Raw genomic sequence first — 288,358 nt, 5'->3', positions numbered from 1 at the left:
GTCCCTAGGGCTGTACAGAAGAGAGGACATTGAGAGATGATAGTATAGAGAGACAGCACCCCTTCCCTATTTTCCAGAGGGAAGACATGACTATGTAGCATGAGAGTGACCATTTGAGTCCATATGCCCTGTAAGGAGTTAAAACCCTCCAGATTGTCATCACGTGACTATGCAGTAGGGGATCGATGCTTGGAGCAAGTCTGTCTAGTAATGTATTGTACTTTAATAAAAGGACATCACCACATGGATTGTTTGCTTTGACATTTAACTGTGAGAGTTCTGCTATGAGCTACATACATTTTACAGATTCTAAGCACTAGTGACAAATTCTACTCACTAAACAGGACCCCAGATTATTAAATTAATACAGTTCCAGAGAATTAGCCAGAGCACCCAAGTGGTTCAACACAATAAGCAGTACCCAGTGGATATGGCAGCTGAGGGAGCAAAGTGGCTTCCATTTTTGCCTCTGCGGACAAGATAATTCAGTGAAGGACCTGTTACGATCGGTGGGTGTGAAACACTGGGTCAACCAATTACTTTGGGCTAAACCTAAGGGCATTATCTTGGCAGTCCCCTGGTATTCCCCCTTTAACCCCTATACAGGGATCTGAACATTGCTGCAGGGGAGCCACCAGGCCGCTAACTCCTGGAGTAGTCCCGATGTAGTTGACAGCTGATCCACTGCAGCCAGAAACACCGGTGGGAAGCACCAAGAGATCAGGCGAAACTCAAAGTCAGTAATAGGACAAGCTCAGGGCAGGCAGGGTACATGTAAATCGATGAAACAGGTCTGAGGTCAGGGCAGGCAGCAAAGGGTCAAAATGATAATCAGACACAGATCAAATCAGGCAGCATAGAGTCAGAGTCAGAAATTGGGCAGAGGTCGGTACATGGGCAGAAAAACAGAACTGTAATAGTGGCTGCTGTGCGCCGCTGTTCCCCTGTCTACCGCTGTGGACCCAGGTGCCATGTTCACCGGTGATCTGCGGCCGGTGCTTCCCATTCACCGCTGCAGTCCTGGGCTATGTCTATGTGGGTGCTGTTGTTCTGGGATCCGCTCCACAGTTTGCTCTCAGCCCTGGCCACAGCATGCTTGCTGCTTGTTTCCTGCAGCACTTCCTTAAGGGACGTCACGCATCACTTCCTGGGCTTTATGGGTTAGGTCATGTGACCTCACTGACCTATCCTAGCCCTCCTGCCTCAGTGTCAAGGTCCTTGTGTCCAGCTAAGGTTCCTGTTTTCCGCTAGTGTTCCTGTGTTCCTGACTCGTATCTGTTTTCCTGGACTCTGCTACCTGTTAGATCCTTATCTGCTTGCCTTGACTCTCCTGTTGCCGAACCGGATTGCCTGACCTGTACCTGTGCCACCTGCCCTGACCTTTTGCCTGTCTGACTACGCCTCTGCCTCATCCTTTGGTCCTGCACCTCTGGTACCTTTCTCAGGTTCCTCCTGGTCCGCCTGGACCAGCTGCCTTGTGTGCCCATCCTCCTTAAGAGGTAGTGACCTGGTGTTCCTCTTGGGAAAGTCTATCCCCACCATCAGGGGTACTGTGAAGATCCAGGGGTTCACTTATACAACTCCCTTAGAGGAGGTAGGACACGTGGCACAGTGGGTTCAAACCCACTGGTTCGTGACAGGAACAGAACACATTTGCAGGGACTAGCAAGGTATAACACTTATTGCTCAGACACCCTCCCTTAGGTGAAGGTACCTCAAGTACCAGCAACTGGCTGGAGAAGATGTGTGTGCTTGTGCATTTGCATTGTGCATTTAAGATCAGGGGAGCGTCCACACGTCCAAGCAAAGAAGACAGGAGTAAAGAACTCCAGAGGCCACTACTAGAGGGCAGAGGACAGCCAGCTGGTCCGGACCTCTGGAAAGCAGGAGCAGCCAGGTATTTGGAGTGGTGCCCATGCCCGCCCGGAAGAGTGCGATGGCAGCGGGCATGGGTTGCCAACATAACAGGACTGCTCTCTAAGGTTATCTTTAGGGTGGTTTATATACTACTCTGTTGATCACTTTTGGCATTTAGTTGGTTGATCCTACAACTTGGCATCACTATGTATGTTGAGGTTGCTTAGTGGAGATCCTGGGTCTCGTTGCAGAGACCAGCCGTGTAGGGAAAAGTGGTGCTCCATTCTTTGGTTCTACTGATTGACCAAGACTTTACTCTGCCATCACCCCCCCCCCCCCCGCCCCTTTTCTTGAGAACCCTCAGGGATTTTGGCTCCAATTGTGCAATTCAATACATCTACAGTTTCAGTGGTTCACATATATTTCACGGATGAGATCAGAATGTCCCTCCATAACGGTGGTCGAGGAGGTATGAATACAAGTGGACTGTCCTATGTGGTTTGCACAAGTCTGGGCACGCCACTTACGAGGGCTATTCCAATCTTAACCATAAAAGGCTGAGATGGGAATTACCGTTTAAAGGGGTTGTCCACTTTCTGTCTACTTGAGATCGATGTGTAGGTAAGTGACTACAGTCAGGTCCATAAATATTGGGACATCGACACAATTTTAACATTTTTGGCTCTACACACCACCACAATGGATTTGAAATGAAACAAACAAGATGTGCTTTAACTGCAGACTGTCAGCTTTAATTTGAGGGTATTTACATCCAAATCAGGGGAACGGTGTAGGAATTACAACAGTTTGCATATGTGCCTCCCACTTGTTAAGGGACCAAACGTAATGGGACAATTGGCTTCTCAGCTGTTCCATGGCCAGGTGTGTGTTATTCCCTCATTGTCCCAATTACAATGAGCAGATAAAAGGTCCAGAGTTCATTTCAAGTGTGCTATTTGCATTTGGAATCTGTTTCTGTCAACTCTCAAGATGAGATCCAAAGAGCTGTCACTATCATTGAAGCAAGCCATCATTAGGCTGAAAAAACAAAACAAACCCATCAGAGGGATAGCAAAAAGATTAGGCGTGGCCAAAACAACTGTTTGGAACATTCTTAAAAAGAAGGAACGCACCGTTGAGCTCAGCAACACCAAAAGACCCGGAAGACCACAGAAAACAACTGTGGTGGATAACCGAAGAATTCTTTCCCTGGTGAAGAAAACACCCTTCACAACAGTTGGCCAGATCAAGAACACTCTCCAGGAGGTAGGTGTATGTGTGTCAAAGTCAACAATCAAGAGAAGACTTCACCAGAGTGAATACAGAGGGTTCACCACAAGATGTAAACCATTGGTGAGCCTTAAAAACAGGAAGGCCAGATTAGAGTTTGCCAAATGACATCTAAAAAAGCCTTCACAGTTCTAGAACAACATCCTATGGGCAGATGAGACCAAGATCAACTTGTACCAAAGTGATGGGAAGAGAAGAGTATGGAGAAGGAAAGGAACTGCTCATGATCCTAAGCACACGGCCTCATCAGTGAAGCATGGTGGTGGTAGTGTCATGGCGTGGGCATGTATGGCTGCCAATGGAACTGGTTCTCTTGTATTTATTGATGATGTGACTGCTGACAAAAGCAGCAGGATGAATTCTGAAGTGTTTCGGGCAATATTATCTGCTCATATTCAGCTTCAGAACTCATTGGACGGCGCTTCACAGTGCAGATGGACAATGACTCAAAGCATACTGCAAAAGCAACCAAAGAGTTTTTTAAGGGAAAGAAGTGGAATGTTATGCAATGGTCAAGTCAATCACCTGACCTGAATCCGATTGAGCATGCATTTCACTTGCTGAAGATAAAACTGAAGGGAAAATGCCCCAAGAACAAGCAGGAACTGAAGACAGTTGCAGTAGAGGCCTGGCAGAGCATCACCAGGGATGAAACCCAGCGTCTAGTGATTTGCAACCAAGTATTAAAAAGCTAAAATGTTTGATTTATGATTATTATTATGTCCCATTACTTTTGGTCCCTTAACAAGTGGGAGGCACATATGCAAACTGTTGTAATTCCTACACCATTCACCTGATTTGGATGTAAATACCCTGAAATTAAAGCTGATAGTCTGATGTTAAAGCACATCTTGTTCGTTTCATTTCAAATCCATTGTGGTGGTGTGTAGAGCCAAAAATTTTAGAATTGTGTCGATGTTCCAATATTTATGGACCTGACTGTATATGACACTTAATAATACAGCTTTTGTTGATTTTCTGTGCTGTTTACAATACTTTATGTCCCCTTATTGGGCAAATATTCTGTGGTGTCCACACAGGATACCTGTCCATACGATGGCCGCTGATGGAGGGTCATATGACCAGGCAAAAATAACTCCAGACACATGACTCAGCCTTAGCCCTGAAATACACCATATCTGCCATCTGCACTTGCAATGTTGAGAGTTTAGTGCAAGCGCAGTTTACTTGAATGGAGGAGACTGAGTGATTTTCCTGGTCACATGATCCTCCATCAACAGCCATTTTATGGACTGGACCACTGTGTGGACAGCACAGAAGACTTGGCCAACAAGAGAGAATACCTTATGAAATATAGAAAAAGTGGCCAACCCCTTTAAGGAAACTTAAGTAGGACAAAGCTACAACTGTAATATCTTCTCCCTGGAAGAGTCTTCTGCTCTGCTGGAATCTATGGCCACCACATGATATCACTTTCACCATTACTACTAGGCCCCTGGGACCTGCACAGTGATTTCCTTCGTAGAGTGGAATTGCACAAAGATAAATCTTGCAGTGAGGATGAGAGGTTTCCTTTAAGCTTAAGCCTTATTAACATTGAGTGATTCAGACATTAGTCAATGCCTCTTATAACCAGCAGACTGCCTAGTGCTGTGAGCAATACCTACACGTGTAGACATAGTAAGTGTACAGACGGATCTGCTCTTGTTAGAGAATTGATGGATTCGGGAGGAATTGGAAATTCTAATTGTGTATCTGGTCTGCAGAGAAACTGACAGAGGAACCTTTCCCTGGAATTAATGAGGGGAGATAGAGAATATAGGAAGGGGGAGCTATTGCGGGTGAGCGTGGTGCGTAGTATGCAGAGGGGACCTGCAAGTAGACAGGGGGGCTCAGGACTCTGCGACAGGCAGCACAAGGGGATGAAGATAAAATACACAGCGATGTGACAAGAATAGAGAGGAAATAGAAGAGACCGAGATAAAAATCTACACTCAGGAAGATAGAGATGTCATAATCCAGAAATTAAAGAAGGGGATTATAGGGCAGGCAGGATATATAAATATAACATCCATTGCTGACTCTCTAATATGAGATCTCGCAGCGCTGATGTACATTGGACGCGGTTATAGTTTGCATCTGCATATTGATAAATGTTGGGTAATGAAGGGAAGACATAATATAAGGATTACACTGGTTTAAATAAACATTTGTTAATGCAGCCATAGTAAACGGTGGTAATCACAAAGATGTCAAATTTCCAGAAGTCACGTTTACTTCGGATTAGTACAACAGGAATTGTACAGCTGTACTGCATGGATATATTCTGTAATGTGGGGGAGATGTATGAAACTGTCTAAAAAGAAAGACTGTCCTTGTTGCCCATAGCAACCAATCACAGCCCAGCTTGTATTTCTTATAGTGGCCTTGAAAAAAATAAAAGCTGCGCTGTGATTGGTTGCTATGGGCCACAACTATACCGTTCCATTCAGATTATTGTTTTACATGTCTGTATTGTATACAGAAGGGATTGGTGTTCCATTTGGGGGTTCTGGTGAGGTTTCCAGCGAGAATAGTGCAGCCTAATTTAGCTAATGGGGTTCTCTGGGATTTTCATATTGATCGCCTATCCTCATGGGTAGATTGACCATAGACCATACCATACAGGGAAATTTCCTGATGGGCCGATGCCCAGGGGGGATACTTAATCCGTCCTCTTGGCCGTGACCAAGGAACATAAAGATCTGATGATCTCAGCATTAATTAATGTAGGCACTTATACACCTAGCAAGAGGCCGCAGGTGCCCATCTGAATTCAATTATATTGCTGTCCTTGGGACAATGGTACAGTTTCATACAGTGGGGCAGGTGGCAGTATTTTGAGCTGCACTGTGGTATTTGATTCTGCTGGGGCAGTATTTTGTCCCACACTACAATATTGTTGGCCCCACCTACTTCTGTTGTCCCGCCGTCTGTCATTTTGGACCCGCCTACAACGTGAGACCACTTTAACTTTTTTTTCCAGGGCCACTTTAAGTTCCCAGTCTGCCCCTGCCTATCCTCAGGATAGGTCATCAATATGAGATCAGCAGGGGTCTGACGCCCGCCACCCCCGTCTATCAACTATATAAAGAGGCTGCAGCAATCCATGAGTGCTAATGCCTCTTCTTAGGCCAAGTGACATCATGTTCATCAAGTGAATCGGCTGGGCTGTAAATCTAAGCCCAGCCTCTATGAAATGGACAGTGCTGTGCTTGGTATCCTGCGAGGAGGCCGCAGCACTCACCAGAGTGCCATGGCCTCTGCTCAGGTCTGGGACAAGGTCCACCACCAACAGAGGCTGAGCTGCCCAAGTGCGCCCCCCCCCCCCAGGGCCGGCGCCACCAGTAAGGCGACTTAGGCAGTCGCCTAGGGCGCCATGCAGCAGGGGGCGCCCGGCGCCCGTTGCGGTAAAAAAAAAAAAAAAATAATAAGTTGGGGGCGGCCGGCGGCGCCCCTCATGCGGCGCCGCCTGAGCGGCTGAGGCTGAGCGCTTGCCGCTCTAAAGAATCCTGCTCTGTCTGTGCTGTTAATGTAGCGTGGCCGAGCTCTGTTCGGTCCGCGGTACAGGAGCTTTTGTTTCCTGTACCTGGCCGGACTGACAGGAAGTGCTCACTTAGTGTGCACTTCCTGTCAGTCCGGCCGGGTACAGGAAACAAATGCTCCTGTACCGTGGACCGAACAGAGCTCGGCCACGCTACATTAGAGGTGGGGGTAGAATGAGTGACAAGGGGGGGGGGAATAATGAGTGACAAGGGGGGGGGGGAATAATGAGTGACAAGGGGGGGGAATAATGAGTGACAAGGGGGGGGGAATAATGAGTGACAAGGGGGGGGGGATAATGAGTGACAAGGGGGGGAGAATAGTGAGTGACAAGGGGGGGGGAATAATGAGTGACAAGGGGGGGGGAATAATGAGTGACAAGGGGGGGGGAATAATGAGTGACAAGGGGGGGGGGAATAATGAGTGACAAGGGGGGGAATAATGAGTGACAAGGGGGGGAGAATAATGAGTGACAAGGGGGGGGAATAATGAGTGACAAGGGGGGGGGGGAATAATGAGTGACAAGGGGGGGGAATAATGAGTGACAAGGGGGGGGAATAATGAGTGACAAGGGGGGGGGAATAATGAGTGACAAGGGGGGGAATAATGAGTGACAAGGGGGGGAGAATAATGAGTGACAAGGGGGGGGGAATGATGAGTGACAAGGGGGGAGGGGGGTGGAAATAATGAGTGGGGAGGGTGGAAATAATGAGTGGGGAGGGGGGTGGAAATAATGAGTGGGGAGGGGGGGTGGAAATAATGAGTGGGGAGGGGGGGTGGAAATAATGAGTGACGAGGGAGAGGGGGGGAATAATGAGTGACAAGGGGGGGAAATAATGAGTGACAAGGGGGGGGAATAATGAGTGACAAGGGGGGAGGGGGGGTGGAAATAATGAGAGGGGAGGGTGGAAATAATGAGTGGGGAGGGGGGGTGGAAATAATGAGTGGGAATGGGGAGGGTGGAAATAATGAGTGGGGAGGGGGGGGTGGAAATAATGAGTGGGGAGGGGAGGGTGGAAATAATGAGTGGGGAGGGGGGGTGGAAATAATAAGTGGGGAGGGTGGAAATAATGAGTGGGGAGGGGAGGGTGGAAATAATGAGTGGGGAGGGGGGGGTGGAAATAATGAGTGGGGAGGGGGGGGGTGGAAATAATGAGTGGGGAGGGGGGGTGGAAATAATGAGTGGGGAGGGGAGGGTGGAAATAATGAGTGACAAGGGGGGAGGGGGTGAAAATAATGAGTGGGGAGGGGAGGGGGGGAATAATGAGTGACAAGGGGGGGAAATAATGAGTGACAAGTGGGGAGGGGGGGTGGAAATAATGAGTGGGGAGGGGAGGGTGGAAATAATGAGTGGGGAGGGGAGGGTGGAAATAATGAGTGACAAGGGAGAGGGGGGGGAATAATGAGAGTGACAAGGGAGTCCCCAGAGCCAGACCAAGAGCCAGACTGAAGCCAGAGACCAGATCATCTTATTGTCCTGGTGGTAAGTAGACAATGCAATATGTTTATTATGTAATTGTTTAGTTATTAATACTACATTGGAAACTAATTTACCTCACATTTAGGGTCCATTCACACATCCGTGTGTGTTTTGCGGATCCACAAAACACAGACAGCGGCAATGTGCGTTCCGCACTTTGCGGACCGCACATTGCCGGCACTATTGCGGACAAGAATAGGACATGTTCTATTTTTTTCAGGATCGGAATTGTGGATCCGGGTCCGCAGTTCCGGATCGGGGCCGCACGTTGTATGGGCCTGCAATTCCGTTCCGCAAAAAGAGACGGCTACAAGAAGCTGGATTAACCCTAAGGGAAACATAGCAGTTCTTTTAATTTAAAAACTGAGAAAGGGGTGGAACATGATATGGGCAGATCATCTGATAAGGGGGGGAGGGGGCGTCAATTTTTATCTTGCCTAGGGCGGCAAAAATCCTTGCACCGGCCCTGCCCCCCCCCCCTCATTTAGATATGTATGTTTGTTATTAATCAGACATCCACCCCAACCCCGGGCGTTCCTTTTAATTTTACCCCATCCAGAACCACCCCATCAGACCTCAGATCAGACGGAAAAGAATATTATCTTTATTTAAGAACTATCTTACTTCACTTCAGGGCAGACTCTCACGCTCTATCCCTGCTGGTGCCTGGGCTGGGTCGTGACACAGTGCTGTGCTGCTGCCCACGCTGCTCCTGGTCTCCAGAGGGTGCACATGTGACCTGACTGCGTACAGCGCGTCAGGTCAAAGTGCGCGCTGTACGCAGCCAGTCAGGCAAGCGACTGAGCAGAGACCAGAGCAGCGGAGCGGCCGAGCCGAGCGGGGAGGGAGCACGTAAGTCAGTGCCAAGTTCTCACTACTCCCTCCAGCGCGGCCGGCAGCCCGGCAGGTGCGGCAGCAGCAGCGACGTGGTCAGTCGCCTGCCTGCCGCCCAGAGGCTGGGGAGCTGGCCTGCGCCCTGAGGCTGGAGCCTCCCCAGCCTCTGTGTCGGCCTGGCCCTGCCTCTGCTAACAGCTGATTTGCATTGGTGCTAGGAGTCAGACCCCTGCAGATCTTATATTGATGATGACCAATCCTGAGGATAGGGCATCAATACAAAAATCTCGGAAAACCCATTTAAGTCAGCATAAGTCAGTTGTAAGATGATTTCCGGCACACCATTACAGCTTTTGTAATAAAAAAGAAGCCATAGTGCAGATACGAAGTGAACCTTGTATGTATTCACATAATAAATAATGCAGCCAAGTCATAGAAGAAGCCATCATGGAGCAATATTCAAATATATGTATCAGCTATCACTGCAACGGGAAGTGTGTTCAGTCTTTCCCTTAAAAACTCATGTTTTTACCCCAGATTTTGCTTGGCTTAAGTTTCTGGGACAAGAAGTAGCTGTCTCTCAGTCTCACAAATGCTCATGAGATTGCTTTCTCTATCACTTGGTCACCAAAAGTGTCTTTCTTCTTCCTTCAGTCCGTCAACGTGAAGAAACTCTCCAGTACACCAAAGTCAATATTGAGTGAGGAAGGTTTATTTTTCATGAAGAGAAAGGAAGGACATGTTATAGTTTTTTTTTTTTTTTTTTTCTTTGCTAAATCTCTGAAAATATGTGTATCACCCTAAGACTGCTAAGCATGGAAACAGCATGGGGAGAAGTCCTATGGCTTTAGCAGGGCCCGTTGGGTACTCAGGACAAAAATAATTTTAGTTTATTTTTAGAAGGTTTATACAAAGAGGTTTTCCAAAGAAAGACTTGTCATAAGAGTCAGACTGGTAGGCTCTCAACGGCTGTGACCCCCAACGATCTCATGATCTATGATGCCTCAATGTACAGCTGGATTATCTTCTCCATGTAGAGCCGGCGACATGCATTGAAAGGCAGTTATAGAAACCAACAAATGTACTAAAGCAGACATGGGTCCCATCTATGGATACATCTATGTGGACCTGCAGGCAAAGAGTTAATATACCAACTTGTCATTTTGTGTGACTTCTTGGTATTTTTCCACCATAGCCTGTGCTAATCCTCCCTTAGCGCTTCATATGTAGAATCAGCTTTGCAACCCTCCCTTAGATCGTTAGCAAAGACCCTCTAGAAAAATCCCTGTTTCCCACTAACAAATCCTACTAATCGATCTGTACTGAGCTGTGTGTACCTTCTTGTCAATCAGACAGGAAATTGGCCCTACTAATTTCTCACCTCATCCCCCTGGGGACAATCTGGATCATCCGCCTGCCCTCCTCTAACTCACGGACAGCACCATATAGCAAGGTTACTTCTAATCCTCCTGCACACACTGCTTCCTTCTGCACATATATTAAACTTCTAGATTGATCTGTCTCTGTGCCCCTCCTCCCCATCTATCTTTCCCCCACTGAAAATAAAATTATATGTGATTTTGCCGTATTAGGAATATTAATGCTTATAGGTGTCTGCTTTTGCTCTCTCTTCCATCCTTCTGGTGTTTATTCTCCAGTCTATACTGACAGATGAAATGGGACTGCTGTCTATCTCACCAATGAAACCATGAAGGAGAGGATCATGTCCTGCACTTCTTCATTGACTGCAATATTACACTGAAAATGCATTTGCAGGAAGGCTGTCACCAGGAAATTCACTGTAAAACCAGGCACAATGGGGATAATTTGCGAACAGATATACACCACTTTTCTGGCGTATATATGGCACAGATTCTGTCGCACGCCATGTGCCGCTGTCCTATTAGTTCACGCAAAACCTGTCCTAATCACAGAGAGGACAAGTTACTTCACCACACTAAGGTAAAGAGTTGCCTCATCCTCCTCTCTGCTCTACTTGTCAGGGATTATGATCCTGAATACCGTTTAATAGGATGTTTAGCTGAATCTTTGTGGGAATGGAGTCCATGAGGAGACATGAAGTACAGAAAGGATGGACAGGACAGACTGTGGTGATGTGGGGCTGTGGTAATGGAGACTGTAAACAAGTGCTGCTGCTCATTAGCCACATCTGCTCATGAACTCCATTCCTACAGAGATTCAACTAAATATTTTATCATCTGTATTCACGATCATAATCCCTGACAAGCAGAGAGGAGGATGAGACAGCTCTTTATCTCAGTGTTGTGAAGTAACTTGTCCTCCTGTGTGATTAGGACAGGTTTTGTATGCACTAATGGGACATCGGCCATTTTGTTTGTCCTAATGATTGCTCCCCAGACAAAACGAGCCATTATAACTAATGTAAGGTATTTGGGAATATATTTATAATGAAGTAATATTTAAGTATTTTCGTTTTCTTAATTCCCCTTAATATCCCTTTATCTGCTCATTTACATATGAATTAAAAGTATTATTTTTTAAAATGAAGCAACGGATCACCAACTGAAAGGCATCATTACATTGTCACTTGTGTTATGCAGGTCAGTACTTGTCGGACATGCCGAAGCACACTGTGTGCGCCAGCACTGCGGTGGAGATGAGTCCAACGTGGCTCACTGCCCCAGACCTCCCCCGTCTCCGGACAATGACTGACAGATATACTATGCACAACAGGAAAGAAACCTATCAATCATAGTCCGGAGCTGGGGGAAGGAGGGGACAACGAGCAGCAATGGATCCATCTCCCTGGCAGAACCTTTAGGGGGTTTTGACAATCCAGATGGTGGGTACACCAATAATACAATTAATACAGGGTCTGCACAGATCAAAGCCCCGCCAAACTTTATACCAGTTAGTCATACCATTGTGATGATTGGGTGTACGTAGTCTGTAACAATGTTTAGGTAGCTGATATGTTTCCAAGTAACATCCATACGAATGCCAGGACCTTCACACTGCCTCCACCAGCCTGTCTTCTTCCCGTACTGCATCCTGGTGCCATGAGAACTGCTGTTTTTTGAAATGCTCTGACCCAATCTTCCAGCCATCTAAATTTGCCATTGATTTTTACACTTGCTCATTTTTCTCTCTTCCCACATATCAACTTCATTTACTCACTGATTAATATCACACCCCTTGACAGGTGCCGTTGTCACGAAACAATACATTTTATTCACTTCACCTGTCAGTGGTCTTAATTTTATTGTTGTTCAGTATATATGGAAAGTGTAAGAGGGTGTCCTGATGAAGTACGCAACCCCTCCAACCAGCAAACAGTATGCTTAAACTATAGTAACTGGTCATTGTTTAAGAGTAAGGCTACTTTCACACTTGCGTTCGGGGTTCCGCTTGTGAGCTCCGTTTGAAGGCTCTCACAAGCGGCCCCGAACGCATCCGTCCAGCCCCAATGCATTCTGAGTGGATGTGGATCCGCTCAGAATGCCTCAGTCTGGCACCGTTTGACCTCCGTTCCGCTCAGCAGGCGGACACCCGAACGCAGCTTGCAGCGTTCGGGTGTCCACCTGGCCGTGCGGAGCCAAACGGATCCATTCAGACTTACAATGTAAGTCAATGGGGACGGATCCGTTTGAAGTTGACACAATATGGTGCAATTTCAAACGGATCCGTCCCCCATTGACTTTCAATGCAAAGTCTGGACGGATCCGTCTGACTAACTTTCACACTTAGATTTTTTTCTGAAATATAATGCAGATGTATCCATTCTGAATGGATACCATCGTTTGCATTATAGGAGCGGATCCGTCTGAGCAGACATCAGATGGATCCGCTCCGAACGCAAGTGTGAAAGTAGCCTAAGTCACTGTGCCACCCTCGAGTGTGGTACCATGTAATAGTTATATGCCATACCCATGCATTTCTGATTTTTACAAGAGGAACTACAATGCTCTTGCTTGATTTCTATGTAGTGGCAATGACAAAGGCAGCCACTGAAATTAATGAATGTCTACAGAAGGTGAAGTTGCAGTTCTCCAGTGCTGCTGAGCTGAACACTTTGCTTTCACTAGAAGGGCGCTCCCTGCCTTTTTAAATGGGGCTTTTCAGTAGTAGAATATTGTATAGTACATAACTCCAGCGGATCCACCGCCAGCTACAGGGGATATTAAGACCGGCATCTAAAATGCCGGTCTTAATAAATTACCCCCGAAGTGTTCAATGCTGCCTATATAGCTATCAATGAACACAATGAGCAATCTAATGATTGCCAGTTATAGTCTGGCAGAGTGACACCCAGGGTGACTTAACAAAAGTTTAAAAAAAAAAGTTTAAAAAAATATTACAAAAAATACACATCATGGGCATCGCCACATGCAAAAACACCCATACTATTAAAATATAAATATATATATACATTTAAAATTTCCCATTTTTTGTCACTTCAATTTCCCCCAATTTTTTAAATAAAAAGTGATTAAAAAGTCACACACACTTCAAAATAGTATCACATCAAAATGAGCTCTTACACAGCTCTGTATGCTTAACTACAAAAAAGTTATAGTGGTCAGAATATGGTGATGAAAAAAACATATTTTTTCAAGGTTTTAAAAAAATTTTCAGTATTAAAACACAAGAAAAGCTATACAAGTGTGGTATCGTTGTAATTGTACTGATCTGGAAAATGAAAGTAACAGGTCAATTTACCACATAGTGAACGCCATAAAAAAAAAAAAACTGCAGAATTACGTTTTTTTCCAGTACTACCCCTTTGGAATTTTTTTCCCGCTTTCCACTACATTGTATGCAACTGTAAACTGTGCCATTAGAAAGTACAACTAGTCCCACAAAAAATAAGCCCTAATAAGGCTATGTGAATGTAAAAATAAAAAGTTATGACTCTGCGAAGGCGGGGAGTGAAAAACGAAAATGCATAAACGGAAAATCGCCTGGGGCTAAGGCTAGTTTGAAGTGTGTGGCTGTGCTCTCCGGCAAGCTGTTTTGGAATAGAATGGCGAGAATCAGCCAGACAAAAACTGTTGTATGCCGCAGTTTTTGCCAAGCCGACTCCCAGCATATTTGCGAGGCTGCAATGGGGTCCGGTGGGCAGGCAGACAGCCTGCCAAAGAACTAGTAAAAGAAGTAAAACTAGCCTAACACGAGAGGGTGGAGTTGGTCTCATATAGCATCGGAAAATATGTAGAAATCATACTGTTACTTGGACAGATCCAATTCTGCTGAGGCCTCTGAGAAAAGATGCATGTGAACCAGGGGAGCCTAGGATGCAGAGAACAGGGCTAGGCAGTTTTTGGCAATTGTGGGAACGCATGTATGATGCAGGCCTCAGGACACATGTCCTTTGTAATAGACTTTTACAATTTGCAGAACATAAACAACCACATATCCTTGTGTCTCCTAGAATTGATTGTGCTCCCAAGATAGTAGAATCAGCAGTGGTACATGGGGAACATCCTGTACTGACACGACAAGGAATACGATTACACCTTCAACTGACAAATTTCCAACACTGGCTCAACACTTCTTATTTTCACACAACTGTCTTGCTTCAAGGACAAAAAAATGTGTTTCTCAACCCATACGCCGCTATACACTCATGACATACATTAGCATAGCACGCAGCGCAGCATGTGACTATTCACCATGTGTGTCCTTTAAATGTATAACCAAGAAATCTTAAAAGTGAAAATAGCCTAGAAGGAGACGACAATAACTCAAGTTGTTAAAAGGAATGCAGCTTTTTTATATTTTTTGAGAATGAGATATGACAGAAATCCCATGAAGGCGTTATGTGTATTAACAGTTTCTCAGTACAGATAATATACAGATGGAGGTGGTGAGCTGACAGGTAATGGCGCTTGAATACGTAAATTATCACTTTCTGAAGCGCTTTGTTAATTATGTTCAAAAAATAGATACATAGTTAATACGGTTGAAAAAAGACATCCAATCCATCAAAGTCCATCACATTTCTCAGTTACTTCCTATTTACTGTTCATAAGCAGGTTATTACTCTGTATTTGAGTGGGGAGGTATCGTGGATGGGAATCTACCTCTAGATGTCCAAAGAATTAAAGGGGTTGTCCGGGTTCAGAGCTGAACCCGGACATACCCCAGTTTTCACCCCTGCGGCCCCCCTGATATGAGCATCGGAGAATTTCATGCTCCAATGCTCTCCCTTGCCCTGCGCTGGATGGGACAAGGCAAGGGCTTTTTTGTTTTATTTGGTACACTGCTAGGCAGAGGCCTCTGCCTAGCATTGTTGCCGCTGAAGTCACTGGCACTATGCTGCCCTAGCAGTTTTACAGGCTAGGGCAGCACTAAAGCCCGCCCATTAGTGCCCGTAACATCACCGGGCTCACTGCTAGGCGGAAGACTCCCACTAGCAGTGTAAAAATGTAAACAAAAACGCCCTTGACCACAGAGAGCCCGGTAAGTCACCGGATCTCCTAAAAAGCCTTTGCTCTGCACAATTCAACGCAGGACAAAGAAGAACATCGGAGCATAAAATGCTCTGATGCTCATATTAGGGGGCTGTCTGGGTGAAAGCAGGAGTTTAAACATAGCACACTCCAATGTTATCAGCTGCAATTAGTCATTTAGTTTATTAATAGTCCACAATAAAATAGATCAATAAAATAAATTGTGTACAATGTAACAGGGGTTATAGAGATTTCTGTCCTACCAGACCTTGTTCTTGCAGGATACCCAACCACGTAGGTAGGGTGTCCCCGGACAGCTAGGGATAATTAGCTGTTCTACATGTTTATGGCAAGGGGAACTAAACCCTGAATAAACTCAAATGCATTTAATCCATAGTGCAAACACAGCTTTGTCTACAAGGTGCTCCCCCACTGCAGTCATAAGCAGATTAGGAGATAAATAACTTTTTCTGTTCCCCACTCTTCTCCATCTTTGGCTAGAGAATGACTGGTTGGCGTGCCTGACTTCACACACAGACACTAAACAGGATGTTCAGGAGAGGGGCTGGGCTTAAGTAGCACACTGAAATGCCGGCAGATCGATGTGCTTGCACTACTATAAGAGTCCCTGTCCTTGGTCACCACAGCCACTTTCTTTCCCATTCCCCTGAGATCTATCATGTAGCTCCTTGCCTCGCTCATTCTACTGCAGCCAATTTAATTTACCCCATTTACCCACTGAGAAAGATGGAGTGGTGAAGATGATAAGGACGGAGCTCCTGTGCTGTGTGTGTGAGAGATATTAGTGTTTCTCTCTATACATTGTCAAATACTAGGAGTTGTAGTTCTTTCCTTATATACACTCCCTGTAATGCGCTCTGATAGCCCATCATATCCTAGAAATTCTTGGAGTTGTAGTTCTCTTATATCGACACTGATGCCCCATAAAAACAGTCAGTACATGCTGGGAGTTGAAGTTCTCTCCTCATACCCCTCACCATGTAATGGCCACTGATGCCACATATGAACAGTCTAGGAGTTGTACTTCTCTTATACTCATCTTCCTATGTCAACTGATGCCCCATAATAACAGTCTGGACATGATGGGAGTTTTGGTTCTCTCCTCTTATACCCCTCTCTGTAATGGCCACTAATGTCCTATAATATCAGTCTGGATATGTTGCAAGTTGTAGTTCTGTCCTCTTATACCTTCTCCCTATAATGTCCACTGATGCCCTATAGTAACAGCCTTACACGCTTGAGTAATAATGATTATCACTAGAGAAGAAGATCTAATACATTTCTGACACATGGGGAAGGTTTCCATTAGAACAGGCATTTTCTCTCACTGATTGTGTGGGTTATATTTGTATATATTTGAGTGGAGAGGGTGATTTAATTTTCTGTTGTCTATTACACTTCCATTTGGTTGTAACCCAGCTTTCCCAGGATCCTGAAATGCAAATCTACCGAGCCTTGGTACTATTTAGTGGTGTATTACAGTTCCACATGGTTGTAAACAAATCTATTTTGTACTATTACTAACTAGGAGATTCCTTCTAACAAAATGGCCACTCTCGGTGTGTAGACAAAAGTTATCCAGACTACACCTATTCCTGCTAAACCTCCTGTATCACATGCACTAGCATTAGAGGGGGGAGAGAGAGGAGGAGATGACATGGATGAAGCCTGATAGAACAACGCACTACTTTTCTATTGTATTTTGAATGGTCTGCAACTGTGATATCTAACAAAACAAGAGCAAATAATAAACACATTGTTACATTTTGTTAGGTTTTTCTGGGTTTGGATTCTGGGTTTTGTTCCCCTTTAAATACTTAATGCTTGCCTCCTCTTTAGGCCTCATGCACACGAACGTATTTTTTTTCCATGCCCATTCAGTTTTTTTTGCAGATCGTATACGGAACCATTCATTTCAATGGGTCCGCAAAAAAACGGAAGTTACTCCGTGTGCATTCTGTTTCCGTATGTCCGTATCTCCGTTCCGCAAAAAAATAGAACATGTCCTATTATTGTCTGCATTATGGACAAGGATAGTACTGTTCTATTAGGGGCCAGCTGTTCCGTTCCGCAAAATACGGAATGCACACGGACGTCATCCGTATTTTTTGCGGACCGCAAAATACATACGGTCGTGTGCATGAGACCTTAAAGGGGTTATCCCACTTAGCAGTTTCATACTTACCTGCTGCCACCGCGCGTTCACTTCCTGGATTCTGGCTGGGGGCGGGCTTCATCTTGATTGAAGTCTTCTCCCGGCCGGGCCGCGCGCTGGACTGAACGCGCACGCTGCCGCGCATGCGCAATGTGACTTATTTCTGGCCAGTATAGTACAGAGCCGGCGTGCGCGTTCGCAGCTCTGTACTATTCTGGCCGGGAAGAAGTCACCGTCGCGCATGCGCGACAGCGTGCGCGTTCAGGACAGCGAGTGGCCCGGCCGGGAGAAAAGAAGAAGTCTTCTGGGCAAGCGCGACCATCGGGATCTTGCGGAAGAGCGGTGGTCGTAACCAGGGGAGACCGAGTCACAACAATAAGGTAAGTGGGGATGAATTTTCTCCTAATCGGTGGGAATTTGTTAATAAAGTATATTTACAAAAATGATCACTGTCAAATCATTAACAGATTTAACAGTGATCATTATGATGGGATAACCCCTTTAAGGGAATAGGAAAATTGTTGAGTTATTTACTCCCCCCTTTTAGTTAGTGTAAAGTGGTTTGGTCTATGATCTATGCAGTAGGATGGCCCCTGGGAGAGGATATATGTCACGCTCTAGTGTGGGAGGGAAACCCCCACACCGAACGTAGGAGGGAAAGGGAAAAGGAAATAAGGCCTGAAAACTAGGGAAGGAAGATGGACACCTCCTAGTGAAAACCCTAATCAAAGCCCTGACTGACTACCAGTATGAACAGACCCCAGAGGTAGCTGAGTACACAGGAATACCTAAAGTCCTATCTAACCCTAAAGGACCCTGGTACTAATAAAAGGAATGAGACATCCTGTTCCTCCAAAAGGATGGATAAACGGGAGTCTCCCTAAGGCCTAATACAAAACAACAACAAAATGCAACACACAGAAAAGCCAAAATACAAAGGGAAAGGTAACACTTAACTTCCAAGAAGCTATGACAGCACCAGGAACTCAGCCGAGATCCAAACACCAGCTATCCACAGGTCCAACTGAAGCTGTAAACGGCACAACATTGTGGGAGAGACAACTATAAATAGGGAAAGTTAAATGACCACAATAGCAACACCTGAAGGTTAAGGGTGTGGCCAGTACCAGAAACAACACAGATGCCTATTGATCCACAAGGTAAACATGACAAACCAGACCACGTGTTGCTAGTCTCAAAGATCTCTTGCCACTCACTGTCACGTGGATATATGTCTCGGTACATCCATGACAGTACACCGAATTCTACGAGTGACTCCCGGGCACCCAGGACCGACCTTATATGGGTGAGACCTGTGAAAAGCTTTCACCAAATGACTGGCATTCACATCAGATGCCGATACCCACATTCTCTCCTCAGGTCCATAACCCTTCCAGTGAATAAGATACTGAAGAGATCTACGGAGAGCTCGAGAGTGAATTATTTTGACGATCTGGAATTCCAAACTGCCGTCCACCATGACAGGAGCGGGTGGCACAGAAGATGGCTCCAAAGAGTCAACATATCTCTTCAACAAAGATTTATGAAACACATTATGTATTTTCAGAACCTGAGGAAGTTGAAGACGAAAAGCTACAGGATTAATAATGGCCGTAATCTTATATGGACCAATAAACCTGGGACCCAACTGCAAAGAAGGTACCTTCAACTTAATGTTTCTTATGGACAGCCACACCAAATCACCCACTCTTAGGTCCGGACCCTTCATACGTTTCCTGTCAGCCACACGTTTATACTTGTTGCCCATATTCATCAAGTTATTTAGAATTTTCCGCCATATAGATGATAAGATGATGAAAAACATTCCTCCTTAGCAATACCAGAAGTATCTGAACCAGAAAAAGTGCCAAACTGCGGGTGAAAATGATATGCCCAAAAAAACTGCGCCTTACCAGTGGACTCCTGTCTACGAATATTTATGGCAAACTCTGCCAAAGACAAAAATGAGGACCACTCCTCCTGGTTCTCAGAGACAAAACATCTTAAGTTAGTCTCCAGGCTCTTATTAGTGCGCTCCGTCGGCCCGTTCGACTGAGGATGAAAAGCCAAAGGAAAAAACAGTTGTACCCCCAGCTGAGTACAGAACGCCTTCCAGAAACTGGACACAAACTGAGTCCCACGATCCGAAACCACGTCAGAGGGAATGCCATGGAGTTTCACAAATGCACCATTTTACTAAAACGATCAACCACCACCAAAATAACTGTCTTTCCTAATGAATTAGGCAGATCAGTGATAAAATCTTTAGATAAATGAGTCCATGGTCTGGATGGGATAGGCAACGCAAGTAGGGATCTGGAAGGCCGAGTATGTGTCACCTTAGTGCATGCACAGACACTACAGGCCGACACATAGTCCTAAACACACTTATGCAACCCCGGCCACCAGAATCTACGAGAGATGAGGCTGGCACTATATCTGCTCCCAGGATGTCCCGTAAGCACCGTACAGTGATGTTCCTCAAACACCTTGTAACGCAATTCCGATTGCACAATTTCCCAGAGGGACAAGAATCCGGTGCGTCTCCCTGGGCCTCTAACACCTTTACTTCTAGGTGAGGGTATAGGGACGGATATCACCACCACTTCCGATAGAATAGGACTCAGATTTTCAAAATCACCAGCTCCAGAAAAACTACTTGACAAGGCATCTGCCTTAACGTTCTTAACCCCAGGACGATAAGTGACAGTGAAATTGAATCTGGTGAAAAACAAAGACCATCCGGCATGCCTCGGGTTCAGTCGTTTAGTGGACTCCAGGTAAGCCAGGTTTTTGGGATCTGTGATCGGATGAATCGCCCCTTCCAACCAATGATGCCATTCCTCGAAAGCCAACTTAATAGCCAGTAACTTTCTGTTACCCACATTGTAATTCCTCTCTGCTTAAGAGAGCTTTTTAGAGAAAAAGACACATGGACGCCATTTACCAGGTAACAGGCACTGCGATAAAACTGCTCCTACTCCCACCTCGGACGGGTCCACTTCCACAATGAAAGGTTGTGATACATCCGGCTGCACCAATATAGGGGCAGAAGAGAAGCACTCCTTAACCGCAGAAAAAGCTTGCAACCCAGAAACGGATCACACTGAGACATCCGTCCCTTTCTTAGTCATGTCAGTTAAGGGTTTCACCACTGTCGAATAGTTCTGAATAAATTTTCCGTAATAATTGGTGAACCACAAAAACCGCATAAGAGCCTTCAGTTTTTTGAGTCGGTCCCAGTCCAATACAGCACGGACTTTCTCCGGATCCATTCGAAAACCCGAAAACGACAACAGGTATCCAAAGAATTGCACCTTGTGTACAGCAAAAACACGCTTCTCTAATTTTGCTTACAATTTATTATCCTTAGGATCTGCAACACCTGTCTAACGTGATCCTGATGTATCTCCACGTCTGGAGAATAAATTAGTATGTCATCCAAATACACAACTACATCGCCCCCCCCCCCCCCCCCCCCCCCCCCCCCCGAGGCATGACCAGGTTCTCAAAGTGACCCTCAGGAGTATTGAAAGTCGTCTTCCATATGCCCCCCTTATAGTCCAGCTTGGAGAACACCTTGGCACCAACAATCTGGTTAAACAAATCAGGAATCAAAGGAAGGGGGTAAGGATCACAGACAGTAATCCGATTGAGTTCACGGAAATCCAGGCATGGTCGAAGACCTCCGTCTTTTTTTTTTAACAAAAAAAAAAACCTGCTGCCACTGGAGATTTGGAAGTTCTTATGTGTCCTTTAGCCAAACTCTCGGTAATATACTCTCTCATGGCCCTTGTTTCAGGTCCAGAAAGGTTATATAACCTAGATTTGGGCAACTTAGCTCTGGCAATAAGGTTGGTAGGACAATCATATTCCCAATGTGGAGGTAAATCCTGGCATCCACTCAAAATACGTTGGCAAAATCAGATATAAATGAAGGCAATGTCTTAGTAGTTAAAACAGAAAAAGATGTATTAAGACAATTGTCAACGCAATAATTACCCCAATCCAGAATCTGTCTAGCTTGCCAATTGATGGTTGGATTGTGCTTGCTCAACCACGGCAAACCCAAAACCATCAGAGCAGGGAGATCCTCCAACACAAAACACAAGATAAATTCTTGATGAAAGTCACCCACTCTTAATCTGATATCATGCACCACTTGCAATAAACACTTATGAGCTAAAGGTGCAGAATCAATAGCAAAAATGGAAATATTATTCTCTAATGCACTCGGTGACAACCCGTGTATACGGAAGAACTGAGCATCAGTCAGGTTCACCCCTGCCCCGCTGTTGATAAACACCTCAATCCCCACAGTTTTTTACTTTAGCGCCACCTCAGCAGTCAGGAGAAATCGGGCACTACCAGTCAAAGACAAATGCATATTTTCTGACTCTCCTCTCACCCCTCCAAGAGTCAGATGAGAATTAAACGTCCTTTTTTTTTTTTTTTGACGCTGAATGTATGGACATACTCCGATAAAATGTCCCTCCTGTCCGCAGAAAAAACACACTCCCTTCTTACGACCAGTATACTTAAAAGCGGATCCAGGAGTAGCTCCCCCTAACTGCATGGGTTCGTACCCAGACCTAAACTCAGGAGTATCTTCACCCAAAGTGTCAGAGGAGGACGATACATCATGTGATAGTACGTCCTGAGAGTGGGGGTCCCCTAGAGCTTTCCCTCAGGCGTCTATCAATGCATATGGCAAGAGACATAGCAGCCTCCAGAGACAAAGAAGTTTCAGGAAAGGCCAAAGCGTCCTTCAGCCTCTCTGATAATCCCTGATAAAACTGGCTATGGAGAGCCGGATGTTTCTACTCAGTATCCATAGCCCACCTCCTAAACTCAAAGCAATAAATCTCAGCAGAACGATCTCCCTGTTGAAGGCAACGCAGCTTGGTTTCGGCCAGGGATGTCCGATCCGGATCGTCATAGATTAGACCCAAAGCTTCGAAAAATTCATTCACCGACCGGAGATACTGCTATCCAGTCGGCAGAGAAAAAGCCCATGACTGCGCATCCCCCTTAAGCAATGAGATAACCACACTGACTCGCTGTTTCTCATCCCCAGATGAGTGTGGCAATAGCCTAAAATGCAGTTTGTACGCCTCTCTAAACAAAATTAAATTATCACGTCCCCCAGAGAATCTGTCTGGGAGGGCAACTTTAGGCTCCAGATAGGCCTGGTTTCCACCACCACCACCAGGACCAACAGCCTGTGGTCTCTGAATCTGCGAGATGGTCGTGCAGAGATCGGCTGCTTCCAAAGACAGCCCTTGCCAGTGCAGCAATTGGATCCATGGCTGCACTGGAACAAACAAAGAAAATGACGGTTTGGCCGGTTTATAATGTCACTCTCTAGTGTGGGAGGGAAACCCCCACACTGAACATAGGAGGGAAAAGGAAATAAGGCCTGAAAACTAGGGAAGGAAGATGGACACCTCCTAGTGAAAACCCTAATCAAAGCCCTGACTGACTACCAGTGTAAACAGACCACAGAGGTAGCTGAGTTCATACACAGGAATACCTAAAGTACTATCTCGCGCATTCCCAAAATATATGAAACAGATTACCAGGTGTCTTTTGGCAGCGCCAACATACATTTTCAACGTTGGGAAAGAATCTGGAAAGTTTGGCTGGGGTAAAATACCATCTAGAAAGCAATTTAAGGTAACCCTAAAGTACTATCTAACCCTAAAGGACCCTGGTACTAATGACAGGAATGAGACATCCTGTTCCTCCAAAAGGATGGATAAACGAGAGTCTCCCTAAGGCCTAATACAAAACAACAACAAAATGCAACACACAGAAAAGCCAAAATACAAAGGAAAGGTAACACTTAACTACCAAGACTGCTGGTACTAAAATGAGGATGGGGCAAGGGAAACCGGGAAAAGGGGGGGGAGTTAAAGGAAGCCACCGGCCCCTTTTAACTTCAACCAAATAAAACTCGGACAACTTAGTTTATGAACCAATCTTTTACTGGGTGATGATCGGCCACAGCAAATTGTTTCCTTATTACAAAAACGGTATCAAAACCCCACCTCCTCCACGAACCATTTCTCCGATGCGGTATACCACCCTGGGTCCCCAGGGCGTACGTTCGCCAATAACTCTTTACCACGATCTTTCATTTCCAAATGCCGCCAGCTGTGACTTCACTTCCTCCTTCAACGAACCTCAAAAGAGAGATATAATGAACCGAACTGGTCTTTCAACCACAAACCGCCATCAATACTCTCATTATTACAATTTCTCTTTTTTTTTTTTTCGACTTGTATAAAAATAAACCTAATATAAAAATAAATCTGAAACCTAAGGGCGGGAGGGAGGGCAACTCGGCTTACCCTGACAAGAGGAAGTGCTAACCACTGCCCTCCTCTATATAAGCTTACCCTTACTCCTCCTACCACCGTCTCCTCCTTCATACCCTCTCCACCTACACTTCTTTTAACCCCCTACCCTCCTCTCAACTACCATAAACCCGGGGCCTATTCCTCAACCCCTACCCAGGGAAACCTAAGGGAAGGGGGAGGGGGACCAACAGTCCCTCATCACCCTCCTTACCCTGTCGGGTGCTCTCCAGACTGCTGGTACTAAAATGAGGACGGGGCAAGGGAAACCGGGAAAAGGGGGGGGTAAAGGAAGCCACCGGCCCCTTTTAACTTCAACCAAATAAAACTCGGACAACTTAGTTTATGAACCAATCTTTTACTGGGTGATGATCGGCCACAGCAAATTGTTTCCTTATTACAAAAACGGTATCAAAACCCCACCTCCTCCACGAACCATTTCTCCGATGCGGTATACCACCCTGGGTCCCCAGGGCGTACGTTCGCCAATAACTCTTTACCACGATCTTTCATTTCCAAATGCCGCCACGGAGGAGGACCGCGTCTCACACGGGGCTCCGACCACCACCCAGCAAACTAAAAGCCTGTTCGATGCCATCCTGCAAACCAGACAAAAAGATATCCAAACCGATATCTGTGAGATGTACCCCATCTGGCCTCATCAGAGGTCTATTATCGCCCTCTAACTGCCAATGCCGGACCACTACCCCTCCCTTTGAACGCACAAATCGGGACATTCGGGCATTCAATGTCCTCCTGCATTTCTCCATAGCCTCCCTGTCCCTGGCGCCGTGCCAAACTACTCTTGGCACTACTTCTGACTATACTATCACTAACTCCGGGAAGAAGGCCGGGAAGCGCTCCAAATCAGACCTCATCAACGCCATTAGTTCCAACATCCTCTGAGAACACAGGTCATTCCCACCCGCATGTAAGACCAGTATAACTGGCCCCACCGATCTACGTCCAATCTCAACCACTTCCGGTAACACTTGCGCCCATCTCAGCCCCCGAAGACCTCTCCATTGCACATCTACTTCCCTGAATCCCAGGCTGCGACCTCCAGGCCTGCATTCCGCCCTCTGCGCTGCCCAGAATATGTAGAAATGCCCAACCAACCAAATCACTGGGCGACCGACTCCATGCGCCTGCCAGGTGGCCGGAGTCACCGAAGAGCTGACCAACGGCATCAATTGTTGAGCACTAGACGCCATAGGAAATCCGGGAACGCTCGTCCATCCATTTCCGCCTCTGGAAGAAGGTCCCGAAAAACCTGCCAACGGAATCGAGAAAGAGCATCAGCGATCCTGTTATCAACACCCGGAACATGGTGTGCCCTAAAGTAAATATTGCGCTCCAAGCACCTTAGCACCAAATGCCGAAGCAATGCTAGGACCGGCAATGATGAAGAGGACAACCTATTAATACATTGAACCGTACCCAAATTATCCGACCAAAAACACACATGACGATTCTCTAGTCTGTCACCCCAAATCTCAACTGCAACTACAATAGGGAACAACTCCAGCAATGTTAGGTTACTCACCAACCCCAAATCTCTCCACTTATCCGGCCACGGAGAAGCACACCATTCCTTACCCAACACCGTACCAAATCCACAGGAGCCTGCTGCATCCGACCACAGCTCCAGCTCGCAACTAGATATTTCCTGTGAAATATAACACGTATGGCCATTGTAAGAACATAAAAATTCACGCTACACCTTCAAATCAGCCTTGAGCGACTTGGTCAGCCGAATGCGATGCCGAGGGGAAACCACTCCCCGTGTTGCCAAAGATAACCGCCGCGAAAAAACACGCCCCATAGGCATAACCCGGCAAGCAAAACACAACAAACCCAGAAGCAACTGCAGCTGCCTAAGAGTCACCTTCCGTACCACCAGGAACCCCTCAATCAAAGCCTTTAACCCAACTAACTTGTCCTGCGGTAAACGAAAAACCATAGCCACCGAATCTATTTCAATACCTAAGAAAGACAACCGCGTCACCGGACCTTCCGTCTTCTCAGCCGATATGGGAACCCCAAAACGCTCCATCAATGACAAAAAGGAAGACAACAGAGCCTGACAGACTCCCACACCCCCCGGCGCTACAAACAAGAAGTCATCGAGGTAGTGAATCACCGATGAACAACCGGACTCAAAACGCACCACCCACTCCAAAAATGAACTAAACAGCTCGAAATAGTGACACGAAATGGAACAGCCCATAGGCAAACAGGTATCGTAATAGAAGAAACCCTCAAAACAACCCCCAAGCAAATGGAAACAATCCGGATGAATAGGCAGGAGCCTAAACGCTGATTCCACATCCGATTTAGCTAACAGAGCCCCCTTCCCTGCTTCCCTTACTAGCGCCACCACCCGTTCAAACGATACATACGACACTGATGACTCCTCCTGAAGTATCGCATCGTTCACTGATGCGCCCTTCGGATGAGACAGATAATGTATTAGTCGAAATTTTCCTGGTTCCTTCTTTGGTACGACCCCCCACGGTGAAACCCGCAAATTAGAAAAAGGGGGTTGCACAAAGGGACCCATAATCCTACCCGCTGCCACTTCCTTCTGCAGCTTATCCCTGAGAACCTCCGGATACTCCCTAGCTGATTTGAGATTATCTGAAAACAACGGAGATCTATTGAGAATAAACGGTATGAAAAAACCTTCCGAAAAACCCTTCCGCAAAATGTCCGCCGCCCCTTTATTGGGGTACCGGTCTAACCAAGGGGCCATCCTTACCACGCTGACTGGAGTCCTTCTGTTCAAGGGAGATATGGGGTTTAACACCTCTCCCTTGAGATCTAAGGCACCTACCCGCGGGATGGGGGCCCCCGCATGCTGAACATTCATGCTTGTACCTACACAATCCTGCGTATTTACAGTGCCCCTCGTTGTACAACCAACAAGCCCCCGGGCGTCTAACGGCCACTGGAGCCTGGGCAGCCGAGGCCCCAACTCCAGTGGCCGTCCCTGGAAAGGAAGGAGGCCGAGGCGCCGTCATCAAACGTAGCCAGACATCCGTAGCCTTCACACCCCAACTCATTTCAGGCTGTAAAGCAAGACGCCTCCGAAATTCCTCGTCATATTTCCACCAAGCACAACCCCCATGCGCCTTATACGCACTATAAATTGTGTCCATATAAATAAACAGCTCAGCGCACCGCTCCGGGTGCCTCTGACCCATCACACATCCCAAAACCGCAAAAGCCTGCAACCAATTATTCATAGTTCTAGCAACTTTCAACCGTTTATCATAAGGCTTATCCACAAAACATTTCTCCTTATCCACCCCATGTTGATCCACTGACACCAGGGACCCTATGTCTACATATTGGTGGGACCAGATCTTCTCCCTAACCGACTCCTCTAAATGAGCCCCCAAAGGACTGACACCACAAAAACATGAATCCTTATGGATCCCAGCCAAAACCACTGAGGGCTTCGTCACCTGTCCAGAAGCCGTCATTGGCGTCTCCGCCACTCCAACCACCGGAACCGTAGGGGGGACAGGGGGAACGGGCAATCTATCTAGCAGTGATTTTAATAACGACTCTAAACCCGCATTAACACCTCCCCCTCCCCATGCCCCCGCATATTGGCACTCACCAGAAGCCGGCACCGCCGGCAGAGCTACTGCAGGTACAGGCACAGCATCCCTGTGTACTGCCACCGAAGCCAGGCTAGGGGCCCTGGAACTCTCACCAATCGCCAGTCGTCTATGCCCGGACCGCGGTGTACGATCAGACTCTTCCGAGACTCCCGAGGATCCCTCTGAAGATGACGGGGAACGCCACCTGGAAGATCTGGACCGCCTACTGTACCGGGATGACCTGGATCGCCGACTTGAACGCCGCCGTCTGCGGCTGCGCCTCCCCCGTCGCCTATCCTCTCTGGAGGGAGTGGGAGACAAAGATCTCTCCCTGCCTCTGCTCAGCCCAACAGGAGAAGCCGCTGTAGAAGGAGTGGGATGAGGTTGTAAAAGGGGAGGGGGGGTACTAGTGCTCAAAACTGCGGCACCAACCGCCACAGAAGCACCCCCATTAGGAGGAGCCGAGCTACCAGCCGCACCACCAATAAAAGAGGGAGCTAGGGAGATAATCGGTGCAGATAAGGGGGGAGGAAGGGGGGGGGGCAGCTTGCGATGGCGGTGGGGTAATGGGGCAGTCATCCGCCGACACAGTGCAAGAATGATTAGACCCCATGACCGCAGAATCGCTCGCCTGCCACGCCGTTACTCCTATGGCCAGAGATGAAGGAGGCGGAAGGGGAGGAGCCAGGTTGCGGCCTACTTCCGGCTCCAATCCCCGACCTGAACTACAGCAACCGCGTGAAGCGGCCGCTCCGTCACGACCAGGGGACACTTGCCGCAACTTAGCAGGGGGCCGGCGACTACGCGCCGAGCGCCGCAAACCCCGATCCCTCCCTGAGTGACACTCACCCAGCGGTGTCTCCGGAGGAACTGATGGGGCAGAAGCAGGAGGAGCGGAGGCAGAGGAAGGATCAAAGCTGCGCAAAAAGGATCGCAGCCATCCTTCCCCCTGCGCCTGAAAACGCGCCAGGAGAGAAGCGCGCAGCGCTTCGTCACCCGCGGACATCCTGGAAGAGTCAAACCGGAGGTAAGCACTTACGAACTCGGCTTACCCTGACAAGAGGAAGTGCTAACCACTGCCCTCCTCTATATAAGCCTACCCTTACTCCTCCTACCACCGTCTCCTCCTCCATACCCTCTCCACCTACACTTCTTTTAACCCCCTACCCTCCTCTCAACTACCATAAACCCGGGGCCTATTCCTCAACCCCTACCCAGGGAAACCTAAGGGAAGGGGGAGGGGGACCAACAGTCCCTCATCACCCTCCTTACCCTGTCGGGTGCTCTCCAGAAGCTATGGCAGCACCAGGAACTCAGCTGAGATCCAAACACCAGCTATCCACAGGTCCAACTGAAGCTATAAACTGCACAGCATTATGGGAGAGACAGCTATAAATAGGGAAAGTTAACCCCTTAGTGACCACCCATACGCCTTTTTATGGCAGTCACTAAGGGGCCTTAGGCTGGGCCGCTGCTTTTTTACGGCCGCCCAGTCTAAGCCCTGCATGGGTCCCCCATGAGAGCCGCGGCCCTGCTCTAACAGCCCGGACTGGCAGGAGTGCTGATCCGGGCTGTTTAACACTTTACATGCCACGGGCAATGGCGCCCGCTGCATGTAAAGTGCTGACAGAGGGAGCAGACTCCCTCTGTCTCCCATCGGCACCCTGCAAATGCGATTGCGGGGTGCAGATGTGTGTGAAGGTTGCCTGGGGTCTGATGTAGGCCCCAGACCATCCTTGAGTAATTTCCAGCAGGCTGCGCCTCTCTGGCGCAGCCTGCAGGTCAATGTCAGAATAGCATTGCCATTAAAATGCAATGCACTATAGGGATAGAGCATTGCATTTTAAAAGCATTTAAAAAAGCTGTCTGTTATAGTTAAGTGGTAAAAAAAAGTTTTAAAAAAATCCTATAAAACAAAAATTACGCTTTTTAATAAAAAAAAAATGCAAAAAAAAAGATCTTCCCCATATGTTTGGTATTGCTGCGTCCGTAAACGACAGAATTGCTCATTTATTCTTAGTTGCCACCAAAAAAAACATAATAACAAGCGATCAAAAAGCCCTCATAAAGCTATATAGACAGAAAAATAAAAAAGTTATAGCTCATAACGCGACGATGAAAAAAGGAAGAAAAACGCTTGGTCAGTAAGGCCCAAAACCGACTGGTCACTAAGGGGTTAAATGACCACAATAGTAACACCTTGAGGTTAAGGGTGTGGCTAGTACCAGAAACAACACAGACGCCTATTGATCCACAAGGTAAACATGCCAAACTACGTGTTGCCAGTCTCAAAGATCTCCTGCCGTCCGTATGTCTCGGTACGTCCGTTACAGTATAGGAAGGAGGCTTACCTTACTCATCCTCTTTTTCTTTACAAGTTCCTGGAGACAACTTTTTTCCTCCTGCTCCTTCCCTTCTTTTCCTTGGATGTTCTTTTGTGGATTTTGTTTGGCCCATGTTATTCATTTCTTTTTCCTTTTAGTTGCAATTTGTTATCCACTTTGCTTTCTATCAAGTCACAGTGGTGGTTGATCAGTGGTTGATAAAGGAGAAACTTTGTGGACTTGTTCTATGGAAGGCCGTGGATCAGCATGATGCTTCAAAGAAGATTTTTGTATATTTGAGACATTTGCAGTTTTTTAGAACTTCATTCTTGCTTTATGGTTTATTCAAAAGTAATAAAGCTGTGACCGACCTCTACCCAACTAGAATGCTATTGTGCCTCATTATTTCTGTTTTGTCCCTCTGGCACACCCTGTGCCTTTTGGGCAATCCCGCCTGGTGGTAGTTGGGGTGCCCTTGATGGTGAACAGTTGGCAGGGTGCAAGGCAAGTGCAGGTCTAGATAGCGGCAGAGGTGAAATGGTGGTGCAAGTCAATAATCAGGCTACTGTAGGGTTAACAAATCCAGTGTTCTTTATTGAGGTAGTTTAAGCAGTTCATAAACAAAGAAACTAGTGGCCTTCAGTTCAGACTCTTCCGAGTGCATACACAATACTTGCAAAGTGGTGCTATACAGATACATTTTATTAAAGGGTAACTGTCATGTTTTCATGAAAAAAATCAATTTCAGCATGTTACTCCCACTGCAGCATTATGCATAAAGCAATCTTTAGTTTCTTCACATACCACTGTTTTCCTTGAGTTTTTCTCTTAGTTACAGCTGTTTAAACATTTACAATATGAGGACCTTCTCAAGATGGCTCCTCTGCCAGTTCTCTGAGGCCAAAACTGCTTTCCCTCACTTCACATACACACTTGCTACAGCCAGCAGGGAGCCAGCCAATCAGATTGGATTACTGAGAGACACGCCTCCTCACTCTGAATGCAGTGTAAAGGACCGCCCCTCCATCTTCCTGTCTTCTTAGCCAGAGACAGACAAGCCCCTAGCAACTGTCTTTTAAGGGAGCAGTGGAAAGGGACAGGGGACATTAATGAAAGCTGCTATTATAAGGTAATTATAGATCTTTTGACAATCATTGACAGACTAACTCAGGTATCTAGCTCTAATAAACTAGCAAATAAAAATAAATATGACCGTTACCCTTTAAATAAATCAGTACTACATTTTTAATTGCATGCATTTACAAAAGTATTCAGATCCAGGCTCTATCTTGAAAAATGTAGATTTTTTTTATAAGATAGCTCCTTTATTTTATTATTATTATTATTATTATTATGATTATATTTCTTTAAACAATTGTAGTTGAGCTGAATACGCTATTTGGAGCAGCTCATAATGATACAATTCTATTTAACAATTTTGATTAAAAAAATCCATGGAAATACAAGTTCACAAAGTTGGCTAAGGTTTTTTTTTTTTTTGTATTTCTGGGTTAGGGTGGGTTCACACTAGCGTTAGGGATTCCGTTATGGCTTTCCGTTATAACATGGTTATAACGGAAAATAACGGAACTCCCAGACAGAATGCAAAAAAAGGCATTCCGTTTGCTTTCCATCCTAATAGAAGTCTATGGGAAAGCATAACGGAATCCGTCTGAGTCCCGTTATGCAAGATGAAAAACAAAGTCCTGACAGGACTTTGTTTTCCGTCTTGATTAACGGGACCCAGACGGATCCGTTTTGATTCCCATAGACTTTTATTTGGATGGAGTGAAAACGGAATGCCTTTTAACCCCTTAAGGACCGGGCACATTTTCACCTTCAGGACCAGGCCATTTTTTGCAAATCTGACCAGTGTCACTTTATGTGGTGATAACTTTAAAACGCTTTGACTTATCCAGGCCATTCTGAGATAGTTTTTTCGTCACATATTGTACTTCATGACACTGGTAAAATGGAGTAAAAAAAAAATCACTTTTATTTATATAAAAAATACAAAATTTGCCAAAAATTAGCAAATTTCCAAGTTTCAATTTCTCTACTTCTATAATACATATTAATACCTACAACAATAGTTATTACTTTACATTTCCCATATGTCTTCTTCATGTTAGGATCATTTTTGGAATGACATTTTATTTTTGGGGGACGTTACAAGGCTTAGAAGTTTAGAAGTAAATCTTGAAATTTCTCAGAACTTTTCAAAAACCAACTTTTTAAGGACCAGTTCAGGTCTGAAGTCACTTTGTGAAGCTTACATGATAGAAACCACCCAAAAATGACCCCATTCTAGAAACTACACCCCTCAAGGTATTCAAAACTGATTTTACAAACGTTGTTAACCCTTTAGGTGTTCCACAAGAATTAATGGAAAATAGAGATACAATTTCAAAATTTCACTTTTTTGGCAGATTTTCCATTTTAATATTTTTTTTCCAGTTACAAAGCAAGGGTTAACAGCCAAACAAAACTCATTATTTATGGCCCTGATTCTGTAGTTTACAGAAACACCCCATATGTGGTCGTAAACTGCTGTACGGGCACACGGCAGGGCGCAGAAGGAAAGGAATGCCATACGGTTTTTGGAAGGCAAATTTTGCTAGACTGTTTTTTTGGACACCATGTCCCATTTGAAGCCCCCCTGATGCACCCCTAGAGTAGAAACTCCAAAAAAGTGACCCCATTTTAGAAACTACGGGATAGAGTGGCAGTTTTGTTGGTACTAGTTTAGGGTACATATGATTTTTGGTTGCTCTATATTACACTTTTTGTGAGGCAAGGTAACAAGAAATAGCTTTTTTGGCACTTTTTTTTTGTTATTTACAACATTCATCTGACAGGTTAGATTATGTGGTATTTTTATAGAGCTGGTTGTCATGGACGCGGCGATACCTCTAATGTATAATAATTTTTTTTTATTTATGTAAGTTTTACACAATGATTTCATTTTTGAAACAAAAAAAATCATGTTTTAGTGTCTCCATAGTCTGAGAGGTAGGGTCTCTTAGGTAGGGTCTCATTTTTTGTGGGATTAGATGACGGTTTGATTGGCACTATTTTGGGGTGCATATGACTATTTGATCGCTTGCTATTACACTTTTTGTGATGTAAGGTGACAAATTTTTTTTATTTAGCACAGTTTTTATTATTTTTTTTTTAGGCCATTGTTTCATGTAGGGGCTCATTTTTTGAGGGATGAGAATGGTACTATTTTGGCACAAATGCGACTTTTTTGATCACTTTTATTACCTTTTTTGGGAAGTAAGGTGGGCAAAATGTAAATTTCCTCATAGTTTTTATTTTTTTATTTTTATGGCGTTCACCGTGCGGGTAAAGTAACATGACCGTTTTTTTTTTTAGATCAGGTGTAGTGCATTTTATTTTTTATTTTTTTATTCAGTGATAAATGTTTTTTTTATCTTTACTTTTTTCACTTTTTTTCACTTTTTTTTTACCCAGACCCACTTGGTTCTTGAAGATCCAGTGGGTCTGATGTCTGTATAATACAGTACAGTACTATATAGTGTATTGTACTGTATTTTACTTACACTTTGTCTGAACAGATCTATGCCTTTAGCACAGATCTTTTCAGCACCATGGACAGCAGGATGCCTGAGAAGGCGTCCTGTTGCCATGAAAACCTTCCCCGTCCGCCACAACTGAGCAGAAGGGGAAAGGGGAAGGAGGGGGCTCCCTCCCTCTGTGACACCATCCTGTCAAGGGGCTGCAAAGGCACAGCAGCCCCCCCGATGGGAGAGGGAGGGAGCTCCCTGACTGTTAACCTTTTCCATACAGCGGTCCGTACAGACCGCGGTATGGAAAGGGTTAAACGGCTGACATCACAGCACAGATGTCAGCTGTTTATACCAGAGTGTCAGCAATGTGCTGACATTCTGGTATACCCACTGGACGCCAATGAATATTCAAGAGGAGGCGGGAGGGGGGGATCGCGATCCCGCCTGCCGCACCGCCTGCCTCCCGCACCGCCTGCAACACCCCCCCCTGCACCACCCGCCGGCATAAAATCATTCAGGGGTGCAGGGGGGGTGAAAAAATCTTTATTTTGGGCATTTTGAAGTTTCTGATCCCCGCGGTCCGATCAGAAACTGCAGAAAGCACTGCAAATCGCAGGTCTGAATTGACCTGCGGTTTGCTGCGATCGCCGATACGGGTGGGTCACATGACCCCCCTGACGTTGTGACAGGATGCCCGCTGAATGATTCTAGCAGGCATCCTGTTCCGATTAACCCCCGCTGCGCCGCACTCGCGTTTTAAACCCATGACGTACCGGTACGTCATGTGTCCTTAGGGACTAGGGAAACATGCCGTACCGGTACGTCATGTGTTCGTAAGGGGTTAAAGGCTTCCGTTTTGCATTCCGTCATAATACAAGTCTATGGACAGAAGAACGGATCCGTCCTTCCGTCTTATGGATTCCGTTATTTTCCGTTATAACGGAAAGTCATAACGGAATCCCTAACGCTAGTGTGAACCCACCCTCCCCTTGATTTTACATATGGGCTTTTTTCACACACCATGAATGTGATATAAACCATTCTGTAAAAAATTACATTCAGTATTAATCAACATTTTAAGCCATGTTAAGTGTGTGGTCAGAAGTGTGACAATCTGTATGAGCATGTCCTAATTAAGTAAAATGCTGTGACTTTTTAAAAAATAAAACTTCTTGCTTTTTTTTTTTTTTTTTTAATTGTGCCATGAAAACATCATAGATATCAGCAATGGATTCCCAGTAGCGGCAGAATTATGGAAATTATTGATTCCAATATTGCCGGTTTAATAAAGCAGAACCGACCTGTCCCATTTCAGCAATCTTCTGGTATAGGAACACAAGACTGTCCTTATTATTGAAGGGGGAGAAGTCACTCTGAAAAGATTCCCTGGTGCCCCTTGGCCATGTTATTAGGCAGTAGGAAGGAAAATAAGGCATCTGGCCTGATTGTCACCTGTACTATCCTCTGCGTTCTGTCTGTGTACTCTGTGTAATGAAATTCTTTCCTAGATGCTGTTAGAAAATTTATTATCAAGGGAAATCAGACCATGGGGTCAGAGTTAACCATTTTGTTTTCTGCTCACTGACAGTAACAGCCAGAAAACTACTATAGTAGAGTTGATTTGGTCATCAATGGGATGATAGGCATGAAACTTGGAAAAATCCCTCCTCCCATGAGCAATACATTATCTTATGCATTTCTTGTTATTAGAACTTCCAAAAATGTAGGAAGGCCTTTTAAAACTTGTGTTTTTTTAAGATGTCTGAGGTAGGTTTAATGGGAACATAGACTTAAAGCAAAAGTTCAGGATATGTGGAAGAGCAGCAATAAAAACTCCATGTTGGCCACACAGAAAATCCTCCAAGGGTTGGAAGATGCTTACTTGTGTCCTTATCAGTTCTATTCACTAAGCCGTCAAGTTCATGCTGTTATTTTCATGTTGTGTTGATCCAGAAGAAATTACTGAAATCTGTTAGAAACAACTAGTGATATTATTATTTTCAAGAACCCCATCCAGAGTCATGACTATTGGATTCATCTATTTTCCTATGATACTAGACTGATAGTTGATGGCACCTTGGATTGGCTAGAAAAATCAGTAAACCCTTCTCTATATTGAGCTTGAACATATTTGATTGCAACAATGAGGCAGGGCTAGATTATAGCATTGATTTAAGGAGCAAATTCCTCATGCACTATTTATATACACTATTTACAGGGAGTGCAGAATTATTAGGCAAGTTGTATTTTTGAGGATTAATTTTATTATTGAACAACAACCATGTTCTCAATGAACCCAAAAAACTCATTAATATCAAAGCTGAATATTTTTGGAAGTAGTTTTTAGTTTGTTTTTAGTTTTAGCTATTTTAGGGGGATATCTGTGTGTGCAGGTGACTATTACTGTGCATAATTATTAGGCAACTTAACAAAAAACAAATATATACCCATTTCAATTATTTATTTTTACCAGTGAAACCAATATAACATCTCAACATTCACAAATATACATTTCTGACATTCAAAAACAAAACAAAAACAAATCAGTGACCAATATAGCCACCTTTCTTTGCAAGGACACTCAAAAGCCTGCCATCCATGGATTCTGTCAGTGTTTTGATCTGTTCACCATCAACATTGCGTGCAGCAGCAACCATAGCCTCCCAGACACTGTTCAGAGAGGTGTACTGTTTTCCCTCCTTGTAAATCTTACATTTGATGATGGACCACAGGTTCTCAATGGGGTTCAGATCAGGTGAACAAGGAGGCCATGTCATTAGATTTTCTTCTTTTATACCCTTTCTTGCCAGCCACGCTGTGGAGTACTTGGACGCGTGTGATGGAGCATTGTCCTGCATGAAAATCATGTTTTTCTTGAAGGATGCAGACTTCTTCCTGTACCACTGCTTGAAGAAGGTGTCTTCCAGAAACTGGCAGTAGGACTGGGAGTTGAGCTTGACTCCATCCTCAACCCGAAAAGGCCCCACAAGCTCATCTTTGATGATACCAGCCCAAACCAGTACTCCACCTCCACCTTGCTGGCGTCTGAGTCGGACTGGAGCTCTCTACCCTTTACCAATCCAGCCACGGGCCCATCCATCTGGCCCATCAAGACTCACTCTCATTTCATCAGTCCATAAAACCTTAGAAAAATCAGTCTTGAGATATTTCTTGGCCCAGTCTTGACGTTTCAGCTTGTGTGTCTTGTTCAGTGGTGGTCGTCTTTCAGCCTTTCTTACCTTGGCCATGTCTCTGAGTATTGCACACCTTGTGCTTTTGGGCACTCCAGTGATGTTGCAGCTCTGAAATATGGCCAAACTGGTGGCAAGTAGCATCTTGGCAGCTGCACGCTTGACTTTTCTCAGTTCATGGGCAGTTATTTTGCGCCTTGGTTTTTCCACACGCTTCTTGCGACCCTGTTGACTATTTTGAATGAAACGCTTGATTGTTCGATGATCACGCTTCAGAAGCTTTGCAATTTTAAGAGTGCTGCATCCCTCTGCAAGATATCTCACTATTTTTGACTTTTCTGAGCCTGTCAAGTCCTTCTTTTGACCCATTTTGCCAAAGGAAAGGAAGTTGCCTAATAATTATGCACACCTAATATAGGGTGTTGATGTCATTAGACCACACCCCTTCTCATTACAGAGATGCACATCACCTAATATGCTTAATTGGTAGTAGGCTTTCGAGCCTATACAGCTTGGAGTAAGACAACATGCATAAAGAGGATGATGTGGTCAAAATACTCATTTGCCTAATAATTCTGCACGCAGTGTATATACAAATAAATTCAACTCGAATCAAAAGTGCTCCCAATTGGTCTGGAAATTTTCAGATGACAATCTGAGGTTTTCTATGACTTTAAAATATGCTTTTCTATGACTCTTTAAAATATGCTTACTTGTACACTTATTAACTGTAGGAAATTTTCAATAGTTTTTTTGGGGGGGAATGGGGCAATTGCACAGTTTGCAACAAGTTTTAGTGAAAAAACAGCACGACTGCACAGTTTCCAGTGCAGCTATGACATCTAAAGTTTTATCAGCCAATAGATTTTATTGGGCTGCTAGCTGGCTCCTGCACATAAAACATAAAAAAGGAATACTTTCTCTTTAGGAAACTGACATGCAATGTAACAGAGTCTGTATATATATAGATATATATAAACCTATCAATCCCTGTGACACCCTACCTTGTTCCTAGTGCTAAAACCTTTCTATCAAGGAATCCAATCTACTGTACCTCACACTAAATATATCTTCCTAACCGCTAACACTGTCTCTGTAAGACCCTAAACTGGCTGTCTTGTATGTCTAATTGCTGTGTCTGTGACAGACACATCCTATCACATATTACCTTACATAGTGCCTAACAGACAAACCAATAGCCTCTCTCCTGAATGTTTGTGAGGCTGGCTGCAAGGCACTACGGGCAAGACCCTACGGATTCATTATCCCTACCCTGTTTCCCTCACTAGTATACTGAATTTGATATGTACAATTGCTAGAACCGTTTTGCATGATTCGCCCAAATCATATCGCCAAAACTTCTGCTTTGTTTGGAAGTAAAAATTTTAGGAAATTTGTAATGAATTTGATTTGTTACCTATAGTCTCTGATCTTCCCTTCCTTGACATTGATATCAACCCATTTTGTTTCATTAATATAGTGCCACCTCTAAAACATCCTTCCATATGTGCTCTAAGGGATTTATATGGATATACTGTATGCACATTCTCATATGCACCTATGCACCATTTATGCATATCAGATTTAATTGGCCTTGTAAGCAGTTGCCTGACACTGGTTGCTACATTTCATTAATGTCCGTAATTATTTTCTGTAATCTTGTGGTAGTCTAAGTAATACTTAATTTAGACATTTGGAGACTCTAGAAAACTCAGCTTACTGCAAACAGTCTACGTGCTTTGAAATGTAAATGAATTGTACCTTGGTCAAAAACAGGTAGGATGACTTCCGGTTCCGGCGCCGCCATGTGAAGTCGCTTGGAAGTGAAGCTCCCCAGCTACCCACCACAGATCGTTACAAACTGCCCGTGCGTCTTTCTTTCTGCAGTAAGGAGGAAGATCATAGGGTGCGATCACTCTGCATGGATCGCTACCTTGTGAACATGGGCAAAAAACTGAAGAGCAGAGTGATCTCGTCGCCACTGCAGCAGGACGAGACATCTAACATCATGGCGCCGACTCCGGACGCAGCGGAGATGGTCGGGACCCAATCCCAGGCTGGGCAACTAACAGAGGAGAATGAGGAACGGAATGCTGCGCCGGTCTCCCTGATAAAATATCTCGACTACAAAGCACTCGCAGTTGAGGTAGCTACTCATCTAGCACCAGACCTGCGGGAAACTCTAGCCACTTCGGTCACTCATGTGATGCAACAGTTACAAGACACCGTACAACAGCATGATGCCAGACTTGATGTGGCCGAGTCCAGAATTCAAGTGATGGAGGACACCGCAGAATCGATCCTACACAAGCTACATAAAGTCCTCACAGAGAATAAAAGATTAGGCGAGAAGGTGGAGGACTTAGAAAACCGCTCCAGACGCAACAACCTGAGGCTGGTGGGGCTACAAGAGTCGATTCCGGTGGGAGAACTAATGGCTATATGTGAAAGTGAACTGCCCGGCATCCTGGGAATTTCGCGCCACTGCAAGGTGGAACGCGCACACAGAGTGGGTCCGAACAACCGCAGCGACGATCGTCTGCCCACCAGACCTAGACAGGTAATCATGCGGTACCTGGACTATTCCGATAAGGAACTCATCCTCAGAGCGTATAAAGCACGCAAAGGCCCTATTATATTGAGAGGGGCAAAAATTCTGTTGTTTGGGGATTACTCTGCGGAGGTCTCTAGGAGGCGGAAAGCTTTTTCCCCGATTTGCACCCAGTTACATAACAAGAACATCAGATTTGCTCTGATTTACCCGGCTTCTTTGCGAATTTACCGCCCAGATGGCTCCTCCACGCTATATCACTCACCTGAGGAGGCGTCCAGCTCCCTGGAAAGAAATGCGTCATCTCCTCGGGGACTGCAGAGATCGCCGCGACATCGTGATCGAGACGGGAGGTCTAGTGATCTAGCAGATGAACCGCCGATGCAGGGATCATATGAACGTTCATATACAGGCCGAGCCGGTTCGAGTCAACAGCACGAGATAAGATGAGCTTGCGTCTAACTTCCACACTACATTCTATCATACAGATCCAAGATAGAGTGTGGACTGAAAGGCGCCATTACCGGTATGTTTGTTTGGGGGATCAGCCTTCTATATGAGTGAAACCGGGGGCGATTTCGCTCTTACGGGGATGACCAAATTCCATTTAATCCCTGGGGCCCGGTTTCTATGTTTGTGGAGGGTGGATGCACCATACCAATATATCTGGTTGTCATATCATGAATAAGATTTACTTATTCGACGATTAACCTGAGGCCGGGTGGATGTATTGTATTATATAGAGTCATGAGGGAACTTAAACTGCATAGTGATATAACTGACAGACTGTGGGATCTGCCTCTTGAAACGGGGGAAGCCGGGAGTGATTTCGTTAAGGCCCGGTTCTCTCGAATTCGGGGGGCAGATCTTTCATAGCAGTGGGGCACTTCAGCAATATAGCAGTATGGTGATGCAATAACTTAGTCTTACGACAACATGTCATATAACCTAATTGTCATGATAATTTGCCTGATTCGGTAAGCTAGCTGCAATCAATGTTTTGCTGGGTCGATTGATGGAAATATGTCTATATGTACAGGGTGGTTTGGGGAGTAGAACGATCATGCTACATTAATGCTATGGTCGTTCGCTTGCACATGGGGAAAAAAGTGAAGGCTCAAAAAAACAAAAAAAAATGGCCTTTAGGGTCATATATAGGGCCTAGAGCCCTTAAGGTTAATGCTTGTTATGTTGTTTGCTGTTATTGGTTTTTAGGGGGAATCTGGGTAAAACTACTTGCTCTTGATAAATGGATGTCTGTCTTTTTCCGCTTCAGTGTGCAACTTAGCGCTCGGTGGAGACCTCCATGAGAATAGTCTCCTGGAACGTTAAGGGGCTACGCTCCCCTCAAAAGCGTAATAAGATACTTAGACACCTGAAAAATCTCAGAGCAGATATAGCCCTTTTGCAGGAGTCCCATCTGGTAGAGGAGGATTATATTTCAGACAGGAGGCTCATATCTTATGCAATAATCCTTCTTTATTAAAGCTCACAGCAGAAAGTACTGTTCAATTTTTTTGTAAATCAACAGAAAAGAAAAGAAAACTGTAGGGACTACACTTCCCAGCAGCCCTAGGTCGAAGCCACTCCCATCTTGGACTCTATAAAAGGGCTGCCCTCACTCATCTCTTCCTCTTTCTTTCTGCTCACGGGACAGATAAGTACTACCTTTCTTTTACACTATGGTTTACACTATACTCTAATAGACATCGCTATAGCACCTACTACTAGGCTGTCACCGGCGACCGCTCAACCCCCCGCCACCCCCCCCCCCCCCCCCCCACAGCGTCCTAACCTTAGGGTACTCGGACTGTGCGGACGTTTTCCTCCCTCCATGGGTGCCGTTTCTGTTCCCTCATGGAGCCCGCTTCTCGCGAGATGACGCCATCTTGCTAAGCGTCATCTCGCCCGGGCAGTCGACTACTTACTGGGCGCGGCTTCTTCTTATTCACAGGAGCCGCGCCTACTACGTGCGCGCGCGCTCCCGTTCCCTTCGCGCTCTTTCCCTGATAGACGGACACGCAACCCAATCAGGGCTAAGCAGGGCTCGGAGGGGCGGACCTCCGGACCGACCCTCTCAGCCTACAGCCAATGAATAGTCCAGCTCACTCCTCCCACCGCAACTCAGTCAACGCCGTGGTCGGAGGTAGGAGCCTGATTAGATAGATAGTGCTGCTTCAGTTAGTCAGTTAGCTATCACTAGGAATCCCAGAACATTAGTATCTGTATCACTATGGCAGAAGGGGGCCCCATTATTACCCAAGATGATGAGATGATTCTGGGCGCAGCTCAACTTCTGAGCCCTGCCCAATTGCAGGACATTATAAATAAATCGGTGCAAGCGGCACTGGCTGCAGCTAACGCAAATACCGGTACACAACAGACCACAACCCCTGCCCCGTTACCGCCGCCACAAGACGGTGAGCCGCGCATGAAAGGCGGCAAATCCTTGCATAAGAGAAAACATGCATTGCTGGCTCATGACTCCCCGGCAGGGGAAGCAAACAATATGCATAGAGCAGCTCCCCTCTCGGACTGCCACCCCAAGCATCCTGCAGACTCTTTTCAACCCCTGGGCCTCAGGGAGTCAAATAAGAGGCACGGCTCCGCTAAACGAGCCAAACCAGACTCTTACGTTTTAGAGTCAGACGATAATTCATCCGACGAGTCGGACGGCTCCGGAATCTCCGAGTCTGAATATGATGAAGAAGAGGATGCTGGGGCATTGGCGATCCCACACGACGCCATCCCTGATAACCAGGGCAAAGAAATAACTGATGCTCTGGGAGAACCTCTGTTCAACCCAGATGCCATCTCCCACCCCCGCTCTGGGGAGTGGTCCCCGTTACCCCACGTGTCCCAGTATGTAGAATTCTGGACACGTAGGTCCCTTGAGCGGTCAAACCGTAACAAATTACGGGCGGAATGCCCTCGACCGCATATCCCAAGGAAGGTGGTCATGACACCTGACATTGACCCCATTCTCTCCAAATATCTAATTAAGACGGGAAAATTCCCCAAAAAGGGGATAGACCGATCGTTTAGGTCCATACAGGATCGGATTCTCGACCTGTTTGGACCACTAACTAAGATCCTCAACTTGTCAGAACAGGCTGTGACAAACGACCAGACGGTCGACTTAACCCAACTACGTGGGTGGGCACAAAGGGCCATCTGCTTGGTGGGCAGCGCCAACACCGCCTGCTCCATCGAACGCAGACGTTCCATCCTTATGCGGCTTGACCCGCAATTAGCACATTTAGCCGAAACAGAGCCAGGCCCCACGGCCGAGGGGATGCTGTTTGGGGAGTCCCTAGTCAAGGACATAAACAAGTTTGTGGGGCTTTTCAACAGCCTCGACAAGGCTCAGACATCTCTTAAGAGAACCGGAAATTCTAGAGTTTTTCCCCGGGCCGGTAGAAGTAGGGGTCGTTCTACCGGCCGCAATAACAACGGCAAACCGTTCCACAGACCGACCCAATCACAATATGCTCAGGCTCCCCCTCCATATACCACAACGGCGCAACCAGCACCTTTTTTCCCACCCCGTGGTAGACCGTGGAGGGCACGCGGCCACAGAGGATACCCCCGCTCTCGCCCATACTCCGGTGAGTACCGCAGACATTCCACTACCTCACATACCTGTTGGGGGCCGTCTAATGTTTTTTATCCACGCTTGGTCTGCGATTACGGCAGATACATGGATATTGAACACAGTTGCAGGGTTCCACATAGAGCTTATGTCACCACCAAACCTAGGTATCCTACCTACCCCGATTCGATTTGCGGAAGAAAACGTTGTCCTGATAGACAACGAACTCCGGGAATTGATATCCAAACGGGCAGTGATCGAAGTCGACCCTTTCTCCCCAGGATTTACCAGCAACCTCTTCTTAGTCAAGAAGAAGGGAGGGGGCTACCGCCCCGTCATAAATCTGCGGGATTTAAACCAACATGTCGCTTATCGACATTTCAAGATGGAGGGGATTCATTGCCTCCGGGACCTCCTCCAGCCGGGGGACTGGCTAGTAAAGGTGGATCTGAAAGACGCATACCTCACCGTCCCCATGCATCAGGACTCTCAACACCTACTCCGTTTCAGATGGTGGGGGCGCACTTGGCAATTTGCATGCCTACCGTTCGGCCTATCATCCGCCCCATGGTGTTTCACAAAAATCCTGAAACCAGTAGTGGCAGCACTGAGGAGCAGGGGCGTACGGCTGATTATTTACTTAGACGATATTCTCGTCATAGCAGGCTCCAAAACTCTAGCTTATCGTCACATGGATTGGACGATCAATCTATTACAGAGTCTAGGCTTCTTGATCAATCAAGAGAAGTCAGTTCTTATTCCAGCGCAAGAGATGGAATTCCTAGGCTTCCTGGTAGACACCAACCAGGCTGTTCTCCGCCTACCCAGCGCAAAATTGGCTTTGATCCGCAAAGAGATCAGAGCGATACTACGCAAGGGTCACTTATCGTTACGTATCCTGGCACGTCTGGTAGGCCTGCTAGCGGCCTCCATTCAAGCCATCTTTCCGGCCCCTCTCCATTACAGAGCCCTCTAGAGACTGAAGATCCTCCATCTGCGGCAGGGTCTCCGATACGCGGACGTGATAATGCTCTCTACAGAGGCCAAGGTCGAACTGCAATGGTGGCTTCGACACGCCGTCGAATGGAATGGCAAAACGATTTTCAACTCCCGTCCGGACATCATCATAGAATCGGACGCGAGTCGCCGAGGCTGGGGAGCTCGCTTGGGAGAGACCTCGACGGGAGGCACCTGGTCCAGGGACGAAACCCTTTTACATATCAACGCGCTGGAACTTTCAGCGGCCTTATTTGCTGTACAGAGTTTCCTGACGGAAAGGTCCAATTGTTGCGTCTTATTACGCATGGACAATATTGCAGCAGTACAATACATCAACCGCTTGGGAGGCACCAGATCCAAAATTCTAGCAGATATTGCCTCAGAGATATGGCACTTCTGTCTGTCTCGCAACATCACCCTCATGGCGGAATACATTCCGGGCATTTCCAACTCTGTAGCAGACTGGAATTCCCGATACCTCATCGACTCCAGCGATTGGCGCTTGAACCGCCCAATATTCGTCAGGCTGAACTTACTTTGGGGTCCCCTGGGCATAGATCTGTTCGCTTCTCGCCTCAATCACCAACTACCCCGATTCTTCAGTTGGAGACCGGACCCAGGGTCAGCAGCGGTGGATGCGTTCCGACACTCCTGGACCGGGGAAACGCATTACGCGTTTCCCCCATTCTCCATGATCCCCAAGGTACTGCTGCAGATTGCGAACCAGAGGGCGACAGTCGTTTTGATCACCCCATGGTGGCCAGCGCAACCATGGTTCCCTCTCCTGCTGGAACTAGCCTTGGATATCCCCAGGCTTCTGCCTTCGCTTCCACACATTCTCTCCCATCCGACCAAGGGCCGACATCCTCTGGTGGAGGAGGGCACTCTGATCCTCCTGGCGTGGTTGGTTTCGGGGTGCCAAGAGCACACGATGACCTTTCAAACTCGGCTAGAGAGCTCCTCGCCCTGGCCTGGTCCCCCGGGACTCGATCGGCTTATCGATCAGCCTGGAGGCTCTGGGTACGTTGGTGTGATCAACGGCAGGTTGATCCCATACATGCCCCTGTGACGGTCATGGTGAACTACTTGGCGGATTCTTTCGGATCCGGCAAATCGTATAGCTCGCTAAATATCTACAGGTCAGCCATATCAGCTTACCATTACCCGGTAGATTCTCTCCCAATCGGCAGACATCCGTTGGTTTGTACACTCTTACGAGGCATTAGATTCAAACGACCCCCTCGCCCTAAATACCAATCTACCTGGGATGTCTCCAAGGTTTTAGACATGTTCTCAACCTGGGAGGACAATGATACCTTACCCCTCAAATTATTGTCGTTTAAGCTAACAGTCCTCCTATGCCTAATATCCATCAAACGCGTCTCGGACGTTAGGGCATTGGACATTTCCAGACGCCAGTTCTCACCGCAGGGCGTGAAATTCACGGTGGTCCGTAGAACCAAGACGGGCCTACAGTCAGTGTTCTATCCCTATTTCCCTGCACACCCACGGCTCTGCGTGGTTAGATGCCTACAGGTCTACGAGACTCGCACTACGGAGCTACGACCACAAGGGCTGTCTCAACTTCTGATATCCTACATAAGACCACATCACCCGGTCACCCCCGCCACTCTGGCGCGGTGGGTTAGATCAGCCATGGCAATGGCGGGAATAGACATTACCCTGTTTGGGGCACACTCCTCCAGAGGTGCCATGGCTACTAAGGTGGTCATGACAGGGGGCTCTCTCACAGACCTTTTAATGGCGGCCGACTGGTCTTCCGAGACAGTCTTTCGCCTCTTCTATTTCAGACCGGAGGACCATGTATCCATGTCAGTCTTAGGATGATTACATTTATTTATTGCTATAACCTTATTAAGGCACTAATGTATTAAGCTTTGAACTTGCATAAGATATGAGCCTCCTGTCTGAAATATAATTTGAGATTTTCCTAGCTTGTGACGGAAAATATTGATTATATGAAGACAGGAGGCGAGTATCTTCCCCCCCTACCCAACCCTCTTCACGATTCTACATTTTTATTTCAGGTTATTGAACTGGTCACGACGGCGGCATGAAGACGACCTGTCGATCGAAGGATGCTTAACCTTCCGGACGACCAAATGGTCGAATTAGTTTTGTTGGTTGGTCCCTGTTGGGACCAGTTGCTGTCGACACAGCCATTTTCAGATACGGAGATGTTAGGCCGGCTGGCCGAAGAAGTTTATCAGTTAACGACAGAGTTCAGAGATAGACTGGGTTTCGATATCTGGGACTTACACGAAGAAAGAGGAAGAGATGAGTGAGGGCAGCCCTTTTATAGAGTCCAAGATGGGAGTGGCTTCGACCTAGGGCTGCTGGGAAGTGTAGTCCCTACAGTTTTCTTTTCTTTTCTGTTGATTTACAAAAAAATTGAACAGTACTTTCTGCTGTGAGCTTTAATAATATATAATCAATATTTTCCGTCACAAGCTAGGAAAATCTCAAATTATGACAGAATGAAGAAGGCATGGGTGGGAACTGTGCTGGGTTCTGCAGCGGTCAACCGCAAAGCGGGGGTCTTAATACTAGTACACAAAAATTTGTCCTCTGTTATATTAGATCGGTCGTGTGATGATGAGGGGAGATGGTGCATGGCAAGAATTTCGCTGGGAGCGGATGAACTTACGATTTATAACGTTTATGCTCCTAATGGAGACAATAGGCCTTTCATGTCTAATTTGGCTGGGGTCATTATCAAAGATGCATCTACCAAAAAAGTGGTGGGCGGGGACCTCAACGCTGTATACTCCTTGAAGGAAGATAGGAAATCCTCAAAGATATCCAGGGAAAAGCTATCCATAATGGAAGGAGCTTTGGTAAACTTTGTGGAGGATACGGCGTTGATAGACTCCTGGCGGCTCTTGAATCCTGATAGTAGGGAATTTACTTTCTACTCTAATCCCCATGACTCGTGGTCACGAATCGACTACCTTCTTACCTCAAGTAATCTATCTGGTAGAATAACAGGTACCAAGATCCATGACTTAATCATATCTGATCATGCCCCCATCTCTATAAATGTAGCAGAACAACAGCCTAGAGGTTCAGACATTCTATGGAGATTCCCATCATTTTTATACCATGATGAGAATTTTGAAGATTTACTTAGGGGTTGGTTCTGGGAATATAGGGGAGATAACAGTTCCTATCAGGATTCACCGTCCATTTATTGGGATGCGGCTAAAGCGGTGCTAAGAGGTCGTATTATGGCATACACACAGGGAATCAAAAAAAAAGTAGCACACGAATTGATAAAATATAGTCAACTGCTTCGTTCAGCATATACTGATTATATGTCCAATCCCACTGATCAAAATGGAAAATAGCCAGGAAAAAACTACGAGTTATGGTATGAAAGAAAAGCAAAAACTGATATGTCAATCTCCGCGGCCAAGTTTTTTAGGGAAGGGAATAAGTCAGGTAGACTTTTGGCGTCATTAGTGAAAAATGCTAAGCGACAACACCATATAACGTCTATTGCTGACTCTAGGGGCGAGATACATCAAAAACCAGAGAAGATAATTTCCGTCTTACGAGATTTTTATGCAAAATTATATGAGGATCCTGGACCGATTGACCCAATGTCCGAGTTCTTTCTGAAATGCACTAATCTCCCTTCGCCATCGCAGACCCAGCTAGAGGCTCTGAACTCACCTATTACCGATTCAGAAGTTTTGAGGGCAATTAAAAATCAAAATTACACAAGGCACCAGGGCCTGATGGGTACTCAATAGAGTTTTACAAAATGATGGCAGGAGAAATAGTAGAACCTCTCACAAAAGTTTTTAACGGTATCCTCACGGGATCAACTTTGTCTTTATCTGATAATGTAGCATACATCAAATTGATTCCCAAGCCCGGAAGGGATGTTCTGCTTCCATCGTCGTTCCGTCCCATCTCACTTATCAATGTCGATCTGAAATTAGCCGCCAAAATAATGGCTGATAGACTCTCATTTATAATGCCTGACTTGGTATCCTCATCGCAGTCGGGATTTATTAAAAATAGATCAGCGGTTTCTAATATCCGCAAAGTCCTCACAGTGCTAGATGTAGTGAGAGGAAAAACTGATAAATCAACTATGCCTTCGTTGGTTGCATTCGATGCGGAAAAGGCATTCGATAATGTGAGATGGGATTGGTTAGGCAAAGTGATGGACAAAATGCAGATTTTTGGTCCATTCAGAACCTTCATTTCGGCATTATATAGTGATCCTAAAGCTAGAGTCTCGACTCCTGGATTCCTATCAACAACTTTTAACTTAGCTAGAGGAACACGTCAGGGATGTCCCCTTTCGCCTTTATTGTTTAACATAGCTCTAGAGCCCCTGATCAGATTGTTAGAGGAAGGGAATATTTTTCAGGGTATAAAAGTAGGGAAAGATGAAGTGCGAACATCATTATTTGCGGATGACCTACTCATTTTTCTTGCTGACCCGTTGATGGACCTTGAAAAAGTGTTACAACTGCTGTCATCTTTTGGGCCGGTGTCAGGTTTTAAAATAAATCTGGACAAATGTGTACTACTTACATTGAGACCTCCCTCGCCAAAATTTAAGATACCAGAGTCATGTAGTCAAATAGTAGTGGCTACTACATATATTAAATACTTGGGCATTAAAATAGGGAGAACCCCTGAATCACTCTATGCTCTGAACTACATACCACTATTCAAAGCAATAAAAAATGATTTAGAGAGGTGGAAAAACCTGCCATTGTCTCTAACGGGCAGAAGTCACCTAATTAAGATGATATGTTTCCCTAAGCTCTTGTACCCCATGCAAACATTACCGCTACTTCTAAAGCACTCTGACATCAAAGGTATACAATCCATGTTCACATCCTTTTTATGGTCTGGGAGAAAACCTAGAATTTCCTTATCTAAACTAATGTTGCCTAGACATCAAGGGGGTCTGAACATCCCAAATATAAGATGGTATAATCTAGCTTGTCTATTCAGACATTGCTTGGATTAGATGCACGGATCTCATCACTACTCAAACACCTCTCTGGAACAGCAATTGGCTGGTGGTTGGCCATTGTCAAATCTGTTACATACTAGGAGACGGGCACTTCCATCTCATCTAAGACATTCATTGATATTAAGAGACACCATGGTAACATGGAAGGAAGTACGTAAACTAGCCAAGAAATCATTCCTGGCTTCTAGATACCTGGAATTATGGAAACATCCAGAATTCCCCTTAGGGGCTCAAAACAAAATGTTTAGGATTTGGAAGTCCAAAGGAATACACAGACTCTTAGATGTACTTCATTTGTCTGAGAAAAGATATCTAACATTCCCAGAGATATGTGACAGATATGGCCTTGAAAAATCCCAGTTCTTGGCTTACCAACAACTTATGCATTTTTGTAAATAGAGATTATTAGATGTCTCTAACGAATGTACAAATCAATCCCTAGCATTTTCATTAAAACATGGGGACGGTAGACACTCTATTTCCCACATATATAGCAATATGAGAGAGTCTGCAGACAAAAAGGTGGTTGCCGGTCTTTTTAAGAAATGGGAGAAGAAACTTAAAAAATCCTTGCCAGTGGAAGAGGTGTTGATGGGATGGATGAGAGTGTGTAAGGCAGTGCCCTGTGAGAGATGGAGAGAATAACATTTCCGCCTTATACATTCAGCGATCTATGCAAGAAAAAGTCCTAAAACAGATTACTTAACTAAATGCCCAAAATGTGATGCAGATCGAGCAGACTTGCTACATTGTGTTTGGGAATGTGTGCATGTCCAAACCTATTGGAAAGAGGTATCCGATTGGATCAGGAATACATGGGGGGAAACTTTATCTAACAATCCTGAGATGCTCCTTTTCCATATATTTGACGAAGCCTCTAAACCTAAGTTGATAGTAGAGGTTGCTCTTTTGACATCTCTTCGTGGTCTTTTAAATAATTGGCTTAAACCAAGTATCCCTCAAGTTAGTGAGCTAATTTCCCAGATGTCACATTTTATGTATATAGATAAATTAGACACGGAACACCAAAAAGAAAAAAAGACAAAGGGTTTCTTTCGCAAATGGCAAACTTTTATCGAAAAACACCTTTCACGGGGAGATGTCGGAGAGCTGATGGCATCTTTCAAATATACAGAATGGTATTCAAATGCGGTACTAAATGGGAGCATAGGGAGATTGTTAATAGGCAACTAGGGATTGCATATTACATCATCATATAATTGAAGTATATTGTAGCGATAATACAGTAAGAGAAGGGGGTTGAAAGATCAGACATCCTTGAGCTTGAGGTGGGAGGGTTAGGGAGGGAGGGGATTTTTTGTTATAGATGTTATATTCTTGTTTTATTTTTTCACTTATAATTTTCTTTTCTCTCTGCAAAAAATATCATACAGAAAATATCATACAGATTATAATACCCTGATGTCTTTGTATTATGACTGATATTTTAAATTGTAAACTGTATACTTTATTCAAAACTCTGCGATATGCAGTGAAAATGTTATGTAAGAGAATATATTTTGAATAAAATAAAGAAAATTTTGTTATAAAAAAAAAAAAACAGGTAGGATGTTGAGACCTTTTTTGGATGAGCAAGTGTAAATGTCCCCATACACAATAGTGCATTGTCGGCTGAAACCACCAGGCATAGTGGGTTTGGCTGGCAGCTGGCAGTCTAATGTGTGTGGGAAGCTCCCTCAACATCATTTGAGAAAGATGGGGCAAAGTGAATATTTTTCAGGCGATACAGTACATGCTCAGCTGGGGGAGGGAGTTGGGAGAGATAGCTGTTGGTCAAAACAATTATTCAGCTGACAGCTATTAAAAGTGGATGTCATATATTCTCCAGAATGTCCTACCAGGAAGGTTGGCATGTTGATTCTGGCCCTTTTTAGACATTTGTAGCTAGGAAAAACAATGGTCAAAGGCTCTAAGGTTCTCCAGGGGAATAATCCCACTATACCCCAAAATATTGAAGAAACTCAACCTAATATTGACCTTATGTTGAAAAAGATCACTGCTTTATATAGACAATTGTGATAGATGGGGTATCAAATTGTGACTTTGCGTACAATAACATGTACACATGGTAAACTCCTGCTCAGATCTAGGAGGTGGTAACTGATTGTTGGTTCTGCCCTTTTGGGGATGAAGTGGTTAAAAGTACATTTTGTGTGCAAATACTTCTTATTCATTTGACTGTACAGACCTCTCATAACCTTGTAATCCTCAAGCAGATAATTAAAGTGTTTGAAAGAAAAGTGCAGCGTCAGCAGGAGCATTAAGGGAAAAGTGTCAGATAATACACAATAATGATTAAAGAGAGGCTTTCTATGGGAATTTAACCCACAGTGGAGCCTGACTGCCTCCTGCACAAACTCTTATATCATTTCTGGGTGTCAGCAATCAAGACATCCTCGCATGCGCCAAGCACAGATATATTGGATGATGAAAGGATAGTTTAATAAACCAATGAAGCCCATTGTAACATCTCTATATATAAACCTACATAGACTGAATGACTACTTTATTAGAGACACTCATCTAGTAAAACATTGAACCTCTTCTGATCTTAAGAACCGCAGATATTTGTCATAGCATAGATTTCACTAGGTGTTGAAATTGTTCTGGAGGAATATTGGCCCATGTAGACAAGATAGCTTCTCGTAGTTGCTGTACATTAGATGTAGGTACTGATATGAGATGAATAGATCATTCTACCTCATCCCAGAAATGCTCTATAGAATTAAGATCTGGGGACTGTGAAGGCCAGTGAAGTAAGCAAACTCCTGGAACAAATCCATGACTATCTGATTCTGAACCTTGTGACATGGTGCATTGTCCTACTGCATGTGTCCATCTGCCATGAAGGGATAAACTTGGTCAGCCACAATGCCTAGATAGGTCCTACTGTCCAAACATCTATCCACAGGTTTCAGAAGACCCATGGTTTGCCAATAAAACATTTCCCACACCATCACCATCATTCTCCCTCCGCCAGCCTGAACTGTTGACACTTGACAGGAAGGGTTCATTGATTCATGTTGTTTGTACCAAATTCGGACCCTCCTATTAGCATATTGAAACGGAAATCTGGATTCCTCTGACCAGGAGATGTTTTTACACTGCTCAGTGATCCAAGTTTAGCTCTATTTTGCCCACTGCAGTCTTGCTTTCTGTTTGCCTTAGACAGCAATAGCACTCAAACTGGTCTTCTGCTGCATTTTTTTCTGACTGTGCATCACCTGTCCATCAGAATTCTTGACTTTCTCCTCTGACCCTTTTCTTTGACAAGTTGTTTACATCCCTTTTACTATTCTCTGGGAAATGGAAAGACCTAGGTTAGCTGTCTTTCTCTCTCTCTCTCTCTCTCTCTCTCTCTCAGAAGGTTGGTACCCCTGCCAAAGGCTGATGGCCCAGGGTCTGTGGCTCAGTTATCCGGCTGTCTCTCCTACTAAGCACTGGTCCCTATCTGCAGAGCCTATCCTACTGCTCCCTATCTGCAGACAACTAGGGGCTCTGACTGCTCTCCTTATATACACCTTCTAGTGGAGAAGCACAGCCTAAACAGAAACATTGTTACAATTTCTGTCTATCGCAGACTTGTATAGAGCTTTAATGCAAGTTTTATGTGAATAAATAATGCTGTTTTTCCAGACATAAACAGAGCTAAACCACACAGTCAGAAGGTCAGTGTGTCTGTTTATTTCCTCCAAAACTCTTCATAAGTAGAAAGTCGTAAAATCTCTCAGTATTAGCTAGCTGTGCATTAACACTTTCCACAGTGCAGAGTAGCTATAGTTTAATAACAATGCAAATAGACAGAATATATTACAATAAATGTAAATGCAGTCCAACAATATGAAACAGTATGAGTGCACACAGCAGCATAAATCACAGTGCATGTTAACCCTTCACAGTGAAATAAAGTAGGGACTTGAATGCTTTGCATAGTAGCAATAAGGGAAAATGTCCACAGATGTCCATAGTCCAAAGTACTCTTGCTCCACCGCACTACAGATCACACTATTCTTAGTTTACTCTCGACACAACTGCATGATAGGTTGCCAGTGTTTCAAAAACAGGCTCCATTTAGTCTAGTACTTATGGCCATACTTCGTTCAAAGCCACTCAGCTTACTCCATTTCCCAATCTGATGTGGATTCACACTGAAACTGATCCATGGAAAACTTGTTCACTTAATTTTATGCTGCAATTCAGGGTCCTGCCTCTGATTTTCATACAGAAAAGTAGGGATCAACCGATATTGATTTTTTTAGGGCCGATACCGATATCGATAATCTGTGAACTTTCAGGCCGATAGCCGATAATTTATACCGATATTCTGTGAATTTTCATTTTTGAGAAAAAAATTAAAATTCCTACACAAATCTACTGAAACTGAATATGTTTATTGTTAACGTGTATTTATTTTTTTTGCAAATCTTTCTTTTTCATTTATAATTAATATTTTGGTGTGGGTTTTTTTTTTACTTTTTTTTTTTTTTTTACACTAACTATTAGCCCCCTTAGGGACTAGAACCCTTGTCCTATTCACCCTGATAGAGCTCTATCAGGGTGAATAGGACCTCACACTGTCCCTGCTGATCTGTGCTTTGTGCACACAGCAGCAAGGGAGCTGACTATGGCAGCCAGGGCTTCAATAGCGTCCTGGCTGCCATGGTAACCGATCGGAGCCCCAGGCTTACACTGCTGGGGCTCCGATTGGAACTGCCACTGAGGAGGAGGGGAGAGGGGACCCTGTGGCCACTGCCACCAATGATTAATACTGGGGGGCTTGGGTGGGGGTCGCACTGTGCCACCAATGATTAATACTGGGTTTGGGGGGGGCGCACTGCACCACCAATGTTTTCTAATACTGGATTTGGGGGGGGCGCACTGCACCACCAATGATTAATACTGGGGTTGGGGGGGGGCGCACTGCACCACCAATGAAGATAACTCTCTCATTCATTCATATATAGGAGGCGGGAGCTGGCTGCAGAATCATTTAGCCGTCTCCCGACCTCTATGAGCGTTAGCTGCGATCCGCGGCAGTTAACCCCTCAGGTGCGGCACCTGAGGGGTTAACTACCGCGGGTCGCAGCTACTTGTCATAGAGGTCGGGAGCCGGCTATGTGATTCTGCAGCCAGCTCCAGCCTCCTGTATATGAATTAATGAGAGAGTTATCTTCATTGGTGGCGCAGTGGCCACAGCCCCTCCCCTCCTCTTGTCCTCCCTCCTCTAATTTGTGGCAGCGGCAGCACATGGGGGAGGGAGACACTGCTTTCTTCTCCCCTGTGCTGCTGAGGGAACGCGGAGAGCGCTGTCAGCAGCGCGATCCGTGTTCCTAATTCATTATCGGAATATCATCAAAATAGATGCCGATACCGATAACGTTCAAAATCCTGAATATCGGCCGATAATATCGGTAAAACCGATAATCGGTCGATCCCTACAGGAAAGCTTCAATCACGAAAAGGCAGATGTCCCTAATAAAGCAACTTTTTGGTGTATATACTATATATGTGATGATGTGACCTTGGACTTTGCCTAATTGGCCCAGTTTCTTGAATGTATGGAACCAGCCCAGAGACATGACTACAGCTCTTGGGCCCTAATCCAAAACCTGTAACAGGGCCCTATCTTTCATGTACCATTTATAGTACTGGTTTCTTCTTATGTACCGGAGGGATCACTGGCCCCCACAGGCACCAGTACAAGAATGAAACTGCTACCTCTACACCCCCTATAGGTATGCCTATATATATTAGTTAATGAATGGGAATATCTGTCCACCAGATCAGCTAGTCAGCAATGTATTACTATGTAAGGCAAGCTACCAGGAGAGAAGTGAGGGCTCACCTAGGAAGCAAAGTTAAATTGTATGTAACGGGATTGTATTGTGAACAGTTTTCTAATACTGTCTGAATACATCTGAACCCCCTGTTGTCGTTCTTGTCTATTTGATGAATGGTGCAACTTTGATATTGAGGATTTGGGTAATAAGCGTGTATTAGTTACCTCTCCACAGTACAATATCCTAATATATAATAGCGAGAGATTAGATAGATAGATAGATAGATAGATAGATAGAAAGATGATCTACTATAATATCACTATAAATCTACACAGCACCCTTATTTGTACACATTTATTCCTGGCACTGAATGAGTTAGGTAACCCCTGGCATGACTTTAATTTATAATGCAAGATTCACTGTGTACTTCTTGAACTTGATACGTTTCGCTTGAGATCAATTCCTAATTTAATGTTTAAACTTTACCCAAAGCGTCCCAGCTCCCCTGAACACACGGCTCTGTCTGAGCAAGATGACGGGAGGGGGTGTCTGGTTTAGGTAAATGTCGCAGACTTCCATTGGGGCGGCCAGAAACGTCCTATGTGACAGATCCAGGGACTTATAGGAATCAGTACATGCTTATATTCCTAATTTTCCTTCTCTGCTTCAATAGTAATATGGCTATACTGCCAATGTTTCTTTCTTTTTCTTTTTCCTCATCCCCTTCCTTGTTTTCCTCCTCTCTGATTTTCTTCCTTTCTTCTTATCATATTTTCCTAGTTCCTTACCATTCTCTCTGTCCATCATTCCTTCCCTTTTTTTTTTTTTTTTTACCCTTTCCCACTTGTCCCTTCTTTCCATCCCTCTTTTTCTTTCTTTCAATTTGCTTCCTCAGCTCCCCTTCCTTTCTGCCTACTGGCCATATTTCCTTCATTCCCGCCTTCTTTCCTTCCTGTTTCCTTCCGTTTCTTCCTTTATTTCCTTGTTTTATTCCTTCTTTATAATATGGTACTTGTTTCTTCCTTTCCTCTTCTTTACTTAAATTTTTTATTCCTTCCTTCTTTTATTCCTTCTTTATAATATTTTTCTCTCTTTTTTTTATTTCTTCCTTCCATTTCCTTTCTCCTTTTCTTTCCTTCCCTTATTTTCCCTTCATTTTCAGGTCAGATGAACAAATCCACCATGAAACAGAAGACATCTGGTATTATAAAACCCAAGATCAATCCCACTAATCACCATATTTTATTTCACTAGGACTTCAGCTATCCATGTGCCACGGTGTTAAAGGGACACAATCACATGTCTATAATGATGGTTTTTGCAGTAAGATGTACAACAGCAATGGGCAATTCCTGGCATGGTGCATGGAAGAGATTATAAAGATACCATCCTGACGTTATATGCCTTATGATGGTCCTGGATATGAAGACAGAAACAGGATTGGCAGGCATTAATAATGGAGGAGGAGACAGCATCAGGAGATGAAGGAAGGGATATTAAAAAAGATAAGCAAACCGCATTGGGGAAGTATAGAGGACTGAGGAGGGTAATAGGATCGGGTGTGGGAAAGGTTATAAACTGAAGCAGGGAGTTTTCTAGGGATCGGAGAAGCGAGAAACTTGGGGAAGAAAAAATAAATATGCCCCTGTAAACCGTCTGCCTTCAGTTCGCAAAGGAGTTATACATGACTTCAGGAACAATCTACACCTACACTTTCTAATCTGTAACCATGGAATGCATAGGTCTCCACAGAAGCTGTATATACAGAACAGTTTTGTAAGAATATTTGCAGTGTTGCTTTACGTTTTCTGTTGGATGCAAAAATAATAATAAAATTGTTTGCAAAAGTGTACATACCCTGTAAAAGCCTCGGGTGGATATATGAGGGTAGAGAAGGGGGATGTATAATATAGGTTAGGGAGTCAGATGTGAGCTATAAATGTAGTGTGACAAGTAATGACTAGTGGAGCTGAGCATGGGATTGCCTTAGGACCTGCTTGATATACTACTACTGACAGCTATGGGAAGGAGTAGTGGAAATTCATGAGCTACTTCAGATAATCCACTTTCATTCAAAGGTTTCCCCCAAAATAAACCGGTTACAAGGTGTCCTGCTGCTGGGACCTCCAGCGATCAGCAGTAGTCTGCAGGGAAACATGGTAGAAACTGAACTGGTGTTCAATTTTCCTGCAGTGCCCCACATGGGAAGTTAAGAATTACATGCTAGCCATCAGGGATGGACTTTACTCAGCAGGCTGACAGGGGCGTAGCTTAGCAGTGAAATGGGATGGGGGTTAACCCGAAACGCCAAACCTGTCCCTGCTGGTTATTTAAGAGGTTTATTAATGGAGTGCCCAGACGAAGGACTTCCCTATATCTATTCCCTCTAACTCAGAATGCCTTAATAGGGTTTTCCAAAGCAGTCAGCCCTTTAAAGAGGACCTGTCCCCTCTCCTGATATGTCTGTTTTAGTAACTACATGTGATAGAAATTCTTATGACGGTATAATGTGTCATTCCTTCATTATTCCTGCTAGAAGCTATGAATGAATTGCTAGCAGTTTGCAATGGAGGTCCACATGGGTGTTACCAATTGGGGGGGGGGGGTGTTATTGAACAGTCTGACACTGACAGCACTGATTAGTGTCAGACTGTTAACACCCATCTGGACCTCCATTGCAAACTGCTAGCAATTCATTCAAAACTTCTAGCAGAAATAATAAAGGTATGGCACATCATAGAGTCATAAGAATGGATGCTCCAGAACCTGAATTGGTATTACAAGGCGGATGGAAGTAGTCAATGCAACAAAAAGGGAAACCACAGGCACGTAGATTCATATATATAACAAAGTATATAATACACAAGGGTCTGACCAGCTAGTATGTAAAGACAATATCAGGAAACAGTTCATAGAGCTGTGGACATAACATAAGAGGTTAACAAAAGAGAGCAAATACAGGGAGTAGAAGCGCTCACAGAAACAGGGTTATCATGTGCACAACACACATGACAAGATGCGGGCATGCTAAGGGCCACGCAATGTCCTAACTAATGAGGGATATAGTTCTTTTGGAGACAATTAATCAAATTGAATGAATGACACAGAATGTGTCCCCAAGGGGATTCCTGCTGCAGCACACAGACACCAGGAGACAGTGCTTACCAACATAGAGGAACGGCCTGCTTTCTCCTCATGTTTGGTACACCACCTACAGCATACCTACTACAGTAACCACCTCTTAATATACAGGAATGAGTGTGAGGTGTTTTTTAAAAAAAAAAACATTTTTCAATTTCTATTTCATAAATATCTATATTTATAACACAATATAAAGCTTTATCATTTTCACACTGGCGACTAGGTCTAATTATAAGTCATGATTTCCTGTCCTCTATAGGTAACTTTTCAGTAACTATTATCATGGCCGGCCTTAGGGTGTGCAATCTGTGCAGCTGCACAAGGCGCAAGCATCACCTTTCACTCCTAAAGGGGCACCAGACAGTCCAGTCTCTTGGACACCCGGTCATCGGCTTCATTCACCCGTTTCTGGTCAATCCTGCACAGCATGCAGATATAATTGGGCATCCACCTCAGCGCTGATCCATTGGCCTTGCCATTAAGCACTCTGTTGTGATGCAGGTGCAGTGAGTCCTGGAGGAGCCGGTTCAGAGGATGAGAGTGGTAGTGGCCCTGATGAAGTGTTATGTTACGGTGTTCTCCCTCAGGCTGTTGCTCCCTGAGAATCGGTGCAGTGGAAATGTAGTATTGAAGAATAAGGCCAGAATTAAACGTGACAAAGTCTTTTTTTACTAAGTGCAATGTAGAACTTCAAATACATTTAATAGCAGCAGATTTCAAGTGCAAAACTGTGGCACCATTAAGGATTATGGAGGCAGTTTGAATGGCAATGTATGTATTGGCCTAGTAACTTTCTGGGTGGTGGGTGTCTTTGCTGTAGTCCCTTACCTTGCACCAGTGTCTGGAGAGGCTGGTTATAGCAGTTCACTCCGCTGTCAAACTTGAGGCAGAAGAATAAGTGATCACTCTGGAGATTCTGTAACAAGGGAAGGAGCTCTTCCTCAGCTACATAAGAACTCCCCCCTCTTGGCAGGATGCAGGACCAGACCACTCCTACCAAGAGGGGAGGACCAGGGTGGTTAGCCCTGCTACTTGTTACCAGTAGGGAATGGATGGCAAGGATTAACAACGGCCACATAATAAAATACAAAAGCTGTAAAATTACAATATAAAATCATACACAATCATATACAACAGTGTAGTACACCCAGGTCTGGGAAACTACACAGGTGGTGCGAGACGTCATCACACTACCTGCGAAGTTCTGCAGATGCTGGAACTAGGGAAAGGTAAGTATTATATGGTGTACTCACTACGGAGGCACACAACATGGGAGCACAGAGCATAGGAGAACAAAGCATGGGGGCATGGGGCACAGAGCATGGGAGCACAGAACATAGGAAAACAAGTAATGTATCACAATATGATGGGGTACAGAGAATATATTACTATATAAGGGGGCACAAAGCATGTGGCACAGTATGGGGCACAGAGGATGAAGTACAGTAAGGGGGCAAATACAGTATGGTACTATCTAGAGGGTGCACTGCCATTATGGCCACTATGTGTGGTGCTTTATTTTCAGTGGGCATAGTACATGACATGATTACATTCAGTGGCACAGTGTTTGCTGCTATAATAAGGACAAAGTGTGTGGCACTGAGAGGAGTTTGTGTTAGTATATAGGGTGGAAATGTGTTGATAAAGTGAGAAGCTGAAGACATCTGGGTGGCAGACTCTGCAGAGATGAGTAGTGACCTGGAGAAGCCAACTATTGTGCAAATAAAAGGAAAGAGAACTCTAAAGGAGATGTCACCTATAAGTCACTAAATGTAAATGTTTATTCTGCCACAAACTCTGTCTTATCACTGTTGTAGTCACTAATATGGTCTACAGCGTAATGATGGGTGTTAGCATTCTCTTTCATGAAGCAACAACTCCCAGCATACCTTTACACCTGTTCAGGACATACTGGGAGCTTTAGTTTCATACTGTACAGTCCTTGGCTCAGGTGATGTATATATTGTCAGGGATATAAAGCAAAAGGCTTTATATAAAAGAAAGGATGAAAGAAAACATTTCAAATGATTATTGATCCTCGAGGTGGACATATATAACACCTCAAAAAGAGTTTGAGCGGTTATTTAATTATATTGTGCAATCAGTAAAATAAGTTACAAGCATCTATGCAAAAATATAAATGATCTATTATACAATAATTTAAAATACAATCAAAGATTAATCAATGTGAAACTCAAAAATATGCAATGAAACACAGTGATATGCAGTACCCATAATTCGCCACTAAATGGCACCAACAGAAATACCAGCGTATACACAGTATACACAGTACCTCTCAGACATAAGATGAAATATAACGTCCCGACCACAATTTTGAGATATAAAAACTCAATAACGTTAATAAAAGATACGAATCCTTTCTCTGCGCAAACTATGACAAATCTCGGATAATGGGGTAGCAATATAAATTATCAAGCCTGGTATTGACTATGGAATGAAATTATTCCAATCAGAGAGTTACCTCTGAAATCAATATTTAGGTTTTTTATTCAGTAATTTGCATCGTTACTAAATAGTGACAATATTGATGTAGCACTTTTAAACACTATACATCCGCCAACAGCGGGGAGTTTGCTGAATATCAGGCTGATTAATTTATATCAATACTACACAAAATAAAGTTATACATTACCGAGAATGCAGATGATGAACAGACACTAAGGGAAGTCAGCTCTAAGGTATGATCTGGTCATTAGGATCTTTCTCCTGGGTTTTCTTTGTTTCTCTGTGTTTTCTCTTTTTCTTGTTGTCCTCTTTGTTTCCGTTCTGTCCCTCTCCCTCATGTGTGTGTGGTTTATGATTACAAACTTATCAGTTAGATACACCTTCCTAGCTTGGAGTTTTCCAATCATTGTCGGTTAGGCGTGTACATATGATGAAGACTGTGATGTCATTGTATTACCCAAAATGCATTTCTGCTGTTGGTGTACTCATTTACCCCTGGGTGACACTATTACCTAAGCTATTAGTATCATTATATTAAGGGTTAAATATCCAAGTATGACTTAATCTCACATTCTATACACATGACCTTTGGAATCCAAATCAAAGCTAGAGGGATTAATTCTGACACTTCTACCAATTAAGCACAGACTTTTAGCCACCCTTTGAATGTTTCCCACATTGTTAATTTATGGGACCGATACCAATATGATGAGCCTTGTTTTCTCACAGAGATATCTGTGCCTCCTCTGCTACACCAATGGTGACTGATGGTTAGTTAAAATACCACATCTTTACAGATACTCATTAACAAAGTCCCTATTTAAACTGTTCTCATCATATAATAGGACTATATGCGTTCCTATTGAGAAATATATATGATAACAAATACATAAACTTCCTTAAGAATATTATAAAATGATACATATGTCTTATTGATTTTCTTATACAAAACTAAGGTTGATTATAAGCGTATATAGATATCACAGATTTTCTGCTTCATTAATAAATACCAAACTGTAGAGGTAAGTAGCACCAGCTGCTTCTAGAGAACATCCTTATCTCCTGTCATAAATCCATAAGGAGACAAGAAGGGCTCTTTTCAGACTGGTACATCCATGAGAAGAAATCTTAATAACAGCGTCCTTCCCATGACCCTCTCTCAGCCATCTTTAAAATACATACATATAGCAATATGGCCTCTTGTAGGTCTAATCAAATCCACTATAATTATGATATTTAGATAAATGTTTTATACACTTATGGAAAAGCACAACAATATGTACCTTACTTGGTTCTTGTGATCTATTTGTGTGATGAGCTTGATTCTGGTAGTATATTTAGGTAACAAGCTTAGTTTGGATACTGTACACATGTACTGAGCTTGGCTCGGGTACGGTGGTTAAATAATGAGCTTGGTTCTGGTGCTGTAATTATGTAATGAGCTTAGTTCTAGTGCTGTATATATGTACTGTGATTGCCTCTTGTGCTGTATTTATGTAATCAGCATGGTATATCACTGCTACTACTACTGCACATGCACAGTGTCCCCTACATTTACTGCCATGGAACGTAGGACTCATTCCGATGGCCGTATGTGTTTTGTGGTGCGCAAATTGCGGATCCACAAAACACGGATACCAGCCGGTGAGAGTTCCGCAATGTGTGGACCACATATGGCCGTCACTCTATATTTTTTGCGGGGTCGTGGAACGGAACAACTGATGCGGCCCGCATTTTTGTGGAACGGGTGCGGAACAAAACATACGGCCATCTGAATGAGCCCCTAGGCTGGGTTCACACATGAGCGTATTGGGTATGCGCATTTTACAGGCGTTTTTTTCAGGCGTTTTTCAGGCGTATTTTGGGGCGTTTTTGTATTTAGGAAACGCTCATAATATGCGCGTTTGTGTGATTGACAACAGAGGCATCCAATGAAAAACTGTGAAGGACAGTGTTATGGGGGATCTGTGGAGGACACTGTAATATGGAGGATCTGTGGAGGACACTGTAATATGGGGATCTGTGGAGGACACTGTTATGGGGGATCTGTGGAGGACACTGTTATGGGGGATCTGTGGAGGACACTGTTATGGGGGATCTGTGGAGGACACTGTTATGGGGGATCTGTGGAGGACACTGTTATGGGGGATCTGTGGAGGACACTGTTATGGGGGATCTGTGGAGGACACTTATGGGGGACCTGTGGATGACGCTGTTATGTGGGGGATCTGTGGATGACGCTGTTATGTGGGGGATCTGTGGATGACGCTGTTATGGGGGATCTGTGGATAAGGACTCACGGTTACTTGCATAATAACCAGCAATCTATTTGATAAAGACTCACGGTTACTTGCATACAGGTAATTTCATGATTGAGGGAGACTCCAGAACATCTGATATAGGTCATCATACCTGTTTTTATTTAGATATAAGTTGGGGTTTATCAATTAAATTCTATTTGTATACTATTAAAAGTTAAATTTTAGGGGTCTTTGCTCAGTGATATTCCTGTTATCCTGCAAGTTGATCCATAGAAAGGCAAAAAAGAAAAAACTGTGAGGTAGAAGCCAATTTTCCCCACTTTAGGGGGGGAAAAAATCCTTCCTGACTCCAATCAGGCAATCAGAATAACTCCCTGGATCAACCACCCCTCTCTAGTAGCTATAGCCTGTAATATTATTACACTCCAGAAATACATCCAGGCCCCTCTTGAACTCTTTTAGTGAACTCCCCATCACCACCTCCTCAGGCAGAGAGTTCCATAGTCTCACTGCTCTTACCGTAAAGAATCTTCTTCTATGTTTGTGTACAAACCTTCTTTCCTCCAGACACAGAGGATATCCCCTTGTCACAGTCCTGGGGTTAAAGGGCTTCTGTCACCCCACTAAACTATTTTTTTTTTTTTTGGGTATTCATAATCCCTATCCTGCGATATAGCTATACATTAATTTATTAATCATTTTCGTTCTGTAGATATGCCAAAAAATGTACTTTTATAATATGCTAATTACCTGTCTACCAGCAAGTAGGGGGTCTACTTGCTGGTAGCAGCGGCAAAAAACCGCCACCTGCTCTTGTTGATTGACAGGGCCAGCCGCGATCTCCTCCTCCGACCGACCCTGTCAGTATTTTAAAAATCGTGCGCCTGTGTTCATTCGGCGCAGGCGCTCTGAGATAAGGAGGCTCGCCTCCTCAGCACTCCCTCAGTGCGCCTGCGCCGATGACGTCTTCTCTTTCGGTGACGTCATCGGCGCAGGCGCACTGAGGGAGTGCTGAGGAGGCGAGCCTCCTTATCTCAGAGCGCCTGCGCCGAATGAACACAGGCGCGCGATTTTTGAAATGCTGATAGGGCCAGCCGGAGGAGGAGATCGCGGCTGGCCCTGTCAATCAACAAGAGGAGGGGGCGGTTTTTTTCGGCTGCTACCAGCAAGTAGACGCCCTACTTGCTGGTAGACAGGTAATTAGCACATTATAAAAGTACATTTTTTGGCATATCTACAGAACGAAAATGATTAATAACATAATGTATAGCTATATCGCAGGATAGGGATTATAAGTACCCCACAAAAATAATAATGAGTTTAGTGGGGTGACAGAAGCCCTTTGACCACCTCAGCACACCCTTAATGACCAGACCACTTTTTACAATTCTGCACTACACTACTTTCACGGTTTATTGCTCGGTCATACAACTTACCACCCAAATGAATTTTACCTCCTTTTCTTCTCACTAATAGAGCTTTCATTTGGTGGTATTTCATTGCTGCTGACATTTTAACTTTTTTTGTTATTAATCAAAATTTACCGAATTTTTTGCAAGAAAATTACATTTTTCACTTTCAGTTGTAAATTTTTTCAAATAAAACTACATTTATATATAAATTTTTCTCTAAATTTATTGTTCTACATGTCTTTGATATAAAAAAATGCAATAAGTGTATATTTATTGGTTTGCGCAAAAGTTATAGTTTTTTTCTTACAAAGTCACATATTCCACTAACTTGTGACAAAAAATAAAATTTTCCATGAACTCACTATGCCCATCACGAAATACCTTGGGGTGTCTTCTTTCCAAAATAGGGTCACTTGCGGGGTAAAAATGCCCTGTAAAAAATCCTAAAGGTGCTCTTTAAAATTTGGGCCCCTTTGCCCACCTAGGCTGCAAAAAAGTGTCACACATGTGGTATCGCCATACTCAGGAGAAGTTGGGCAATGTGTTTTGGCGTGTCTTTTTACACATGCCCATGCTGGGTGAGAGAAATATCTCTGTCAAATGACAACTTTGTATAAAAAAATTGGAAAAGTTGTCTTTTAGAGAGATATTTCTCTCACCCAGCATGGGTATATGTAAAAGGACACCCCAAAACACATTGCCCAACTTCTCCTGAGTACGGCGATACCACATGTGTAACACTTTTTTGCAGCCTAGGTGGGCAAAGGGGCCCAAATTCCAAAGAGCACCTTTAGGATTTCACAGGGCATTTTTTACACATTTTGATTTCAAACTACTTCTCATGCATTAGGGCCCCTAAAATGCCAGGGCAGTATAACTACCCCACAAGTGACCCCATTTTGGAAAAAAGACACCCCAAGGTATTTCGAATTGGGCATAGTGAGTTCATGGAAGTTTTTATTTTTTGTCACAAGTTAGTGGAATATGAGACTTTGCAAGAAAAAAAAAATAATCATCATTTTCCGCTAACGTGTGTCAGAAAAAAAAATACGAGGAACTCGCCATGACCCCTCACAGAATACCTTGGGGTGTCTTCTTTCCAAAATGGGGTCACTTGTGGGGTAGTTATGCTGCCTTGGCATTTTAGGGGCCCTAATGCGTGAGAAGTAGTTTGAAATCAAAATGTGTAAAAAATGCCCTGTGAAATCCTAAAAGTGCTCTTTAGAATTTGGGCCCCTTTGCCCACCTAGGCTGCAAAGTTGGGCAATGTGTTTTGGGGTGTCTTTTTACACATGCCCATGCTGGGTGAGAGAAATATCTCTGTCAAATGACAACTTTGTATAAAAAAATGGGAAAAGTTGTCTTTTAGAGAGATATTTCTCTCACCCAGCATGGGTATATGTAAAAAGAAACCCCAAAACACATTGCCCAACTTCTCCTGAGTACGGCGATACCACATGTGTGACACTTTTTTGCAGCCTAGGTGGGCAAAAGGGCCCAAATTCCAAAGAGCACCTTTAGGATTTCACAGGGCATTTTTTACACATTTTGATTTCAAACTACTTCTCACGCATTAGGGCCCCTAAAATGCCAGGGAAGTATAACTACCCCACAAGTTACCCCATTTTGGAAAGAAGACACCCCAAGGTATTTCGTCATGGGCATAGTGAGTTTATGGAAGTTTTTATCTTTTGTCACAAGTTAGTGGAATATGAGACTTTGTAAGAAAGAAAAAAAAAATCATAATTTTCCGCTAACTTGTGCCCAAAAAAAATAAATTCTAGGAACTTGCCATGCCCCTCACGGAATACCTTGGGGTGTCTTCTTTCCAAAATGGGGTCATTTGTGGGGTAGTTATACTGTCCTGGCATTTTAGGGGCCCTAATGCGTGAGAAGTAGTTTGAAATCAAAATGTGTTAAAAATGCCCTGTGAAATCCTAAAGGTGCTCTTTAGAATGTGGGCCCCTTTGCCCACCTAGGCTGCAAAAAAGTGTCCCACATGTGGTATCTCCGTACTCAGAAGAAGTAGGGCAATGTGTTTTGGGGTGTCTTTTTATTTACATATACCCATGCTGGGTGAGAAAAATATCTCTCTAAAAGTCAACTTTTCCCATTTTTTTTATACAAAGTTGTCATTTGACAGAGATACTTATCTCACCCAGCATGGGTATATGTAAAAAGACACCCCAAAACACATTGCCCAACTTCTCCTGAGTACGGCGATACCACATGTGTGACACTTTTTTGCAGCCTAGATGCGCAAAGGGGCCCAAATTCCTTTTAGGAGGGCATTTTTAGACATTTGGATTCCAGACTTCTTCTCACGCTTTAGGGCCCCTAAAATGCCAGGGCAGTATAAATACCCCACATGTGACCCCATTTTGGAAAGAAGACACACCAAGGTATTCCATGAGGGGCATGGCGAGTTCATATAAGATTTTTTTTTTTGGCACAAGTTAGCGGAAATTGATTTTTTTTTTTCTCACAAAGTTTCCCTTTCCGCTAACTTGGGACAAAAATTTTAATCTTTCATGGACTCAATATGCCCCTCAGCGAATACCTTGGGGTGTCTTCTTTCCAAAATGGGGTCATTTGTGGGGTGTTTGTACTGCCCTGGCATTTGAGGGTCTCCACAATCATTACATGTATGGCCAGCATTAGGAGTTTCTGCCATTCTCCTTATATTGAGCATACGGGTAATGAGATTTTATTTTTCCGTTCAGCCTCTGGCCTGAAAGAAAAAATTAACGGCACAGATTTCTTCATTCGCATCGATCAATGTGGATGAAAAAAGCAGGGGAAAGGCGTCTGCCAGGACATAGGAGCTCCGCCCAACATCCAAACCCACTTAGCTCGTATGCCCTGGCAAACCCGATTTCTCCTTTCACATCAATCGATGTGGATGAAAAAATCATTGCCGGGATTTTTATTTTATTTTATATACAAAGTGTTTGCCAAAGCATATGAACACGCCCCTCAGCTCATATGCCTCGGCAAACGTATCTTTTTTACTGCAGAGGAGAAATCTCTTCTTGCAGCGCCGCATACACCGACTTTTGTGTAATCTGACAGCAGCGCAATGCTTCTGTCAGAATGCACATCAGTGCTGCAGCTCGTTTATCGGTTGGTCCACCTAGAAGGTAAAAAAAAAAAAAAAAAACAGGCCGCAACGCAATAAATTTATTAACATTAACTTTATATAACATTTGAACAGAACATTAACTTTTATAAACTTTATTTAACTTTTTGAACAGAACATTAACTTTTTTGCTTACCGGTGATTTTTTTTTGTGGCGAAGTACATTATGCACTTTGTCCCAGGTGAAGGGAGAGGTTTGCAGCAGCTGTGAGTGAAAGGGCCCTAATAGCCCTGTGTGCCTGTTCTGTGTAACGTAATCCCTATGCTAAGTGTACCTGTGTGTGGTACTTCCGGAAACACTCCCCTAAGCATAGGGCAGGGTGGTCCGGGCAGTCAGGACAGAAATAGCGGGTGTCACGCCTTATTCCACTCCTGCTACAGACACGACATCTTTTTCGGGGTGACGCTTGGGTTGAGGTACCAGCAACGACACTGGGGAAATGTCGCTCGTGTAGACGGCTCACTACACTGGTAGATGGGGCCACGGAACCTCCTGGATACAGGAGGTTCTCGATGATCTCTTCCTGAAATTTGAGGAAGGATCGTGTCTTACTGTAGAGAACAAAACTATTATATACAGCCAATTGAATTAAATATACAGACACCTTCTTATACCAGCGTCTGGTGCGGCGGGCCACTAAATAAGGAGCCAACATCTGGTCATTGAAGTCCCCCCCTCCCATGAGCAAATTATAGTCGTGGACAGAGAGGGGATTTTCAATGACACTGGTTGCTCGTTCTATTTGTATTGTCGTGTCTGCGTGAATGGAGGAGAGCATGTAAACGTCACGCTTGTCTCTCCATTTCACCGTGAGCAGTTCTTCATTACACAAGGCAGCCCTCTCCCCCCTTGCAAGACGGGTGGTAACGAGCCGTTGGGGGAAGCCCCGGCGACTAGGTCGCGCGGTGCCACAGCAGTCAATCTGTTCTAGGAACAAATGCCTGAAGAGGGGCACACTTGTGTAAAAATTGTCCACATAAAGATGGTATCCCTTGCCAAATAAGGGTGACACCAAGTCCCAGACTGTCTTCCCACTGCTCCCCAGGTAGTCAGGGCAACCGACCGGCTCCAGGGTCTGATCTTTACCCTCATAGACACAAAATTTGTGCGTATAGCCTGTGGCCCTTTCACAGAGCTTATACAATTTGACCCCATACCGGGCGAGCTTGCTTGGGATGTATTGTTTGAAGCCAAGGCGCCCGGTAAAATGTATAAGGGACTCGTCTATGCAGATGTTTTGCTCAGGGGTATACAAATCTGCAAATTTGGTGTTAAGGTGGTCTATGAGAGACCGAATTTTGTGGAGCCGGTCAAAAGCTGGGTGGCTTCTGGGACGAGAAGTGCTGTTGTCGCTAAAGTGCAGGAAACGCAGGATGGCCTCAAATCGTGCCCTGGACATGGCAGCAGAGAACATGGGCATGTGATGAATTGGGTTCGTGGACCAATATGACCGCAATTCATGCTTTTTTGTTAGGCTCATGTTGAGGAGAAGGCCCCGAAAAATTTTAAATTCAGAAACTTGGACGGGTTTCCACCGGAAAGACTGGGCATAAAAGCTTCCCGGGTTGGCGGCTATAAATTGAGTGGCAACACGGGGCCGGGTACGCCTGGTGGTATCAGGGACCTCAACCTCCTCGTCCAAACTTTGGGTCAGACTGCCACTGCTTTCTACAGGTTCATATTCTGACCCGCTGGATTAGTCAGATGAGGGTTCCCATTCCTCATCCGACTGGGTCAGAATCCTGTAGGCCTCTTCAGAAGAATACCCCTTACTTGCCATTTGGTCAACTAAATTTAGGGGGTATTCCCTGAAACTACCCAAGAAAAAAAGCAAGCCTGTCTTACAAATGGGAGGCTAGCGAAGTACCGGAAGCCGCTGCGATTGATAAAAAATATCAAAACTGATTTTTTTTATCGCCGCAGCGCTTGTGAAGTGATTGTGCAGTGATCAAAAAATAATAATTTTTTTGTCACTGCGGCGGGGCGGGCGTGGGTGAACGCACGTGTGGGCGACCGATCAGGCCTGATCGGGCAAACACTGCGTTTTGGGTGGAGGGCGAACTAAGGTGAAACTAATACTATTATAGATCTGACTGTGATCAGTTCTGATCACTTACAGATACTATAAAAGTACCAATGCTGATTAGCGATACGCTAATCAGCGAATCAGTGACTGCGGTGCGGTGGGCTGGGCGCTAACACTTACAAAGGGGCCTAAACCTAACAAAGGGGCCTAAACTATCCTAAACCTAACCGTCAATACTAGTGGGAAAAAAAAGTGACAGTTTACACTGATCACTTTTTTCCCTTTCACTAGGTGATTGACAGGGGCGATCAAGGGGTGATCAAGGGGTTAATTGGGGTGATGGGGGGTGATCTGGGGGCTAAGTGTAATGTTTGGTGTACTCACTGTGAAGTGTGCTCCTTTGCTGAGACCAACCGACGAAAAGGACCAGCAGAGGAGCACAGAAGCCATTTAACACCTTATATTTATAAATATAAGGTGTTAGATGGCTTTTGATTCGGTTTTTTGAAAATCAACAGCCTGCCAGCGACGATCATTGGCTGGCAGGCTGATGACGAACTTGTCCTCTAACTTTCACGCGCGGATGCGAACTTGTCCTCAGGCACAGTCACGCGCGGATGCGTCATCTCGCGAGACGCGAGATTTCGGGCAGAGCCGGCCTGCGATGCGCATGCGCGGGCCGCCTCTGCCCGAAATCTCGCGTCTCGCGAGATGACGCATCCGCGCGTGACTGTGCCTGAGTCAGCCGCCTCCGGAACGCAATCCTGCGTTAGGCTGTCCGGAGGCGGTTAAATAGATGATGGGATAGATCTCTGTACTGTCCCCTGATATATTTATACATAGTAATTAGATCTCCCCTCAGTCGTCTCTTTTCTAAAGTGAATAACCCTAATTCTGATAATCTTTCAGGGTACTATAGTCCACCCCAGTTATTACTTTAGTTACTCTCCTCTGAACCCTGTCAAGATCTGCTATGTCTGCCTTGTTTACAGGAGCCCAGAACTGTACACAGTACTCCATGTGTGGTCTGACTAGTAATTTGTAAAGTTGTAGGACTATGTTCTCCTCACGGGCATCTATGCCCCTTTTGATGCAACCCATTATCTTATTGGCCTTGGCAGCAGCTGCCTGACAGTGGTTTCTACAGCTGTTTGCTGTTCACTAAAATTCCTAAGTCCTTTTCCATGTCAGTGTTACCATTTAGTATGTACTGGTGACTTGCATTATTCCTTCCCATGTGCATAACCTTACATTTGTCAGTGTTAAACCTCATCTGCCACTTCTCTGCCCAAGCCTCCAATCTATCCAGATCCCTCTGTAGCAGTATATTCTCCTCTTCTGTGTCAATTACTTTACACAGTTTAGTGTCATCTGCAAAAAATTTATATTTTACTGTGCAAGCCTTCTACAAGATCATTAATAAATATATTGAAGAGAATAGGGCCCAATACTGACCCCTGAGGTACTCCACTAGTGACAGTGACCCAATCTGAGTGTGTACCGTTAATAACCTCCCTCTGTTTTCTATCACTGAGCCAGTTACTTGTCCCACATACAGACATTTTCTCCCAGTCCAAGCATTCTCATTTTATATACTAACCTATCATGCGGTACAGTGTCAAACTCTTTAGAGAAGTCCAGACATACGACATCCATTGATTTACCGCGGTCAAGTCTACACTGCGTGCAGAATTATTAGGCAAATGAGTATTTTGACCACATCATCCTCTTTATGCATGTCTTACTCCAAGCTGTATAGGCTCGAAAGCCTACTACCAATTAAGCATATTAGGTGATGTGCATCTCTGTAATGAGAAGGGGTGTGGTCTAATGACATCAACACCCTATATTAGGTGTGCATAATTATTAGGCAACTTCCTTTCCTTTGGCAAAATGGGTCAAAAGAAGGACTTGACAGGCTCAGAAAAGTCAAAAATAGTGAGATATCTTGCAGAGGGATGCAGCACTCTTAAAATTGCAAAGCTTCTGAAGCGTGATCATCGAACAATCAAGCGTTTCATTCAAAATAGTCAACAGGGTCGCAAGAAGCGTGTGGAAAAACCAAGGCACAAAATAACTGCCCATGAACTGAGAAAAGTCAAGCGTGCAGCTGCCAAGATGCCACTTGCCACTAGTTTGGCCATATTTCAGAGCTGCAACATCACTGGAGTGCCCAAAAGCACAAGGTGTGCAATACTCAGAGACATGGCCAAGGTAAGAAAGGCTGAAAGACGACCACCACTGAACAAGACACACAAGCTGAAACGTCAAGACTGGGCCAAGAAATATCTCAAGACTGATTTTTCTAAGGTTTTATGGACTGATGAAATGAGAGTGAGTCTTGATGGGCCAGATGGATGGGCCCGTGGCTGGATTGGTAAAGGGCAGAGAGCTCCAGTCCGACTCAGACGCCAGCAAGGTGGAGGTGGAGTACTGGTTTGGGCTGGTATCATCAAAGATGAGCTTGTGGGGCCTTTTCGGGTTGAGGATGGAGTCAAGCTCAACTCCCAGTCCTACTGCCAGTTTCTGGAAGACACCTTCTTCAAGCAGTGGTACAGGAAGAAGTCTGCATCCTTCAAGAAAAACATGATTTTCATGCAGGACAATGCTCCATCACACGAGTCCAAGTACTCCACACCGTGGCTGGCAAGAAAGGGTATAAAAGAAGAAAATCTAATGACATGGCCTCCTTGTTCACCTGATCTGAACCCCATTGAGAACCTGTGGTCCATCATCAAATGTGAGATTTACAAGGAGGGAAAACAGTACACCTCTCTGAACAGTGTCTGGGAGGCTGTGGTTGCTGCTGCACGCAATGTTGATGGTGAACAGATCAAAACACTGACAGAATCCATGGATGGCAGGCTTTTGAGTGTCCTTGCAAAGAAAGGTGGCTATATTGGTCACTGATTTGTTTTTGTTTTGTTTTTGAATGTCAGAAATGTATATTTGTGAATGTTGAGATGTTATATTGGTTTCACTGGTAAAAATAAATAATTGAAATGGGTATATATTTGTTTTTTGTTAAGTTGCCTAATAATTATGCACAGTAATAGTCACCTGCACGCACAGATATCCCCCTAAAATAGCTAAAACTAAAAACAAACTAAAAACTACTTCCAAAAATATTCAGCTTTGATATTAATGAGTTTTTTGGGTTCATTGAGAACATGGTTGTTGTTCAATAATAAAATTAATCCTCAAAAATACAACTTGCCTAATAATTCTGCACTCCCTGTAGAACTTACCTCCTCATAGAAACTGATTAAATTAGTTTGACATGACCGTATCCTATTGGCATATCCTATAGATATTACATAAATGTCCCAGATGGGAATACCCCTTTAAGCAATAGTTATGCATTGTTTTTTCTATAAAATTAAGTTACATTTTATGCTACCAATTTAGTGTATTTATTTCCCTATAATGGTGCCAAATGAAGAGAGTGGCACTTTTGCACTTTATTTTGTTTTAATACATTTTTCAACTTTAGGAGCGCTCTGGAATCACCATGGGTATTATGGGTATTCACACTATGTAGCGCCCCATTACTTTTCTTCACTATAATGGTGCCATATAATATAACCCAAGACTGGCTCTGGCTATTATTATTATCACCACAGGCAAGATTAAAATGACAGATATCACCTCTATAACACAGGATCCACCATTTACAGCAGGTGCTATTAAAGCTTATCTACCCCCCCCCCCTCCCCCGACCTCTGCAGAGGTCACAGAGCATGCCTAAAAAACGTTACCATAGAAGTTAATGGGGTCAGCCCCGTCCATTGCGTCTATGGTCCATGTAGCTGCTCTCAAAAGACAGAATATCTTGACATATTTTAGGACTAGCGGCTAGTGTGTCTCTGTGCCCCATGCTCTGCACCCCAATGTTTTGTGCTCCCGTGTTTTGTATGCCCATGTTCTGTGCTCCCATGCTCTTTGCCACCATGTTCTGTGCCCCCATATACAGTGCCCACATGGAATAATACTTACCTTTCCCTAGTCCCACAAACGTATCCAGTGATGCAGTCCTGGCCTCTTCAGACATCTGGAATAAATTGCGCTGCCTGCATCACAACAGAGCGCTGAATGGCAGGGCGCTGAATGGCCCCCTAGCCCTGCCAGTGCTAAGGAAGATACTCCATTACATCTGCCTCCTGTGGGCGCAGATACAATTGAATGCAGGGGTGCTGAGAAACTGAGTGAAGCAAGCTGATGACCAGGTGTGTGCCCAGGACAGTGGACCATCTAGTACCCCTTCAGGTGTAAAGCGTGATAAGCCCTGTTTGGCCATACAGGTTGCACACCGTAAGGCCGGCCCTGAGAATAGCTACTGAAAAGTTACCCATACAGGACAGATAAACAAATAAACAAATAAAAAATAAAAAGTTTAACATAACATAAATTAACCAATAGGTCATTTTCTGATGACACATTTCCTTTAAAGACTCTGACCAAGGAAGACTGGTTTGTTGCGCCCCTTCTGGCACCTAAGACACATGCTACACCTTCCTCCCACCATGCCAGCTTTGCCGCTGTTTATAGGTATCAAGATGCTCCACTGCCATCTACCATTCAGACATCCCATGGGACATTTGCAGATATCAGGACCCTACGACTCACCTCCTCCTAATACACAGGTGTCCAGATAACTAGCAGGTAGGTCATATATTTGTAACTCACCTCCAATTAATACACAGGTATTAGAACCCCTACCTTTCTCCTACTAATATGGAGGTACCAGGACCCTAACTCTCTAAGATACAAGTATCAGAACCCTACCTCTAAATAATACACAGATATCAGGATCTTACCTTTCATTAATACACAGGTATTAGGATGAGCCTACCTCTCACTAATACACAAGTATCGGGACCATGCCTCTTACCAATACACAGGTGTCAGGTAACTGGACTCTACCTCTCTCTAATATACATCTCTAACAGGTATCAAGACCCTTTTTCTCTCTAATACACAGGTATCAGGACTCTTTCTCTAATACACAGGTATCAGGACCCTATCTCTCTCTAATACACAGGTATCAGGACTCTACCTCTCTCTAATACACAGGTATCAGGACCCTACCTCTCTAATACACAGGTATCAGGACCCTACCTCTCTCTAATACACAGGTATCAAAACCCTACCTCTCTCTAATACACAGGTATTAGGACCCTAACTCTTTCTAATACGCAGGTATCGGGACTCTACCTCTCTAATACACAGGTATCAGGACCCTACCTCTCTCTAATACACAGGTATCAGGACCCTACCTCTATCTAATGCACAGGCATCAGGACTCTACCTCTCTCTAATACACAGGTATCAGGATCCTACTTCTCTCTAATACACAGGTATCAGGACCCTACCTCTTTCTAATATGCAGGTATCGGGACTCTACCTCTCTCTAATACACAGGTATCAGGACCCTACCTCTCTCTAATACACAGGTATCGGGACTCTACCTCTCTCTAATACACAGGTATCAGGACCCTACCTCTCTAATACACAGGTATCAGGACTCTACCTCTCTCGAATACACAGGTATCAGGACCCTACCTCTCTCTAATGCACAGGTATCAGGACCCTACCAATCTCTAATACACAGGTATCAGGACCCTACCTCTCTCTAATACACAGGTATCAGAACCCTAACTCTTTCTAATACGCAGGTATCGGGACTCTACCTCTCTAATACACAGGTATCAGGACCCTACCTCTCTCTAATACACAGGTATCAAAACCCTACCTCTCTCTAATACACAGGTATTAGGACCCTAACTCTTTCTAATACGCAGGTATCGGGACTCTACCTCTCTAATACACAGGTATCAGGACCCTACCTCTCTCTAATACACAGGTATCAGGACCCTACCTCTATCTAATGCACAGGCATCAGGACTCTACCTCTCTCTAATACACAGGTATCAGGATCCTACTTCTCTCTAATGCACAGGTATCAGGACTCTGCCTTTCTCTAATACACAGGTATCAGGACCCTACCTCTCTCTAGTACACAGGTATCAGGACTCTTCCTCTCTCTAATACACAGGTATCAGGTCTCTACCGCTCACTAATACACAGGTATCAGGACTCTACCTCTCTCTAATACCCAGTTATCAGGACCCTACCTCTCACTAATACACAGGTATCAGGACCCTACCTCTCACTAATACACAGTTATCAGGACCCTACCTCTCATTCATACACAGGAATTCGGTCCCTACCTCTCTCTAATGCACAGGTATCAGGACTCTTCCTCTCTCTAATACACAGGTATCAGGACCCTACCTCTCTCTAATACACAGGTATCAGGACCCTACCTCTCTCTAATACACAGGTATCAGGTCTCTACCTTTCTCTAATGCACAGGTATCAGGACCCTACCTCTCTCTAATACACAGGTATCAGGACTCTACCTTTCTCTAATACACAGGTATCAGGACCCTACCTCTCTAATACACAGGTATCAGGACTGTACCTCTCTCGAATACACAGGTATCAGGACCCTACCTCTCTCTAATGCACAGGTATCAGGACCCTACCAATCTCTAATACACAGGTATCAGGACCCTACCTCTCTCTAATACACAGGTATCAGAACCCTAACTCTTTCTAATACGCAGGTATCGGGACTCTACCTCTCTAATACACAGGTATCAGGACCCTACCTCTCTCTAATACACAGGTATCAAAACCCTACCTCTCTCTAATACACAGGTATTAGGACCCTAACTCTTTCTAATACGCAGGTATCGGGACTCTACCTCTCTAATACACAGGTATCAGGACCCTACCTCTCTCTAATACACAGGTATCAGGACCCTACCTCTATCTAATGCACAGGCATCAGGACTCTACCTCTCTCTAATACACAGGTATCAGGATCCTACTTCTCTCTAATGCACAGGTATCAGGACTCTGCCTTTCTCTAATACACAGGTATCAGGACCCTACCTCTCTCTAGTACACAGGTATCAGGACTCTTCCTCTCTCTAATACACAGGTATCAGGTCTCTACCGCTCACTAATACACAGGTATCAGGACTCTACCTCTCTCTAATACCCAGTTATCAGGACCCTACCTCTCACTAATACACAGGTATCAGGACCCTACCTCTCACTAATACACAGTTATCAGGACCCTACCTCTCATTCATACACAGGAATTCGGACCCTACCTCTCTCTAATGCACAGGTATCAGGACTCTTCCTCTCTCTAATACACAGGTATCAGGACCCTACCTCTCTCTAATACACAGGTATCAGGACCCTACCTCTCTCTAATACACAGGTATCAGGTCTCTACCTTTCTCTAATACACAGGTATCAGGACCCTACCTCTCTCTAATACACAGGTATCAGGACTCTACCTTTCTCTAATACACAGGTATCAGGACCCTACCTCTCTCTAATACACAGGTATCAGGTCTCTACCTTTCTCTAATGCACAGGTATCAGGACCCTACCTCTCTCTAATACACAGGTATCAGGACTCTACCTTTCTCTAATACACAGGTATCAGGACCCTACCTCTCTCTAATACACAGGTATCAGGACTCTACCTTTCTCTAATACACAGGTATCAGGACCCTACCTCTCTCTAATACACAGGTATCAGGACTCTACCTCTCTCTAATACGCAGGTATCAGTACCCTACCTCACTAATACCCAGGTATCTCGGAATACACAGACATCCACGTGTTTATTTCTTGTGACTAATAACAAAACTTGACATCTTCTCTTATTCGTGTTATCTTGAAGGAAAACAGCTCCAAGTTCCCCGATCGATGGCTTGAAAGTTTAAGATTATAAGAACAGGGGCACTTGACGTCCCCCTCCCCTTCGCTCCCCTCCTCCCCCCCTTCAGAGGTCCAACAGTAATTACCCAGCCAGGGCGACTGAGCATGAATTCTCAATATTAGAAGGAGAAAAGGCAGCACTGCTGAAAAAATATCACATGGACACGAACCGAGTGACAAACACACTAATTACTGTGACAGATATAATGCTGGCGAACAGACCAACGTGTACTCTGTCTGTCCTGCAGGACACAACCTTCACATGTAGAGCACATCTATGGACGGATATACACAGTAAGCCACGAGGACACAGCCACAGGCGACAACGACACTCACATACACACAGCACTTAAAGGTAAAGCTACACAGTAACACTGACATAAAGTGACATCACGCTGGCACTCGTCATTCAGTACATACACAGACGTATCCGATGCCATGCACAGCGTGACAATAATACACAGTCCAGGACAGGAACTATGGTCTTTATTAGGGGGGTTCACATCATGTTTTTGCCATCCGTGTAACGTATATATTGAGGGAATAAAGAATACAAAATTCTAGCACACCACTCTTTTCTATCCTGCAGAGTCCAGTAAAAAAAAACGGATATGTTAACGTACATGTTATTTTTTACAATGGAACTCTATGATGACGGATGCCACAGTATGGCATCTTTCTGAGGCATCCATTAACGTATACCTTAATCCATTTTTGTATACATTAATCAGATGGCAAAAACATGATTTGAACCCACTCTTATACCTTCATTATAGTATTATTTATTAGATTTATTTATACCTGGGATCGTAGACGTAGATATAGGGGGTGCAGAACAACCGGACCCTGGTACCTGAAGGGACCCACAGACTCCTCTGGCACAAAGAAAGACACGAGTATTTTAAATGGCACATGACAAGCAGGGGGCGCTATTACAGCTTTTGGTAAACCTGGGTAACAATTCCATTGGGAGCTGTATCTGAAGTTATATAGGTCGTCACTAATAACAATGGAAGACATTTATTATTACTGTCAAGGTTTGATCACCTGATCGCCATGAGCCTGTCTTCTATACCTCCCTTCCCCGCTATCAGCTGTTATTGCTGAAGGATGTTGCGTCTTCCCTGCAGTGGTGACTTCAGGCGGAATGTGGCATTCATTAGATATAAAATAACTGAAAAATCTGTTACCACTAGGGGGAGCTCAGTACCTAGTGATTTATTTTTTATTGAGTTGGGAGCTCCTTCTATTGGCAGCTTCAGGTATTACACTCTTAGCCATTTTACTCCTCAAGAGATGTTGCAGGAATTCTATTACTAAGGCTATGTTTCTACTGGTCTCATGATTTCAGTTTTTTTCCAGGAGCCATTACAGATCCATTGCGATCTGTCATTTCTCCAGTGGCTCCCGACACATACGTTAAATGGACCTATAGGCTCCCATTCACTAGACGGAGGCCCTGTTGGCCTCCGTTTGGCTGGTATGCATTTTTCTCTTTTTCGCTGGATGGAGTAGCACAGCAGACAACATTTAATGAAAGCCAATAATAGAAGTTTGAAAACTCCCTTGAAATGGATCAGTCAGGTTTTCATCAGTTTTTTTTTATTATTCTGACTGGAACCTGAAGCAGAAATGAACAGCGTGAATGCAGATATGAACAGACCCTAACCCCTAAACCAGCTTTTGAAAAATGTGTTATAAAGTACTGGAAGAAAACGTTACAATGCATGAGGCCATATCCACACGTCCATGTCCGTGTCCGTGTCAGTGGTTCATCTGTGAAGGGTATGTGTTTGGTCCCTGTGTCTGTTTTTTGGAGAAAGCACAAGCTTCCCAGATCTGTATGTCCGTTCTGCAAAAGATAGAGCATGAGCTATTCTTGGCCGCAAAATGCAGACCATGGACCCATTGAAGTCAATGGGTCCACAAAAAGAAATGGATGCAACACGGACGTCATCAGTATTTTGCGCATCCGTATAATACACACGTTTCTGTGCACGGGGCCTTTGGCCAAACTGTGAAGGGGGGAGTTTTGCTATCTCTGCCATGTGCCTTCCCCACCCCCTTAAAGGTGTATTCTAATGCATAATAGTGTTCTTCCAGGAGCACAGGCTATAAAAAAATAACAGAATTTACACTCACCAATCCCCGCTGCTGCCGTTCTGATGGTGACGGGGTCCCTGCTGTGTCCACTTCTATCTCCTGTCTCAACAATACAGGAAAAGGTTGGGATTGACGCTCAACCAATCACTGTCTGCAGTGATGACCCGCCTCAGCCAGTGATTGGCTGAGCAGCAATTCCAGACATTTCCTGCTGTGTCAAGAGAGGAGAAGGAAGCGGAGTGCAGCAGGGACCCCCGCACTATCAGAGCAGCATGGGTGGGGTAATTGTTAAGGGAGGTATAAGTTGTACAGCCCATGGGAGCACATTTATTTGCGCTGAAATACCCCTTTAAGGATGCTATTCTTGCACTTGTCAAAACCATAGTCTATAATAACACATATTTTAGAAGATGGATTTGGATATAAATATCTTTGCTATGCCTATCACACAGGTAATGCATATATATATATATATATACACACACACACACAAAATATAAATTGTAGAGGGAGCTTGACAGTCTCATGAGGTATAAAGCAGCCTGGCACAGGCTAAATAAAATGATACACAATGCTGGCTACGAGCGTGTGATTGCCAGTTTTCTTGTGTATAAGGCTGGCATAATTCTGTATGTGGGATTGTTGTCCTGCATTCGTGAAGAGCCTGGCACTGTAAAATGACAAGTCTGGCAGTGTGAATGACAAGCCTTATGGCATCGTTTGGAGGCATAATGGAGGCTTTTTCAAGTATGGTTGGCTTGATACAAAGCGTGGAGGGAGGTGGTGATATAATGGGCATATATTGCAGCTGTACTGCACATACCCGTTCCCCAGGCTGTGGCCCCCCTGCCACTGCTGTACTAATCAGCAAAATGTCCTGCCATCAATGTCTGTACTTAGACAACCCCTTTAATGAGGAATAGTCAGCTCTGTTAATATGTCTGTTTTAGTAAATACTTGTATTGACCATGAGATAACAGTTCTGGAACAGATTTTCTTAGAACTCAGAACTGTGCTGTTCCTCTGTTATTACTCCTTGGAATTAATAAATAGTTGGGGCGCTGTCTTTGAACAGTCTAGTATCCAATGAGCGCTGACATGTCAGGCAGGGTAGGGACGCACCGCACTAACAATTTTATCGTAAAAAAGGAGGAATAAGGGCTCATACCTACGAATTTGTGCCAGCCGTGCCCATATTGCAGCCCACAAACAGAGGGTCCACAATATACGGGCTTCGGCTATATGTGCACTGTTTCACTTAAATGGGTCCGTAATCCGAAAAATACGGAGCGTTTCCGTGGCATTTTGGTACGTGCCTCCGCACCGCAAAAAAAAATAGAACATGCTCTATTTTTTGCGGTGCAGACAGATCGCGAACCCGTTCAAGTTGAATGGGTCTGCATCTGTCAGAGCAGGCCACACAGTCTGTGCCGGTGCGTTGGGGACTGCAATTTGGGGTCCCCAATGCACGGCACACGCGCCGCACAAATGACAGTACACAGAATTTTGACAATTGAATTTTATACAAGTATTTACTAAATTGGACATGTAAGCAATGGTGACACGTTTTCTTTAAATGTTCAGTAGCTGTATTACATGCAGGTACCGTCATTTATTAACTCAATTGCCCCTGCTGCCTGCAAGGGTGGTCTGTCAATAGAGACGAGTGGAGGACGAGTTTCAAATTCCATTAAGTTACAGTGGACAGATCTGTGTAGTCCTGATGCCAGAACTACCCAGCAACAGGTTACTGGTGCGTGCAGGGTGTCGGACCCCCGCTGATCAGATAGTGATGGCTTATGCTGAGAATAAGCCATCACTTTGAGAATTGTGGAAAACCCTTTTAAAAATAACCTGTCTCCTTTCCTGACGTGTCTATTAGGCCTCATGCACACAGCTGTTGGGTGTCTTGCAGTCCGCAAATTGCGGATCTACAAAGCACGAATACCGGCCATGTGCATTCCGCATTTTGCAAAATGAGAAGGCTGGCCTCTAACAGAACAGTCCTATCCTTGTCCGCAATGCAGACAATAATAGGACATGTTCTATTCTTTTGTGGATAGGCAATGCGGACATAGAATGCACACGAGTCATTTCCGTTTTTTTGCGGCCCCATTGAAGTGAATGGTTCTGCAGAACGGAACGGAAATTTTTTTTGTGTGCATGAGCCCTTTTAGTAAATACTTTCTTCAAGAAATGACAATTCTGTAGCATCGTTTCCTAGAGCTTGGCACTGTGTTGCTCTTCCTAGAAATCTATAAATAAATTGACAACTGGGCATTACCAATCCCATTGTCAAAGGGTGTGCCCCTACAGAGTCTGTAACGATTGATATCAGGTGTGTAGAGACGCATCCCAAACTGGTAATGCCCAGCTGTGAATTTATTTATACATTTCTAGGAGGAATAACAGAGGAATGGTACAATGCAGAGTTCTCTGAAAAGCTGCTCCAGAAATATATATTTTTCACTAAAATAGATGTAATGGATGGTGACATGTCCTTAAATACCACAAGCAAACAGATTTTTTTCATGTGAAATTGACTTCATGATTCTCCTTAATAAATGTGGTAGTCAGCAACATTCAATTCTGAGAGCTGCATTACACAGCCATTCATGCTACCATGGGACTGCTTTTTATGCCGCTTGGTAACCAGACTCCTGATTTCAGTTTCTTAGAGAGGAGGTAAGCCTGGCAGCTGCCAATGTCAGCCATATTAGCTCTCCCTGGACTTGGTCACCTTGTCCTCCTGGCTCCTCACTTTAGTTTCTTAGAGAGGAGGTAAGCCTGGCAGCCACTAATGTCAGCCATATTAGCTCTCCTGGGACTTGGTCACCTTCTGGCTCCTCACTTTAGTTTCTTTTAGGGAGGAGGCAGCTGTCTGGCAGCTACCAATGTCAGCCATATTAGCTCTTCTGGGACTGCTTTTATGTCACTTGGTCACCTTGTCCTCCAGACAATATAGCAGTCATCTTGGGACAGAACCGCATGTAAAAAGTTAGACATGAGGTTATTAAAGGGAACCGGTCATCAACTTTATGCTGACCTCACTGAGGGCAGCATAAAATAGTGACAGAAATGCTGAGGTCAGCGGTGTGTCACTCATGAGCTAAAAGTAAGTGGTTCCTGAGAACCAGCATCATAATCATTGCAGCCCAGGCCTTCAAAAGAGTCACATCTACCTGAGAAGAGTCATGGTTATTCATAATCTCCTGCTCTCCTGCCCATCAGCTGATGATTGGCAGTTCTCTCCTAGACAGAAAACTAGGTATTAGACTGTCAGTCATCAGCAGGTGGCAGGGAGAGCAGGAATCCATGAATAACCAGGACTCTTCTCAGGTGGCCGTGACTCTTCTCCAGGCCCAGTCTGCAATGATTGTGATGTTGGTTCTCGGCAACCACTTACTTTTTACTTATAAATGACAGACCGGCGAAATCAACTCACCTGTCGCTACTTTATTCTGCCTTTAGTGTGGACAGCATAAAGTTGATGACAGGTTCCCTTTAACAAGCAAATGTTAATGTAGCAGTTTTATTGCACATCTTGAGATGCTTAGTATACTTCCCCTAAAAAGCTCTAGATTGAAGAATCAGTGGCTGAAAACTGGGAGCCCTACAGAATATGTACTACAGGGAGTGCAGAATTATTAGGCAAGTTGTATTTTTGAGGATTAATTTTATTATTGAACAACAACCATGTTCTCAATGAACCCAAAAAACTCATTAATATCAAAGCTGAATATTTTTGGAAGTAGTTTTTAGTTTTAGCTATTTTAGGGGGATATCTGTGTGTGCAGGTGACTATTACTGTGCATAATTATTAGGCAACTTAACAAAAAACAAATATATACCCATTTCAATTATTTATTTTTACCAGTGAAACCAATATAACATCTCAACATTCACAAATATACATTTCTGACATTCAAAAACAAAACAAAAACAAATCAGTGACCAATATAGCCACCTTTCTTTGCAAGGACACTCAAAAGCCTGCCATCCATGTATTCTGTCAGTGTTTTGATCTGTTCACCATCAACATTGCGTGCAGCAGCAACCACAGCCTCCCAGACACTGTTCAGAGAGGTGTACTGTTTTCCCTCCTTGTAAATCTCACATTTGATGATGGACCACAGGTTCTCAATGGGGTTCAGATCAGGTGAACAAGGAGGCCATGTCATTAGATTTTCTTCTTTTATACCCTTTCTTTCCAGCCACGCTGTGGAGTACTTGGATGCGTGTGATGGAGCATTGTCCTGCATGAAAATCATGTTTTTCTTGAAGGATGCAGACTTCTTCCTGTACCACTGCTTGAAGAAGGTGTCTTCCAGAAACTGGCAGTAGGACTGGGAGTTGAGCTTGACTCCATCCTCAACCCGAAAAGGCCCCACAAGCTCATCTTTGATGATACCAGCCCAAACCAGTACTCCACCTCCACCTTGCTGGCGTCTGAGTCGGACTGGAGCTCTCTGCCCTTTACCAATCCAGCCACGGGCCCATCCATCTGGCCCATCAAGACTCACTCTCATTTCATCAGTCCATAAAACCTTAGAAAAATCAGTCTTGAGATATTTCTTGGCCCAGTCTTGACGTTTCAGCTTGTGTGTCTTGTTCAGTGGTGGTCGTCTTTCAGCCTTTCTTACCTTGGCCATGTCTCTGAGTATTGCACACCTTGTGCTTTTGGGCACTCCAGTGATGTTGCAGCTCTGAAATATGGCCAAACTGGTGGCAAGTGGCATCTTGGCAGCTGCACGCTTGACTTTTCTCAGTTCATGGGCAGTTATTTTGCGCCTTGGTTTTTCCACACGCTTCTTGCGACCCTGTTGACTATTTTGAATGAAACGCTTGATTGTTCGATGATCACGCTTCAGAAGCTTTGCAATTTTAAGAGTGCTGCATCCCTCTGCAAGATATCTCACTATTTTTGACTTTTCTGAGCCTGTCAAGTCCTTCTTTTGACCCATTTTGCCAAAGGAAAGGAAGTTGCCTAATAATTATGCACACCTAATATAGGGTGTTGATGTCATTAGACCACACCCCTTCTCATTACAGAGATGCACATCACCTAATATGCTTAATTGGTAGTAGGCTTTCGAGCCTATACAGCTTGGAGTAAGACAACATGCATAAAGAGGATGATGTGGTCAAAATACTCATTTGCCTAATAATTCTGCACGCAGTGTATACACAGAGTATGTCTCTAAGGGTTCATTCACACGTCCGTTATAACACACCGTTTCTGTTCCGATTTAAATCGGAACATTTTTTCGGATCCATTAATTTCAATTGCCTCTTCAAAAATGCGGACACCAATCATAGTGCTGTCCGAATCACTTAATCCGTTCCGTTTTCCTATTTTTCGAGTATGCGGATCCTGAAAAAAAATTAAGCTTGTCCTACTTTCTGTCCGTTGTCCATTCAAGTCAATGGATCTGCATAAATGCGGATGACATGCACAAAACCATCCGAATGTCATCCGATTTTGCGGATCCGTTGACAGGAAAATGGATGGAAAAAAAAACGGAATAACGGAAACACGGAACGGATTCGAAGCACTTTAGCAAAAAAAAAAACTGAAGGTTGTACTGAAAAACGGATCCGCAAAAAAAAGGAACGTTTATCTGGAAAGGTAAAAATACTGACGTGTGAATGGACCCTAATAGGAGACAGGGTAAACATATGTCCTGTCTTGTGGATGTGGCTGCTGACTTGATGTGGTTTCTGATACTTCTAATTGATCATCAACATCTATGACAGGTTTTGGTTGAGTGTCTGGCAGTTCTTGGGTTACACGTTCAGCACTCTGGTCACGTAACGACAGCGAGATGCGCGGTGATGGCCACAAGATTGGGTGGTCTCCCTCCTTTCGGCTGATCTGTGTTTGATCAGGAAAAGAACAATCTGATAAAATCCGCCCCCCTGCCCCTTCTCCCAGGTCAATAAACACCTCTCGTCTTCTCTAATAAGCATTGAAATCCAAACTATGCCATGCTGCCACCCACTGACCACTGCAGGGAATTACACTCAACCAACATCACATATGCAGTACATGGTTCTAAGGCTAGAACTAGATGACTTCCGCGGTACTGTGGTAAGTCACAGGAGCTACTGAATGAAACTGCATTGTCTAGTCCAGGGATCAGCAACCTCCGGCACTCCAGCTGTTCTGAAACTACAACCCCCAGAATCCTCCTATTATTTCTGTAAGAGTTACAAGAACAGCCAACTGTGCAGGCTGGTAGTAATAGTTTCACAGCAGCTGAAGTGCCAGAGGTTGACCCCTGGTCTAGACAGTTGGGTAAATTAAAGGGGTTTCAGACAACCTACTAACCAGTGAAGAGTGGCTACAAAGTGTCTCTCACTTTGGAGGACCCAACACACCTACTGTATGTGTTACATGGAGAGCTGTGTAACGCTTAATTTCCCCTGTGGAGGTGCTACAGAGAAACTGAGTAGCTGCCCCCTTTTGACCGTCCACTCCCACCCATCTGCCCAGGGCTTTTAATCAGAGTGTCATATAGCTGGATTCTACATTGATCTGAAATTTTGAAGGCCAAAAGCCCAGGAGAGGCAAGTCTGACAGTGTAGGTCCCATCTGTTGGAAGCCACCTTGTCGCTGGTAGATGAGCCTGACACTATTTTAATTAAAAATGTGTGCAAAGCTTCTAATTATCATATAGTGAGTATAACAGTGCTGCAGTTTACATTTATTCATGTTTCTAGTGTTTGCAAGTATTTGCGCATGACACTGTGCTGCTATTTGTAGTCCGTGTTTGTTACACAGAAATTGATCCTGTGTGTCTGTAATATTCCATAGATTAGAGTCCATTGCTGGGCATCCCAACAGGTGGACACTTTGTGATCTGTTTTTGTCGGAAAAACCTTGTAAACAAAAAGTTTAAATTAAAGAGTAACTAAACTTTTAATGAATTTTTTGAAATACCCCTAATAATAATTTTCCTAATGGATTTTGTATTTTTACTAGAGATATTCCCCCCTAAAGCGCAGATATCTCTCAGCGGTGCACTGGGTACGGACTGTACACTTTATGAATGGGGCCGCAGAGAACGGAGTATGGGTAGGAGTATGGGGTTTACTAAATCCTGGTAAAAAATATTACCAGACCGCATATGATGTAAAAAATACTTTATTAATATATCAGATTAAAATAAATTCATACAAAGAACAGGTGCAAGAAAGGCAGCATCCACAGGAGGAAGACACAAAGGCATTGACTGTGTTATATTATCCACATAAAAGACATATAAAGTGCGGAAAAAAACGAATATCATAACCACAATAAAGCCAGACCATTACCCATATTGTGCTTCCTCCGGGATGACGCCAGCCCCGACGCACGTTTTGGTGGACCTTCGTCTGGGGGTAATGGTCCGCCGAAACGCTCGTCGGGGCTGGCGTCATCCCGGAGTAAGCACAATATGGGTAATGGTCTTATTGTGGTTATGATATTCGTTTTTTTCCGCACTTTATATGTCTTTTATGTGGATAATATAACAGTCAATGCCTTTGTGTCTTCCTCCTGTGGATGCCACCTTTCCTGCACCTGTTTTTTGTATGAATTTATTTTAATCTGATATATTAATAAAGTATTTTTTACCTCATATGCGGTCTGGTAATATTTTTTACCATAGGCATAATTACTTTTTTCTGTACTATATGATGATTGGATACATGAGTATTGTGTTGTATACATGAGTATGAGTATTGACTCTTGACATATGTGTATCCTATCGGCTCCCTATTCTTTGGTGGATAAATCCTGGCACAGCACATGGGCACCCGGTAACCATATGCTATGTCAGGATTAGCTGAGCGGCTCCTGCCTGTGCCTTCTTCGTTAATCTAAGAGTCCTGCAAAAAACAGAACCATGTGCTATACCAGCAAAAAAAACGGAACCATGTGCTATACCAGGATTAGCTGAGCGGAGTGGCTCCTGGCTGTGCCTGCTCGCCAAGAGCAGGCACAGCCAGGAGCCACTCCGCTCAGCTAATCCTGGTATAGCACATGGTTCCGTTTTTTTTGCTGATAGGATGCGGACCCATTCATGTCTGTCTGTCCGCATCAGTATGTCTGTTCCGTAGCCCTGCAAAAAAAAAATAGAACATGTCCTATTCTTGTCCGTTTTAGGCATTGTTACAATGGATCCGTTAAAAAAAACAAAATAAAAAACGGATGGCATACATTTTTATTTGCGGACGGCAAAGCACATACGGTCGTGTGCATGTAGCCTTAGAGGGGAATATCTCTAGTACAAATACAAAATACATTAATAAAATACATTAGAAAAATTATTATAAAGGGACATTTAAAAATAAAAGAATCATTAAAAGTTTAGTTACTCTTTAAAGCATCTCTAGCTGAATGGTGAGCGGGTGCCCACTACGGCATGAACTAATTGATTTGTTCAAAACAGACTTCTAGAGCAGTGTTAGTTTGGCACATGCCCAAAAGACTCCCTCACCCCCCTTGATTAACAGGTCTGGACATGTCAATCTCGCGATTGTGCTGTTTATCCAAATAGTGGTGCAAACACGGAGGATTTGCTGCTGCCACAGAGTAGCACAGGTGCCAATTGTGCATGTGCCAGGCGAGATGTTCGGCCCTGTCTATAAAGGGGGAGGGGGGAGTCTCTTGAGTAGCCAGAAGTCCATTTTAATAAATTAATCAATTCGCTCATCCCTATACCCACTACATAACCCCCCAACCCCCCTTCCCCCCCAAAGTCCCAGCTGGAGAGCCAAAACGAACTGCTAATAAACATGTGGCAACTACCCCCTCAAAATATAAGTATTAGTATATCTCAATACATGCTTTGCCCTCCTGAGGCATAAAATGTGCTAATTTTGCTGAAATTTGAAAAGGTTTATCCTGATTCCCTTTAAATTGCAGCATTGGCAATGAATACAATAAAGGTATGTGTATTCAGTAATTTTGCAAAGATCGCAGCGACACGCGAATCATGAAAAAAAAATCTGCGCGGTTGGACTTTCTGCGATTCGCATGTCGCAGCAAACGTGCAATTGGTGCGGCAGCCCCGTTCATTCCTATGACAGCCCTGCTACGCTGCAATCTTTGGTCACATGATGCCTGTGTAGATGTACCCTAAGGCCTCATGCACCCGGCACTTTGCGGTCCCCAATGCACAGGCACTATCCATTTGGCTGCCGCGACAGATCCAGACCCATTCAACGGAGGCACGTAGGCACTCTAGTGCTTCCGTGGGGTTCCATGCCTCATTCAAGTGAATGCGTCTGCATCTGTCATGCGGTGGGCACACGGCCGGTGCCCCGTATTGCGGACCTGCTGTTTGCGGGCTGCAATATGGGCCACAGACAGCAACGGCCATGTGCATGAGGCCTGAAATCAGCTATCTATTCGTAAAATAGCATCAACATTTTAAAACAGACACGTCATCTATTATTTATTTGAATCCATAGATCAAACATGGAAGTACATTCTCTAGTCCCAGTAACATAAAAAGCTTTAATAAATTCCACTCTATTTAAAAAAATCCATAAAAATTAAATACTTGATACGTGTTAGTGAAAAAATAAGCTACTTTTGCTGTAAGAGGAAGACAGGAAGCCACAGCTGATGAACAGATGGCATCCACCCATCTCATTCATCCTGTAAATCTTGATGATGTGATAAAAAAATATAATGTCATTTTTTGTACAGTGACTTCCATATCAAATCCTCCCACAATACAGCCAGCAGAGGGGGCAATATCGTTTTCTGATGCAGAATTTTAATTGTATGGTCATGCAGTCATCTTAAAGGGAGTCTTTCACCGAATATGACCATTACAGACCACTCAGATCAGGTTCTCCATTACTCTCCCCAGATTACTATGGTACCTTTCATATTGCAGTCCATCGCCAATTTGCTCCAAAAAACACTTTTATACCATATGGTAATTAGGTTCTGAAGGTGCCCAGGGGCGGCGTTCATGCGGCCGGTGCCCAGGCTCCTGGGCGCTTTGCTTACCAAACCCCTCCTCTTTCACCCCTCTGGCCCGCCCTTGTTTAATCTGATTACCTCCTCCTCTTTGTCTGAAATCCCGCGTCCTCGCCGCTCCACACATTCCCGGCGCGTGCGCACTGCATTGCCCATTATGGGCAGAGGAACAGGGACTTTCAATGCGCATGCGACAGCCTGCGCAACCCGATCCAGCCGGCGGAGGCACGGGATTTCAGACGGAGAGGAGGAGGTAATCAGATTAAACAAGGGCGGGCCAGAGGGGTGAAAGAGGAGGGGTTTGATAAGCAAAGCGCAGAGGGGCCTGGGCACCCGGCCGCATGAACGCCGCCCCTGGGCACCTTCAGAACCTAATTACCATATGGTATAAAAGTGTTTTTTGGAGCAAATTGGCGATGGAGTGCAATATGAAAGGTACCATAGTAATCTGGGGAGAGTAATGGAGAACCTGATCTGAGTGGTCTGTAATGGTCATATTCGGTGAAAGACTCCCTTTAGTGACCTTCAAATTATAGTTAGGGCTCATGCACATGAACGTATTTTCTTTCCATGTCCGTTCCATTTTTTTTGCGGACCGTATGCGGAACCATTCATTTCAATTGTGTGCATTCCGTTTCCTTAAGTCCGTTCCGCAAAAAAATAGAACATGTCCTATTATTGTCTGCATTACGGGCAAGGATAGGACTGTTCTATCAGGGGCCAGCTGTTCCGTTCCACAAAATATGGAATGCACACAGACGTCATCTGTAATTTTTGCGGATCCGTTGGTTTGCGGACCGCAGAATACATACGGTCGTGTGCATGAGCTCTTAATCTGAAAACACATTGTTAAAATTAGGTAAAATCCTCGCAAAGGCAATTACAAGAGGAAAGAAAGCTAAAAAATTTAAAATCTATGATCACAGTCAATAGATCATTCTGGATTGGCTGGTGTTCACTGCCATATCCGTCTTAACAGGCTCCATATCAGTGTCGCCAAACCAGCAGCGACTGCTACAGCGGCAATGCGAGTTGGAAGGTATCCTAGTGAAGACTCCAGTCGATGGTGGAGTTGAAGGACTTGCCGCCGCGTGCTCTCCCGGTCACCTGAGTTATCGATGACATGATCAGCAAGTGGTAATTTGCTATCAATTGGGAGCTGGGCAGCCAAACGTTTCTGGACGTCCTCCCGGGAGAGGCCACTTCTCCGAATCAATCTCTCAACCTGAGTCTGGGGGTCACTGAAAAAGATTTAAGAACAGTTTGGCTGAAAATAAGTGACTTTATGTACAGTAAAAACCTGAAACCTTTAATTTTTTTCACCACGCTGGTCACAGCACAGTGCGGCAGGAAGACCAGGAAGAGCACTGAATGTTAGGAGCAGGCGAGGGGAGCGGATTTTTTTTTTTTGTCTGCTCTGAGCATGTGGGCCTGAACTGTGGTCTGAATGGGGCTCATTCACATTGTGGGCCTGAACTGTGGTCTGAATGGGGCTCATTCACATTGTGGGCCTGAACTGTGGTCTTAATGGGGCTCATTCACATTGTGGGCCTGAACTGTGGTCTGAATGCGGCTCATTCACATTGGGGCTCTGATCTGAGGTCTGAATGGGGCTCATTCACATTGGGGGTCTGATCTGAGGTCTGAATGGGGGTTCATTCACATGGGAGCTCTGATCTGAGGTCTGAATGGGGGGGTCTTATTCACATTGGGGCTCTGATCTGATTATCTGATTGGGGGTCATTCACATTGGGGGTCTGATTAGGGCTCTGAGCTGAGGTTTGATTAAAATTTGGGGTGTGATTAATGGTCTGATCTAAGGTCTAAAGAAAAATATTTTTATTTTTTTTCCTCCTCTAAAACCTAGGTGCATCTTAGGCTATTTTCACACTAGCGTTAATATTTTCCGGTATTGAGATCTGTCATAAGGGCTCAATACCAGGAAAAAACACTTCAGTTTTGTCCCCATTCATTGTTAATAGGGACAAAACGTAACTGAACAGAACGGAATGCTCCAAAATGCATTCCGTTCCGTTCTCATACCAGAGATCAAACCGCAGCATGCGGCAGTTTGCTTTTCGTCCTAGGATGCGGAGCAAGATAGATCCGTCATGACCCACAATGCAAGTCAGAGGGGACGGATCCGTTTTCTCTGCCACAATCTGCTACAATAGAAAACTGATCCGTCCTCCATTGACTTTCAATGGAGTTCATGACGGATCAGTCGTGGCTATGTTAAAGATAATACAACCGGATCCGTTCATAACGGATGCAGATGGTTGTATTATCAGTAATGGAAGCGTTTTTGCTGAACCCTGCCGAATCCAGCAAAGACACTAGTGTGAAAGTAGCCTTATACAGTAATTACTTGAACTTATATGCCTAAACCGGAGCTGCACTACCAAGAGATGCTGATGACATGTCCTAATTTCTGTCACGGTTGGTAGTGTCATGGAGACCTTATGTGGATTAAAATCCCCAAATACAACAATATGTACAGGATCAGAGTCTCTCAGTGGTGCAGCCTCAGGCTTTGGATCTTTGAGATATTACTCTTATGCTAAAATGTGTCACTTTCTGTTTTCTTTGAATCTCGTCATCCAACAGCTCATGTGTAGCTCTTATCTCAAATTTTCTGACCTTATAAACACTCATTATGGCTCAATTCTTATCCGATACATTATATCAAACCTTTTCAGCTCTAAATGGGAAAATGCAATCATAATTGCCCCAAAAGGTGTCCATATGTTAGGTCTCCTTTTAACCCATTACAGAAGATTTCATCCTAAAAATACAAGCATCTATATTACTGCTCCCTTGGGTGTTGTCACCAAGCATTCCTAGATACTAAAGGCTACATCTACCTTTTTATATAACAGTTTATGAGGAGGGAAATATTGCTGCATAACTAGGCAAATTTAACATTCTTAAATAAGCATCAATACCTATAGCAGGCTTGGCCAACCTGAGGCTCTCCAGCTGTTGTAAAACTGCAACTCCCACCATGCCCTGCTGTAGGCTGATAGCTATAGGCAGTCTAGGCATGCTGGGAGTTGTAGTTTTGCAACAGCTGGAGAGCCTCAGGTTGGCCATCCCTGACCTATAGGGACATTAATAGCAGCCATACTGGCAGTCAGCAAACCGTTTTCTGAAAGACTAATATTTACTGGTGATTTTTTTTCTTCATTGGTTGCCGGTTGCGTTAGACATTTCCAGGCTCAGATTCCTAATGAGCTGCAGATCCTTACAAATCAATTCTCTCATTTTGCTTAGATTTTTCTGTTTAACCATTTTTGTTAGTGAGACGCTTCCAGTGATTGATGTGTGACGAGGAAGACAAGGCAATGGTCACTTAAAGTGCGCTAGGGTAATCCATACCAACACTCCTATTCTTAACAGGACGGCTGCAACCATCTTTATCAGGCCTCGTGCACACGTCCGTATGTATTTTGCCGTCTGCAAAATGCAGATCTGCAAATACGGATGAAGTCCCTGTTGAATCCATTTTTTATTTGGACCCATTCATTTCAATGGGTCCGTAATCCGCATTTTGAGGCCAAGAATAAGACATGTTCTATCTTTTGCGGAATGCACATATGGATGTGGAAAGCATCTCCAGTAAAAAAAATAAAAAATAAAGACACTGGGGAAAGATGCCAAATTTATTAATAGGCAAGAAGAATGGACTGTTAATAAATTTGGTTCATCTTTTGTCTGTCCATATGCCAGAAACTGAAATCCAGCTCAATGTTTTGGCCCAAATTGTTTTCATGTGCGCTAAAATCTTGGACTATCTGAACCACACTGCCACCAGTATCCAGGGGTGTGGAGTCGGTAAGCCAGAGCCCCGACTCCTCAATTTCCCCTAACTCTGACTCCCACTATATCATACATGGCGCATGTTTAAAGGGAGTCTGTCATCAGCATTTCACTTTTTTAACCCTTTCCATAGCTCCCTAGCTTACAGTTAATAAAAACGTTACCTCTGGCATCAATCCTGGACTTATAAAACCATAAAAAACGATCTTTATAACATATGCAAATGAGGGCTCGCAAGTGCCCAGGGGCGGCATTACCCTCGTAGGTGCCCTGCTAGCTCAGCCTTTTCATTGCTTCCCCCCGCCCCTTCCTACCCACGCCCGCCCATCCTTTCCCTCTGACCGGCTATCTACTAACTTGTTATTCCGCCGAGATCCCGCGTCTGCACACTCATTCCTTTGGCCGGCGCATGCGCACTGCGATGCCCATACCTTGTATGGCATCACAGTAACTATTGCGCATGCGCCGGCTGACGACGTGAAAACACAACAAAGGAGGCGGTCCTTCGGCGCATGCGCATTAATTACTGTGATGCCGTACAAGGAATGGGCATCGCAGTGCGCATGCGCCGGCCAAAGGAATGAGTGTGCAGACGCGGGATCTCGGCGAAATAACAAGTTAGTAGATAGGCGGTCAGAGGGAAAGGATGGGCGGGCGGAGGGTAGGAAGGGGCGGGGGGAAGCAATGAAAAGGCTGAGCTAGCAGGGCACCTACGAGGGTAACGCCGCCCCTGGGCACTTGAGAGCCCTCATTTGCATATGTTATAAAGATCGTTTTTGATGGTTTTATAAGTCCAGGATTGATGCCAGAGGTAACGTTTTTATTAACTGTAAGCATGCTAGGGAGCTGTGAGAAGGGTTAAAAAAGTGAAATGCTGATGACAGACTCCCTTTAAGGCTACTTTCACACTCGCGTTTGGTGCGGATCCGTCATGGATCTGCACAGACGGATCCGTTCAGATAATACAAACGTCTGCATTTGTTCAGAATGGATCAGTTTGTATTATCTGTAACATAGCCAAGACGGATCAGTCTTGAACACCATTGAAAGTCAATGGAGGACGGATCCGTTTTCTATTGTGTCATCTGTCCCCATTGACTTACATTGTGTGTCAGGACGGATCCGTTTGGCTCAGTTTCGTCAGACGGACACCAAAACGCTGCAAGCAGCGGTTTGGTGTCCACCTCCAGAGCGGAATGGTGACTGATCGGAGGCAAACTGATCCGTATTGGACCGCTTGTGAGAGCCCTGAACGGATCTCACAAATGGAAAGCCAAAACGCCAGTGTGAAAGTAGACTAAGGCATAACTTAATTTAAGCTTTTTAGTATTTTGTGTTTCTGTATTTCTGAATTTGAGATGTTAGAAAACAGTTTCCCCCCTTATATTCTATGTATAGCATATAGAAGCCATCAGAGCAGCCAAACTCTCCAAACATGAGCTCAGAGGAAAAGCAAACTAAAACATAAAGCATCCAGAGAGAACATCCACTGGACAATTAATTTATGCACAGTTTATTGAAAGTTTAGATACACTAAGGCTACTTTCACACTAGCGTTCGGAGCTGGTCCGTCTGATGTTTCATCAGACGGATCCGCTCCGATAATGCAGACCTTTGCATCCGTTCAGAACGGATCCGTCTGCATTATAACTTAGAAAAATTTCTAAGTGTGAAAGTAGCCTGAGCGGATCCGTTCAGACTTACATTGAAAGTCAATGGGGGACGGATCCGTTTGAAGATTGAGCCATATAGTGTCATCTTCAAACGGATCCGTCCCCATTGACTTCCATTATAAGTCTGGACGGATCCGCTCGCCTCCGCACGGCCAGGGGGATACACCCGAACGCTGAAAGCAGCGTTCAGGGGTCCGACTGCTGAGCGGAGCGGAGGCTGAACGCTGGCAGACGGATGCATTCTGAGCGGATCTGCGTCCACTGAGAATGCATTAGGGCCGGACGGCTGCGTTCAGGACCGCTCGTGAGCCCCTTCAAACGGAGCTCACGAGCAGACACCCGAACGCAGGTGTGAAAGTAGCCTAAGAAGTACTTGCCTTAAAGGGGTTTTCTCAGCACGTTGATGCACTGGCTGACAGGCAGTTTGCACTCGCTCTGTCTCCTCAGGCTGTGGGGGGTCTCCAGCATATATTACCTTACTCTGACAGAGCAGGAGATTGTGATCTCTAACACAATTACAGGTAAAGCTATGCTTCTCAGTCCTCACAACACTTGGACCTTTTGCTTACTGCAGGTAACCTTGCTAAGGCCTCATGCACACGACCGTTGTTCGGGTCCGCATCCGCATTTGCGGCTCGGGTGCGGACCCTTTCACTTCAATGAGGCCACAAAAGATGCGGACAGCACTCCGTGTGCTGTCCGCATCCGTTGCTCCGTTCCGTGGTCCCACAAAAAAAAAAAAAGTCCTATTCTTGTCCGTTTTGCAGACAAGAATAGGCATGTCTACAATGGGCCGCCCGTTCTGTTCCGCAAATTGCGGAAGGCAATCCGTTTTTTTGCGGATCCACTTTTTGCGGACCGCAAAAGACGGAACGGTCGTGTGCATGAGGCCTAAACCTGATAAGTTCACTCAGAGCTCAGTCTCATCATTCCTTGGGGGTGAGGTAACTCCTGCTCTCAGCTACTCAGGTATGCAGGTTACCATAGAAAGCTGTGTGCAGTGAGAGACCTGCTGAACTATCTAGACTCTATAGTTCATGACTAAAGTAAAATCTACTGACCAATGGATTTAGAAAATGTCTTCTTTTAACTGTCCCTTAATGCTGAAAGCTAATCTTTGTAACTAGTGAGAAAACCTCTGTAATCCTGTATTCTCTAGCAGATCTGAGATGAGTGCAGCCATGCCTTCCCAGTGCCTTTTTCCTCTGATCTGTAGCAGAGGAGCTTCACTACTGAGCATCTACATAAAGGGCAGCACACATTCATCTCAACTAAAAGCCTAGATCCTTAGATCAGGAATAGAACAGACATTTATAGGACATTTCATCATTTTCCCAAATTCTTATGAAAATATATTTAGCACATACTGCATTGAACTAACTGTACCAATTTATTATATATTTTTGGAGTCAGAGTCGGTCCATTTTATAACGACTCTGACTCCACAGCCCTGCTGTCAGTATCTGCAGAAGGCTGATGCTGGAGGAGTTGTGCCTCTGACACTATGTCAATAGTGTGATGTTCCATTCAAATATACCTGCATGTAAGCCCACATCATGACAAAGACCTCAATAACAGTGGCGGACTAGCCATAGACACTACAGGGAAATTTCCCAGTGGGCCAATGGCCAAGGGGCTGTCTGAGCCCTGTTCATGGCCGCTGACTGGGCACGTAACAATCTGATGCTCTCATTATTAGGGTCCATTCACAAGTCCGTAGTGCATTGCGGATCTGCAATACACTCGGCCGGCACCCCTATAGAAATGCCTATTCTTGTCCGCAATTGCGGAGAAGAATAGGACATGTTCTATTTTTTTAGATCGGAAGATTAGCGGCGTGCTCCGGAAATGCGGATAGCACACTGTGTGCTGTCCGCGTCCATTCCTGTCCCATAATAAATGAATGGGTCCGCACCCGTTCCGCAATTTGCGGAACGGATGCGGAGCCATTATTACGGACGTGTGAATGGAGCCTTAATTAATGCTAGGAGCATCGGGTACCTATGCACCTAGCCAATGGTGACAGGTGCCCTCCTGAACTCAATTGTATCTGCGTCGTCAGGAAAGTGATACAGTTGAATACTGCACTGTGCTATTTGGTCCTGCTAGGGTGGTATTTTGTGCTGCACTACAATATTTCTGTCCCTGCCTACTGTCATTTTGGACTTGCCTACAACATAAGACCACTTTTAAGGTTTTTTTCCAGTTTCACTTTTACCCTTAGGATACTGGAACAAAATTCCAAATGGGGTGGAATTGAAAATAAAAGCAATTCCTCCACCATTTTATGGGTTTTATCCCTACGGCGTTCCATTTTTCCAAACTGTGAAAACATTTTTTATTTTATTTACATCACCATATTATGATCCCCATAACTTTTTTATAGTTATTTCTACAGAGCTGTGATGGGGCTGATTTTTTGCAGGACAATCTGTAGTTTTTATTGATACCATTTTGGAGTGTGTGTGACTTTTTGATCAAATTTTCTTACATTTTTTGGGTAAGAGAAGCAATGAAAAAATAGCAAATTGGCCATTTTGACCCTTTTTTCTCATTACGCCATTCGCCGTATTGGAAAAATATTTTTATATTTTAATGGTACAGGCATTTTCGGTCGTGGTGATACACATGATGTTTATATTTGTTGTTATTTATGTAATAATTTTTTTATTATACGTAAAGGGTGATTTATATATACACTGCTCAAAAAAATAAAGGGAACACTTAAACAACACAATGTAACTCCAAGTCAATCACACTTCTGTGAAATCAAACTGTCCACTTAGGAAGCAACACTGAGTGACAATCAATTTCACATGCTGTTGTGCAAATGGGATAGACAACAGGTGGAAATTATAGGCAATTAGCAAGACACCCCCAATAAAGGAGTGGTTCTGCAGGTGGTGACAACAGACCACTTCTCAGTTCCTATGCTTCCTGGCTGATGTTTTGGTCACTTTTGAATGCTGGCGGTGCTTTCATTCTAGTGGTAGCATGAGACGCAGTCTACAACCCACACAAGAGGCTCAGGTAGTGCAGCTTATCCAGGATGGTACATCAATGCGAGCTGTGGCAAGAAGGTTTGCTGTGTCTGTCAGCGTAGTGTCCAGAGCATGGAGGCGCTACCAGGAGACAGGCCAGTACATCAGGAGACGTGGAGGAGGCCATAGGAGGGCAACAACCCAGCAGCAGGACCGCTACCTCCGCCTTTGTGCAACGAGGAACAGGAGGAGCACTGCCAGAGCCCTGCAAAATGACCTCCAGCAGGCCACAAATGTGCATGTGTCTGCTCAAACGGTCAGAAACAGACTCCATGAGGGTGATATGAGGGCCCGACGTCCACAGGTGGTGGTTGTGCTTACAGCCCAACACCGTTACGGACGTTTGGCATTTGCCAGAGAACACCAAGATTGGCAAATTCGCCACTGGCGCCCTGTGCTCTTCACAGATGAAAGCAGGTTCACACTGAGCACATGTGACAGACGTGACAGAGTGAGACGCTGTGGAGAATGTTCTGCTGCCTGCAACATCCTCCAGCAATACCGGTTTGGCATTGGGTCAGTAATGGTGTGTGGTGGCATTTCTTTGGAGGGCCGCACAGCCCTCCATGTGCTCGCCAGAGGTAGCCTGACTGCCATTAGGTACCGAGATGAGATCCTCAGACCCCTTGTGAGACAATATGCTGGTGCGGTTGGCCCTGGGCCCCTCCTAATGCAAGACAATGCTAGACCTCATGTGGCTGGAGTGTGTCAGCAGTTCCTGCAAGACGAAGGCATTGATGCTATGGACTGGCCCGCCCGTTCCCCAGACCTGAATCCAATTGAGCACATCTGGGACATCATGTCTCGCTCTATCCACCAACGTCACGTAGCACCACAGACTGTCCAGGAGTTGGCAGATGCTTTAGTCCAGGTCTGGGAGGAGATCCCTCAGGAGACCGTCCGCCACCTCATCAGGAGCATGCACAAGCGTTGTAGGGAGGTCATACAGGCACGTGGAGGCCACACACACTACTGAGCCGCATTTTGACTTGTTTTAAGGACATTACATCAAAGTTGGATCAGCCTGTAGTGTGTTTTTCCACTTTAATTTTGAGTGTGACTCCAAATCCAGACCTCCATAGGTTAAAAAATTTGATTTCCATTTTTTATTTTTGTGTGATTTTGTTGTCAGCACATTCAACTATGTAAAGAACAAAGTATTTCAGAAGAATATTTAATTAATTCAGATCTAGGATGTGTTATTTTTGTGTTCCCTTTATTTTTTCGAGCAGTGTATATATATATATATATATATATATTTATTTATTTATTTTTTGTTTATTTTTTAAGTCTCGCAAGACTTCGCAAAGCAATAACTTAGGCTCATCGGAGCCAATACATTCTAATACTGTACAGAGCTCCTGCTCCGTACAGTATTAGAACAAAGTTTTATGCGAACTGACTTCGGATGTTTCATCCGAAGTCGATTAGCTCATCCCTAGTCATAACCATGGAAACAAGCAGTGTATAACGTGATGGAAAAAAGAATCCAGGAAGCAATATGGATAATAACAATACATTAGTAAGTGCCTTGTATTGACTTTCTCTACATGATAAATGCTGAAGTGACAAAAACCCTTTAAAGGGAACCTGTCACCCCCAAAACCATCCCAAGCCGCCAGCAGCCTGTTTCTGATGATGCCTTTCTTTCTGAAGGCAGATGCAGCAAAAGTACTGAAAACGTTCTTTTATCCCCAGCCCGGCGCGCTTCTCCACACATGCTTGAAGTCAAGGAGGCAGCGGCCTCCTAGCTTCAAGTCACGGTAACCACGCCCCCTTCCCTGCCCCTTCGCTGTGACTGACAGCGCTTATCAGAGAGTTCGGCGAAGCCAGACGAACTGCCGGCTGTCAGTCACAGCGAAGGGGCAGGGAAGGGGGCGTGGTTACCATGACTTGAAGTAAGGAGGCCGCTGCGTCCTTGACTTCATGCATGTGTGGAGAAGTGCGCCGGGAAGGGGATAAAACAATGTTTTCAGTACTTTTACTGCATCGGCCTTCAAGAATAAAGACCTCATCAGAAACACACTGCTGGATACATGCAGGTACTGCTGGCGGCTTGGGATGGTTTTGGGAGGTGAAAGGTTCCCTTTAAGCCACATCCTTATCAGTAAAATAAAAAGCTATAATGAGTGTTTATAATGTCAGAGATAAGGAGCCCCTTCAGTGAGCTGTCTGACAAAGCAGAGAAAATTTAGATCCTGATACTAGAGAAACTCAGCCATGTACAGAGAAAAGGGCTCAGAATTTTTAAGAAAGATCAATTGAAAAAATGATTTTCAGCTGAAAATTAGTATTGCAATAATAAAAAAATTGCCAATAAAATGTACATAGCCTTTAAGTTCGCAGTCTGCCCATGCTCAATAGTGATACCTACTGGTCAGATCAGTGGCTAATCTGCCGGTCTATTGCTAGCCTAAACTGAACGTAATCTCCAGAACTATATTCTGCTCAGGAACTGAGTTGTAAAAGTTATTTCAAATAAAACTATGTAATGATCGCTCCATTCAATGTCTTCAGCAAAACTATTGGATCCTAGAGGCAAACTCAATAGATTAATGTCTCTGTAATGAAAAGTCTGCATTTCCCAAGGGGGAGGAATCAATTAAGGTAATTAACGCATCCAATTCTACCAGTGAACTGCAGCTTGCTTTCTGCATATATTTAGAGTAGACAAAGAATGGCAAGTGGCTTACATAAATGTTAATACCCAGGGCTACTATATATATATATATATATACACACACCGTGTATATATATATATATATATATATATATGTTACCTAGTGTCTATAGCAGTTACAACACTAGATGTATATCTTCGATATGTGCCAATTTTTTTATCGCATTCACTAACACTAAGGCCCCTTTCACACGGGCGAGAATTCAGCGCGGGTGCAATGCGTGAGGTGAACGTATTGCACCCGCATTGAATCAGGACCCATTCACTTCAATGGGGCTGTGCACATGAGCGGTGATTTTCACGCATCACTTGTGCGTTGCGTAAAAATCGCAGCTAGCTCTATATTGTGCTTTTTTCATGCATGGTTGCTAGGTGACGATTGGATGGGGACCCGATCTTTATTATTTTACCTTATAACATGGTTATAAGGGAGAGTTTTCTGTCAATGCTTTTGATCGTTTGGTGGGAGATGGATCCAAAAAAAGATCACTTTCAGATCTCTATTACGAATTGCGGGATAGCAAACAAAAGTGTCTGGCAGACAATGTATTCTCCCATTGGAAGAAAATATTTCCCTCACTGGATGCAGATACTCTAGTAATTCGAGGATGGAATATAGTCAATAAAGTGATAATTAACCAAGTTTGGAGAGAATCTCATTTTAGATTTATCCATAAGGCTATCTATGGGTTCCAATTTTCTTCACCACTTCTATCCTCTGATAGATTAACTAGATGCCCTAAATGTCATTTGGACAAATCTGATCTGAGCCACGGAGTATGGTCCTGTCCAGCCTCTCAGAAATTTTGGAGGCTAGTTACATCTCAGATTAAAGTATATCTGAAAATCTCAATTCCTTTGTCTCCTGATTTGATGCTTTTCCATGCCCAGGCGAATGGGACCAATGTACAACCAGTTATTCACATCTTACTACTGGCAGCCAAACACTGTATTTTCAAACATTGGCTTAAACCTCAACTGCCATCAATGACTGAGGTTCTTAACCATGCTAAGCTTTGCCTGGATATGGAGAGAATTGAAGCGGAACAAATGGGTGAACGATTTATAAACTCTTTTTTCAAGAGATGGGAGTCTTTTATAGGAGTGGTATATTCAGATAGGGACATGCGCACTTTAATGACCCCATTCATTCTATCAGAATGGTACCTGAAGAAAAAATTAAGCCAAACCTTGGGGAGACTTCAGATTGATTGAAAGCAATGTTAGTGCATTAGAGAAGTAGAGAGAGAGGGAGGGGGGGAGGGGGGAAGGGAGGGGGTAAAATGTTTTCCTAGTTTGGGAGGAAGGGAGGGGGAAGGGTAGAGGAATTGAATTGTATTGTACTGTTTATGTATATCTTACATTCACTTTGACACTTTTGTTGAGACGAAAGAGCTGTATTTGTATTGTACAATTGTCTTGCTGAAAATAATTTGGAAACTTAATAAAAATTATATTTAAAAAAAAAACATGGTTATAAGGGAAAATATTAGAATTCTTAATACAGAATGCTTAGCAAATTAGGGATAGAGGGGTTAAAAAAAAAAAAGGTACATTTTTTTTTTATTCACCTCATTCACTTTTTTGCGCCGCCTGGCTTGTCTTCTTTCTTCTTCTTTGAGGACCTGGGAGAAAAGGACCCTTGGTGACGTCACTGCGCTCACCAAAGGTCCTTTTCTCCCAGGTCCTCAAAGAAGAAGAAAGAAGACCAGCCAGGCTGCGCGAACAAGTGGATGAGGTGAGTTAAATTTTTTTTTAAAATAATTTAACCCCTCCATCCCTAATTTACTTAGCATTCTGTATTAAGAACGCTATTATTTTCCCTTATTAACCATGTTATAAGGGAAAATAATTAAAATCTACACAACATCGATCCCAAACCCGAACTTCTGTGAAGAAGTCCGGGTTCGGGTCTGGGTACCAAACATGACGATTTTTCTCAACGCATTTAAACGCTTTGCAATCACGCATTTTCCCGCAACGCACCCGCATCTTGTCCGGCTCTCACACGCAACGCCCGTGTGAAAGAGGCCTTACTATGAAGTCTGCTAGTGAGTCACCTGAAAATGGATCAGACGTCTGGATTTTAACCTCTTAAATCCTCAAGTGAAAATGTTCTGTATTCTGCTCTGCAGACCCATGACAGGTAGCTTACCAGTAAACAAGAACAGTGTGTTTCATGTAGCGTGTCATGGTCCTGGATTCAAACAGCAGTGGGATGTCAAGGATTACATATTTGTACCCTGGGAAATGAAAAATACGCTTAATATTATAATATATCACCCTCACCATTATCCATAGATAAGTCCATTCTTAACAGAGGTCTAGTGCGGAGTCCCACGGGTCCCCATCCAACCTCCAGCTGCTGAGAAGACTACACTTCTCAACATGCTGTTTTAGTTTCACAATAGCTGGAGAGATACAGGTTAACTAATGTCCTTAGAGAACCTGAACAGATACTGATGGCCTATTCTAAGGATAAGTCTTTAGTATTGTACTCCTGGAAAACCCCTTTAAAAACAGTTTTTCTGGATTTTAATATTAATGACTTATACTTAGGATAGCTCATCAATATCAGATCGGCGGGATCCGAAACCAGGGAGCTTTCGCCGATCAGCTGGTTAAAGAGACCTGAGGATAGGTCATCAATATTAAAATCCTGGAAAACCCATTTACTAATAATGTTATCTTCAGGATACTCCATGTACTGTAATAGAATATTAAGGATTTGCCATTATTAACCATTTAACTATTTGTGCACGGACACCTTCCCACTTTACCAGGCTGCACCTATTTATCAAGTCAAGTGATGTTCGGTGGCCATAAATATTTTATGAGCTATAGAACGACATTCTAGCTATACAGATCGTGTCATCCCCAGAAGACCACTTCATCCTTTTATGCAGGGTACAAAGGGCTGTAGCCTTTCAGCAACATCTGCATTTGAAAAGGTCTTCCCTTTCCCAGTGCCCCCACAAGCTCTATGACCACCCTATTATTCTCACCCTACAAATACCTTTTCCGTGTTATAATAGAGGTTCTTATCTGCATGGGCTGACATACTGTTTATCTAATAAGACTCAGAATCTGCGGGGAGAAGGAGAATATTCTGTCTGGTTTCTTCAGACTTTGATTTTATCGAGTCTGGAACAGAAGAGGACACGCATTTCCTCTCTTGTCCCTACAGGCTCAGTGACATTTGTCACCCTCATCTTCAATAACGTTTTTTTTTTTTTTTTTTTTGTAGTTCTGGTTCTATCAGTTTAAAATTTTTCATATACTAGATGTGGTTATTACAACATAAGGGAAAATGGGACTCGTAGGATGACTAGGAGACGGACACTTCCCCCCATGTGGTGGGCTAAAGAACTTTACAAGACGTGGAACTTCCTCTCAGGGTGGCAACTCGCATTTCTCTATAGATCATTTTTTAGCAAGACTAGGTTTTCTTTATAGGAGAAAAGCTAAAGGGGTTGTCCAGGTTCAGAGCTGAACCCGGAGATACCTCCATTTTCACCCAGGCAGCCCCCCTGACTAAATCGCGCAGGTCAAAAGCATTTTCAAGATTTCCAGTGACGAACCAGGCTCTCCATGGGGCTGCAAGGAAGCCCGGTGACGGCACAGCGCTAAAGCATGCCCATCTGAGCCGGTGACGTCACCAAACACAATGCCGGGCGGAAGCTTCCGCCCAGCAGTGTTTTATTGTAAACAAAAGAGCCCGTGCCCTGCGTGATGCTGCGCAGGGCAAGGGAGAGCATCGGAGCATGAGACGCTCCGATGCCAACATCAGGGTGAAAATAAGGGTATGTCCGGGTTCAGCTCTGAACCCGGACAAACCCTTTAGGGAGCATTCACACGACCGTGTTGGTTTTGCGGTCCGCAAATCACGGATCCTTGTGTTCCGTATGTCTTCAGTTATCTTTCCGTTTCCGTTCCGTAAGTCCGTATAATACGGACATGGTGCTTCCGTGTGTCATCCGTTTTTCACGGTCCGCAAAAAACTGAAATGGGACTGAAATGGAGTTTCCTAGAATGTTTTCAGTCCAGGGATCCTCAAAAAACGGATGACATACGGATGCATTTCCGTGTGCTATCCGTTTCTTACGGACCCAATGACTTTCTATGGGGCCACGGACCGCAATTTGCGGGCAAGTATAGGACATGTTCTAAAATAAAAGGAACGGACTGCACACGAATGACAATGAAAGGCATTCTGCAATTTTTGCGGACCCATAGAAATGAATGGGTCCGTGCATTGTCCGCAACAATTGCGGAACGGACACGGAAGAAAAACACGGTCGTGTGAATGCTCCCTTAAGGTCCTTTTACACGGGCCGATGTGGGGCCATAAGAAGTGCCAACTGAGGATATAGCAAGTCAACTGCCGCATGGTTAAAGAGCCTTCACATGGGAGATGAACGATCTGACAAAGATAGTATCATGGGTGTCCGGGTGCTGAGACTCCCACTGATTTGTATAATCAAAATGGCTCCCCATCAGCTTTTTGGCTTTAAACGCAAGGCCCTAGACTCTAATGGCAGACGTCTCTACTGAGTGAAGAGAGGTCGGTAGGAGCTGAAGAAGCTGCTCCTGTCAAAGAGGACCCGGACCTCCAGTGATACTATCTTTTAACACATCTCTATGACATAGATTACTGTGCACAAAGCTGATGTATTATAAAGAAGATTATATGAATCTATAAAGGTTATAACGTAATAATAGGTAATGTTCACATTTCACTCACCCATGAAGAAGTAGCAGAGCGTTTGTCTCAGCATGGCTCGGCGTATAGGAGGGTGGGTGATGGAATTGAGTAGAGCCCTCTTCTCAGGGTTGGAAAAGATGATGGCTCCCATCTTATCTCGATCCAGTTCCCCATTCTTTAACAGTACTTCCTCTCCAAAATGGAATACAATCTGACTGTGAGCTGGAGTGCCCTGCTGCACCACTGCAAGACGACCACAGGACAATAGTCAGCAACAGTCCCAATCCTATGCAATCCATAGGTACAACCTAGGTTGTATGTAACACCGAGGAGGCCAAGGGTGCTCTGGGGCCCCTGGAAATAGGACCCGATTTGGTCCTGCAAGCAGTTTGAGTAACCTCAAGCAATCTTTTTCAATTGTATGTATTTGATGCTATTATACTTTAAATTACGTGATGCATAGAGACATACCTTGTCTGGCAATGACGTCTGCATCAATCACGCCACAGCCTAGTTCCCGGAGGATTGATACAACAGTGCTTTTACCAGATGCAATCCCCCCAGACAAGCCGACCAGGAACATGGCTGTAAGAAGACAAAACCACAAGAGTGATGAGCTGGGTCCTGTATAACACATTGGAGTATAGGCAGGGGAACCAATCGACCAATGGTCTAGTACAGGGATGCTCCAGCTGTTGCAAAACTACAACTCCTAGCATGCCCTAATAACTGTAGGCTGTCCAGGCATGGTGGGAGTTGTGGTTTTACAACAGCTGGAGGGCATCCCGGTCTAGTGTCAGAGGGCAGCACGACTGCAGATGGCAGGGGAAAGGAGGGTAGGGCATGTTTAAAATGAAGATGGTGTCAGGCAGCACCTTATCTCCTTTCCCCACACACTGTGCTTGTGGGGGTCAGGAGAAATAGCTGCTGGTACAGTGTTCAGCTGACCGTTATCCCACCCGTATGGCTTGACCCAGAATTATGTGTTCCCTTATTGTACATTAACCCCTTCCCACACCTTACGCCATATATTTACAAACCAGACAAAAAGTACTCCCTGCACTGTGCCATAACTTGACGGGATAGCACCTATGGCACCTAAGTGGTTTAACAGAGGGAGGGTGCACCCTCTGTCATAGGGTTGCCACCTTTCCCAACAAAAAGTACCGGGCAAGTTAAGCCACACCCCAAAGGGTGTGTGGTTGTGGGGGCATGGCTTATAACGGGGTGTGAAGTCGCTGTCATACTGTGGCTCCCCAGGAATATTAAAGGGAGTCTGTCACCGCCATATGGCCATATACAGTGCTTACATGTAAGCACTGTATATTGCCATATGGAGGTGACAGACTCCCTTTAAAGCCCCCATTAGCGTGCCCCAGTAAGAGTAATGGCCCTATTAGTGCGCCCCACAATGAATAATGCCCCCATTAGTGACCCCCAGTTAGAGTAATGTGGCCCTCATTCCCTGGGACCGTCACTCGGGGCCGGCACACTGACTGTAGAGTGTTGTGTGAGAGTCTGGCAGCTTTCCTGGGCCCGTTAACGGAGACCGGGGGAGAGGGGAGGCGTCGTGATAGGAAAGGAGCAGAGCAGAAGAGCCGGGGGCGGGAGGAGCGCAGGCCCACGGCTCATCTCATTGTTATCCGGCCTGATCTGGGAGTGAGAGCAGCTCAGTTCCAATGTGGCCGCTATGCTGTGGGGCGAGGGTTTGCTGCTCTCCTTTAGCAGCGTCTTCGTGGTCCTGACCACCCGCAGCCCCCAGCTCTCCAGCTTCCAATCCATCCTGACCGGCGGCCTCGTCCTCTTCAGGTTCGAGCCGGTCCCGGAGTGCCGGCCGCTCACAGCTCGCCGCCAGCTGTCAGGACCTTGAGCGAGCAAGTCAGACAGTCTGCACTGCAGTTTGAAATGAATCCTGTGCCCGGGTCTGAGAAAGGCTTGTACCCGGGCACATGATTACAAACCCGGACTGTCCGGGTCAATCCCGTACGGGTGGCAACCCTACTCTGTCACCCCATCGATGACACTGCAGCACAATTGTGGAGTACTGATGGGTTGTCATGACTGCCAGAGCCTAACACAGTATAGTAGAGGATTAGACAGTCCTTCATTGTGATTGTCAGGCAGAGTTATAGGAGGAATGGATGGGGTGGTGACCAGATGACAGGAAAAAGCAGTCCCATAGGAGCTAATATGGCAGCTACTCCCTGACCCAGAAACTGAAGCCAGGAGAAGTGTGAATTTCTGAGATCACAAAAGAAAGAGTGTGCACGCAGAGGGTTTGGTTTTTATTTCTTCTAAAAGTTGCCCACTTCTCATAAGTTGTCCTAATGTAAAGATGAGTGTGGAATCTGTGGGGATTCTGAAGCCTTAGGCTACATTTACAAGACAGTGAAAAAAACAGACGTTAAAGACGGCAAAATGGTGCGTGTTTTTTTTTTTTTCACTGCCTTTCTGAGAAACGGCCATTAACAATGGTCCCCTTAAATTTTATGGGGGCTGTCGGTCAGTGAAAAAGAACAAAGTAGGACATGTCCTATTTTTTTGATGGACATTATTCACGGGCCATCAAAAAACTGCATTGTACATAACTTTACAGACTACTATTGGTCTTAAAATGGCTGTGTTATGGCATCTGTCACGCGGCATGTGAATGTAGCCTTAGCCATGGCGATTTAAAATGAAGCTTCTACTTATTTCTTAAAACTCACTTCAGATGCTCCATGAACAATTTGACATGTCAGCAAAAGATGAGCTTCCCAATATTGACTGATCTGAGATCAATATAATCATTTGCCCCACAGAAACCAATGGGTGTAACCACCTCTGTAAAACATCCAAGTTGTGCAGAGCTGTAATATGGCACCCATAAAAGTCTAAGGAGCCATACTGTCCTACTGATTTCATACAGAGATGTTTCTTTTCTGTCCAAATCCATATGAATCCAGCAGAAAAATGTAACTGGTGTTTATGGATGTATTTTCCCCAAAAAAGTACTGCTAAATCTCTAGAAAGGGTCATGTCCCCTTCATTGTTTACCTGGCGCAGCTCCATACTTTCGGTTGACCTGGTATCACATAAATAGGATGAATAGTCACTACAAAACATACAGCGCCGTGCCTGGTAAACAGTGAAGGGCACGTGGTGTTTCCCGGTGTCTTAGCCCGTTCAATCAGCTGGGGATGCAAAGAGTCAGACCCCACAGATCAGATATGATGGCGAATTCTAAAAACAGGCTATTCGTTTGGAGTCCCATAGTACCCCTTTTAGTCCTTGAGCTGACCTCTTGTATTTACCGATGTGGACACCATTTAACTCCTTTTATGTGAAATGATGAACAGTCACTTCATCCGCGAGCTGGTAGTGCATACAGTGGGCTCACAAGCTGAGCCGGCTCCATACACGGCAGATGCCTGCTGTAGCTGGGATCAGTGAAAACTCAGATCCCGGACATTTAACCCCTCAAATTCTGCAGTCAGTAGTAACTGTGCATCTGAGCGATTAGACAGAGAGAGGGGATCCCTCTGTCCCCCGATCACCCCTATCCCACCACATGATATGGCAGGTCTGCCATTGTTAACGCCTATTAAGCCCTACCTCTGGCAGGGCTTTGTAGGCAGACTGCAGAATCCCTGTAGACTGCAATACTCAGCTATTGGAGTGTATGGTATAAGCATGTTAAACCAGGGAACTAAAAGTAACAAGACAAAAAAGTTTGTAAAACTATGAAGAATAACAAAACTACAAAAAAATTCTAATGAACCCCCTTTCCCAGTTTTACATATAATAGTAAGCAATAAAACATAACTGATATTACCACGTTCAAAAAGGTCCAAAATAAAAGCTTTTATCCTGTAGAGTGAACACCATATCAGAAAAATACACCTTGTCTCCTTTAAAAAAAAAAAAAAAAAGGTATATGTACCCCAACAAGATGGCACCAATAAAAACTACACAGCACTGTAGATGGAAAGTTATGGGTGTCAGAAAATGGCAATATAAAAAAACTAAAACTTTTTTTTATTTATTTTTTTAGCAATGGTTTTTATTTTTCTAGAAGTAGTAAAACATTATAAAACTTTGAGCTCCATAATCGTACCATCTTTATTGCACAGAGAATGCCGTCAAAGTAAATAAAAAATGTAAAGGGGTTGTCCAATAACAGAATGGACTTTATTTTTTCAGCCCACAAATTTTTTATTTTTTTTTATAAATATTGTAAATTAAATTGTGCTGTTAAAAAAAAAGCAACTTGTCCTGCAAAGAAGCCCTCCTATGGCTAGGTGAGCTGAAAATAAAAAGTTATAGCACCTGGAAGGCGGGGAGGGAAAAATGAAAACGATAGAATAAAAACTGAATGTCAAATAAGCCTAGATCCTGGGTTGCCAACCAGAATTTTTCTTTTTTTCTGGACAACTTAGCTCAAAATAACAGACAGACGAAATTTTTTATGGACAAAATAACAAACTATAATGATTATACGGAATACAGGTCTAGAGTTTAAATAGTATTTACTGTGAGCTGTAAAATTATGATAATTATCACCAAAATAAACTAGTCAGGTACCACAGACCTCAAAAAAAATTTAAAAAAATCACGGACACATTTATTTTCACGTACAAAGGAAAAAAGTCGCCTATTTTTACTGACTGTCCAGTAATTTCTGGACGGTTGGCAACCCTGCCTAGATCTGCTGTAAAGCACATACTGCCTCTTCAAAACTCAGCTAAATGCCTGCCATACAAGAGCCTGGGAGAGCTGGGTGACCACCCACGGAGGCGCCCATATTAGATGGGACTGCGTTTTCCCCACTCATGGATTTTCGGTTGCTGGCCATTACTTAACCTGAGATGAGTCCTGTATGTCTGATGAGTCAGGGACAGGACTCATCTCCGGTTAATTTGCATTCACAATAAAAGCACACAGAGCTATGGGGACTGGGTATTACAGATGTGCTAGTGGCCATCTAGCAACCCATGTCCCCAGCTCTATACACAAAATCCCGGTCACAGGTTCCCTTTAAGGGCAGATTCCCTAATCCACAAGGACGTGTACAAGAGTGGGGGCTGCAGAAAATAACATTTCATAAATGATACATTTACACATCATATTTCCTCCCAGGGTTATATAAGCGCCCAGTGTAATCATGGAGGCCGCACACTGCCAGCACTACTGCTGCTGCCATGGCAACACTGGTTGGAATCACACCATCACAACCGTCACGCACGTCGATATAAGGAAAAGCAGACAGCCCCAAGAGGTCTCCTATTTAATCCTACCCCGAATCACGGACCACTTACCACCTGCCCTATGCCAGCCCTCACTTCAGTCACCTCTTCCCATCCCGTTATCCTATTGGCTCCAACTCTACAGTTAGCGAATAGGAGCCGATCTTACTACGCGTCACTACTGGCAAGACGAACGAGGCTTCCGGGTGCAACCCCCTACTTCCGCCCATAGAGGCTGAACTTTTCCGACGGTTGCTGGGCTACAGATGGCGTCTGGGTGGCCGCCATAGTGCCTGCTAAAACAGCCAATCAGCTGCGAGCAAGGGAAAGGTCATGGAGGGGGCGCAGCGAGGATCATGTTGGATTAGTGAAGCACGAGTGATAATAAAGGGAGGGGTCCACACATAGGAGAATCCTGGCCTTAGTGATGCTGTGAACTTGCTAAAAGTGATGTGGTTGTGTTTTTAGGTGGATATGAGTTATAACTAATATTTCCTACTACAGATTCAGGGTCAAATTCACATTGGGCTGCAGTTCAGGCTCTGATCAGCAGCGTACGTGGTGCTAGATCCATCAGAACTATGGCCACCATGATAAAGCCTCATGCAGACGTCCGTGGAGCACGGTCCGTGAGATACCGGACTGGCATTGCAGGAGCGCACGGCGTCCTTGGTTGCTATGATGCCGTGCGCTCCTGCAATGCCAGTCCGGTATCTCACGGACCTCTGCATGAGGCTTAAGTCAGTAGGGTCCAGTGTGATTTATAATCATGGTGTGACAGAGCCGGTACTGTGGTAGTGTGTACACAGCCTAAGGTCTAAACTTACTGACCATTGCATTCTATGGCACAGTGACATACAATCACTGGTATTTAAAGGCATTGTCCCACGAAAAATATTCCACAGCTTTTAAACCAGCACTTGAATCTGAATACCTTTTTAATTGGATGTAATTAAAAATGTATCATGATCACTGAGTTATACAATAAAATGTATCTGTATAGCGCCACCTGCTGTTTGTTCTCTTTCTTATTTCTTTGACCTGCTCACTGAGGAGGCCTCACATGCTCAGTTTCATCCTTCAACTGCCTCCTGAGCTGTGATAGGGAGAGCTGAGCAGGGGCAGATTAAGTGCATGATAGGCCCGGGGCTGTCTACCCAACTCGGGCCCCTCCCTACATTTTAGTTAAATTTTTTCTGTATGAAGAAACTTCGGTGCTTCGTGATCGCCAGTCTCTTCCTAGTCCATATGACATCACATTCATCGTTCACATGGTCTAGGTGCAGCTCTGTCCCATCTGAGTGATTGGGTCTGAGCTGTAATACCAAGCGCAGTGCTATCAAATGGACAGCGCTGTGCTTGGTAAGGAGCAAAGAGGCTGCAGCGCTCACTGGGACATCGCGGTCTCCTCAAACAGCTGATTGGCGGGGGTGCCAGGAATCATACCCCCACCATCTCAAAACTCTGAGTATAGATGTTACCTGCAGTCCTATGTAACACCCCACATAACACTGTGAATTATTATGGTATGTGGGGTGTTACATCTACTACGTTATCTGTACACAGAAAGTTATCACTGTTATCTGGGCTGTTACATAGGACTGCAGGTGACAAATTTAAATTTTAGTTGCCAAATTTAAAATACATATGATTATGATAAAAAAAGACTTGGAGGAGAAGATGAGACGCAGGTCACAGTAGTGAGCCAGCTCTTCATATAGGGGAATACAGCACCACATGCCTGTTACATCCAGTGACATCTCCTGTCATGTAGACCTTATCTTTCCTCTTCTCCTCCGTTTGACCCACAACGCCTTGACAAATTCCTTCAACCGCATCTCGTCTCTACAGAGTTTGTTACACAGACACGTTAGATTTTTCATAGTTTGGGTCATTTATCAAACTGGTGTAAAATAGAACTAGCTTAGTTGCCATAGCAGCCAATCAGATTCCACCTTTCATTTTCCAAAGGAGCTGTGAAAAATGAAAGGTCGAATCTATTGCTGTGGGCTACTAAGCCAGTTCTACTTTGATAAAGTATCCCAAAGGTCCCTATAGTGTCTACAGCAATTATAATGTCCCCTAGAGTGCCCCAGTAATAATAAGACCCTATAGTGTGCTCCAGGTAATAATCCCTGTTTAGTGTCCCCAAAAATAATGTTCCCTAATAGCAACGCCCCCATACAGTAATTTCCCCCACACTGGCCCCATATAATAATTTCCCCGACACTGCCCCCATATAGTAATTTCCCCCACACTGCCCCCAGATATAATTTCCCCCACACTGCCCCAATATAGTAATTTCACCCACACTGCCCCATATAATAATTTCCCCTACACTGCCCCCATACAATAATTTCCCCCACACTGCCCCTCTGCTTTTAAACATGCTACCATTATGTTAAAGATGTGTGAATTTTATTCTATATTTTTTGAATATCTAGGACTGTAATGAGTTAAACTTTTTCTACTCCAAGTGCCTCCCCCCCCATCCCTCTCTTTGTTTCAAGGCTAGAGAGGAGAGAGAAGGGAGGCAAAGTGCTGGGCTGTAAGAAGTGTCTGATTTCTCATCTTCTTGCAGGTGTCCCATAGAGTGTGGTAGAGATGCGTAAGCCAATCAAATGGCTTGATGATATATATTATTCACTGCCTATAGAGAAGCACCTCTTTGAAGTGTCACATATGACGTATGCAGTATTATTGTTAGAATAGAAGCCATTCCAAAATGGCGATGGTAACGAGATGTTTACATTAGTTCACATTCCAAAGTGGTATTCACTGCGCAAATGCAGGTGTAATATCTCCTCTCTCTTATCTCTTCTTCCTTTTTGACCAATGAAACAATGTTTAAGCCTCAGTGAGGACTGCCCTCTTCTGAAGATGTATAATACGGCTTACCTGATTTAAATAAAGTTAGAGATTGCTTTGACCAACTTCTGTGTCAGTGTTCAGTCTCTCAGCCACGCGTGGATATTAACCCCTGGGGGGGTACAATGATCAGGAACACCAGAGTGTATCTAAAATGCCCTAATTTAGGGCTGCTTTAACAAATGGCGACCACGACGGGATTCTGAGCAAATGTAGCGTCAAACAGCTGACAAGACGGGCCCCTGAGCTTGACGAACGGCAGAGGGGAGAGGATTGCAACCTCAAAGAAAGGTGAGAAAACTTTTTATCTCATCTGCCTTTCTGCTATTTACTTCGTCATGCTCAGATAGCTCAGTCCGCTGTGGGGTGGTACTGATGTAAGTATAGTAGTCGGCTGTAATGCTGAAAGCTTGGAGTCTATAGAACCAATAGTCTGAAATTATAGATCACTCTGGTGTGTATATGTTTTTGTGTGTGTTTGTAATTTATATGCGAGGAGTGAGTTGAGCACAGACGGTAAAACCACAGACAAAGGGATGGGACCGTAACCTCCTGGTTTGGAAGGGGGCGCTGTAGCGCTGAGGTGTGGGACAAAGGAACTCCGGCTGACCTGACCAGGGAGACGGTGGAGCCTCATGACCGTTTTGATCTAAATGGAAGACTGCGGAGACTACCTGACCTGACCCTAGGAAGATGGTAGAACCTCTCATGACCTTTTTGATCTAATGGAAGACTGTGGAGACTACCTGACCTGACCCCCAGGAAGATGCGACGGAGCCCGGCCGGACCCCTGGTTTTGGGGAAGACGTGCGGGGAGTCCCGGCTGACTAGTCAGACGTGATAGTCAGATTTGAGCAAACCAGTGGGGAGGGTCAATCCTTTGTCTGCGGAGGAAAGGGTTAAAGGTGCTGATCACTCCTCTGTTTTGTGTGTGTGTCAGTTTGTAATACTGTTGTTAAGATGGGTCAGTCCCAATATTAGAAAATACAGCCCCTAGCTAGTAGCGAGGAAAGAGGGAGATTATAGGATGTGATATGGAGAATTGAAAGTTAAAATGTGACAGAATGTTAGAGAAGTGTGGCCCCGGACAGAAGGTCGTCCGGCTGGCAACAGGGATGAAAATCTGTAAGAAACTGAAGTTAGAGCTTACAGACTGAGGGCATCAGAACTCCGGTGATGTCGATTTATGGCAACTGGAGGGACAAAAAGATGGTCAGTTAATGGAACTGTGAAATAGAGAGATTTACTTTCCTCCCGCCTTCACACAGAAACATTCCTGAGATAAGAAGAGCAGGAAAATGGGGGGAGGGAATCGTGTAGAGTAAGTGATGTTATATGTGTAATATTATTATAGAAGACAAAGAATTGTTCAATAATCTTCTTTCTTCTTTCCCAAGCAGTGCACTGTGGGAATCCAGCTTTTAACAAAATGACTGTATAATTATATAACATGTATATTGTCTTACAGCGACAGACCATCAGCAATTCTGGGTGTGGTGTGGCTATCTCTGTTTGTCTGTGCTGCAAGTTTTGGGATGAAACAATGTGGGTTGGAAGACATAAATGATTCAGTGGAATGTGAATGGGTGTGGCTTTGAGTTGTAATTGAGGCGAATATGTGTGAAGACTGATTATGAGCTGTTAATGAAAATGTATGGAATACGGTATTTGTTTTTTAAATAATATGCGCATTGAGGATTTTATTTTATTTTTTCTTGGAAGTTTTGGGGTTTTTATTGGTGCCAACAGCATTGATCAAGCTGTACATTTTTTTTATATCGAAGTCAATGAAAAGTTTTTATGGGCCCTTTGTGTGTTCATGTCTGTATTGTCAGATCTGTTTGTTTCAATGTTTGAAGTTACGTGTTACATGTTAAGTGTTGTGCTTCACATCAGAGCTCTGTTCTTCTGGATAGCTGCCACATTACTAACAGACAAAAGGAAGACCACAGCGTCCGACAGCCCTTGTGCCCATCCCCTAGTTACAAGACACTCCCATGGAAGATGAGAAGTCCTGTTTTGTTTTCCAGTCTATTAATTCCGCGATAGGGAAAGTTGGATACTTCTGTAAGCCAAAATGCAGAGTAACATCAAGCGGCATTGGGTGGTTCAGTGGTGCCAACCATAGGTAGTGTTCCTTTGGCATTGCTTCAGCCCTGATGCCAAACGCCTCATTGAAGTGAGGAAAAAGTAAGTCTGCCACCCTGTGATGGGCCTGCAGAGCCTGTGGGACCCAGATCCCAGAAGAGAGAGTGTTGTGCTGTGTGTGGTACTCCTCGTCCACACCACACGAGAGGATTGTATTCTATGTTGACCATGCCCGGATCCGTCCCCACAGACCCCCATGTTTTTTTGTTATAAGGAGAACACAAAGACAGGGAGGGGGGGGGAGTTAGATCAAGATTAGGAAACAGGAAATCCAGTATCGGCTCTACTTTTAAACATTTTAAGCAGATTCAGTCTGGCCCAATGATATCCCTCACACTGGATGATAAAGAAGTAGTCCCGTTTTTGATAGATACTGGAGCAGCCAAGACAGTTGTGCACAGCAAACATGGCCTCCCCTGATTTACTTTCCAAGCACACCAGTCTTTGGGTAGAAGTGGATGGGAAAGTAGTACGCTCTTTTTTCAACAGAAACCATCCATATTAGATTTGCCCCTAACCAAGATGCGCTTGCCCGTTTGCTGGTCAGTGGTAACACCCTTTGTTGCCTCCTAGGTGCAGATTTGCTTGCAAAAGTACATTCTGGTATCTCATATCAGGAGAACGGCACTGTGAAGCTTACAGGTGCCCTCAACGACCAGGAACTTTGTTTGTTAACGACCAGGAACTTTGTTTGTTGGCCATTGGTGATAAAATTCCCTGGTCCATGTTTGTATCAGTACTCCCAGAAGCTGAAAAAAGCAAAACCACTCACCATTGGATGGTACATGACCTACATGCCGTTAATGAAGTCACAGTTTCTAACACCCACAGCGTGCCCGATACACACACCTTGTTGGCTCAGGTTCCCATTACCCCTACTCACTCCACTGTGATTGATTTGTCCTTTAGTCCCCACCGCCTCACAGATGAGGTGGTAGATGCTTTTTATGCCTAGAACTGGCAATTTTGTGTTCCCCAACAATGTACTATCAGATTATTACATTTAGATTGTGCTGTTATGAAGTGAGTGGCCATGACTCAGCTGTCCTCACCCAACTGCATGGCCAGCAGTAACGCCCCGTAGCATATTATTCAATCAGACTTGATCCCGTGGCCAGAGGTGCCCCTTTTTGCATCAGAGCTGTAGTAGTTGTACTAGCTATGCTTGATGAAAGCTCTGAGATAGTTCTGAACCACAAAGTGATGGTGATATTACATCTATCCTCATGAACGTACAATCCAAATGATTGTTTTGTTGCCCGTTATTAGAGAATGCAGTGTTCCATTTTGTTGCTTGAATGTTGCTCTCCAAAGGTGTAATTCTTTGGACCCAACCACCCTGTTGCCTCTGGACCAAGGGGGGAGGGAAGAGTTAGGGCACCGCACTTTAAACTTTTCTTCCAGATTCAAAGGAAGAGGCTCCTGACTGTTTGCAGATGATGTCACAAGAGGTAGTGGGATTTGGTAAATCAGCCATTAGGTAATCTAGATCATGTGCTCTTTGTGGATGGATCGAGGTATGGCCAGGATGGCAGGTACTACACAGGTTGGGCAGTGGTGATTAAACGTGAACTACCACACATGTCAGCTCAAGAAGTGGAGCTAAAAGACTCTGAAGATGGCTTGCAGGTATGCAGATGGAAAGAACAGCCAACATTTACGCTGATTCCAGGTGTGCTTTTGGGATAGCCCATGACTATGGGCCCACATGGAAAGCCAGAGACTCCTTGATCGCTTCAGGTAAACCCATCGAAAATGGGGAAGCAGTGAGGTCTCTGATGGAAGCCCTCTTGTCACTAACATGAGAGGTGATGATAGCAACGAAAGGCCACTGTAAACAGATGCAGAGGAGGCAAAGGGGAAAGCCACGGCAGATCAGGCGGCAAAAATGGCTGCCAAATTACCTAAGCAGACCCCTGTCTTAAGTGGCCACAGTTCAGGTCCCTGAAATAACTCCTCCTGTCTCCCGAAAGTTCTTAAGACCTTACAGAACCAGATGGGGAAGGAGGAAAGGGACTGGTGGATGGAAAAGGGGGGACTACAAATAAGAAGGGAAACTTTGCCTTCCCAGGTCCCTCTAATCCACGATGGCACAGGCAACCCATGGAGTGACGCACCAGACAAAAAACTGCTATGTGTGATTTAGTATGTAGCATATGGTACGCCCCAGGGTTCAGCACTGTAACAGTCAGACATACTCAAGGATAAACGGTTGTGCCCACAACAACGTGGGCAAGGTGGTTAAGGTACCCAAGAAACACGTCTTGCTTTTTGTATCTGCTTCAACGTTTGCAGACTACCTTCAAATACACAAGGTGGGCATGTATGAGTATGTATTGATATGTGACTTGTTTTCAGGATGGCCAAAACCGTACCCAAAGAAGTAAAAAAAGATGATGGCCGAAGTTGTGTGCAGGTATGGGGTACCTTAGATCATTGAAAGTGACACAGGTGTTCACTTCACAGGTGAAGTGATGCAGGAGATGATGAAGGTTTTGGGTGTAGGACAGGCCTTACATGCTTCGTACCATCCACAAAGCAGCAGTAGAGTAGGGAAAAAGGAACTGAACGGGACACTAAGTTAAAGATTCAGAAGCCTTAGAGTGCCTGCTGGTAGCCCTCTTTTAGTAAGGTATACGCCTACCCGTGAGACAGGCCTTTGTCCCTATAAGGTCCTTTTTGGGTCAGCCCCTAGGATAGGATTTATTTCCCACAGCAGCTTCAGATGCAACATGGTTGTCTGACAGATGATGTGATCAGTTTGTACAAGCATTTGACTAAAGTACATTTTCGAGTTTTTGCTTCACTTCCAGGTTTTGATAAAGTACCAGGAACCCACCCACTTGTGTCTGGAGATTGGGTGGTAATAAAAGACGTTAGAAAAGTCCTAAAACCCTGGTTTGATGGTCCATTCCGAGTGTTGTTGACCACAAGCACAGTGAAGCTCAAAGGAAAGCATAATTGGATCGATTTCAAGGAAGTGTTGAGACTGGTTTTCCCTTGTGTGACTGTTGATCATGACTCAAAAGAATATGGAAAATTGTATGAAAACATCGATCCAGAAAATCAGAAGCATTGATGACCTCCAGTCCCCCCATATAATGTCAACGCCGGTTAGGGAAAGATCATCTGACTTCCCCGTGCTCAAATCCAGTGTCACGGGAGGCTGTTCACTAGGGATGGCTTGTCGTGGAAGCTGGTGAAAAGGAGGCGGAGCATTGGGACAGATGGTTAGGTTTAGGGAGAGAATGAAATTCAAGGGGGGACTGTTAAAGATGTGTGAATTTTATTCTATATTTTTCGTATATCTAGGACTGTAATGAGTTAAACTTTTTCTACGCCAAGTGCCTCCCCCCCTCATCCCTCTCTTTGTTTCAAGGCTAGAGAGGAGAGAGAGGGGGGGCAAAGTGCTGGGGTGTAAGAAGTGTCTGATTTCTCATCTTCTTGCAGGTGTCCCATAGAGTGTGGTAGAGATGCGTAAGCCAATCAAATGGCTTGATGATATATATTATTCACTGCCTATAGAGAAGCACCTCTTTGAAGTGTCACATATGACGTATGCAGTATTATTGTTAGAATAGAAGCCATTCCAAAATGGCGATGGTAACGAGATGTTTACATTAGTTCACATTCCAAAGTGGTATTCACTGCGCAAATGCAGGTGTAATATCTCCTCTCTCTTATCTCTTCTTCCTTTTTGACCAATGAAACAATGTTTAAGCCTCAGTGAGAACTGCCCTCTTCTGAAGATGTATAATACGGCTTACCTGATTTAAATAAAGTTAGAGATTGCTTTGACCAACTTCTGTGTCAGTGTTCAGTCTCTCAGCCACGCGTGGATATTAACCCCTGGGGGGGTACCATGATCAGGAACACCAGAGTGTATCTAAAATGCCCTAATTTAGGGCTGCTTTAACAATTACACCTATCCTCAAAAAGCCTTTACTTGACCCATCTTCTTTGTCCAGTTATCGCCCTATATCACTTCTTCCGTATGCCTCAAAGCTACTTGAACAACATGTCCATTCTGAACTGTCCTCTCATCTCTCCTCCTGCTCCCTCTTTGACCGGCTACCATCTGGCTTCCGACCCCACCACTCGACTCAGACTGCCCTCACCAAAGTCAGCAATAACCTACTAACAGCCAAAACCAAAAAACATTACTCTGTCCTCCTTCTCCTTGACCTCTCCTCTGCCTTTGACACTGTCGACCACTCCCTTCTGTTACAAACTCTCTCATCTCTTGGCATCACTGACCTGGCCCTCTCCTGGATCACATCATACCTCACAGACCGGACGTTTAGCGTCTCCCACTCTCGCACCACCTCCTCGTCTCATTCCCTCTCTGTTGGTGTTCCGCAAGGCTCTGTCCTAGGACCCCTGCTATTCTCTATTTACACTTTTGGCCTGGGACAGCTGATAGAGTCCCATGGCTTTCAGTATCACTCTTATGCTGATGACACACAAATCTACCTCTCTGGTCCAGACATCACCACCTTATTATCCAGAATCCCACAATGTCTATCTTCTATATCATCCTTCTTTTCCTCTCGCTTTCTAAAACTTAACATGGAAAAAAAATAGAATTCATCATCTTTCCCCCATCTTGTTCAAAACCCCCAACAGATCTATCTATTACGATCAATGGCTGCGCACTCTCCCCGGTCAACCAAGTCTGCTGCCTTGGAGTAACCTTGGATTCTGCTCTCTCCTTCCGACCGCACATCCAAGCCCTTTCCACCACCTGCCGTCTACAACTCAAAAACCTCTCCCGTATCCGTGCTTTCCTTAACTTTGAATCTGCGAAAATGCTTGTACATGCCCTCATCATCTCCCGCCTAGACTACTGCAACATCCTCCTCTGTGGCCTTTCATCTAGCACTCTCGCACCCCTCCAATCTATCCTCAACTCTGCTGCCCGACTAATCCACCTCTCACCCTGTTACTCCTCTGTCTCTTCCCTCTGCCAATCCCTTCACTGGGTCCCCATTTCCCAGCGAATTCAGTTCAAAATACTAACAAATACATACAAGGCCGCCCACAACCTGTCCCCTCCCTACATTTCTGAGCTACTTTCCCCGATACATCCCCACAGACAATCTCCGATCCTCACAAGACCTCCTTCTCTCCTCTTATCACCTCTTCCCACAATCACCTACAAGATTTCTCCCATGCATCCCCCACACTCTGGAACTCGCTACCCCAACATATCAGACTCTCACCTACAGTGGAATCCTTCAAAAGAAACCAGAAAACCCACCTCTTCAGACAAGCCTACAACCAGTGACCCTGCTGCCTCTATACTGCCATGACCAACTTTACCCTCACCAACTGTGTCCTTCTCCCAAACCATGTAGATTGTAAGCCCTCACAGGCAGGGCCCTCTCTCCTTTTCTGTACCAGTTTGTAACTCGTCTTGTTTATGCTTAGTGCAATGGTCTGTATTATGTATGTATACCCCTTTTCATATGTACAGTGCTATGGAATGAATAGCGCTTCAATAATAAATAATTATAATATAATAATTTCCCTCACACTGTCCCCATGTAGTAATTTCCCCCACACTGCCCCATATAGTAATTTCCCCCACACTGCCCCATATAATAATTTCCCCCACACTGCCCCCATATAGTAATTTTCCCCACACTGCCCCCATATAGTAATTACCCACACATTGCCCCATATAATAATTACCCACACACTGCCCATATAATAATTTCCCCCACACTGCCCCTATATAATAAATTCCCACACACTGCCCCCATATAATAATATCCCCCACACTGCCCCCATATAATAATTTCCCCCACACTTCCCCCATATAATAATTACCCACACACTGCCCCCATATAGTAATTTGCCCCACAATGCCCCATATAATAATTTCCCCCACACAGTAATTTCCCCCACACTGCCCCCATATAATAATTTCCCTCAAACTGTCCCCCTACAGTAATTTCCCCCACACTGCCCCAAATAGTAATTTCCCCCACAATATCCCCATATAGTAATTTCCCCTACACTGCCCCATATAATAATTTCCCTCACATTGGCCCCATATAGTAATTTCCCCCACACAATAATTTCCCCCACACTGCCCCCATATAGTAATTTCCCCCACACTGCCACCATATAGTAATTTCCCCCTAAACTGCCCCATATAGAAATTTCCCCCACACTGCCCCCATATAGTAATTTCCCCCACACTGCCCCCATATAGTAATTTCCCCCACACTGCCCCATATAGTAATTTCCACCACACTGCCCCATATAGTAATTTCCCCCTCACTGCCCCATATAGTAATTTCCCCCACACTGCCCCATATATAATCCCCCCCACACTGCCCCCATATAGTAATTTCCTCCACACTGCCCCATATAGTAATTTCCACCACACTGAACCCATATAATAATTTCCCCCACACTGCCCCATATAATCATTTCCCACACACTGCCCCATATAGTAATTTCCCCGACACTGTGCCCATATAGTAATTTCCCCTACACTGCCCCATATAATAATTTCCCTCACACTGGCCCCATATAGTAATTTCCCCCACACAATAATTTCCTCCACACTGCCCCATATACTAATTTCCCCCACACTGCCAACATATAGTAATTTCCCCTACACTGCCCCATATAGTAATTTCCCTCACACTGGCCCCATATAGTAATTTCCCTCACACTGGCCCCATATAGTAATTTCCCTCACACTGGCCCCATATAGTAATTTCTTCCACACTGGCCCCATATAGTAATTTCCACCAAACTGCCCCCATATAGTAATTTCCCCCACACTGCCCCCATATAGTAATTTCCCCCACACTGCCCCCATATAGTAATTTCCCTCACACTGTCCCCCTACAGTTATTTCCCCCACACTGCCCCATATAATAATTTCTCTCACACTACCAATATAATAATTTCCCCCACACTGCCCCCATTTAGCAAATTCCCCCACACTGTCCACATATAGTAATTTTCTCCACACTGCCCACATATAGTAATTTCCCCCACACTGCCCACATATAGTAATTTCCCCCACACTGCCCCCATATATAAATTTCCCTCACACTGTCCCCCTACAGTAATTTCCCCCACACTACCCCATATAATAATGTCCCCCACACTGCCCCATATAGTAATTTCCCCCACACTGCCCCATATAATAATTACCCACACAATGCCCCATATAGTAATGTGCCCCATACTTCCCCCATATAATAATTTCCCCCACACTTCCCCCATATATAATTTCCCCCACACTGCCCCATATAATAATGTCCCCCACACTGCCCCATATAGTAATTTCCCCCACACTGCCCCATATGGTAATGTGCCCCATACTTCCCCCATATAAAAATTTCTCCCACACTTCCCCATATATAATTTCCCCCACACTGACCCCATATAGTAATTTCCCCCACACTGCCCCATATAGTAATTTCCCCCACACTGCCCCATATAGTAATTTCCCCCACACTGCCCCATATAGTAATTTCCCCCACACTGCTCCATATAGTAATTTTCCCAACACTGCTCCATATAGTAATTTCCCCCCCACTGCCCCATGTAATAATTTCCCTCACACTGGCCCCATATAATAATTTCCCCCACACTGTCCCCATATAGTAATTTGCCACACAATGCCCCATATAATAATTTGCCCCACACTGCCCCCATATAAAAATTTCCCCCACACTGCCCCATATAGTAATTTCCCCCACACTGCCCCCATATAATAATTACCCACACACTGCCCCCATATAGTAATTTGCCACACACTGCCCCATATAGTAATTTGCCCCACAATGCCCCCATATAATAACTTCCCTCACACTGCCTCATATAATAATTTCCCCCACATTGCCCCCATATAGCAATTTCCCCCACATTGCCCCATATAGTAAATTCCCACACACTGCCCCCATATAATAATTACCCACACACTGCCCCCATATAGTAATGTGCCCCACAATGCCCCATATAATAATTTCCCCCACATAGTAATTTCCCCCATACTTCCCCCATATAATTATTTCCCCCACACTGTCCTCATATAGTAATTTTCCCTACATGGCCCCATATAGTAATTTCCCTCACACTGCCCCCATATAGTAATTTCCTCCACACTGCCCCATATAATAATTTCCCCCACACTGCCCCCATATAGTAATTTCCCCCACACTGCCCCCATATAGTAATTTCCCCCACACTGCCCCCATATAATAATTACCCACACACTGCCCCATATAATAATTTCTCTCACACTGTCCCCCTACAGTAATTTCCCCCACACTGCCCCATATAATAATTTCCCCCATACTGCCCCCATATAGTAATTTCCCCTACACTGCCCCATATAATAATTTCCCCCACATTGCCCCTATATAGCAATTTCCCCCACATTGCCCCAAATAGTAATTTCCCACACACTGCCCCATATAATAATTACCCACACACTGGCCCATATAGTAATGTGCCCCATAATGCCCCATATAATAATTTCCCCCACATAGTAATTTCCCCCATATAATTATTTCCCTCACACTGTCCTCATATTGTAATTTTCCCCACATGGCCCCCATATAGTAATTTCCCTCACACTGCCCCCATATAGTAATTTCCTCCACACTGCCCCCATATAATAATTTCTCCCACACTGCCCCCATATAGTAATTTCCCCCACACTGCCCCCATATAATAATTACCTACACACTGCCCCATATAATAATTTCTCTCACACTGTCCCCCTACAGTAATTTCCCCCACACTGCCCCATATAATAATTTCCCCCATACTGCCCCCATATAGTAATTTCCCCCACACTGCCCCCATATAATAATTACCCACACACTGCCCCATATAGTAATGTACCCCACAATGCCCCATATAATAATTTCCCCCACATAGTAATTTCCACCATACTTCCCCAATATAATAATTTTCCCCACACTGTCCTCATATAATTTACCCCACACTGCCCCATATAATAATTTCCCTCACACTGTCCCATATAATAATTTCCCCCACACTGCCCCCATATAATAATTTACCCCACACTGCCCTCATATAATAATTACTCACACACTGCCCCCATATAGTAATGTGCCCCACAATGCCCCATATAATAATTTCCCCCACATAGTTATTTCCCCCATACTTCCCCCATATAATAATTTCCCCCACACTGTCCTCATATAATAATTTCCCCCACACTGCCCCATATAATAATTTCCCTCACACTGTCCCCCTACAGTAATTTTCCCCACACTGCCCCATATAATAATTTGCCCCACACTGCCCCCATATAAAAATTTCCCCCACACTGCCCCATATAGTAATTTCCCCCACACTGCCCCCATATAATAATTACCCACACACTGCCCCTATATAGTAATGTGCCCCACAATGCCCCATATAATTTCCCTCTCATAGTAATTTCCCACATACAATCATTTTCCCCACACTACCCCATATAATCATTTCCTCCACTCGGCCCCCATATAATCATTTCCCCCAAACTTCCCCCATACAATCATTTCCCCCACACTGCCCCCATATAATCATTTCCTCCACTCGGCCCCCATATAATCATTTCCCCCAAACTTCCCCCATACAATCATTTCCCCCACACTGCCCCCATATAATCATTTCCCCCCACACTGCCCCATATAGTAATTTCCCCCACACTGCCCCATATAGTAATTTCCCCCATACTGCCCCATATAGTAATTTCCCCCACACTGCCCCATTAAGTAATTTCCCCCACACTGTCCCCATATAGTAATTTTCCCCACACTGTCCCCATATAGTAATTTCCTCTACACTGCCCCATATAATAATTTCCCTCACACTGCCACCATATAGTAATTTCCCCCACACTGCCATCATATAGTAATTTCCCCCACACTGTCCCCATATAATAATTCCCCCCACACTGCCCCATATAGTAATTTCCCCCACACTGCCCAATATAGTAATTTCCACCATACTGCCCCATATAGTAATTTCCCCCACACTGCCCCCATATAGTAATTTCCCCCACACTGCCCCATGTAGTAATTTCGCCCACACTACCCCCATATAGTATTTCCCCCACACTGCCCCATATAATAATTTCCCCCATACTGCTCCCATATATCAATTTGCTCCACACTGCTCCATATAGTAATTTCCCCCACACTTCCCCCATTAAGTAATTTTCCCCCACACTGCCCCCCATGAAGTAATTTGCCCCCACACTGCACCCCTATGAAGTGATTTGCCCCCATGTAATAATCTGCCCCCATACTGCACCCCCTGAAGTGATTTGCCCTCACACTGCCCCCATGTCCTCCTCTGCCCCCTGTGGGGATTTACTCTGGTAGACAGACTTGCGGATGCAGTATAGAGGCAACGACAACGTCTTTAACTTAAACAGTTCGGTGTTTATTCACACATAAGGAGAAGCAAAACAAAAAGTCGGTTTCAAGAAAAACAGTCACCTTGAGTCTGGTGTTTGTTCACACCATGCAGCAATGCAGAAGTCCTTGGACATAGCAGAAACCAGCTGCTCTCACGCCAACAAGGTAGCAGGCCTTTACGCAGGCCCAAACTCCCAGGTCCAAACACAGAGACTGACAGCGCTTCACTGTCAGAGAGGAGCCAATTCCCACCACCTGACAGTGCTGCCTGTGTTTTATAGCCCAAACCAAGACCCGGCCTGAAACGTGGGAAGCAGCCACCCACCCCGCACTTTGGCTGCTCCCAGTAAGAGCCGGCACGGATCGGCTTTACAGCCATACTGAATAGCAGAACCATGTCAGCCAGCACTAGCTGCCGCTGACACATGAAATTACCGGCTCTTACCTCACCGAGGCCAGGAATCTCGGTGACACGTACCTTCCGTCAATGACGGATCTTTGCGCCTTCCTACATACCTCCCCCCTTTGTTCAACCCTGAGGGGGTGAACACTTGCCAGACGTGTACCCAGGACAGGACATCCGCGTTTTCCTGTAAGCGGCCTGCCCTGTGTTCCACTGAGAACTTGAAGTTCTGTAACGACAAGAACCACCTGGTGACCTGGGCATTCCTCTCCTTGGCTTGGCTCATCCACTTGAGAGGTGAGTGGTCGGTCACCAGACGGAACTTTCTCGCCAACAGATAATAGCGGAGAGACTAGAGTGCCCATTTGATGGCTAGGCACTCTCTCTCCACTATACTGTACCTAGTCTCGGCTGGGGTAAGCTTTTGGCTCTTGAAAACAGGATGTTCCTCCCCATTGATGTCCTGAGAGAGTACAGCTCGGAGGCCTACTTCAGAGGCATCGGTCTGTACCACAAATTCCCTCTTGAAGTCAGGTGTCACCAATACCGCGGACACGTACAGGGCAGACTTCAAAGCGGAGAAAGCCTTTTCCGCCTGTTCATTCCACTGAACCGTCACTGACTTGCATCCCTTCAAAAGGCCTGTCAATGGTGCGGCGACTGTAGCAAAATTGGGGACAAACCTTGTATAGTACCCCACCATACCCAGGAACGACTTTACTTGCCGAGCAGTGACAGGTCAGGGCCAATTCCTAATTGCCTCAATTTTGTTCACCTGAGGTTTGATCATTCTGCGCCCAATTTCATACCCCAGGTACTTGGTCTCTTCTAACCCTATCGCACACTTTTTTGGGTTAGCGGTTAAGCCAGCCTTCCTAAGGAAATCTACTACAGCCTGTACTTTAGACTTTCCCAGTCGGTGCTATGGATAACGATATCGTCCAGGTACGCCGAAGCGTACCGACGATGTGGGCGTAGTACAACGTCCATTAGCCTTTAAAACAAGCATGTCAAACTCAAAGGCTAACATGGGCCAAAAAAACAAAATTTAAGTTTATGTGGGCCGCATCAAAAAAAAAAAAAAAATCGTACATTTTCATAGAACAACATTGTTGTTTCATGACTGCTGACCCCCAACATCCCGTTGCCCAATAACACAAGTGAGACCTATATATATATACAAATATTAAACTTCACTATAAGACGCACCTAGGTTTTTGAGGAGGAAAATAAGAAAAAAATATTTTTAACCAAAAGTTGTGCTTTTGGTGGGCTTTGAATTAATGGTGGTCTGTGCATGACACTATTATGGGGGATCTGTGGATGACGCACTGTCATGTGGGGGATCTGTGGATGGCACTGTTATGGGGGACCTGTGGATGGCACTGTTATGGGGGATCTGTGGATGGCACTGTTATGGGGGATCTGTGGATGGCACTGTTATGGGGGATCTGTGGATGGCGCTGTTATGGGGGATCTGTGGATGGTGCTGTTATGGGGGATCTGTGGATGGCACTGTTATGGGGATCTGTGGATGGCACTGTTATGGGGGATCTGTGGATGGCACTGTGGATGACACTGTTATGGGGATCTGTGGATGGTACTGCTATGGGGTGGGATATCTGTGGATGGCATTGTTATGGGGTGGTGGGATCTGTGGATGGCATTGTTATGGGGTGGGGGATCTGTGGATGGTGCTGTTATGGGGGATCTGTGGATGGCATTGTTATGAGGTGGGGGATCTGTGGATGGAACTGTTATGGGGTGGGATATCTGTGGATGGTACTGCTATGGGGTGGGATATCTGTGGATGGCATTGTTATGAGGTGGGGGGATCTGTGGATGGAACTGTTATGGGGGGGATCTGTGGATGACACTGCTATATGTCATCCACAGATCCCCCTCATAACAGTGTCCCCCAATACACCGGCCCTCTGCTCACCGAAGTATTTATAAACGTGAATCCTTATCCTGTTATTAAGTTGAACTAACGCTGCGCTCTCCCATGTTCCCATGTTCCCCTGTATCCCCACAGCACTTACGAACACGCTTCCATAGCAGGCAGAGCGGACGGCACCAGTAACGTCACTCACTGACGTCGCGCGTCTGCTCCGCCTGCTTCATTCATAAAGTGGGCGGAGCAGGCACTCGACGTCAGTGAGTGACGTTACTGCTGCCGTCCGCTCTGCCTGCTATTGAAGCTTAAGTAAGTGCTATGGGGATACAGGGGAACATGGGAACATGGGAGAGGGCAGCGTTAGTTCAACTTAATAACAGGATAAGGATTCACGTTTATAAATACTTTGGTGAGCGGCGGGGCCCGGTGTAAGAGTACAGTGACTGCACCGGGCCCCGCCCCTAGTTACGGACTCCAGCCCCTCCTCTCTCCCGGCTCATACATAGCAGTCTGCGAGGCTGCATCTTTGCCGGGCCGCAAAGATATTCATTGCGGGCCGCATGCGGCCCGCGGGCCGCATGTTTGACACCAATGCTTTAAAACTTGGCCGGAGTGCCATATAGACCAAAGGGTAATACCTTGTACTGATACCGCCCCTCTGGTGTGATGAAAGCCATTTTTTCCTTGGCAGCCTCCATCAAGGGTACCTGCCAGTACCCTTTGGTGAGGTCCAACACAGAAAAATACTGGGCTTTGCCTAACTTCTCAATAAGCTCATCTACTCGGGGCTTGGGATATGCATCAAACTTGGACACCTCATTCAGTTTGCGGAAGTCGTTACAGAACCGCAATGTCCCATCCAGCTTGGGTATTAAGACTATCGGACTGGCCCATTCACTTTTTGACTCCTCGATGAGACCTAGCTGGAGCATTAGCTGCACTTCCTCCGCGATGGCTTGTTGCTGAGCCTCGGGTAACCGGTACTGTTTTAACCGGACTTTTGCCTGAGGCTCAGTGGTAATGTCATGCCGGATTATGGACGTGCATCCAGGGAGGTAAGAGAACACATCCGTGTTCTGACTAATGAACTCCCTGGCTTCCTGAGCCTGTTTAGAGAGGCTGTCAGAAACTGCTTCCCCTAAGAACCCTGGTCGTGGGCTGTCTTCCGTACAGGTTTCCCTATCTTTCCATGGTTTGAGCAGATTCACATGATACACCTGCTCCGGCTAAAGTTCCGAACCCCAGCCTGCCGATTATAGACCCTACTCTGGTCTCGCTGTGCTGCCTCCATATGCTCCCTAACCAGAGGTAACACTGTTTCCAACCACTCCATATACAACGATTAGGTGAGCCACCACAACCTAATATATACTGTTTCCAACCGTCCTTGTATCTGGGTGACGTACTCAACACCACTTTTGTGCAGTGTGGGTTGGTGTTCCCACGCCTCTTTGGCGACGTCCAACAGACCGCAAGGGTGTCTGCCGTATAGCAGTTTGAAGGGCGAGAACCCAGTAGAGGCCTGGGGCACTTCTCGCACTGCGAACATGAGATAGGGCAGAAGAAGGTCCCAGTCCCTCCCATCCTTAGACACCGCTCTTTTTAACATATTTTTTAATGTTTGATTAAACCTCTCTACCACTGGGCCTATGAGATCCATAGCGATACGCTCGAATGGAACCTCAATAATCGGGAGAGGGACCAGAGGACTACGGAAATGTGGCTGGGGGATGGTTATCTGGCAGGTTGGGCAATACTTGCAATACTCTTCCACCTCTCTGAACACACTGGGCCAGTAGAACCGCTGTAGAATCCGGTCCTGCGTTTTCTGCTGGTCCAGGTGTCCCCCAAGAACATATTGGTGGGCTAACTCCAACACGATCTTGCGATAAGCCTTGGGCACCACCAGCTGTTCAATATGCTCACCCCGTAGTTGATTTACCCGATACAGCATCTCCTGTTGAACCACAAAAGGGGGGAACATAGACTCGGCCCCCGGTTGTTGCAGCTCACGCTCAACTACTACCACATTCTCCCAGGCTCGGGATAGAATCGGGTCCTAGTGCTGTGCTGTACCAAAATTATCTCCGGAGACGTTGAGGTCTGCCAACTCCGGACCCGGCAGCAAGTCCTCCACGTCTCCCACATCACACTTAGCGGGGTTGTCTTCCCCGCTTCCACCAAAGTGGCGGTCACCCCTACCGCTGGCCCTTCGGACTCAGGTTCCTACGGTTTTGGTCTCCCCCCTGAGCCGGGCCACTCTTCTAGGGTTACGTCTGTCTCACGGGTATCGGTAACTTTCGTATCCGGCCATAGTGCCGGAAAACTGGGGAAGTCTCTCCCAATTATGAGTTCATACTGTAATTTTGTGGCGACGGCCACCTCATGAGTCCACCTGCCGGCCACCGTTGATAGAGAGACCAGGGCTCTCCTGGCTCACTTGCAATAAATTTTGTGTAGTGATAGTAGGAGTAATAGAGGAATTTTGCTGCAGAAATTGATGTTCAGACCTTTAGATGAAGTTCAAACTTTTCTTTATTGAAGATAACTTTCATCCAAGCAGAATACAGCTTTGGTCTTTGGTCCCAGCAGGTTTTGGCAATGGTTGGCTGGAATAAATCTTTTGCACTATAACTCTGGAGCTTGCAGGAAAAGACGTCTGCTTGTTAGCTCTGTAACTGTGGCAGGGATTTAGCTTCTGCACTTCTCTTTATCTTCTGTTTTGTAGGGACAAACTAGCTGAGGAGGAATATGACTTCTCCTAGGTCTCTGGACTTTACTCACAGATATATTCTCAGGGAATGCTTTTTTCCTGGAATTCTGGGGGTTGTCTGCTGTTTCTGTCATCCAGCTGAGTCTGCAGGGCTCAGTCTGGGTATTTCATTAATGTCTCAGCCGAGACAAGATCCTGACTTTCTTCCCTATGCAGGGGGACTCCTGAACTCTATCACACAGCCTTTCCCAACAGGGGTGGCTGGCACACTGACTCTAACTTCCTTCTTCTCCTCCCATACTGCAGGATGTGGGAACAGTTCACATCTCCCCAGAAGGGGGAGCTAAGCTGGAATGAACTATTCCAGCCTAGATACACTTAACTGTAACTAGTTCCTTACCAATCCATTGCTGCCACCTGCTGGTGAACATGGAAAATTACAAGGAAATTTACATTTAACATAGGTTTAAATGCACAGTTGTGAAGACATGAGCAAAATCATATTAGAAGACAAGGTAAAGGCTCTTAGGAGATAGTAGCAGGGTGGAGGCGTGTAGTAACACAACTCTGGGGTGTTACATTTGGCATGGCAGCCATGAGCCTTCTGAAAGCTCCCAGTCCCACCAAGTCTTTGCTGTTATTAGATCCTAATAAAATCGTAATAAAAAAATAGATTACCACCGCTTTAAGGCTAGGGCTACGCGACAAAGTGTCGCACAACTACACTGCAACATGTGTGGCGTGACATTGATGTTGCACAACAATTTTTATAATAATAGTCTATGGTGTCGCACTGCAACATGCAATGCGACAGTCGCAGAAAAATACATCTTGGATGCATTTTTTGCTACTATCGTGTCGGAGTCGCAGCATGTCGCAGAGTGACACCATAGACCAGGGGTCCTCAAACTTTTTAAACCGGGGGCCACTTCACTGTCTCTCAGACCATTGGAGGGCCGGACTATATTTTTTAAAGGGGTATTCCCATCTTGGACAATAGGGGAATATCGTTAGGTGCAGGTCCCACTGCTGGGACCCGCACCTATATAGAGAACGGAGCCCCGAAAGTGAATGGGAGTGTACTGCGCATGCACTGCCCATGCTCCCATTCATTTCTATGAGTCTGGCGGAAATAGCCGAGCCAGCGCTCGGCTATTTTCGGCAGCCCCATAGAAATGAATGGACGGCGGCTGCTTATGCGCAGTGCGCCCTCCTTCACTTTCGGGGCTCTGTTCTCTATATCAGTGGGACCTGCACCTATAGGACAATGGGGGCATTGTGGACAGTTACCTCTTGCAGGCTTTTCTATGCAGACCAGCTCAGTCCCTGATGGGGTTCTGTTATATCTCCCTATATAACGGGCCAAATTGATACGTTCTAAATCCGAACACTGAAAAGGAAACGCTTATCAAATCTTAGTATTTCTATCAAGGAGACCCCTTTAATCAGTAATCTATTTTACACTTCAGTTGACGTTCTGGTTTGGAATGGCTATATAAGCAGGAAGATCCTTTTCATGGGACAACCATGACACTAAAATAGGATCTTCCTGCTTATATAGCCATTCCAAACCAGAACCCCCACTTACAGGCCTCTGCCCCCCCACGTGGACACTTACCTCTTGCAGTCTTTTCTATGAAGACAAGATCAGTCCCTGATGGGGTTCTCCCTATATAACGGACGGGGTTCTCCCTATATAACGGGCCTAAAGGAAATGCGTATATAAGTAGGATGCTATTTTATTATCATGGTTGCCCCATGGAAAGAAAACTGGCAGTTGGCTGGATTGGCATGCTCTCAATTGTTTCCCAAAGAGACTTGGATAATGAAATATCAGGCTGCAAGTCTGCATTTCAATAGGTCAGATTCTGACCTATTGAAATGCAGACTGGCACCCTGATATTTCATTATCCAAGTGTCACTCGACTGACCTGGCAGGCAGACTGGCATTTTGTTATCCAAGTCTCTTTGAGTATGAAATGAGAGCATGCCAACCCAGCTAACTGCCCGTTTTTTTTTTTTTTTCCACTGTCAAAGTGGCCACCATTTTCATGTCCCCCACAGACAAGTGGCCGCCATTTTCATGTCCCCCGCATCGGCCCCGCCACCCCCCCCATTGTAAAAAATGCCCACCACACACTGTCTCCACATTGTTGATATTAAAATGTTAAGTGCCACACTGACCACACAGTTGTCCAGGCTGTCCCTGAGCTTGAGGCTTCTCTCTGCTCCAGGCGGTGATATGAGAAGCAGACAGCGGGCAGCTGCGGCGCTAACTCACTCACTGTAGGTCACGCGCCAGCGTCACCTGCGTCGCCTGAGAGGAGCAGGCGAGTGACGTCAGGTGAGCAGTCACGTACCGCCGGAGCAGAGCTGAATCGGAGGGAGGGAGCCAGGGCGCAGGAGGAGGAGAGCAGAGGTGCGCAGGCCCTGAGCATGCTTAAAGGTTAACTGTTAAACAGACCCGGCGGGCCGGATCAGATTCCTTGGCGGGCCGCATGTGGCCCGCGGGCCGTAGTTTGAGGACCCCTGCCATAGACTATCATTATAAAAATTGTCGTGCGACACATTTCGTCATGTAACCCTAGCCTAAATGTCAGCACACAAAGAGCGCTGAGAGATTTAATAACTCACTGTTATTACATCCGGATCTATTACATCCTGATGTAATAGACTGCCTGACTGTCTGAATTAGGCTACATGCACACGACAATTTGCGGAACGGAACGGGCGGCCCATTGTAGAAATGCCCATTCTTGTCCGCAAAACGGACAAGAATAGGACATGCTATATTTTTTTTGCGGGGCCACGGAACGGAGCAAAGGATGCGGACAGCACACAGAGTGCTGTCCGCATCTTTTGCGGCCCCATTGAAGTGAATGGGTCCGCACCCGAGCCGCAAAAACGGCTCGGATGCGGACCCGAAAAACGGTCGTGTGCATGAGGCCTTACAGTGTGTAGTAAAAGCATTGAAAAGATTGCCGGTTCAAGTTCCCCAGGGGTACTAAAGGATGTAAAAAAATAAAAATAAAAATAATAAAAAAATAATTATATAGGTAAACAATTGGTATTGCCGTGTAAGCAACAACCAGATCCATTAAAATATCCCATTATTTATCACGTGTGGTGAATGCCATAAAAAACTAACAAAAAACAACAACCAACCAAACAAACAAACAGAATAGACTTGTTTTGGTCACCTCAAAAGTTGAATAAAAAATAATCAGAAGATCCCATGTACCCTAAAATGACATAATTAAAAACCGTAGCTCAACCCACAAAAAAATGAGCCCTTGTAAAAAATTTCATTATTGTGCAATGAAACTCTAACAATAATGGAGGAATTGTGTTTTTTCACACTTCTGGCATATTGACCCACATAAACAAGCCTCATATGACTGTCAACAAAAAAAATATGTTTTTACCTTTAAAAATGCAGAGATAAAAAAAAAAGGTGCAGAATGGAGTCAGGGTGTTGGATTGAAGCGGCCGTTGAGTATGAGTTTTTCACTAGCCACACGTTGCTGGGACTAGTTAAAAAGGGCCATGTGGCTGGAAAACCCCTTTAAAGAGGTTATCCCAAAATTTTTACTTATTACCTAATAAGGGCTCATGCCAACGGCCGTGCCCATATTGCGACCTGCAAACAGTGGGTCTGCAATATATGGGCATCGGCCATGTGCGCACTGTATCACGGATGCGGACCCATTCACTGGAAGGTCGGTGCAGATTGGAAGCACTACAGAGCGCTTCCATGGGATTTCTGTCCGTGCCTCCGCACCGGAAAAAAGTAGTGCATACAATTCTTTTTAGCAGTGTGGACTGTCGAATGCGGAGCGCAGACCCCATTCAAATCGAATGGGTCCAGTGTCCGCATACGGCGGCCCTACGGTCGGTGCCTGTGCATTGCGGACTGCAATCTGCAGCACGGGCCCGGCAGGCACATGTTCGTGTGCATGAGCCCTAGCCTCTGATTGGTGGGGGTCTCAGTCCCCCACTTGAATGGAGCAATGGTCAGACGTGCACTGCCACTCCAAACTCTATGGCGCTGGAAGAGGTAGCAGTCCCATAAAATGTGAATGGAGCTGTGTGAGAGATAGGCTTTATATCTCTCTCTATATATATATATATATATATATATATATATATATATATAATCTGAACATTCTGTAGTATACATTTTTGTCCACTAGATGGTGGCAAACCAGATGTATGAGCCATGTGTGCATTCTTCTGTCTTAAGGTCAATAGGGGAAGGGGGGATTAGGTTGCAGTTTTCAAATCTACCTACAAACTCAGAGTTGAAGTTGGTGAAACCAGTCCTATCAAGTTAAGGAGCCAATAGTCTCTTCTTAAGGAACACCCCTTTTTGTGATGTCATATCTGCTATTTAAGTCAATGTAACGTGAATAAAGCTCTCTCTTGTTCTGGCTCAGGGGGATGAGGACGTGCTTTTTTATGAAACCAACTGTGTGTCTGGTCTCATTATGAAAGTAGTATGGCGCACACATACTTATACTTCTAATTGATTTGGCACCACACAAAAGAAGATGAGAAGCGCATGAATTGCGATAACAGTTGCAGCGCACATACACAACCCCTGCTCCATTTACATGGGGCACACAGGACCCCCTTCTTGTTAGCCTTGATACATGGTATCCGTGCTCCCGCTGAGTTCAGTGACCTTGTGTGTGGGATACATGTGATATATTATCCTGTGTATGAGGCCTGAACCAGACAAGTCCCCTGAAATGACCTCAGACACCACCATTCCTATTGTGGAAATGTTACACGTTTATTGTGGATAAAAACATGTCGTGAAGCTTGTACAGAGCAGCTTATATTCTGTCCACCCCACACTGATGCTGTATATGGGGGAGGGGATTGGGTGTGTACTTAAAAAGACTACAACTCCCAGAAGGCAATTGACCCTGCTGTAGATGTCAAATTAATGGCTTACGTGCCCGCGTGGCCTCATGGGAATTGTAGTTTTTCTCTAGGTTTATTCAGGCAGCGAAAAGCGTCCTTCACTACAACCTCCAGCATGCTTTGCGGTAAGCAGCCAATAGCAGCTTTCTAACCTCCCCCCTTACCCGGCTTCGGATTAAAGATGGCGGATAGGAGTGAGACAGCAGGAGGCGAACGGTTGGGGGAGGATGAAAATGGACACGGACATTGCAGCGACTGCGAGAATGAGGAGAAGCACAGCATTAACCGGGGGTAACGACACAGTCTATCCCGGGCTCCCCGGTGTCCCGTTCTAGAGTGCCTCTAATACACTGTGCCCTGGGGCCCGCCTCTGCTTGGTATTGATTGGCTGAGCTCTTGGGAATCCCGTATAGTGATTGGCTGCTTCTGCTGTCAGTCAAGGATAAGGCTTGACATGAAAGCTGTAAAATGGGCGTTATGAGCGGTGTTCGTTAGTAAATGTCGTTGGGTCCATGTAAATCCCATAAGTAATGGAGTCTGGTGCTGGTCAGTGGCTGGGAGGGGTTATGTGGGGACACCTGTCTTATCAGCAGGGCTAGGTGATTAGATCCATCCCTTGTGTTATCCAGTGTGATCTGAAGCCCTGGGGATCTCATTGGAAGGTTCCAGATCTCCATGAAATCTCAGTGATCTAACCGGATTTTTATGAATTATTATACTATTCCTGATGAGTATTTTGTATCAAATATCTGCTGTGCAATTATATGGCCTTAAAGGGGAGCTCTACTGGATGCTGTATCCCTAGGGAATAGAGAGTGGATCCTTTTATAATTGCTCTGCCCCCAATGACCATTCTCCTAGAGGTATCCCCCTGAAACCTCAATAGTGCTTCTGCTCCTATGTGATGCCCTTGGACACGTCTTGGATTTGTATGTCCGTACCAGCACAGGGGAGGCTCCTAATGAAACTGGGCTGCTCACTTCTGTGAGTGACATAATAGCAGGATCAGTGGGGTCTGACCAGTAGGAGCGCCATCATTACCTGCTCCCTACCATAGACTATAGTGGAGAGGGATTTCCCATTGTTTTTCCTACACAGAGATTCCTGTCAATCTAAATAGAGGCCTGGTCACACTCTGCTTCTGCCCACTGTAAACGCACTTCAGGAAACGCGTTCCGTGCGTCGGCTGAAACAGCGGCTCATTATAGTGATTTCTGATGTGCGAGTTCTTGTCGGATTGTGGGTCTGTTGTATTGTACTCGCGTCAACTGCTACACAGGCCATGTGCATGCCGCCTTGCTAGGAACCAGGTCTGGCTTATAGGGGTTTTCTGAGACAGTTCTACTGATGACCTGTCCTCTGGATAGGACAACAGTATCTGATCGGTGGGACCCCAGCCGATCAGGTGTTTTGAGAATGCAGCGGCCCTCGCAGCTTTCGCCACACCATGTGATGTCACATACGGTTATAACAACGATATGCCGCTGTGGTGTTCACAGGAGTGCCAGTGCCTTCTCCAAACAGCTGATCGGTGGAGGTCCCAGTGTCGGAACCTCCACCGACCAGATACTGATGACCTATCCAGAGGATAGGCCATCAGTAGAAAAGTCCAGCAAACCCCTTTACTCTTACTGTGTGGGGTAGTGGTCCCATTACCATCTTTTGTCACCTTCTGATTAAAGGACATCTGTCAGCAGATTTGTACTTATGAACCTGTCTGACCTGTTACATGTGCACTTGGCAGCTGAAGGCATCTGTGTTGGTCCCATGTTCATGTGTCTGCATTGCTGAGAAAAATTATGTTTTAATATATGCAAATGAGCCTCTAGGAGCAATGGGGGCGTTGCCATTACACCTAGAGGCTCTGCTCTCTCTGCAACTGCTGCGCCCCCAACACTTTGGCAGTGTCAAGCAGTGAAAATGTGATCACCACTGGCCCTATCAATCAAAGTACAGAAGGCGCGGCAGTTGCAGAGAGAGCAGAGCCTCTAGGTGTAAAGGCAACGCCCCCGTTGCTCCTAGAGGCTCATTTGCATATATTAAAACAACATTTTTCTCAGCAATGTGCACACATATGAACATGGGACCAACACAGATGCCTTCAGCTGCCAAGCTCACATGTAACAGGTCAGTCAGTTTATAGGTACAAATCTGCTGACAGATGCCCTTTAGGGTACACGATGCAGGGGCTTTTCTGCATTCATGTCACTCGCGGGATAGCTGATCACAGGGAACATCTTGCATTCAATTACCAAAAGCTGTAGCATTAGGCCTCTTTAAGACGAGAATGTTCTGTACGGAAATCGCACTCTGTGTGTGAGCGTGACTTCCCTTTATGGACTCGCTTATTTTGCAGGAGCGCACGGCATTACACTGATTTATAATGCTGTGTGTCTCTGCCTGACCTGCATCTAATGAATTATACTGACCTAATGCTGTGTGTCGCTGGCATAATGCTGTCAGTATAATTCTGTAAAAGTAAATTCATGCAGAGACACACAGCATTATAAATCAGTGATAAGGACTCATGCACACAAACGTAGTATTGGTCTGTACCTGATCCTCTTTTTTTGCGGGTTGGAAGCAGACCCAACGGGGGGGGGGATTTAACAAAACTGGTGTAAAGGAAAACTGGCTTAGTTGCCCCTAGCAGCCAACCAATCAGATTCCACCTTTCATTTTTCCAAATTGGCTCTGAACAATAAAAGGTGGAATCTGATTGGTTGCAACTAAGGCAGTTTTCCTTTGCACCAGTTTTGATAAATCTCCTCCCTTTGCTTCAATGGGGCCACAATGAGCTGTCCGCATCCGTATGTCCGTTCTGTGGCAGCCGCAAAAATATAGAACCTGTTCTATTCTTGTCCGCATTACGAAAATGAAAGGCACCCGGAGAGAAAATACTGTGATTTTTCCTGAACACAGATATGATCAGTGATAAACTGATTGAAAGGGTCAAGGATCCAGTCCGGATACTGTCTGTTCGCAACAAGCATCGCATCCGGACTGAGAACTTGCTCGGGTGAAAGAGAACTAAATGTCCCCTCCAATAAAGTTCTCTAGACGTTTCCCAGGTTCCACCAGAGTGCAGGTGTAGCAGAGCTGAGGATTTAGCTGCAGTCCCATGGAAAATCAGACATTCAGCTCTGCTACATCGGCACGTATGATGAGCGCCCGCGTCATTCTGAGGATAAGCGCCTGGTGGCAGATTATGTGCCTGTCTTATTACTGTGATTACCCTATGTCCCGTATAGCTTGCCAGTCACTTACCGCATTCAGCGATTGTCCATATTGATAACCATGAGGTCGCTCGCTATAGTCTTTCTGTATAACTGGTGATGTATGCTGGGTGCCATGCCCCCGAGAGCTGTAATGGACAGAAGATGGAGCTGTCCTCTATATACTGCAGGTTAGATGATGAGCGCTGCTGGCACATGAGCCTTTAGTAAACCTGTGGGCATTGTACACTCCTCTGGCATGTGGAAGGCTCTGGTGGTTGTAGTAGTTTTTGTCCCTGCCGTGTCCTGTGACGCGCAGCGTGCTAGGAGATAATCGCACGCTTTATTGCTTCCTCTCGTCACGGGACGGCACAGCTGATGGTCACTGCATGTCTGCTCTTTCATGTGAGGGTAACCCTCGCCCCAAAATATCATCTCTGGTTTATATGTGTCCTAAAGAAAGCATCTGGAATCTTGGAAAGCTGTATTGGCAGCCATGTTGGGCTTTACCCAGCTTTCCCAGAAGCTGAATTGGCTATTTACCCATCTTTAGGACAGGTCTCTAGGATACTTAGCCAGTTAGTTTTGTTTCGTACATGAACCCTGTAAAGCGCTGCGGAATATGGTGGCGCTATATAAATGCATTAATTATTATTACTTCTCAGAGCCAGCAGTCTGTGTTACCATTACCCATAGTTACCTGTAATGGACCACCTTTTTTTCAGTCCAATCCCCCCTCCCCCCTAGATTTTAAACACGTGGCCCTCACCCAAATAGCCGATAGTGCCCCATGTCTCTTGCACCGTCTGCCTGTGCATCTGTCACATGAAATGGGACTTTAAATAGGGCTCCATTCCACATGGCCGGCTCAGGGACCGTAATAGGATTAGCAGGTATGTTCACCCTCTGTGTGAAATTTCTGTGTCTCCATTGCTCTCGTGGGGTGTCGGCCCAGTGAGTATGAAGCTGGTTTTAGGATGCTTCTGTAGATCTGTACTGGGGTTTTCCTGCTATTATATTGCTAGGATATGTCGATACTTCCTGATCAGTGGGGTGCTCACGGCTGTGACCCCTATCTACGCAGAATGAAGGGGTGGCTGCGCTTCTGGCTTCTCACTGTGCTGGGAACCGCAACGTAGTCATGAAAGGAGCTGTATTGCAGTATAGTGAGGGATCGCAGTGCGGGGAAAAGCCAGAGGCACCTCCGACCCTTCATTCTTGACATCACAGGAAGTCACAGATGTAGTAGGATATGCTAGCGATATGCCAGAACGTTACAAGATGGCGTTCTGTACTGTTAGTGGGTAGGTTGAGGTCGTTAGGAGCCGTATGCAGCTATATCCCGATACAGATCTGCTATTGATGGACATGTCATCGATTATTCTTGGCGAAATAACCACTTAGTTACTGTAGTAGAGGGTAAAGGAGGCGACACTCACCCATGCAGTTCAATAAAAATGATCCTTTATTTCATACGGGATGCAAATACAGTATCGGCAGAGGTAGCGGGATAGCAAATAGTCCACACAGCGGCGATGGCCGTTTCGCGCAGAAACGCGCTTCCTCAGGCCATTGACGTCCACTTAGTGCCCATACACATTAGAGGAAAGTCACCCAAACCTAATGATTTTGAAGAGATCAGATGATTAAGGGTAGGTCAGGACAGCCCTATGCACATTAAGGGAAGAATGACACTGTTCGAGGCCAGGATCGCAGTGTTGCTGTGATCCCATAGAAATAAAGGGGTCGCCCGTGGTGCCTCGACTGTGACCCCTGAATCGCAAGAAATTTGGCAGCACACGCGTGTTCTCGACTGTGACCCTATTCATTTCTGTGGATTCGCTGCAATGCTCAACAATCCTGGCCACGACCAGTGTCACCCTACTCTAATGTGCATAGGGTTGTCCTGACTTTTCCTCAACTGCAGATTTAGGGGAAGGATTAAGTGTTGGAATTCGGCATGCCCACTTTTTTATTCCAGTGAGAGCTTCATCCGCTAGTAGAGGGATCAACTGGTATTCCCTTTCACCATTGAAAACATTTGCAAGGCCAGCTAAGCGGGCATGTGTATAGGGGAGTCAGGGACAATAGCGGTTTACCAAGCAGCCATTAAAGGTGTATGTGCAGCTGTATTTTCAGGAAGCTGTTTGCTTCCACGATCAGTAAAGTTAGAAACCATGTATTCACAAATTTTCTCTGATTTTTGTCTTCTAGAGTGGGCGATGACACTGGAGTCAAGAAAAAGAAGAAACAGAAACGCAAGAAAGACAAGGCTGGAGATACATTGGATACTACTGATCCTCCGGTGAGGATCTTGGGATGATGCCTCTCCTGCCTTGTTCACTGTGTTCCATCTGTGTAGATTGGTGGGCAATGGGGATGGTTTCCTTATTACAGTATAAGGAAATCAAGTCCATCATGGTACTGGTGCATTCAGTATTGGTCTGGAAATAGAATTTCTTGACCTACTGGTGTCCAGTGTGCAAACAGCCAATGCTTTATAGCAATGCCGTAAAGTGCCAGCATCAGACAGGACTAACGTGTACGATTGTAGTCTGTTGCATAAGGGTCCATTCACATGTCCGCAAAATGGGTCCGGATCGGTTCTGCATTTTGTGGAACGGATCTGGACCCATTCATTTTAAATGGGGCCAGAACGGATGCGGACAACACACTATGAGCTGTCCACATCCGCACTTCCGGATCCGCAATTCCGTTCCCAAAAAAATAGAACATGTCCTATTCTTGTCCGCAACTGCGGCCAAGAAAAGGCATTTTCTATTATAGTGCCGGTGATGTGCGGTCCCCGAAATGCTGAACGCACATTGCCGGTGTCCATGTTTTGCGGATCTGCAATTTGCGGGCCGCAAAACGCCTACGGACGTGTGAATGGACCCTAACTCTGGATAAGTAGGTATGAATGAATGTACAAAAGTGACTTGTGTATGTGACTCTCCCTGCGTCACTTGTGTTGGCAGATACCTGTGCCAGGGTGATATCATGCATCATACTCTTGTCTTCCACTTAAGGTGAACACACTCCCTGCTGAAAAGATCCAGGAGATCCAGAAGGCCATTGAGTTGTTTTCTGTAGGACAGGGCCCAGCCAAGACTATGGAAGAGGCTAGCAAACGAAGCTACCAGTTCTGGGACACACAACCTGTGCCCAAGCTAGGTAAGAGTACATTGGGAAGAACCTATGAAGAACTTGTGGCCCATGAGGTTGGCTGCTCTTCTACTGTCTCTAATAGTTATGTTTCCCCATAGGAGAAGTGGTGAGCACACATGGGCCCATTGAACCAGACAAGGACAATATCCGCCAGGAGCCGTACAGTCTTCCACAGGGTTTCACCTGGGACGCTCTGGATTTGGGTGATAGTGCAGTGGTAAGTAAATCTACACGTCCCTTCTGTTCATGCTCTCGAGTTCTTGGATGCATCCATTGTGACTGGTTACTTCTCTTCAACAGCTGAAAGAGCTCTACACTTTACTCAATGAGAACTATGTGGAGGATGATGACAATATGTTCCGTTTTGACTACTCCCCGGAGTTCCTATTGTGGTGAGTCTGTTTTTTTCTCTCTCCTCCTGTATCATCTCCACTGTCTCTTCCACCCTACATTGGAAATAATTTTGTGTGATTTTTGTCTGGGCAGGGCACTGAGACCTCCTGGATGGCCTGCCACAGTGGCATTGTGGGGTGAGAGTATTTCCAGCAAAAAACTAGTGGGATTTATCAGCGCCCATCCCAGCTTTCATGAAAATCTATGACCTGTAAGTACCTGCAGATTAGAATTTGCATCACCCTTCATCCTGGAATGATAACTGGTATAAAGTGATATTCCTATGTTATAATATGGCCATATCTGCCTAACAAGAGAATGGCACTGCAGTCAAGCATGCACACTGCCACTCCATGCAGCTCTATATGATTGACAGAGATAGTGGAGTGAGGTCTGTCAGTCCGATAGCTGACTACCATTCCATTTAACTCCTTCCATGCTCTGCGATGCCCTATTACATCACAGAGTGCAGGGAATTGGAAAAAGGGATCAGACCCCCAAATGTTGCAGTACCAAAAGGGGATAAACATAAAATTCAAAAAAGTGTTTTATAAAAAAAAATTGCCCCTTTTCCCACCTCAGTTTACAATTGAAAAAATATTGGGTATCGCTGCGTCTGTAATGACCCCGGCTCTCTAAAACTATGGCCTTATCTACTTTGTCCGGTGAACGTTATAAAATAATAAAAACTGTGCCAGAATAGCTTTTTTTTTTTTTTTTTTTTGTGGTCACCTCACAAAAAGAATATTGAGTGATCAAAAATACTATGTACCCCATAATGGTACTAATGAAAACATCTCGATCCCATAAAAAAGCCCCTGAACAAGACCATCGCCAGAAAAATAAAACCAATATGTCTGTCAGAAATTGGCGACACAAAAAAAGGTCCTTTAAGGGGTTTTAGTTTCCAAAATTTGTTTAGGAGGGTACAACATGGTCTCTTTAAATGCGAACATGGCTTCCTAAAAACCATTCTAGCAAAATCTACCCTCCAAAAACCATTTGGCGCTTCTTCCCTTCTGAGCCCTGCTGTGTGCCCATTCAGCAGTTTTACAACCACTTAGGCTCCATTCACACGTCCGCAATGTGTTTTGCGATACACGGAGACACGGATCCGCAAAACACGGAAAGCGGCAATGTGCGTTCCGCATTTTGCGGACCGCACATTGCCGACATAATAGAATATGCCTGTTCTTGTCGCAATTGCGGACAAGAATAGGACATGTTCTATTTTTTTGCGGAAACGGAAGCACGGATGCGGAAGTGCGGATCTGCAAATGTGGATGCGGACAGCACATTCTGTCCCCATAGAGAATGAATGGGTCCGCACCCATCCGCAAAATTGCGGAAAGGATGCGGACCCATTTTGCGGACGTGTGAATGGAGCCTTATGGTTGTGTGTTTCTGTAAACTGCAGAATCAGGGTAATAAATATTGAGATTTTTTTGTTAACCCTGGCTGTGTTACAGGTAAAATTAATTAAAATGGGAAAATCTGCAAAAAAGTAAAATTTTTACATTTATGTAAGGCTACTTTCACACGTGCGTTAGGTGCGGATCCGCCTGGTATCTGCACAGACGGATCCGCACCTATAATGCAAACGATTGTATCCGTTCAGAACAAAGTCAAAACGAATCCGTCCTGACTTACATTGAAAGTCAATGGGGACGGATACGTTTTCAATTGACCATATTGTGTCAGTGAAAACGGATCCGCCCCCATTGACTTACATTGTAAGTCAGGACGGATCGTTTGGCTCCGCATTCAGAGCGGAATGGAGGCGGAACAGAGCCAAACTGATTCATTCTGAACGGATCCTTATCCATTCAGAATGCATTGGGGCTGAATTGAACCGTTTGTGAGATCCCTGAAATGGATCTCACAAACGGAATGCAAAACGCCAGTGTAAAAGTAGCCTTAGTCCCTCAAAGTGACTTCAGAACTGAATTGGTTTGGTTATAATGCGAAGCTTCTAACATCCTAAAAAAATTCAATTACATTTACAAAAAGATGCCAATATAAATGCTTGCTGCTATATCTATGGCAAAGCAGGAGGGAGACAGCACAAGGCAAGCCTTCCTTCATACAGCTGATCGGTGGGGGTGCCGATGTCGGAGAACCCCTATTAAAAGCACGGAGAACCCTTTTAATAACTATTTTCTGAAGTATTACTATCTTTTTTTAAAGCAGAAACATTCAGATTCTGAAAATGGCAAATATTTCAAAATTTTCAGTAAATTTTGGATTATTATATTTTTTTTAAATAGTACAATGTGTCATGAGAAAAGAATCTCGAAAAGCTTGCTTTTACTTATCCAAGTTACAATGTAGAGGGACGAGTCAGATATACCACATTAATGCTGGGTCCTGAAGGATGTTTCATGATGATGTAGATGTCCAGCATGTATTTCCACATGTGAAGATCACTTGGTTGTGTATGATGTATGCATCTTTTTTTTTTTTTCTTCTGTTTCAAACCAGCACCAAGAAAATGGTGGAGATCAACTTCCTTTGTGTACATAAAAAGTTGCGCTCTAAGAGAGTGCTCCAGTTCTAATTCGAGAAATCACACGTCGAGTCAACATGGAGGGGATCTTCCAGGCAGTCTACACAGCAGGCGTAGTTCTTACCCAAGCCAGTAGCCACATGCAGGTAAGTCATATTTTAACATCAAAGGGGTTATGCAATGTTAAATTACATTTATCACCTAGCCACAGGTTCCCGAACACCCATTCTAGAAAAGTATGAAGGCCTACTACCATTCCATTCAATGTCTATGGGACTGATGAAGCTAGGTGAGTGCTGAGGACTCCCAGCAATATAACTGTATCACCTAATCTGTGGGTGGGTAGTCCAAGTGCAAGGTTGGCAACTGCACACAGCGATGTTAGATGAAAGACTTCAAATCCAACATGCAACATATTGGCAAACATTATGTCTGCTATAAACCCGTAGATACCGGTGCCGTACATGTACATCGCTGGGAAACAGGGTCACAAATCAGCTGCCTCTATGCGTGTATGCGCTGGCATTGGGGGCCCGATGGCTTGGAACGGCAGCAGGATACCTTCCTTAGGCATCGTGGCTGCCATCCTTGTGAGTCTGTGAGATCAGCCCCCTAGATCTCACAGGAATCAGGCTGAAGTGTTATTACAGTGAGTAATACACTTACAGCCAATGCATACAATACAGAAGTATTGTAATGCATTGTAAAGGGGATCAGACCCCCAAAAGTGAAGTCCCAGAGTGGGACAAAAAATAAAGGTAAAAAACAGGTAAAAAAAATAAATAAAGCGTCCTTTCCCAAAATAAAAGTAAAAAAAAAAAGGGAAAAAGAGAAAAGTAGACATATTAGGTATCGCCGCATCCGTATCTGACAGGTTCTATAAGAATATCACGTTGTTTTACCCCATCAGGTTAACGCCGTAAAAAAATTAAAAAGGGTGCCAAAACAGCCATTTTCTGGTCACCTTGCCTCACAAAAAGTTAATACCAAGTGATCAAAAAGGCGTAATTTCGCCCAAAATGGTGCCATATAACACCAAATAATTAACTCTGATACTTAAATAAGCATAGCAGGAGGAACTACCAATAAATTCAACTATACCTCACAAAAAAAAAAACATCAATTAACCTCCATTCCCAGATAAATAACAGAATATCTTTATTGCATACATAATTAATACATCTTAAAATACAAAGAAACAATTAGCAGCAAGTCAAACCCCCAAATGAGGACCAGGAGGCGGCCGCAGAGCCGGGCAGCCACAATAAATGAAACAATTGAAAGCAAAATAGTAAGAAATAATACCACTATATCAATACCCATAAAGTGATTAACCCTTTCATGACCAAGGGTCATTGATGCCCCAGTGTCCAGGTCAAAATTTACATGCGGTCACTTTCTGTGGTAATAGCTTTGGAACACTTTTACTTATCCAAGCCATTCTGAGATTGTTTTCTCGTGACATATTGGTACTTCATGATAGTCATAAATTTGAGTCAATATATTTCACCTTTATGTATGAAAAAATCCCAAATTTACCAAAAATTTTGGAAAATTCACAATTTCTAATTTCTATTTCTCTGCTTCTTAAACAGAAAGTCATACCTAATAAAATATTTATTACTTAACATTTCCCATATGTCGACTGTATGTTGGCATCATTTTGAAATGTAAGTTTAGTTTTTTAGGACGTTTAGAAGCAATTCTTAAAATTTTTATGAAAATTTCCAAAACCCACTTTTTAAGGACCAGTTCAGGTCTGAAGTAGGGATCGACCGATATTGATTTTTTAGGGACCGAAACCGATAATTTGTCCAACTTTCAGGCCGATAGCCGATAATTTATACCGATATTCTGGGTATTTTTATTTATGAGGGAAAAAAATATATTTCCTACACAAATCTTGCTGAAAATTATGTTTATTGTTAACGTGTATTATTATTTTATTTTTTTTGTAAATCTTTTTCATTTATACTGAATATTTTTTTTTTTTTTTTTTTTTTTTTTTTTTACTAACTTTTAGCCCCCCTAGGGACTAAACCCTTGTCCTATTCACCCTTTTTTTTTTTTTTTTTGTTCATGATAATGCAACGGATCCGTTTTGACTTTACATTGAAAGTTTATGGGAGACGGATCCGTTGAAAATTGAGCCATACTGTGTCAACTTCAAACGGATCCTCCCTATTGACTTACATTGTAAGTCTGGACGGATCCGTTTGCCTCCGCACGGCCAGGCGGACACCTGAACGCTGCAAGCTGCGTTCAGGTGTCCGCCCTGCTGAGCGGAGCGGAGGCTTGAACGCCGCCAGACTGATGCATTCTGAGCGGATCCGCATCCATTCAGAATGCATTACGGCTGGACGGATCCGTTCGGGCCGCTTGTGAGAGCCTTCAAACGGACTCACAAGCGAGCCCCGAACGCTAGTGTGAAAGTAGCCTTAATAGAGCAGATCGATACGGAAGTGGCAATTCCCTAATATATGATACTTTTTCTTATTTATTTAAGTTTTACCACAATATAGCATTTCTGAAACCCAAAAAATGATGTTTTAGTGTCTCCATAGTCTGAGAGCCATAGCTTTATTATTTAATGGGCGATTGTCTTAAATAGGGTATCATTTTTTGCGGGATGAGGTGACTGTTTGAATGCTACTATTGTGGTGGTCATAGCCTTTTTGATCGCTTGCTGTTGGCACTTTTTGTGATATAAGGTGACAAAAAATGGCTTTTTTGGCACTTTTTTTTTTTTTTTTTACGGTGTTCACCTGAGGGTTAGGTCATGTGATATTTTAATCGAGCAGGTTATTACGGATGTGGCGATACCTAATATGTACACTTTTTTATTTATTTCACTTTAACCAATAAAGCATATATTGGAAATAAAACAATTAGTATTAGTGTGTCAATGTTCTAAGAACTAACATTTTTTTTATATTTTGAGCGATTTTCTTATGTAGGGTCTCATTTTTTGCGGGATTAGGTGACCGTTATATGGTACCAATTTTGTTTGATATACACCTATTTGAACGCTTTGTGGTTCACTATTGAGATGTAAGGTGACAAAAATGGCTTTTTTTTTACAGTTTTTTTTATTTTTTTATTTTTTTATGGTGTTTATCGGACAGGGTCTATCATGTGATATATTTATATAGACGGTCGTTACGGATGCGGTGATACCTAATGTGTAGGGGTTTTTTTTCTTCATTTTTTTATAGGAAAAGGCAATTTTAATTTTTTTAATTTTATTTATTTATTTTTACTTTTATTATTTTCACTTTTTTTTTTTTTATGAAGTCCCTCTTGGATCTTGAAGATCCAGTGGGGCTGATGGCTGTACTATACTTTGCAATGCTCTTGCATTGCAAAGTATATTACTATCAGATGTCCTGTAGGTGGCAACACTGAACGCTTTTGCAAAGCATCCGGTTGCCATGGCAACCATCGGGCACTGCCATCGCAGCGCGGCAGCCCCGATGGTGGAGAGAGGGAGCCCCCTCCCTCTATTAACCCCATGGATGCCGCTGCGCTTTGCAGCGCTTGGATTAAAGAGCTGGCTTGACGTTTATACACGTGGTAGCTGCACGGGGCATGTGCAAATATCACGTATATAAACGGATCGGGAAGGGGTTAAAACATACCAGGAGAAAATCCCAGCCCAAAAATACAACATAAGGGCAAAGTGGAATGTAGGAAGATGGTGATACCATATGTAGCACGCCGACTCTGCAAGCCACCTCCTCCCAAGGCCGTTTTGCCATGCAAGAAAAAATCGATTAACATAAAATATCTATCAAAAAAGTGACATTTTGGAATTTCACCTCCATTTTCCTTTTAATTCTTGTGGAACACCTCAAGGGTTAACAGTTTGTAAAATCAGTTTTGAATAATTTGAGGGGTGTAGTTTCTAAAATGGGGTTATTTATGGATGGTTTCTATTACGTAAGCCCCTCCAAATCACTTTATAACTGAATTGGTGCTTAAAAAAATGGTTTGGGAAATTTTGTTGAAAATGTGAAAAATGGCTTCTAAACTTCTAAGCCTTCTAACGTCCTAAAAAATAAAATGACATTTACAAAATGATGCCAACATAAAGCAGACATATGGGGAATGTTAATTGATAACTATCTGTTTTAAAAGTAGAAAAATTCTAATTTAGAAAATTGTGAATTTTTCCACATTTTTGGGATTTTTTAATAAATGTGAAATATATTGACTCAAATTTATGACTGTCATGAAGTACAATGTTACAAAAAACAAAATGGCTGCACACCATATATATATATATATATATAAACAATAGAGCTAAGAAATGGGGGTCATTCTAGATAAAAGTGGTACAATACCGACTATAAATGAGTAATGGAAGCTCTTAGTGCACATACGTGTCGGCCCCATCTACCAGCTACAAACGTACTCTGCTACTTTGTAATTATGTTTTCTTCATGGATATGCACCTGTGATTCTGAAGGTTTTAGTCTAAATTTTCTTGTAATATATTGAGGGTAGCGCCTCTTTTAGACTGAACACGCCCATCTACCTGGGACTTCTGAGCAGAGTAGGTTTGTAGCTGGTTCCTACACTGCCCTGAATATTGTAGTCTTAAGTAAGTCCAAAGTGAGGCAGTATATTTAGTGATAGGGACCCATCTGTGGAAGCCACCTTGACGCCTGGTAGGTGGGCCCGACACGTATGTGCGCTAAGAGCTTCCATTACTCATTTATAGTCGGTATTGTACCACTTTTATCTAGAATGACCCCCATTTCTTAGCTCTATTGTTTGTATATATAACGGTGTGCAGCCATTTTGTTTTTTGTAATTATGTTTGCTTCATGGATATGCACCTGTGATTCTGAAGGTTGTAGTCTAAATTTTCTTGCAATGAAGTACAATGTGTCACGAGAAAACAATCTCTGAATGGCTTGGATAAGTGAAAGCGTTCCAAAGTTATTACCACATAAAGTGACACATGTCAGATTTGCAAAATTCGGCCTGGGATTTAATGTGAAAAGTGGCACGGTACTGAAGGGGTTAAGCATACCAAAATATAGTGGAAGTGCACATATTTAGACCCACCAATGACATCAATATGGGACCTGTGAAAGGTCGAGGAGCAACCATATGCCATCTCTTGTTTTTCGATGAATCCCTGTTGTGCACAAGCTGCAGGCTCTATACTGGGTGTAATGTCTGTGTAATGATGATGGGCTCTGGTTTTGGGTGATGAGGATGGATTGAAAAGCTAAGCTAGACCTTAGGGGACCTGTCATCACAAAACGCAGGGCCATCTGCAGGCAGCAGGCTTTAGAGCAGGAGGTGCTGATATATAGTCTTGTGGGAAAAGATTCAGTAAAACTTGCTAATTATACATCAACTTTATGCTGCCCATACTGAAGGCAGAATAAAGTAGCGACAGGTGAGTTGATTTCGGCGGTCTGTCATTTATAAGTAAAAAGTAAGTGGTTGCCGAGAACCAACCTCACAATCATTACAGACTGGGCCTGGAGAAGAGTCACGGCCACCTGAGAAGAGTCCTGGTTATTCATGAATTCCTGCTCTCCCTGCTGATGACTGACAGGCTTCTACCTAGTTTTCTCCCTTTCTCTCTAGGAGAGAACTGCCAATCATCAGCAGATGGTGGAGAGCAGGAGATTATGAATAACCAGGACTCTTCTCAGGTAGATTTGACTCTTTTGAAGGCCTGGGCTGCAATCATTATGATGCTGGTTCTCAGGAACCACTTACTTTTAGCTTATGAGTGACACACCGCTGAGATCAGCATTTCTGTCACTATTTTATGCTGCCCTCAGTGAGGTCAGCATAAAGTTGATGACCGGTTCCCTTTAAGGGAGCCTGACATCGCCATAATTCCTCCCCAACCACCCGCAGTACCTCACAGCTATAGTCATCATGTCTCCACCGATGTCTTTTCTGTTTCATCCCATAGAAAACTTTGCTAAAAAAAAACAAACTTTATTTATCCCTGGCGTTGTATGCAAATTTTCTGCTTGATATCAATAGAAAATGGTCAAGTTAGGCATGCCCCTTTCCCAGGCCCGTCGCTAACAGACAGGCAAAACAAGCAATTGCTTGGGGCCCCGAGCTGGCCCGGGGCCAAGCAGAGCCGGTGCTTGTTTTGCTTCCTTTAAGGCTGCAGCCGCCTGAGCGCCCTATAGAGAGCCTCAGGCGGCTGCAGCACTCCTGGTTACCTCCCGAGTTCCTCCTCTGCTGACTGCTGCTCTGTAGCGTGGCTGAGCTCTCCTCCTCTACCTCCTGGCTGTCACTCAGTCCGGCCGAGTTCCGCGCGGTACAGGAACATCCCGGCCGGACTGACAGGAAGTGTACACTGAGAGCTCACTTCCTTTTAGTCCGGCCGCTGCCGGGAACAGGAAACTGAATCTCCTGACCTGTACCACGCGGTTCCCGGCCGCACTGAGTGACAGCCAGGACTGGAGGTAGACTGCATGCAGGACTTTTGTCTCCGCTCCAAAATCATCTTCTGAGCGGAAACCTAACGGACCCCATTATAGTCTATGGGGGTCTATGAGGTCCGTAGGCTCCTTTCGGCTCAGTTATGAGCCGAATCCGTCCTTTCCGTTTTCCTGCTCCTATAACGGAGCAAGAGAACGGAAAGGCTGAACACTGATGTGAACATAGCCTAAGTTCTTCTGTGGTGTACAGGTTAGGCAGCTGCTTGTGGAGATCTTAGCCTTTGTTGTCTGTTCTTCAGGTACTGGCACAGATCGCTAAATCCTCGCAAGTTGATAGAGGTAAAATTCTCTCACCTGAGCCGCAACATGACCATGCAGAGGACTATGAAGTTATATCGACTGCCTGAGGTAACCCATGTCTGTCTACAACATACATAATATACCCTCCCAGAATATGTACCAGAGAAGCTGGGCTAGACCCGCATATTGCTGCGTGCCTTGAGCAGTGAGGTTTAGGGAACCTCTGAGGGACTATAAGGCATTAGTTTGTCCATAGTGGGTTTAGTGTTGTAACGGATATTCATTTACTTGTTCAAAGGCCCCTAAAACTGCTGGTCTGAAGCCCATGGAACTCTGTCACATCCCAGCGGTGCACAAGCTTCTAGCCAGTTACCTTTCCCAGTTCAATCTGGCTCCAGCTATGAGTGAAGAGGAGGTTGAGCACTGGCTGCTTCCACAGGAGAACATCATAGACACCTTTATTGTGGAGGTAAAATTAACAGAGTGCACCTGTTATCAGGGAGGGGAGTTCACCAGTTAATGGCCGATTATGTTTTCTATCTGCAGACTCCCAAAGGAGAAATAACAGACTTCCTAAGCTTTTACACGTTGCCCTCAACCATCATGAATCATCCCACACACAAGAGCCTGAAAGCGGCATACTCCTTCTACAATGTTCACACCAAGACGCCTCTTGTTGACCTCATGAATGATGCTCTCGTATTGGCTAAGTCTGTGAGTTTGGCTTGTTAAAATGACTGGGCTGGGAAAACGGCATCTGTAGTGTCTTCCCTGTGCAGAACCTTATGCCTTAAATCTCATCTCTCTTTATTTGCAGAAAGGATTTGATGTTTTCAATGCTCTGGATCTTATGGAGAACAAAACCTTCCTCGAGAAGCTGAAATTTGGGATAGGAGATGGGAATCTTCAGTATTACTTGTATAATTGGAAGTGTCCCAGCATGGGCCCTGAGAAGGTACGGTAATAACCATAGGGTATACGTTTGCTATGGATCAGATTTGCTTGGGCTATTACAATGTGTGGGGACTTATGTGATGCCTTTTGTGACTCCTCTGCTAGAACGGTCTTTGTCACCTATGATAAAACCTTTTTTTTATAAATTTTCTTTTTTTTTTCTTCTTCTCTCTTCCCAGGTTGGTCTGGTTTTACAGTAAATGCCTGCAACCCCTATATCTGATTGGGGGGGGACAGGGTGTATAATGGGCCACCAGCTGCTCATGATGCCTGAGGTTGGACACTCAAGAAAGCAGCCCCAAGAAGGAGTGCAGTATTTGTCGGCGCCGCTCTTGAACGCATCATGCTGATGTAATATGGGAGGGAGTCTTCAGGTTCATGGAAGTGCAAAGTAGGGAGCTTCCTCTAGCCTGGCTTGACTTAAGGATATTTCAGGGTTTTCTCTACTCCCTTCCCACTGCTGTGAATATGAAACTGCGACCACTCTTCCTTTCCTGCTGCCACCCGAAATGAAACGGAGTTGTGGCTGAATATTAAAGTATATATTATATATATCTGTAAGCGGGTACTTCATTTTGTTTCACTTTTATGTGTTCCTAAGGTTTAAACACAAAGGCTGGGCATATACAGTAGGTAATTGGCACAATATGTCATCCACCGGATTGTTTTGCAGATTGTCTATCCATAGTGGTGCAGATAATTCACTGACCCTTACTAAAGCTGGCTATAGATATATGGACACCGCATAATAGGCCTGCACATCTCCTGTGGATACGAAAGGATACATTTCAACACTAGAGGTGCCTGCCCAGGGCTGTGGAATCATTCGGTAGAAATGTACGGTCTTCATCTTCATAGTAGAAATACATAATTCATTTTATTATATGCATAGCTTGTTGCATATTTCATTTATACAAAATTTTAGAAAACTTTTGAAATTTACTGTAAATCATATAAGGTTATTTTCTAGCACTCTAAGACCCCTATTTAACATGAGCCATTTATGAGGTTGGCGTGTTGAGCACAGCGTTTATGTATATGGGGGAATCGGGAGAGAGCTGTTGTGTATAGGCCCCTTTAAGAATTGCTGAATGAGATTAAATTCGAGGAAATTTACTAAGGCCAGCATTTCTTAAGGTGGTGTTACACTGCCAATGTAAGGGCAGTGTGAGTGCTGATGGATAACACGTCCATCAGCACTCGTTTGCACTGGTCTGATTACACATGCTGATGTAAGCAGTGTCTTTCACATAATTTCTTTTATATATTTTTTTATGTTTGTTACTTATGTGAATGGTTTTGGAAATGACTGTTCATGCGGATTACACAGGGGGATGTGCTGCCCATAATCCAGCATCTTTCATCCTGATGAAAGAGAGCGTTTGCTCGTTGATCGGCTGCTTGATTATACAAGCCAGTTATCACCTACAAGCGTTCCTATGAACACTTTTACCCTATAATTTGCCTTTTACGTTGGTCTTCGTCCAAATGGCCCTACCCACTTTTAATAAGTGATGCCACATTTCTGGCACAAAAAGCCATCATACAATCCCACTATATTGTGTGTTTCTGTCATTAAGATCAAGTTCACACAGGACAGTTTGTTTATTCCTTAACTAAAGTACAGTGGATTTTATGACTTTCTTTTTTTTCTACCTAGTAGATAAATTCACTATTGTGTTTGCTCACACGGGTTTGTAGTGGTGTTTTTTTCCCACATGCAGTTTTTGTGTTAAAAAAACAGTTAACTCCAAATGTTAGCTGAAAATCTATGGGAAATTTGAAACACTGGAAACAAGTGTGTTTTTGCTGCTGGCGGTTTTTAACTCTTTTAGGACCCTTTTGCATTTTTGTCTTACTCCCTGCCTTTCCGGAGCCATAACTTTCTTATTTTCCCGTATGATGGCTTGTTTTTTTGCCGGACAAGTTGTACTTTCTAATGGCACCATTTAATACATACAATGTTAGTAGCGAGCTGGAAAAAAGTTCCAAATGGGGTGGAATTGGGAAAAAATACACCACAGTTTTTTGGGTTTTGTCTTTACAGCGTTCCCTATGAACCAAAACTGTCCTTTGCCCTCCATTATCTGGGTCAGTGAGTGCCTCTAGAAAAATTTTCTTCACTCCCAGTGAGATGAGTGACCTTTTTAAAGGCTGTCAGGGATACCATGGGGGTGGAGGACATTCAGCGTCCCTATACGGTTCAGGAGGAGATGTTTGGGGGATTTAAGGTCAAACGCTCCAGGGTATTCCCTATAAATGAAAACATTAAGGAGATGGTGATGGATGAATGGGCCCATCCAGAAAAGAAACTGGGAATTTCCAAGGAATTCAGGAACCGCCTTGTATTTGACCCATCAGACGCTAAAATTTTTGACGAGGTCCCTAGAATTGACGTTCAGGTGGCCAAAGTCAATAAGAAAACCTCACTTCCATTTGAGGATTCCTGTCAGTTAAGGGACACTATGGAAAGGAAGGCTGACAGTTTATTAAAAAAGTCCTGGGAGGCAGCTATGTTTAGTGTCAAGACAAACATAGCTGCTACTTCAGTCACCAGGTCTATGTACCTGTGGCTGAATGAATTAGAAGGTCATCTAGCTAGCAAGACGTCCAGGGAACAGATACTACAGTCGTGGCCAAAAGTTTTGAGAATGACACAAATATTAATTTCTCGTGCATGGCATTGGGGGACACAGTCCAACTACCACTAGGAGGCACTAGACACAAAAAGTGTTGGCTCCTCCCCGTTGGGCTATACCCACTCCACAGGCACAAGGCTATTCAGTTTTTGTCTAGTGTCCGTAGGAGGCAGACCTGTCCTGCTTTTTTTGCAGGTCCTGCTGTTTATTTTTTATTTTATTTTTTATTCTTTTTTTCTCTCTTCTGCAGGTCTCGGTGATCTTCACCGTTATACCTGCTGCAGGCTGGGGCTCGATCGTGTTCCACTTTAGTTGCCCCCCCCCCCCCCCCCCCCCCTGCGGGCGCGTACTTCTGTACCATCGCCGGTCACCCAGTCCCCACAGACTGCATCCGCAGTGGCTTGCCGGCATTCCCACGGTTCCCGTGTTGAGTCTGCCGAAGGGGTGACCCTGCGGCGCCCAAAGACATCAGATGGTGAGTATATTCCTGTGTCCCTGACCCAGGGTTAGGTTCCCTCCTGTGGCCAGGGGGGTTTGCCATCTCTATAAGGTACTACGATATGCTGCGCTCCGCGTTACCCCATGTTATAGAGGAGTACTCGCGTTGTTTCCTATTACAGAGCGGCCCATTCCTGGTGGAGTACAGGGATCTCCACTGGATCTTCTACCTTGTTGGGGCACGTAGCTGGTGAGCATCGGCCGCTGCAGCAGTTTTTGGTCATCGCTGGATGTCCTCCGCCACATGGAATCCTTCTGGGGTCATCAGCATTTATCGTCGCTGGACGTCCTCCCTGACGGGTCAGGGACAGGACCGCTGAGCGCCACACACCTGTCTGGTAGGTAATTTTTCAGCTGATTGCTCTGGCATCGGACAGGGTCCCGTAGTTCCTTCTGGGTCCAGGTGTTCTCGGTATTCCCTTATATTCTCTGCTTAGTTGTACTACATGTCAGAGGGGCAGTCCCCTTGGACCTTGCCGTCGTCTGCACCTGTCAGGTACTTTCTCCCCCTGGGAGTTTTCAGTACGCCGGTCGCAGCTGGTTTCTACATTTCTGTGTAGTCTCACCCGGCTATTTCATGGCGACTTCTGCATTCCTTATGCATATGGATGTCTGTCAATTTAGTGGTACATCCCGAGCTGCTGTACTTGCCCTCTCTGGGACAATGTATACAGTTTGCTAGTCACTGTTCTTGGAATGGCTAGTTGTCCATGGCCAATGTCCCTTCCCCTATGGTAGTTTCATTTCTCCTTTCCTGGATATTCTGGCTTGCGTTGTCTTCTGGTGGTTCAGCTCCTGGTTCCTTGTGAGCCCATTCCGGGTACTCCTTTCTGGAGTCCCTGTCCCCGTTCATTTGACCACTCAGGTTCTGCATGACAATCGTTTTTTTGGGGGGGTCGGGGCCTGGGTTGATTGTTCCCTTTATGGGTTCCAATAGCCTTGTGGTCCTCTTGGGATTCGTGTCTCTTTTCCCATCCTCCCACGTCAAGTACCTGGTATTGAGTGGTTTAGCGCTACGGTTTGCAATTCCGCCGTATGGTCTCCTTCGGGAGGGACCTCCTCCTGTTGTAGAACCTTTCCTCCTTAGGCTGTTGGAGTACTCTCCTTCTACTTCCATGTCTTTCAGTCCAGTGTGTCCTGCTGAGATTTCCTGGGTCTGTATCTGGTTCCTTTTTTCCCCTGATGCTTCACATGCCCAGAGTTTCCTCTGGTCTTACGCTTCACAGTGATATCTTGTTTTCAGAGGCTCGAGCCTCGTCTCCTGTTTTTGGTACGCAGGTCTTACTCTCTTTTCCTGGCTTTTACCTACAACCCCCTCCTTCTCCAAGGGTTGGCGGTTTCCTCTAGGGTGCTTAACTTCATCACCTGCCTTGCGGTGAGGGGAGACCTGCTCCCTTCACATGTGAGCCTTGCTATGGCTTCCCTCACTCGTTTGGCTTCCAGTACTTCCTTGTTTCCTTTCTCCCCTAGCCTGTCAGGGGTTGACCACAGGTTTTTTTCGCTCTTTGGGTCTGAGACAATTTAGAGCGTTAGATAGTCCCAACACGCGGTGCTGTCCTAATTTTTTTCTCCAGCCCTTGGTTGAGCTCGGTGTTCCCTTTTGCCGCATTCTTGCATTTGGGATTTTCTTCCAGGCATTTTTCCTGGGGTGCTGACAGTCTTCACTGATTCTTCCTTGAGGTTTCTTCCTTGTTATGGAACCTCTTGCCCATTCCGTGTTTTCTCCTGTTGGGTCACTTGGTTCTCCTGCACCTGTATACCCAACCGGTGGCATGGCTGTTCTTTTCCCACCCTCGGGGACTGCTTTTGGACGTCCCATGGTGCTGTGTCCCCCAATGCCATGCACGAGAAAATTGGATTTTTTGTACTCACCGTAAAATCCTTTCCTCATAGTAGGCATTGGGGGACACAGATCCCTCCCTGTGTTTTTACTTCCGATTTTCCGGGCTGGTCTCTTGATCCTTCCCGGTACGGGAGTTGTTGGTTCCTTGCTTTTTTTCTCTCTCCTACTGCTTTTGGTACAAACTGAATAGCCTTGTGCCTGTGGAGTGGGTATAGCCCAACGGGGAGGAGCCAACACTTTTTGTGTCTAGTGCCTCCTAGTGGTAATAGGACATATACCCATGGTGCTGTGTCCCCCAATGCCTACTACGAGAAAAGGATTTTACGGTGAGTACAAAAAATCAAATTTTTCACAAAGTTTTCTGCTAAACTGCTTTTAGATCTTTGTTTCAATTGTTTCTGTGATGTAGTGAAATATAATTACACGCACTTCATACGTTTCAAAGGCTTTTATCGACAATTACATGACATTTATGCAAAGAGTCAGTATTTGCAGTGTTGGCCCTTCTTTTTCAGGACCTCTGCAATTCGACTGGGCATGCTCTCAATCAACTTCTGGGCCAATTCCTGACTGATAGCAACCCATTCTTTTATAATCACTTCTTGGATTTTGTCAGAATTAGTGGGTTTGTCCACCCGCCTCTTGAGGATTGACCACAAGTTCTCAATGGGATTAAGATCTGGGGAGTTTCCAGGCCATGGACCCAAAATGTCAACGTTTTGGTCCCCGAGCCACTTAGTTATCACTTTTGCCCTATGGCACGGTGCTCCATCGTGCTGGAAAATGCATTGTTCTTCACCAAACTGTTGTTGGATTGTTGGAAGAAGTTGCTGTTGGAGGGTGTTTTAGTACCATTCTTTATTCATGGCTGTGTTTTTGGGCAAAATTGTGAGTGAGCCCACTCCCTTGGATGAGAAGCAACCCCACACATGAATGGTCTCAGGATGCTTTACTGTTGGCATGACACAGGACTGATGGTAGCACTCACCTTTTCTTCTCCGGACAACCCTTTTTCCAGATGCCCCAAACAATCGGAAAGTGGCTTCATCGGAGAATATGACTTTGCCCCAGTCCTCAGCAGTCCATTCACCATATTTTCTGCAGAAGATTAATCTGTCCCTGATGGGATTTTTTTGGAGAGAAGTGGCTTCTTTGCTGCCCTTCTTGACACCAGGCCATCTTCCAAAAGTCTTCCCCTCACTGTGCGTGCAGATGCGCTCACACCTGCCTGCTGCCATTCCTGAACATTTATGCTTTGAGAGATCGCCAATTAACGCAATCAGAGGGGCTACCCAGATCCATGCCTCTACAAGGCATGGGACTGGGCTATGTCCAAGGATCGTACTACTTTACTCCAACCGCAACCTAAGAAATCAAATTCTCAAGATCTCATCAGAATAATCGGTACTTTCGACTCCGAGTCTAGACAAGTCCGAGATATTCTAAATCGATATTGGTCCCTTCTTAAGACAGATCCTGACCTTATGCAAGTTTTGCCTGAAAACCCGGCGATCACCTATAGACGAGGACGCAATATAGGTGATACATTGGTCCATAGTCACTTTGAGCCCCCAGAAAAGAACACATGGCTGTCTAACAGACAGGTGGGCACATTTAGGTGCGGGAAATGCAAGGCATGTACATTTATAGCCCCAGGCAAAACATTTACGAACAGCCAGGCAGACCGGACTTTCTATTCTCGTAACTTCGCTAATTGTAACACCTCTGGGATTGTTTATCTGGCTGAATGTGACTGTGGACTCAAGTACGTTGGTAAAACCAAAAGAATTTTTAAAAAACGCATTCTCGAACATATCGGGGATATCCGTAACAAACGAGATTAACCGATATCAAGATATATGTGGATGAGTCATGCGGGGTCTAATAAATGTATTCATTTTTTCATGATTGAGGTTTTAAAAATGTCTAAGCGGGGTGGTGATCTAGATAAACTATTAAAACAGAAAGAATCCAGATGGATCTTTAGATTAAATACCATCACACCGGAAGGATTAAACGAAAATATAGACTATGCGTGCTTTATTTGAGGCCTTTTATTTTCTTTGGGATCAACTTATCATTTGTATAATACAACACATGTTGACTGGGTTGTTAACCGCCCCGATTTTGATCCTTAAATATAAATAGTAGTCACTCTTGTTAAACTTGATTATCCACTGATAATTTATTATATTAGAATATAGCCATGGATTTATTCATATATCTGTATCTGGCGTATCCTTATACCTTTATATTGTCACACTATATCCCATTTTTATGAGACTATAGCTCCCTTGGGGTAAATACCCTCTCCCCTTGGCAATAATTATTGGCTATTCTTGCTTTATATTTCCCGTTCCCTGTCTTTTTTCCGGATCTCGAACAATTGCGGTACCATCGGCATGTATAGCTATGTTGGAGCGGTGGTTAGTATACACCATCTAGTCATTAGGTTGCGGACCTGTAGCTCCACCCAGTCATGTGTCCAGTGTTGTGACCTCACATGTCACGTGATCGGCACTCCCGGTCACATGGTGACCCTTTGGCTATTACGTTGCGGACTGGTAACTCACGCCCCCGATATCGTGACCTCACTCTGGTCACATGAGCGGCCACGACACCTAGTTACGTCGTGACGCCTGACGTAATACGTCACGCGTCACACAGATCACATGGGCCTTTTACCCTATCAGGTATCTGGTGATAGTATTTAAAAGGGTATACCGCCGTCTCCTCGCTGCTATCCTATTGACCGGACGCCGGCATACTTCAGTGCCACTTGGATTTATCAGCAGGCACTGGCATCCTCATCTATGGATACCATTACTGGTCCATCAGCCTTCCCTGGGGAACGCAAGTATCGCTCATCATGATAGCGCTATCGGACTATTTTCAATGTTGCACTATACATTGACATGATATATTTGATCCCCTGTATTGTGTAACTGGTCTAATATTGGTGATTCTTATGCTATAATAGTCATGCCTCTATACCATTCTTAGGGTTTTATAATTGCCAAGATTTCTTTGAGTATAAATTAACACTCTATATGGGACCTAAGTGTGTATTTATAAATTGACATATCGTTATTCCATCCACATTTTGGGTTGTGAGTTAGAAGAGTCAGTCCTAACTGACTATACTTCTTTGACCCTATCTCTCAAACCATAATGGGCATGATATAAATTTCTTTGGGATTTGCCTACTAACTATGAGGCTTATACATATTTTTGTAGATTAGAACCAGTGGTTCTTTATCATGATTTTTATCAATTATCAAAAAATAATTAAAATCAAAAATAAATTGAATTAAAGTGTATAATTAATAAATTTATTAGGTACTCAGGTGATGGTTTTCCATGATCAACTTTGACCCCTGATGAGCCGACAACAACCAGGCGAAACGCGTAGGGACGGCTTGAACATCTTTTTCTTTATTTTGGTTATTTTTTCACTTGGATATTCCACATCACTAATGTTGGGTACTTATATTGTTATTTATTATTATTTCTGTACTTTTAGTATAGGTCGTCGATTAGGGCATCTCTTTTTTCCCCTTAGGGTCCTCCAGGGTTACCAGGAGGAACGAGAAACGGGATCGCCCCTATCGGGGCGGTTATTCCGTATCTAGGTAGGGTATCTTACACTAGGGCAAGAATTAGGGACATTTATCCCATTAGGCCCCTATCAATCTATATCTACCTCTATCAAATAACTCAGCAAGACCTTACTACTAGACCTATACCTCTTTATAATTTCCTTTTTTCATTTGTTATTTATATTTTGTATCATTATAAAAGGGTGTAACTACTTTTTACATAATAAACAATAAAGGTTATATTTTAGAATGGTGGTAGTTCTGTGAAGTTGCCATTCCTGAGCAAGCTCTGCACTGGTGGCACTCTGATCCCGCAGCTGAATCCTCTTTAGGAGACTATCCTGGCGCTTGCTGGACTTTCTTGGACGTCCTGAAGCCTTAACAAGAATTGAACCTCTTTCCTTGAAGTTCTTGATGATCCTATAAATTGTTGATTGAGGTGCAATCTTAGTAGCCACAATATCCTTGCCTGTGAAGCCATTTTTATGCAACGCAATGATGGCTGCACGCGTTTCTTTGCAGGTCACCATGGTTAACAATGGAATAACAATGATTTCAAGCATCACCCTCCTTTTAACATGTCAAGTCTGCCATTTTAACCCAATCAGCCCGACATAATGATCTCCAGCCTTGTGCTTGTCAACATTCTCACCTGAGTTAACAAGACGATTACTGAAATGATCTCAGCAGGTCCTTTAATGACAGTAACGAAATGCAGTGGAAAGTTTTTTTTGGGATTAAGTTAATTTTCATGGCAAAGAAGGACTATCCAATTCATCTGATCACTCTTCATAACATTCTGGAGTATATGCAAATGCTATTATAAAAACTTAAGCAGCAACTTTTCCCATTTCCCAATATTTATTAATTCTCAAAACTTTTGCCACGACTGTAGATTCTATTCCCTTGCTAAAATCTGCCACGGGTTTCCTAGCGTACGCCTCCGCAGAAACAATTAGAGTTTCAGCCAAGGATGCGGCCTTGTCCAAATGCGGCCCGGAGGGCACTTTGGATGAAATCTTGGGTCGGGAGACATCTCTTCCAAGATGAAGTTGTGTTCTATAGCCTTCTCGGGTGAATACGTGTTCGGTCCTTGAATTGGACAAGATTCATGAGAAGGCTACTGATAAAAAGAAAGGGTTCCCTGAGGAAAAAACCCCTAAAAAGAAACCCTCCTTTTGTGTCAATATTCCCAGAATAGTTCCTTTCGTGGTAAAGGTAAATCCGGACGTTGGAATTACCCAAAGGGGGAGGGGTAGAGGGTACCTCCTTAATCCCCAAAACAAGGGAGGTGAGAAACAGTGACGCCGTATAGGGGGAAGACTATCCCAATATTTTGTCACAGTGGCAGCAGACTTCTCTGGGCGCAAAATCTTGTTAAAGAAAAACCTGTCAAAAGGATTTTGTGCATAGAGCTGGGGACATGGGCTGCTAGAGGCCACTAGCTCATCTGCAATACCAGTCCCCACAGCTCTCTGCGCTTTTATTGTGTTTAAAAAACCGTTTTGATCCATATGCAAATGACCTGATATGAGTCCTGTATCCGGAGAGGAGTCAAGCGAAAGGAGCCCCAGCACCGCCCCGCGCCTCCGAATCTCCTCCTTGCTGGCTGACGTCACAGAGCTGGAGCGCCGAAATCTTGCGATGCGCTGAGCAAGCGCATGCGTAGTTTGTTCCCTGTGCTGATGCCAGTACAGGGAATGAACATGATGCTGTATGCTAGCTCGCGAGATTTCGGCGCGCCAGCTCTGTGACGTTCAGCCAGCAAAGAGGAGATTCGGAGGACGCGGGGCGGTGCTGGGCTCCTTTCCGCTTGACTCCTCTCCGGATACAGGACTCATATCAGGTCATTTGCATATGGATCAAAACAGTTTTTTTATAACACAATAAAAGCGCAGAGAGCTGTGGGGACTGGGTATTGCAGAATGAGCTAGTGGCCATCTAGCAGCCCATGTCCCCAGCTCATGCACTAAATCCAGGTGACAGGTTCCCTTTAAGTACGGATACAGGATAGTTATCCCCCCCCCCCCTCCGAATGTATTTCTGATTCTCACCACCTTCACCTTTTCAGCACAGCCAGATCTGGAAGGAGGTCCAGAATCTCCTGGACTGGGAGTAGTAATTCCTGTTTCGAGCTACAACGGGGCGGGGGTTCTACTCCAGCCTTTTCTTGGTAAAGAAGCCGGGAGGTTCCTTCCGCATGATCATAAACCTCAAGAGGCAAAACAAAATTGTAATCTACAAAAGGTTCAAGATGGAATCTTTAAATTCTACCAACCCTTTAATTCAGAAAGATGCGTCCCTCTGTAACAATCGACCTGAAGGACGCATACTATCATGTTCTATTCACTCCCAGTCTCAGAGGTTCCTGCGTTTTGCAGTAAAGGATTACAGAGGGTCTGTTCACCACTTCCAGTTTCATGGATCTCCCCTTCGGGCTGGCCTCAGCCCCAAGGATTTTCACGAAGCTGGTGGTAGAGATGGTCGCCTCCCTGAGGCCTCAGGGGGTGGACGGTCGTCCCTTATCTAGATGACTTTCTACTAATTTCAAACACGGTGGATCAGTCTATAGCGGATCGAGAAATCTTCTGTCCCTTCTGACTCTCTAGTTGGGCGATAACGTAAAAAAGTCATCCCTAGTTCCGAATACCAGGGTAAAGTTCTGGGGTTTTGCTGGATTTGAAAAAAAAAAAACACCTTCCATCCAGCAGAAAGAATCCAGAACCTGCAGTCATCAATCAGGCCTTCCTGGACGTTGCTCCTTCTCGTTCAGAGAAACGATGAGCCTTTTAGGTCAGATGACAGCCTGCATCGTAGCAGTCCCATGGTGCCAGGCCCATTACAGAGCCCTTCAGTCCTGGCTTCTAAGAAAATGGGACAAAAATCTGTCCTCTTTGGACAGGAAGATCCTGATTCCGGGCCACACAAAATCTTCAGTCCGGTGGTGGCTTCAAAAAAAAAATTGAAAAAAGGGCATTGTCTGGTTCAAGATCCCAGCAGTACATGTTCAGACCGATGCCAGAATAAAAGGGTGGGGTGCGAAAATTTACTCCGATCTCTACCAGGGAGACTGGCCTCCGAAAATTGCAGCTCAGTCCTCAAACTACAGGGAGCTCAGGGCAGTTTGGGAAACAATACGAACAGCCGCTCCAAAACTAAGGAACCTACATATAAAGGTCTATTCAGACAATGTAACGACCGTGTTCTACCTCAAGCATCAGGGGGGCACATGGTCTCAGAAACTAGAAGGTCTGTCCAGAAAAATATTCCTCTGGGAAAAAAAAAATGTAAAATCAATATCTCAATTCATTTAAAAGGAAGCCTAAACTGTGCAGCGGACTTCCTCAGCAGGACTACCATAGACAGGGAGAATGGTCCTTAAACATCGAGATCTTCAATCTGATTGTCCAGAGATGGGGCCTCCCAGGGGTAGATCTATTTGCTACAAGGATAAACGCAAAGGTATCAACCTTTTGCTTCCTAAACCCAAGGGACAGGCCCCTAGCGATCAACGCCTTCTCCCTGCACTGGGACTGGGACCTTGCATATGCCTTCCCTCTGTTCCCATTAATCCCAAGGGTTCTCCAAAAAATCATCCGGGACAGAGCCAGAGTCATCCTAGTCACCCCGTACTGGCCCAAGAGGAGCTGGTTCTCGATTCTAACCAAACTCTCCCCACAGGAAGCATTTATTCTCCCATGGAGAAAGGATATCCTGATCCAGGGGCCGGTTCTCCATCCTCATCCGGAAATCTTCAACCTCTCGGCCTGGATCCTGAGTCCAACCTTCTAAGACAAAGAGGTCTCTCTGAGGGTGTTATCTACCTTGAAGGCCAGCAGAAAGAAGGTGACTAACTCCATTTATTTTAAGATCTGGAAAAGATTCTGAACCTGGTCAGGCGATGAAGCCCCAGACCAAACCAAATATACAGAGGATTCTGGATTTCTTCAAAAGGGACTAGAGTCAGGGTTAAGTCCTTCTACCCTTATAGTCCAGGTCTCAGCGCTTAGTGCCTATTTTGATTCCGAATTAGCAGCCATAGATGGATCCAAAGATTCCTGAGGTCTGCAGCCAGACTAAGACCATCTCTCAAATCAAGGGTGCCTACCTGGACTTAAACATTGTCCTTAGGGGACTCACAGGTCCACCTTATGAACCCGTGGACTCAATTTCCCTGAGAATCTTTCTCAGAGGGGGCCTTTCATATAGCCATAACATCAGCAAAAAGACTGAGCGAGACCAAGCATTTCAATAAGACAACCATATCTCACAATACAGGAGGATCGTATTACTTGAGGCTAGACCCGACGTTTTTGCCAAAGGTAGTAACAGATTTACATAGAAACCAGGAGCTCATTCTTCCCTCTTTTGTGTGAATCCTAAAATTCTGGAGAGGGAACGTTTTCCATACCCTGGACGTCAAACGAACAGTACTAAAATACCTAGAGGTCACTAGAGACCTGAGGAAGGTGGACAACTTACTAGTGCTCTTCTGTGGTAAAAATAAGGGAAGCAGCTTCCAGATCTACCATTGCCCGATGGGTAAAACAGACATTACAGACTGCTACAAGATCGAAGGCATCAGTTGTCCAGAGGTCATTCGGGCTCACTCCACAAGACTATGTCTGCCTCTTTCGCTGAAAGGGCAGGAGCTTCCCTAGATCAAATATGCCAGGCTGCAACCTGGTCTAGTGTAAACACCTTCATTAAACATTATAGACACGACTTATCCAGGTCTTCCGACCTGGCCTTTGGTCGCAAGGTCCTTCAGGCCGTTGCCCCACCCTAAGACGTATAATCTGTTATGTCTCTCTGGGCCGTCATGTTGGTGAAGTGGAAAGCCGGAATTAGACTTACTGGCAATTCATTTTCCACGAATCCACCATGACTGCATGATATCCCACCCTAAAAAAATTATTCCAAGACTTGGTATGAGTTAATACAAAAAAAAACCACTTTGAGTTGTTCACTGTTAACCGGTGATTGTGGCACTGTAATCTGGAACTCACTGGTGAATGGTGGTGGGAGGGGTCCTTTTAAACCTATCTCTTTCCTGCCCTAACAGAGATCAGGGGTCAATCTCTCTGGGCCGTCATGGTGGATTTGTGGAAAATGAATTACGGTAAGTCTAATTCCGGCTTTTTGCAGATGACACTAAACTGTGTAAAGTAATTTGACACTGAAGAGGACAGTAGATGGATCTGGATAGATTGGAGGGCTTGGGCAGAGAAGTGGAAGATGAGGTTTAATACTGACAAATGTAAGGTTATGCACATGGGAAGGAATAATGCAAGTCATCCGTACATACTAAATGGTAAAACACTGGGTGACACTGAAATGGAAAAAGACTTAGGAATTTTAGTGAATAGCAAACTGGGCTGTAGAAACCAGTGTCAGGCAGCTGTTGTGAGGGCCAATAAGATAATGGGTTGCATGAAAAGGGGCATGCCCGTGATGAGAACATAGTCCTACCACTTTACAAATCACTAGTCAGACCACACATGGAGTACTGTGTACAGTTCTGGGCTCCTGTGAACAAGGCAGACATAGTAGAGCTGGAGAGGGTTCAGAGAAGGGTAACTGAAGCAATAACTGGAATGGGGGGACTACAGTACCCTGAAAGATTATCTCCGGCAGGCTGTTCCGTCGGGTGAACAGCCTGTCTGATCAGTCCTGCCGCTAGTGACCGTGTGCCCCTGGACTGCTGCTCCGTCCTTATTGACTATAATGGGGGCGGAGGCACGGCGAGAGGCTTCCGGAATAAAACTACGACATGTCCGACATTTTTTCTGGCAGCCTCTCGCCATGCGCTGCCGGAACTCCACCCCCATTATAGTCAATGGGGACGGAGCGGCAGTCCGGGGGCACACTGTCACTAGCGGCAGGACGGACCCGACAGGCTGTTCACCCGACGGAACAGCCTGCCAGAGGTCCGTGCCGCTAGTGTGAAAGTAGCCTAACAGGCTGAAATGGATGGACAGATTTCAGCCTTATTAACTATGTTACTATGTTACATATTCTGACCCCCCATAACTTTTTTTTAAAGTTATGCCTATGGAGCTGTGAGAGGTCTAATTTTTGTAGGATGATCTGTACTTTTTATTGCAACTATTTTGGAGCATGTGTAACTTTTTTGATCACTCTTTATAAAAAAAATTTGAGTAGGTGAAGTTATTGGAAAAAAAAATGGTGGATCAGCCATTTAGATTTTTTTTTTTCTGTTTGCCATATGGGAATAATATTTTCATATTTCAATAGTACCGGCGTTTTGGACACGTTGATGCCAATGATGTTTACTTTATTTATTTCCCCTAGGGAAAGGGGGGTGATTAAACTTTTTTTTTTTTTTTTGTATTTTTAAAAACTTTATCAAACTGGTTGAATGACATGCTTGTATTTTGTAAGGGGGGTACTATCTCTCCTTAGGAAGATAGCGCCTTAATCAGTGTGAGGAGACTTATAGGCCATACATGCTCCTCTGGAATTCTGGGAGGAAAGGGATGCAAATGAGCTCTTAACAAGCTCTGCCTCTAATGCCACCAGATGTAAGGCAGCTATCCTATAAGTCAATGTTCAGCTCTATTAAAGAGGACCTTTCACCGATCCTGACATTGTCAATAAGTATCATGACATATACACAGCGCGCCCAGGGATCTCACTGCCTTACTATTAATCCCTGGGCGCCGCTCCGTTCTCCCGATATGTCCACCGGTATGTTCGGGGACTTGGTTATAGTAGGCGGAGTCTGCCCTTGTTCTGCTGGGCGTTTCCTTCTCCTAGGCTGTAGCGCTGGCCAATCGCAGTGCAGAGCTCACAGCCTGGGAGGTTTTTTTCTGATGGAGCGGCAGGTTGGGCATGTTCCCAACTGCCCCAATTGATTCTTTATCGGATTGCGGATAAAAGCACAAATACAGCTGTCCATTGAGATGAATGAATGGAGCTGGAGAGCACTGCCTGACCTGGCGCTCCATCACATCAGGGAACAGGGCCCCCATTGTCGGGATTGGTGGGGGTTCCAGTGGTTGGACCCCCAGAGATCAGTTATCTCCTATCCTGTGATAGGGGTAACTTAAAAAACGTGGCACATGTGACAAAAAATATATAATTGGTAGAGATGAGAATGTGACTCCATCATGGAAAGGTCTTTCACAATGTCAGTATTTGGTCATTTTGTAAGCCAAAACCCGCAAGCCACAAATCTCTCCATACGTTTTCTCTGTAGGTTCCACTCTTGGTTTTAGCTTACAAACACTGACCATATGAAAGTGTCCAAAATATTTTCTGCAACTTGTTGTTTTCCAGGGCATGCTGGGAGATTTCGTTTTGCAACAATTGCAGGTTCCAGCCTGCCCAGGGGTGCACCTAGCTTTTCTGTTGGCGAAAACTGAAACACCCATTGCCCATGGCCCTTCCGCTGCCCCCCCCCTTGCCCCTACCTGGTGCTGCCTGAGACTATCTCCTCACCTGGCCTCATTCGTGGTGCACCCCCTTAGATCATAAGCTGACCCTACACAAAATGCAGGCTGTAAAACCCATAATATACTCAGTAAAAAGACAGTAATGGGCTAACACATGTATATTTATTACAAGGTTGCACTGATAATAGGTAAAATTCTACATACTGCTAGATAAAAAAATATATTAATAAAAATATTTCTGGAGTATATGTTATTTTTCCATCATGAAAAGTGCTCTTTGTAGGGATGTGATGTCGCAGCCTGTCCTTGTGCATGATACCCCCGGCAGTAAGTGCAAGCTGTCCTCATGGAAGGCACATTACTGTAGTGTTCACATAGGGCACAGGCAGTAAGGATCAAGAACTGGCAAGCAATGCTAAGAAAAATGTACATTACTGCTCACCAGGCACATCTGGATGAAATATCGGTAATTGTGGCTACCTAATGCATGATCACTATTCAATTGTAAGAACATGCACAATAGTGCAAATATAATTGACTCTTCTCCTGCCAGGTCTACCAGCTTACTGCAGTTTTTTTTAAATGTCTATGTCTCTGTATACGGCGTGCAGAAGTCATGTGACTTAAAATCAGTCGTGTAAACTCAGTGCATATAGGCTGCCGCTTATGTGCCCTGTATCCACATCCCTGCTGTAGGAATGTCTTGTGAGACAACTAGGTTAAAGGCACGGGAAAGAGACTGCACCAAGCGGTAAAAAATGGATCTTTGAGAAAGCTGCTGCTGTTGGGTATTAGGAGGGCTCAAACTGTGGTCATTCCTGGTGCGGATAGGAGGTAATGTGTCCATGCTTGGCTGATCACGGGTCTTCAATTGCACATGTATAAAGAGGGTAGCCGGGGAAAGGGAGGCGCCATCTTTGGAGTATAGATGAACATGACGGTACCCTGAGAAAATAAAGATTCATGATCAGTAGCTAGACTATGTTCCATGTATACTGCAAATCCCCTGCATAGGCATAGATTTAAAAATGTAGCCTGCTGGCAGCCTGCCACCACTAGAGAAAGCAGAGAAAATTACTGCTAATGGTATACGTTGTATAAGACATTATGCAGTAGCCTCATAGCGCCCTCTAATGGTGGCAGCAGGGAGCCAGGATGGTATTTTAAATCTATGCCTATGCAGGGCATTTGGAGCTTCGTAATAAATAAAAAGGTCACCGACTGCTACGTTTTTTTCTGACTGGTGAAAAGCTCCAGTAGAGAAATCTAAGTAAAAACACCCACATGCAGACAAAAAAATTAAAGAATAGCGTTTTAGCGTTAAGCTATGTGAAAGGCCATCAACAGCCTTGAAAAAATCAGTCATGTTTTATCTATGATTATGTCCGTGTTTAGTCCGGGTGTGTCTGTTTTTTGCCCTCCGTATTCCACAGACGCTGCTCAGCTGAAAATTAAATTCAAAAGCATCTATCAATGGTCATTAAAAAAATGGTTCTAACACGGATGCCATTCTTGTTGTGTTTGTGATTTTCACGAACCCATAGACTTTAATCAACGGACCACCGTCAATAAAAAAATACTGATGTGTAAACAGACACAATAAAATCAATGGGTATGTGTGTGCTGTCTGCAGAAAAATGTGGACAACACACTTCAGTGAAAAACTAATTGTGAACAAGGGCCCCAGGTTGGTGGGGGTCCAATGCCTGGCACCTTCGCTGATCAGCTGTTTAAAGCGGAGCTTGTGGCACGCTACAGCCTCTTCAATGTTGTACCTACATCTTATCTACATAGTAGCAGCGGGGAAGTACTTACAGCTTTATCTCCATTTGAAATCTATGTTGCAGGAAAAAATAAAAATAAAAGAACGAACGTCCATTCTTGGTGCAGAAACTGTGACTAGTGTCCAGATTGTGGGCGAATCTGCAGCATGGTAAATGTCACCCTGGATGTTAAAAAAGACTGAGATCAGTTGTTAACTCTGATCATGGCTATTCCAGCAGTGTCCACAGTAATATACAGCTGATGCGAACTGTGGAAGGTACAGGCTCAGTGTCTGTGCCATATGGCACCAGCTCTGTAAATGTATGAAAGATGTTGCCAAAGGGGTTAATTACATTTTTTTACCACAGACGTCTGCTCTGCTACCTCTGGCCTAGGTCCGTTCTTCAATTCATACTGCTTTGGCAGTCCTGATAAATGTCTGTCAATGCTGCCTCCAATATTTAGGACCTTCTCCATATCATCTCCATCCGCTTACCTTGTTTCAAGCTGGGAAATGGCAGAGAGAATTGTCCCACAAAGTCATTACTGGACGTTTTGTCATAATCTCAACCACAAATCTGACGAGAGCCAACTCCGGGCAGAGCACCTCCAGCTGTAGTGACTCATTCCACATGGGGTTAAACCCTGGAAATAGTGATTGTATAATTTATTGTGTTAAATAATAGCATTATTAGCTTTTGAAATCTTGAATTATACAGTTAAAGTGTAAGCTCTTATGGGCAGAGACCTCTATCCTTTTGTTGCTTTGCTCACTTGATAAGATGGTTGCATTTTACACTTGTTTGTAAGGCCAGTATTACACTAGCAGATTTTGCAGGCGATGTCCCCCAGAGTCTGGGAGGAGCGATAGCTTATTTCATCGCTCTCCCCATACTGACTAGCTGTTTGCTGGCAGCAGATTGTGATTGGACCACATGATCTGCCTCGGGCAGTGATAGTTTTTTAAAAAAATGCTTAAAAATCTGATTGCCTGATGAACAAGCATTTGCTTGTTCATCAGGTAATTGGCAGCATTATGACACTGGGAACACCAAAATAAACGAAAATAACACCTTGTACAAAGTAATATAAATACATTCTACAATAATTCATCGTGAAAATACATACAATTATCAGAAAGAAGGATATGTGGCTACAGACATTCACCCAAGAGGGTGCCGTAACATAAGGTCAAGGTAAATAAACGCAAGTTATCAAAACTAGATAGATAACATGTAAAGCCAATGATAATGACACAACCATGAGAACTAGTGAAAGAATGGAATAGAGACCCGTATCATAGAATAGCAAGCAGATTCAGCAGTGATACCGACCAGATGTCCGGCAACCTCCTCCCAATGCCATTTCGGCCAGAGGCTTCTTCAGGGGGTTAGTGTTGCCATTCATACATTGCTCCTTTTTAAACCTCCCCAAGCCAATCACTGAGTAAAGTCACAACTGATGGAAATGAAACTCATCTAATTGTGGGTACAGGGAGAAGATCAGCTGTGTCGTCCCAAACATCGAGTATCCCATAAAGCAATGCGTTCAGGACTAGCACCAAGTGGAACATTTATTGGTTAGCGTGGTGTACACACGTCCTCATGTTATGAACCCAACTATTGTACTGCCAGGACTCAGAGATCCAAAATGCTTGTCGGTCATTGGTCCATAATCGCAGAAGAGATTGCGTTTCCAAGTCTCATAAGAACCTTGGAATGCATCAGAATCTCATGCATGGCGCAGTGGGCATCAAGACCCAGCATATATAAAATCTTTGAAAGAGTTGTAGGAGCGCATTAAGGCCTGACGCATGCGCAATGTAGTACAGAAAACAGTGGGACTTATAGAATCAGGTAAATGAGTGACCAGTGAATAAAAGTGACAAGTGCAAGGTGCGGAAAACTGCGCAGTGATAGTGACAATAAACAACCTGATTGCACAAATATTTAATGTATAACATCATCTCATATACCTATGTAATAAGTACTTAAATGGAAGATCAAAGTGCATAATAAACAATAATTAAAGGGGTTGTCTCACTTCAGTAAATGGCATTTATCATCTAGAGAAAGTGAATACAAGGCACTTACTAATGTATTGTGATTGTCCATATTGCTTCCTTTGCTGGCTGGATTCATTTTTTAATTACATTATAAACTGGAATACAGCAGTGGTGGCAGTGCTTGCACACTATAGAAAAAGGAGCTGGCCCCTCTGGTGGCCAGAACCATATGAGCATGTAAGGTACGCATGCGCAGCAGATTCCGTCCTGGCAACCTCGTATCTGCTCTGCAGTAGTGGTCGTAACCCCTGGACAACTCCAGGATCCCTTATGTTATAAGCATCTCACATACAATCCTGGTCAGAAATATAAATTTTAATTATTGAGTATTGTGGAAAGAGCTTACACGAGTGGCGTTAATACCCAGAAGCAGGCCAATTGCCTTATACCAGAACATCTGAAAGCCTCCAGTCTATATATGCTACCAAAGGTTCACAAACATCCAAAACGCCTAGCAGTGTCAGGAATAGGGAACCTATGTGAACCAGCTTGTAAATGAATAGATTTTTTTTTCTAAAACCACTAGTGGAACAGCTATCCTCCTATCTGAAGAACACGACAGACACATTGCGAAGACTGGTCTACACTGGAACCCAACATGTCATAGCCACCTGTGACGTTAAATCTCTATACACAAGCATACAGCACAAAGATGGGATCAGAGAGGTACACTTCTGCCTTATGATGTCAGACGTGGATCAAGCAATGAGTGAGTTCATCATGAAATTACTTGAATTTGTGCATTATAGCCCGCAATTATTTTCTGTTCAAGGAGACCTTCTACCTACAGCTCCAGGGAACGGCGATGGGGGCAGCCTGTGTGCTGTCCTTCGCTAATCTTTTCCTGGGGCTGTGGGAAAAAATGATTTTCTTGACAGAACTGGTTCCACTCACTGACGGGGTCCAGCTTTGGGCACACTATAAAGATGATACTCCTCATATGGCAGGGCCCACAAACTGGATTCTGTCAATTTGTCAATACACTCAACAACAACCTTCCTATCAAATTGACCTACAGGATTAAGCGTACGGGGATAGATTTTCTCGATATTAACATCCTGGTGGATGAGAAGGGCAAAAATAACAATGGATCTTCACAGCAAAGAGACTTTTGCAAATGCACTACTCAATGCCTATTCCTCCATCCAAAAAATCTGATCCACAACATTCTATGTGGCCATTCTTAATATTAAAGGGAACCTGTCACCAGGATTTTGGGTATAAAGCTGAGGACATCCGCAATACCCAGTCCCCATAGCTCTGTGTGCTTTTATTGTGTAAAAAAACTGATTTGATACATATGCAATTAACATAAAAGAGTCATATCTTACTTGTGTGACCAGAGAAGAGTCATATTTTCAAGCTCTGACTCATCTCAAGTTAATTTGCATATGTAACAAATCGGTTTTTATACACAATAAAAGCACATAGAGCTATGAGGACTGGGTATTGCGGATGTGCTAGCGTGATCTAGCAACCCATGTCCTCAGCTCTATACCCAAAATCCAGATGACAGGTTCCCTTTAAGACTGATTTGTTCCACTGAAGAGTTACTTTGAAAGGCAATCCTAAGACCTCCAACGAAGGCTCCAGGATTTCCAGTGAGGTGTATTAAGGCTGGCTATGAAAGAGCACGCAAAACCAAGAGAGAGGACTCCTCATACAGAATAAGAAAAAGCAAGAACCGCAGGACATATCCACATTTAATTCACAGTGGAAGTGCATGAGATCTGCCCTAGCGAAACATTGGGAATTATCACGATTAGATCCGACACTGGAAAAAGTTTTATCTCCAACTCCGTCTATTACATATTGGAGATCCCAAAACCTGGAAGACATACTGGTGAAAAGTTACTATCCAGGTGAGCGCTCCAAAAAAAGCCTTTTGGATCATTAGGTCCAAAATAAGGCACTTTCCCTTGTGGTAAATGTGTTGCCTGCTTCAATAAGGACAGGGCCTCTCTCACGTCACAAATCCAATTGAGGTACACAAAAAAAACAAAAAAACTGTATGAAATAACTCATCCTATAACATGCTGTATACCAGCGGCCATCTACCTGGTATATATCTACCTAATATATATTGGCATGACCTCAAGAGAACTGAGGAGGCGCGCCAGGGAACACATTTTGGGTATTGCAGCGGTGAGGAGGAATCTGCTATAACAAAACTAAAATTTATCCTAGGCATTTTAAAGAACTTCACATGCGTTTTTGGTAGACCGCGCGTATTTCAGGTGACCCTCCAGAATTAGAGTATCCACTCCTGTACGTATGGATAAATCACTCGTATCCACAGGAATCCCTTTTTCTCCACTGACTCCTATGGAATACCAATAACACACTGATAGTGAAGTACTGCTATGTCGAACGCAAGCACACCTGAAGTTATACTTACAAGCGCACGGCAGTATTCAGACACTTCAAAAGACGCTATAGGAGCAACTCCATCTAGGTCCTCCTTCCCTATGTTAATCCTATAAGGGGTTGATTACAATAGTGAGGTATCGTCTCCAATTTGTATAAAACAGGTATTTATTATACTCACAATTCCATAAAATATCTAAGCATTTCTCAAATAAAAGCAGCAGCCTTATGCACGCCCGACCCGGGTTTCGCCTTGAGCTTCGTCAGGGGCATTGACCTCAATCATCAACACTTGTGTTTAAATATCCACCCTTCAACTCCTCCTTAATTCCATTGCTCACTCTGCTGCGCAAATCCATTTAAAATATACATTTTCTTTTTCTTAAAAAATGAACAATCGTATTGCTCCAAAAACAAAAAAACATGACCTGTAGTATAGATGTTTTTCACTGCTTTTTTTCATATTAATCTATGTTAAATGTAACTTCATTCATAAAACACGACATATCACATGGTTGATTCTCCACCAGTAAAATACAAATAATCGGTATATCTTAACCTCTTAGCATTTTTCATTTGTGACTAAAATATTATCCACAGAATTCAGACCTAAATGTAGACTCACATATCCTTCTTCCAAACTTTATGTATCTCATCTATTCATAATTCGCATTTGTTCCATATTCCTATTTTAACTTCATTCATAAATCTATTTAACCATGTGTTCATATACGTAGTTGGTCACATGATTAATCATCAGCCACTCACAGCCTTAGTTTACCAAGCACATGTAGTAGACATAGTATGTTCTTTCATCTTCTCTCAATATTTGAGTCTACATTTAGGTCTGAATTCTGTGGATAATATTTTAGTCACAAATGAAAAATGCTAAGAGGTTAAAGAGGACATTTCATCGGTCCAAACATTGTGAACTAAGTATCATGACATATACAGCGGCGCCCAGGGATCTCACTGCACTTACTATTATCCCTGGGCGCCGCTCCGTTCTCCCGTTATGTCCTCCGGTATGTTCGGTCACTTGGTTATAGTAGGAGGAGACTGGCCCTTGTTCTGCTGGGTGTCTCCTTCTCCTAGGCTGTAGCGCTGGCCAATCGCATCGCAGAGCTCACAGCCTGGGAGAAAAAACCACCCAGGCTGTGAGCTCTGCGCTGCGATTGGCCAGCGCTACAGCCTAGGAGAAGGAGACGTCCACAGAACAAGGGCAGACACCGCCTACTATAACCAAGTCCCCTAAGTCTCCGCCTACTGTAACCAAGTCCCCGAACATACCGGAGGACATAACGGGAGAACGGAGCCGCACCCAGGGATAATAGTAAGTGCAGTGAGATCCCTGGGCGCCGCTGTATATGTCATGATACTTGGTTCACAATGTTTGGACCGATGAAAGGTCCTCTTTAAGATATACCGATTATTTGTATTTTACTGGTGGAGAATCAACCATGTGTCGTGTTTTATGAATGAAGTTACATTTGACATAGATTAATATAAAAAAAAAGCAGTGAAAAACATACAGGTCATTTTTTTAGTTTTTGGAGCAATATGATTGTTCATTTTTAAGAAAAAGAAAATGTATGTTTTAAATTGACTTGCGCAGCAGAGTGAGCAATGGAATTAAGGAGGAGTTGAAGGGTGGATATTTAAACACAAGTTTTGATGATTGAGGTCAATGCCCCTGACGAAGCTCAAGGCGAAACCCGGGTCGGGCGTGCATAAGGCTGCTGCTTTTATTTGAGAAATGCTTATGTTTTTTATGGAATTGTGAGTATAATAAATACCTGTTTTATACAAATTGGAGACGGTACCTCACTATTGTAGTCAACCCCTTATAGGATTAACATAGGGAAGGAGGACCTAGATGGAGTTGCTCCTATAGCGTCTTTTGAAGTGTCTGAATACTGCCGTGCGCTTGTAAGTATAACTTCAGGTGTGCTTGCGTTCGACAATAGCAGTACTTCACTATCAGTGTGTTATTGGTATTCCATAGGAGTCAGTGGAGAAAAAGGGATTCCTGTGGATACGAGTGATTTATCCATACGTACAGGAGTGGATACTCTGATTCTGGAGTGGTCACCTGAAATACGCGCGGTCTACCAAAAACGCATTTGAACTGAGTGTGAATTGTACCCACATGACCTTGGACCTGCTGTGGCTATTTATCCAGGCAACGTAACAGAATAATTTGATTTTCTGCTATTAAAGAACTTCACGGTTGCGATGGCTCCTAGATCTGTTTCAGAAGAATAGACCACGTCTTCATATCGACACGAGGTGGGAGTTGGAAAAAACCTGCTCACCCAGAAAGCGGTGAAATGGTTATTTGAACTTAACAGTGTCACTCCTAAAGCCTCATTCACAGGTCCGTGTTTCACAGAACACGTACTGCACACGTCCCCATTCATTTTAATGTGTGCATTCACACATCAGTGTTTTAGCACGGTCCGATTCGTGTTTTTAGCACAGATGCATGCTCTATTTTGTCCGTATTCACGGATCCATCTTGTTGTGCATTTTCATAGGTAAATGCATTGATATCCAATTCATTCTAGTCAAGATGGATGTTCATTGCCTTTAAGAGCCATGCTCGATTATATTTACAATTTTGTATATCTTGAGTAGGCCAAAGTAAGGTTATACAAAGGTTTCTCCTTTTTAGTGTTATTCTTCTCATGAATGTACCAGTCTGAGAAGAATCCTCCTTGTCTACTTTTAAATTTATGACGGGAGATAAAGATAAGCTCTATGCAGCTGGTGATAATTACCTATACAATTAGGTATTTATTAATGAAGCAAAATATATAATATTCATGTATTCATTTAATAAGCCTTAGTTAGTCCTTAGCATAAGACAATCAGTAGGACATAGATATATATATATTTGTTTATATTATATTGATATATGTTACGAAGACAACATGTATCCAGTATATTATATATATTTCTCATTAGGAGAATATTTGTCTCTAAAAGAGTGTCTGTAAAGATGTGTGTTTTGTAACAATTAATCACATCTTTGGTGTGACAGGAGGTACTGATATCTCTGTGAGAAAACAAGACCATTCATACTATTTATGATCCATAAATCAACAGTGTGAGAAACATTCAGAGAGACGCCTAGAGGTCTGTCTCTAATTGCTACAAGTGTCAGAATTAATCCCTATGGCTTTGAATTAAAGCTTTTAAGGTCAAATGTATATAATACGTTTTATTCAGACTTACATAGTTACCCTTTATACTATGATGCAAATAGCTTAAACAGCAGTGCCACCTAGGTATGAGTAGGTGACATTACAACAGTAGCAAAAGTGCATTCTGGGTAAGGTTATGATGTCACATTTTTATCAATGGTCACGCCCATCTGACAATGATTGGAAAGTTCCAAACTAGGAAGGTATGTCTAACTGATAAGTTTGTGATCATCAGCCATACACAGAAGGTAGAAGAAAAAAAAAAAGGGGGAGAAAAGGAGAAAGAGAAGAGAAGTTGAGCTCTCTAGAGGGGTCTATCAAGATGAAAGCCATGGTGAGATGTGCTATGATGGACCACCCAGCTTTCCTAGGAGCAGAAGTGAGATTCCTACTAGGACTTGGTAAGAGACACAGAAAATGATATTTTATTTTATTAAGACTAATTTGATAGTGTGGGTGAAATTATACCATCTAGATTGGCGAATAAATACATAAAATTAATTGATCATCTCCATATTGAGATGTAATCTTAGGATATTGTGAGGCTTCATTCTACCTGCAGAAAAATCTAGACTCATAATCTAACAAAGCATTAAATGATTGCTTATATTAATATTGATAGAACATTCTTCGCCAAGCTAAGTGATGGATTCCCACAGGAAAGACTTGTTTCAAGTCCTTCCCATTTAAGATCCTAGATCCCTGTTATTTGTCTTAATAGTCTTACCAAAGTCATATATGTGAAAATAGTCCAGGATGGGGCGGAAGGATACAGTTATCTCTTCTAAGTTATATCCTTGGATGGATTTGCCCATCTTGAAGTCACGTGATGTGTAGTTGGTTAGAGGGGGGTGGAATGTATTTAGCATTCTATATTGATGTCTAGGATTAGACATGCCCATCCTGATATCATGAGGTTTTCTCTGAACAGAAGTTATAATGTGACAAGTTATTTCCACTCACATGTATTATTAAGCTTGTAATGCTTGTAATGCTTTATATTAACGCTATATATATTCATTTGTATGTATCATTGTGTTTATTTACTTATATAGGTTTATAACCTTGTAACCAATAAATCTGCATATTTTTATAATACCTGTGTATTATTGTATAATGCAGAACTACATTTTATCATTAAGGTCATCTCACATCAAAAAGAACTTATTTATCTGAGGAAATAGTCGGACTCAGATGTGAATTGTATCAATTAGGTTGTCTACAATTCACCAGGTCGTGATTTTAATAATTTCTGACAAATTTTATAAATTTAATTTTTTTATGGTTAATTATTTTTATGACCATAATTATTAATTCTTAATTGAATTATTACCCCCCGACAATCTAGCCCATTATAGTCTATGGGTCTGTGAAAACCACAGATGCAACACCGATGCCATCCGTGTTTCACAGATCATTAAGAAGAGATTCTTTGAAAATTATTTTTCAGCTGCTCAGTGTCAGTGAAACACGGATGCCTTGTTTCTCTGTGTTACAAGGGAGCTTTAAGATCAAGATCTCGATCTAGGCAAAATTTAATTTGCATAGGCATTGCATCATAGAACAGTTGTTTGAATTCCCCAGATTCCCAATTTGGGGATCTATACGCTGACCCATAGGCATTTTTAAGGATAGAGAGGAATTCCCGGGAACTTTGATTGGGTCTACATGTGAGTTTATAAATATCACGTTTTGCAGCAGTAATAGTCCGGTAAGGACCGAATTCTAATTTCACCTTGTGCAAAACATTCTGCCAATCCCGGATGCCCCTGTCTCTGAAGGAAATAAAACAATGGCGATACTTATTTTCTAATGCCCATGGTAGGAATCTGATCCTGTCCACATCAGAATACAATTTTAAAGAATCCATGGTGGACTGGTACAGTTCTAAGTTATCAGCAATTTCAGGAGAACCTCTCTTAGAGAATTTAGGTACAGTGGCATTTAGAAATTTAATGATACTCGAGGAACTCTGATCCCCTTCTGCACACTGAGCATTTTTCTTTCTAGAGACCACCTCAGCATATGACGGTAGCCTGGAACTCTAATCTCTCTTGTGGGCAAACTTATGCCTACGCGGTAGGGAATAAGCCACACACTTTTCCACATCTCTGTCATAATCACTCATACTTCGCACACTTCCATCGTACTCACTTGGCACAGGTGACTTAACCCTAACATTCCTCTCTAGGGGAAGGTGTGGGGGGACGCTTCTGTGGCCTTTAGTGTCGCTAGCGCCTAGTAAGGCGGTTACAGCTTGAAACGCTTGACTTAATTGGGTTAATGCCTCCTGTGTAATCATGCCATCACCCTCATGACATCACCCTCTGGTGGTTTAGGGTCTCGGATGGATTCAGCTTTAAGAGCACGTGATGATTATATATCTATATTTTGAGGTGTGAGAGCTGGAGGATCCAAAAATCTCTAATTATCAGACAGATCACTTTCAATATCGACTAGTATAGCTTGGTCCGTCTGTTTGCTGAAGTCTGCAATAACGGAGGTTCAGCTCATCTGCCTCCCTTTTAGTTGATGATAGGCAACATGGATGAGATCGAGCTCACGCTTTAAGTCCTCGATCGATACTTTTGCAGATTCTAATTCTGTTTCTATACGGGATATATATAGGCCTGCATGTCTGTTATATGCATATTTCTACTTTTTAAGAGGGTACTGACTTCTAATATTGCATACAGGACTGGTGGCAACATCTTTAAAGGGATTCTGTCACCTCGTTTTAGGTTATAGAGATGTGGACATGCACGGCTAGATCGCAGCTAGCATGTCCGCAATATACCTGTCCTATAGGGCTGTGTGCTTTTATTTAGTTAAAAAAATGATTTTAGAGATATGTAAATGATCTTGCGCATCGCGAGATTATGGCAATCTAACTGTGAAGAAAGGAGGAGATTCGGAGGACGCAGGCGGTGCTGGGCTCCTTCACAGGGGGGCATAGCTGGGCACTAAGAAGGTTAGTACAGCCCCTTGGGCTCCTTACCAGGGTCATTTACATATCTCTAAAATAATTTTTTAAACTAAATAAAAGCACACAGCCCTATAGGACAGGTATATTGCGGACATGCTAGCGGCGATCTAGCAGTGCATGTCCGCATCTCTATAACCTAAAACGAGGTGACAGAATCCCTTTAAGAGGTGTTGGTCTTTACTGGCCTTACTTTTAAGCACACCAAAATAGGTTAGATGTCTCCTGACTGTACCAAGTGATGTCCATACATCCACACATTCTCTCTTGCCTTCTGCCTGCAGCTCCCTTAACCATACAGTTACATCCTGATCCAAACCCAACTGTGAATTTACATGTTCAACAATGTTGTAGATTAACTGTTCCGGGCTAAAAGGAATGTCTCCTGTAGCGTCACCATAACCCGCTTCACTACTGGTTGCGCTCATTTTCGCTATCACTCTAACTAACCTTGCACTCTGTATTTATGTACCTATAATAACACGCATAGTTTAACCACCTCAGGACCGCCGTACACAGGATTGCGTCCTAGCGGCGGCCCTGTTATTCCTCCTGGACGCGCCAGCGCGTCCTCTAGCGAGACGCGAGATTTCGGGCAGAGCCAAAAAGCAAAAGTTAAAGGAGTATTTCGTCACCAGCCTGCCAGCCAATGATCGTCGCTGGCAGGCTGGTGATTTTCAAAAAATCGAATCACAAGCCAGTTAAGGCCTCTTTCACACTTGCGTTGTCCGGATCCGTAGTGCACTCCATTTGCCGGAGGTGCCCGCCGGATCCGTAACAACGCAAGTGAACTGAAAGCATTTGAAGACGGATCCGTCTTCAAAATGCGTTCAGTGTTACTATGGCACACAGGACGCTATTAAAATCATGGCTGCCATAGTAGTAGTGGGGAGCGGGGGAGCAGTATACTTACAGTCCGTGCGGCTCCCGGGGCGCTCCAGAATGACGTCAGAGCACCCCATGCGCATGGATGACATGATCCATGCGATCACGTCATCCATGCTCGCGGGGCGCCCTGACGTCACTCTGAAGCGCCCCGGGAGCCGCACGGACGGTAAGTATACTGCTCCCCCGCTCCCCACTACACTTTACCATGGCAAACAGGACTTTAGCGTCCTGGAAGCTATGGTAACCATTCAGAAAAAGCTAAACGTTGGATCCGGTAATGCGCCGAAACGACGTTTAGCTTAAGGCCGGATCCGGATTAATGCCTTTCAATGGGCATTAATTCCGGATCCGGCCGTGCGGCAAATGTTCAGGATTTTTTGCCGGAGCAAAAAGCGCAGCATGCTGCGGTATTTTCTCCGGCCAAAAAACGTTCCGTTCCGGAGCTGAAGACATCCTGATGCATCCTGAACGGATTTCTCTCCATTCCGCCCCGACGACGGAACTCTATGCCGGAACACAACAGCGCAAGTGTGAAAGAGCCCTAACACATTATATTTATAAATATAAGGTGTTAAATGGCTTCTCTGCTCCTCTGCTGGTCCTTTTCGTCGGTTGGTCCCAGCAGAGGAGCACACATCACTGTACACACCAACACTACACTTAGCCCCAGATCACCCCCCATCACCCCAATTAACCCCTTGATCACCCCTGTCAATCACCTAGTGAAAGGGAAAAAAGTGATCAGTGTAAACTGTCACTTTTTTTTTCACTAGTATTGACGGTTAGGTTTAGGATGGTTTAGGCCCCTTTGTTAGGTAGTTAGCATCGGTTAGCGCCCAGCCCACCGCACCGCAGTCACTGATTCGCTGATTAGCGTATCGCTAATCAGCATTGGTACTTTTATAGTATCTGTAAGTGAACAGAACTGATCACAGTCAGATCTATAATAGTATTAGTGTCACCTTAGTTCGCCCTCCACCCAAAACGCAGTGTTTGCCCGATCAGGCCTGATCGGTCGCCCACATGTGCGTTCACCCACGCCTGCCCCGCCGCAGTGACAAAAAAATTATATTTTTTTTTGATCACTGCACAATCACTTTACAAGCGCTGCGGCGATAAAAAAAAAATCAGTTTTGATATTTTTTATCAATCACAGCTTCCGGTACTTCGCTAGCCTCCCATTTGTAAGACAGGCTTGCTTTTTTTTCTTGGGTAGTCTCAGGGAATACCCCCTAAATTTAGTTGACCAAATGGCAAATAAGGGGTATTCTTCTGAAGAGGCCTACAGGATTCTGACCCAGTCGGATGAGGAATGGGAACCCTCATCTGACGAATCCAGCGGGTCAGAATATGAACCTGTAGAAAGCAGTGGCAGTCTGACCCAAAGTTCGGACGAGGAGGTTGAGGTCCCTGATACCACCAGGCGTACCCGGCCCCGTGTTGCTAGACCACAGGTTGCGCAGGATCCGCTTCAAGGGCAGCAGAGTGGGGCTGGCGCTGTCGGATCACGTGGTGAGGCATACACCAGCAGCGCAGCCCATCCTGGACCTAGTACCAGTACTGCCGTAGAACATGGTGAAGTGGCGAGCACAAGAAGGGCAGTTGAAGCTGGTACGGTGGCACGTGCATTAGTTCCCCCGTCGCAGCCATCGCACAGACAGGCCCGTAGAGTCCCTGAGGTGCTGGCAAACCCTGATTCGCAGCCCCCAACTTCAGCCGCACCAATAGTTCCGCCTTTCACCGCCCAGTCTGGAGTTCGGGTTGAGACAGCTCAGATCGGTTCGGCACTGTTTTTTTTTTAGCTGTTCTTGACTGCGGAGCTCTTGGACTTAGTCGTGGCAGAAACAAATCGGTATGCCACTCAATTTATAACCGCCAACCCGGGAAGCTTTTATGCCCAGTCTTTCCGGTGGAAACCCGTCCAAGTTTCTGAATGTAATAATTTTCTGGGCCTTCTCCTCAACATGGGCCTAACAAACAAAAAAGCATGAATTGCGGTCATATTGGTCCACGAACCCAATTCATCACATGCCCATGTTCTCTGCTGCCATGTCCAGGACACGATTTGAGACCATCCTGCGTTTCCTGCACTTTAGCGACAACAGGACCTCTCGTCCCAGAGGCCACCCAGCTTTTGACCGGCTCCACAAAATTCGGCCCCTCATAGACCACCTTAACACCAAATTTGCAGATTTGTATACCCCTGAGCAAAACATCTGCATAGACGAGTCCCTTATACATTTTACCAGGTGCCTTGGCTTCAAACAATACATCCCAAGCAAGCGCGCCCGGTATGGGGTCAAATTGTATAAGCTCTGTGAAAGGGCCACCGGCTATAAGCACAAATTTTGAGTCTATGAGGGTAAAGATCGGACCCTGGAGCCGGTTGGTTGCCCTGACTACCTGGGGAGCAGTGGGAAGACAGTCTGGGACTTGGTGTCACCCTTATTTGGCAAGGGGTACCACCTTTATGTGGACAATTTCTACACAAGTGTGCCCCTCTTCAGGCATTTGTTTTTAGAACAGATTGGCTGCTGTGGCACCGAGCGACCTAGTCGCTGGGGCTTCCCCCAACAGCTCGTTACCACCCGTCTTACAAGGGGGGAGAGGGCTGCCTTGTGTAACGAAGAACTGCTCGCGGTGAAATGGAGAGACAAGCGTGACTTTTACATGCTCTCCTCCATTCACGCAGACACGACAATCGAAATTGAACGAGCAACCAGTGTCATTGAAAAGCCGCTCTCAGTCCACGACTATAATTTGCTCATGGGAGGGGTGGACTTCAATGACCAGATGTTGGCTCCTTATTTACTTTCCCGCAGGACCAGACGCTGGTATAAGAAGGTGTCTGTATATTTAATTCAATTGGCGATGTACAATAGTTTTGTTCTCTACAGTAAGGCTGGGAGAACAGGATCCTTCCTCAAATTTCAGGAAGAGATCATCGAGAACCTCCTGTATCCAGGAGGTTCCGTGGCCCCATCCACCAGTGTAGTGAGCCGTCTACACGAGCGACATTTCCCCAGTGTCGTTGCTGGTACCTCAAACCGACCGCCACCCCGAAAAAAATGTTGTGTCTGTAGCAGGAGTGGAATAAGGCGTGACACCCGCTATTTCTGTACTGACTGCCCTGACCACCCTGCCCTATGCTTAGGGGAGTGTTTCCGGAAGTACCACATACAGGTACACTTAGCATAGGGATTGCATTACACAGGACAGGCACACAGGGCTGTTAGGGCCCTTTCACTCACAGCTGCTGCAAACCTCTCCTTTCACCTGGGACAAAGTGCATAATGTACTTCGCCACATCTCTGGGCGATTTGCGCTTTGCACATTGTCCCATGGGGAAGGAGAGGTTTGTCCTATAAAGGTAAAAAATAAAAATAAATCACCGGTAAGCAAAAAAGTTAATGTTCTGTTCAAAAAGTTAAATAAAGTTTATAAAAGTTAATGTTCCGTTCAAATGTTATATAAAGTTAATGTTAATAAATTTATTGCGTTGCGGACTGTTTTTTTTTTTGTTTTTTTTTTACCTTCTAGGTGGACCAACCGATGAATGAGCTGCAGCACTGATGTGCATTCTGACAGAAGCATTGCGCTGCTGTCAGATTACACAAAAGTCGGTGTATGCGGCGCTGCAAGACGAGATTTCTCCTCTGCAGTAAAAAAGATACGTTTGCCGAGGCATATGAGCTGAGGGGCGGTGTTCATATGCTTTGGCAAACACTTTGTATATAAAAAAATAAAATCCTGGCAATGATTTATTCATCCACATCGATTGATGTGAATGGAGAAATCGGGTTTGCCAGGGCATACGAGCTAAGTGGGTTTGGATGTTGGGCGGAGCTCCTATGTCCTGGCAGACGCCTTTCCCCTCCTTTTTTTTTTTGGCGCAGATTTTTTCATCCACATTGATCGATGTGAATGAAGAAATCTGTGCCGTTCATTTTTTCTTTCAGCCCAGAGGCTAAACGGAAAAAAAAATCTCATTACCCGTATGCTCAATATAAGGAGAATAGCAGAAACTCCTAATGCTGGCCATACATGTAATGATTGCGAAGACCCTCAAATGCCAGGGCCGTACAAACACCCCACAAATGACCCCATTTTGGAAAGAAGACACCCCAAGGTATTCGCTGAGGGGCATATTGAGTCCATGAAAGATTTAAATTTTTGTCCCAAGTTAGTGGAAAGGGAGACTTTGTGAGAAAAAACAAACAAAAAAAAAATTTCCGCTAACTTGTGCCAAAAAAAAAAAAATCTTCTATGAACTCGCCATGCCCTTCATGGAATGCCTTGGGGTGTCTTCTTTCCAAAATGGGGTCACATGTGGGGTATTTATACTGCCCTGGCATTTTAGGGGCCCTAAAGCGTGAGAAGAAGTCTGGAATCCAAATGTCTAAAAATGCCCTCCTAAAAGGAATTTAGGCCCCTTTGCCCACCTAGGCTGCAAAAAAGTGTCACACATGTGGTATCGCCGTACTCAGGAGAAGTAGGGCAATGTGTTTTGGGGTGTCTTTTTACATATACCCATGGTGGGTGAGAGAAATATCTCTCTAAAATGACAACTTTGTATAAAAAATGGGAAAAGTTGACTTTTAGAGAGATATTTCTCTCACCCAGCATGGGTATATGTAAAAATACACCCCAAAACACATTGCCCTACTTCTTATGAGTACGGAGATACCACATGTGTGACACTTTTTTGCAGCCTAGGTGCCCAAAGGGGCCCAAATTCTAAAGAGCACCTTTAGGATTTCACAGGGCATTTTTAACACATTTGGATTTCAAACTACTTCTCACGCATTAGGTCCCCTAAAATGTCAGGGCAGTATAACTACCCCACAAGTGACCCCATTTTGGAAAGAAGACACCCCAAGGTATTTCGTGATGGGCATAGTGAGTTCATTGAAGTTTTTATTTTTTGTCACAAGTTAGTGGAATATGAGACTTTTAATCCTATTTAATCCTGTTAGCATAGCAGAGCTGAGAGGGTTTCCTGCCATTTTCATGCTAAATCTTGCTGGAAACCAAGACTAAGTCTGTAAACCATTTGAAGAAAGGTTTATGCAAAGTAAAGCTGCAGTTGAACTTCATACAAAGTCTGGTTCGTCTGGCAACGCCTGGGGTTCCCGGATATCCAGGTAGGAGCATCGTGATAAGTGCACAGCCGCACCTAGAGGGACATCTTAAGCCAACTTCATACCACTCTGGCATTCCTACACCTGGGTTCCACCATCACCTTCTACATGGTGTCATGAAAAATTACATTTATCTTATCTTAAAAGGACCCTAGCCGCATGTCGTGCGTTGCAAGTGGCGTCACGAACAGTATCACCTGTGTGCCCCTATACTGCAAGGACTACAGAGGATCTACTTTAGTGCCTGTAAAACCCCCTACAAGAGACTTTATTGCATTTACTCACTGCTGGAGAGTGAATCTGCAGCGATTGCAGCACTGTGGCAAAACAGGGGTTAATTGGCCATCGGCAAAACAGGGGTTAATTGGCCATCTTGGAGTTGGACCTCATGTAGTGAAAAGAAGACACCTACTCAGCAGAGGGTAGGGAACCAAAGAGCCCACCTTCACAGAGGAACCATTTTACAGCAGAATGAACTAAAATGCTTAGTACAAGTTCCCAGGAGGACAAAGAGGAAGTGAAGCGGCATCCATCTTGGAAAGGGGAAAATGCAGTTCCTTCTTCCCTGGATCTGAGAATCAACCTCCAGAGGTCTGAGTGAGTACTTCTGAGGAAAATAACCTTGCTAAAGACTGTCTGGGACTATTATCTGCTTGCCAGAGCATTGTATTCTCCAAAACTGAGCAGTTGCAGCGACTCTTAAAGGAGCCTGACTGGCAAGTTACAGGGAGCTGCGCTCCAGGAGGTTAAGTCCTGGCCTCGGCCAGAGCGAAAAACAGCTGAGCGGATCCTAGATCGACTCAGTACCACCTTTGAAACTAGGACCGCCTCTGAACTTAAGATGCGCTTCTTTGGGAAACGACAGCAGTCAAAGGAGACTTTAAGAGACTTTGCCCTGTCCCTGCAGGAAGCCCTGCGGGCAGTTATCCATGTGGATCCCCGTGATGCTGAGGGACAGGAGCAGACCCTCAGAGAGCAGTTTATTAAAGGTGTCCTCGACGAATCCCTCAAAAGTCAGCTGAAGATGCTTTCAGCTCAGCACCCAGATACTCCTTTCTTGGATTTTAAGGAGCTTTCTATTGGCATCCTGGAGAAAAATCCCAATTCTGAACCTCCTGAAGACAGGAAGGCATGGCCCATCCTGTGACATGCTGCACACAGCCAGATAGCGGAGCGTGGGGCTCAGGCACCTGTCCCAGATGGTGTCGCAGCCCAGACTGCTCAAATCTCCCTCCTAGCTGAGAATATGGAGAAGATGAGGAAGCAGCTAGAGCGACTGGAACAGCAGCCCAAGGTTGGGAAAGGGACTACTACACCAAGAGATTGTCCTACATACGGTCCACGAGAAGATCGACGTCGGCCGACTGGTAGGTTGTCAGACCCTGGGTATCGAGACACCAGAAAACGTGTATGCCGACATTGTCAGAGGCCTTGGACACACCGAAAGGGACTGCTGGCAGTTAAATGGGTAGCCCCTGAGGCAAAGGACCGCCCCTCAGGAGGAAGAATACTAGGTCCCAAAGATCCGGTTTTCATGCCTAGATACGTGGGCTCCCGCCACGTGGTTGAAGTTACCATCAATGGAGTAATGTTTTCTGCTTTGATTGATACCGGTTCTCAAGTGACTACCATCCGCCAATCCACACTTGAAAGATGCCAGAACGGAGCCCAGCTGACGCAACCCCCGGAATCCTGGCTCCACACCATAGCTACCAATGGCCAACCAGTTACAATATTAGGCTATTGGGAACCTACCTTACAGATCGAAGATACCGAACTCCTACACCAAGGGGTAGTTGTGATTCAGGTTCCGGAAGATGACAATTGCCCTGTGGTCCTGGGGATTAATGTACTCGACAACTGTTACACTGAAGTGCTGGAAGCCTTAAAGAAAAGCCTACTGACCGCACCCTGTGTGAACCAACGCGTCATAAACCAGACTATCCAGGTGCTAGCTGCCCAACAAAAATTCAGCAACCGACAGGGTAAAATCTGGCGTGTCCGCATCAAGAATGCTCAGCCTATTAGACTCCAGCCTGGAGCAGAGACCCTGATATGCTGTAGGGCTTGCATCGGTGTCCGACGTCAGGATTACCCAGCCCTTGTGGAACCCCTGCAGCTACAAGATCATACCCTTGTCCTAGTCGCTAGAAGCTTGGTTACTCTGTCACGCAGAAATGTACCCATACGCTTGGTCAATCTAAGTGGATGAAGTCGTAGAATTAAAAAAGTACTATCCAGTGGCGAGTCTGTATCATGTCCGTCTGCAAGATGTCTTGGATCCCCCTACTGCTGCTGCACAACAATCTCTACAAACAGCAGGTGCAGCCAAAGACCTGGTGGGCCGAACTACATATTGGAGATGCCACCACCTGTGCAGAACAGGTCAAAGTTGTGCTGGACTTAGCCAAGGAACACCACCAAGTCTTCAGCAAACACCCCCTGGACTATGGTCAAACGAGTCTAATAAAGCACACTATTCCCACCAGCACTCATCTTCCAATCAAAGAGAGATATAGGCCAGTGCCTCCAGCCCTATACCAGCAGGTGAGGAAGATGGTTCAGGACATGAAGACAGCCAATGTCATCCAGGATAGTCACAGACCCTGGGCTGCCCCTTTGGTCCTGGTAAAGAAGAAGGATTGAACCAACCATTTCTGTGTGGACTACTGCAAGATCAACAACATAATGCACAAGGATGCGTACCCCCTGCCACGAATTGGAGAGTTTCTGGCAGCCCTGGGATCTGCTGCTTATTTCTCACCCCTAAATCTGACCAGTGGCTATTGGCAAGTTCCCATGGCACCAGAAGATAAAGAGAAAACAGCTTTCACTACCCCAATGGGTTTGTTCAAGTTCATCTACATGCCATTTGGGCTGTGCAATGCCCCTGGGACATTTCAGAGACTCATGGAGAGATGTCTTGGACACAAAAACTTTGAGACCGTATTGCTGTACTTGGATGATGTGATTGTGATGTGATTGTCTACTCAAAGACCTAAGAAGAGCATTTACAGCATTTGGCAGAGGTATTCCAGACTCTGACCCAATATGGATTGAAAGTAAAGCCTTCAAAGTGCCACTTGCTAAAGCCCCAAGTGCAATATCTGGGACATGTGAGTGTGGAGGGCGTGAAACCAGACCCTGATAAGATAGAGGCAGTACAAAGTTGGCCCGCTCCTAAGACCGTCAAAGAGGTCAAGAGCTTTCTTGGATTTGCAATTTACTATCGGAGATTTATCCCACACTTCGCTCAAATTACGGAGCCTATCCAGGAGCTTTTGAAGGGTTATCCCAAAGGTTGTCAGAATGCTAAGATACTGGTAGAAAAAAAATTAAAACTTACAGAGCCACCAGTCCTGGGCTACCCTGACTATGGCCTGCCATTCTGCCTCTATACTGACGCAAGTAAAGGTTTAGGAGCTGTACTATCTCAGACACAAGCTGGAACTGAAAGAGTCATCGCTTATGCTAGCAGGTCTTTATGAGAACCGGAGCAAAATGACCAGAATTATAGCTCTTTCAAATTGGAATTCCTAGCCTTGGTATGGGCTATAACTGAGAAGTTTAAAGATTATCTGGCGGCCACACCTGTCACTGTCTACACCGATAATAATCCACTGGCTCACTTGAACACTGCGCGTCTGGGAGCTCTAGAGCAAAGATGGGTCTCTAGACTGGCGAACTTCAACTTCACCATTAAGTACCGGACTGGCAAAACTAATCACAGTGCCGACACCTCGTCCTGACTACCTGCCCAGAAGGAACTAATTTCTAAAGATGAACAGTGGGAAGATGTGAAAATTGTTGCTACACAGAGAGGACCAAGTGGTAAGTTACAAGCAGGTCTAACAACGCCAAGGGTAACCTGCTTCTAAAATGTGAGTTAAGAGGGGATTAGCCCTCATGGGAGCTATGGAAGGTGGGCTGGTTCCTCCTCCTAGTTCTAGATGTCCTAAGGCCTTGCACGCAGCCTTAAGGAAATTTTGTAGCTACCTGTACAGATATCAAGGTGACAAAGCGTAAAGCATAATTAGATCTTGGTGTTGGAAGGGAGTACAGGATTAGGCCACCCTTCTATTTGCGAGCGTTTCATTGCATAGTGGCGGGATTACAGAGTGAAGTCACTCCCGAGCTTTCTTTGGTACTAGAGCTCAGTATATTCAGAAAAAAGCCAGTAATGAGCGTTTTTTGCACACCTTTTGGTTCTTTAGTTATTACAGAGAGGGAAAACAGAATGCATACCCTATTCATACGGGCAGAGACCTTTTGGTAGCCGTTGCTTTATCAATTAGTAATAGTACATAGTTTAATGCAGCACCTTAACTTTTACTTGGTACCCTTAGAGCACCTCCTAAGCACAAGCTGAGAACGGCTTGCCTCTTAAGTAAGGGGGAATGTAACGCCCCGAGTGGCATTACCACACTTACGCCCTGCTTCTATCTGGGTATGCAATCTCAATGTCATTTTATACATTTATTCCAGGTCCCATATATTGTGCATTTCCTGTTATGCATCTGTTTATGTTCAAATGTAATGTGCCTGGTTCACCAGCAGGTGGCAGCAAATATGGCAGAGCAGTATGTAGAATAGAATTGAACCTTCCAGTCCATTCTAACCCCCCCCTGTGGAGGAGTGGGAGAGTCCCATGTCCTGCAGGAAGGGTGGGGACCAGCTAGTTCCAGTTAGTTCTAGCTCATTCCCTGCTAAGGTAGCAGGTGTGCAGTGCTGCGTCCCTCCTGGACATGTGTTGCCTACGCCAGCCAGAACACCTTCAGTTCTGCTGGAACAGAGAGACTACATCTGGAAGTTTCATTAGCCAGGAAGAAGTTGCCCTGTGTCTTGCCATAGAGTCAGACAAAGAGAGCAGTTCCAGCAGAAAGCAAAATGAAAAAGTTCCTATTTAATCCTGTTAGCACAGCAGGGCCAAGATGGTTTGCCTACCATTTTCATGCTAAATCTTGCTGAAAACCAAGACCAAGTCTGTAAACCATTTGAAGAAAGGTTTATGCAAAGTAAAGCTGCAGTTGAACTTCATACAAAGTCTGGACTCAATTTATTTCATCATCCTCTCTGCCACCTATTCACCCTATTTGCTCTGCTTCGTTCGGCAATGCCTGGGGTTCCCGGATATCCAGGTATGAGCATCGTGACAAGTGCACAGCCACACCTAGAGGGACATCTTAGGCAACCCTCATACCACTCTGGCATTCCTACACCTGGGTTCCACCATCACCTACTACATAGGGGGACTTAGTTCCTCGTTGCTGAAATGCAACTGGTGTCACGAAAAATTACATTTATCTCTTTATCTTAAAAGGACCCTTGCCGCATGTTGTGCGTTGCACATGCTCCTAGGAGTAGTCATGTAACCTACAGACATTTTGGACCTCTGAGTCCTGGCAGTACACTGGTTGGGTTCATAACATAAGGACGTGTGTACACCACGCTAACCAATGAATGTTTCACCTGGTGCTAGTCCTGAATCCTGCTTTATGGGATACTCGATGTATGGGAGGACACAGCTGACCTTCTCCCTGTACCTACAATTAGATGAGTTTTATTTTCATTAGTTGTGACTTCACTCAGCGATTGGCTTGGTGAGGTTTAAAAAGAAACAATGTATGATTGGTAACACTAACCCATGGAAGAAGCCTCTGGGTGAAACAGCGTTGGGAGGAAGTGGCAGGACATCTGGTCGGTATCACTACATCTGCTTGCTTCTCTATTCAGTTCTTTCACTAGTTCTAATAGTTGTGCCATCATTGGCTTTACATGTTATCTATCTAGTTTATGAACTGCGTTTATTTACCATAACCTTATGTTACGTTGCCATCTTGTGTCCACTTGGGTGAATGTCAGTAGCCACATATCCTTTCTGATGATTTTATGTATTTTCAAGATGAATTAATAAAGTATTTATATTACTTTGTACAAGGTGTTTTTTCCCCCGTTTATTTTGGTGTTCCCAATATAGTTTATGCACCTTCTTTTAACTTTTTGAAAAGTAGACCTGATCAGTATTACACTGCCAGATCATCGCTAACAAGTGCTACTAGGAACGCTCATTACCGATGAGTCAGTGAAATAAGTGTCCTTGTTTCATCTGTGAAGATGTCTGTGATTTTCACGAACCCATAGACTTCAATGGGCGCGTTTGGTCCGCATCATGGACCAAAGTAGTGCATGTCTCCGCGGTCAGTAAAAAAATACCGATATGTGAACAGACACACTCAAATCAACAGTTACATGTGCTGTCCACAGAAAATGAGGACTGCACTCGTCAGTGAAAAACAGAAATGTGTATTAGGCCTAATACTAGCTTTACTCTCCCAATTGTACAGTACTGTGGAATATGCTGGTTTTGTATAACTAGTCTTAATGCAAGAAAGTGATGTACCTCACTGATCTCTAGTTACTCTATTCACTGGTCCCTCGGGTCTCCTACCACACGTTGATCCGTTCCTCCTGCCACTTCCAGTGCTGTACTCAGCTATCTTGGGAACTCTCATAGAAATTAATTGAGCTGCCACATGCGTGTGCAACCCGCCTCTCTGTTCATTTCAGGGGGGCTGCAGGGTTACAGGGACCCAGTTCTTGTGATCAGTGGGGGTCCCAGCGCTAGGACTCCCACCGATCTAATAGTTATCTACTATCTTGTAGATAGGATATAACTTCAGACATCTGGAATACCTCTTTTTAAGCAACGTACTGCACGTGATGTAGAAGATATCAGACAGAAGTAAAGAGAGGTCACATGGTGCAGCTCCAAACATTTAAAAGAAAATTTTATAGGGAAAGGTATGTTATTGCAGCATGAAGGCTGGAATAGTCCCTTTAAAAGGACAGCAAAGCCATATATAACCCCCAGTGAAATTAATGTCATACACCTTACATGAATGCCAGGTCAACCATCTAAGTGAGTTCACATCTCCTTTTCTCCATTCTTCTGATCCGTCAGAAGAAGAGCAATAAAAAAAAAACAGGATCCTGTTGCATCAGATGGCATCCCGCCAGGATGAACCGGATCCGGCGCAGCCAGATGCAAACGCAATGTCTTCCGGTCCCATTGAAGTATATTGGGGTCCGGCTGACAACCACCTGTTCTGCTTCCCTGCCATTTCCATCCGAGATTCGTTTTATTCAGACGAAAAAAGTACATGACTTTTTTTCCCATCTAAAAAAATTTAACAGGATCCATTTTTTTTTTTTTTTTTTTTGTTCTTCTAACGGATCAGAAGAACGGAAAATGAAACAGTGATGTGAACTCTCCCTAATATGTATCGGGATGTCGCAACTTTTCTCCCATTACATCTGCTGTTGAGGGGAAAAAAACCTGTCTGATCCTGCAGTCATACTCCTATATGTCCACTACTTCTTACTGCAGGATCAAACTACACAATTTGTAGTTGAGAAACATAGATCTACCAATGCAAAAGATTTACAAAGTTGCTTCACATTTCACTTTCACATTTCACTGGAACAATAAAAATAAAATAGTTGATAAGGTCTTTAAAGGGGTTCTGCACTTTGTCCTCCGGATAGATCATCAGCTTCTGATTGGCGGGGGTCCTACACCTGGGACCCCTGCCGATCAGCTGTTTGAGAAGGCAGCGGCGCTCCAGTATCACTGTTTACCGCCGGCCCACTGACGTCACGACTAGTATCAACTAGCGTGGGTGGGGCTAAGCTGTGTTCACTTGAATGGAGCTTAGCCCCGCCCACGCTAGTTCTCAAATAGCTGATCGGCCGGGGTCCCGGGTGTCGGACCCCCGCCTATCAGAAGCTGATGATCTATCCAGAGGATAGATCATCAGTTAAAACAAAGTGCAGAACCTCTTTAAGTCAGTTCCTGTATGTACATAACCCAATTAATATTCACATCAGCCTGATAAATTGCAGTGTGGGGGTTCTTACCATTATTGAGGATATAATTTGTTTCACTTTCCCTCCTTTTCCCCAAACTGTGAATCTCCACCCGCACAAATGGGTCCACGATAGAGTTTGGATTTTCCTGGTTTAGTTTAGGAAGCTGCTGGGCTGAAATTATCTATTAAAAATATAAACATAAAATTCATTATGGAATGGTCATAAAACAAGAGTACGCTTAATATTAGAACACTTATGTACCATCTATGCAGACCTTGCACAGGTTACGTTCATAATATATTTTTATTAGGCTTGGTGGTCTGGTCAGAGTTGAGTTTCAAACCCAATGAGTCTCACAGCCATTGAGTTAAATGAGAAAAAGATTTCTACCTGCTGCCACCACTAGGAGGAGCTAACTGCATACAGATTTATATAACTCTTATGGAACAAAACCAATCCATATACAGGAAGCTCCTATACTCCCCCTAGTGGCAGCCACAAACAGCTCGAGTTTATTCATCTTATAACACTGATGAAATAACAAGGAATAAAGAAATTAAAAATGAAATTGCCCACTAATGCTACACGTGTCGACTGTTCAGAATCACACCTATTTTACAAGCTCTTTTCCTTTTATGGGTGAAACTGACTCGGCAGGTGAGTTATTTTTCTATAAGTAACCCACGGGGACAACCAGGAGCTCACCCTAACATTCAGAATCTTCAGTCTACTGCTGCCATCCTCTGGATTAAATAGAGTATCCTCTCTACACAAGAATTCTGGTTTCAGGATGTATCCACAGCCACCATTGTCCAGGAAACGCCCCCTGTTCAAGTCCATCTTGTAACCTGCGGTCTGGAAGTTCAGAGCCACTGAAAAACAGAAAGAGAAAAGTGTACAGTAAGAAAAGGAGAGGAAAAGATAAAGATTAATACAGGCATCAAGTATAACCTTACCAAGCTGGCAGCCCGCATTCCACATCTCCTGTGGACTAAAGTTGGAAGAGTTGGCCCTCAATCCGTCAGGGTAAATGCGGCTGAGTTGTCGGGTATTGTACCGAACTAAAGTATTTCCTGCAAGAAGATACATTGTATAGTCAACTGGTACAGTAGCCATAATTCGCTCAGTGTAAGAAAATGGCAGATACTGTAACAGCAATTGCTTGAGGCATGGGCACAGCACACAGGCCCATCTCCATTATGCGTTCAGAGAGAACAGGTACTGGTTGGACAACAATTGATTTGCCACTTTTTTAGTTCTATCAATTTCTGTGAATATCTGGTCAACGTTACAAGAGTCCCCCGAGTTGTGAAAAACTAATTTTAGAGGAAGACTCCAGGCAAGATCTTTACATTGTTTTATGACTAGTGCACTGGCTGAGGATGACACAGAGATGCTCTCAGGCCCTAAACACAGCCTAACAGTCCATCAGTTTATCCCATGGTGTCTCTTTAATTTTGGCTATAATACAGTTGTTTTAATGTCCATGCTATGGACTTGAGACCAGAACCCTTGAATTTGATTAGAACCACAGGGAAGCAACTTGCGAGTTGCAAAGTAACCCTACTCACTTTCATTATGTTGCAAGGTACAGTACAGTAGCATCTCGATGCTGTGATCCTTGGCCATGTGGTATGTGTTGTATCCAAAGTTGCCTTGTGGACCCCAGCTTTAGGCTTCATGCACACAACCATATTTTCAATGCGGACGCATTTATTTCTATGGGGCTGCAAAAAATGCAGACAGTACACATATGTCATCCGTGTGCTGTCCCCATCCATGCGGCTGTGCCACAAATTATAGAACATGTCCAATTCTTGTCTGTTTTGCGGACAAAAATAGCCATTTCTACAAAGGGGCAAGTAAAAAGTGAGCGATTCACAAAGTCTGCATTCGTATTTTACAGACCGCAAAACGAATATGGTCGTGTGCAGGAGACCTTAATCTGGAAAAGCAATAAGGGCAGCCATACTGAGTGTCTTCCAACTTCACCAGAAAGAAAGGTCATTCAACCCTTTCTTGGTTATAATAACAGGAGGCAACTGCTTTTTGGAGCTCCTCATCTGATATCCAGACTATGGGTGTTATCTACTTACCAGATTCCTTCATTACTCTGCGCACCTTGTCCTCACTGAATGAGCTCATCTCGCACACGTTTCCTGGCTGGTCGCGATACTCTACTGACTGGCAATAGACCACCAGGTCAGAGAGCTCCTGTGCAATGTCCTGAATGGAAAGAAAAGGGCAAAAATACAAAAATATCCCACACTGCCCATCAGCATGAGCCCTTTCTACTTCTGCTTTTCAAATTACTCTTTGGTTAAAACAAACCTGTCCAGATCCTCTACAAACGGTGAGCGATGCAGCAGGTATGTTGTGTCTCTAGTCTAATTATACCTTACAGGCCGCTGTCACACCGGTACTGACCATGTCCTTCCAGTGCACCCATTCCTTCATCCCACCTATGGTCTCCATGATTTTGTATCCCATGCCCCACATCTGGATTTCCAGCTGGCTCCACACTTCCACACTCACCATTCTTGTTCTTTCATCCTCTCCAAGTGACAGTCTGCGGTCACTGAGCTTCTTTGATTTCACCAGAATTTTCCCCTTCAGATCCTAAAAATAAAAGCACAAGCTTGTAGTCCAGTCTCATGATATTGGAGGAGAACAGGGGTGCACCACAAATGAGGTGAGGTGAGGCAATTTCCTCAGGCAGCACCAAGTAGGGGCAAGAGGGGGGCAGAAGGGCCATGGGCAATGAGCGCTTCCATTGTGGAAACTCTCATCTCAGGACAGCAATACATTTGAATCTCGCGACAGGGCATGGGAGTGATGTCTCCCTGGCACACCGTTTCCTTTAAAATAGGCTTTAAACCTAGTTCCTGTAGCCTATCAGAGACAGATGTCATCATTATTGCGCTGCTTGAGCCGGGCTGCATACAGCTCAGGGCACAGACTAGAAGAGGTCTGTGTCCTGCACCACATTTCTGACAGCAAAATGGAGGTAAGTATTTGAGTTTATTATTTTTATTTGGCAGCCTGGTGTTGGGCCACAGTGGGGTGGAGGTCGGAGAAAGCACTATGGGGACATAGCATTTTTGTACTGGCACACATTATAAGGGGGGCACTAAAAGGGGGTAGTTTTTTGTACTGACATGTTCTAAGGGAGCAGTTTTTGTACTGACACATGGGGGGGCATTTTTTGGTACTTAGCGCACATTAGGGGACATTTGTTCTACAGGGGGCACTAAACGTTTTTTTTTTTTTTACTGGCACATGTTACATTTTCTATATTGGCACACATAAGGGGGTATTTTTTACTCTTTTATTGACCATATGTAAATTGACATCCATTTCTGATACAATTCAAAATACCAAGAATGAATGATATTCCATTGTCATCAAGACTTTCAAACTATCTATATAACAAGTTATTACTACAAATTACAAATAATAATTACCCACTTCACTACTGGCTATTTCTCTTTGTCCCGGCTGAGTTAGTGTTGTACCCTACTACACCGGTTGAGCCGTGGTTCCTCGGGCAGTTGATAAAGCCTGCCTTAGTCCCGGGACTGAGTATAGAGTATGAGGTGAATCACACCACACTCCCCAGACCTTTTCAAATTTTTTAGGTTTATTGCGATGTTTGTATACCAGCACCATACTGTATATGGTAACATCTGATTTATTTGTGTTTTCCACATGGATAAGCTCGATGTATTGGGGTTATACCACCTCAGAGCGATACATTTACATGCCATAAAGAGTGATTTCCTAATAATGTTGTAATATAATGATCCCAGTTAGCCTCACCCAGAATTCCCAACAGGCAAACCTCAGCAGTACAGGCCACCCGAATCAGCAACAGATCAGATAAGAAAGTTGTCACCTCCTTCCAGAATCTATCAATTGGGCTGCATCTCCACATCATGTGCCAAAAGTCCGCCTCCAGGCCCCCACACCATGGACATGCTGTGGATGATGCCCTTCCCATTCTATATAATCTAGTCGGTGTAAGACATGTCTGATGTATAATATAAAATTTAATTATTTTGTTGTTGATTGCTGGGGATACTTGTAAATGTGATTCTAATAAATCTGTAGCTGATTCTTCTGTAAGTGTGGGTATCAATCATTTCCATTTGTCTATTACAGTAAGGGGATTGGCACTGACCTTTGCTTGTACTAAATGTGAGTAAATTACTGACACTATTCCTCTGGGTCCTTGGGTTTTTACGACCCCTATGAGGGGAAACTTAGAGATCTTATAGTTGCCAGTCGGGAATGTACTCTGTATGGCCGATCTAAGTTGTAAGTATGAGAAGAAATGTGTGCGGGTAATATTGTATTTCTGAGAGAGTGCCTCGAAGGACATCAACACCCCTTGATCATATATGTCTCCCAGAGTTCTGACTCCTGCCAACTGCCACCCGTCCGCCCCCATGACCACCTGCACCTGCGGTAATGATTGGTTGGCCCATAGAGGGACGTCCGAGACAACCTCTGTAAATTGTGATATTCATTTCGCCTCCTTCCATGTCGTTTGAGCCAATTTGTGCAATGGAAGTAATGGTTTCTGGAACTTGGGACGCATCTCCAGAATCGACCATAATGTGTAACATCCCAGATGCCTCTTTAAATAGTATTCTGAAGTGGGAAGCTCCTCGTTCGTATACCAGGATTTAATGAGTCTTAGTTGACCTGCTAAATAATATACGCCTCCCTCTGTTTTAGGCCGCTTTAGGGTGTCTAAACTAAGTTTGGCTCGAGATCTGCCCCAAATAAAAACCCTAGACAAGGAGTCTATTTCTTTAAACACTGATTTGGGTACCTGCACCTCCGAGTGTTGAAAGGCATAAAGGGCGTTCGGAAGTATAATCATTTTGATGAGGTTAATACGCCCTGCCACCAAAATAGGCAGAGTCTTCCAACTTTGAAACTTGTTCCATATATGGTTAGTAAGAGGGGAGATATTAAGTGACATGGCCTGGGTGTGTCTTTTAGTAATATTTATTCCCAGATATTTAAATGTGGCATGTATACTGATTTCTCCCAGTTTATTCTTAAGCCTGAGAACTCTCCGAATTCATCTATCAAAGCCATCGCGTTGCGGAGAGATGTGTCATGCGAGGACAGATATAAAACCATATTGTGCGCGTATAATCCTATATGGACCTCTCTTTCTCCCAGACTCACCCCTGTTATGTTTGTGCTACTCCTCACCTTGATTGCCAGCATCTCAACCGCCAGAGCGGTGACAAAGGGCAGTTTTGTCTTGTTCCTCTATGGAGGGTAAATTTTTCTGATAACTCCCCATTTATCAGTAGTCTGCTTACTGGGCTACTGTATAGCATACCAATCCATCTGAGGAACTTTGGGCCAAACCCAAATCTCTGCAAACAGCCAATCAGATAAGCCCATTTGACGGAATCGAATGCTCTGGCGGCATCCAGCGAAGCTAGGGCCCAATCCGCATTAGAGGAATAGCCCACCTGTGTAACCACCTGCACCCGTCTGATATTCTCCGTAGTGGACTTTCCGGCCATAAAGCCCGTCTGATCCTGATGAATCAGAGAAATGATCACCTGATTAAGGCGAGTGGCCAAGATTATGGTTAAGATTTTGTAGTCCACGTTTAATAGGGCTATAGGTCTATAGGAACTGCATTCTAGGGGTTCTTTATCGGGTTTAAGTAACAGTATTATGGTGGCTTCCATAAATGAGTCTGGCAGACGTCCCAGCAACAATGCCGAGTGAAGTATGGTTAGCAGTTGTGGAGCAAACACCTCTGCATATTTAGCATATACTTCTTTGGGGAGCCTGTCTGGCCCTGGAGACTTCCCATTATTAAGATCTGCTATGGCCTGTTTTACTTCTTCCAAGGAAATTGGCTGGTCTAACTGAGCACTTTGCAGTGTGGTGAGGGTTGGGTTGTACCTCCTAGGTAGGTGGCTATCTCTGATTCAGATACTGTTATGCTGAATCTATATAGATCCCGATCAAACGCTGTCTGTTTCATGAAGAACAGTTTGCTATCCGCTTTATCTTTAAGGATAGCTAAGTATTGTCTACCCGCCTGTAGCCAAGCAGTCCTGTTGGAATCGGTCTGGTGTCTAATATATTTCTGCTCCAGAGTGGTGCACTGCAATTTAAGCTCTGACTCCGAGCATTTAGTATCTTTTTTAATATATGAGATGCTTGAGTGTAGGGAACCGCGGAGGAATGCCCTTAAGGTATCCCACAATAGAATCAAGTTAGGTTCATCTCCATGTATTTCCAGAAACTCAGTAAGTTGAGAGACAGTCCCATCTGCCGAGCCCATAAGATTCAGCCAGAACGGATGTATGTTCATTCTATACATAAATATACATACACATACAGAAGGGGCACTACGAATCAGAGTACCCAATATCGGCGAGTGATCCAATATTTCCCTAGGAAGATATATTATGGATCGCAGGTTTAGTGTTACTAACCCGTTGCCCAATAAGTAGTCAATTCGAGTTAGGGAGTTGTGGCTCCTGCTATGGCAAGAGTATTCCCCGTCTCTAGGATGCTGAACTCTCCAGAGGTCTGCCCATCTAAATTCAGTCAGGAATCTACTAAGTTGCACTCCCCACACTCCTTGGGTCTGCTACCCCTTGAAAATTGATCCCAAGAGGGGTCCAGCATCATATTTAAGTCTCCCATGCAAATTATCCTGGCATGTGGGTACGTAGCTGCAAAGGTTGCTGCTAGGTGTAGCACTTGCAAAGAGCCAGGAGGAGGATTATAAATGCCTAATAACGTGTACTGTACGCTGTCAATAAGAGAGTGAACAAAGACAAATCTGCCTTCTGAATCTGTGACTAGGTCTTTTACCTCCCAGCGTAGTTGTTTGTGTACCAAGAAAAAAACACTCCTCTCAGTCCTCTGGATGAAGAGCTGTGGTGGGAATGTGCGTCCCATTGAGCCCAAGGCTTCTTTAAGACCCGGGAGGTGCTGGCTGTAAGATGCGTCTCTTGGAGGCACAAGATTTGTGGGCTGTGATTCCTAATAAAAGCTAGAACCATGGCTCTTTTTTGAGGTGTACCCAGTCCCCTAACATTCCATGATAAGATTTTTAGTTCAGCTATGGAATCCTGGGTGTAAATATAGACTCAGGAGTGAAGTATGATGCAGTGAGTGTATATTAGAACAGTATTGCAACATAAAAACTGTAGCTAACGGAGCTACCATAATAGTTTTCCAACCTAGTAAACCTATAGAACTTTCTTAACTTTGTGTATTGGCAACTGTAGAAATATGTCAGGACCAGTGTCTTAATCCAGACTGAAGGCCAGTTGTACTGGGTTGCCACTGCCTGCAATGAAGGTTGGCAGAAGCATGCAGGCCGTGACCACAGTTATAATGTAGCCATTTTAGTACATGCATGCCTATATTAAAACTCCCTATATCATCATCTAAATGGAATCTATGCATTAACAAGAAGCTGCAACTGGATAATTCTATCACATTTCAACTAAGCCAAACCAGTCTAGTAGAATCCTCATGCGATTAGTCCCTGAAATTTGCCGGTCTGTTCAGCGTCTTGGAGATCTGCGTCGTAGGTTCAGCCATTCAGCGACCTCTCCAGGGGAAGTGAAGAAGACCGCTCTGTCGCCGTCCACTACTCTGAGTCTTGCAGGATAGCCCATGGAGTAAGGGATGTTGGCCTCTCTCAGTCATCTCTTGACATCCATAAAAGTGGCGCGTTGTTTCTGTAGTTCCATGGAGAAATCCGGAAATATGGAGACTCTAGTATTGTCGAATTTGATTTCTTGCTGCCTTCTAGATAGAGCCAGAATCTTGTCCCTGTCTTTGCAGTTGAGGAATCTTGCCAGCATGGGGCGAGGTGGTCTTGCAGGGACTTTGTGGGCCCGTTCCACCGCATATGCCTGGGAGAAGTTTGCATCTGGGAAAAGTTCTTTCATCTATTTTTCAATGAATTCGTCCGGTGATCGACCCTCTGCTTGTTCAGGCAAGCCAATGATTCTGATGTTATTTCTGCGGAGCCTGTTTTCAAGGTCATCTGATTTCTGCTTTCAGGTCTCCACTTGGCGTTGAGATCAGATATTGCTCTAGGAACAGTGGCAGTGGTGTCTTCTATACGGGAGATACGTTCTTCAGCGTGTTGAACCCATTCTCGCAGATTATGCAGGTCTTGGCGCAGTAGTCCCAAATCAATCTTGACCTCATATAATTTCCCTGTGAGGGATGTCTTACATGCAGTGATGGCTTCTAAGACTTGGGTGGATACTTGCTTGAGAGTGACTTCTTCAGTATTCTCCTCTGAAGATGTTGTATTAGGTAGTACGTCGGATACAGAACTTGCTCTGGTATTAATATTACGCTGAGGCAAAGGTGAGCGCGTAGCTTCCTCTGGTTGTCTAGCATATTCTCGCAGTTTTTCTGCGGCACTCTGTGCTTTTTGTGGCCCCATTGTTGTATCGGGATGTTGATCAAAATACTGTGTATGGGGTTAATTTAAGTGCTCTGAGTCATACTATTTGGATCCTCTTGTAGTGAGACTGCAGCTGATAGTCTAGTGTACAGTCCGAAATGCTACTTTATCTCTCTTATATGCCCTAGTGGGTTGTACACGTAGGCAAACTGCAAATATATAGTATGAATTAGTGCCTCCAGTGGCTGAGGTCTGGAGCTTATGGCCGATTTGTGCTGTGCAGGGAGGTTTTGTTGGAATCGCCGTTATAGCCTATTGCAGCCAGCAGAGCTCCCTCCTCCTCCTTCCTTCTCTGCAGGGGAGCCGCAAAAATGGCCGACTGGCGGGAAATTGCCAGGGCTCGGTGAGTATGTTCGGGCTCTTCTAAGGGGGTATTTTTGTACTGCCACACATTGCAAGGGGGGATTATTTTACTGGCAAACATTATAAGGGGTCATTTTTGTACTGGCACATCTTATAAGGGGGTATTTTTTGTACAGGCACACATTATAGGGGGGATTATTACTGCTGGGGACACTATGGGGGCATAATTACTTATGGGGCAAAATGAGGGACATTATTACTACTGGGTTCACTGTTACCACATAGTGCACTATGGCAGACAAGTATTACTATTGGTGGTGCTTTTGTGGAGCTTAGAACAGTTATTTTTGGAGGACATTATGTTTACACTATTAGCGTCAGGGACACTATGTGTTGGGCGCAGTTATTTTTTGGAGCACTGTGTGCCAATAATTACTGAAGGGGAACTATCTGTGTGGTAATAGTATTTTCAGGGGGATTACCTGTTTCTACAGTATAGTATTGGGGAGCACAGCAGCCACAGTATTAGAGGTGGAAGGATGGGGTGTTCAGAAGGTGGGGAGGAGGATGGAAAAGTGGGAAACTAAGATGTCTGTTTATCAAACTCTGCAGAGACGAGAGATGGCTGAGAGAAATCATCATGGTGGTCTGGCTTGAATGGAGAAGATAAAGAAAGAGAATGTCACTGGATGCGAGAGGTATGTGGTGCTGTATTACCCTGTATGATTTGTAGCTTTGCATGTAATGTTTTCCAAGTATGTTTTCAACAGTAGGGCTGGAGGGAAGGTGTTAGGTCAAGAAATTGTCACTGGGGAGAGGGTGCCATTTCAGTTTTCGCCTCAGGCAGCAGAAAAGCTAGGTGCACCCCTGGAGGGGAGATATATAATGGTATCACTATGCAGATATCAAGTCATGAGTCTAGAAAAAAAACTGAAGGTATAAGGAAGTTCTTGTGGTGACCATGACTGTCCCAACTTTTTTATAATTTAAGTTTATATGGTGCAGATTTGAAACCCACATTGCGACAAAAAAAAATTCACAAGTCAATTCTTGAGACAGTTCCTGTGTGGAAACCAAGGCAAGTATCGCACAAGTATTAGTCCCATTTATAAGAGCTTTTGATCGATCCATGACAGTGCCAACAAAGTCTTCGGCAGAAATCCAAGGCTCAGCTCATTTTGTTTTACATCAGTAGCTGATTTTTCCAGCTGAACATGCCCTTCGAGAGGTCACTGGTGCATAGTCAGTCCATAGGCTTGTCACTAGTGTGGTCACTGGTATTCACACTTTAAAATCACCATGGATTTCCAGTCTATGATGACTGTATGGAAGGAGTAACTTCCAAAATATGGAAAAAAAAATGGACTGTACACAACAATAATAATTCTTAACTGACTCTAAAAATCTGTTAGGTGACACAATGTACCAATTCAATGTTTGTCTTATCTCACCTCTGGGGACGGCAGTTTAGATGGATCAGCTTTTTTTATTAGTTCTGTTAGTAACATGTCTCCGAGGATGGTCCTTAAGTGATAAGCCATTGTCACTTGCTGTTCCAACCCACAGTGATTCTCAATGGATAAGATGACCGGATACGGTGAGTACTGTCATAAAGAACATGTACAATAATTAAAAATACACATACTGAACCAGGACTAAAGTATCATCAGTTTTGTGATTGTTGGATCCCCAGCAGTTCTTTTCACAGATCGATGAATTTCCATTAAAGGGGTTGTCCGAGATGATTAAAAATTTCGGACAAGCCCTCCAATAGCATAAAATAAAAAGCCATGTTATACTCACTAGTCCGGACCTCGTGGTGCTGCTTATTTACAAAGTCCAGCGTCGTCGTACTGTTATACGGCACATGACCACTGCAGCCAATCACTGTCCTCAGTGTTTTTCATTGACTTCAATGAGCTACTAAATACATAGAAAATGAACCTGCCACTAAAGAGAACAGAACTCAATCTGGAGCTTGCTTCCTGAGAGGACTGGCTTGGTATTAAAGAGGCTCTGCCACAGCCAAATATTGCATTGATTACCACTATTTTACCTGACAGGTACATTCACCTAGCAATTAAAGAAAAGGACATCATTTATGTCAAGGTATGTGTTGGGAGTGTAATACCTCAGAGTGGTATTACCATTCCTATACCCTGCTACTGTCTCTAATGGGCTAACCATAATGTCATCTGGGTATTTATTCCAGGTCCTCTTACGCTGTGCATTCATTTGTCTGCTATGTAACTGTTATTTGTTGTATTACATGTTATATGCCTGGTTCACCAGCAGGTGGCAGCGTATATGGTAGAGAGATCTTTAGATAGAATGGAACTTACTATTTCATTCTTCCCCTTTTGGGCAGAAGGGGGCCAGTGCCGTTTCCTACCGAGGGAGTGGCTGAAGGAAGTTTTCAGTCAGTTTTTGGTCTAGTCTAGAGTTGAAAGGAGATGAGAATCACCCACACTCAGTATAGATTAACCGATGGAGTGTTGCGAGGGGGTCAACAGCCAAAGGCACCCAAATCCAAAGATACCAGAACAGCCCTAAATTCCAATGACCCAGACTTAGGCCTCATGCACACGACCGTTGTGTGCATCCGCGTCCGTTCCGTCATTTTTCACAGTTTAGTGGAGGTCCCATTCATTTCTATGGAGCTGTGAAAAAAAACTGATAGTCCTTTGTTTTTTCTCCTCGTCCGTGATCCGTGATTCCAGTCCGTCCAAAAAAACGGATGCAGAACTGGTATGTCATCCGTGTCCGTGTCCGTTTTTTTTCTACAAGACCTTGGTGCAATAAAATTACATTTACATTTTCATTAACCTTTTTTTTTTTTTTTACCCTGTCGGCAAAAAAACCTGATGCAATACGGATGTCATACAGATGTCATCCGTTTTATTTAGCAGATCCGTGTTTTGTGGACCGCAAAATACATACGGTCGTGTGCATGAGCCCTAAAGTTGTTGAACTTGATAAAAGTCTGGACTCGACTATTTCTCTACCTCCACCATTACTCTCCCCTTTATTGCTTCAGAGCCTAACCCTGGGGAGCGACGGTGTCCAGGTAGGAGCACCGTGACACTCAGAGAAACTATTGAGGCTACATCACACCACTTGGCATTCCTATAGACCTGGGACACGATTGGCCCTGGGGGTGGCACGTTGCAGGAGTAGTCCTCGACATATACCTCCATAAAAAGACTCGGACCTATGGAAATATATAGACATACAGTGCCATATGTCATCCACTGGCTGTAAATGGGGGTATATGGCTAAATTCATTGTATGCCCCAGGACCTCTCCTAGCACTTAAGCTGAACGTGTTCACATAAAGAGATGTAAACAGAGACAAACTAGTATGACTGGATAAGTATTAGTGACGAGATTATATTGTTGTGAGGCGGCATAACTAATATATTACACAATGTCTTGTCAGCAGTAAATCATTCTACTACATAACTCTATATTACTAAATCTATTCACATCACATGTCCATCTGATGTGATATATCAAATTGTTTTCAATGCTTGAAAACAGCAATAGGACAGTAATGGCCCTTCAGCTGCTTCCTTGCTTCCTTCCCCTGTGAGATCAGAGCAAAAATAAGAAACCTGTGTGTTTATGGACTGGCCATAGAACCTACAGGGAAACTTCCCGATGGGCTGATGCCCAGGGGGCTGCCTGAGCCCTCCCCACAGCCACCAATCAGAGAAGTAATGGTCCCACAATTAATTATTAGTTGCCCTCTTGACTCCCGAATTTAACTATATTACCATCCTGAGGCAACTGGAGTAGGAGGACACTGGCCACCACAGGGGGCAAATTCTGGGGAGATACATTTTGTGCTGCACTGTCTTATTTAGTTCTGCTGGGGCCGTGTATTGTGCTGCAATGTGGTACTTGGCTCTGCTGGGACGGTATTTTGTGCCGCAACATGGTATTCCTGACAACACCTACTTATATTGGCCCTGTCTTCTGTCAATTTGGACCGGCCTACAACTTGGGGCCACTTAATTTTTTTTTCCAGGGCCACTTTAACTTCCCAGTCTCCCCTTGAACCTGCATGTTTAGGGGCTGGGTCTGGTATTGTTGCACAACCCATTCAATTGTATAGAGCTGAGTTGCAATACCAGACGCACTCCATGGGTTAGGGAACTACAGCACTGTGGCTCAGTGGTTAGCACTGGTGTCCTAGGTTCAAATCTGACTGAGGACGACATCTGTGTGGATTTTGTATGTTCTCCCTGTGTTTGCGTGAGTTGATTCCGGTTTTACTTCAACACTCTAATGACATACTGATTGACCATTGGGGACAGCAAGAGGTGATACCGTCTATAAAGCCCTGAGGAATATGTCAGTGCTATATAAGTCAGTAAAAGAAATAATTTCTCAAGGAATCAAAAAGCAGAGCTTATGGACAGTGTTATGGAGGCCACAATCCAGACAGCCTGCACATCTAGGTACATAACAGCATCATTGTAGGCAATAAACCAATGACTGCTATATCTTCAAGCTTAAGATCTCTGGCAAGAGTGATACCTCACACCTTCTAAATCAGAACAATCTGTCACTAATAATAAGTTGTGTCTCCCATGTAAAAATTATGGCAGTGCTAAATCAGAGTCTGAGTGATCAAAAGGGAGAAATGAAGGCAGGGTACAGAGCACTGTCCTCAAAGGTATTTTATTAAAACTTTGAAACAAATCCATGTATGACAGATTTGGAGGGCAGTCCATCCCCTTCATCAGATACCAGATATCTGATGGAGGGGACGGACCACCCGAAAACGTTTCATACATGGATTTATTTTAGCGTTTTAAGAAAATATTACCTTTGAGCATAGTGATCTGGACCCTGCCTTCCTTTTTCCCTTTTAATCACTATTCCGGTTTCCAAGTGAAGCACCAGGCGAGGCAGCAGCTGCAGTCCTTTGTTGTGCACTCATCATACCTAACTACTGAGTTGTGCCGGTTTCTGCACAACTCAATCTGGTGAGTGTATTCCTGTTCAATACCATTTTAATTGTTGGGATGGTTTACACTATGGAGCGCCAATGTATCTTGTATCTTTTAACAAATCAGACTCTGAGGCCAGGTAGTACTCCCACCGGGATGTTACCTGTGAAACTAGTTTAAAAACACCAGTAATCTACAGTCATGGACCCCTCTCTTCCCGGGAACAGTCTACACTTGCAGGAGACTTACTTTGAATGCATAGTGCTTTATAGTGGAGACGACATCCTTAAACAGTATCTTGGAGGTCAGAGTGTGGCCATGGTAAATCACAGGTTCTCCTCCCGTCCCTTCCCAGCAGTCTAGCTCGACACAACGGCAGCCCTCCATGAACGCCCTACAGAGGAAGAAGGCAATAGACTTAAATAACAATAATTACAAGCACAATGTTGAGGTCCATGTGTTCCCTCAAAATGCTCTCCAGACAGTCACCACTGCACATCTCAAGACTGAAACATTTCATCATTTTCACACAAACTTTTGTATATTATCAGTTACTACATGTCTCATTCTACTTTTGCTAAGTTCTTAGCCACTGAAAGCCAGCCCTGGTCATGACATGAGTAAAAGTCCCGAATGATACATTTTCTGGATGTGGAATTGACACTTACTGAATTAGGTTTGGAGATCACATTGTATATGAAACAAACTGACCGAAATAATCTGTTATTGCATGCAAGTCACAATGATTGGTCCCGATGGTGTCACTCCTGCGTGCCTGAAATATTGCTCAGTCCAACTGGCCCCGGCCCTCACCCCAATATTTGACAGATCCCTTAAGGAGGGACATGTCCCCACCTGCTTTAAGATCTCAACTATCATCCCTGTGCCGAAGAAACAGGGCGTTTCTGATCTAAACAACTTCCGGCCCGTGGCTCTGACTTCGGTGGTCATGAAGACCCTAGAGAAGGTGGTCCTCTCCATCCTGAAGACTGCCACTCTGGACCGGCTGGACCCTCTGCAATTCGCCTACAGGGCAAACAGATCCACTGATGATGCGATTAACATGTGCCTAGAATACGTCACTGAACACCTCGACAAACCCAATACATACACGAGAATTCTCCTTTTAGACTTCAGCTCGGCTTTTAATACCATCTCCCCCAGCATCCTGCAGAGGAACCTTACGGCGCTTGATGTCCACCCAACACTACGACATTGGATCATGGACTTTCTCACTAACAGGTCCCAGGTCGTCAGATTAGGCAATCTGACCTCCAAACCGAGGGTCACCAACACTGGCGCCCCTCAGGGATGTGTACTATCGCCGTTCCTGTTCTCTCTGTACACGAACGAGTGCAGATCGGAGGAGGCCTCAGTTAAAGTCATCAAGTTCGCAGATGACACCACACTCGTGGGCCTGATTAGCGACAGCGATGAGCAGGCCTACCGTAAGGAAATTGACAGGGTCAGCAACTGGTGCGGCGCGCACAATCTGGTCCTAAACGCCACAAAGACGGTCGAGCTGGTCGTCGACTTCAGGAAGGGAAGGGTAGTCCCCCCCCGACCTATATTGACGGATCTGAAGTCGTAAGGGTACCCAGTTCCCGCCTCCTAGGCACGACAATCTCTGAAGACCTATCCTGGCGTCCCAACATCTCATCCATCATAAAGAAGGCTCACCAGCGGCTCTATTTCCTTCGACAACTGAGGAAGTTCGGCATGGCTCAGGACCTACTGAAGTCCTTCTACTCCTGTACCATCGAGTCGGTACTGTGCTCGTCCCTTCTGGTGTGGTATTCCGGCTCGTCAGCCAGTGACAAGCGCAAACTACAAAGGGTCATCAGCTCGGCGGAGAGAACTACTCGACTGCCACTACCACCCCTTGACTCTATCTTCTCCAACAGACTGCGCTCCAGGGCTCTGAAAATATTCAATGACCACTCCCATCCGGGCCATCATCTCTTCAGACGTCTAAAGTCCGGCCGCAGGTATCAGGCCATCCCTGCAAGGACATCGAGGAGGCTGAACACTTTCTTCCTAACGGCCGTCAGACTGCTGAACTCATCACGCCCCATCTCCCGCCCATAATCCCTCGCCCCTGATGTGCCCATTGCATAACCCCCCCCCCTTCCACCCCCTAGTACTATGCCTGTACCTGTGCCTAACCCAATTCCGAGCACGATCGACTGTCGTGTTTGGCGAATAAAGCTAATTCTGATTCTGATTGTGCATAAATTAGTGGCACGTGAGTGTAGGAAGTCAGAAGTGACGAATGTAGGTGAGGAGGTTTGTTTAAAGGGCATCTTCGGCAGATTTGTTTCTATGAAACTTGCTAATCTGTTGCATATGCGCTTGGCAGCTGAAGGCATCTGTGTTGGTCTCATGTTTATATGTGCCCGCAAATTGCCCGGGCTCCTAGAGGCTCTACTCTCTCTGCAACTACTGCTCCCTCTCCACCGGGCCCAGGCATTATGATGTTTTCACTGACGGGCCCTGTCAAAGTGGAGAGGGCGCGGCAGTTGCACAGGGAGCAGAGGCTCTAGGTGTAACAGAACCCCCATTGCTCCTAGAGGCTCATTTGCATATATTAAAACATAATTTTTGATAGCAATGCAGACACATATGAACATGGGACCAACACAGATGCCTTCAGCTGCCAAGTGCACATGTAACAGGTCAGCCAGTTTCATAGGTACAAATCTGCTTAAAAAGGAGAGAGGATACAAGAAGGTTGCAGTAATTGTAATAAAAGGAGAAGTCGTCTGGCACTCTACAAAGGGAGATACCTGTTAAATATTTTGCCACAGTGACACCTGCAATGTAATTTATTGGCTGAAGTGTCCTTGTGGTAACATATATGTGGACAGACAGCACAGGCAATTAAAGGGGTTTTCCAAGACTTTTAAACTGATGACCTATCCTCAGGATAGGTCATCAGTATCTGATCGGTGGGGGTCCGATACAGGAGATTTATGAAACTGGTGTAACGTAGAATTGGCTTAGTTGCCCATGGCAACCTATCAAATTCTACTATTTTAACAGCTCCTTTGGAAAATGAAAGGTGACATCTGATTGGTTGCTATGGGCAACTAGGCCAGTTCTACTTTACACCAATTTGATAAATCTCCCTCTTAGGGCTTGTTCACACGACCGTATGGCTTTTTCCGTGTTTTGCGGGCCGTTTTTAACGGATCCGTTTTTCCATTTTTTGTTTTAGTAGTGTTTCCGGTTCCATTCCATTTTTCCGTTCCGTTTTTCCGTATTGCATATACAGTATACAGTACTTACATAGGAAAAATTGGGCTGGGCATAAAATTTTCAATAGATGGTTCCACAAGAACGGATACGGAGTACATTCCGTATGTAATTTGTTTTTTTTTGCGGACCCATTGACTTGAATGGAGCCACAGAACGTGATTTGCGGGCAATAATAGGACATGTTCTATCTTTGAACGTAACGGAAAAACAGAAATACGGAAACGGAATGCATACAGAGTACACGGACAGTATACGGAACTCAAAAAACGTCCCATATACAGAACGCAAAAAAACATTCGTGTGAACAAGCCCTTAGGGCTCGTTCACGCCACCATGCTGTTTTTTGCGGTCCACAAATTGCGGATCCGCAAAAAACGGATGCCACCCGTGTGCCTTCTGCAATTTGCGGAACGGAACAGGAGGCCCATTATAGAAATGCCTATTCTTGTCCGCAAAATGGACAAGAATAAGACGGGACTCATAATTTTTGCGGGGCCACGGAACGGAGCAATGGATGCGGACAGCACACAGAGTGCTGTCTGCATCTTTTGCGGACCCATTGAAATGAATGGTTCCGTATACGAACCGTATGCGGAACGCAGAAAAACGGCCCATATACGGAACGCAAAATACGTTTGTGTGAATGAGCCCTTTATCTGTATAGCCTTGTGGAAAGGGCAACATGATTTTTCAGACTTTAAGATGCACCAGACTATAAGGTGCACCCAGGATTTAGAGGAGGAAAGAAAAACCTCAGATGAGACCCCCAATCTTAATCAGACCTCGGATCAGACCCCCATTTTTCATCAGACCTCAGATCAGACCCCAAGCTCCATCAATCTCAGATTAGACCCCCCATCCTCCATCAGCCTCAGATCAGACCCCAATAAACCTCAGCTCAGACCCCCACTAGTAAATGGAGATTGGACCGGCACTCAAAACATTAAGAGAGATGTGGAACCAAACTTATTATTTGAACACAATAAAATAAATCAAGTGTATATACTGACATCTATAGCACAGTATTATCGATAGAATATCGATTATAAAAAATCGATTACGATAAATCGATCAATTAAAATCGAATCAGATAAAATACATACATAAAAATGAAATAAAATAAATGCAATATTCTTAATCGATTGTTACTCGATTTCTTCTGGAGACCTAGATATATCTCAATTAAAGTCCCAGTACAAGAAACCCATATATATGGGTGAATCCCAGTGGAAAATATCAAAGCTGTATCTTCAGTGCTTATATAAAGTGCACAGTTTCGCCTTTTCAGGCCTGCATAGTTAGTCAATACAACCAGCTTTCACGAATAGATATATGTTTTTGGTTACTCACAACCTTTTGCGCTGATCGGGGGATTCTTTGTATGGGAGTTATTTCAGGTGGCGTCCCACCATTCACATCCCAATCCAGCAATGTTGGTTTCCCTCTGCAGCAGCTCTCAGGATCTCGTCTCAAAATCTCATGGGACTTGGTCCGTCTGTAGGTTTTCGTGAGTCAAGCAGAATTCCTCTCTTGCATAGTTGATTTTAGTACACGGCCATGTGTAAATCGCAGTCGAGTTCACGCACAGGTACTCCGTCCAGACGCGTTTCGAGATAGCTTATCTCTTCCTCAGTGGGTAACCTGTGGTCTGAGAACCTCGACTTTTAAACTCTCCACATCATCCCTTAATTTTCCACACTGGAAAAATTAAGGGATGATGTGGAGAGTTTAATATAAGCACTGAAGATACAGCTTTGATATTTTCCACTGGGATTCACCCATATATATGGGTTTCTTGTACTGGGACTTTAATTGAGATATATCTAGGTCTACAGAAGAAATCGAGTAACAAGAATATTGCATTTATTTTATTTCATTTTTATGTATGTATTTTATCTGATTCGATTTTAATTGATCGATTTATCGTAATCTATTTTTTATAATCAATATTCTATCGATAATACTGTGCTATTGATGTCAGTATACTGATAGCAAGGATAACTTGCCACAAACTTGTGGCAGGGTTAAATTGTAAGTCTTGTTAACTTGCTGCACACATTCTCTGGCAAGTTGTACACTTGCAGAGCACTTGCAGCACAAGTTCTAGTTGACACTTTTTCAACTTGCAGCAAATTTGCTTGGCAAGTCTCTAGCAAGAGCATAATAACTTAACGAGAACTTGCAGCAAGTTTGCAAAAGCAAGTTAATCTAGAGACTTGCAAAGCAGACTTGCTGCAAGTTTGCAACATACTTGTGAAGCTTGGCAAGTCTGCAATAGCTTAGCAAGTCATTTTCAAAATTGCAGCACAATTACTTGCTATTTGGGTTATACACTCGATTTATTTTATTGTGTTCAAATAAATAAGTTTGGTTCCACATCTCTCTTAATGTTTTGAGTGCCGATCCAATCTCCATTTACTATTCACTTTATTAAGAGCATGGGGTGGCTCTTTTTGTCCAGAGCCATCTGTTTATTTCCTCAGACTCCTACTAGCCTCAGCTCAGACCCCCACTAGCCTCAGATCAGACCCCCATCAGCCTCAGATCGGACCCCTCCATCAGCCTCATATAAAACTCCAAACAGACCTCAGATCAGAAATTTAAAGAGGACCTTTCATGGTTTTGTATTAATCGAGATAAATACCTTTACTTGCGGGTGATGCTGCAACCCTGCCTGATTTTTTTAAATATCGCTCGTGTGCTCCCCCCCCCCCCTGCAGTTTTTGCGCTCAGTATGCTAATACTGAGCATCGGTACAGGGAGGAGGAGATGCCAGGGTTTCTCAATGGGCGTCTCGTTCTCCCTGGCTGTGCCACGATCCAATCACAGCAGAGAGCGTCATAGCTAGGCAGAAAAAAAATAATTCACCTTCTCCCTGGCTGTGACGCTCTCCGCTGTGATTGGATCACGGCACAGCCAGGAAGAAGGAGACGACCATTAAGAAACCCTGTACCGATGCTCAGTATTAGCATACTGAGCGTGAAAACTACGGGGGGCACAGCGGGGCGAAGGAGCGATATTTAAAAAATCAGGCAGGGTGGCAGCATCAGCGGGGGGTACCCGCAAGTAAAGGTATTTATCTCCATTAATACAAAACCATGAAAGGTCCTCTTTAAATAAATAAACTTACCTCTCCTGCTCTGGACGGTGCTGCCACTCTGCAGGTCCACTCACCCTCCCTGGTCTTCTTCCAGCCAACACTGCACTGTGAGCTGATGTAGCACAGCTTGAGTTCATAGTGCGCGCCAATGTGCACTACGTCCTGACGCTGTACGCAGCCAGGACAGAGTGCAGAGCAGGGCCCGGAAGAAGACCAGGGAGGGTGAGTAGAGCCAGCGCTGTGCTTCCCTCACTGCTCCCCGCGCAGTGATTAGCATTCGTGCTATAAAACACACTGCCACTTCCCCCCCCTTTTTTTTTTTGGGGGGGGGAGAGCATCTTATAGTCCGAAAAATACGGTATGTTAATGGCATAAATAAGGTTCAGGAGGGAAATGTTTTTTTTATTGAAAAAAAAAAAACAATGCAAAAAGAAGGGGCACAGTCTAGAATTAGTTGGGGGTTACATTTCAAAAAAGAGTAGTTCAAGCTTTGAACAAACTCCCAGCAGAAGTGTTTGGCAAATCAACAGTCAGAGAATGTAATGTTTGGGTTAAACATGTGTCCAGCGGCGTAACTACCATATCGGCAGACCATGCGACTGCTATGGGGCCCAGGGCAAGAGGGGGCCCAATCTTAGTTGGGATTATCTCCTTTTGTACTGGGGGTGAAAACTTGGTCAGGACTCTACCCTCTAAAGGAACAACTTTTAGTAATTGAGCCAGTGAAAAATGGCCCAAGGGTCATTGAAAAGGGTTTAGGCAGAAACCCTTCTGTCCTGTGGGGGGCCTGGTTTGATCCTTGCTATGGGGCCCTTACTTCTCTATGTACGCCACTGCATGTGTCTATAATAAAATAAGTGATAATATAAGGGCAGACTAGATGGACCTTGTGGTCTTTTTCTTCTGTCTGTCTTCTACGTTTCTATGAAATAGTGACATGTCTTCGAGGGAAGAGCCATCATGTGCTAGGTATACATCCATAGTCTGGGTACATGTGCATACACGTCTGTGCTCCTGGGAAACATTCCCCTGGATTATACCACTGATGCCCATCCCTTCATTCCTGCCAAGTATCTATCCTGGAACCCAACATAGACCTGTGCAGACCAACAGAGACAAGCTTGCCTCTATAGAACAGAACATGTCACATACAGTATAATAATTCACATATGTATATGTTCAAAAAGCTAAGGCATTTAGCACAGGGTGGTATCCAATATAATCAAAATGATGCCATCACACAGCTTTTCTAGAGTTCTTGACAGCAAATCTGTCGAGTCACGTTAAGAAACAGGAAAGGTGCATGTATTACTGCATGGATAGGTATATTTGCAAATCTTAAGACCAGAAAAGCTAAGTTACCACCCTTGTGGGCACTCCCTTATGAATGGTTAGTATGTTATTTTGCAGAATATGTTTGCAAATTTTCTTTAAATAGAACCTGTCATCAGAATTGACATATAGAGCTATTTACAAGTTCCTACTGTTCATGCTCCCTTCATTTATAAAAATGTTTTTGTTTACGCTCAAAACTAGTGTGTTTATGTAAAAAATCAACTCTGAAAATGTACCTGACGTCATCACCAGGTAGCTCATGGAGTCATTGGGGCGTTGCACTGAATGAGACAAGTCAAGAGTCACCTCGCCCCCTGCTCTTCCGCACATCTTGTTCTCACAGACCTCCACTCTCCCTCTTACAGCCCACACCTTCCTGACGTTGGTGCCTGGCTGTGCGAAATAGCGCACAGGCACAGAAGACCTCCTTCCGCTGCTGCAATCATGACATGCGCAGTGAGGTGTATACACCTTGGCTTCAAGTGCTCACTGTTGTCCACAGTCATGTGGCTCCAGATGCTCCATTGTCACAGCGATGAGCTGACATTGGTCCTGGCGCATTCGCATGTCAGGATGACAGTAACGCAAGGAGGTCTTTACACGACCAGGTCTGTGACAGTAAGATAGGGGGGGGGGGGGTTCTGGGACAGGTGACTCTCCTCATCCAGCCTAACACCCCAATGACTCCATGAGCTACCTGGTGATGATGATCAGGTACATTTTCAAAATTAATTTATGACATAAACCCACTACTGTTGAGTGTAAACAAACCATTTTATAGATGATGGGATAAATAACTCTATAGGTACATTTTGATGACAGGTTCCCTTTAAAATTAGCCAGATGTTTCCATAGGATGCCATGAGACATTAAAATGAGAGCACAGAGAATTGCGCTGTTATAAATAGCTTTTATAAAGCAGAACACGTGTAATCTTTGGACCTGAATTGGTAAAGAAGGGGTTCATGCATTCCTGTGGTGTGCAGCACATTCTGGGCTCTTCGCCTTTGACCCTGCCGGTAATTTACCCAACACTGTAACTATGTTCTCTAGTTGTCCTGTAAACTTCACAGAATGAAGCAATGCTGGCATATAAACAACTGTTCTCTGGGGATGCTACTACAGGAAGGTGTAGGGTACAAAATATACATAAACTTCTTAAAGGGAACCTGTCATGTGGATATTTGATTATAATCTAACTAATTATATACAATCATTAACTACTAAAAAGTGCCTTAGGCCTCTTTCACACTTGCGTTGTCCAGATCCGGCGTGTACTCCACTTGCCGGAATTACACTCCGGATCCGGAAAAACGCAAGTGTACTGAAAGCATTTGAAGACGGAACCGTCTTCCAAATGCTTTCAGTGTTACTATGGCACCCAGGACGCTATTAAAGTCCTGGTTGCCATAGTAGGAGCGGGGAGCGGGGGAGCGGTATACTTACAGTCCGTGCGGCTCCCGGGGCGCTCCAGAATGACGTCAGAGCGCCCCATGCGCATGGATGACGTGATCCATGTGATCACATGACCCATGCGCTTGGGGCGCCCTGACGTCACTCTGGAGCGCCCGGGGAGCCGCACGGACTGTAAGTATACTGCTCCCCCGCTCCCCGCTACACTTTACCATGGCAACCAGGACTTTAGCGTCCCGGCAGCCATGGTAACCACTCTGAAAAAGCTAAATGTCGGCTCCGGCATTAATTCCGGATCCGGCCTTGCGGCAAGTGTTCCGGATTTTTGGCCGGAGTAAAAAGCGCAGCATGCTACGGTATTTTCTCCGGCCAAAAAACGTTCCGTTCCGGAACTGAAGACATCCTGATGCATCCTGAACGGATTTCTCTCCATTCAGAATGCATTAGGATAATCCTGATCAGGATTCTTCCGGCATAGAGCCCCGACGACGGAACTGTATGCCGGAAGACAAGAACGCAAGTGTGAAAGAGCCCTAAGATGTATTCACTTACTGGTGTGACAGATGGTTACCTCATAATATACACACAAAGATGCCACATGCCGCATGCTAATGAGCTGATTTGAGTCCAGCGTGATGTCATTGAGTCCAGGGTATTTTTAATTCAGAGCTATAGCCACTCCCCTGCCCACCTGCTGCTGGTTCATATGGAAACAAACTGTCATTCAGCATCAGGTGGGCGGGGAGAGTCAGGAGCTCATGAATATTCAGGACTCATCATTATCAGCTGGAGCTTTTCAATACAAGATGTTGGCAGATTGACTGGGTCAATTAAAGAAAGTGACCCAGCATTGTGCTAAGAGAATCAATCACTTATTTATGTTGCCCTTAGTTAGGGCACCATAAAACTGGTGACAGGTTCCCTTTAAATGTATGTATACTAATGCCAGAAGCCGGACTAAAAAAACTGGTGAATGGGAATTAGTGATGTGTGAGGAGGACTATGACATAGTGGGAATAACTGAGACATGGCTGGATGATAGTTATGACTGGGCAGTTAATGTACAAGGTTAAAGTCTGTTTAGAAAGGATCGTCAAAACCGGAGAGGGGGAGGGGTCTGCCTTTATGTAAAGTCCTGTCTAAAGCCCACATTCCGAGAAGATATAAGTGAGGGACATGAATACATGGAGGCAAAAACAAATAAATTACTAATAGGAGTTTATTATAATCCACCTAATATACCAGAGTCCATAGAAAATCTAATACTAAACACTGTAGCGTGTTTATAATCGGGGGAGCAATTCCTCCGCAAGTGATCCGTTTCATCCACACATTATCCCATCTTGTGTAGGATGTTTTTATGGTGCATGGGGTCCGCTGCCGGCATCCTCCATTGTATGCATTTTTGCTGGGGATTGCCGTTAGCAATGGATCACTTGCAGAGGAATTGCTCCCCTGATTATAAACACGCTACAGTGTTTGGGGTTGAGCATTTCCTCCCATTTAGGCCATTTTACTTAGTGATTTTTGCTTGTCATTGGTAACATTCTGGTGCACCTGGTAGCCTGTGTCACATGGCCTGTTATAGGTGGGGCTCGCAGCCTCCTCCTCCCTCCCATTGTATTAGTGATCTTACTATGGAGGTATGTAGGAGTTTGGCTGTGAGTCGGTCCTTAGCACCTATCAGACTGTGTTTACACACGATAGGTAGTTTAGCGGTAGGAACCACGCCACACTGAGACACCTTGACGGGGTGCGCAGGGCTCCGATATGTTCCTGACTAGAATATATTGGCTAAAGTCTCAGCTTTTAACATCAGCGTGAGGGTCTAGCCAGTATGGTCAGTCGCATATTATTGTGGTGCACCTTTTTTCAGTGATTTATGGGACTTCAACTACCCAGAAACTGAAACTTGTATATCTCATAAAGGAAACAGGTTCTTGGCAATAACCAAAGACAATTACCTTTCCCAACTGGTTCAGGACCCGACTAGAGGGGCGGCCATACTGAATAGTCCTGACAGAACAACAGAAGTGCATGTTGGGGGACATTTGAGAAATAGTGACCATAAAGTAATAACCTTCCAATTATCATTCAAAAGAGTGTTTCTTCAGGGAGGAACAAAAATACCAAACTTCAAAAAAGCAAAATTTAGCCAACTAAGAGAGGCCATTGGCCTAACTAACTGGGACAATGTCTTCAAAAATAAAAATACAGCCACAAAATGGGATATTTTTAAAAACATCCTAAAATCTAATTGTGAGAGGTACATACCTTATGGGAATAAAAGGTTAAGGAACAAGAAGAAACCAATGTGGATAATTAGTACTGTAAAGAAAGCAATAAAGAAAAAAAATTGAATATGTAAAAGACAAATAAAAGCAGCCAAACTAGAGACCGAGAGATTAATTGCCAAAGAGAGCAAAACTAACCCTAAAATGTTCTTCAATTATATAAATGGTAAAAAAGATAAATCTGAAGGTGTCGGCCCTCTACAGAGTAATGAGGGGGGAGTTGCAGAGAGCGATGAGGAGAAAGAAAAGCTATTAAATATTTTTTTCTCCACTGTATTCACTGAAGAAAATAAACTGTCGGATGAAATGCAGAATGTAAAAGTTAATTCCCCATTAAAAGTGCCCTGTCTGACCCAGGAAGAAGTACAGCAGCATCTTAAAAATATTAAAATAGACAAATCGCCAGGACCAGATGGCATACACCCCCGTAACCTAATAGAATTAAGTAATGTCATAGCCAGACCCTTATTTCTGATATTTAAGGACTCTATACTGACAGGGAGTGTTACACAGGATTGGCACATAGCAAATGTAGTGCCAATATTCAAAAAGGGTCCAAAAACAGAGCCCAGAAACTATACACTGCGTGCAGAATTATTAAGCAAATGAGTATTTTGACCACATCATCCTCTTTATGCATGTTGTCTTACTCCAAGCTGTATAGGCTCGAAAGCCTACTACCAATTAAGCATATTAGGTGATGTGCATCTCTGTAATGAGATGGGGTGTGGTCTAATGACATCAACACCCTATATTAGGTGTGCATAATTATTAGGCAACTTCCTTTCCTTTGGCAAAATGGGTCAAAAGAAGGACTTGACAGGCTCAGAAAAGTCAAAAATAGTGAGATATCTTGCAGAGGGATGCAGCACTCTTAAAATTGCAAAGCTTCTGAAGCGTGATCATCGAACAATCAAGCGTTTCATTCAAAATAGTCAACAGGGTCGCAAGAAGCGTGTGGAAAAACCAAGGCGCAAAATAACTGCCCATGAACTGAGAAAAGTCAAGCGTGCAGCTGCCAAGATGCCACTTGCCACCAGTTTGGCCATATTTCAGAGCTGCAACATCACTGGAGTGCCCAAAAGCACAAGGTGGGCAATACTCAGAGACATGGCCAAGGTAAGAAAGGCTGAAAGACGACCACCACTGAACAAGACACACAAGCTGAAACGTCAAGACTGGGCCAAGAAATATCTCAAGACTGATTTTTCTAAGGTTTTATGGACTGATGAAATGAGAGTGAGTCTTGATGGGCCAGATGGATGGGCCCGTGGCTGGATTGGTAAAGGGCAGAGAGCTCCAGTCCGACTCAGACGCCAGCAAGGTGGAGGTGAAGTACTGGTTTGGGCTGGTATCATCAAAGATGAGCTTGTGGGGCCTTTTCGGGTTGAGGATGGAGTCAAGCTCAACTCCCAGTCCTACTGCCAGTTTCTGGAAGACACCTTCTTCAAGCAGTGGTACAGGAAGAAGTCTGCATCCTTCAAGAAAAACATGATTTTCATGCAGGACAATGCTCCATCACACGCGTCCAAGTACTCCACAGCGTGGCTGGCAAGAAAGGGTATAAAAGAAGAAAATCTAATGACATGGCCTCCTTGTTCACCTGATCTGAACCCCATTGAGAACCTGTGGTCCATCATCAAATGTGAGATTTACAAGGAGGGAAAACAGTACACCTCTCTGAACAGTGTCTGGGAGGCTGTGGTTGCTGCTGCACGCAATGTTGATGGTGAACAGATCAAAACACTGACAGAATCCATGGATGGCAGGCTTTTGAGTGTCCTTGCAAAGAAAGGTGGCTATATTGGTCGCTGATTTGTTTTTGTTTTGTTTTTGAATGTCAGAAATGTATATTTGTGAATGTTGAGATGTTATATTGGTTTCACTGGTAAAAATACATAATTGAAATGGGTATATATTTGTTTTTTGTTAAGTTGCCTAATAATTATGCACAGTAATAGTCACCTGCACACACAGATATCCCCCTAAAATAGCTAAAACTAAAAACAAACTAAAAACTACTTCCAAAAATATTCAGCTTTGATATTAATGAGTTTTTTGGGTTCATTGAGAACATGGTTGTTGTTCAATAATAAAATTAATCCTCAAAAATACAACTTGCCTAATAATTCTGCACTCCCTGTAGGCCGGTAAGTTTAACATCTGTCATGGGTAAACTGTTTGAAGGTTTTCTAAAAGATGCTATCTTGGAGTACCTCAATGAAAATAAGCAAATAACGCCATATCAGCATGGCTTTATGAGGGATCAGTCATGTCAAACTAATTTAATCAGTTTCTACGAGGAGGCAAGTTCTAGACTTGACAGCGGCGAATCAGTCGTATATCTGGACTTCTCCAAAGCATTTGACACTGTACCACATAAAAGGTTAGTATATAAAAAGAGAATGCTCGGACTGGGAGAAAATGTCTGTATGTGGGTAAGTAACTGGCTCAGTGATAGAAAACAGAGGGTGGTTATTAACAGTACACACTCAGATTGGGTCACTGTCACTAGTGGAGTACCTCAGGGGCCAGTATTGGGCCTTATTCTCTTAAATATATTTATTAATGATCTTGCACAGTAAAATAGCACTTTTTGCAGATGACACTAAACTGTGTAAAGTAATTGACACGGAAGAGGAGAGTATACTGCTACAGATGGATCTGGATAGATTGGAGGCTTGGGCAGAGAAGTGGCAGATGAGGTTTAACACTAACAAATGTAAGGTTATGCACATGGGAAGGAATAATGCAAGTCACCCATACATACTAAATGGTAAAACACTGGGTAACACTGACATGGAAAAGGACTTAGGAATTTTAGTGAACAGCAAACTAAGCTGTAGAAACCAGTGCCAGGCAGCTGCTGCCAAGACTAATATGATAATGGGTTGCATGAAAAGGGGCATAGATGCCCATGATGAGAACATAGTCCTACCACTTTACAAATTACTAGTCAGACCACACATGGAGTACTGTGTACAGTTCTGGGCTCCTGTGAACAAAGCAGACATAGCAGAGCTGGAGAGGGTTCAGAGGAGGGCAACTAAAGTAATAACTGGAATAGGGGGGCTACAGTACCCTAAAAGATTATCAACATTAGGGTTATTCACTTTAGAAAAAAGACGACTGAAGGGAGATCTAATTACTATGTATAAATATATCAGGGGTCAGTACAGAGATCTCTCCCATCATCTATTTATCCCTAGGACTGTGACTGTGACAAGGGGACATCCTCTGCGTCTGGAGGAAAGAAGGTTTGTACACAAACATAGAAAAGGGTTCTTTACGGTAAGAGCAGTGAGACTATGGAACTCTCTGCCTGAGGAGGTGGTGATGGTAAGTTCACTAAAAGAGTTTCAAGAGGGGCCTGAATGTATTTCTGGAGTGTAATAATATTCCAGGCTATAGCTACTAGAGAGGGATCGTTGATCCAGGGAGTTAGGCTACATGCACTATTACCACATAAAGTGACGCATGTCAGATTTGTAAATTTTGACCTTGACATTAGGGCATCAATGACCCTTGGTCATGAAAGGGTTAAAGATGGCCCGGGCCTTATATACTATGTTACTATGTTACAGATCCATCCTCTGCCCACAATGTGGTGGAGATTAGAGGAGAGGACAACCTGCTTGCGTTATGTGACATGCCTGCTAATAGATATAAGACAGATGTAGAACATATAGTTCAGGTTAATGTAATCCAGACACATTTTTAGAAAACAGGATGGTCTTCAGAAGCTCAAAGCACCAAATTAATGTTAGAAATTCACTAGAAATCTGTATATAGTATGATTGGCTTGTAAGGGATTATATAGATCATGACATTTCGAGTTAGGCCTCATGCACGCGACCATTGTTCAGGTTCGCATCCGAGCCGCAGTTTTTGCGGCTTGGGTGCGGACCCATTCACTTCAATGGGGCCGCAAAAGATGCGGACAGCACTCCGTGTGCTGTCCGCATCCGTTGCTCCATTCCGTGGCCCCGCAAAAAAAATATAACATGTCCTATTCTTGTCTGTTTTGCGGACAAGAATAGGCATTTCTACAATGGGCCGCCCGTTCCGTTCCGCAAATTGCGGAAGGCACGCGGGCGGCTTCCGTTTTTTGCAGATCCGCGGTTTGCGGACCGCAAAAAACGGAACAGTCGTGTGCATGAGGCCTTATGCTTACTTAGAAATTCCATATCTGAATGCTGTCTCAGTTTCTAAAATTAACCCATGCTCATCATGTTTGTATCCAATATGTTCATGATTCTGCGCATCTCTAACAGCAGCAATTAGGATACTAATATTAGAATTAGGACGGGTCGCCTCTCCTGACATGTCTGTTCTTTTTCTTTTCAGAACCTCTGCACTGTGACGTTCCTCTGTTATTCCTAGAAATGTATGAATAAACTGACTACTGGGTGTTACCATTCCCCTCATCATGTGACAATTCATACTAGGCTGTTGGGACACACCCTATAGACAAGGGGAATGTCATACACGTGTCACTTTGTTTGGGTTACTCCAGTGTACATCAGCAATATCTACCGCAGAATAGATTTTGATTGACTGATATGAACCCGCATGAATATTTGTCTCACCTAATATAGGACTCGGTGCTACTTTCTCCAACAAGCTGGTGATTAGTCAGGTAGGTGTTGTGGGAGCTGCAGATGAAGTAGTGACACAGGGGCTGGCTCATGTCCTGATAGACTTTCCTATGTTTCTGACTGAAGATATCACCCTCGGCAGACAGTAGGTACATCATGAATCCTTCTTGCATCATCAGGCCATGTTGTTTCGCTACAGGAAAAAGTCAAGAGAGAAGAGTCAGGGAAGGATCCTAAGACAGAAACCAACTGGATATGATCTGCTTGGGTCAGGATGGAGCTAGCAACCTTCAGAACTCCAGCTGTCGTGAAACTACAACTCTCAGCAGACTTTATTTACTTCTATGGGAGTTATGAGAACAGCTGAGCAAGTGTGCATGTTGAGAGTTGTATTCTTACAACAGCAGGATTACCGTGGGCTTATACCAGTCCATAGACTACATGTGAGCTCGCTGTGGCCCTGGGGACAAGTGGGGGGCGGCAGCAGGGCACAGGGAGATAAGCGCTTCCATTGTGGAAGCACTCACCTCCTTAGTCATCTGTATCGCCGTCCTCAGGACAGCGATACAGATAGATGTGCAGAGGCGGGGCAGGGGAGGGAGAGGCGTCTCCCTTCCCTGTTCCTCTGATAGGATGCAGGCACTAGGCCTGCGTCATCGCGCCGCCTGAGCCGTACAGCGCGGGACACAGGCCGGAAGAGGCCTGCATCGCATCGCTGCCAGCCTGATGGAGGTAAGTATAAGTGTTCATTTTTTTATATGGTACTACTTACTGGCACACGATTGGGGGGCATCTTTGGGGGCACTTGTTACTGGCACATGATTGGGGGGCATCTATGGAGGCACTTGTTATTGGCACATGATTGGGGGCATCTATGGAGGCACTTGCTACTGGCACCTAATTGGGGGGCATCTTTGGGGGCACTTGTCACTGGCACATGATTGGGGGGCATCTATGGGGGCACTTGTTACTGGCACATGATTGGGGGGCATCTATGGGGGCACTTGTTACTGGCACATGATTGGAGGGCATATATGGGGGTACTTGTTACTGGCACATGATTGGGGGCATCTATGGAGGCACTTGTTACTGGCACATAATTGGGGGGCATCTATGGGGGCACTTGTCACTGGCACATGATTGGGGGGCATCTATAGGGGCACTAGTTACTGACAAATGATTGGGGGCATCTATGGGGCACTTGTTGCTGGCACATGATTGGGGGGCATCTATGGGGGCACTTGTTACTGGCACATGATTAGGGGGCATCTATGAGGGCACTTGTTACTGGCACATGATTGGGGGGCATCTATGGGGGCAATTGTTATTGGCAGATGATTGGGGGGCATCTATGGGGGTACTTGTTACTGGCACATGATTGGGTGGCATCTATGGGGGTACTTGTTACTGGTACATGTTTGGAGGGCATCTATGGTGGTACTTGTTACTGGAACATAATTAGGGAGCATCTATGGGGACATATCTTACTGGCACAATATTGGGGCCATCTATGGGGGAACATCTTACTGGCACATTATTGGTGGCACTTTTTACTGGCACATTATTGGGTGGCACTATGGGGGCATCTATGGGGGCACTTCTTACTGGCACATTATTGGGAGCACTATGGGGGAATCTACTGAGGCCACAAAGAAATTGTATTTTATATAGGGGAAGGGGGGAGAGGAACACTATGGGGCTTCTACTGATGCCACAAAGAAGGGGTATTTTATATGGGGGGCTCTGTATACGGGCATTTTATACTAAGGCACATTATGGTGGGTACTATGGGGAAGGGGAGAGAGGAGTACTATGGGCTCATCTATAGGGGGCACTAAGAAGGGGTATTTTATACTTGCAATTTATGGTGGACACTGAAGGCATCTACTGGGGCATTTTATACTGGTACAATATGGGGGCACTAGGAAGAAAGGGGAGAGGAGCACTATGGGGGCATTTACTGGGGGCACTATATAGGGGTATTTTATACTGGCACATTATGGGGGCACTATGGGGACATTAGCTCAACTGGGGGCATTAAAAGGGGTTTTTTCTTGCACTGGCACATTATAAGGAGAATTATTAATACTGAGGGGCATTATGATGGGCTTTATTACTATTGGGTGTCTATGGGGAACATTATTACTAGTATGGGCACTATGGGAGCATTATTACCTCTGGGGCACAGTGCTCTAGCAGATAATTATTCCTATTGGTGGGACTTTTGGGATCACTATTAATGTGAGGGCACCTTGGCACAGTATCAGCTTACCACAATTATTTTTGCGGGACGTTATATTTACGCTATTAGTGTCAGGGGCACTATTTGCTGGGCGCAGTTATTTTAGGGCACTGTGTGCCAATAATTATTGAAGGGCACTATCTGCATGGTACTAGTATTATCAGGGGGTTTATCTGTTTCTGAAGTATAATATTGGGGAGCACAGCGGCACAGCATTGGGGGTGGTAGGATGATTTGTCCAGGAGATGGGAGGATGATGGAAAAGTAGTAAACTAAGATTTTGTTTGTCAAACTGCAGAGACCAGAAATGGCTGAAAAATGGTGGTCTGGTCTAAAGGTCTGAAAGGAGAAGATGAGTAAAGAGAACATCTACATCAAAGAGACGTCACTGGATGTAAGAGGTATGTGTATTACCCTGTATGTAGGGGTGGATGGAGGGGTTAGTAGTACAGTACTATCTGCACATTGTAAAAAAAAAAAAAAAAAGTAATCTGCAAAATACTATATATTTGTGTCAAAAGTTGTACCTTTTTAATATTTAGAATAATGATACAGCCATTTTATTTGATACTTTTGAGCTGATTCTTTTTTCTTCTTCTATATTAAGGGACACAATAGTCACCAGAACCACAACAGCTAAACGTGGTAGTTCTGGTGTCTATAGCATGTCTCTGCAAGCTTTTTAATGTAAACACTGCCTTTTCAGAAAAAAAGGTAATGCAGTCCTGATCAAAAGTTTAAGACCACTTAAAAAATTGCAAAAAAAAATCATATTTAGCATGGCTGGATCTTAACAAGGTTCCAAGTAGAGCTTCAACATGCAACAAGAAGAAATGGGAGTGAGACAAAACATTTTTTGAGCATTCAATTGGAAACAACAAATAAACTGAAACAGGCTGTTTTTCAGCTGATCAAAAGTTTAGGACCACACCTCCAAAAAAAAACTAAACCCCCCCCAAAACAGAAATCCAACTTCCAAACATGAACTCAGTAATGAGTAGCTCCGCCGTTATTGTTTATCACTTCAAAAATTCGTTTCGGCATGCTTGATGCAAGCGTTTCCATGAGGTGAGTGGGAACATTTCTCCAAGTGGTGAAGACGGCCGCACGAAGGCCATCTACTGTCTGGAACTGTTGTCCATTTTTGTAAACTTCCCTTGCCATCCATCCCCAAACGTTCTCAATTAGATTTAGATCAGGGGAACACGCAGGATGGGCCAAAAGAGTGATGTTATTCTCCTGGAAGAAGTCGCTTGTCCTGCAGGCATTGTGTACTGTAGCGTTGTCCTGTTGAAAAACCCAGTCGTTACCACACAGACGAGGGCCCTCAGTCATGAGGAATGCTCTCTGCAACATCTGGACATAGCCAGCGGCCGTTTGACGCCCCTGCACTTCCTGAAGCTCCATTGTTCCACTGAAGGAAAAAGCACCCCAGACCATTATGGCGCCCCCTCCACTGTGGCGCGTAGAAAACATCTCAGGTGGGATCTGCTTGTCATGCCAGTAACATTGGAAACCATCAGGACCATCAAGGTAAAAAAAATTCTCATCAGAGAATAAAACTTTCATCCACCTTTGAATGTCCCATGTTTGGTGCTCTCTTGCAAAGTCCAAACGAGCAGTTCTGTGGCGTTCAAGGAGACGAGGTCTTTGAAGACATTTTTTGTTTTTGAAGCCCTTCAGTCTCAGATGCAATCTGATGGTTATGGGGCTGCAGTCAGCACCAGTAAGGGCCTTAATTTGGGTCAAGGATCGTCCAGTGTCTTGACGGACAGCCAATTGGATCCTCCGGCTCAGTGCTGATGACATTTTTTGAGGTCTTCCACTTAATTTTTTTGTTCCATAACCCTCAGGATCATTTAAGAAATTCCAAATGACTCTTACTGCGTGCCACCTCAGCAGCGATGGCACTGCTTATGCAGTTCAACAACCCGACCACATTCAAAAAGGGAGAGTTTATTTGCCTTTGCCATCACAACGTGTGACTACCTGACAGAAAATGACAATGAATCCACATCTTTGCACAGATTTGGCCTTTTAAAGGCATGTGGTCCTAAAGTTTGGATCAGCTGAAAAACAGCCTGTTTCAGTTTATTCGTTATTTTCAATTAATTGAATGCTCAAAAAATGTTTTGTCTCACTCTCATTTCTTCTTGTTGCATGTTGAAGCTCTACTTAGAACCTTGTTAAGATCCAATAATGTAAAATATGATTTTTTGCCATTTTTCGAGTGGTCTTAAACTTTTGATCAGGACTGATTTACATTTACATTACTGCCAAGGAACACCTCTAGTGGCCACTCATCATTATTAAAGTTTACTATTCTACGAGGTGTGTGGATTTTTGTGTGTGTGTGTGTGTTGTGGTGAAGGGCGTGACTGCATGCTAGGGTGTGGGAAGGCGGGATCCAGGGGGCACAAGTAAATTCTTGCCCAGCGTCCAATCAATATTAAAGACGGCCCTGGTGATCTGTCATTCAGACGAGTTGTATTGTTGCGTGTGCAGATGTGAGTGTAATGTTGTGCTGAACCGGCAGATCAAGGAGAACAGGTTTACCACACACAACATGAGAAGATAGCACCTGAGACTACACACACCACATGCCTCTCCTTCTATATCATCCACTTACGAGAATGACTGAAGTATGAATCTTTATAAAAAAGCTAGTTTAACCGCAAATGTTAATTTATTGTTTGTCCTCCTCCAGGCACATGGATGGGATCAAACAATACCTTCAGGCCTCAACCGTCAGAGATCAGCAATAATAAAAACATGGATTTAGAGCATGGGTGTCAAACATGCGGCCCGCAATGAATATCTTTGCGGCCCGGCAAAGATATTCATTGCTCTGGTTACGCTTCCATAGCAGGCAGAGCGGACGGCACCAGTAACGTCACTCACTGACGTCGCGCGTCTGCTCCGCCTGCTTCATTCATAAAGTGGGCGGAGCAGGCGCCAGTGAGTGACGTTACTGCTGCCGTCCGCTCTGCCTGCTATTGAAGCTTAAGTAAGTGCTTTATTTATAAACGTGAATCCTTATCCTGTTATTAAGTTGAACTAACGCTGCCCTCTCCCATGTTCCCATGTTCCCCTGTATCCCCATAGCACTTACTTAAGCTTCAATAGCAGGCAGAGCGGACGGCAGCAGTAACGTCAGTCACTGACTTCGAGCGCCTGCTCCGCCCACTTTATGAATGAAGCAGGCGGAGCAGACGTGCGACGTCAGTGAGTGACGTTACTGGTGCCGTCCGCTCTGCCTGCTATGGAAGCTTGTTCGTAAGTGCTGTGGGGATACAGGGGAACATGGGAACATGGGAGAGCGCAGCGTTAGTTCAACTTAATAACAGGATAAGGATTCACGTTTATAAATACTTCGGTGAGCAGAGGGCCGGTGTATTGGGGGACACTGTTATGAGGGGGATCTGTGGATGACATATAGCAGTGTCATCCACAGATCCCCCCCATAACAGTTCCATCCACAGATCCCCCCACCTCATAACAATGCCATCCACAGATATCCCACCCCATAGCAGTACCATCCACAGATATCCCACCCCATAACAGTTCCATCCACAGATCCCCCACCTCATAACAATGCCATCCACAGATCCCCCATAACAGCACCATCCACAGATCCCCCACCCCATAACAATGCCATCCACAGATCCCCCACCCCATAACAGTTCCATCCACAGATCCCCCACCTCATAACAATGCCATCCACAGATCCCCCATAACAGCACCATCCACAGATCCCCCACCCCATAACAATGCCATCCACAGATATCCCACCCCATAGCAGTACCATCCACAGATCCCCATAACAGTGCCATCCACAGATCCCCCATAACAGTGCCATCCACAGATCCCCCATAACAGTGCCATCCACAGATCCCCATAACAGTGCCATCCACAGATCCCCCATAACAGCACTATCCACAGATCCCCCATAACAGCGCCATCCATAGATCCCCCATAACAGTGCCATCCAGAGATCCCCCATAACAGTGCCATCCACAGATCCCCCACATGACAGTGCGTCATCCACAGATCCCCCATAATAGTGTCATGCACAGACCACCATTAATTCAAAGCCCACCAAAAGCACAACTTTTGGTTAAAAATATTTTTTTCTTATTTTCCTCCTCAAAAACCTAGGTGCGTCTTATAGTGAAGTTTAATATTTGTATATATACAGTACAGACCAAAAGTTTGGACACACCTTCTCATTCAAACAGTTTTCTTTATTTTCATGACTATGAAAATTGTAGATTCACACTGAAGGCATCAAAACTATGAATTAACACATGTGGAATTATATTCATAACAAACAAGTGTGAAACAACTGAAAATATGTCATATTCTAGGTTCTTCAAAGTAGCCACCTTTTGCTTTGATTACTGCCTTGCACACTCTTGGCATTCTCTTGATGAGCTTCAAGAGGTAGTCCCCTGAAATGGTTTTCACTTCACAGGTGTGCCCTGTCAGGTTTAATAAGTGGGATTTCTTGCCTTATAAATGGGGTTGGGACCATCAGTGGCGTTGAGGAGAAGTCAGGTAGATACACAGCTGATAGTCCTACTGAATAGACTGTTAGAATTTGTATTATGGCAAGAAAAAAGCAGCTAAGTAAAGAAAAACGAGTGGCCATCATTACTTTAAGAAATGAAGGTCAGTCAGTCAGCCGAAAAATTGGGAAAACTTTGAAAGTAAGGGCTATTTGACCATGAAGGAGAGTGATGGGGTGCTGCGCCAGATGACCTGGCCTCCACAGTCACCGGACCTGAACCCAATCGAGATGGTTTGGGGTGAGCTGGACCGCAGAGTGAAGGCAAAAGGGCCAACAAGTGCTAAGCATCTCTGGGAACTCCTTCAAGACTGTTGGAAGACCATTTCAGGGGCTACCTCTTGAAGCTCATCAAGAGAATGCCAAGAGTGTGCAAAGCAGTAATCAAAGCAAAAGGTGGCTACTTTGAAGAACCTAGAATATGACATATTTTCAGTTGTTTCACACTTGTTTGTTATGTATATAATTCCACATGTGTTAATTCATAGTTTTGATGCCTTCATAGTCATGAAAATAAAGAAAACTCTTTGAATGAGAAGGTGTGTCCAAACTTCTGGTCTGTACTGTATATATATAGGTCTCACTTGTGTTATTGGGCAACGGGATGTTGGGGGTCAGCAGTCATGAAACAACAATGTTGTTCTATGAAAATGTACAATTATTTTTATTTTTTTTGATGCGGCCCACATAAACTTAAATTTTGTTTTTTTGGCCCATGTTAGCCTTTGAGTTTGACATGCTTGATTTAGAGGGACAGTAACATTTAAAGGGCATCTGTCAGCAGATTTATACGTATGAAACTGGCTGACCTTTGTTTGTCAGGACAAGGCTGTCAATCAAAGTGCATAGGGCGTGGCAGTTGCCTGTAGGTGTAACGGCAACACCCCCTTTGCTCCTAGAGGCTCATTTGCTTATTAACACATAATTGTTCTCAGCAACGGAGGCACATATAAACATGGGACCAACACAGATGCCTTCAGCTGCCAAATGCACATGTAACAAGTCAGCCAGTTTCATAGGTACAAATCTGCTGACAGATGCCCTTTAGAGGAGTTCTCTTGCTTTTCCTATATTGATGACCTATACTCAGGTCAGGTCATCAATATCAAATCTGCAGGTCCCGATTGCTGACACCTCCTCCAATGTACAAGCTGTACAAGCGCTGTGTTTTTTTCCCTGGTTACCTGTTCATCATCGACATTGCAGCGGCAAGCAGTGTAATTACAACTCCTCCATCTCATTCACTTTAATAGAACAGAGAGTAACTACAACTGCTCCTACCTATTCACTTCAATAGGAAGGAGCCGTCCCATAGAGGTGTATGGGACGGTTGAGATGTAATTATACCTGCTCACCGCTGTCATGTTGACAGTGAGCAGGTAAACAGTGAAGCGCTGCCTTCTCTTCATACATACATACATACATACATCTGAGGGGGTGCAAGCAGTTGGACTACCGCAGATCTGATACTGATGACATATCCTGAGGATAGATCATCAGGATAGGAAAAGCAGAGAACCCCTTTAAACACATTAAGATGAATAGTAGGTCTGGCCGAAATCAACGGCTTCTGTCAACATAAGTCTAAGGGCTCATGCACATGACCGTATGTATTTTGCAGTCCGCAAAACACAGATCTGCAAAAAATATGGATGACGTCCTTGTGCATTCCATATTTTGCGGAACGGAACAGCTGGCCCCTAATAGAACAGTCCTATCCTTGTCCCTTTATGCGAAAATAATAGGACAGGTTCTATTTTTTTGCGGAACGGACATGCGGACATATGGAAAAGGAATGCACACGGAGTAACTTCAGTTTTTTTGGTGGGACCCATTGAATTGAATGGTTCCGTATACGGTCCGCAAAAAAAATGGAACGGACATGGAAAGAAAATACGTTTGTGTTCACCATTTTCATGTACAGATGTAGCTGCTGTTATTTTGACTAGCTTTATGCATTAAAGCAATAAAAATGCATTACTGTAATACAACAAATTGCGTCAAAGTAACCATTCTGGGAGAACACGTCTGTAAGTTTTCCTTTAAAGGGATTTTCAAAGACTTTTAAATTGACGACCTATCCCCGGAATAGGTCATTAGTATCTGATCAGTGGGGGTTCGACACTCGGGACCCCTGCCAATCAGCTATTTGAGAAGGCCCTGGTGCTCACATGCAGCCTTCTTGCAGCTTAACCCAGTGAATACTGTGCTTTGAAAGCTGCAAGAAGGGTGCGGCGCTCATAGGAGAGCCAGGGCCTTCTCAAAGAGCTGATCAGCTGGGTTCCTGGGTGTCGGACTCGCACTGACCAGATACTCAAAACCTATTGAGAGGATAGGTCATCATGAAAGAAGTCTCGTAAAACCTGTTTAAACACTGAACATTTAAACATTAAAGGGGTATTTAGAGGGAGCAACTGAAAACAGGGTCAGAGTGGAAAAAAATAACAATCTTTACTCACCTTACCGATCCGCCACTGCTGCTATTCGGCCACTGCTCCAGTCTTCTCCTCTCCACTTCCTGATCTTGAGCTCGACACGGCTTGGACTGCCCACTCAGCCACCAACGCTCAAGTAAAGAAATAGCAAGTACAGGCATTGCCTGGCCAGTGCTGGTGCGGCCCAGCAATTAGTAGTGATCCACATGCAGATCCACAGCTGGACCACATTGTGTATGGGTTGCGATAAGGGGGTTTTCCTCACGCAAAATTATCCTCATCATAGTAGATATGTTTACCGGTATGTAACCCCTAAAATAAGACATTTATTTCTTATTGATAAGGGTCCCAGTATCATCATCCCCAACTAATCCTAAGAAAGGGGTGTCCTTGGGAACATTCACTGTCTCTTGAAGTCTAAGGGAAAAGACAAAAACAGCCAAAACATTCTCAGGGTCAGTGAAGGTTCCATTGATAGGACACCTACTGATCAGACATTTATGGTATAGCCATTCTGTATGCCTTGAATGTATGCAGTAAGAAAATCCCTTTAATAAGTAGCATTCTGTTTCTGAAAAATATTGGAAAGCTGGTTGGATCAGGGGCAAATTGTCCCTTCTATGACCTCTGTAATGCCTAATGGGCACTAAGAGAACCTGTACATATTTTAAAGAATTTTTACAGATTTTTTTTTTTTCATGTCACTATATTTTAATAAAATCCTATAAAAATCCTATCCAATACTGCAGATTTCGCATGGGGGCATATGCGCCGGCTCAGCTATTTCCATCCAGCCCATAGAAGTGAATGGGAGCGGTGGCCGGTCATGTGCGCTGTGCTCCCATTCACTTCTATGGGGAGACTGCTTGGTGGTGGCTGGACCGGAGTCCTCCAGCCACCACTTTGCGGGGCTCCGCTCCCGATATAGGTGCTGGTCCCAGCGGTGGGCCCAGCACATATAGACAATGGGGGCATATCCTAGCGATATGCCCCCATTGTCTGTGATGAGACAACCCCTTTAAGCCTAATATGTTGAGACCTCTTGTTCTTTATACATCATTTTTCAGCAGTCATCTCATTATCTCACAGATAGAGATAACTCAGTATCTACCATTAACAATAATGCTTGAAAGAAAGTGTTTATAGCAAAGTTCGTTCCTGATAATCGGCCCGACAACTGGGCCTTGTAAATCCATCTTTAGTGATGGCCACAGCTCACCTTCTCCACCTCCTGCACACGTCACAGAGCATGTCTAGAAAACTCTCCCATAAAAGTCATTGACGTTCTCTTTGGTCTATTATGTCTATGGCCCGTGTGGCTGCTGTAATGCTAAAGGGCCCTTTTAGACTGCTCGAGGATCGGGCAGATAATCGCTAACAATCATTCATCGGAACGCTCGTTAGCGATGATCTGCAGGTGTAAAGGTGCCGCTCATTCATCGGGTAATAAGATAATTTGTGTGGTCACCTATCATTGTTTGCTGGCAGCAGATTGTGCCATCTAAACAGCACTTAGCAAACAATGATTCTGTATGGGAACAACGCTGTATGGAAATGCAGTGGTCTCCTTCACTGATGAACACTTCCTTCCCAACAATCGTCTGCTCAATACAGCAGTGTAATGAGGCCTTAAGGCAAGATGACTGCCCCATAATCATGTTCAGGAAATAGACAAATAAAAATATAAAGAAAATAAAGAAAATAAAAAGATTAGAAAAAAACCAATGTGTCACAATCTGGTATCAATCGGCAGGGAAAATTAAAAATGACACATTACCTTTAAGAAATCCTTAGAATTAATGTTTTACCCAAGTCTACATTGTGTAGTATGCTGTTAATGTGAATGAAGTTTACCATTACCTTTCTCATTCAGCTCAAATTTCTGTATTATGTCCTGCGCCCTCACCAGAGTTGCTTCTTCTCCTTGGTGCTGTAGGAATTCCTGTAGCTCCTCTGCAGAAAGTACTCTGTCCTCCCCAGAGTAATGGTGAAATATCTCCTCTAACTCCGGCCGCTGCATGAGCTGAGTGCAGAACTCTTCTATCTCACAGTCCTCCAGGGTGTCTGAGTTGGAACGATCACATTTCTACATACAGAAGGAAACAGCGCAAAGTTAAAGGGGTAAAAGGCTTGTCCAGAAATGTAAATTAATACCAAGAGTGGATTGGCCATAGACGTTATAGGGAAATTTTCCGGTGGGCCGATGCTCAGGGGGCCGTCTGAGCACTCCTTATGGCCGGCCAGTGGAAGTTTTTGGGGATGTGTTTTGTGCTGCTGGCAGTATTTTGTGATGAACTGTGGTATTTGGCTCTGTTGGGGTGGTATAATGTGCCACAATGTGGTATTGCTGGCCCCGTCTACTTGTGTTGGCCCTGCTTTCCATCAATTTGGACCCGACTACAAAATGGGGCCACGTCTAGTATTTTTCTAGGACCGTTTTAAGTTCCCAGTCCGCCCCTGATTAATAATGTGTATATATATACACATATCTACAGTGCAAAAGTTTCAGGCAGGTGTGGAATAAATTCTGCAAAGGAAGAATGCTTTCAAAAATCACGTTAATAGTTTATATTTATCAACTGACAAAATGCAAAGTGAAGGAATAAGAGAGAAATCTAAATCTAATCAATATTCGGTGTGACCACTCTTTGCCTTTAAACCAGCATCAGTTCTTCTAGGTACACTTGCACACAATTTCTGAAGGAACTTTGCAGGGTGGTTGTTCCAAACATCTTGGTGAACTAACCACAAATCTTCTGCGGATGTCAGCTTGCTCACATCCTTTTCTCTCTTCATTTAATCCCAGACAGTCTCGATGATGTTGAGATTAGGTCTCTGTGGGTCCATGTCATCACTTCCAGGACTCCTTGTTCTTCCTTAGGCCTCTTTCACACGAGCGTGTCCAGATAAGGTCCGGATGCGCTGCGGCAAACCCGCGCCAGTAGGTACGCAATTGCAGTCAGTTTTGACTGCAATTGCGTTCCGTTGTTCAGTTTTTATCGCGCGGGTGCAATGTGTTTTGCACGCGCGTGATAAAAAACTGAATGTGGTACCCAGACCCAAACTTCTTCACAGAAGTTCAGGTTTGGGTTAGGTGTTGTGTAGATTGTATTATTTCCCCTTATAACATGGTTATAAGGGAAAATAATAGCATTCTGAATACAGAATGCATAGTACAATAGGGCTGGAGGGGTTAAAAAATAAATAAATAAATGTAACTCACCTTAATCCACTTGTTTGCGCAGCCGGCATCTCTTCTGTCTTCTTCTTTGAGGAATAGGACCTTTGATGACGTCACTACGCTCATCACATGGTCCGTCACATGATCTATCACCATGGTTCACATGTTCACATGTTCTATCTTTGAATGGAACGGAAAAACTGAAATACGGAAACAGAATGTATACGGAGTGCATTCAGTTTTTGTTTGCGGACCCATTGAAATGAATGGTTCCGTATACAGAACGCAAAAAACGGAAAGTACACAGAAAAAAAGTCTGTGTGCAAGAGGCCTTAGGGCTCATGCACACGACCGTTGTTGTTTTGCGGTCCGTTTTCCATGAATCCGTTGTTCTGTATCTGAGTTGTTTTTTTCTCTGATTTAAGTCGTCTTCTGTTCCGTTATTCCACAAAACATATCCGTATGGTTTCCGTATGCAATCCGTTTTTTGCGGATCGGAAACGGAAACAGTAACTTATTAATCACCAAACACGAGCAATATGGGCTGGGCATAGCATTTCTACAGTATGGATCCGAAAAATACGGATGAAATACGGATGACATACGGATGTGTTCCGTGTGCGTTCCATAACTTTTTAGCAGAATGGAAATACGGAAATGGAATGCACACAGGGTACCTTCCTTTGTTTTTGCGGACCCATTGAAGTGAATGGTTCTGCATGAACGGAAGCGGAAAGAAAATACGTTCGTGTGCATGAGCCCTTATTCTGATATTACTTTTAAGGGTGCAATCACACGTCCGTATGTGTTTTGCGGATCCACAAAACACATACACCAGCAAAGTGCGTTCCGCATTTTGCGGCCTGCACATCGCCGGCACTCTCATAGAAAATGCCTTTTCTTGTCCGCAATTGCGGACAAGAATAGGACATGTTCTATTTTTTTGCGAAACGGAAGTGCGGATCCGCAAATGCGGATGCGGACAGCACATTCCAGCACCATTGAAAATGAATGGGTCCGCACCTGTTCCACAAAATTGCGGAAGAGATGCAGACCCATTTTGCGGACGTGTGAATGGACCCTAATGCATATGCTATTGAACAGGTAAGTGCACTGAGGGCGGGCCAAAGCCACTATGCGCAACAATGCTCCTCCTACTTCCTATGCCCGTCCCCCTCTCTCCATCTTGCCTGGCCTTTTCAATCAAGAAGATGGAGAGGCTGGCAGTGGAAGCTTGGGCCAATCCTTGGTGCTCTTAAACGGGTTGTCCGAACTAAATAAAAATCTTGGACAATCCCTACAATCGCATAAAATAAAGAAATCATGATATACTCACCTCTTTCTTCATTCTTCCAGTCCTGCACGTGCATGTCTACAAAATGCCACGGGGACGCACAGTCTTCAGTGTCTGTGAAACGAACAATGACATGAAGGTGTATGGCATGACACTGCTGCAGCCAATCATTGTGACTGAATGCAGCAGTCACGTGCTGCATAATAGCAAGTCACCACTGCTGCTTATAAAGAAGCAGCAGCAGAAGGACCAGACCAGTGCACAGAGAATGGCGCAGAAAAAAGGGCGAGTATAGCGTCATTTGTTATTTTAAGCAACTGTAGGGCTTGTTATTTTAGACAACTCCTTTTAACTGCTCATGTCCAACGGATTGTATGTGAAAGGTATCTCTACATTCATCTGAGCTAGCCCTACAAGGCATTGTGCCTGGTTTCACAATGAATTTCCTGGTGACACACTCCCTTTCATATGCCATCCTTTTCCAAATATACAGATTAACAAAATTAGAACTGGGCAGTATGAAATAATTCCACTCATAGGTCTTTGACGAGTTAATATAAAAAGTAGAGTGTCGGTTATGCTTGGGACACACACTGTTGGCAGGGATTCCCAGAACAAGTGGGTGTGTGCCACTTGGGCACTGCACATGTAGCCAGCATCCACAGACAACTTCTCTGCAAACCTCTACTCAGGGGCAACATAATAACGGATGGTCCTAGAGGGTAGTATTTCATGAGATGCCAGCAACACTGAGCTAGATATATATTTTTCTCCCAAGGTAAGGGTACAAGTATTATGGGACGGGTCCTTCCATTCAATTGTATAGGAAGGAGCCGTCCCATAGAAGTGAATGGGACGGTGGTGTTGTAATTACACCTGCTCACCACTACAGTTGTGACAACGAGTAGGTAAATAATGAAAAGAAGGCAGCTCTTGCACGAAGCGTGGCTTTCTCTTCAGGCAGCTGATTGACGGGGTGCCGGGTGTCGGACCCCTGCCAATCTGATACTGATGACCTAACTTGAGGAAAAACTTATAAAGTTGTGGCAGACTTTCAAAGTACTCAGTAAGTCAGTGATCACCAACCTGAGGCTCCCTGACTGTCACAAAGCGACAACTCCAAAGATGCCTTGACAGCCTTCAGATGCCTTCTAAAATGCATACAAAAAAAAAATGTTGATTACAACCCTTTCCCCAACGTTAATCCAAGGTTCAGGGGTGGACTAGGAATTTAAAGTGACTCTGGAAAAAACATAAAAGTGGCCCCAAGTTGTAGGCAAGCCCAAATTTACAGAAGGCGGGGTAACACAAATAGGCAGGAACAACAGAAGTAGGCGGGACAGCAATACCATAGTGCATAACAAAATACCACCCCAGCAGAACCAAATGCCATAGTGCAGCATAAAAAACTGCCCTATTACCATACTGAGGACGGTGATATAGTTGAATTTAGGAGAGTACCTGTGGCTGCTGGCCAGGGGCAAAAGTACTTGATGCTCCTACATTAATTAATGCTGAGAGCATCAGACCGTTACGTACCTGGCAAGTGACTGTGAGGAAGGCTTAGGTGGCCCTGTGGGCATCAGCTCACTAGGGAATTTCCCTGTAGGGTATATAGCCAATCTGCACATGTCCAGGCTGCTCTAGTCAGGTATATACATATAAGTGTAATAGTGTCACCTTGAAGAGAGCGAAGGCGTACATGTCATTCATATCAATGTTTATCATCCTCAGCATGGCCTTCACTTCTTGGAAATTCATCTTTTCATCCCCATCTCTGTCTGCCTGATGCAGATAATCCCGGATCCAAATGCACCTCAGTCAAGGAAGATAATACAGAAAATACAATGGACATAACTGTGTAAAACATACCTGTGTGACTCCATCAAGAACTACACTCCGTTACTGGAAATTATAGTCCAGAATTTCAAGTAGTCATATATGAGAAATCTGCTCACAATTACATAATTATAGTTACATAGTTAATACGGTTGAAAAAAGACATAAGTCCATCAAGTTCAACCAAGGGATAGGTGGGGACGCGAATCCCAGAAGGAATTGAGTCTCAGATTTCTACACGTTTTCATAAGCATTAATCATTTACTTTTAAGAATTCATCTAAACCCTTTTTTAAACTGTCCACTGTTCCTGTTCTGTACACAGAAAAGATTGGCATGGACACTGGTTTAGACACTGGATAATGGGAGTTATCATGCAGATGACAGCACAGGAAAGTCACAAGATGACATACAAATATAGGGGTGATAGGATCCATACAGGTTCAACAGACAGGGATGTCATAGATGAGAACCAGTAGAATAAAATTCAACAGGGAAGAGGGAGCCATAAACCAAATAGAGGTAACATAGAAGGGTACCATGAATAAGACTTGAAAAAACAGGGATAGTAGAAATTTAAAAGGGAAGCCACTGCCAAAGCTTGACTTGAGTAGCCAACACTCGATCTTAAAGAGTTGGAAGCCATTACTCTATGCAGTTACTAAATCCCTGGTGGCAACGGTGGTGATGCCCTTGGCAAACCACATCATGGCTACCCAGTTTTTGAATAAGGATATTGAACTAGCTTTTCCCTCTGGCTCATTGCCACCACTCTCTTCATGAGTTTGCGCAGGCCTTGCACCCAGCTCTGGGCTTCTTGTTCAGTAGATGCAGCCAGGTCCAAGTTTTTTCTCCTTCCCATGAATGAAATACTGAAGCAGCAGTTCTCTGGGAATCGACGGCCATTTCTCCGAAGCCCCTCTGATTGCCGTCCTTCACGTACAGACTCAATGTGTAAAACAGAGACTGTGGCACAAAACACAGAGAGGGATGGGGATGGAGAAACAGACTAAAATTAAATCAAAAGTATGAACTGGACGAATGCAACAAATGTAAAGAGGTTCAAGGATGTCTGAGATACATAGTTACTTCTGGTTATAGGTAAGAAATATACATATAGTTCAATACACTAGCAAATTGTACTCTAATTTCAGAATTCCCAACTCTCATTAATTATATAGTTTAAAATACAAAATGTGGCAATATATAGGCCAACAATTTGGTTACCCCCCCCCCCCCCAATAGTGTGATCTTATGAGATCTATATGTTTAAGGTCAACGACCAACTGGCCAAATCACAAAACCCATTGTACAATTTGTGTGTAGTTTCAAAAAATTACCCCATAATGCCTAGGTCATACAGAGCACACAGTACCCTGGACACTAGTCCTCGTTGCTGGTGCTTGTCTAGGCCATCGCATCATCCATTCCAGAGCATAAGGACCTTATTCACACTTTCCTCCACATTCCCTTCCTATATTTTGTAGGAGGAGAGGATGTCAGGACACTCTGGCTATTTTTCTTTGCTTGTGTGCAGGCTCCGATGGTCCCGATAGCAGAGGCATAATTTTTCTCTATGGCAATAATAATTGTCACTGTCGGAGCCCATTTGTCACTAGACTGCAACAGTTGATGCCATTGTATTGGTTGCCCAGTATTTAAGTGAATTACCACATTTGATTATCACAATGTTTTTAAGTCCAAAACCCAGTGCTGATTAATTTGTTAATAAACCATTATAGCTTTTTTCTGTGATATAGGGCTCCAAATCCCCTGCACAAACTATGATTTAACTGTTTTAACAGAAAACATTATGGCTGCCTTTTGTCATCACTAGGGGGAGCAGTAAGTATGCAATAAGAGCCTAAGCTCATTCTACTGAGGAGCAAGCATTTTAAATAATCGTGGTAGAATATGCCAGTGAGTCAGGACTGGTACTCACAGATCTGTTTGGAACGTGCCTTTTTTGCTTTACTTTCATACCAGATGGTCATCCCATCAGATTCAAGCCTATACAGTCTTTGTTGACGCCATCCTGGCTTAATCTTCCAGAGCTGAGTACCCACAAGCATGGTTTTTACATCTTCGTCATCGGAGAGAGCTGGGGAACACAATACAGAATATGACACATGGCATAAAATCCATCACCAATATATAGCAATCCAACAATATTTGTAAGTCATCATACAATCATTAACATTATGTTTGGTTTATTTCCTTTCTACTTTTGCAATGTGCTATTTGCCTACAGACCTCTTGTGCAGTTGGTAGACATGCAGCACTTACAACCATAAAATGTCTGACCTTATAATCTACATCTGCACATGTGTAAGGATGTGGGGCAAGGGACCTTAAATGTATTACTCTGCTATGTTGTAAACTGTATAATTACTGCAACATTTCACTTTGGTCAGTAGATGGTGGCAAAGGATAAGATGAAAAAGTCTACATTGGAGCTGTCTATCAGAGGAATACTAATAACCTATTTAGTTTCCAAAGTTGGAAAATAGCTAATTTATGGGCTGTTTTGGACCCTTACAAGTGTGATTGCAAACTGAATATGCAGGTTTGACAGTGCACTTAGCAAATGACTAATTGCATCACACTCTCCCTGTGTAATGGGAGGAGGTTCCTCTAGAAGCAGGAAGTGATCAGACAGAGGCTGTGCTTGGTGCTGCTGGAAACCAGAAGAGATCATCTGTGCTGAATCTGGAAGGGAATGGACCGGCTCACGGTGGAGACTGGCGACAGCATGAAGGGGAGGTTTGCAGCAACGAATTCAGCAGTGTCGTGTCTGTAGGATCCAGTTCTGGAGTGGACCAGGAAATAAGAAAAAGCACCAAGAACCTGCTCAAGGAACTGCAAGTGCGGCTTTGCACCACACTGTTGAAGTGGCATTTAGACATACAATAACGCTCCAAGTACAGTTACATTGTGGTGTACGGGCTGCAAGCTAATGCATATCCCTAAGGGACTCATACGCTGACACCGTCTTATCTCACTGACTGCTCATAGGGTGTTATATGCTGGGAGCTGGAGTAAGAATTAAAGTTACAAGAGACAGACATCATTTCCCTGTGGATTACAAATAGTATTGCGCAATACTTAGGGTGCACCCCAACGAGGAACTCGTCCAGGAACATACAAGTGCAGCTAGGCTGCTTAATGGACTTTGGGGAAAAAAACACATTTACTGGTTTATTGTTAGACAGTGTTACATTTACTGTTGGCTTATTCTCTGTGTACCAATCTGTTTTATATATTCTCAGCTTCTTTTTCACTACATTGTTCAGTAAACTCAACCGCTGGGAAAGAACCGTTATCTGTGTGACATTGTGTACCCTCTGTACCTGTGGGCCCAGCCCTCGGTCTTCTTTCACATGGATGCCACCTTCCGGGCAAAAATGTAGCTAGGATTCAAGCTAACAAATCCCAAAATAGACCCACACTTGGCTGTCAGCTGCACCTGCTGCCTACTAGTCACTGCACGGGAACTAAAAGGTGACACGTCATTTGTGGGACAGGACTTGCAGACGTGATATTTTGCAGAAAAGGATAAGACTGTTGCATGAACCATGCTGTTCCCCAGGTTGCTTGAATCAGAGTCAACCATTCAACCCTATCTGATGAGACAAATGCACTGCATCAGACAACATCACAATGGTACCTATCCTAAATGGTCAGTGGGCAGCATAGCAATACTGTTAAACAGCCTATAGATATAAGATAAATCCTGGCTAACGACAGACTGTGACCTGCCCGGTTAAATATTTTCACCCATTTTTGCCTGAAAATGCAAGTGTATGGCATGATTAGCTGCAAACAATCATTTCCACTTAATTTTACCTGCTTCAGGTTAAGCGCACATCTGCATTTAGATTCCAGTATTATCTTATGGCATAGGAATAGAATACCAAAACTTCTAAATCCGGCATATGCCGGACACTGCCGGCACCCGATCGATCCCATTGACTATATTGGTGTCCAGCTTAAATACTATCATTTTGTCACTCAGGGGTATTTAGTCCCTTTTTTGCCACAATCTGCGATGGAGGCTTCTCTGCCTGTTCAGTATGGCAGGCATATACTTTGATCAATCAGATGGACGACTGATCAACCACATTCCAGTTATGACCAACTTTACTTGCAGCATCCCCCTTTTCTTTACAACTGTATGACTCAGATGTGTATATTGGCCGATCTTTTCAAGCAGACCACAAAGAGTCTCCTTCATCACAAACTGTTTACTGAGAGATATCACAAACCAAAGCGGGAGACACCTGGGAAACCACAGAGCAAGCCAGGCAAAGTACTGGTCAGTAAACATAAGCAAGCTAATGGGAACATGGGAGGTTAAAACAAGGAGGACATGGAGAGTAGAGTGGATGAAGAAATCCCTAGCAGATCTCCTGCCCAATTTACAGCTATAGTAATGATTCCCTACAGACAATAACCCTATACCCATACACATTACATAGCAGAGATAAGAATCTGTGAGACTTTTCCTTGTCCCGTTCCAGTGAATGTATCCTTCCACTTATATTTGTCTTTCCGTGGACTGATGAACAGCAAGGCTTTTGGAGATACTTTTATAACCCTTTCCAGCTTTATGCAAGTCAACAATTCTTAATCGTAGGTCTTCTGAGAGCTCTTTTGTGCGAGGCATCATTCACATCAGGCAATGCTTCTTGTGAAAAGCAAACCCAGAACTGGTGTGTGTTTTTTATAGGGCAGGGCAGCTGTAACCAACACCTCCAATCTCATCTCATTGATTGGACTCCAGTTGGCTGACACCTCACTCCAATTAGTTCTTGGAGATGTCATTAGTCTAGGGGTTCACATACTTTTTCCACCTGCACTTTGAATGTTTACATGGTATGTTCAATAAAAACATGGTAACATTTAATTATTTGTGTGTTATTAGTTTAAGCAGACTGTGATTGTCTATTGTTGTGACTTAGATGAAGATCAGATCACATTTTATGACCAATTTGTGCAGAAATCCATATCATTCCAAAGGGTTCACATACTTTTTCTTGCAACTGTATCTTGATCCTTGCATAGAAGCAAAATCACAGTTCCTCAAAGCCAAATGTACATCTCATTGAAGGGTTTAGTTATCATAATTGACTTTACCATAATACAGTAATTACATGGAAATGTCTGACAAAAACTGAGCCCCAACTCACACCTAATCCTACCTTATTGCATTTTAATATGAAGTTACTTTTTAAATCAAATGTGCGATAAACCACTTGTCATGGTTCTGTGGGCTACTAACTCCATGCTCTCTGGTGGTATAAATCATAAATGATAGCAAGTCAGAGATCAGTCTCTATAACTGGTCTACAAATAATAAGAGTAAAGAAAATTATTGTCAACCTATATTCTTTAAAGGGGTTTCCAAGACTTTTTAACTGATGACCTATCCTCTGGACAGGTCATCAGTATCTGATCAGTGGGGATCCAACACCCAGGACCCCGCCGATCAGCTGTTTGAGAATGCGCTCACTGTAGCACCGCGGCGTTCCCATAGCTTGCCAAGCACAGAATTGTACATTGTATAGCAGATGTGCTTGGTATCACAGCTCAGCCCCATTCACCTGAATGGGGCTAATGTGCCTAGGCCATGCGACCAATGAACATGATATCACTGGCCTAGGGAAAGCTGCGAGAAGGCCATGACACTCACTGCAGCACTGCGGCCTTCTCAAACAAATGATTGGCTGGGATCCCAGGTGTCGGACCCCCATAGATCCAGAGGACAGCTTATCAGTTAAAAAGTCTCAGAAAACCCCTTTAAGGTAGAGACCCCTGGATATGATGGCCACCTGACACCTTGCAAGTCAGTCACACATTGGGGGAGATTTACTAATCCTGTTGATGATGTACACTTAAACAGGCTGTCTAGACATGCACCAAATTTATCACAGTGACTCATACTGGATGATAAATTTTGTGCATGGCTAGACGCTATGCACCACATTTGCTTGGCTTACTTTGAGATACAAGTTTTCAACAGAATGTGGCATATTTTTGGTGCAAAATGTCATATCTTAGGCCCCCACTCCTTTGAGTAAGTTAAAGAGGATCTTTCATGGTTCCAGACATTATAAACTAAGTAGGGCATAACAAAGGAGAGCGTCACAGCCAGGGAGAAAAAAAACTCACCTTCTCCCTGGCTGTGACGCACTCCACTGCGATTGGACAGCGCTACAGCCAGGGAGAAGGAGACGCCCATTGAGAAACAGGGAAGTCTCCTCCCTGTACTGATGCTAAAATTAGCATACCAGGCGGGAAATTACAACGGGGGCCACAGCGGGCGAACGGAGCGGTGCCCAGAAAAAATAGTAAGTGCAGTTAGATCCCTGCACTATGCCCTACGTATCCTGATACTTAGTTTATAATGTCTGGACCCATGAAAGGTCCTCTTTAAATGCAGATGGATGCACCAAAATCCACAAAAGAAGCACCAAAAATGTACTAAATTGCGACAAATTTACAACAAGGTCTAGAGGCGCTTACATCGTCATTGTCATCTGGACCACTGTCAGAAAACACAAACTCCTCCATGATTATAAAGTTACTTGAGGTATTTAGCCAATGAGTGGATGATTTACTGTAAATGTTGAAAGCTAACTCAATGACTCCAGGAGCCAGATTTTAGTGACCAGATGAGAATTTCCTTGATCATCTACATAAAACATCCAAAAAACTTAGTGGCCAGATGTAAATCACTAGATGCACTGACTTGCCTAGTCCTAGCTACTCCAACATAGAGGGCTTATGTATAAGAATTTTTTGGGTAAATTATATTCTCTATTTTCCTGCTAGAAATGCAGAGTACTAAAACAAACAACAATTTTAGCTTCTGGAAGTGATAACTGGATTGTACAAAATACGATTTCAAGAATGTCCTGATTCCGTTTTCAATCCCTAAGCTCCCATCTGAATTGAGATCTTGCTAAGAAGCTTTGCATTTGTATACAGTGTGTGCTGCCGTATTAACAATCCAAGAGTTTAACCTTTGCCCATTCTTATACATCATCAGCTGAACCCAGTAAATATTCCATCTACCAGTCCTTGGTTAAGAGGAACCTGCCCCAAATGTCTTTCCACCAATGCTTTTTATTCTGCCAATCCATTCTTCACCTTTATCCCAGAAGACTCTTACTTGGTGGCCCGTGTTGTCTATGTTGTGGAAACAGATAAAGGTGTGCCCGTCTGTCTGCTCAATTTACATGTCGATCGGAAGGAATTCATGAGGGAAGAGGACACTTTTAACTGTTGACTAATAAAAAAGCAATGTCTTAGAGTGGAACGTTTCATTAAACATGTTCAAGAACGTTGTTTTTGTTTACCACATATTTTAATGGGGCAGGAAGAAGGTTCATCCAAAAAGGAAACAAACCCTTGCACTAAACTCAACAAATGGTCTTTTGTAATTTCCATCTTTTATTGGGTGGTCATGGTAAGTCTTCCGTGTTGTGCATTATGCACTCCAGTATTTCGATGCTGGCTCAGCTTCAGCTGTTAAACATATTTCTACTTTATACAAAAATGTTCTTGGATCACATTGGATCACTCCCTAAACAACATTTCTGAACCCTGTCCACTAGTTTTTAGAGAGCCAATTAACTCCATAATTTCTTTAGTACTCTTCTATACCCATCCTTCACATTGGTTAAGCAATGTGCTTAGACTCTGGGCCAGTTACTCTCTCACTTATATACACCATGTCCCCCATATCAAACTTCTTCATCCCCTTCCACAGAAATTGGGAAAAAGGATCCTTTCATGGAGATACATCAATCTAAGCTTCATTGCAAGGTTGATAGCTCTTCCATTGCTAGTCTCCCTCAAGAGGCAACCTATAAAAGACTCTTCAGATGGTACCAAGTTTATTCCAATTTAAAAGCCATGCTGTCCCTGCCCAATTATGACACCTTTCTAGAGAGAGGTATATAGAGAATCACCTCTACCTTCATACACTTCCCCTTTAAACTACCTTTTACCCTCCATTTTCTTCTCTCATGAAATCCCATTCTGGAACACTTAGTAAAAGCAGCAAAAGCTTGCATCCCAGCTTCATGGTGAACCCCTTTCCTAAAACTCTGGCTCCAAAGAGTGGAGGATTTGCTGTGCTTGGAGGATCTGACTTCTCAAATCAACAACTGTCATGAACTATTTCTTGGCACCACTGGTTAGTGTTACTGAATACAAAACTATACAAGCAAACTGATTGCCCCTCTCATGGGGTTCTGCTCTGCTCTGTCGCAATTACTTATTTTTTTTGCTCTTTCTATTCACTTGCTTCAATGTTTGTAACTTCAATAGGTTTCCCGATGTTTAGCTTTGTGTCTGCCTTGTAATATGGGCTATGTTTGCATACTTCAGAGTTGGGTTTATACAGTCAGGTCCATAAATATTGGGACATCAACACAATTCTTACATTTGTGGCTCTACAGGGAGTGCAGAATTATTAGGCAAATGAGTATTTTGACCACATCATCCTCTTTATGCATGTTGTCTTACTCCAAGCTGTATAGGCTCGAAAGCCTACTACCAATTAAGCATATTAGGTGATGTGCAACTCTGTAATGAGAAGGGGTGTGGTCTAATGACATCAACACCCTATATCAGGTGTGCATAATTATTAGGCAACTTCCTTTCCTTTGGCAAAATGGGTCAAAAGAAGGACTTGACAGGCTCAGAAAAGTCAAAAATAGTGAGATATCTTGCAGAGGGATGTAGCACTCTTAAAATTGCAAAGCTTCTGAAGCGTGATCATCGAACAATCAAGCGTTTCATTCAAAATAGTCAACAGGGTCGCAAGAAGCGTGTGGAAGAACCATGGCGCAAAATAACTGCCCATGAACTGAGAAAAGTCAAGCGTGCAGCTGCAAAGATGCCACTTGCCACCAGTTTGGCCATATTTCAGAGCTGCAACATCACTGGAGTGCCCAAAAGCACAAGGTGTGCAATACTCAGAGACATGGCCAAGGTAAGAAAGGCTGAAAGACGACTGAACAAGACACACAAGCTGAAACGTCAAGACTGGGCCAAGAAATATCTCAAGACTGATTTTTCTAAGGTTTTATGGACTGATGAAATGAGAGTGAGTCTTGATGGGCCAGATGGATGGGCCCGTGGCTGGATTGGTAAAGGGCAGAGAGCTCCAGTCCGACTCAGACGCCAGCAAGGTGGAGGTGGAGTACTGGTTTGGGCTGGTATCATCAAAGATGAGCTTGTGGGGCCTTTTCGGGTTGAGGATGGAGTCAAGCTCAACTCCCAGTCCTACTGCTAGTTTCTGGAAGACACCTTCTTCAAGCAGTGGTACAGGAAGAAGTCTGCATCCTTTAAGAAAAACATGATTTTCATGCAGGACAATGCTCCATCACACGCGTCCAAGTACTCCACAGCGTGGCTGGCAAGAAAGGGTATAAAAGAAGAAAATCTAATGACATGGCCTCCTTGTTCACCTGATCTGAACCCCATTGAGAACCTGTGGTCCATCATCAAATGTGAGATTTACAAGGAGGGAAAACAGTACACCTCTCTGAACAGTGTCTGGGAGGCTGTGGTTGCTGCTGCACGCAATGTTGATGGTGAACAGATCAAAACACTGACAAAATCCATGGATGGCAGGCTTTTGAGTGTCCTTGCAAAGAAAGGTGGCTATATTGGTCGCTGATTTGTTTTTGTTTTGTTTTTGAATGTCAGAAATGTATATTTGTGAATGTTGAGATGTTATATTGGTTTCACTGGTAAAAATAAATAATTTAAATGGGTATATATTTGTTTTTTGTTAAGTTGCCTAATAATTATGCACAGTAATAGTCACCTGCACACACAGATATCCCCCTAAAATAGCTAAAACTAAAAACAAACTAAAAACTACTTCCAAAAATATTCAGCTTTGATATTAATGAGTTTTTTGGGTTCATTGAGAACATGGTTGTTGTTCAATAATAAAATTAATCCTCAAAAATACAACTTGCCTAATAATTCTGCACTCCCTGTATACACCATCACAATGGATTTGAAATGAAACAAACAAGATGTGCTTTAACTGCAGACTGTCCGCTTTAATTTGAGGGTATTTACATCCAAATCAGGTGAACAGTGCAGGAATTACAACAGTTTGCATATGTGCCTCCCACTTGTTAAGGAACCAAAAGTAATGGGACAGAATAATAATCATAAATCAAAATTTCACTTTTTAATACTTGGTTGCAAATCTTTTGCAGTAAATTACAGCCTGAATTCTGGAACGCATAGACATCACCAGACACTGGGTTTCATCCCTGGTGATGCCCTGCCAGGCCTCTACTGCAACTGTCTTCAGTTCCTGCTTGTTCTTGGGGCATTTTCCCTTCAGTTTTGTCTTCAGCAAGTGAAATGCATGCTCAATCGGATTCAGGTCCGGTGATTGACTTGGCCATTGCATAACATTCCACTTCTTTCCCTTAAAAAACTCTTTGGTTGCTTTTGCAGTGTGCTTTGGTTCATTGTCCATCTGCACTGTGAAGCGCTGTCCAATGAGTTCTGAAGCATTTGGCTGAATATGAGCAGATAATATTGCCCGAAACACTTCAGAATTCATCCTGCTGCTTTTGTCAGCAGTCACATCATCAATAAATACAAGAGAACCAGTTCCATTGGCAGCCATACATGCCCACGTCATGACACTACCACCACCATGCTTCACTGATGATGTGGTATGCTTAGGATCATGAGCAGTCCCTTTCCTTCTCCATACTCTTCTCTTCCCATCACTCTGGTACAAGTTGATCTTGGTCTCATCTGTCCATAGGATGTTGTTCCAGAACTGTGAAGGCTTTTTTAGATGTCGTTTGGCAAACTCTAATCTGGCCTTCCTGTTTTTGAGGCTCACCAATGGTTTACATCTTGTGGTGAACCCTCTGTATTTACTTTGGTGAAGTCTTCTCTTGATTTTTGACTTTGACACACATACACCTACCTCCTGGAGAGTGTTCTTGATCTGGAAAACTGTTGTGAAGGGTGTTTTCTTCACCAGGGAAAGAATTCTTCGGTCATCCACCACAGTTGTTTTCCGTGGTCTTCCTGGTCTTTTGGTGTTGCTGAGCGTTCCTTCTTTTTAAGAATGTTCCAAACAGTTGTTTTGGCTACGCCTAATGTTTTTGCTATGTCTCTGATGTTATTTTTGTTTGTTTTTTCAGCCTAATGATGGCTTGCTTTACTGATAGTGACAGCTCTTTGGATCTCATCTTGAGAGTTGACAGCAACAGATTCCAAATGCAAATAGCACACTTGAAATTAACTCTGGACCTTTTATCTGCTCATTGTAATTAGGATAATGAGGGAATAACACATACCTGGCCATGGAACAGCTGAGAAGCCAATTGTCCCATTACTTTTGGTCCCTTGACAAGTGGGAGGCACATATGCAAACTGTTGTAATTCCTACACCGTTCACATGATTTGGATGTAAATACCTTTAAATTAAAGATTACACTAATTACACTAATTTGTTAAGCCCTATTTTTACAATGGATAAAGGTCCCTTTACACGGGACGATGTACCAGCAGATTGTTGCGAGGGAAGCGTTCCTTCCCGACAATCTGCTGCTTGCTAGCGGAGGAGACCAGTGCATTTACATGCAGCGATATCCTCCAGAATATGGAGAGGAACGATCGCTAATGCCATAGCTCTTCCCTATACAGACTTGTTTCCTGGCAGCAGACCGTGTTTACACAGCATGATCTGCGGTCAGGCAACGAGGATTTTTGTATTCGCACAAATGATCACATTACCCAATGAACGAGAGTTACTATAAACGCTCGTTAGCGATAAACTATTAGTGTAAAATGCCCTTAAGTGTTTGTCACTGTAGGATCAAAAATATGTTCAATCCATTATCCCTTTAGATCCTTTATCTTTGAAGTAGAAAAAATGAAAGGACCCCGTTTGACGACCCTGCCCTACACTTTCCATTATCTCAGTGTCCTCTCATACTAGAGTGAATGTGACCACCCAGAATCCCTTTTATCAGCCAGGATGGAGAGCTTCTAAGAGGGGAACTTCTGTTGTGATGGACTGAACACAACCATGTATTATAAGGTTACCAAATCATTTTGAATTTATAAAATGGATCCTTGGGACTTGTTGGGATATTGCAGATAAGCCTATTTCAACTAATTCAGGCTAGTAATACCAGCCACAGTCCATGGCCAAGAGTAGAAACAGCCCATTTAACTTGAATAAGCCTTAGGCTTAGGTACTCTCTCTCTCTGGAGCTGGAGCTGGCATCAATGCCAGGGAAGTCCTGATGTAATCTGCAGCACACTGGAAACAGGAACAGGCAACAGAAACACTAAAGACTAGATGCCAACAATGACAAGAATATGACCTATATTAAGAAAAATAAAATAACATACAACATGTTCAATATTAAAATCTCTAAACCCACAATATACTGGAGTGTGTATTTCCTTGCGGAGATCCCAACGGACCAACAATTGCCTACTGTCTATTGTTGACATTTAGGCCTTTTTATCTCACCTTTTTGTGCCTGGACTTAATGGACTCCATCTATCAGCCAAACCATACTTCATGTTGGATTACAAATGATTTTTTATTTTTGTGCTTTTTTCCTACTTGATACAAGTTATGCAACGTTACAAGTTTGCACCCAAAGAAAGGACTCAAACGTGTACCTGAGCTCTTTGTGACTTATACTGTTTAAATATTGCACTAATTTTGCTTACATGTTTACAGGTTGAGCAACGTTCAAGTACTTGTGCCCATTGTATGGACTCTTTTACAGATGCCGCAATGTGAATTTATGCACTATTTGTGAAACTGCACTAACTTTTGCCTTTAGTCAGAGCAGTAGCAGCTTACTTTTGTGTGTCTTGCCTTACAGCTCTGTTCTCTTTACACGGACTGCCTTTATACAGACGCTTAATACTAATGGCCTACACCTGGAGTCATATGTCCCGGGTACCCAGGGTAGGACCAAGTGGTAAGTCCTGGCAGGTCTAGTAACTACACGGGTAACCCCGCTGCTTCAGGAATGGTTAGAAGTCATAGACCCCTCCTTCCCGCTTGTTATATGTGCCAGGATTGGTAATGGGACTACTAAACCCAGGGCCGGCGTCATAACCCGGCATCCCCGGGCAAGTGCCGGGGCCCAATGCTCCTGGGGGGGCCCACTGAGCTGCTATGAGCACTTCCATCAATACAGATGGGAGCTCTCACTGCTGTCATTTCACATACGCAGTACCCCTCTGGTGGGCCCTCTGAGCTGCAGAGACTCAGGACACGCCCCCTCTACACAGGACACGCCCCCTCTACACAGGACACACGCTGCCTGAGGAGACTGGAGAGAGACCGCACGGCTGGAGCTGGAGCAGAGAAGTGTGGAGACAGTCTGTGAGTGAGTCTGCACTGTGACTGTCTCTTCTCTGTGGGACAGAAGGAAAGGGGGGGACACTGCTGCTTCATTCTATTTAGTTGTGTTACTGTTTTATTAAGCTGATTGCCTCCATGACACCTGCCCCCCCCCCCCATATCCTGTCCTATATCACCCTTATGGAGCCCCTGCTGTCTCCTTTCCTCCCTCATGTATCCAGGGCTCCTGTCCCACCCTTCTATCTCCTATTGCTGCCCTGCACAGACCTCCTGCCCCTACTTCTTGTATGAATCCCCCTCAGAGCCCCTTCAACCTACTTGCTGTGTCCACCCCTCCTGTCCATCCAGGGCCCCGGGCCCCTGTCTCACTCCTCTCATTATGGTGGCATCTGAACCGCATTCACCATAAGGACCTTCTAACATCACAGGGTCATGTGACTGTGCCCCCCACCCCGTACTGTGCCCCTTTATACCCTGCATTGTGCCCTCCTACCACACCCTGTGCAGTGCCCATAGTCATTCCCTGTACTGTGCCCTCTTATACCCTTTTATCCGGTCACTGTATGGTGGTTTTATCCTTGTATGGCGGTGTTATCACTATATGGCGGTGTTATCACTATATGGCGGTGTTATCACTATATGGCGGTGTTATCACTATATGGCGGTGGTATCCAATAACTGGATGGCCATAACTGTATCCCTTTCTGCCCACACCACTTTTTTTAGACCTGGCATGAGCGGGAAAAGATACAGATTGCGGTGTTAAGGACCTTTGCGCCACATCTGTGTCAGAAATACGCCTAATATAGACGTATTTCTATATAATAAATGACCCCCTAATCGTATGATTATTCGGGGGGTGGGGCTAATATCGTTATATTATATAGATTCTAGTGTATTATACTGTTCCCTGTATTTCCCAGTAGAAAATGATCCTTGGGAAGCACAGTCCTCATCCCTGACCACCAGGACCAGGTAGCGCTCTGTCAGTACATGGCGGCCTCCCCTCTCCGCCACGCTGCTCCGCTGTGTACTGGGGCTTATTCTGACACTAGGGCTGGGTTCACATCACATTTTTGCCATCCATTTAATGCATACTGAAAATGTATGCGTTAACAGATGCCTCAGACTGATGCCGTACAGTGGCGTCCGTTCACCATACAGTTCCATGGTAAAAAAACATATACGTTAACGTATGCATTTTTTACTTGACTCTGCAGGATACAAAAACGTGGAGTGCTGCACATGTGTATACATCAAACCGATAGGAAAAACGTAATGTGAACACACATTGGGGGGGGAGGGGGGCGTACTAAATTTCGCTGTGGGGCCCAGTCAGTTCTAGCTCCATCACTGCACATCTCCTTCTCTCCTCCAGGCCTGGCTCACTGCTGCAGCGGGCCGCCGTAGAGAAGGAGCGCAGGGAGCTGCGGTTAGTGAATGACAGGACCACCAGCTCCCCTGCAATGATAGGTATGTGAGGGGGCCACTGGGGGGTCATTCATCACACTGTGAGGGTCCCTTACACAGTATAAGGACTCCCAGTGCCCCCCATTTAGTATAATGATCCCCATTGACCCTCCATTTAGCATAATGACCACCAGATCCCCCATTAAATATAATAACCCCTCGTGCCCCCTCCATACAGTATAACCCCCAGTGTGGGGGCGACTGGGGGTCATTATTCTGAATGGAGGGTCACTGTGGGGTCATTATACTGTGAGGGCCCTTTACATAGTATAATGACCCCCAGTGTCCCCCATTTAGTATAATGATCACCAATGACCCTCCATTCAGTATAATGACCCCCAGAGCCCCCTCCATACAGTATTCCCCCCGTGTGGGGGCTACTGGGGGTCATTCAGGGCCGGCTCTAGGTTCATGTGGGGAGCTGGGAGCTGCGGTTAGTGAATGACAGGACCACCAGCTCCCCTGCAATGATAGGTATGTGAGGGGGCCACTGGGGGGTCATTCATCACACTGTGAGGGTCCCTTACACAGTATAATGACTCCCAGTGCCCCCCATTTAGTATAATGATCCCCATTGACCCTCCATTTAGCATAATGACCACCAGAGCCCCCATTAAATATAATAACCCCTCGTGCCCCCTCCATACAGTATAACCCCCAGTGTGGGGGCGACTGGGGGTCATTATTCTGAATGGAGGGCCACTGTGGGGTCATTATACTGTGAGGGCCCTTTACATAGTATAATGACCCCCAGTGTCCCCCATTTAGTAATGATCACCAATGACCCTCCATTCAGTATAAATACCCCCAGAGCCCCCTCCATACAGTATTCCCCCAGTGTGGGGGCTACTGGGGGTCATTATTCTAAATGGGGGCGACTGGGGGTTATTATTCTGAATGCAGGGCCACAGGTGGTCATTATACAGTGGGGGGAGAAATTAGGGGTTCATTATACTGTGTGAAGGGCCACTAGTAGTCATTATACTGTATAGGGGCCACTGGGGGTCATTATACCGTGTAGGAGCCACAGGGGGACATGTCAATGTAAAAAAATGCCTCATGGGGGCCCACTGGGATTTATCGCCCAAGGGCCCACATGAACCTGGAGCCGGCCCTGACTAAACCCCCATCCTGGTGTGTCTTCCAGGAGTTCCATGGGATTACTATGTCCTCCTCCTGTCTCTGCCAGAAGCGCATGGAGACGCTAAATACCTCCCCTTCTGAGCCTTTGCCTAAGGTATGGCGCCTCAAACCTTAGAGCCACATATTAGCTACCCATAGTCACCATAGTGATCGTGCTATAAGCCATATTTTTCAGACTTTGGTGCCGGGAAGGGAATACAGGATAAAGCCCCCCTTTCAGTTGCGGGCAATTCATTGCATAATGGCGGGATTACAGAGTAAAGACACCCCCATGCTTTCTTTGGTGTTTAAAGGGCTCAGAACACTACAAAGTCAGTCAGTAATGTTTGCTTGGTGCAGTATTTGGTTCACTGGTTATACCGAGAGAGGGAAACTGTTAAATAGGACACCCCACTCATGTGGGCAGGAACCTTGGGATAGCTGTTTTATGTTTGTCTTTGTATGTCATTATGTGTAATTCATGCAGCACTTTGTACTTATTTGGGTACCCCAGAGCTGGTTCCTCTCCCTCCTAAGCATAAGCCAAGGGCGGATTAACTCGAAGTAAGGGGGAATGTAACATCCCAGAGTTATGTTACGAAACTCTTCTACCCTGCTACAACCTTTTAAGGGCGTTAACATTGTCATCTTGTGTAATTTCATGTAATTTCCTCACAATTGTGCATTCTAAGCCTTGTAAATATATATTGTTCTCATTCTCTATGTTCACCAGCAGGTGGCAGCAATGTGTTCTGGCAAGGACTTAGTGTCAGTTTAGTATTTCTGAACTGGAATAGTACATTCCAGTTTAGTCCCCCCCCCCCCTCTTTGAGGAGGTGTGGAATGTCCCCACATCCTGCCTCATGGGTGGAGAGGAAGTTAGGTTAGTGTAACCCACCCCCTGCTAGGGGTAGGGTGTGCATGTTAGGAGCTCCCAGTTATAGGGATACAAAGCCAGGATCTTGTCTCGGCTGAGACAATTGATCATCATCCCCAGCTTGAGCCTTGCAGCCTCAGCTGGTAGAAGCAAGCAGCCACCTCCAGTATTCCAGAAAGAAGCATACCCTGTGAAGTTAACTGTGAGTACCGTCCAGAGACCCCAGGATAAGCCAAATTCCTCCTTAGCAAGTCAGTTCCCAAGACAGCAGATGATAGATAGATGATAGAAATTGCAGAAGACAAATTCCTGCCACATTACATAGCCACAAGCAGACGACTAAGGCTACTTTCACACCTGCGTTTAGTTCGGATCCGTCTGGTATCTGCACAGACGGATCCGCACCTATATGCAAACGCTTAGATCCGTTCAGAACGGATCCGTTTGCATTACCATGAACAAAAAAAAAAAAATATATATATATATATATATATTTTTGTTCATGATAATGCAAACGGATCCATTTTGACTTTACATTGAAAGTCAATGGGGGACGGATCCGTTTGAAAATTGAGCCATACTGTGTCAACTTCAAACGGATCCGTCCCCATTGACTTACATTGTAAGTCTGGACGGATCCGTTTGCCTCCGCACGGCCAGGCGGACACCCGAACGCTGCAAGCTGCGTTCAGGTGTCCGCCTGCTGAGCGGAGCGGAGGACAAACGGAGCCAGACTGATGCATTCTGAGCGGATCCGCATCCACTCAGAATGCATTAGGGCTGGACGGATCAGTTCGGGGCCGCTTGTGAGAGCCTTTAAACGGAACTCACAAGCGGAGCCCCGAACGCTAGTGTGAAAGTAGCCTTATCATGCAAAGAGCTCCAGGCACATGATAGAGCAGAAGATATATATCCCTGCCACACATTGCCAATACCTGCTGGGACTTCAGACTAATGCTGTATCTCACTTGGATTTATGCTTCAACAAGTAAAGACCAGTTTGAACTTTACCAAAGGTCTGGATCTCATTTACTGCTACTAAATTCCTCAATTACTCCTACTAGCACAACACTCATTTTATTGCAAGTGAGCCAGGATACAGGAGTCCAGCCATACCCAGGTAGGAGACACCGTTGACACTATTACCATTACCACACAGAGACATTACACCACTCTGGCATTCCTAACCTGGTACGTGAGTTACAACACCTTAAAGGGCCCTGCGACAGTACCCTGCGCACGCTGCAATTGGCGTCACAAACAAAACCATAGACTATCACCTACACCTGGCTCTGCCATTGCATATTATTGGCGTCAGAGTGCATACCCCAATCCGGCTCTATTGCACATTCTACTGTGTGGGGGAATTAAGGGGCATTCTACTGTGAAGCGAGCTTTAAGGGAGCATAACTACTATCTAGGGGCTCTAAAATAGCATTCGACTGTGTGGGGACAGTAAGGGGGAATAATTACTGTGTGGAGACACTGGGTCAGGAATTAGAGGTGTGGATTTAGAGGTGTGGCTTGGTGTAAAAAAAATTGTGTGAACGTGTCTCTCCTTGATACCATACTTGCCAACTCTAGCCAAATGTCCAGGAAACTCCTGGAAAGGGGGAGATCCCTTGGGCTCCTAGAAGAGCTAGAATATCTCCTGAGTGGGCGTCACATTCTCTCCTATTTCCTGCACTCTGGTTTGGGGTCTGTTTTATGGGGTACTCTTGTCTGTGGTCTTTATTTAGGGGTTCTGGTATCTGTATTTGTTCAGAGGATCAGGTCTGGGTTCTGTATTTGATTAGGGAGTCTGATCACATAACGCAGGTTGGGGATGTTATATATTAAAGGGCAGAGCATAAGGCATGTTGCTTTCAACAGCCCTTTTTAAAAGTTTCCTGATGTCACTTCTCAAAAGTCGGTATAAAAAATGCTCAGAATTGCTTAAGTTAAAAGAACTCATATTGACCAGGTAGTAGAGACTGAAACAGGAATGTGAAGTGTTGGAAAGGAAGGGCGCATGAAGGATCAGACATTTTTTAAGCCATTCTGAGTGTTTTTATTGTTTATTTCAACCAATAGGAGAACCCCTTTAATACTGGTGGATATCAACTGCAGAACTTGTATCAGAGGCTTGAAGTCACTGATACAAATTTGTATCTACATTTTACCTGAGCACAACTCATGAAGTTGAGAAACTTTCGACATTTGTCTGTGCCTACATGCCTGCACCATGCAAACTACAACTCCCACCATGCTTAGGTAACTGCTGCAATACCAGAGGTTGCACACCTCTGCTCTACAAATGCAGCTCTACTGCTAATACTGCTAATAGGGAGCAGCAACTATAATAATACAACCCTGCACACTGATAGAGGCACAGGAAAACGGAAACATGTCCGTTTTAGGCTATGTTCACATCTCCGGCATGTAAATCCAGTAATCTGTTCCAGCAGAGTTTCCGTATCCAGCATAACCAGACACTGGTGGATCTGACAGGTTATTGACTATATAATGAAATCCAATGGGTTTCTGACGGATAAATAACATGGCATGCTGCCGAAACAGACTACTGAATTTTCATGTCGGAGATGGGAACCATTCGTTTAAAAGTGTGCTTTTAAGCATCAGGTATGCTCAGTTATGCTAGTTTTGGCAGAAGAAAACCCCGTCTGCAAAACTTTTCTTTCCGATATGCGACAGAAGGGAGTTTTATTTATTTTTTTGTTTTTTTTTAACATTATCATCACTAGATGATGGATAAAAACAAAGGTGAGCCATTTGTACCCATCATGCAATCCACTTAAAGGATCCGTGTTTTTCTGTTCTTTGATGGAACAGAATAATGGAAAAGTCAACACAGATGTGAACAAGCCCTTACAATGCTTTAAGGCGCATTTGCGCGATGAACAGAAGATTCCTTCCTGACAATTGACTGCTCATTAGTAGAGGTGAAAAGCTGCATTTACATGCAGCGATCACCTCCACAGTATGAGGACAAGCGATGACTACTGCTATCCCTCATCCTCATACAGCTGCATGAACCTCTTTAAATTTACCTATCATTAGAACCAGTAGCAATAATAAAATATACATGACAAATTCTAGATTTTGCTTAAACCAAAGATCATAAAATTGTGAAGCATTGAAGGAAAATATTAGGAACACTCAAGGGCAAAATCTGACACCAAGGGCTCATGCACATGACCATTTTTTACATCCGATCTGCATTTTTTGCGGGTTGGATGTGGACCCATTCACTTCAATGGGGCTGCAATAGATGCAGACAGCACACCGCGTGCTGTCCGCATCCATATGTCCATTGCGCAGTAGCCGCAAAAAATAGAACCTGTCCTATTTTTGTCCATATTACAGACAAGGAAAGGACAGTTCTATAAAGGGCCGGATGCTCCCTTCCGCAAAATGCAGAACGCACATGACTGTTATCCGTGTTTTGCGGATTTGCTATTTGCGGACTGCAAAAACAGCTATCGCTGTGTGCATGAACCCTAAATCTTATGTCTAGTGCAGGTCCTGAGGCCCTTTGAAGCCGAGGATTGTGCATGATGCAGTTTTGCCTGCGGTGTTCTCTTATCCCAAAATGCACAGTACCGTCCGTGTATTATATATTCAGTGTTTGTTGATCCAGAAAGAGGGGTGTGGAACAAACATCAATCACTCTATTATTGGGTCTTGTGACACATTGCGAACGTGCATTTGTTTTTCTGTTTAAGACAGCAATCAATGTGAAAAAATCCAGTGAGGACTGGATAGGAAATCAGGTTCTACGAGAAGAGTCAGCATGTAGATAAATCTTTACATGGTCACTCAGTAACTAAATATAAACTTGCATGTTCGGCCTGTAACTAAAATAATGTCTGCATAATCATCCAACCAACCACATGGCATCTGTTTAGCTAATATTACATTGCTTATGATCAATCACTATTAGGAAAAACATTATATAATACAATACCAATGATGTCCACTTTGATAAAAATCTGGAGATATTTGTACCTTTTCAAGTATCACTTATTTACAGGTGACGTTTGTAGACCTGAACAGGTTGGGCTATGGGTCAGCAAATAAAGGAGGGATACCTGCCCAAAAGTGCACTGAAAATGGTCTCCTAGACTAGAGGATGGTTCTCTAAAAGAAGATGGCCAGGAAGCATAATATATGATGGAACTCTAATATGGTGGTAATATCAATTGTACAATCCGGTAAAACGCCTTTGTAGAAATAGCTCTTTAAATGACTGAATTGCACGATCTATGGTAGATCTGGTGCCATTATACCTTACAACGCTATAGAATGGGAGAGTGACCAGAAGGTGGATTGCTAGAAGCATCATCTTGGACAACCCACATGTGTGACTTTTTATCTCATGTTCACAATATAAAAAATATGCAGTTCGAAGCAAGTGATAAAGTGTCATAATAAGGGCTCATGCACACGACCATGTATATTTTCTGCATCTGATACGCATTTTTTGTAGATCGGATGAGGACCCATTCATTTCAATTGGGCCGAAAAAAATGCAGACAGCACACCGTCCTATCCATTTTGCGGACATGGATACGACATTTCTACAGAAATGAGAAAAAAAAGGCAGCATGCACGGCCGGTATCCATATTTTGCGGATTGCAAAACATATATGGTTGTGTGCATGAGGCTTAAAGGGCTTCTGTCACCCGCAAAACACATTTTTCATTTTCGGGCTTGTTAAAATCCTTATTGAACGACTATTCCCTATGTAGGGCTCTTACCTTGGTCTGTGGCTTCGTTTCATTAAAAATCGATCTTTTAAAATATGCAAATGACTTCACTACCAGCAAGTAGGGCGTCTACTTGCTGGTAGCCGCCGCATCCTCCTTTTAAAAAACCGCCCCCTCCTCCTGTTGATTGACAGGGCCAGCGAGCGCTCTCCTCCTCCGGCTGGCCCTGTCAGCATTTCAAATCCCGCGCCTGTCTTCATTCGGCGCAGGCGCTCTGAGAGAAGGACGCTCGCCTCCTCAGCACTCCCTCAGTGTGCCTGCACCGATGACATCTTCTCTTTCGGTGATGTCATCGGCGCAGGCGCACTGAGGGAGTGCTGAAGAGGCGAGCGTCCTTCTCTCAGAGCGCCTGCGCCGAATGAAGACAGGCGCGGGATTTGAAATGCTGACAGGGCCAGCCGGAGGAGGAGAGCGCTCGCTGGCCCTGTCAATCAACAGGAGGAGGGGGCGGTTTTTTAAAAGGAGGATGTGGCGGCTACCAGCAAGTAGACGCCCTACTTGCTGGTAGTGAAGTCATTTGCATATTTTAAAAGATCGATTTTTTATGAAACGAAGCCACAGACCAAGGTAAGAGCCCTACATAGGGAATAGTCATTCAATAAGGATTTTAACAAGCCCAAAAATGAAAAATGTGTTTTGGGGGTGACAGAAGCCCTTTAACTATGCACAGACTGAAGCAAGGGAAGTACACTATTGATATGACTTTTGATTATCACACAGGTTGGCTTCCATCCATGGAACTCTCACTTTGAGATCTGATGATCTCAGATATGTGCATTCAGGACTATCAGCATCTAAGCTTTACTAAGGCAGGGTTCACACTTCAGTTATTCCCTCAGTGATTGTGACCCAAAACCAGGTGCCGGTCAAAAACACAGAACAGGTGCTCCATTTTACCTTATCTCTGAGTAGGTTTCACTACTAGTTTTGGCTCACGACAAGGGCCATTCAGAGGGCTGTATGCTGTTCCAAAAAAATGAGGATCCGTTTTTTTTTTGCGGATTAGATGCGGACCCATTCACCTCTATGGGGCCCTTTTCTTCGGGTCTATGACTCCGCAAAACAAATAAAACATGTCATATACTTGTCTGTGAAAATGAGCACGTGACCCCATTGAAGTCTACGGGTCCGCAAAAATGCAGGATGCAATCCGTTTTTTGTGGACATGCTGAACTGTCTGCAAAAAAAAAGATCCACATTTTTGCGGACAGCATACGGCCGTCTAAATGAGCCCTAAGGCTAGTTTCACACTAGCAGCAGGGGAGTCCGGCAGGCTGTTCAGGCGGGTGAACAGCCTGTCGGATCCATCCTGCCACTAGTTCACGTGTGCCCCCGGGCTGCCGCTCCATACCCATTGACTATAATGGGGGTGGGGGCGGAGTTCCGGCGGCAGCACGGCGAGAGGCAGCCGGACTAAAAGTACTGCATGTCGTACTTTTAGTCCGGCTGCCTCTCGCCGTGCGCTGCCGTGCTGCCGCCGGAACTCCGCCCCCATTATAGTCAACGGGGACGGAGCAGCAGTCCGGGGGGACACGTGAACTAGTGGCAGGACGGATCCGACAGGCTGTTCACCCGCCAGAACAGCCTGCCGGACTCCCCTGCCGCTAATGTGAAAGTACCCTAACTGATGGAAATAACTGAACAAATAACTAAAGTGTGAACTTGGCCTAAGCAACACTTATCAAGAATATCCCCCAAGCCAAGCTAAGACATAAGAAAGCTGGATTCGGAGTGACATGCAATGACTGAATCTCAGCCACCAGGGGCACTTTAATATGTAAGTTAGAGCTGAAATGGACTGAGGGTAAGATAGTTCCTCTTTCCTATTAGGGCAAATTCCAGGAGTGCCCTTTATTAGCCGGAGTGGAGAGTGCTGCAAGGAGCATCATTCTTGAGTGAACTCGGAATGAGTATGTATTACATGGTTGCCTATTCATTTGAATGCCACTGCAGAAAAAAAATATACAACCACCTGTAGGGTTTCCCTAGCAGTAACAGCTGGGCACCAGTGGGTTCAGATGCCAGGCAGCAATCATACTCCTATATGGGAATATTATTGTGCACACTTTATTTACAATGCCTTAGATAGACAAGAATAATCTTTCCTATTATGCAGCCCTTAGGCCTAGTTCTAAATCTAGCAAGGCACGTGACTGTACTACCCGAACTCAGATTAGATCAAGTCACTGCTCCAGTGAACAGTCACCAGTTTAACACATGGAAAGTCCACTGCAATCTGATGTAATATACCTGTATGCAATGCAGTGATTCACTGGTGCATGTTAGATCACGTTGTACATCTGATCCAAATGCACATGACAAATCACATAAAGCTAGAACATTTACCTGTGCTTCCTGCTTTCATCCCTTACGTAATGACATTCTGCTCTGGTGTGCTAATAGGTAATAAGTGGCGGAAGTGGCTGGAAGTAAAACAGGTTTGGTGGAATGATTTGTATAGAAACCAGTTAACGCTGAGAAATTAAAAGAATTAGATTATAAGAAATGGCTTGTCTGCCCTAGGTAACCCTATATGTCTACATAGGGCATTCTGAGCTAAAACATGGGCGCTCTCCAACACCTGCTGATTATTGGTGCTCCACGCAATTCTAGACCCCTCTTATGACCCGCTCTAGAGAACCTGCATTCAGGGCTATGGCTGTCTCAGAAGCTCCCCTAAAGTGGGCCAAATACATTAAATAAATTTCAGCCAAACCTAACTACAGCAGATGTTGGGAGGAATTGTTGCATTTTGACATGTATGATCGATTGATTCCATAGGAGAAAAGACACTATCAGGTTGGTCTTTAAGAAAGACTTGTAGGACATGGTTTCCACCTTCCAACGACTTCAGTTGATTCAATGCATACACCCCTTCAACTTTAAAAAATAACAATTTAGTCAATTATTCATATCCCAGGTTAATGTCCTAGATGTTTCAGTGTAAAAGAATAAGAGTAAGGCCACACAGACTGATGCTACATGCGGCATCAGCTTCGCTTGAATGGGGCTGAGCTGCGCCAAGGCCATGTGACCGATTAACGTGTCGTCACTGGCCTAGAAAAAGCTGAGAGAAGGCCGTGGTGGTAGTGCAAGCGCCGCTGCCTTCTCAAATAGCTGAATAGTGGGGGACCTCACCAGTCTTTGGGCCTCACCGGAATTTTGGCCTAGTTGTCAGGAGCTAACACATTTAGGTCTTCATAGTAGTTCAGCTAGACCTAGACTAACTAAACCAGGGAGCAGACCAGGTTCATCTCCTGGCAACCAAACACAATTTGCCAAGATGTTAATCATATGTTGTCCATGCAATGCCATTAAGTGCACGTACATGAATTACATTTAACTCAATAAACATTGAAATGCAACACTGTCAATGACAATTAAACCTTTGCAGTAGTCCTTCTGGGGACTGCACCTTGCAGACTCCATTTACACAGTATAAGGAGGGATCACTTGCTAACAAAGTTACTGTTGGATGATAACCCTTCCACACCTCTATTTACAAGTATGTGATAACACTACTCTACATACATCATTTACATGATTCACTATTTTTGGGTGCAGTCTTTGTACAGTTGCATATAACTGATATCCATTTCCATAGTGTTGGTGACTTTTATGCACTGTGGGGGACATATATTAATGTTTTTCCACCACAATTTGCGACTTTTAAAGCTCCTAGCTGGTGTAGACATGAGTTTCTGGCGCACAGTGTCCCCCTATGTACCTAAGAACTTGCCGACCACGCTCTGCTTTACGTGGTCAGCCACTTTGATTTATAAAAACTTCCACTTTGTAATAATACCATTCACAGCTGATGGTGAAATATCTAACAGCAACATCCTATCACAGTATCACACTCTAATTCAGTGAGCTCTTTAGAATGAGGCATTTTTTCACAAATGTTTGTAAAGACAGACAGCATGGCTAGGGGCTGGATTTTATACACCTGTGGCAATGAGACTGAATGAAACCCCTAAATTTAAAGAGGTGTCCCCCAATACTTTTCTCCATATAGAGTAAATATTATATACACAGTATGTATAATAAAATATATTATATACACACACAATGTGATGACTACTGTTCCACAGTTCCATGGTAACCAGTTAGGCTTCAAGGTACAGTATCATTATGAAGTGATAATGACTGGATTATGGGTTTCCTGTGTGTGTTCCCTTGAGAAAATTAGGCAACAAACAATGTGATAATTTCACCTTGTAGATTATAGCTGTCACTTTTTTCATTTCCTTACTGCACATTTGACCTGACAGCTCAAGATGTGTTTTTTTTTAAAGCCAAGAACACCTTTGTGGACAATTTTTTATGATTGCATTTTACTCACATTGGGCTAAAAATAATTTTTTCAACTGGTCTTTATTAAAAAAAAAAATGTTCAGCAGTTTCAGGGTTAAGTTTCAGTCTAACTGTAGAGTATTACTTTCAGTTTTACACTATCAGGTCCTATCAGGTTGAAATTCTAATGGCTGGATGTATAAACCTTATCTCTGATCTCCTAACAGCTCATCATTGAAAGAGGTTGTCCGGGTTACGAGTTGAACCTGGACATATACCCTTCTTCCCCTACTCTGCACCTCTGACATGCTCCGATGCTCTCCCATGCCCTGCACTGAATCGCACAGGGCAAGGGCTGTTTCTGGAGACGTACCAGGTCTCTCCATGGGGAAAGCTAGGTGGACGCTTCCGCCTAGCAATAAACCTGGTGACGTCACCGGCACTAATGGGCAGCCTTTAGTGCTGCCCTAGGTTGAAAAATGGCTAGGGCAGCGCTAAATCCCACCCTTCAGTGACGTCACTGGGAACACTGCTCCGCCTAGCAGTGTAATAATATCAACAAACAGCCCTTACACTGCGAGATATCCCACAGGGCAAGGGAGAGCATCGGAGAATGAAATGCTCCGATGCTCATGTCAGAGGGGCTTAGTGGGGGAAGAAGGGGAGGCAGCTCTGAACCTAGACAACCCCTTTAAGCCATATTCTGATCCGCTTGATAAGAATATGGCTAAAATTAGTGTTTATGAGCTGTTAGGAATTTAGAGATAACTGCTATACATCCAGCCATCAGAACATCAACCTGACAGGTCGCATTTTAGAACAAAAATTGCCGAAAATTTTTAATAAGGGGTTAAATGCCTTTAAGTCATTCATTAGCAAGCTCTTGTAACATGTTAATTTAGTAGGTGTGTCTTCTTATATTTACCAGTCGATGACTTCTGGGCAAGGCGAAACATGCCTATTTAAGCATTTTTTATGTTGTCCTTAATTGTGTGTTACTGAGGTGTAAGAGGCCATCCACATACTTTCCAATGTGACTGCCTGCACTTACACTGCCAAAGTTTCTACTGGAATTTCAAAGCAACTAAATTTTTATTCCACTTCATATTCATACTCTCAATATATAAACTTTTGCCTTCTCCACTAGCACAATGAATGTAAAATCTAATGTGACCCTACCAAAAGCTTTGATTTAATAATATTTTGGACAACATTCCAAGTGTCTTATCAGCATTTTAGTATACTTATGCGCTTAGTTGTGTGTTTTCTGTTAGACATTAGCTAGAGACTGGGTTTACACAAGGACATGACATTCAACGAGCTAATTAAGGGGACAACAATTTATTCAACAAGTGTTTACATTCACTAATATATACAGTACATCAGCCATAACATTAAAACTCAATATTCTGCAGGTGGCCCCATGCCGCCAAAACAGCTGTAAACCACTGAGGCTGGGACTTCACAAGACCTCTAAAGGCGTCCTGTGGTATCAAGATGTTAGCAGCTTTAACTCTTGTATGGGAACTTCATTGATTAAACTTGTTTTTCCATATTAAGGGTACTTTCACACTAGCGTTTTTCTTTTCCGGCACAGAGTTCCGTCCTAGGGTCTCTATACTGGAAAATAACTGATTAGTTTTATCCCCATGCATTCTGAATGGAGAGCAATCAGTTCAGGATGTCTTCAGTTCAGTCTTTTTGACTGATCAGGACAAAGATAAAACCGCTGCATTCTACGGTTTCATCTCCGGCTGAACTGAACACTTGCCTGAATGCCAGATCCGGCATTTTTTTTCCATAGGAATGTATTAGTGCATTCAAAATAACGGAATGCCGGATCCGTCCTTCCGATCTGCGCATGCGTAGACTGAAAAATACGTGAAAAAAATAAATGCCAGATCCGTTTTTCCGGATGACACCGGAAAGACAGATCCGGCATTTCAATGCATTTGTAAGACGGATCAGGATCCTGATTAGTCTTACAAATTCCATCAGTAGGCATACATTTTGCTGTATCCGGCAGGCAGTTCCGGCGACGGAACTGCTTGCTGGATCACTCTGCTGCAAGTGTGAAAGTAGTCTAATCAGACTGAGATCTGTAGAATTTGGAGGTCAAATCAACACCGTAAACATTTTGGGATGATCCTCAAACCACTCCTGAAATTTTTTTGCAGTGTGGGCGTGCATAATACTGCTGAAACAGGCCATCACCATTAGGAAATAGATATGTTATGACGGGATGTACTTGGTCTACAACAATGCTTAGGTGGGTGGTACGTGTCCAAGTAATATATGAATGCTAGGACCCAGCTCCCAGCAGAACATTGCCCAGAGCATCACACTGCCTCCACTTGCTTACTTTCCTCCTATAGTGCATCCCGGTGACATCTACTCCCCCATGTAAGGGTACTTTCACACTAGCGTTATTCTTTTCCGGTATTGAAATCCGGTAAAGGGTCTCAATACCGGGAAAAAAAGGCATACGTTTTGTCCTAATGCATTCTGAATGGAAAGCAATCCGTTCAGTATGCATCAGGATGTCTTCCGTTTCGTCCCTTGTATGGTATTTGACCAAACAAAATACCGCAGCATGCTGCAATATTTTTTCCGGCCAAAATCCCGGAACACTACCGCACTTGCCATTGAAATGTATTAATGCCGGATCCGGTACAAAGTGTTCTGGAAATTGCCGCGCTGCCGGATACGGTTATCAGGTCTGCTCATGCGCAGTTCTCTCTACCTTTGAAAAAATGAAATACCGGATCCTTTATTCCGGAAAGACGGATCCGGTATTTCAATGAATAAGTCTAACTGCCTGCCGAATTCTAATAACGCTAGTGTGAAAGTACCCTAAGTGACACACACACGATATAAAAGAAAGAATTATTAATAGGACAAGGCCGCCTTCATCCATTCTTCCATGGCCCTGTTGTGATGTTCATGTGCCCACTGTAGGTTCATTCAGTGGTGAACAGGGGTCAGCCCCATGCACAACAAGCTGCAATGCACTGTGTTTTCTGACACCTTTCTATCACAGGCAACATAAACTTTTTCAGCAATTTAAGTTACATCCAAATAGTTCTTCTGTGAGATTCACTCCCCATGCGCACCAATAATCCTTTGGCCTCCATGACTCTTTAGCTAGTACACCATTTGTTCATGTTGGAGGTACTAACCTCCAGAAACACTCTACAAGCCCCGCTGTTTTGAAGATGCTCTGACCCAGTGTCCAGCCATCACAATCTGGCCCTTGTCAAAGTTCTGCTTGCCCATTTTTCCTGCTTCCAACACATCTGCTTCAAGAGCTGACAGTGCACTTGCCGCCTGATTTATCCTAGCCCTTTAAAGATCCCATGGATACTAGATAATCAAGGTTATTGTATATCTATCTCAGACTCATGCCGGTATGTATGCGTTCGTGCGTGTATATGTATATAATTACTTGCTGTCATTTATGTTTTTACAATTATCATGCATGGCATACACATGGATTCTCATTTTCTGCATAACATTTGACTCTATGTAACTAAATAACTAATACAGTGACAACCCTACCCCCCTCCCACCCTGTGACCCCTATGTCTCATCTGTGCCTGTGCAACCTATACACATCTACTCTGATTTCCAATCATTAAGGTCCATACATGCACAAGACTTACCCATCTTCTTGAAGGCTCTCGTCTCATGGCTCCTGGCACACTGGACCTCCTGCTCCACAGCCACTTCAGGTTCTGGCTGATACTTTTTCTGCTTCCCCCCACATATCGTTCTCCAGAAGCCTGGCATTGCAACCCCTGACTATTCCCTGCTAGTTCCCCACCCTCTGTCTCTCCTTGTGGCTGTGCCTACGCCAACGTCTCTGCCCCGGTTTCTATAATCAGCTCTGTAACCTACTTCTGACTGTTCATATTCCTGTCTCTACTTCGCCTTCTCTCTTTCTGTCTCTGAAGCCTTTGTGTGTAAGCAACCCTCATCAGTCCTGCCTCCTTCCCTTGCTCCTCCTTAGCACTGATTTCCAGTCTCTGCCTGGCCTTCCTAGATTGGAGTCGCATTTCACTGCTCGTCTCTCAAGTTGAGCCCTTTAGACAGATCTCTGGTGGTGGTGGGGGGGGGAGGGGTTAAAAAATAAATATAAAATTATATCGAGTACAGACGAGATGTGATGAATGATACTATAAGTAAAAATGTTTGGGACTTTAGACAACAAATATTAAGAAATATGGATTCATTCATTAGAGAGACGGATTCACTAGAACCTGTGTGACCCATCAGAAGTCGTTGTGCCCAAAAATTTTGGCTTTGGTCCACACTATGATATGAAGTGCTGAGGTATTATACTGATGCTTAAGTAGATCAATGTTAATATCTGATCTATAAATCTGGTATCATTTGAGTATCAGGGAGTGCCCCCCAAAAACTGGATTTTAGGATAAAGGGAAAAGGGCCAATTCTCTACAGGGTTTACATAGCAAAACATAAATAACAGGTGCCATGTAAATAAGAATATTCATTAATAAAGCTTGGTGACATGTTTTAAACTCAGGTTTGCACACTTTTTGATTTTTATCTGTAGATATTTCTCTATGTGTGGGTAGTCAGCAGCTATTTATTAGCACGGTATACAACCTGCTTTCTACAGTAATAGCCTGTTTTTCATGATCACTGGGTGTCACAGTGATCACAGCAGACTCTTCAGGTTATGTTCAGACAGAGTATTTTCAGCGCAGATTCGGTGCCGGAAACCAGGCCAAATTTGTGCTGAAACCACCTTCCATGTTAATTTCTATAGAGGTAGGAGACACAGCAGCTGTTAAGCCAGCTCTGGTACTTCTTACAGTATCCCTGTTCCATTTCCACAGCAGATGTTGGCAGAGGGTATGCCAGTCTGCACAGCCATGGCAAAAATCTAATGCCTATGGCCAGCTTAATTACACAATATGATCTGGCAGGCACCCATGAATTGTGACTGGTGGGTCCTGCTGTGTGACCTGTAAATAGACATCTAAGGCTAGCAGTACACTGTAGATGAGTGCTCGGCCAACAGCTCCGACTCCCCCCATACACTTTCATGCTCGGCTGAGAGTGCATGTGTTCTCAATAGAGAGAGTAAACTTAGCTGCTGTCAGTCTTCCCTCTCTTGAGAACAAAATAATAGGACAAGTTGAAATCCAACCTGCCTGATCCTGGTCTCTTCTGACATCTGCCATTATGGGAACATTCGGGCGGCCCCCGTACCAATTACATAGTCATCGTTTTTGGCTGACATACACCTAGTAAATCTGAGCAACCTAAACAAGTTATATAATTTTAAGTGAATGGGTCCGCATCCGTGATGCTGGGGGCACATGGCCAATGCCCTTGTATTGCGGACCTGCTGTTTGCGGGCCGCAATATGGCCACGGCCATGTGCATGAGGCCTAAGACAGCACAATCTGCCGCCGGCAAGAAATTATTTTTAAGTATGACTAAAGATTGAGACTGCCCGATGAATGAGTGTTTGCTCGTTCATCGGGTAATCGGCAGCAGTATTACACAGGCAGATCATCATCGCTAACGGATATTCCTATGAACGCTCGTTAGCAATAATCTGGCAGACAACGGGTTGGGCAAACAATATGATGTGTACGGCGGCCACCTGAATGCCCATTGACTTCACCTGAATGTCCATGCTAGACTTCAATATATCTGTTCCTATGTTCTACCAGGAGATAAGCCGCTCTTAGACATTCATTCTGTATTAAAACTAAGGTTTGATAGATTTTCTAACTCATTTACTGTTTTCCTTCTTTTTACTGTTTTCCTTCTTTACTGTTCATCCCCATCTAAACATGTGCTCCATGGACAATGCTACTAAGTGTGTGTCCTGTGCAATGTATACGTGCCTTGAAGAGCCATTTGAGGGTGAATACATTTGCACTAGATGCAATCACGTTGCATATTTGGAAGCCCAGATCTTGGATCTAAATAAGCAGCTTGAAATACTTAGGGGCATTGCAAAACTGAGGTCAGTGAAATGAATGTGGGAGGAGGAGGGCAAGCTCAGGACTATCAGGTCAGCAGTTGGTTTAATGTAGGAAGAAGGGGTAGAGGGGAAAGTGCCAGGGAGGCTAGTCCTGAGCTGGAACGCCCTAGTAAATATACCTGTTTGGCTGATATTAGGGATGAAAGCCCAGGGAAGCCCGCTGCAGGAAGGATGGGAAAAGGAGTGCAGCAAAGGTTAAACAGATGCTGGTGGTAGGGGACTCTATTATTAAGAGGACAGACAGGGTCATCTGTCGCCGAGACCATGAATGCCGAACAGTGTGTTGTCTTCCAGGTGCTCAGGTTCGGCATATTGCGGATCGGATTGACAGATTGCTGGGTCATGGTACACATTGGCACCAATGATAAAGTCAGGATGAGATGGAAGGTCCTTAAAAATGATTTTAGGAAACTAGGAGAATAGCTCAAGTCCAGGACCTCCAAGGTAGTGTTTTCAGAAATACTACCAGTGCCATGAGCGTCACCAGAGAGACAACTGGAGCTTAGGGAGTTAAATAAGTGGCTCAGAAGCTGGTGCAGGAAGGAAGGGTTTGAGTTCATGGAGAACTGGGCCGATATCACGGTTGGCGTGAGTATCACATACGTGACACAGAGGGAGGGAACAAGGAAGGCCCTGCCCAAGTGAGAGGGAAGGTGGTGACCCCTGACTCACCTAGCGGCTGGCACCTGGCTGCCCTGACGTCCCTAGACGGGTTCCTCACCCGTACGCCGATCACGTGCCTAAAGCCCTGGCTTTCCCTAAGCTGAGCCCTAGATAGTGAACAGGGCGGTGGGAACACTAGTCCGCACCACTAGCTCTAAAGGAAAACACCAAGGGAAGGACAGACAATACAAACTCAACATATAATCCCAGGTGGGCGACAACAGGAGACAACAAGAAGCCCAACAGGGATCCGGAGGGTAGCACTCTGGAACGACAACCAGGATTCACAACTCCAGTGGGTCAGTATAGATGTCCAGGCAGGAAGCTCTATAACTGGCAACTAGAGAAGAGTGAAGGGAGAATATAAGGAGGTTGGGAGTGGCAGACAAGAAACAGCTGAGGAGGAGAATGTCACGGAACCATGAACCAGACGTACAACAAGAGATAAGTGAAAATAAGAAGGCTTTATTGAAAATAAAGCTGTAAAGCAAAAGTCCAAACGGATGGTGAAACCGAGCAGAGTCTTTGCGAAGCCAGAGGTCAGGAACCAGAAGGGTAGTCAGACGAAGCCAGGATCAGGAACCAGCAGGGTAGTCAGACGAAGCCAGGATCAGGAACCAGCAGGGTAGTCAGACGAAGCCAGGATCAGGAACCAGCAGGGTAGTCAGACGAAGCCAGGATCAGGAACCAGAAGCAGCAGCAGTCTTAGAAGCATGTGAACACAAGAGGACCAAGCAAGGAACTGAAGCCACAGACCTCCTATATATATGAGCTAGGCATCCAGCTCCTCCCAGGGGAAGGAGGAGCCGCAGGGTGGAAGGCTACAAGAAACCCAGGACCCAAGATGGCCGCCAGCACATGTCAAACGAAGGAGAGCAGCAAGCAGGTAAGACCATGACAGTACCTCCCCCTCAAGGGCCCCTCCTCCGCGGAGCACAAAACGGTTTCTGAGGGAAGCGTGCGTGGAAGGCTCGGAGCAAGGCAGGAGCATGGACATCTGCGGAGGGAACCCAGGAACGCTCCTCTGGACCATAACCACGCCAATGGACCAAAAACTGCAACCGACCGCGGACCAGGCGTGAGTCCAGGATATTGCTCACCTCATATTCCTCACGATTGCCCACTTGGACCGGACGAGGCCGAGGAACCGAGGAAGTGAAACGATTACACACCAGTGGCTTCAACAGGGAGACATGAAACACGTTGGAGATCCGCATGCCAGGAGGAAGCGCAAGGGCATAGGCTACCGGGTTTACCCTGCGAAGCACTCGGAAGGGACCAACAAAGCGAGGCGCCAGCTTGGGAGTGGGCACTCGAAGGTTGAGGTTGCGGGTGGACAACCATACACGGTCTCCGACCTGGTAGGAAGGAGCAGGCGCTCGTCTGCGATCAGCCTGGAATCTCTGGCGCTGCGCAGAGACCTCAAGGGACTTCTGGATCTGTACCCAAGAAGCACGTAGGACGGAAAGGTGATCCTCCACAGCCGGAATATCCTGGGGAGAGAATACCTCCGGTAACACGGCAGGTTGGAACCCATAATTGGCCATGAAGGGAGACGTCCCAGAGGAAGAGTTCACCGCCGTGTTCCTGGCAAACTCAGCCCAAGGCAGGAGGTCAACCCAATTGTCTTGGTGATCGGAGACATAGCAACGAAGGAATTGCTCCAAGGCCTGATTGGATCGTTCTGCGGCCCCATTGGACTGAGGGTGGTAGGCCGAGGAGAAGGAGAGATGAATCCCCAACTGGGAGCAAAAGGCGCGCCAGAACCTGGACACAAACTGACTCCCCCGATCCGACACAATCTCCTTAGGCAAACCGTGCAACCGGAAGACCTCCCTGGCAAAAATCGTGGCCAACTCTTGTGCAGAGGGTAACTTCTTGAGAGGAACACAGTGGCACATTTTGGAAAACCGATCCACAATCATGAGAATGACCGTATGGCCTCGGGATGCAGGGAGGTCCACAATGAAATCCATCCCCAGGTGTGACCATGGGCGCTCCCCGGTGGCTATGGGTTGCAGAAGGCCCAACGGAAGGTGCCGAGGGGACTTACTCTGGGCACAAACGGAGCATGCCGCTACATATGCGGCGATGTCGGAACGTAGGGAAGGCCACCAGAACAGACGTGAAACAGCCCAGGACAGCTGATTCTTTCCAGGATGCCCCGCGGTCTTGGAGTTATGGTAGGTTCGCAACAACCGAGTGCGCAACTCCTCAGGCACAAAACATCTGCCGTTGGGTCTCCCAGAGGGAGCACCAGATTGAGCCGCCAAAATCTGCTCACCCAGGGGAGAGGTCAGGCTGGTGCGAATGGCGGCCAGGATCTGATTCGGAGGTATGACCGAAGTCGGAATCGACTCCTCCCTGGACAGCTCGGAGTACTGCCGTGATAAGGCATCCGCCCTGATGTTCTTGGAACCGGGTAGGTAGGAGACCACGTAATTAAAACGTGACAAGAACAGAGCCCATCTGGCCTGACGTGGTGTCAATCTCTTGGCCTCAGAAAGGTAGGTCAGATTCTTGTGGTCCGTCAGGATGAGAACCGGAACCACCGAACCCTCGAGCAAGTGCCTCCATTCTTTAAGGGCCTGCACGATGGCCAATAACTCCCTGTCACCAATCTGATAGTTGCACTCCGCGGAAGACAGTTTCCGGGAGTAAAACCCACAAGGAAGCAGAGGACCCTCTGGTGTTCTACACTGAGACAGAAGGGCGCCTACTCCCGTCTCAGACGCGTCCACCTCGAGGACAAAGGGCAACCCAGGGTTGGGATGCGACAGAATCGGAGCCGACACAAAGGCGGACTTTAGGGCCTCAAAAGCTCGGATGGCCTCGAGCGGCCAGACCTGGGAATTACTGCCCTTCCTGGTCAGATCCGTGAGAGGCTTGGCCAGCATGGAAAAGTCCCTGATGAACTTCCGATAATAATTGGCGAAGCCCAAAAAGCGCTGCAGGGAACGAAGACCACTGGGCTGGGGCCACTGTAAGACAGCCGAAACCTTCTCAGGATCCATGGAGAACCCCTCAGCGGAAATGATGTAACCTAAGAAGGTTACCTGGGATCGGTGAAATTCGCATTTCTCAAGCTTACCGAACAGCTTGTTCTCTCGTAACCGTTGCAACACTCGTCTGACATCCAGAATGTGGGCCTCCATGGATTCAGAATATACCAAGATGTCATCCAAATAGACTACCACACACTGCTGCAACAGGTCACGGAAAACATCGTTGATGAATTCCTGAAAGACTGCGGGCGCATTGCACAACCCAAAGGGCATAACCAAGGATTCGTAATGACCGGTCCTGGTGTTAAACGCGGTCTTCCACTCATCGCCCGCCTTGATCCTTACCAGGTTATATGCCGCCCTCAGGTCGAGTTTGGTAAAGACCGTGGCCCCTTTAAGGCGATCGAACAGCTCGGAAATCAAGGGTATCGGGTAAGCGTTCTTGATCGTGATGCGATTGAGACCCCTGTAATCGATGCAAGGCCTCAACTCACCGCCCTTCTTTTTCACAAAGAAAAATCCAGCCCCTGCCGGGGACGAAGATTTGCGAATGTGTCCGTGTGAAAGCGCCTCCCTCACGTACTCCTCCATGGCCTCATTCTCCGCTACCGACAGTGGATAGACTTTGCCACGAGGAGGAACGGCACCAGATTGTAACTCTATGGCACAATCGTATGGGCGGTGCGGAGGTAGGGCAACCGCGCGCACCTTATCGAATACATCCCGGTACTCCTCGTATTCAGGAGGCAACAGAGAGTCCGAGGAAGTACACAGCAACTTGACAGACCCATGGATGCAACTAGCCCCACACTGCGGTGACCACGAGAGGATCTCGACCGATCTCCAATCGAAAGTCGGATTATGCTTCTGGAGCCAGGGGTACCCCAAGACCACCGAGTAGTGTGGAGACGAAATAACCTGGAGGCAGACCGACTCTCTGTGAACGGCACCAATGGCTATCCCCACTGGAAGGGTCTCATGAGTCACGTGTGGCGGCAGAAGGGGTCTGCCGTCTATCGCCTCAAGAGCCAGTGGGGAACCTCGAGCCTGCAGAGGAATGGAATTGGCGGCAGCGAACACACTATCAATGAACAAACCACCAGCACCAGAGTCCACCAACGCCTGGGTCGTCACCGAGCCCCCGACCCAGGAGAGGACAACAGTGATCAGTGGTTTGTCAACACGGGAAACCGGGGACGAGGAGACTCCACCCAAGATCTGCCCCCGACAGGATCTCAGGGTACGAGCGTTTCCCGGACGGTTCGGACATGCCAACCGAAAATGCCCACCGAGACCACAGTACATGCATCGGCCCTCGCGTCTCCGGAGTGCCCTCTCCCCCTCGGACAGGCGAGCAAACCCCAGCTGCATGGGTTCACCCCCAGACAAGTCATCCCCAGGAGGCGTGGGAGGAGAGGAAGGCACGGGTGGGACAGCAAACGTAGGCACCAATCTGTTAGAAGACCTCTGCAGGTTCTCCTTAAAGGAAGGTCTCTCCCTGAGTCTGGTGTCAATCAAAATCAGGAAAGAAATAAGAGACTCGAGCTCAACTGGTAGGTCCTTAGCTGCAACCTCATCCTTCAAGGCATCCGAGAGACCATGAGAGAAAGCAGCGACCAGAGCCTCATTATTCCAGCCCACCTCTGCTGCCAGGGTACGAAACTCAATGGCGTATTCAGCTACGGATCGTGAACCCTGTCTGATGGACATAAGGAGCTTCGCAGCAGAGGCAGCACGAGCCGGCACATCGAATACCTTCCGAAGAGAAGCAACAAAACCGGAAAACTCGGCAACCACCGGATTGTTGTTCTCCCATAAAGGGCTGGCCCAGGCCAAGGCCTTGTCCGAGAGCAGCGAGATCAAGAAGCCCACCTTTGATCTCTCAGTAGGAAAGGCATGTGGCAGCAACTCGAAATAAATGCCCACCTGGTTAAGGAAACCTCGGCACTGAGTTGGCTCTCCCCCAAAGCGCTGTGGAAGAGGGGCAGAACCGGTCATACCCCGAAACACCGCAGGCGCAACAACAGGTGTCGGGGTAGACTCTGGCGCAACAACCGGAGCGGCAGTAGGAGCGAGCCCAGGAGCGACAACCGACCCATCGGCAACGGGAGCGAAATGAGCCGTGCGTTCAAGCAGGGTTTGCAACGCCACAGCGAACCGACCCAACAGGTGATCCTGCTGATCAAGTCTGGCAACCAGCGTGGGTAGCGAGGATGGCCCTGTACCGTCAGAATTCATGGCTTGGTCCTAATGTCACGGAACCATGAACCAGACGTACAACAAGAGATAAGTGAAAATAAGAAGGCTTTATTGAAAATAAAGCTGTAAAGCAAAAGTCCAAACGGATGGTGAAACCGAGCAGAGTCTTTGCGAAGCCAGAGGTCAGGAACCAGAAGGGTAGTCAGACGAAGCCAGGATCAGGAACCAGCAGGGTAGTCAGACGAAGCCAGGATCAGGAACCAGCAGGGTAGTCAGACGAAGCCAGGATCAGGAACCAGCAGGGTAGTCAGACGAAGCCAGGATCAGGAACCAGAAGCAGCAGCAGTCTTAGAAGCATGTGAACACAAGAGGACCAAGCAAGGAACTGAAGCCACAGACCTCCTATATATATGAGCTAGGCATCCAGCTCCTCCCAGGGGAAGGAGGAGCCGCAGGGTGGAAGGCTACAAGAAACCCAGGACCCAAGATGGCCGCCAGCACATGTCAAACGAAGGAGAGCAGCAAGCAGGTAAGACCATGACAGAGAAGCTACGGATCCCTGATTGAGACAAAAAGGATAGCAAGGCAAACACAGAAAACAATCACTAAGAAACAACGTGATCTTTAGATATAGAGCGCGCAGCCACCCGCTGCGACCTCCTGACCCCGGGTATAACGGAGTCAGACGTGGCTCTTGATACCCTCGTGACAGTACCCCCCCTTTCACGAGGGGCCTCCGGACACTCAGGACCAGGTCTCTCCGAATGAGAGGCATGGAAAGCCTGAATTAACCTGTTGGCGTTTACCTCTGACGCTGGAACCCACATTCTTTCCTCGGGACCGTAACCCCTCCAATGCACCAGATACTGAAGAGAGTGGCGGACCCGACGAGAATCAACAATTCTGGCTATTTGAAACTCCAGATTACCATCCACAATAACAGGAGGAGGTGGCAGCGGTGATGGTTCTAGAGGTGGAACATACTTCTTGAGTAACGATTTATGGAAGACGTTATGGATCTTAAAAGTCTGAGGTAGCTCCAGGCGAAAAGCCACAGGGTTAATGACGGCTACTATTTTATAAGGACCAATGAACCTAGGGCCCAGTTTCCAAGAGGGAACCTTCAACTTAATATTCCTAGTAGACAACCACACATAGTCATTCACCCCTAGGTCCGGACCTGGCGACCGTTTCTTATCGGCCATGCATTTATATTTACCACTCATCTTTTTCAAGTTAACTTGCACCTTCTGCCATACCGAAGAAAGAGATGAAGAAAACCTTTCCTCTTCGGGAACCCCCCTCTTTGAAAGTACAAAATTGGGGATGAAAACCGTATGCACCAAGGAATGGTGACTTGCCAGTGGACTCCTGATAATGATTATTTATGGCAAACTCAGCTAACGGTAAATATGATGACCACAACTCTTGGTTTTCAGACACAAAACACCTAAATATGTTTCTAGGTTTTGGTTGGTACGCTCAGTCTGTCCATTCGACTGAGGATGGAAAGCTGAGGAAAAGGACAAGTGTACCCCCAAACGGGAACAAAAAGCTTTCCAAAACTTAGAAATAAACTGGGTTCCCCGATCCGAAACCACATCGGAAGGGACCCCGTGAAGCTTCACGATTTCACAGATAAACACCTGAGCAAGAGTTTTAGCATTAGGAAGTGCGGGTAGCGCAATAAAGTGTACCATTTTGCTAAACCTGTCTACTACTACCAAAATAACTGTTTTACCCGCAGACAACGGTAAGTCAGTGATGAAATCTATTGACAGATGTGTCCATGGCCTATTGGGGATAAAAAGAGGCAATAAAGACCCTGCTAGACGTGTATGAGAGACTTTCGCGCGTGCACTAGTAGAGCAAGTAGACACGAAATCCATTACATCCTGACGCAACCTTGGCCACCAAAAACGACGAGATAATAGCTCCAAAGTTGCTTTACTACCCGGGTGCCCAGCAAGTGCCGAATTATGATGTTCTTTTAATAATTCAAGACGCAGGTTTAACGGTACAAACAATTTCTCTGAGGGGCAAGAGGCCGGGGCGTCCCCCTGGGCCTCTAACACCTTTCCCTCTAGAACAGAGTGTACAGTAGAGACAACCACTCCTCTTTGTAAAATAGGTACCGGATCACTAGCATTACCCCCTCCAGGGAAACTACGAGATAACGCGTCTGCCTTGGTATTTTTTGCCCCAGGACGATAGGTGATTACAAAGTTAAATCTGGTAAAGAATAGCGACCACCTAGCTTGTCTAGGGGTGAGACGCTTAGCCGATTCTAGGTACAGAAGGTTTTTGTGATCCGTAATCACCGTGACGGGGTGGATTGCTCCCTCTAAGAAGTGACGCCACTCTTCAAGCGCCAGCTTAATCGCCAACAGTTCCCTATTTCCAACATCATAGTTCTTCTCTGCAGAAGATAATTTTTTGGAAAAGAAAGCGCAAGGGCGCCATTTGCCAGGAGACGGACCCTGAGACAATACAGCCCCCACTCCCACCTCTGACGCATCTACCTCAACAATAAAAGGCTGGGAGACATCAGGTTGAATTAGAACAGGTGCCGAGGTAAACCTCTCTTTTAGAGAGGAAAATGCATTTTTTGCGGCGTCAGACCATTTAGAAAAATCAGTCCCCTTCCTAGTCATGTCGATAAGGGGTTTAACGATCACTGAATAATTTTTAATGAACTTTCTATAGAAATTTGCGAAACCCAAAAACCGTTGTAGGGCTTTAAGGTTCTCAGGAAGATCCCAATCTAAAATTGCCTGGACCTTCCCAGGATCCATACGGAAACCTGAAGCAGATAATAGATATCCCAGGAACTGTATTTCCTGAACGGCGAAGACACATTTTTCAATTTTCGCATATAATTTATTCGTCCGTAGTACCTGCAGTACTTGCCTGACATGCACCTCATGTGTTTTCAGATCAGCCGAATAAATTAAGATATCATCTAGGTATATGACAACAAACCTGCCGATGAGATGACTAAAAATATCATTAACGAAATGTCGGAAGACAGCGGGGGCATTGGTCAGACCGAAAGGCATAACTAGATTTTCATAATGCCCCTCAGGGGTGTTAAAAGCTGTCTTCCACTCATCCCCTTCCCTGATACGAATCAGATTGTAGGCCCCCCTAAGATCAAGTTTGGAGAACCACCTAGCACCCGCAATCTGATTAAAAAGGTCAGGAATGAGAGGAAGAGGGTATGGGTCTCGGATGGTTATCTGGTTTAGCTCACGGAAATTTAGGCAAGGACGCAGGCCCCCATCTTTCTTTTTAACAAAGAAAAACCCTGCAGCCACGGGTGAAGAAGAGGGTCTGATGTGTCCCTTAGCCAGACTCTCGGAGATATAATCTTTCATGGCTTGTCTCTCGGGACCCGAAAGATTATACAACCTGGACTTGGGTAATTTTGCACCGGGAATCAGGTTAACCGGGCAATCATAAGGACGATGAGGTGGTAGCTTCTGACAACCCTTTTCAGAAAAAACGTCCTCAAAGTCCGAAATAAATGTAGGTAGGGAAGCTATGGAGGCGATTAAGCAATTGTTATTTAAGCAATTCTCTCTGCAATGCTCACTCCACTCCAATATCTCCCTGGCCTGCCAATCCACCACTGGATTGTGCGCTACCAACCAGGGAAGACCCAATACCACAGGAGAGGGAAGGCCCTCCAGAACGTAACATGAAAGACACTCATTATGGTGGTCCCCTACCCGAAGGTGTAAATTATGAACAATGTGGGTGAGGTTTCTCTGAGACAGAGGAGCCGAATCTATAGCGAATACGGGAATAGGTCTCTGCAGCGTACAGAGAGACAAACCCATAGTGCGGGCAAAATGGGCATCAATCAAATTTACCCCTGCTCCACTGTCTAGAAAAAAAGAAATAGACTCCGTCTTAACACCAAAAACAATAACCGCTGGTAACACAAATTGAGATGTTCGTATGGAGGAAACGTATACCCCCCGGCTGACATCCTCCGCACAGCCTGGGGTTAGTAGTTTTCCGACGGTCTTTTGTTTTTGAGAAAGGAGGGACAGACATTAATGAAATGACCCTTCCCCCCACAGAAAAAACAAGCCCCCCCCCCCTACGGCGAACCTCAGGAGAACGGACCTGACGAGAAGTTCCGCCTAGCTGCATAGGCTCATCTAAGTCAGTACAGACTAATTGTTGCTTGGGAGAGGTAACCAATTGCTCAGGAATTTTCGATCTCTCCCTAAGACGCCTATCTATTCTGATAGAGAGGGACATAACAGCATCAAGGGAAAGGGGGGTCTCATACAGCGCCAGTGCATCCTTAACCCTTTCAGATAACCCAGAGCAGAACTGACTCCTGAGAGCCGGGTCGTTCCACTGAGTATCCGTAGCCCACCTACGGAACTCTGAGCAATATTCCTCTGCTGACCGATCTCCCTGTAGGAGTCTCCGTAACTTAGACTCAGCCAGGGCGACTCGGTCAGGGTCATCATATATGAGACCCAAAGCCCCAAAAAATCCCTCCACTGACCGGAGAGCCTGGGAACCAGGGGGTAACGAGAACGCCCAGGATTGTGGGTCCCCCTGAAGCAGGGAAATGACAATCCCAACCCGCTGTTCTTCATTACCTGAGGAGTAAGGGCGCAACTTAAAGTATAATTTTCAGGCCTCACGGAACGTTGCAAATTTGTCCCTTCCCCCAGAAAATCTGTCAGGAAGAACAACCTTGGGTTCTGTAACAACCTGGTTACCCATAGCAACCGCTGGGGGTGCGGTCTGCTGCATTTGCTGCTGTTGTTGGAGGACAGACGCCTTCAATCCTGCCACCTCCAAAGACAGGCCTTGAAGCTGTTTTGCCAAGGCAGCAATAGGATCCATATTGGATTCTAAGTAGAGAAAAAAAAACAACAAAAATAATTTTTTTATTTTTTTTTTCTCAAAAAGTAATGGCCAGTTATAATATCACGGTCGGCGTGACTATCACATACGTGACACAGAGAGAGGGAACAAGGAAGGCCCTGCCCAAGTGAGAGGGAAGGTGGTGACCCCTGACTCACCTAGCGGCTGGCACCTGGCTGCCCTGACGTCCCTAGACGGGTTCCTCACCCGTACGCCGATCACGTGCCTAAAGCCCTGGCTTTCCCTAAGCTGAGCCCTAGATAGTGAACAGGGCGGTGGGAACACTAGTCCGCACCACTAGCTCTAAAGGAAAACACCAAGGGAAGGACAGACAATACAAACTCAACATATAATCCCAGGTGGGCGACAACAGGAGACAACAAGAAGCCCAACAGGGATCCGGAGGGTAGCACTCTGGAACGACAACCAGGATTCACAACTCCAGTGGGTCAGTATAGATGTCCAGGCAGGAAGCTCTATAACTGGCAACTAGAGAAGAGTGAAGGGAGAATATAAGGAGGTTGGGAGTGGCAGACAAGAAACAGCTGAGGAGGAGAAGCTACGGATCCCTGATTGAGACAAAAAGGATAGCAAGGCAAACACAGAAAACAATCACTAAGAAACAACGTGATCTTTAGATATAGAGCGCGCAGCCACCCGCTGCGACCTCCTGACCCCGGGTATAACGGAGTCAGACGTGGCTCTTGATACCCTCTTGACAGCCGACTTCTCTGTCAGTTACAGGCTCTACAGTAGGGACGGGCTGCACCTTAATGGGGAGGGTGCAACTGCCCTGGGGGAAAAAAATGGTTAGACGGCTGGAGGAGCTTTTAAACTAGGATCTGGGGGAGGGTGGGTGTCATACTATTAAGGGGGTAGACAGTGTAGATAGAGAGTGGGATATAGAAGGGAATTTAGTAGGGTCTGGGGTTAGTGAAGAAAGTAGGGAGAAGTCTGGGCAGAACTATACACCGATGAAAAATAGAACTGCTAGTAACAAGAACCTGTTACATACAAACATCAACCAAGGTAACCCAAAAATCCAAGATATTCACTTTACAGGTAATAGTTAAAATGTATTTTCACAAATGCCAGAAGTTTAGCTAGAAAAATGCTAGCATAGCTGGATGCTATGGTATTAGAAGAACACATAGATGTAGTTGGTGTGGCTGAGACATGGTTGGACTCTTCGCATGACTGGGCTGTAAATATTGAGGGTTTTACACTATTTAGGAAAGATAGGGTCAATAGAAAAGGCGATGGCGTGTGTCTGTATGTGAGGAGTGATCTGAAGACAAGTGTGACAGAGGCAATTGTGGGTGAGGATGGTGAGAATGTGGAAACCTTATGGGTGAAAGTTCAAAGGGATATAAACACTGAAAAAATAATACTTGGTGTAATCTATAGACCCCCTAACATCACAGAGGAGATAGAAACGCAACTGTATAACCAAATAGAGCGGGCTGCACAAGCTGGTACAGTCTTCATAATGGGACCCAGACATTGACTGGGGTCATGATTCTGCCTCAACCGCAAAGGGAAGAAAATTCCTCAACTTGCTGCAGGACCACTTTATGGGCCAGTTTGTAGAAGCTCCCACTAGGGGCAATGCTCTGTTGGATCTGGTAATTTCTAATGATGCAGAACTTGTTGGAAATGTTACTGTTCGAGAAACACTAGGTAATAGTGACCACAATATAATTATATTCCCCCTAAACTATAAGAAGCAAACTCTGTCGGGCAGAGCAAAGACACTGAATTTAAAAAGGCCAATTTCCCTGGGTTGAGGGCAGCATTTCAGGGCATAGACTGGGAGCAGCTACTGTCACATAATAATACTGAGGATAAATGGGAGTGCTTTAAATCCACATTGAGTAATTGCACTAAAAAAAATGATTCCTTTAGGTAACAAGTATAAACAGCTAAAATTAAACCCCCCATGGCTTACAGCTACTGTAAAAAGGGCAATAACAAACAAAAAAAGGGCATTTAAAAAAATACAAATCTAAGGGGTCAGCTGTAGCGTTTGAAGATTACAAAGGGCTTAATAAAATCTATAAAAAGTAGATAAAATTTGCAAAAATACAAAACGAACAACAGTTGGCAAAAGAGAGCAAAACAAATCCCCAAAAACTCTTTAAAAATATAAGTGCTAAAAAACCAAGGTCCGAGCAGGTAGGTTCCCTAAATAATGGCAAAGGGGGGGTAGTCACTGAAGATAAGGAAAGGGTAGAGTTACTAAATGTTTTTTTTTTGCTCTGTATATACAAAAGAAGAGAAATGAGCTGATATCTGTGGTGCTGGGGCTGTTAGTTCATCCAGTAATATACTCAATTGGCTAACTGTAGATATGGTCCAAGATAAGTTAAATAAGGTAAATGTGAACAAGGCTCCGGGTCCAGATGGATTACACCCAAGAGTGCTTAAAGAGCTCAGTTTAGTCATTGCTGTGCCCCTGTTTATAATTTTTAAAGATTCTCTAGGTACTGGTACAGTGCCAAGTGATTGGCGCAAGGCGAATGTATTCAAAAAAGGATCTAGGTCCTTTTCAGGTAATTATAAACCTATAGGCTTGGAAAGTATAGTTTGTAATTGGATTGAAAACTGGCTGAAGGACCGTGTCCACAGAGTATTGGTCAATGATTCCTATTCAGAATGGTCCCAGGTTATAAGTGGTGTACCCCAAGGTTCAGTGCTGGCCCCTCAATTATTTTATTTATTAATGATATCGAGGACGGGATTAATAGCACCATTTCTATTTTTGAAGATGACACTAAGCTATGTACAGTTGTGTTCAAAATTATTCAACCACCACTGAAATTAAGTGTTTTGGCCAGTTTGACATTGATTTTGATCATTTCAGTCATCTTGTTTACAATTAAAAAAAGAGGCACTTGTAAGTCAGACAAATATAACATAACATTTATAATGAAATAACCACAAATGTCGTTTCTGTGCTCACATTATTATCAGTTTTATTCAACCCCCAAGTGACATTCAATCTTAGTACTTAGTACAACATCCTTTTCCAGTTATAACAGCTTTTAAACGTGAAGCATAGCTTGACACAAGTGTCTTGCAGCGATCTACGGGTATCTTCGCCCATTCTTCATGGGCAAAAGCCTCCAGTTCAGTCACATTCTTAGGCTTGCGCGCTGCAACTGCTTTCTTTAAGTCCCACCAGAGGTTCTCAATCGGATTTAAGTCTGGTGACTGCGATGGCCACTTTAAAATGTTCCAGCCTTTAATCTGCAAACATGCTCTAGTGGACTTGGAGGTATGCTTGGGATCATTGTCCTGTTGAAAGGTCCAACGTCTCCCAAGCCTCAGGTTTGTGACTGACTGCATCACATTTTCATCCAATATCTCCTGGTACTGAAGATAATTCATGGTACCTTGTACACGCTGAAGCTTCCCTGTACCTGTAGAAGCAAAACAGCCCCAAAGCATGATTGACCCCCCCCCCCCCCCCCACCATGCTTCACAGTAGGCAAGGTGTTCTTTTCTTCATAGGCCTTGTTCTTCCTCCTCCAAACATAGCGTTGATCCATGGGCCCAAACAGTTCTAATTTTGTTTCATCAGTCCACAGAACACTATCCCAAAACTTTTGTGGTTTGTCCACATGACTTTTGGCATACTGTAGTCGACTCTTCTTATTCTTTGGAGACAGCAAGGGGGTGCGCCTGGGAGTTCTGGCATGGAGGCCTTTATTACGCTGAAACTTCAGTACCCACATCTGACAAATCTTTTTTCAGTTCCTCAGCAGTCACACGGGGACTTTTCTCCACTTTGCGCTTCAGGTAGCGTACAGCAGTCGAAGTCAGTATCTTCTTTCTGCCACGACCAGGTAGCGTTTCAACAGTGCCCTTTGCCTTGAATTTGCGAATGATGCTTCCTATGGTGTCTCTTGGTATGTTTAACATCGTTGCAATCTTCTTATAGCCATTGCCCTTCCTGTGAAGAGAAATCACCTCTTCTCTTGTCTTCCTGGACCATTCTCTTGACTTCACCATGTTTGTAAACACACCAGTAAATGTCTAGAAGGAGCTGAGTATCACAGTCCTTTTAAATCTGCCTAATTGGTGCTTATTATGCTTGATTGCTGCTCCTTGACATCCACAGGTGTTTTCAATACCTGATCGAAAACACTTGAATGAACCTCTGTTCTTAAGAGTGGTAGTCTTTAAGGGGTTGAATAATTGTGTTAATGAAGAAATCACACAAAAAAACATTTAATACTGTATTACAAAAACAATTGATGTCATTTTAGTTGCATTTGGTTCTTTAAAAAGTCCTTGTAAGATTTCATTCTGAACACAATTACAAATGTACACTAAATTCCCTAAAACCCTTTACAGCATTGGGGGTTGAATAATTTTGAACACAACTGTAGTACTGTACAGTCTATGGAAGATGTCCATAAAATACAAGCTGACTTGAACACTCTGAGTGATTGGGCATCAACTTGGCAAATGAGGTTCAATGTGGATAAATGTAGTTATGCATTTTGGTAGCAATAATCTCTGTGCTTCAAATGTCCTAGGTGATGTAACACTGGGAGAGTCACTTATAGAGAAGGATTTGGGTGTCCTTGTAGATGGTAGATTAAATAACAGCATACAATGTCAATCAGCTGCTTCTAAGGCCACCAGGATATTGTCATGCATTAAACGAGGCATGGACTCGTGGGGCAGGGATATAATACTACCACTTTACAAAGCGTTGGTGCGGCCTCATCTGGAATATGCAGTTCAGTTCTGGGCACCAGTCCATAGAAAGGATGCACTGCAGCTGGAAAAAGTACAGAGGAGAGTGACTAAACTGATAATGGGCATGGAGGGTCTTAGTTATGAAGAAAGATTAAAATAATTGAATTTATTTAGTCTTGAGAAGAGACGTCTAAGGGGGGACATGATTAACCTATACAAATACACTGCCTGTCCCATAAAAAGTTGCCATCTGGATTTAACTAAGCAAATAATTATAAGCCTACTATTGGATAATTACTACATGGGCGATTATCTTTCAGCTGGCAATAAGTTATTTAACCCCAACTGGTGCAATGAGTTGCTTCTCATTTCTCAAACAACCATGTCGACAGACACATCTCGTGGTCGTGGAAAAGAGAAGGGTCAAATCATTGGCATGCATCAAGCAGAGAAAACATCTAAGGGGATTGCAGAAACTCCTAAAATTGGGAAGGATAGTGGGGACCCATCGTATTCGAGGAAGAAATGTGGAAGAAATGTGGCAGAAAAAAATTCTCAATGATCGTGATCGGCGATCACTTAAACATTTGGTGAAATCAAATTGAAGAAAAACAACAGTAGAACTCAGGGCTATGTTTAATAGTGAAAGTAAGAGCATTTCCACAAGCACAATGTGAAGGGAACTCAAGGGATTGGGACTGAACAGCTGTGTAGCCGTAAGAAAACCACTAATCAGTGAGGCAAACCAGAAAAAAGGCTTCAATTTGCTAGGGAGCATAAAGATTGGACTCTGGAGCAATGGAAGAAGATCATGTGGTCTGATGAGTACAGATTTACCCTGTTCCAGAGTGATGGGCGCATCAGGGTAAGAAGAGAGGCAGATGAAGTGATGCACCCATCATGCCTAGTGCCTACTGTACAAGCCTGTGGGGGCAG

At 44.6% G+C, this 288,358-nt stretch overlaps 3 protein-coding genes across 4 annotated transcripts; 1 reads left to right on the top strand and 2 right to left on the bottom strand.

The window, feature by feature from the left end:
* Window positions 1-89,636: 89,636 nt before the first annotated feature.
* On the bottom strand, window positions 89,637-110,265 carry DCAKD (dephospho-CoA kinase domain containing). 2 transcript variants are annotated; one of them, XM_040437033.1, is made up of 5 exons: window positions 110,148-110,265; window positions 105,322-105,435; window positions 104,890-105,093; window positions 102,301-102,388; window positions 89,637-90,173 (listed from the first exon to the last, which is right to left on the bottom strand). In XM_040437033.1, exons 2-5 carry the CDS (start codon window positions 105,431-105,433, stop codon window positions 89,888-89,890), a joined length of 690 nt encoding a protein of 229 aa, XP_040292967.1. In that variant the 5' UTR covers window positions 105,434-105,435; window positions 110,148-110,265; the 3' UTR covers window positions 89,637-89,887. The 2 variants fall into 2 exon arrangements, with proteins under 2 accessions (XP_040292967.1, XP_040292968.1); XM_040437034.1 differs by lacking the exon at window positions 110,148-110,265 and adding an exon at window positions 107,887-108,298.
* Window positions 110,266-135,585: 25,320 nt separating this feature from the next.
* On the top strand, window positions 135,586-152,964 carry NMT1 (N-myristoyltransferase 1). The gene is given in 15 exon segments (XM_040437474.1): window positions 135,586-135,733; window positions 140,872-140,962; window positions 141,687-141,831; window positions 141,924-142,042; window positions 142,126-142,217; window positions 142,312-142,333; window positions 142,335-142,429; window positions 144,700-144,758; window positions 144,761-144,843; window positions 144,845-144,870; window positions 151,452-151,560; window positions 151,751-151,921; window positions 151,999-152,166; window positions 152,270-152,407; window positions 152,586-152,964. Coding segments are annotated over 15 exon segments (1,449 nt in total). The 5' UTR covers window positions 135,586-135,623; the 3' UTR covers window positions 152,607-152,964.
* A 15,582-nt stretch (window positions 152,965-168,546) lies between these two features.
* PLCD3 (phospholipase C delta 3) lies at window positions 168,547-269,877 on the bottom strand. The gene is given in 16 exon segments (XM_040436596.1): window positions 168,547-169,348; window positions 170,664-170,735; window positions 170,738-170,812; window positions 194,735-194,867; window positions 195,392-195,558; window positions 195,643-195,759; window positions 196,783-196,912; window positions 197,222-197,305; window positions 204,929-205,081; window positions 208,685-208,829; window positions 224,425-224,626; window positions 235,538-235,763; window positions 239,833-239,962; window positions 240,728-240,956; window positions 241,933-242,091; window positions 269,587-269,877. Coding segments are annotated over 16 exon segments (2,430 nt in total). The 5' UTR covers window positions 269,714-269,877; the 3' UTR covers window positions 168,547-169,067.
* Window positions 269,878-288,358: the final 18,481 nt, after the last annotated feature.

This window comes from Bufo bufo, chromosome 6 (assembly GCF_905171765.1).
Source record: "Bufo bufo chromosome 6, aBufBuf1.1, whole genome shotgun sequence".
In the NCBI taxonomy this organism is placed as follows: domain Eukaryota; kingdom Metazoa; phylum Chordata; class Amphibia; order Anura; family Bufonidae; genus Bufo; species Bufo bufo.
The sequence above is the reverse complement of the archived record's forward strand: the minus strand, read 5'-3'. Positions and strand labels throughout refer to the sequence as shown.

Excerpts from the sequence above, each read along its gene's own strand:
- DCAKD (XM_040437033.1), bottom strand. The coding sequence starts at position 105,433 with ATGTTCCTGGTCGGCTTGTCTGGGGGGATTGCATCTGGTAAAAGCACT. Across the intron at positions 102,389-104,889 it reads GCTCTGCTACTTCTTCATGG|GGTACAAATATGTAATCCTT; the intron begins GTGAGTGAAATG and ends TTCATTTCCCAG. Across the intron at positions 90,174-102,300 it reads CACACTGTTCTTGTTTACTG|TGACCCCCAGACTCAGGTTG; the intron begins GTAAGCTACCTG and ends AATCTTTTTCAG.